We start from the raw sequence: 288,358 nt of genomic DNA, 5'->3' as shown, positions 1-288,358 counted from the left end.
AACAGGGCCAAGTTGTGGGCAATCCTCCTGGAACTCGGCATAGATGGGGCACTAGTTAAATTTATGGCATTCCTCCAACAAGAGCTGTTCTCCCAAATCCGGATCACTAATTAGGGAAGGTGCACTTCCTGCTTCAAATCTATGCGTGGAGTGCGCCAGAGCTGCATTTTGGCCCCCCTTCTTTTTACCATCTACATCAACGGCCTGGGTCGACATCTGGAGGAGGTGGATGGGGACGTCCCGCGTATAGGAGACGCAAAGATTCATGCCCTCCTATAAGCGGATGACGCCGTCCTCATAGCCTGCACTGGCAATGGTCTGCAGCTTTTACTTGATGCCTTTGGGGCATTTATGGACAGGTTGGACCTAAAGGTGAATGCTAATAAATCTCACACCATGGTGGTTGGATTCCATAGGAATAGGGGTAAACCAAAAACGTTTAAATGTAAGGGCGAGGTGGTTACCAGGGTAGCTGTTTTCCCATACCTGGGGGTGCTCTTTGATGAGAGGGGCTCTTGGGGCCCTCAGGTAAGATCAAAGAGCCTATCCGTGGCCAGATCAACCACGGCACTCATGGCGTTTACAAAAAGGCTGGGAGCTAGGCCTATGGAGGCCCTGCTCAAGGTCTATAATGCTAAATGCATCTTAATTGCGATGTATGGGTCAGCCTTATGGAGATATATACATTTAGAGACAATCCAGAGGGTAGAAAACAGGTTTTTGCGTTCCTTGCTGTCTGTGCCCCAGTCGACTCCGACCTTTTCGACCCATGCGGAGTTGGGCTTGGACTATGTCTCTGACAGGCTTAACCTGGCCCCATTAACATTCTGGCTTAAGATCTGGCTTAACAAGGAACTAACCCTTAATCACGCGATTCTAGCAAATGTAATGTCCTTAGACCATTCCCACAAAGTGCTATGGTTGGAGTATTTGAGAAAATCCTTTGAACATCTGGGACGCCCGGACCTCTTCCTGTCACCATCCTGTATCAGGAAGGCGGATGTGAATTTGGTCAAAAAACACTTTATGGAAAGGGCAAGTCTAGCCAGGGAGGAAAGGGAAATGTTGAAACCTACTGTGCGATCCCATTATATGCTATTAGGTTCTACCTCACTCGAGCAATACCTTATGATTGTCACAAAGCCATTTCATAGGTTTTTATTGGTAAAGTTTAGATTTAATTTGATTCATTTTTATTTGGGCAATTATCTAACCTGGGTCAAACCAGATTTAGCCACCCCCTGCATTTGTGGCCAATTTTCAACTCAAGACACAATGCATTTTGTAATGTTTTGCGGGCTCTTCTCGGACATCAGAAAAAAATACCTGCGGCCTATTTTGAAGGAGGCTAGCTTTACGCAAGTGAGGCCGGCATTAGTTTTCCTCCAGTCTTTGAGCAGCGTCCGCATCACATTTTGTGTGGCTAATTTCTTAGTGGCGGCAACTAGGATTAAATTGCACAACACGCCACGGTCTGTGATATAATTAATTTTTAATCATGTCATTTATGTGTTTTTATCCTTTTGACCTATTGTATTGCACATGCTGAAAATGAAAATGTATCAAATAATTTTATATGTGTAGAAAAATGTTTTTATGCCTTTTATGATTTTTATAAATCGAATAAAGTGTATTTGACTGACTGGGTCTGGGTTGTTGGCCCTTCCCAGTCCAGAATGGCCTGGATCTTGGGATGTAAGGGTTGTGCTTTGCCTCCACCAAGGTTGTACAAGTTTACAACTGTTCCCTGCCCTATCTAGCATTTGGATGCCTTAATAGTTGGGCCTACAATCAGTTTGCAGGGCTTTTAAAACCTTCCCCAGGTGGATACGGTGATCCTGCCATGTGGAGCTAAAGACAGCAATATCATCAGGATATGCTGCACTAAAGCCCTCCTATCCAGCAAGGACTTGGTTAATCAACCCTGGGAAGGTGGCAGGGGTATTAGTTAAACCAAAGGGCATAACAGTAAAATTATAATGCCCATCAGGTATGGAGAATACTGTTTTCTCTTTTGCACCTGGTGCCATGGTAATCTGCTAATACCCTGCAGTTGAGTCAAAGGTACTTAGAAATTTGGCTGCACCCAATTTTTCTATCAACTCATCAGCTCTTGGGATAGGGTGAGCAAATGTCTTGGTGACAGAGTTGGGTCTTCTATAGTCCACACATAACCTACTTTCTCTCTACCCTTTGGATGCGGTTTGGGGACTAGAATCACTGGACTGGCCAAGGGGCTCTCAGAGGGTTCAAAACCCCTAACTCCAGCATCTTGCTGACTTGAGCTCTGATGCTTTCCTTAACTTGGTCAGACTGTCAATAGATTTTGTTTTTGACAGGTACACTGTCCCCAGTATCCACCTCATAGGTACATCAGTTTGTTTGTCCAGGGGTTAAGGTAAAGAGATTGGCATACTGCTGTAAGGCTTGCTTGTAGGCAGCCTGCTGCTGAGTAGTGAGGTTGTCTGAATAGACAACTCCATCCACTGACCCATCTTCAGGGCTGAAAGGGAGGAGGTGTGGAAGAGGGTCACTCCCTGTCTCCTGATCCTCATCAGTAACCATCAGCATGGTTATGTCAGCCCTGTCATGGAAAAGCTTTAGGCGGTTCACATGGATCCTCCCTTTGGGGGTCCTGCTTATGCCCAGGTCTACCAAGTAGGTGACTCACTTTTCTTTTCTAAAATGGGGTAAGGGCCCCTCTATTTGTCCTGGAGGTCCCTTGGTACCACAGGCTCCAAAGCCCACTCCTTTTGATCTGGTTGGAATACCATCAATGCTGCTTTTTGGTCAAACCAGTGATTCAAGAGCTCCTGGCTGGGCTCAATATTTTTGGAAGCTTTTTCCATGTACACTGCCATTCTGGACCTTAGGCCTTGTACAAAGTCCACAATATCCTTTTTGAGTTCTTGGAGAGGCTTCTTCCAACCCTCTTTAACAAGAGAGAGTTGTTCCCTAACAGGATGGCCAAACAGAAGTTCAAAGGGGTAAAACCCTACTCCCTTCTGAGGCACCTCCCTGTAAAAGAAAATCCAGCATGGCAAGAGGACATTCCATCTCATTTTGAGTTTTTCAGGGAGCCCATGATCATGCCTCTCAATGTCTTGTTGAACCCTTCCTCAAGACCATTGGTTTGTGGGTGATAGGGTGTAGTAAACTTGTACTGTGCTCCACCCTCTCTCCACATGTGTTTGAGGTATGCAGACATAAAGTTTGACCCTCTGTCTTAAACCACCTCCTTAGGAAAACCTACCCTGGTGAAAACTTCAATGAGGGCCTTGGCTACTGCAAGAGTTGTAGTAGTCCTAAGGGGAATTGCTTCAGGATACCTAGTGGCATGATCCACTACCACCAGTATGAATTTGTTTCCTGGTTCTGTGGGAGGTTCGAGTGGACCACTGTGTTCACACCTATCCTTTCAAAGGGAGCCCCAACCACTGGTAGTGGAATTAAAGGGACCTTTGGGTGTCTTCCTGATTTGCCACTGGCTTGACAGGAGACACAGGCGCTGACGAACTCCTTTACTATCTGGGACATCTAGCGCCAGTAAAGGTGGCTGACTAGCCTTTCCCAAATCTTGGTTTGGCCAAGATGCCCAGCTAGGGGGATATCATGAGCCAAATTGTACATTTGAGGCACGTTCTACTCTCCTAGTGGCACCGGGGTTCGGGTCTCTAGCCTCAGTATACAGGAATCCCTCCTCCCAATAGGCTCTGTGGGTAATGTGAGAAGCTGGCCTGGTATATGATGATCACTATTCTAGTGAGCACCTTGCACCAGTCCAAACGACCCTTATGGTTATTGGTTGTAAGTCAACCTTATAGACCAGCTATCCTAGTGGTAGCATGGACAAAAGCAGTCTTAGGCTAAATTCAAGAGTGCATGTGAAGCCAGCTGTTTTACCATATGCAATCCTTTAAAATACCAAATGAAAGGACACCACACAAGTTATATATTACAAAATATATGTATTTATTTCTAGAATAATCCCCTATACTCTTTATGAGCACAGAAGCACAAGCGTTAAACAAGGAACTCAATATAACATACAATAAGCTGCACAATTATGGATAGGCCAGGTGGCCACTCAAACCATATTAAAAAAAAGTGGTATAAGTACCACGTCACAAACAATGGTAAGGCCTAGGGCCTTGGGAATCGCTGGGCCTACACTGGACTAACAAAGGTTAGGACATAGGAGGCCCACAGGATGCGGGTGCAGTGTCTATAGGCAACTGCGTTTACCATACAAGTCAATGGTGCGTAAAAATCAGAAAGTGATAGATTTAGGAGACTTCCGACTGGACTAGAACTTAGCCACTTGAAATTAGGACACTAGGGATGTAAATCACTACAGGGGATCCGGAGTACCCTCGTTACCTCACCCACAGGAAGCAGGTACATAGGTGCCAAAGTGCGTCGGGTTTCTTCGTGAAGTTCTATGGAGCCTGGAGGAAAAGATGCTTCAGGCGGCCAGGAGAGAAGAGTCCGGTTGGATCCAAGGGTGGATCGAAGATGTAGAGTACCTGAAAGCAGAGGGTCAGAGTCTAGGTCACTAGCCAGTGACCAGGATGGAACCAGGACGGAACCAGGCAATGTCGGGTTGCGATTAGGTGCTGTTGAGTAGATTGTCTCCGCTGCCACGTGGATCAGGAAGGATCGAGGATGACCAGCTGGTGAACACGAGCTGTCCCACGAAGGCTCTTGCTGTCCGCGGTGGCTCTTGCTGTCCGCGGTGTCGGTTCTCGAATCGGAGTCACCAAGCCTTGGCAAATGCAACCCACCCAGGACTCGAAGATGTCTTCTGGATCGGACCGGGGAGGTCTGATCGGTGGCTCCTTTTCAGAGGAGCTAGGGCTAGTCTGGAGCAACCAGACCAGCAGTTCAAAATTGTAGGTTCAACATCTCAGAGGCCACTAGCCAACGGGCAAGTGACCGGACAACGCATTGAGCAGGAAAAGTGCAAAAGGGCCCCACACAGCACTCGGTGAGTGTGGAGAGGTGATCTTCGGTGCACAGTCTGCTCGGGGCTTCTCAAACCCCAAAGTACAGTGTCAAGGGTGCCCCGAGAGCTGCACGGGAAGCACTTCATCGACTTTTCAATATGGCCGGTCCCACAACTCATGTCGCCTCCACGAGTCTCAGCTTTGCTGGGACTGTGGATCGGGCTGTCGGATGTCTGGGAGTCTGGGTCTTGTCGGTCTCTGTCGCTCGAGCTCTGACGGGAGCAATGACAAAGAAAGTCTTGATGCGCTGATGGTGCCTGCTTGCACAGGGTGGCCACTCCTTGACCACAAGGGAGAGTCTTCAGTCTTCTACATTGAGTAGGATGTTGAAGGGTCCAGAGTTTCGTTTCAAAGTTTCAGTCAGGATGATCTGATGTGCATTGGCACAGCTCCTTCCTTTATTCCAAATCAAGGGGCTTGATCACCTGCTAGGTCCCTCCTCTGGGTGGGACCCAGGAAAGGGGTGCTTACACCCCTTTCCCTTTGTCCAGTTTTGCGCCAGAGGTGGTGCTGGAGTGCCCTAGCACCGGTTTGAACTGGACTTTGCATGGGACACCTTGTGTTCCCAGGCAGTGTCTAGTTTCTTTCAGCCCTCCCTGCCCCAATCCACTGTCCCCTGTCTAGGGTGGTGTATCACCTCCCTGTGACAGGAAACCTATTGTCCAGGCCTCCCCTGCCGGAGTTTAGGTCAGCAGCAGGAGGCCAGACTCGTGTCTGTGGCAGCAGCATCCATTTTGTGATGCGGAGGCTCTGGTTAGATTTAACCGCGTTTAAGGAAAGTAACATGTCTTCTCCCTCTAGAAGGGTGGAATGCTACCCCCGTCGCCAGGACTGGCGAGGGGGTAGTATTCCAAAGCGTATGACACCTTACATGAGATGTTTCGATAAAGCCAAACCAAAGATAGCATTTAACCGCGAGATTCATAATGCACTTAAGAGTGTATGGTATGGCAGTATCCCAGAACAGCTATAAGGACATGGTTCCGAAAGCTGCAGACAGGCTCATCTCATGCTAGAGCACCATCTCACATAAAACCAAGCACTCTGCCATAGGAGTGACTTATAGTTGTATATGTGTCCAGATATAGGTTTAGACATAGGTATACTATATCTAAGCAAGGGGTGATTACACCACCTTGCCCCTGCTGAGTGATCTGCCAGTTGTGTCAGATTTGATGGCCAGCCAGGGGTGGCAAAAGATATGCTGCAGCCCCTGGTAGGCCTTGGATGCACCTATGCCCTGGGTACCTATTGTACACTGTACAGGGGCTGATAAGGTGACCCAATACCCATTTGGTATTGTACCTAAAGTACATGGTTGTAAGTTTAGAGAGAGAACAGCAGGCTGTGGGTCTGATTAGCAGGCCCACAGCCACATTAAGTCGAAAACCAGTGAAGCAAAAAGCAAAAAAATGGGGTGACCATAGGAAAGCAGACCCTACTCTCCTACATAACCCCCCCCCCCCCCCAAACGCAGGGACATTAAACTTAACCTTGACCAGATAAGGCTTCATGTTCTAAGTGGAAATACCTGGAGAGACCATCTGCATTGCCATGGACAGTCCCTGGTCTGTGCTCCACTGTAAAGTCCACCCCCTGTAGGGAAATGGACCACCTAAGCAGTTTGGGATTTTTACCCTTCATCTGATTTAGCCACAAGAGGGGCTTATGGTCTGTCTGAATTCTGAAGTGAGTGCCAAACAAGTATGGTCTCAACTTCTTCAGGGCCCAAACCACAGCAAAGGCCTCCCTCTCAATGGCTGACCAAAGTTTCTCTCTAGGGGTCAGCCTTCTGCTAATGAAAGCAATGGGCTGGTCTTGACCATCTACATCAAGTTGTGAAAGCACAGCTCCCACCCCCAACTCAGAAGCATCTATTTGGACAATGAACTCTTTGGAGTAGTCAGGACTCTTTAAGATAGGTGCAGAGCACATGGCCTTCTTCAGGTCATCAAATGCCTTTTGACAGCTAACTGTCCACTGAATCTTTTTTGGCGTCTTCTTGGATGTCAGATCGTTTAATGGTGTCACAATGGACCCATAATTCTTTATAAATTTCCTGTAGTACCCAGTCAGGTCCAAGAAAGCTCTGACCTGTGTCTGGGTGGTTGGAGGAGCCCAGTCCTGTATGGTCTGGATCTTACTCTCCAGTGGTTGAACCTGACCCCCACCTACAAGGTGGCCCAGGTACACAACCTTGCTCTGCCCTATCTGGCACTTTGTTGCCTTGATAGTTAGGCCTGCCTTTTTCAGGGCCTCCAAAACCTTCTTCAGGTGGATCAGGTGATCCTCCCAGGTGGAGCCGAAGACAGCAATATCATCTAGATAAGCTGCGCAAAAGTCATCCAACCCAGAAATGACTTGGTTCACCAACCTTTGGAAAGTGTCAGATGCATTCTTCAATCCAAAGGGCATTACCACAAATTGATAATGACCTCCAGGTGTTAAGAATGCTGTTTTGGCCTTGGACTCCTCAGCTAACCTGATTTGCCAATAACCAGCTGTCAAATCAAATGTGCTCAGAAACTTGACAGAAGCCAATCTATCAATGAGCTCGTCTGCTCTTGGAATGGGGTGAGCATCTGTCCTAGTGACAGCATTGAGAACTCTATAGTCCACACAAAACCTCATTTCTCTCTTCCCATCTTTGGTGTGAGGTTTTGGCACAAGGACTACTGGGCTGGCCCAGGGGCTCTCTGATGGCTCAATCACTCCAAGCTCAAGCATTTTCTGCACCTCAGTCTTTATACAATCCCTGACATGGTCAGGTTGCCTGTAGATCTTACTCTTCAGAAGCAGACTGTCACCAGTGTCCACCTCATGGGTGCACCAGTTAGTCTGACTAGGTGTCAATGAAAACATATGTCTGTAAGACTGTAGAACCTGTCTGCAGTCCTGCTGCTGCTGGTCATTGAGGCTGGCTGCTAAGGCCACACCATCAACTGAACCATCATCAGGGTTATGGGATAACGGGTCTGGCATAGGGTCACTCTCTTCCTCCTGCTCCCCATCTGTAGCCATGAGCAAGCCCATGTCTGCCCTGTCCACATATGCTTTCAGTCTGTTTACATGGAGCACCCTGTGGGGGCTCCTAGGGGTGCCAAGGTCCACCAAGTACGTGACCTCTCCCTTTTTCTCAATTATGGTGTGGGGTCCAGACCATTTGTCTTGGAGAGCTGTTGGGGCCACTGGCTCCAACCCCCACACATTCTGTCCTGGCTGGTACTCAGTCAGCACAGCCTTTTGGTCATGCCAAGCTTTTTGGAGTTCTTGGCTGGCCTCAAGGTTTTTGGAAGCTTTCTCCATGTATTCAGCCATCCTGGAGCGGAGACCAAGTACATAGTCCACTATGTCAAGCTTAGGCTTTTTGAGAGGTAATTCCCATCCTTCCTTCACAAGACACAAGGGACCCCTTACAGTATGTCCAAACAAAAGCTCAAAAGGGCTATAGCCAATCCCCTTTTGTGGAACCTCTCTGTAAGCAAAGAGAAGGCAGGGTAAAAGGATGTCCCATCTTTGCCTAAGCTTTTCAGGTAACCCTTGTATCATCCCTTTTAGGGTCTTGTTAAATCTTTCAACAAGCCCATTGCACTGTGGATGGTAGGGTGTAGTGAACTTATAGTTAACACTACACTCTTTCCACATTGCTTTTAAATATCCAGACATGAAGTTGGTACCTCTGTCTGAAAGTACCTCCTTTGGAAAGCCCACTCTGGAGAAGACTCCAAGAAGGGCACTTGCCACAACAGGAGCTGTTGTGGTCCTCAGGGGAATTGCCTCTGGATATCTGGTGGCATGATCCACTACCACCAGTATAAATCTGTGCCCAGATGCTGTTGGGGGGTCCATTGGTCCAACAATGTCTATCCCCACTCTTTCAAAGGGTACCCCCACCACAGGTAGTGGTATGAGGGGGGCCTTTGTGGTGCCACCTGACTTACCACTGGCTTGGCAAGTAGCACAGGAGCGATAAAACAGTGTAATGTAGGAAAAACTGAAGTAATGTTGTTCGGGGAGGCAGTGACACTATGGTCCACCGAATGGTGGCCCTTGGAACTGGGACCTGTTCCCAGTCCTAAACAGACCATTAAAAACCTGGGAGTGCTATTAGACCAAGCACTAACATTGAAAGATCATGCAAACCAAGTTGCCGGCACCTGTTTCCGGGCCATTGGACTGCTGAGAAGGGTTTTTCCATACTTACCTGACAGTCATAGGAAAACATTGGTCCAGGCGTTAGTCATCAGCAGATTGGACTATTGCAATGGTCTTCTCTTATCAACCAATGAAGAACAGCTTAACAAACTGCAAATAGTCCAAAATACTGCGGAGAGGCTAGTCCTCAATGCTCCACCTAGGACTCCCTCCGCCCTCTGCTGACTAAACTCCACTGGCTCCCAGTGCGGCAACGCATTAAGTTTAAGATCCTATGCACCATTCAGAAATGTCTGTCAGGTACTGGGCCCAAGTACTTCACAAAAGCTTTCTCACCTTATGTTCCTGGACGTTCTTTACGCTCCAGCAATCTTCAGCTACTTCAGGTACCCAGAATAAAAAAATCCAGGCAGGGAGGCCGCGCCCTTGCTCACACTGGACCTGTCCTCTGGAACTCACTGCCCTAGACACTGAAACAAATTACTAATCACCTAACCTTCCGAAAATCCCTTAAAACCCATCTATTCACAAATATCTAAACTACTTATTTTATTTAATCTATAACCACCTTTCTGACCATGGATCAGCACAAGTTGTATTCCCCTACTGGCAAAAGCGCGGAGATACCCCTTCGGGGGGCGAGTCAGGCGCTCTATAAGAATATAAAATAAATAAATAAAATTGGTATCTTCTGACATGTGAGGCCAGTGAAAGTGAGGGACAAGACTGTCCCAAGTCTTGTTCTGCCCTAAGTGTCCTGCTAGAGGAATATCATGGGCCAAGTTTAGAAGGAAGCCCCTAAATTGCAGAGGTAACACCAACCTCCTGGAAGCACCAGGATTGGGGTCTCTAGCCTCTGAATAAAGGAGCCCATCATCCCAATACACCTTATGGGTACCTTGAAAATTCACAGCAGCCTGCTGTCTGAGGGGTTCAAGAGAAGGACAAGTTAACTGAGCCTGCCCCAGATCTGCCTTGAGGGTCCCCCTGTCCCCAGAAACTCAACCTGATCAGGTTCAATCTCTTCCAGGACAGTCTCCTCTTGGATCACAGAACCAGCCTCCTGTGAGGACTGATCCTCAACCTGCGGCAAGTGGGAAGGCACTGCCTTGACCCTCTTGCTCTTTCTCTTGGGTTGTGCTTGGTCTATAGTTTCAAGATCCAGCACAGGTTCAGGTAAGCACTTTTTGACCTGTGACCTGGTCACAGCAAGGACATGTGCTGAAATACCTAGCATCTCTGCATGAGCCCTGTACTCGTCTTCTGACCACATAGAGTAATCTAGATCACTGCCCAAAAGACAGTCAACTGGGAGGTCTGCACTTACCACAACTCTCTTGAGGCCAGTTACCCCTCCCCAGGAGAAGTTAACAATTGCCACACTATGGGGAGTAGTGACATTGCTAGCATTGGTCACCAGGTAATTATCACCCAGTACAAGTTGTCAAGGGTCTACAAAGTTAGGTGTCACCATAGTGACACTGGCACATGTGTCCCTGTAGGCCTGAGCCACTTTACCATTAATCAAAGGCATCTGCCTGTACTTGCCCAGAGTACTGGGACTCATAGTAGGGGACATATCCATGTCCCCATCACAGATCAAGACTGCCTGAGTAGGAACTCTGACTAGGCCAGACTCCATCTCAGTACCCATGGTTAACCCCACAATAGCTTTAGTTTGGGGGCTGCCACTGCTGACTGTACTAGGGGGTGCAGTTGCCTTAGGGGCTGCAGTGGCAGGGGCTCCACCTTTCTTAGTGCACTCACTAAACCAGTGAGAAACTGACTTACAGTAATTACACTAAGGTTTCTTTGGGCCATCATTCTTCTTTTTCTTTCCAGTTTGGAACCCCACCCTCCTTAGTATTATTTTGGGAGCCTGAAGAAGACTTCTGGTCTTTTTGTTTCTGATCTACACCCTTCTGGTCTGCCTTCTTTTGATCACCTACTTGGTTCTGGGGTTTCTGCTTAACCCTGGTTCTGACCCACTTATCTGCCCTCTTTCCCAATTCTTGGGGAGAGGTCAAATCTGAGTCAATATGGTGTTGGTGCAACAACTGGTTCTGACAGTTATTAAGGATTTGTTCTCTCATGATCAGATTATACAATCCTGTATAGTCCTTAACTTTACTACCAAGCAACCAACCTTCCATAGCCTTAGTGGCACAATCAACAAAATCAGTCCAGTCCTGAGTCTGAGCTTTTTGGGTATCTCTGAACAACAACCTGTATTGCTCAGTGGTTAGGCCAAACCCCTCAATAAGAGCACTCTTCAGGACAGTGTAGTTTTTAGCATCCTCCGGTCTAACAGTGAGGAGCTTATTTCTCCCTTTTTCTGAAAAGGAGAGCCACAAGATTGCTGCCCACTGATCTTGAGGAACCTGCTGTACCATGCAGGCTCTCTCAAGAGCAGTTATCCATTTGTGGATGTCATCCCCATCTCTGTAGGGGGGCACAATCTTACTCAGGTTTCTGTGATCATAGGACCTGTCTTTATCCTTAGGGATACTGCTGCCACCAGTGGAATCTAAGCCACTTAATCTTTGCTCCCTTGCTAAAGCAAGTTTAGCTTGGGCTAGGGCTATCTCTTCTTTCTCAATCTGAAGTTGGACAGCTTTCATCCTAGCCTCATGTTCTCTTCTCTGGGGGGAAGTCATTCCCCTTTGAGATCCCCTGGAGGCATTAGACCGGTTAGATTCCCTGGAAGGAGATCTAACCCTTCTAGTGCCAGGGAGAAGTCTACTATTAGGTCTGAAAAGGTGTGCCACCTCCCCATCCCTATGTAGGCTTACATTGGTCCTGCTAAGTCTTCTGACCTGAACTTGACCATTCCCCTGATCATCTGACTCATCTCCATACTCATCTTCCTCCTCATCTTCTGGAGCAATGGTGTCATCTTCTCTGGGGGTCCCTTCTCCTATCTTACCTGAAACACCTGTGTCAGGCTCCTTCTCTAGATCAGCTTTCTCTAGGATAGCTATGAGGATAGGGATGTGGGGTTGTGACCCCTTTTCAGCCCCCTTGCAGTGCACAGGGCACTCAAGTCTTTGAAGCTGAGGTTTTCATAACTGGGTGGTGCCTTGTGAGGGTCACCCACAGGTAGAGAACTGGATGGTTCACCTGTGCCAGGCATGACTAGTGAGGTGTAAGTGGTGCACTTACCTACACTATGTGTTTACCTACTTGAACCTCTCTAGAGGTTGTAGTCAGGGTGTACTAAGCCCTTTGGTCTACAACCAATAAGTTCAGTAGAACTTAAGTATGTTAAGCTTTGTTTATATGTACCTAAGGTACTTGATGTGATCTTTCAAATGATATTGTCAAAGATTACAATTGGTAAAACAAACAGCAAGCTCAAATCCCAACCGCTGCACACCAATGTGAGAAGTTGGCCTGGTATATGATGATCACTATTCTAGTGAGCACCTTGCACCAGTCCAAACGACCCTTATGGTGATTGGTTGTAAGTCAACCTTATAGACCAGCTATCCTAGTGGTAGCATGGACAAAAGCAGTCTTAGGCTAAACTCAAGAGGGCATGTGAAGCCAGCTGTTTTACCATATGCAATCCTTTAAAATACCAAAAGAAAGGACACCACACAAGTTATATATTACAAAATATATGTATTTATTTCTAGAATAATCCCCTATACTCTTTATGAGCACAGAAGCACAAGCGTTAAACAAAGAACTCAATATAACATACAATAAGCTGCACAATTATGGATAGGCCAGGTGGCCACTCAAACCATATTAAAAAAAGTGGTATAAGTACCACGTCACGAACAATGGTAAGGCCTAGGGCCTTGGGACTCGCTGGACCTATACTGGACTAATGAAGGTTAGGACATAGGAGGCCCACAGGATGCGGGTGCATTGTCTATAGGCAACCGTGTTTACCATACAAGTCAATGGTGCGTAAAAATCAGAAAGTGATAGATTTAGGAGACTTCCGACTGGACTAGAACTTAGCCACTTGAAATGAGGACACTAGGGATGTAAATCACTACAGGGGATCCGGAGTACCCTCGTTACCTCACCCACAGGAAGCGGTGCATAGGTGCCAAAGTGCGTTGGGTTTCTTCGTGAAGTTCTATGGAGCCTGGAGAAAAAGATGCTGCAGGCGGCCAGGAGAGAAGAGTCCGGTTGGATCCAAGGGTGGATCGAAGATGTAGAGTACCTGAGAGCAGAGAGGACAGAGTCTAGGTCAATTGCCAGTGACCAGGATGGAACCAGGAAGGAACCAGGCAATGTTGGGTTGCGATCAGGTGCTGTCGAGTAGTTTGTCTCCACTGCCACGTGGACCAGGAAGGATTGAGGATGACCAGCTGGTGAACACGAGCTGTCCCACAAAGGCTCTTGCTGTCGGCAGTGTCGGTTCTCAAATCGGAGTCACCAAGCCTTGGCAAATGCAACCCACGCAGGACTCGAAGATGTCTTCTGGATCGGACCGGGAAGGTCAGATTGGTGGCTCCTTTTCAGAGGAGCTAGGGCCAGTCTAGAGCAACTAGACCAGCAGTTCAAAATCGTAGATTCGTCGCCTCAGAGGCTACTAGCCAACGGGCAAGTGACCGGACAATGCGTCAATAAGGAAAAGTGCAAAAGGGCCCCACGCAGCACTCGGTGAGTGTGGAGAGGTGATCTTCGGTGCACAGATTGCTCGGCGCTGAAGTACAGCGTCAAGGGTGCCTCGGTAGCTGCACGGGAAGCACTTAGTTGACTTTTCAAGATGGCCGGTCCCACGTCTCGTGTCACGTCCACGGGTCTCAGCTTTGCTGGGACTGTGGATCGGGCTGTCGGATGACTGGGAGTCTGGGTCTTGTTGGTCTCTGTCGATAGAGCTCCGGGATGAGCAACAACAAAGAAAGTCTCGATGCGCTGATGGTGCCTGCTTGCACAGGATGGCCACTCCTTGACCACAAGGGAGATTCTTCAGTCTTCTACGTTGAGTAGGATGTCAAAGAAGTGTGGCTCAGGGGTTAGAGGCGGCAGACCCAGAAGCTGAGATCGGCCCTGGACCAGGGTTCAATTCCCCGCCTCGGCGGGCCTTGGGCTAAAAATTCCACGGACTCGATAATTCTCCCTCCGGTGCCTTCTCGACTCACGGGTTCACACTCTGCGACTCTGGGCAATAGCTTGCTTAATCTCCACAACGGCCCCTCGCGGCGGGATGCCTGGCTTTCACCTTGTGGATACCCTGCCGGGGTTATCTCACAGGGGAATACCAGGACGGGTTCCCTAAGCAAGCGCCGGGAAACCCACTGCGGGTAGCTGTGCGCTATATAAGCTCAAATACAAAGGGTCCAGAGTTTCATTTCAAAGTTTCAGTCAGGATGATCTGATGTGCATTGGCACAGCTCCTACCTTTATTCCAAATCAAGGGGCTGGATCACCTGTTAGGTCCCTCCTATGGGTGGAACCCAGGAAGGGGCTGGTTACACCCCTTTCCCTTTTTCCAGTTTTGCGCCAGAGCTGGGGCTGGAGTGCCCCAGCCCAGGTTTGAACTGGACTTTGCATGGGACACCTTGTGTGCCCCAGGCAGTGTCTAGTTTCTTTCAGCCCTCCCTGCCCCAATCCACTATCTCCTGTCTGGGGTGGTGCAACATCTCCCTGTGACAGGAAACCTATTGTCCAGACCTCCCCTGCCGGAGTTTCGGTCAGCAGCAGGAGGCCAGACTCGTGTCTGTGGCAGCAGCATCCATTTTGTGATGCTGAGGCTCTGGTTAGATTTAACCGCGTTTAAGGAAAGTAACATGTCTTCTCCCTCTAGAAGGGTGGAATGCTACCCCCGTCGCCAGGACTGGCGAGGGGGTAGTATTCCAAAGCGTATGACACCTTACACGACATGTTTCGAGAAAGCCAAACCAAGGATAGCATTTAACCACGAGTTTCATAATGCACTTAAGAGTATGGTAATATCCCAGAACTGCTAAGGGACATGGTTCCGAAAGCTGCAGACAGGCTCAGCTCATGCTAGAGTACCATCTCACATAAAACCAAGCACTCTGCCTCCAGGATTGTTAAGGCCTGCCATAGGAGTGACTTATAGGTGTATATGTGTCCAGATATATGTTTAGATATAGGTATACTATATCTAAGCAAGGGGTGATTACACCACCTTGCCCCAGCTGAGTTATCAGCCAGTTGTGTCAGATTGGATGGCCAGCCAGGGGTGGCAAAAGATATGCTGCAGCCCCTGGTAGGCCTTGGATGCACCTATGCCCTGGGTACCTATAGTTATTAAACAAAACAAGAGCAACCCATATGTCCTTGCAAACTGGGTAAGTACAGTTGTACTGAAGAAACAGCGTTCACAAGGAACTCATTTAGAATTTTAGATAACAGATTTGTGGCAATTTGATTAATTGCCCTGCCTGATAGAAAACTATATACTGGTTATCTCTTCTGTGTATTTCTATGATTCAATCATTACATTTTACACTGACAAGCTCACTGGACAACCAAATGGTTATAGCCTATTTCACCAAACTAGGCACTTTATTTCTACAAAAATCAGCAATTTATATACATTTCACATAAAACCATTGAATAAACATTGAAATTTTCTTTTGAAAAAAACATTCACCGGTGAGCTCGCAAACTAATTGTTGCTGCAGCTGTGCCGATGGTAAACTATTCCGGTCTCGGTCCATCATCGAGTAAGTCCTTTTACCGGTCTTTATATAACGATAAAGATTTTTAAATAAAGAAAGGGATATCGATCTAATCAGACACTTGTTTGCAGGTGGTCGAGTGTTTTATCGTAAACCAAGTGGGATCGAGTATTCTTCTCTCCCGCCTTCTTGGATAAACAAGAAGTAAACGCATGCCGCTAGCACATCTAGTATCAAGTAAGTAATTTCAAACAAACGAGTAAGGATGTCGTATTGTATTTGACAGTTGCTTATGAGTTCCACTTGTTTTAGGCGGTTTAATCGTTTAAGCAGACGTTAATCACATCTACTGGCTCGGAATAAAAGACGAGTTCCATAACCGTGAGTTTAAAGAAATTCGGTTTAAATTATCATACACAGGGTGAGCACTATTAATTAATTCAACTAAATAATTTCCATTATACTAAACAATAAATCCATAATTACAGGTTGGATTTCCACTGCTTTACGCGCAAGTACTGGTAAGCGCCTCTTTAGTTTGTTGACAAGCTCAACTCATTTCGCTCCATATAAACACAAATTAAGTTATGGTTATTTTGTTTAGTCCCCAGATAAACTGTCCTGATGAGACCCGGTATCTAGAGAGGGTCGAAACGCCGTTGACGAAATAGAGTAAAGAGACACACAACAAACAAAATCGTCTCATTTTATACAGTGTCCTTTTGCTTTTTTTGTTTCTGTACTGATAACCTTGATTTGAATGTCACAACTTTTCACTGTAAATATGGTACGGTCACCACACTTGGGGGTATGTGAATGTTTTTTTCAAAAAAAAATTCAATGTTTATTCAATGTTTTTATGTGAAATGTATATAAATTGCTGATTTTTGTAGAAATAAAGTGCCTAGTTCGGTGAAATAGGCTATAACCATTTGGTTGTCCAGTGAGCTTGTCAGTGTAAAATGTAATGATTGAATCATAGAAATATACAGAAGAGATAACCAGTATATAGTTTTCTATCAGGCAGGGCAATTAATCAAATTGCCACAAATCTGTTATCTAAAATTCTAAATGAGTTCCTTGTGAACGTTGTTTCTTCAGTACAACTGGGTACCTATAGTACACTGTACAGGGGATGATAAAGTGACCCAATACCCAATTGGTAATGTACCTAAAGTACATGGTTGTGAATTTAGAGAGAGAACAGCAGGCTGTGGGTCTGATTAGCAGGCCCACAGCCACATTAAGTCGAAAACCAGTGAAGCAAAAAGCAAAAAAATGGGGTGACCATAGGAAAGCAGACCCTACTCTCCTACACTGCCTCTTTAAAAAGTTGAACAGGTCTGCTGTCCAAGGCACAGCTCTTCCCTAGTGCCCGAACGGGCCTAAGAACTTGACCTGGTAAAGGTCAAGTTCCATGGACTCAGTTCCCTCTGGGATTCCAAGTCCTTTCCCTGAGGAGAGGGGTCCTGAGTCATTGGCTGTTCAGAAGCTTGCTTCCCAGTCTTCCTACCTTTCCTCTTGGAACATTGAGCCACTCTTTCGGACTCCAACACTTCTTTTTCACCCTGTTTTTGGCTCTGTGGTCTAGTCTTGACACACACAATCTCAGGGATGTCCCGCATGACTGCATGTGTTTTTAATGTACCTCAGCCAATGCTGAGGTCTATAGGTCATTTCCAAGTAGACAGGCAGCTGGAAGTTTTGGAGAGACCACTACCTGTTTCCGGCCAGTACCCCCCTCCCACCCCAGGTTAATGTCACCATAGCCATGGCATGGTTAGTGGTAACACTGTCAATGTTGATGGCTGGATAACATTTTCCAATCAGGCATTGCTCTGGGGAAACCAGTTTGTCTCTCACCATGGTGAAACTGGCTCCTGTATCCCGCAGGGCTTCTATCCTAGTCCCATTTATCCAGGGATATTGCAAATACTTCTTTAAGTTGGGTGGCCACACAGCTAAAGTAGCACATTCAAATTTCACCCTCAGTGCCTAGAACTGCTTCAGTGTGAACCCTGATTTGCTCTGGAAAAACTGTTGATTCCATCTGGAGATTGGCTACACCTGTAGTAACTGAATGTGAAATAGGGGACTTCTTGCTAGGACAAGTAGCATCTCCAGTTAAGTGTCCCAACTTCTTACAGTTGAAATACCAGGCCTTCAGGGGATCACAGGGGATCAAAGGAGATCTGATTATGTCTAAGGTAACCTCGGGCTCTCCCACTGATCCTGCTCCCCCACAGTCTCTTACCCTGGTTACCAACATCATCTGCCTGCAGTTTTGGACATTCTAAACCTATCCATCTCTTCTGGTACAGTCCCCCCTGCATGGAAATGTGCCCTGGTGAAGCTCTCTTAAAGAAACCCAACCTTGATCAGTCCAACCTAGCTAACTACCTTCCCATCTCTTTTCTTCCCTGGGGGAGTAAGCTGCTTGAGAAACATGTGAACACCACGTTGGTAGAGTGCTTGGAGTCTAATGACCTTCTCCACTACTCCCTAACAGGCTTTCGTCCTCAGCTAGGGACAGAGACCGCCCTCCTGGCAGTAACTGAGAAAACGAGGAAGTTACTGGACCAGGGAGGCACTGCAGCAATTATTCTTCTTGACCTCAGTGCCGCATTTGACATGGTAAATCATAACATCCTGATTTGTCGACTTAAGAATCTTGGAGTGACCGCCACAGCCCTAACCTGGTTCCAGTCCTTTCTCAACGATCGTTTTTTTCAGGTGTTTGAAGGAGATGTTGTGTCTAACCAGTTGCCGCTCAGCTGTGGGCTTCCTCAGGGCTCGTCCCTGAGCACCACGTTATTTAACATCTATATGAGCCCCTTGGCGGGGATTGTCCATCTGTTCGGCATAAAGATCATCACCTATTAGATGACACTCAGCTTGTGGTGGCATTTATCCACCCCAAGAGGTCATCTAGCTCCCTAGGTCCATGTCTAGAGGCGGTGGCTGAGTGGATGGAACTCTCATGCCTCATGCGCCAGGACGCTCCTTCGCTGGAGCAGCTGTGCGCATTAAAATGTAACTAACATAACATAACATAACATAACAAGTTCAATGGGGATAAGACCGAGCTAATGCTCCTTGTCAACTCCCCCTCCCTCAACCCCATCATCCTCTGTCTGGACTGTCTTGGCATTGCCCCATACCCAAAAGCTCAGATCAAGAGCATTGGGATGTGGCTTGATAGTTCTCTTAGGTTTGATTTCCAGGCCACCAAGCTCTCTGCTACCTGTTACGGCTTAATGAGGATTCTGCGTAAGATCCTTTCAGGCGAGAAGGATTATGGTTCAAGCTCTTATCCTCTTACGCCTGGACAAAGGGACTGCCCTCTACCTGGGATCCTCTCATTTTACTATTCATAAGCTCCAGGTGATTCAGAATTGTGCGGCTCGCTTGTTCCTCCAGATCCCTCATAGGTAATCTGCCAAACCTGCATTGAGGAACCTTCATTGGCTCCCTTTTGTAGCAAGAATACAATTTAAGGCCATATGCTTGGCTCATAAGGCCTTCTGGAGGAAGGGTCCAGTCATCACCCATTCCTTCATTACCCCTTACCATCTGCTGAGAAAACTCCGCTCCAGCTCCTCCTTTCTTATCGTCTAAACCAAAATACAAAGATCAAGATTGGGGTGGACACTCTTTTCCTTTTAATGCCCCTAATCTTTGAAACACTCTTCCATTAAGTCTCCGGAAAGAGCCACACCTGTTGGCATTCCGGATACTCATGAAAACCTGTCTCTTCAAGGCCTTTCTTTAAACTCTCTGCTAGGTATTCATCTGCGTTAGTCCACATTGCTGGGAGGCCTCAGGGTAGTCATGCGCTATATAAATACAAATTCAAATTCAAATTAAAGGTCTTCCCTTTGTACCCACCATTGAACTGTGAATAGTTTTGGGACCCACCACCCTTGGGACGTTTTTGGGACCATTTAAAACACTGTGGATGTTTGTCTTTGGGGCTCTCACCCCCTTTCCCCTGGGGAGGTTTGATAAGCTGTTTCCTTGGCCACAGCCAGTGACTGTTTTGGTTACCCTAGTTTTGAGCCAGTGGTCTGCCTTCTCTCCCAATTCTTAGGGAGAAATTAGACCTAGGTCTACCAAATGTTGATGTAACTTTTCATTCATGCAATTACTCAAACTATGTCCCTTCATAAAAGGATTGTAAAGTTCATTGTAATCATGCACATTATTTCCAGTTAACCATCCATCTAATGTCTTAACTGAGTAGTCAACTAAATCAATCCATGATTAATTTGAAGTTGTGTGAGCCCCCCTGAATCTAATTATATATTCCTCAGTTGTGAGTCCACAGACCTCAATCAAAGTGTTCTCCATGAGGTCATAATACCCAGCATCTGCCCCTGTAAGTGCCAGGAGTTTGTCCCTGCAGTTACCAGTGAACAGTTCCCAAAGGAGTGCCCCCAAGTTTGACTTTCTCACTATTCTCATTTCACAAGCATTTTCAAAAGGTGTGAATCATTTGGGGATGTCATCACCTTCCTCAAATTTGGGGACAATCTCTTTGGGAATTTTGGGAACATAAGATTACTGTCTGTCCTTATTTAGTATGATGCTGCCACCATTGATGGGAGCTAAGCCCATCTCTGCTCTTTCTTGTTCTAGAGCCATTAGTCTGGTCTCTAGATCTACTTTCTTGGTCAACCTCACAGAGAGGTTGGTCTCCTCATTGAGAATGTCCTCAATAGATACAGAAGCACCGGACCCGCCTGTGTGAGATCTAGGTACTGTGAGTTGTATTCTTGGAGTTAGGGGCACAGGTACCCTGTTATCCCAAGGAAGAAAGGGGGTTTAGAAGGTATCCTCATCCCCTCCATCCTCGTTCCCATAGGAGAGGTCTTCACCTTGCTCAGAGGGATGGTCCTTACCATACCCTGTCAACTGCTCCTGGAGCTTTTGTTTGGAGGGATGGGACCCCATAGAAATGTTTTTAAGTTTACAAGGAGACCTTAACTCCCTGAACTCTAACTGGACACAAGGGGTGAGGTCGAGCTCCTCAACCAAATTCTCTATGCCATTGGTGATATGTTTACTAAAAGCTGGGTTCTTCTTAATAGACATTCTAAAAACAATGGGTTCTGACCCTCTTACCACTAGCTAAATTGAGCTTTTATTTTTCAGAAATTCCAAAGGGACGTAAAGCAAGGCTTTAACAGACTTTTAGTAATTTTGAAAAATGTTGTCAATTCAAAAATCTGAATTTCTAAAGACAATTTAGGAGTTCTGTTGTGTGATCAGCTGTTGATCAAGTCATTCCAACAAATACAGAGTTGTAGACCCCACCACTGATCCATCAAAGTAGGAAGCTGTTTCTGTATATACTATACCAAAGTGAGGTATAGTGTTCACAGAGTGCAGTGGATCCCCAAAGGTAGGGGCAGAGATAAAAGTAGAAAATACCTTACTCTCTATTTGTGGTAGTGTGGACAAGGAGGAAGGCTTTATCAGTGTTAAGCCTTTATTGTACACACTCAGGCAAGAAATGATTGCACACACTCAAAGACTGAACTCAGCTCAATTTGTTTGTATACAAATATTATTTAGTTATTTTATTTCTAGAACCAAGCCAGGTGCAGGTAAGTAAAACAATAATTTGCAGGTATATAGCAGTTGAAATGCAATAGGTTTGTTTACAGGTTAGCAACAGTAAAAATTACTTTACAGTTACTTTTGAGATTACTTTGTACATTTCTTTTCAGATTACTTTTTAAGTTAATTTTTCTACCCAATGTGATCCGCCTATAGATCACGCTAGGACATTTCCTAGAAGAAAAGTTAGTAAATCAGTTTTTGTACATTTGCAGTTTTGTAGGGTTTCATACAAATCAACTCCACACAGAACCATTTTCACAAGAAAGCAGTTCAATGCAGTCCCATGGGAGACAACAATGTTATCAACTTAACGGTAAGTACTTTAGGAGTTGGTTTTCTGGGGTAGGATCAACGGATCCCCCAGGGTCAAGTATGCACTCTCAAAGCACCCTCAGCGGCACTAGGGCGACTGGGTGCAGAGTGCTGAAGCCCAATACTATCCATGAGGGTAGGGGGCCTCTGGGTGGTGACTATTCATGAGTAGGCCACAAGGGTGTGGGAGCAAAGCTCCTGGTGTTAGGCGCACGGGCAAAAGGGGATCTTATTTAGCACACAAGGTGCACCCACAGCGGCACAGTAGCGGCCCGGTGCAGGGTGCTGTTTTGGAGTTGGGTGCCCTGTTGATTTCAATGGGGATTCTCTGGTTACAACAAACACTGCAGGTTCGAAGATGAAGATCTTCTGGAGGCGAACACCGGTTGAAGAGGTAAGTTGGATGCCTGGGGATACTGAGACACCATTGGTTGGGCCATCCAAGGCTGTGGGACATCAGGAGCAGGGGTGTCTTTTGGCATCAGGTTGTTATTACTGGCTCCGGTCACAGTCTTGGGAATGGTCCAGACGGGGGCTGCAGGCGTCGGTTGGAGTCTAGAGGCAGGTCAGGGATCACCAGATCCCAGGTCAGGATCACCGGGGAGACCTCCTCATGGTGTTGGGCCACTAGGTCTTAGGGCATCGGGTGCAGAGTGGTGCAGACTCACGGATTTGGCCGGAGCCAAAGTCTGTTGGTGAGCAAATCCAGTACTCGCGGTAGACAAAGTCTGGTTTGGTAAGGCAAGGCAGGTCCTCCGTGTTCTTGGGGGCGGCTGGTTGCAGGACACACCGAGATTTCGCTGGAGCAGTTTCAAGGTTGGGACAGGCCGGTAGGGCTGGGGCCAAGTCAGTTTGTGTCCTACTCTTCTTCCTTCAACAAGGCTTCTTCTGTCCTTCTTCTTCTCTCTTTTTGTCTGAGGAGGCAAGGTTCAGGGTGGACACTAAATTTAGGGGTGTCACAGGTAGGTACAGGTTGGGACCAACGGGTCCCTTTCTGGGGTGGGTACATACCCTATTATGTTACCCTTCAGTGGAAGGGGGACATAAGCCTCACTCTGGTTGGCTGGGTCCCCCATCTGCAAAATGGCGGTGACCGAGAGTTATGCTTCACTTCGCCTCCCCCATCTGAAGGGTGGGTTTGGCAAAGGTGGGCACACCTCTCCTCCTAATGTGGTTTTCCCGCCGATTCTCCCACCCAAAGTGGGGGTTAGAACCGGTGGGTGCCAGTTGATGAGAGCAGAAAATGGCTGGGGTAGCTCACAAAGGTTGAAAGCCATTGAAGCTTCCCCTCCGTGGGCCCTACCCATGCTTGGGGAGAAGGCTTGGCGCCTTGTCCCAGGATGTCCTTTGTTTAAGAAACCCGAGAACTGCAGTCCCTCGAACCAGGGATCCAGAAACATGTCTGGTGGTAGCAGCTGGCGAGCAGCCATTCAGCCATGATACTAGTGTTACGTCATTTTTCAGGGGGTATCTTTAAGATGCCCTCTGAGTGCCTTTTTTCAATAAATCCCACACTGGCATCAGTGTGGGTTTAATGTGCTGAGACGTTTGATACCAAACTTCCCAATTTACAGTAAAGCCACAATGGTGCTGTGGAGTTCATAATGAAAAACTCCCAGACCATATACTCTTTATGCCATTACTGCACTTACAATGTCTAAGAATTGACTTAGACACTGTAGGGGTACAGAGCTCATGCAGCTGTACCCTCACCACTGGTATTGTGCACCCAGCTAGAGAAGTGGCTTACCTATGCCAGCAATATGGTGTGTAGGCATGGCATAGAGGATTGTGTTTCTGATGTTTTCCAAGGCTCTGTTGAAACTAATTGTTGTGGTTCCTGTAGTAATACTGAAATTGCTCAATTTCAGCTGGATATGTCATTAAAACAAAACTTACTCATAGCTGTTTTTAAAGTAAGGTTCATTTGTGATTTCTTGAGAGTTTGTTGTATAGCTTTGTTTGTGCGTTTACTTTTACTTCTTGGCTTTTTTAATTTGACACCCTTCTTTTTTCATTCCAAAACATTAAAGTATGGATGAAGAACTTTCCTTTGGCCATACAAATAATTGACTACTTCTTACTGACTCCCTAAACCCACAAGTTTTGGTTCAGCAGCATGGGATCCAGATTCTCGATTCTAATACCATATGTTTTGTTGCTTTTTGGGGAATGAAGGTTCCTTTTGGAAGTGTTTCTTTTTCATCCATTTCATCCCTCAATGTTTTAGCTGGACTTAGAGCACTGATTAGAGTGAAATGGGACAGTCACCTAATCCAAACAGGATTCCACAAAGAGTTCTCTAAAAATAATTAGCACTGTCTTTGGTGGCCTACGAGGCCCTTGTAGGAGAGTATGATCTGCTTACTATGGTTACCACCACTTTTTGCTGGTGTTTCACTGTTTTTTTACTTTAGTCTGGCTGGAGCCCTGCTAACCAGGATCCCAGCCTAGCTGCTTCCTCTCTAAATTGATTGCATTACATTAGGTACAATCCAGATTGGTTACTGGGTTACCCTTGTGAGTCCCTATATATGGTACCTTAGGTACTAAGGGCATGGGCACCCGATAGGCCTACCACGGGCTGAAGCATGTATTATACCACCCCTGGGAAGCCTTCCAAAATGGCACCACAGGTCTGCTACTGCAGCCTGTGTATGGTGGTGCATGCACCCCTTACTAAGATATAGGTTACCTATATCTACCTTATATCACTGACACATATAAACCTATAAGTCACTCCTATGGCAGGCCTTATCAATCCTGAAGGCAGAGTGCTTGGTTTTGTGTGAGAGGGTGTCCAAGCATGAGCTGAGCCCCTCTGCAGCCTTCGGACTCTCTTCTCTGTAGCTGTTCTGTGATGCAGCCAGACCATATACTCTAAAGTTCATTATAACCTCGTAGTTAATGCTAACTTTGGAATGGCTGCATGGAAACATGTTGTGTTTGGTGTCAAACACTTTGGAATCTTACCCCCCCCCCCGCCAGTTCTGCCGGTCGGGGTAGAATTCCACCCTTCTAGACGAAGAAGACATGTACACACTTACCTGACCGGTAATAGTTTAAAAGAGCTCCAGCATCACAAAATGGATGCTGCAGACTCAAGTCTGACCTCCTGTTGCTGGACGAAACTCCGGCAGGGATGGCCTGGACAATAGGTTTCCTGTCACAGGGAGGTGTAACCACCTCCTAGAAAAGCTTTAGTGCATTGGGGCTGGGTGGGTGCTGGGGGCACACTTGGTGTCCCTGTGCATACCCCAGTTCAAACCAGTTGCAGGGGCACTCAGACCCTGCTCTGGTGTGAAACTGGACAAACGGAAAGGGGTGCAACCACCCCCACCCTGGGTCCTCCCATAGGTGGGTCTAACCCCTAAACTTAGTATAAGTATAGGAACCCAGTCCTTAGGACTTCAGATTACCCTGGACGAAACTCTGCAGCATATATCCTAGAAGATGTATGTATTTATGTATAGGCATTTATATAGCGCACTACTTACCCGGAGGGTCCCAAGGCGCTTCGACCGCTGCGAAACCCTTCCTGGCTTCCCTGAGAGATGGTCCCTTAATGGGTATCTCCAGGGTGAGACCAGGCATCCCCGGCGGTCTGGTGGGGCCGTTAGTGAGGATGAGGCAAGCTAATGCCCAGAGTTGCCGAGTGTGATCGCTGATCAGAGTGGGCACCGAGGCGAGAGAATTATCGAGTCCGCTGACCCTGGTCCAGAAACCTGCCGCGCCGGGAATCGAACCCTGGTCCCGGGCCGTCCTCTGCTCTCGGGTCTGCCGCCTCTAACCAGTGAGCCACACTACCTCCCTGAATCTCCCTGTTCAAACAGGTACCAAAGAAGCATCTTGCCGGTCTGCATTTCCAGGGCTCCCGCCACATGATTTGCGATACAGGACCCAGACTTCCAGACTTCTCCAAGGCCGACTTCTTAGTTTGTCTCCGCTGCCACGTGGCCAGGAAGGATCGAGGATGACCAGCTGGTAAACACGAGCTGTCCCACGAAGGCTCTTGCTGTCCGCGGTGTCGGTTCTCGAATCGGAGTCACCAAGCCTTGGCAAATGCAACCCATGTAGGACTCGAAGATGTCTTCTGGATCGGACCGGGAAGGTCAGATTGGTGGCTCCTTTTCAGAGGAGCTAGGGCCAGTCTGGAGCAACCAGACCAGCAGTTCAAAATTGTAGGTTCATTGTATCAGAGGCTACTAGCCAACGGGCAAGTGACCGGACAACGAGTTGAGCAGGAAAAGTGCAGAAGGGCCCCACGCAGCACTCGGTGAGTGTGGAGAGGTGATCTTCGGTGCACAGGCTGCTCGGGGCTGGGGCTTCTCAAACCCCAAAGTACAGCATTGAGGTTGCCTCGGGAGATGCACAGGAAGCACTTTGTCGACTTTTCAAGATGGCCGGTCCCACGTCTCGTGTTGCCTCCATGGGTCTCCATTTTGCTGGGACTGTGGATCTGGCTGCCGGATGTCTGGGAGTCTGGGCCTTGTTGGTCTCTGTCGCTCGAGCTCCGGCGGGAGCAACGACAAAGAAAGCCTTGATGCGCTGATGGTGCCTGCTTGCACAGGGTGGCCACTCCTTGACCACAAGGGAGATTCTTCAGTCTTCTACATTGAGTAGGATGTCGAAGGGTCCAGAGTTTCATTTCAAAGTTTCAGTCAGGATGATCTGATGTGCATTGGCACAGCTCCTACCGTTATTCCAAATCAAGGGGCTGGATCACCTGCTAGGTCCCTCCCATGGGTGGGACCCAGGAAGGGGGTGGTTACACCCCTTTCCCTTTGCCCAGTTTCACGCCAGAGCTGGGTCTGGAGTGCCCCAGCACCGGTTTGAACTGGACTTTGCATGGGACACCTTGAGTGCCCCAGGCAGTGTCTAGTTTCATTCAGCCCTCCCTGCCTCAATCCACTATCTCCTGTCTGGGGTGTTGTAACACCTCCCTGTGATAGGAAACCTTTTGTCCAAGCCTCCCCTGCCGGAGTTTCGGTCAGCAGCAGGAGGCCAGACTCGTTTCTGTGGCAGCAGAATCCATTTTGTGATGCTGAGGCTCTGGTTAGATTTAACCGTGTTTAAGGAAAGTAACATGTCTTCTCCCTCTAGAAGGGTGGAATGCTACCCCCGTTGCCAGGACTGGTGAGGGGGTAGTATTCCAAAGAGTATGACACCGTACACGACAAGTTTCGATAAAGCCAAACCAAAGATAGCATTTAACCACGAAGTTCATAATGCACTTAAAAGTATATGGTATGGCAATATCCCAGAACAGCTAGGGGACATGGTTCCCAAAGCTGCAGACAGGCCCAGCTCATGCTAGAGCACCATCTCACATAAAACCAAGCACTCTGCCTCCAGGATTTTTAAGGCCTGCCATAGGAGTGACTTATAGGTGTATATGTGTCCAGATATATGTTTAGATATAGGTATACTATATCTAAGCAAGGGGTGATTACACCACCTTGCCCCAGCTGAGTGATCAGCCAGTTGAGTCAGATTGGATGGCCAGCCAGAGGTGGCAAAAGATATGCTGCAGCCCCTGGTAGGCCTTGGATGCACCTATGCCCTGGGTACCTATAGTACACTGTACATGGGCTGATAAGGTGACCCAACACCCAATTGGAGATGTACCTAGGGTAAATGTAAATGTAAATATACAGGAATTTATATAGCGCAAATCACCAACCGGTCTCTAAGCGCTTGCTTAGGAAACCCGTCCTGTTATTCCCCTGTTAGATAACCCCGGCAGGGTATCCGCAAGGTGAAAGCCAGGCATTCCGCCGCGAGGGGCCGTTGTGGAGATTAAGCAAGCTATTGCCCAGAGTCGCAGAGTGTGAACCCGTGAATCGATTAGGCACCAGAGCGAGAATTGTCGAGTCCATGGACATTTTAGGACTCAAGACCCCGCCGAGCCGGGAATTGAACCCTGGTCCCGGGCTGACCTCTGCTTCCAGGTCTGCCTCCTCTAACCAGTGAGCCACACTTCTCCACTCCAGGGTACATGGAGTCCATTTTAAAGAGAGAGCAGATAGCCTGGGGCCCTGATTAGAAGGATCCCAGGCCAACTAAGTCGAAAACCAGCTAAACACTAGGCAAAAAATCTGGGGTAACCATAGTCAGGTATCCACCTTCCTACAGTTGTCTTTAAACCTACCAACAATAAGGGTCGTTTAGACTGGTGCAAGGTGCCCACTAGAATAGTGGACAGCATATGCCAGGCCAACTTCTCTCAGCCCTATTGCCTATCACAGCTGAACCCGGCGGCACCATGCGATAGTCCCACAATAACGCGTCAAATGACCACGTTAAAATCAACGTGACGCTGCAAAAATGCGAAACACAAACGCAAAAAAAGTTGCGACTAGGCCAATCGCGATACTAAAATCAGCAATAATCAGCGACAGACCTGCAATTCTCATGCGTCATGCGGGAAAATGCACTATAGAAGCAGAACAAGAAAAACACACCAAAAACAAAATAAACTGCGTAGCACCATGGATGCACCCGAACCGAGTGCCCAGGTCAACACGAACCCCACAAGTCCCACAGACCACAAGCAAGGAACCTCGGGGTCGCGGAAGGCCAAGGAGAAGAGGAAGAGGAAAACGGGGTACAGTGCGCATGACAACCGGATCATCGTCACGGAGGTGACAGAACACTAATAACACTAATAACAACTGTCCATCACCTCCACTGTGTCATTGGCAAGACAGACGGAATTATGGCATTCCATCGAGAATGCAGTCGGAGTGTTCAGGAGGTCAATGGAGGAGGTCAAGATGTGCTGGCATGATGTGAAAAGCCAAACCAAGTAGAAACCTGCTGCCAACAGGAAGGCAGCAACGGCGACTGGAGGTGGGAGTCCTGCACCACTGGAGGAGCTGGAGGAAATGGTGGCCACAGTCATCAGTGTGGAGACAATGCAAGGAGTCGGAAGCCGGACACAGTTCAACATGAGCTGACACAAGATCAACAAGTTGAGTAACGACCAGGGACTGGGGTGACGTGGGAGACGGGCACAATGGCACACACAATGATGTGTAGCACACCGCACACCCACAATGACACAGTATCATGTCCCTGATCCCAGTGGTACACTGCAGCACACATACAAACATCAAGAAGGCCCCCGTCCAACATGTGCCCAAAGGGGTCCCAACTAACACATCACCAATTCCACCACACACACATGTACCCGTGCGAAACACAGAAAAGATGAGTATTGATGAGCCACACTGGCAATGCAAGTGACACTACATGATGATTAGCATGGCTGGAGTACACTCACCATGACATTGTGCACGCCAGAGACTGAGGTGGCTGAGTGTGGACCACATCCGTAAAGGAGCAGGTCACACTCTGACACATCTATGTGCACAAACAACTACTGACGTCAACAATACATCTGCAGACAAACAATGCACAAGAGTATAAAAACCATCCAAGAGCATAAACGACCCAGGTCGCCAACACCACAGCACCTTAAAAGCACAAAAGTCAAAGGCACACCACCTCCAAGGGATAAGGGGCAGCAAAATCACAGCTGCAGGGGCGACTCTCCCACAATGCAGCAGACACATACCAATAACAGCACATCCACATTGATGACAATGTGGTACACAGTGCAACATTTACACTGCAGAACAGAGGACACAACTGGGTCCGCTTGTGCATAGAAACTGGCCAATCACATCTGACATAGCAGGAAACTGTACGTGTACAACCTCACCTGTGCCATGTTGTCCAAATGTCCACTGTCCCACATCAAATAGCACATTCAAATTTCACCCTCAGTGCCTAGAACTGCTTCAGTGTGAACCCTGATTTGCTCTGGAAAAACTGTTGATCCCATCTGGAGATTGGCTACACCAGTAGTAACTGAATGAGAAATAGGGGGCTTCTTGCTAGGACAAGTAGCATCTCCAGTTAAGTGTCCCAACTTCTTACAGTTGAAATACCAGGCCTTCAGGGGATCACAGGGAATCAAAGGAGATCTGATTATGTCTAAGGTAACCTCGGGCTCTCCCACTGATCCTGCTCTCCCTCAGTTACCAACATCATCTGCCCGCAGTTTTGGACATTCTAAACCTATCCATCTCTTCCAGTACGGTCCCCCCTGCATGGAAATGTGCCCTGGTGAAGGCTCTCTTAAAGAAACCCAACCTTGATCAGTCCAACCTAGCTAACTACCTTCCCATCTCTTTTCTTCCCTGGGTGAGTAAGCTGTTTGAGAAACATGTGAACACCACGTTGGTAGAGTGCTTGGAGTCTAACAACCTTCTCCACTACTCCCTAACAGGCTTTCGTCCTCAGCTAGGGACAGAGACCGCCCTCCTGGCAGTAACTGAGAATACAAGGAAGTTACTGGACCAGGGAGGCACTGCAGCAATTATTCTTCTTGACCTCAGTGCCGCATTTGACATGGTAAATCATAACATCCTGATTTGTCGACTTAAGAATCTTGGAGTGAACGGCACAGCCCTAACCTGGTTCCAGTCCTTTCTCAGCGATCGTTTTTTTCAGGTGTTTGAAGGATATGTTGTGTCTAACCAGTTGCCGCTCAGCTGTGGGCTTCCTCAGGGCTCATCCCTGAGCACCACGTTATTTAACATCTATATGAGCCCCTTGGCGGAGATTGTCCATCTGTTCGGCATAAAGATCATCACCTATTAGATGACACTCAGCTCGTGGTGGCATTTACCCACCCCGAGAGGTCATCTAGCTCCCTAGGTCCATGTCTAGAGGCGGTGGCTGAGTGGATGGAACTCTCATGCATCAAGTTCAATGGGGATAAGACCGAGCTAATGCTCCTTGCCAACTCCCCCTCCCTCAACCCCACCATCCTCTGCCCGGACTGTCTTGGCATTGCCCCATACCCAAAAGCTCAGATCAAGAGCATTGGGATGTGGCTTGATAGTTCTCTTAGGTTTAATTTCCAGGCTACCAAGCTCTCTGCTACCTGTTACGGCTTAATGAGGATTCTGTGTAAGATCCTCCCCCTTCTTCCCTTTCAGGCAAGAAGGATTATGGTTCAAGCTCTTATCCTCTTACGCCTGGACTATGGGACTGCCCTCTACCTGGGATCCCCTCATTTTACTATTCATATGCTCCAGGTGATTCAGAATTGTGCGGCTCGCTTGTTCCTCCAGATCCCTCATAGGTAATCTGCCAAACCTGCATTGAGGAGCCTTCATTGGCTCCCTATTGTAGCAAGAATATAATTTAAGGCCATATGTTTGGCTCATAAGGCCTTCTGGAGGAAGGGTCCAGTCATCACCCATTTCTTCATTACCCCTTACCATCTGCTGAGAAAACTCCACTCCAGCTCCTCCTTTCTTATCGTCTAAACCAAAATACAAAGATCAAGATTGGGGTGGACACTCTTTTCCTTTTAATGCCCCTAATCTTGGAACACTCTTCCATTAAGTCTCCGGAAAGAGCCAAACCTGTTGGCATTCCGGATACTCATGAAAACCTGTCTCTTCAAGGCCTTTCTTTAAACTCTCTGCTAGGTATTCATCTGCGTTAGTCCACAGCGCTGGGAGGCCTCAGAGTAGTCATGCGCTATATAAATACAAATTCAAATTCAAATTAAAGGTCTTCCCTTTGTACCCACCATTGAACTGTGAATAGTTTTGGGACCCACCACCCTTGGGACGTTTTTGGGACCATTTAAAACACTGTGGATGTTTGTCTTTGGGGCTCTCACCCCCTTTCCCCTGGGGAGGTTTGGTAAGCTGTTTCCTTTGGTCACAGCAAGTGACTGTTTTGGTTACCCTAGTTTTGACCGAGTGGTCTGCCGTCTTTCCCAATTCTTAGGGAGAAATTAGACCTAGGTCTACCAAATGTTGATGTAACTTTTCATTCATGCAATTACTCAAACTATGTCCCTTCATAAAAAGATTGTAAAGTTCATTGAAATCATGCACATTATTTCCAGTTAACCATCCATCTAATGTCTTAACTGAGTAGTCAACTAAATCAATCCATGATTAATTTTAAGTTGTGTGAGCCCCCCTGAATCTAATTATATATTCCTCAGTTTTGAGTCCAAAGACCTCAATCAAAGTGTTCTCCATGAGGTCATAAGACCCAGCATCTGCCCCTGTAAGTGCCAGGAGTTTGTCCCTGCAGTTACCAGTGAACAGTTCCCAAAGGAGTGCCCCCAAGTTTGACTTTCTCACTATTCTCATTTCACAAGCTTTTTCAAAAGGTGTGAACCATTTGGGGATGTCATCACCTTCCTCAAACTTGGGGGCATACCCTGTCAACTGCTCCTGGAGCTTTTGTTTGGAGGGATGGGACCCCATGGAAATGTTTTTACGTTTACAAGGAGACCTTAACTCCCTGAACTCTAACTGGACACAAGGAGTGAGGTCGAGCTCCTCAAACAAGTTCTCTATGTCATTGGTGGTATGTTCACTAAAAGCTGGGTTTTTAATATTAGACATTCTAAAAACAACGGTTCTGACCCTCTTATCACTAGCTACATTGAGCTTTTATTTTTCAAAAATTCCAAAGGGACCTAAAGCAAGGCTTTAACAGACTTTTAGTAATTTGGAAAAATGTTGTCAATTCAAAAATCTGAATTTCTAAAGACAATTTAGGAGTTCTGTTGTGTGATCAGCTGTTGACCAAGTCATTCCAACAAATACAGAGTTGTAGACCCCACCGCTGATCCATCAAAGTAGGAAGCTGTTTCTGTATATACTATACCAAAGTGAGGTATAGTGTTCACAGAGTGCAGTGGATCCCCAAAGGTAGGGGCAGAGATAAAAGTAGAAAATACCTTACTCTCTATTTGTGGTAGTGTGGACAAGGAGGAAGGCTTTATCAGTGTTAAGCCTTTATTGTACACACTCAGGCAAGAAATGATGTCACACACTCAAAGACTGAACTCAGCTCAATTTTTTTGTATACAAATATTATTTAGTTATTTTATTTCTAGAACCAAGCCAGGTGCAGGTAAGTGAAACAATACTTTGCAGGTATATAGCAGTTGACATGCAATTGGTTTGTTTACAGGTAAGCAACAGTAAAAATTACTTTACAGTTACTTTTGAGATTACTTTGTACATTTCTTTTCAGATTACTTTTTAAGTTAATCTTTCTACCCAGTGTGATCTGCCTATAGATCACACTAGGACATTTCTTAGAAGAAAAGTTAGTAAATCAGTTTTTGTACATTTGCAGTTTTGTAGGGTTTCATACAAACCAACTCCACACAGAACCATTTTCACAAGAAAGCAGTACAATGCAGTCCCATGGGAGACAACAATGTTATCAACTTAACGGTAAGTACTTTAGGAGTTGGTTTTCTGGGGTTGGATCAACGGATCCCCCAAGGTCAAATATGCACTCTCAAAGCACCCTCAGCGGCACTCGGGTGGCTGGGTGCAGAGTACTGAAGCCCAATACTATCCATGAGGGTAGGGGGCCTCTGGGTGGTGACTGTTCATGAGTAGGCCACAAGGGTGTGGGAGCAAAGCTCCTGGTGTTAGGCACACAGGAAAAAGGGGATCTTATTTAGCACACAAGTTGCACCCACAGTGGCACAGGAGCGGCCCGGTGCAGGGTGCTGTTTTGGAGTTGGGTGCCCTGTTGATTTCAATGGGGATTCTCCAGTTACAACAAACACTGCCGGTTCGAAGACGAAGATCTTCTGGAGGCGAACAACGGTTGAAGAGGTAAGTTGGATGCCTGGGGATACTGAGACACCATTGGTTGGGCCATCGAAGGTTGTGGGACATCAGGAGCAGGGGTGTCTTTTGGTGTCAGGTTTTTCTTACCGGCTCCGGTAACAGTCGTGGGGATCCTCCAGACGGGGGCTGCAGGCGTCGGTTGGAGTCTAGAGGCAGGTCAGGGATCACCAGATCCCAGGTCAGGATCACCAGGGAGACCTCCTTATGGTGTTGGGCCACTAGGTCTTAGGGCATCGGGTGCAGAGTGGTGCAGACTCACAAATTTGTCCGGAGCCAAAGTCTGTTGGTGAGCAAATCCAGTGCTCGCGGGAGACAAAGTCTGGTTTGGTAAGGCAAGGCAGGTCCTCCTTGTTCTTGGGGGCTGCTGGTTGCAGGACACACCGATATTTTGCTGGAGCAGTTTCGAGGTTGGGACAGGCCGGTAGGGCTGGGGCCAGGTCAGTTTGTGTCCTCCTCTTCTTCCTTCAGCAAGGCTTCTTCTGTCCTTCTTCTCTCTTCTTGTCTGAGGAGGCAAGGTTCAGGGTTGACACTAAATTTAGGGGTGTTACAGGTAGGTACAGGTTGGGACCAAAGGGTCCCTTTCTGGGGTGGGTACATACCCTATTATGTTACCCTACATTGGAAGGGGGACATAAGCCTCACTCTGGTTGGCTGGGTCCCCCATCTGCAAAATGGTGGTGACCAAGAGTTGTGCTTCACTTTGCCTCCCCCATCTGAAGGGTGGGTTTGGCAAAGGTGGGCACACCTCTCCTCCTAATGTGGTTTTCCCGCCGATTCTCCCACCCAAAGTGGGGGTCAGAACCGGTAGGTGCCAGTTGATGAGAGCAGAAAATGTCTGGGGTAGCTCAAAAAGGCAGAAAGCCATTGAAGCTTCCATTCCGTGGGCCCTACCCATGCTTGGGGAGAAGGCTTGGCGCCTTGTCCCAGGATGTCCTTTGTTTTAGAAACCAGAGAACTGCAGTCCCTCGAACCAGAGATCCAGAAACATGTCTGGTGGTAGCAGCTGGCGAGCAGCCATTCAGCCATGACACTAGTGTTAGGTCATTTTTCAAGGGATGTCTTTAAGATGCCCTCTGAGTGCCTTTTTTCATTAAATCCCACACTGGCATCAGTGTGGGTTTAATGTGCTGGGACGTTTGATACCAAACGTCCCAATTTACAGTAAAGTCACAATGGTGCTGTGGAGTTCATAATGAAAAACTCCCAGACCATATACTCTTTATGCCATTACTGCACTTACAATGTCTAAGAAGGTATGCACCTGTTACAACGCATTTTTTACAACGCACTACCACTACAACGCAGGCATTACAATGCATACCATTACAACGCATTGCGTTGGGGGGCGCTCTAGGATAAGAGGTAAGTTTAATTTACTATCCAACACCTTCCCTATGGTCCACGGGGACTGGAGTTAGAATAGTAAATTATACTTACCACTATCCAGCACCCCAAAGCGCTATGCGTTGTAATGGTATGCGTTGTGAATACCGCGTTGTAATGGTATGCGGAGTAAAAGTATGCGTTGTAACGTCATACATCCGTCTCAGTGTCCCTCCTTCTGAACCGCCACAGCCTGCCATAGGAGTGACATATAGGTTTATATGTGTCAGTGATATAAGGTAGATATATGTAACATATATCTTAGTAAGGGGTGCATGCACCACCTTACACAGGCTGCAGTAGCAGACCTGTGGTGCCATTTTGGAAGGCTTCACAGGAGTGGTATAATACATGCTTCAGCCCGTGGTAGGCCTATTGGGTACCTATTCCTCAGTACCTAAGGTACCATATATAGGGACTCACAAGGGTAACCCAGTATCCAATCTGGATTGTACCTAATGTAATGCAATCAATTTAGAGAGGAAGCAGCTAGGCTGGGATCCTGGTTAGCAGGGCTCCAGCCAGACTAAAGTAAAAAAACAGTGAAACACCAGCAAAAAGTGGTGGTAACCATAGTAAGCAGATCATACTCTCCTACAAGGGCCTCGTAGGCCACCAAAGACAGTGCTAATTATTTTTAGAGAACTCTTTGTGGAATCCTGTTTGGATTAGGTGACTGTCCCATTTCACTCTAATCAGTGCTCTAAATCCAGCTAAAACATTGAGGGATGAAAAGGAAACACTTCCAAAAGGAACCTTCATTCCCCAAAAAGCAACAAAACATATGGTATTAGAATCAAGAATCTGGATCCCATGCTGCTGAACCAAAACTTGCGGGTTTAGGGAGTCAGTAAGAAGTAGTCAATTATTTGTATGGCCAAAGGAAAGTTCTTCATCCATACTTTAATGTTTCGGAATGAAAAAAGAAGGGTGTCAAATTGAAAAAGCCAAGAAGTAAAAGTAAACGCACATACAAAGCTATACAACAAACTCTCAAAAAATCACAAAATAACCTTACTTTAAAAACAGCTATGGGTAAGTTTTGTTTTAATGACATATCCAGCTGAAATTGGGCAATTTCAGTATTACTACAGGAACCACAACAATTAGTTTTAACAGAGCCTTGGAAAACATCAGAAACACAATCCTCTGTGCCATGCCTACACACCACAGTGCTGGCATAGGTAAGCCACTTCTCTAGCTGGGTGCACTATACCAGTGGTGCGGGTACAGCTGCATGAGCTCTGTACCCCTACAGTGTCTAAGTCCATTCTTAGACGGATGTATGACGTTACAACGCATACTTTTACTCCGCATACCATTACAACGCGGTATTCACAACGCATACCATTACAACGCATAGCGCTTTGGGGTGCTGGATAGTGGTAAGTATAATTTACTATTCTAACTCCAGTCCCCGTGGACCCTAGGGAAGGTGTTGGATAGTAAATTAAACTTACCTCTTATCCTAGAGCGCCCCCCAGCGCAATGCGTTGTAATGGTATGCGTTGTAATGCCTGCGTTGTAGTGGTAGTGCGTTGTAAAAAATGCGTTGTAACAGGTGCATACCCACTGAGACCAGATCGAGGTAGTGAGGGTTTTATTCGAATACATGTCTTTTTCTTGCGTTGAGTGAGTCGTTCCCTGGCTAAGGCAGCGGGATCCAAGGCGTCACCTAGGGTGGGGGACCTTTGTGTGCTTGCACGTCTTCGCTCCCTCTCGGTGGTGACACAGTCGTCTTCTCTTGCGGGGTTCTAGCACCACATGCGGAGAAAGAGAGACCCTTAGTGAGGAGTCCTGTCTGTTGTTTCTTTTCCCAGGGGGAAACCAGGGGGAAGTGAGGACACCGGTGTTTCTATAGTACTGAAGGCTACGTACAAAACGGATTGTGCACGTGAGGGAGATAGGTGAGGAGAGGAGGGGAGGGGGAACTTGGGAGCAAAGGGACGGTAAGGCAGGGAGAACGATGTATGCAAATTTACACTGAAGCGTCCTGCCTCCCCAGGCACCCTGATACATGGTAACGCACCTGGGGGACCCACGCTCTTCCGTGAGTGTGCCTGGGCGCTGAGAGGTATCGTTGGCCTCCTGGTTCTGCTTCTCGCTTCGTCTCGTTTTCCTCCACGACCGCTGGGCTCCTTCTCACTCCGTCTCGTTCTCCGCTCTTCTCCTCCGAGGTGCCGGGACACACTGCTTCCCCTTCTTCCTGCTTTTTCACCGGTTCCATTGGTTGCACGTCAACCGGGGGCTTGACTGCGTCTGCAAAGCTGACTGGTCGGCACAGCGACTCCACTGGGGAACGGCCCTCTTCCTTAAAGCCAGGCCCGTAAAAGGAACATGCCTCTCCACTTGCCGCGGGTTGACTCCACCAGCTGTCGGACTCCGTCTCCCATGGGTCCTGAGACGGCGAAAGAGAGGTGGGAGGCGTGTCAGTGGTCCACCATTCTTTCACCGTGGCAGTGTTCAATTCCCAACCTGCCTCCCCGCTACACAGGCCTTATCAATCCTGAAGGCAGAGTGCTTGGTTTTGTGTGAGAGGGTGTCCAAGCATGAACTGAGCCCCTCTGCATCTTTCGGACTCTCTTCTCTGTAGCTGTTCTGTGATGCAGCCAGACCATATACTCTAAAGTGCATTTTAACCTCGCGGTTAATGCTAACTTTGGAATGGCTGCAAACACTTTGGAATCTTACCCCCCCCCCCCCCCCCCCCCCCCCCCCCCCCAGTTCTGGTGGTGGGGGTAGAATTCCACCCTTCTAGAGGAAGAAGACATGTACACACTTACCTGACCGGTAATAGTTTACAAGAGCTCCAGCAGCACAAAATGGATGCTGCGGACACAAGTCTGACCTCCTGTTGCTAGACAAAACTCCGGCAGGGGAGGCATGGACAATAGGTTTCCTGTCACAGGGAGGTGTAACCACCTCCCAGACAAGCTTTAGTGTATTGGGGCTGGGTGGGTGCAGTCAGAGAATGCTTTTCAGATAGTGCTGGGGGCACACTTGGTGTCCCTGTGCCTACCCCAGTTCAAACCAGTTGCAGGGGCACTCGAACCCTGCTCTGGTGTGAAACTGGACAAACGGAAAGGGGTGTAACCACCCCCACCCTGGGTCCTCCCATAGGTTGGTTTCTAGGGTAAGTCTAACCCCTAAACTTAGTATAAGTATAGGAACCCAGGGGCATATTATCAAGGGGGTTTATCTCTGCTTTTTTGGCTTTAAAAGCCAAGAAAGCAGAGATAAAATGATCTCCCTATTATCTAGCTGTCGCTAACACCAGTTAGCGACAGCTAGTAGGAGATATCGACCATCTTGGGCCCTGCTTTGCATGTCAGTGATATTTATCACTAATGACATGCAAAGTGGGCATGCCAAGATGTTAGCGACTGGAAACAGTCGCTAACATCGCTATCTCCTATTACCAACTTTTGGAGATATTTGCGCTAAGTGCGAATATCTCCAAAAGCTAACACCTGCCCCTGAGCAGTTCTTAGCCATGTTATCCAATGGTAGGTGGATAACATGGCTAAGAGCATTAGCTCTGTAATGCATGAATATCGCTGACTTTTCAGCGATATTCATGCATTTCGGCCGATTTTTTTCGCTTAGGAGATATACCTTGATAATAGCAAGGTTCCTAAGCGATAAAAATCACCGCAGCTCGGAGATAAAACAATGGTCGCTAAACCAACATAGCGATAATTATCGCTAGTTGTTGGTAATATGCCCCCCAGTCCTTAGGGCTTCAGATTACCCTGGACGAAACTCTGCAACATATATCCTGGAACTTCGACATTCTATTTCGACTAGAAGATGGAAGAATCTCCCTGTTCAAACAGGCACCAAAGAAGCATCTTGCCGGTCTGCATTTCCAAGGCTCCCGCCACATGATTTGCGACACAGGACCCATACTTCCAGACTTCTCCAAGGCCGACACTAGATTCCAGCAAATCTGAGACCCGCAGCCCTCACGAGTGATGTGGAACCGGAACCCCTGGACACTGTGCACATTTGCTAGTGCATCAACTTCCCGAGTTTTCCCGAAGTTATGCATTGAGCTACTTATAGTCATAGCCCCGAGCACTATTAGCACTGAAGATTGTGGGCCTACACTCCACGAGTGTTCCATGAGCCCACTTCTAGCATTTCCGCTCGAGGCTCCTTTGCGATCCCTGGTCAGCCGACTGGTGGGTCCCCACGAAGGTAACTTTTCTGTTTCTTGGGCTTTCCTGGTTGCTCCAGATGTGCCCTTACTTCCCTCCAAAGTGTGAGTCCTTGGTACCCTGCGAGTCTGCACCAAAGCCAATCTTTGCTTTCTGCGTGGGGTGCTGTTGCCAAGGCTTGTTGGGTCCAATCTGGAAGCCGACACAGCAGCACTCGACATCCTTTGTGGGACAGCTCGAATCCAGCTCCTGGTTGTCCTCGACACCTCCTGGTCTTCGTGGCTGAAGAGTCAAGCTTCACCTTCTTCACCTGAAATCACCCGACATGGGTTGGCATCTTCTCCTTGCCTTCCTGGTCACTGGCTAGTGACCCAGACTCTGTCCTCTCTGCTTTCAGGTTGTTCAGATCTTCGATCCACCCTTGGATCCACCCGTACACTTTCGACTTGGTCGCCAGCAGCACTGTGCAGCAGATCGCCATAAAAAACGACGAAACCTGACACCAAAAGACAACTATTCACCCGGCTTCCCTGGGTGAGGTAACTCTAGTACTCTGGTGCTCCCGTGGGTATTGATTCTAGAACTGGCTTGTTCTAAAGGGGATTGCTCCAAGTCCTCTTCTAAGTGTCCTTTATCTGTAATTTTCCAACCGCGACTTTCTCCATAGAAGTTAATGGTGATTTGCGGCTGTGTTTAGACACTGCACGCATCCCCCTGGGCCCCCTGTGTCACTACCTTGGGTGGTTCCTGGTGGCCCCAGTGGTTTTAAAGGCTCTAGGCCTTGTATCTATGTCAGTTGTGGTTCTTATACCACTTTCATAGTATATGGTTTGTGCCGCCCCAGGGCTAATCATATATTGTGCTAATTTACTGTGTGCTAAATAAGTTTACTTTATGTACTTTTGCCTCTAGCCTCATAAAGAGACTAGAGGGATGTGTTTAGAATAAATACATATATTTTATATATATACTTGGTGTGGTTCTCCTTTCATTTGGTCATTCATGAGATTATAGACTGGTAAAAAAAGCTGCTTTACATTAATGAATTAATGGTAATTAATGTTTGAGCTTGTAAAGCGCACTGCTACCCGTAGGTTTCCTGGCGCTGTATAACGCTGGGGAACCCGTCCTGGCTTTCCCTGTGGGATGGTTCCTGCTGGGAGTCCCCAAGGTGGAGCCAGGCATCCCGGGCGTTGATGGGGTCGTTGTGGAGATTAGGCAAGCTAATGCCCAGAGTTGCTGAGTGGGACCCCTGATTAGAGTAGGCACCGAAGCGAGAATTATCGAGTCAGCTGACCCAAGTCCACGACCCTGCCGCGTCGGGAATTGAACCCTGGTCCCGGCCGACTTCAAGACTTAGCCTGAAGGCTGCTCTCCACAGCTACCAATAGGTTAGCTTTCTATACAGGTTGTCTTTAAAGCTACCAACAATAAGGGTCGTTTAGACTGGTGCAAGGTGCCCACTAGAATAGTGGACAGCATATGCCAGGCCAACTTCTCACAGCCCTGTTGCCTATCACAGCTTATTTTGACATAGTCAACAGATCCAGGTCGAGGAAGAAGTTGGATTAACCACACCTTACTCTGATTTATGCCCTTTACTTAATACCTGGATGCAGCTTTGATTAAACTGTTGGTGTGCCTCAACATCAAAGATGAAGACTCAATCAAAATGATATCTTTGCTTTTCTCAGATCTGCTAAGATATGCATTGGCTGCTGAGGGGCATATTCTCAAGAATGCGTGATAATTATCACAAAATTAGTTTAACGCAACTTTCCATTTTGCAGTCTATCGCAGGAAAACAACACTGTTTTAACATAGTATTCTCAACCCGGCGGCACCATGCGATAGTCCCACGATAAGGTGTCAAATGACCACGTTAAAATCAACGCGACGCTGCAAAAATGCGAAACACGAACGCAAAAAATGTTGCGATTAGGCCAATCGCAATACAAAAATCAGCAATAATCAGCGACAGGCCTGCAATTCCCATGCGTCATGCGGGAAAATGCACTATAGAAGCAGAACAAGAAAAACACAACAAAACCAAAATAAACTGCGTAGCACCATGGATGCACCCGGACCGAGTGCCCAGGTCAACACGAACCCCACAAGTCCCACAGACCACCAGCAAGGAACCTCGGGGTTGCAGAAGGCCAAGGAGAAGAGGAAGAGGAAGACGGGGTACAGTCCGCATGACAACCGGATCGTCGTCACCGAGGTGACAGAACACTAATAACACTAATAAAAACTGTCCATCACCTCCATCGTGTCATTGGCAAGACAGACGGAAATATGGCATTCCATTGTGAATGCAGTTGGAGTGTTGAGGAGGTCAATGGAGGAGGTCAAGATGTGCTGGAATGATGTGAAAAGCCAAACCAAGCAGAAACCTGCTGCCAACAGGAAGGCAGCAACGGCGACTGGAGCTGGGAGTCCTGCGCCACAGGAGTAGCTGGAGGAAATGGTGGCCACAGTCATCAGTGTGGAGACAATGCAAGGAGTCTGGACACAGTTCGAAATGAGCTGACACAACATCAACAGGGTGAGTTACGACCAGGGACTGGGGTGACGTGGAAGACGGGCACAATGGCAGACACAATGATATGTAGCACACCGCACACCCACAATGACACAGTATCATGTCCCTGATTCCAGTAGTACACTGCAGGACACATACAAACATCAAGAAGGCCCCCGTCCACCATGTGCCCAAAGGGGTCCCAACTCACACATGACCAATTCCACCACACACACATGCACCCGTGCGAAACACAGAAAAGATGAGTATTTATGAGCCACACTGGAAATGCAAGTGACACTACATGATGATTAGCATGGCTGGAGTACAATCACCATGACATTGCGCACGCCAGAGACTGAGGTGGCTGAGTGTGGACCACATCCGTAAAGGAGCAGGTCACACTCTGACACATCCACGTACACAAACAACCACTGACGTCAACAATACATCTGCAGACAAACAATGCACAAGAGTACAAAAACCATCCAAGAGCACAAATGACCCAGGTCGCCAACACCACAGCACCTTAAAAGCACAAACGTCAAAGACACACCATCTACAAGGGATAAGGGGCAGCAAAATCACAGCTGCAGGGGCGACTCTCCCACAATGCAGCACACACAAACCAATAACAGCACATCCACATTGACGACAATGTGGTAAACAGTGCAACACTTACACAGCAGAACAGAGGACACAACTGTGTCCGCTTGTGCATAGAAACTGGCCAATCACATCTGACGTAGCAGGAAACTGTACGTGTACAACCTCACCTGCGCCATGTAGTCCAAATGTCCACTGCCCCGCATCAAACAGTCCGCTCCTCCCAAACAGTCGCAATGTACAGTGTCATGTAGTCTGTATATAAACTTGAACAATGAGTCAACATACCTGCCAACACAATGTCAAAAAGCATCTCCCCTTCACATTGCAGAGGGACAAACAACAACTCCAGCAGAGCAGACCAGACAACTCCACAGTGATGCTGAAGAGGACCTCCACACTTTCGACACCGACGCCCTACAACAGTTCATGGACAATCGACCTCCAAGAGCAACGCAGCCCAGCTGCATTGAGGATACCGCACCCCCTGCACAGGTCACACAATTGGACGAACCCACCCCCACAGCGGGCTCCCAGCAGCCCACCGAGGCACACATCGCATTCCAAGGCCAGGTGTCAGACTGCCAGAAGGGGGTGGCCGCACAGGTGCGGGTGGGTTCGACCTCATGGAAGCCGAACTAGATCACATACGTAGGTGTCTAAGTCCCATCAGGGACCACTTCCACTCCCCAATGGAGACCTACACTCCTACAGCGACACATGCTTTTGCACATTTCCAGTACTGAACCACGCCCAGAGCCACGGGATAATCACCCCCACCCCCACGCTGGACTTGTGTACGCCGGCCCAGTTCACTCCTCTTACATATTGAGTGGGGAACAACAAAGCTACATGTGCAAGGTCTCACCCGCTGCCTGCGGTGACATGGCTGCGTCCGCTGTACATGACACAATGTAATGTTGTAGGGCCCAGGCCCTAATGCTCAGCTAGTTCGTTGAACTGGCTTCGGGCACCCTACACCTTTATTGCCATGCTCAGATGTACAGTGATGCCTCTGCTGGATGTGTGTGGGGTGAGTGTAAGCCAGCCCTCATGGAGTTGTTGGTGCTGGCAAAAACTTGAACAGTGATCACAATTAAAGCAGAAACAGAAAACACCAGCATAACAGAAACAACTGTGAAGCATCATGGTGGTAGCCAAAAAGAGTACAGTGTTATCCCAATATGCAACCACAATGGTCCATGAGTTGTGGTGCACTGAGTTAGTGGCACCTGAAGAGCTGAGCAGCGTATCAACTGATGATGGCATCCATGACAGGTATGAGCAACTCTAATAGTCTGGCAGTAAGACTCGTCCGACTCTGGCAGTTGTTGGTTGGAGGTGGTCCTGGCAGTGGTGGGGTGTGCATCCTGTGGTGATGCGACGTCCGGCAGGTCAGGACACGATTTGATGTGTGAGCCCGGGTGGACCACAGTTGAGGCCGGAGGCAGCGGACAGCGCAGGACCACAGACACATGGCAGTGATGACCCCCCCCAGTCCATCGACCCAGAGGCCATCCAATATTCAATCCTACAGGGACCATGGCTTGAGCATCACAGAGTTAGTGGCCCCGGATGCACTGAGGCCGGCACAGTCACACCGCCACAGGATGGTGACTTGCGGTGCACTGAGGTAGGGCCACGTGAGCTGAGCAGGTCCTCATCGATGTCGAAGGTGAATGTCGCTGAGGGTTGCGGGGACAGTAGAAGGTGTCCTCCAGGGCATGATGCAGAGGGCAGATGGCTCCAGAAACAGGCAAATGGAGGAGCGGAATGCTACAGCCTCCTTTTTACCACCAAGTCAGTATCACCTACATGATGATAGAGACAACCCCCAGTCCATAGACTCACACGCCACCAAAGTTCAACCAGAGAGTGTCCATGAATGTCGGGGCACAGTCTTAGTGGCACCGGAGCTGAAAGGGGATGCAGTCTGCGATTAGGCCTGTACAATGATATAAAATCTGCCATAAATAAATCAAGGCTCAGTTCCAAATGTGTGACCTACTCGACCGCAGTGTAGGCTGGAGGCAGCTGTCAGCAGGGGCCCACAGCCATGTGTCGTTGGCTCACGTGGAACAGTCAGTGACACCAGAGCAGTTGTTGGTAGTGTTTGGACACCTCCGTAACGATGATCCTTTTTTCGCTCCGGATTGTACCGCGTCTTCCTCTTACTCCTCTCCTGGCGTACAATGATATGGACTCTGCCGTTGAGAAAGGAAGACTCAGTTTTAAATGTGTGACCTACTGGCCTGCAGTGGGGGCCGAAGGCGGTAGTCAGCGAGGGACCACAGACATGCATGGTTGGAATGCTATGCACAGACTTGGTGGCACCACATCGAAGGGAATACAGTGACATCAAATGTCTCACGAACATATGTACTCGGCCATCAGGATATCAAGACTCAGTGCCAAATGTGTGACCCACTTGACCATAGTGTAGGCTGGAGGCAGCGGTAGGGTACGTCAAAGAGAAAGGAGTACTGCAGACCTGTGTCGTGGAGGCCGTGATGGTCTGAGGAGGCTGCCAAGGTCGCGGGCCTCGGGCATGGAGCTTGCGCCGGCAGGTGGTGTGCCCTCTTTGACACACGCCAGTGTCGGCAGGTGAGCAGTGAGGCCTGGGTACGCAGGGGCAGGTAAGACGAGTTCGGGGACCAGCGGCCCGGGGTGTAGCAGGCGCACAGGATCGCAGGCAACATCGCTCACAGTGACGGCATCGTGGAGGAGTGGGAGGTGCCACCCTGGCAGACACGTTGGGCATTCCGCAGGAGAACCATGCCCAGAGCTAGGTGCTTTTTATTCACACCCCTATGCTGGCCTGGCGTACTCTGGGCCAGCTCACTACGCATACGCTTTAGGTATGGGCGAATTTTGCGAATCTCCCGTTCGCGAATTTTGCGGATTTGCGAACTCGCAATCCGCAAAATCCGCGAATTCCCGCGAATTTGCGGATTTTTTTTTTTTATGTTCGCACGGGTTTCTGCAAGTTCGCGAGGGTTTTGTACAATTTCGCAAATTGCGAAATTGTACAAAACGCGTGCGAACTTGCAGAAACCCGTGCGAACACAATGTGCCCAGTAGGGTATGTGCCTCTTGTGTGAATAAAAGGTCAGAGAAAGATCAGTTCAGCAGATGAAGAGAAAGAAGCTCGGGTATTGCGCTCGTGAAAGTCAAGGATGCAAAGCCTATCCAGCATCACAGCTGATTTTCCATGGTAGATTTGGGAAGAAGGCACACTTGTTCAGCCTCGACGACGCTCACGATTGTTTTTGGGCTAATGAATGAGTCACTGAATTTGAGCATCAACTAGTTCGAGCGACCATGTGTGTGTTACTATGCAATCGCCCCGAAGGGCGCAGGGGTCCCTTGAGTGAGCTGCAGACCTGACCTGTGCCCAGCCATGCAACTATTTTACAATGGCGCCAGCAAGCTGCCAGCGCCGTTGTAAAATAGTTACAAAGTTAGCTTGCACAGGAAGCACTGAGATAAAATGAAGCAGCACCTGCTTCGTTTTATCTAGTGGTTCCTGTGCAAGCTAACTTTGTAACTATTTTACAACGGCGCTGGCAGCTTGCTGGCGCCATTGTAAAATAGTTGCATGAGTGGGGGTTCAACTTTTGAACCCGTTACGTTCGCGGATTTTTTTTTGCTGATTTTGCGGGAAATCCGCAAAATTCGCGGATTGCGGATTTCCCAAAAATCCGCAAAATCCGCGAGCGTAACGGATTTCCCGCTCACACCTAATACGCTTACAGGGAGGGGACGCCACAAGCTACATTTCCGCAATCTTCCCCACTGGCTGGGGTGACATGGTTGCGTCCACTGTCCACTACACTCCAAACACCAGCAGTGTATGTAGACTTGGGTATGTCTGTGGTATGCATACTGCAGTCTGTCCAACACATCTCAGCCACACTTGGCATTGTGTACATTCTCATTCATGGGGGGTCCAGGTGGGGGTGGCGGTGGGTGTTGTGGCCCTATTGGGGCTCCGAGCTGCATGATCAGTCGCTCCATGGCATTTGTTGGTCTTCAGCTGTGGCTGTGGGCTGTGCTCCCTTTTCTGGTGCAGGTTGTCGTCCGACTTTACACCAGGTCAGAGCAGGTGTTAATATCCTACTGCTAACGCGCCTTATCGCCTGTTTTGTGGTCTTATCGCCGATCTGGCTGGTTGGTGTGGTGTTGTAGCGGCTTTTTGCTTGGGAACCCCTACTCTGCATCTCATTAGCGATAGTTGCCGGGGCCATCTGTGGCGATGTTTTTTGCGGCAGCTATCGCAGGTAAACTGGTGATATGGGCTGTTAGCACCAGCTTGTGAATGGGTAGTTAAATTTATCCCCACTCTGGCTGTGATAAGGTGCCACTTGGTTCACAGACGCCCTCAAAACTGCAAAGAAATCCTGCCGCTCCCATGAAAAGACCTGGCGCAAGGAACGGACAACGGAGAACATGACAGCCCTCAAAACCGCCACCCGTGAATACCACCAGCAGATTCGAAACACCCAGAGGACCTCACTCAAGGAACGACTAGACAACAACACCCACAGCAGCAAGGAACTCTTCAGCATCATCAAAGAGTTCTCGAACCAGGACGCCAGCAACAACGACATCACCCCTTCGCAAGACCTCTGCAACTCCATCGCCATGTTCTTCCACCGCAAGATCACTGACATACATGACAGCTTCGGACCCCAACCTCCACCCCCGGACTCCAGCCAAACGACCACCATCATCAACTCCTGGACTGCCATGTTAATATGTTATGTTATGTTAATATGTGGTTTGTATAGCGCGCGGCTACTCAAGCAGAGTGTCCCGGCGCTGTGCAGAACTGTGGAGAGACGTAGCGCGGAGAACAGGCGCACTAGAGGCTGAAAAGCCAGGTCTTTAGGCCTTTCCTGAAGGACAGGAGGTTGTCAGATTTCCTCAGCGAGAGGGGGAGCTTGTTCCAAAGCTGCGGGCACAGGCTCTGTAAGAGCGACCTCCAATGCGTGAATGCTTTACAGATGGAATGACAGCAAGGGCTTGTGTTGCTGAACGGAGCGATCTGGTGGGATGGTAGAACTGAACATGTTTCCTGAGGTAAACTGCACCGGTACCGTGTAAGGACTTAAAGGTCTAGGTCAAAGTCTTGAAGATGATACGTTTCCTTACCGGAAGCCAGTGGAGTGCCTCAAGGAGGGACGAGGTATGAGATCTGCGGCTTAATCCGAAAATGGCCCTTGCAGCGGAGTTTTGGACAGACTGTAAGCGAGATAGGAGGTATTCTGGTAGCCCTAAATAGAGCACATTGGCATAGTCAAGCCTGGATCCAATCATTGCTTGAACAGTGATTCTCCTGTGAGTCAGAGACAATAGAGGAAGACATTTCCTAAGTATAAGTAGCTGGCCAAAGCATTGGCCAACCAAAGCAAGGATCTGGGGTTTGAAGGTGAGACCATTGTCAAATTTGACGCCCAGGTTCTTAGCGACCGCAGTAGGAGAGGAAGGAGGATGCATATCTGCCGGCCACCAAGATTTCCATTGAGTATCAGGAGAGCAGCCAAAAAATATAATTTCAGACTTGTCTGAATTACATTTAAGCTGGTTCAACTGAAACCAGGAAAAAACTGCCTCTAAGCAGCTTTTAATAGAGTCACCCGCGAAATCAGAGTTCTTGTCACAGGTAAATAGCAGCTGCGTATCGTCCGCATAGGACACGATACGCGCGCCAAAGGTCTCCACTAGTTCAGCCAAAGGGGAGAGGTAAACGTTAAATAAAGTGGGACTAAGGACTGATCCCTGTGGCACTCCCACATCAAGAGATGGAACTGTTGCTGAGAAAGGGGGTGACCAGATCAATTGTTGGCGTTCAGAGAGAAAGGACTTAAGCCAGTTGAGCACCGTCCCTCTAATCCCGATCTCCTGAAGTCTAGAAAGGAGCCGGTTGTGAGGGACGGTGTCAAAGGCCGCTGAGAGGTCTAATAGTACCAGCATTGCCTTCCCACCGCGGTCAGTCACTCCCTTTATGGTCTCCGTTACCTCCAGTAATGCTGTTTCTGTACTGAGGTTAGAGCGGAAACCTGACTGCGTCTGATGGAGAATGTCATGGGCCTCTATGAATTGTGACAAGGTGGAATGAACATGCTTTTCGGCGAGTTTGGCCAGGGCAGGGAGCAGAGATATAGGCCTGTAATTGGAGTGCTCCAACGGGTTCAAATTAGATTTGTTTATGAGAGGGATGACATGAGCCTTTTTCCAAGCCTTCGGGACTTCGCCCGAGGTAAAGGAGGCATTAAGGAGAGGATTAATCAGAGAATTAAGAACGGGGGCCATTTTTGAGAGGATTTTGGCGGGGCAAGGATCTGAGGGGGAGCCCGATGTAAGTTTTAGCAACAGGTCAAGCGAGGCCTCCAACAATAGGGGAGGAAAATCAGACAGAATATGGGTGCCCTGTGATGTGTTCAAAGTAAAGAAAGAGGGAACAGGATCGATGGCGGGGACAACAGGCGGAAAAGATGCCTGGATGTTCAGAATTTTATTGTAAAAAAAGCTAGCCATTTGATTGACCCAAAGTTCAGAGGGAGAGAATTTGGGGTTTAGAGCAGGGGGGGAGGTGAAATCCCTAACGATATTAAATATTTCCTTGCTGATGTTACAGGCTGAGTCAATTCTTTTAGCAAAAAAAGCCTTTTTTGCTAGTGTTATTTCTTTGTGATAGGCCTTAATGAGATTTTTAAACCTTATTTTTAGCAGGACATCATAATGTTTGCGCCATAACCGTTCGGCTTTCTTGCAATTTTTCCTAGTTTCATAAAGTTCGGTGGTAAACCAGGGGGCTGAGATACGTTGGGACTTTGAGGATCTGGTAGGCATGGGTGCCAATTCATCAAAACGTTGAACGAGCCAGGACTGAAAGCTAGAGAGGTCCTGTTCCAGGTTACCAGTCCGAGGGCATGGATAGAGTGCTAAGGACTTCTCCAGCATGTCAGTGGTGACACGATGGAATGATCGAAATGCCTTTGATTGAGTGGTATTTTCCGTGCAGGAGACTTTAGAGGGGCCCACAATATCAAAATTTAATAGGAGGTGGTCTGACCAAATCACCGGAAGTGGTGGATAGGGTTGAATAGACAGAGAAGAAAAAACTTGGTCTAACAAATGACCTTTGTTATGAGTAGCTGCAAAAAAATACGGTAGAAGATTAAACATGCTAATGGTGTCATCAGCAGCGAAGACACCACCCGCATCATGAACACCATCTACTCCGGCCCCCCCGCTGACCCGTGCCCCCATCACATCTTCAACAAGGCAGACACAACCATCGCACCCCACCTACGGAACATCATTAACAACTCCTTCACGTCAGCTACCTTTCCAGAGAGCTGGAAACACACGGAGATCAACGCCTTCCTGAAGAAGCCCACCGCAGACCCCAGGGACCTCAAGAACTTCTGGCCCATCTTGCTACTCCCCTTCCCGGCCAAAGTCATTGAGAAGACCGTCAACAAACAGCTGACCGTCTTCCTCGAGGACAACAACCTGCTCGACCCCTTCAGAGCAAACCACAGCACTGAGACCGCGCTCATCGCAGCCACCGACAACATCAGAACCCTGATGGACAACTGAGAAACAGCCGCCCTCATCCTACTGGACCTCTCTGCAGCCTTCGACACCGTATGCCACCACACCCTAGCACACCGCTTCAACAACATATCTGGAATGGATCACCTCGTTTCTCACGGCAGAACACAGAGAGTTTGCCTCCCAACCTTCTGATCCTCAGCAACAGAAACATCTGCAGCATACCCCAAGGATCTTCTGTCAGCCCAACACTCTTCAACATCTACATGAGCCCCCTCGCCACCATCGTACGAAAACACAACATCAACATCATCTCCTACGCCAACGACACCCAGCTGATTCTCTCCCTCACCAAGGACCCTGCCACCGCCAAATCTAACTTCCAGGAAGGAATGAAAGAAGTAGCTGAGTGGATGAAGCTTAGCCACCTCAAACTCAACTCGGACAAGACGAAGGTCCTCATCCTCGGACAATCCCCCTCAGCTTTGGACGACTCCTGGTGGCCCCTGACACTGGGCACCGCACCCAAACCCACAGACCACGCACGCAACCTGGGCTTCATACTGGATTCCACGCTCACAATGAACAAACAAGTCAACGCTGTCTCTTCCTCTTGCTTCAACAACCTGCGCATGCTCCGGAAGATCTTCCGATGGATCCCCACCGAAACCAGAAGAACAGTCACCCAGGCCCTCGTCACCAGCCGACTGGACTACGGGAACGCCCTCTACGCCGGAACATCCGCCAAACTCCAGAACCGTCTCCAGCGCATACAAAACGCCTCCGCACGACTCATCCTCGACATCCCCCGCCACAGCCACATCTCAACCCACCTGAGAGACCTCCACTGGCTCCCCGTCAGCAAAAGGATCACGTTCAGACTACTCACCCACGCACACAAAGCACTCCACAACTCGGGCCCGGAATACCTCAACAGCCGACTCACGCTCCACACCCCCGCTCGCCATCTCCGCTCAGCCAACCTGGCCCTCGCCTCCATCCCACGGATCCGCAGAGCCGCCACCGGAGGAAGATCCTTCTCCTACCTGGCAGCAAGGACCTGGAACTCCCTCCCCACCCACCTTCGACTGACCCAGGACCACCTCAGCTTCAGGAGGCACCTCAAGACCTGGCTCTTCGAGCAGTAGCAGCCCCCCCACCCCCAGCGCCTTGAGACCCTAGCGGGTGAGTAGCGCGCTATACAAATTTCTGATTGATTGATTGAATAACTCGGCGATAAATTCTTCAGAATATGCCCCTGAGTGTTTCCCGCCTACTTTAGGGGATACTTAGTGTAGTATTCAGATAGCGCTTATTAACCTTCCATAGGACACAGAAGTGTTTACTCACAGAGGTAGCAAGCAGCACCATATAGGGTGTGTTCTTGGAAGAATGTTGGTTTTATTTTGAACAATGGCGGTGTGATGGGTGAGAGCATGGGATGTACAGATTTGCAAATTGAAATAAGAACTAACCAAGGGGACAGGATGCTCTGTGCCTGTACACCAAAAAGGGAGGGCCAGAGAAAGCTAGAGAAGGCACAGTAATCTGTAAAGTGATTTGCGCCAGCCACAGATGGTGTTGAGTGAATGGAAGGATACAAAACACAGCAAGCCCCCTGGGTCTAAACAAGAAATAGAAAAGAGAACAAAGGAGTGCTGGAATGTTCCTTTTATAGGGCGATTTCCCTTACCCACCCTAAGGTGGCATGCTTCATCCAGCCAGCCCGCTGCAGGTAAAAGCGATGGGGCCAGCTGGGGTGGGGATTGCGAGAGATGACCACAAGGGAAAGTTAACTATTTATTTAATTTTCTCTCATGGTCGTCTCTCGAAATCCCCATCTTCCCTAGCCAGCCCCTCTGCTCTTACGTGCAGCGCCCGTGGCTGGTTTCATCATTGGGAAACCTCCTCGCATTGCGAACCTGGTAAAAACAAGTACTAACCACCCTTTTCTTCACAATTATCCTATGGTCCTGATGAAAGCCTCCACACCTCTAGGGAGGGTATGAGGCAGAAACATGTAGACCACCACTATGAAAGGTTGACGTTCCTCCTCTCATAGTACTTATTTTGAGCCCTAGACTACGGAGGCCCCAGTAAAACTATTTGGTGCACCCTAGAGTTAGTTTTATCTCACACACACAATCTATCTTTTTTCACTTCCCTCACCACACCCTGCTATTCTATTGGTTTTAGGAGACTTCTTTGTTACATTGAAAACATCCCTGAGCTCCTCCCTGTCAGAGAGGGGGTTGTAACCTGTATTGCGACCAGGTTTACAATGCAAGGAGGTTTCCTAATGATGAAGCATGCCACTTACCGGTGGGTGAAGGGAATCGTCCTTTGAAAGGGACATACCAGCACTCCTTTGTTCTCTTTTCTTGTTTAGACCCAGGGGCCTTGCTGTATTTTGTTACTTCTAATTTTGAGGAGTTGGTCCCTGCAGGTCTTTAAACCTCCTCAGGCTCTCTTTTGAGTGCTAATAAGTAGAAGGATACCCAAAGTACAAGAACAGCAATTGTTGACATAAGCAGCAGCTATACACATTTGTAAAGGGATACTTTCTACATGCTGAACAAATACACCCCATGAATCAATCAATCAATCAATCAAACAGCATTTGTAAAGCGCAACAGTGTCCCCCCTAGGGGTATCTGGGTGCTGTGTCTCTTTCGAAGAGCCAGGTCTTGAGTATCTTTCTGAAGCCTGCCAGCGAGCGAGAGGGCTGTACAGAGCTGGAGTGGAAGGTTGTTCTAGGTCTTGACAGTAACGTAGGAGAAGGGGTCGCCACTGCTCTGGCTGCGACAAATGCGGGGAGTGTGTGCGAGGGCGAGTGCAGAGGAGTAGAGGTGTGTAGCGGGTTGGTTGAAGTTCAGTCAGTGGTTGAGGTAGGCAGGTCCTAGGTCATGGAGGTATTTGTAGGCATGTGTGAGGACCTTGAACTGGTATCTTTTCTGGATGAGAAGCCAGTGGAGGTCTCTCAGTTGGGGGGCAATGTGTGTTCATTTGGGGAGGTCCAGGATGAGTCTGGCTGCAGTGTTCAATAGGCTCTGGAGTCTTCAGAGGAACTGGGTAAAGATGCTGGTGTAGAGGGCATTGCCATAGTCAAGGTGGCTGGTGACAAGGGCCCAGGTGATGGTCTTTATGGTGTTTGTTGAAATCCAACTGAAGATTCTGCAGAGCATGCAAAGTGTTTGGAAGCAGGAGGAGGCAACTGCGTTAGCTTGTCATTTCATGGTTAGTTGACTGTCAGGATGATGCAGAAATTGCATGCATGGTCGGTCGGTGTGGGTCCGAGTTCTGCAGGCCACCAGCTGTGTTCCCATGAGGAGGTGTTCTTTCTGAAGATCAGCACTTCGGTTTTGTTTGATCTGAGGTGGAGGCAGTTTTATGTCATCCATTCTCCTACATTGGTCATTGCGTTGCAGAAGTTGATTTGGCGTTGAGGGGGTCCTCGGAGAAGGAGAGGATCATTTGAGTGTCATCTGAGTAATGCGTAGGAGATTATGTTGAGTCTGTGGGATCTGACGACATCATCATGTAGATATTGAACAGGCTGGGTCTGAGGGATGATCCTTGTGGTACGCCGCATACAATGTCTTTGGGGTCTGAGGTGAAGGGAGGCGGTCAGCTCTGTGTATCTCCTGTGAGTAAGGAGGCGATCCACTTGAGAGTGTCTTGCTGTCTGCCTATGTTGTGGAGTCTTTTAATGAGCGTGTTGTGGGAGACTAAGTAGAACACCAATGAGAGGTCAGGGAGGATCAGAGTTATGCTTTCTGAACATTCGAGGAGTGTTCTGATGTCATCAGTGGCAGTGATCAGCACGGTCTCAGTACTGTAGTTGGCACGGAATCCTGATCCAGTCCAGTAGGCAGTATTGTTCCAGGAATTCGGCGAGCTGCTGGTTGATGACTTTCTCTTGAACTTTGGGCATGTAGGGAAGCAGGGAGGTCAGACAATATTTTGTGGGATATTTGGGGTCAGTGGAGGCTTTCTTTAGGAGGGGTCTGACATCTGCTTGTTTCCATCTCTCCGGGTTGTTTGCTGTGAAGATGGAGGCATTAATGATGCTAGTGAGTTGCATGCAGATAGGGTTTGTCGCAACGTTATAGAGGTGGTGGGGGCAGGGGTCGGTGGGCGCTCTGTAGTGGATAGAAGACATGATGACTGAGGTGATGAGGATGGTGTGCCGTGACTAAGTGGGGATGGTTTAGCTGGTGTTCACTGATTGGCTGAGGTCGTCAGGATAAGGGAGATGGATTGTATGTTGAAACTGTAGTAGATGTTGGTGATATTGCTGTGGAAGTAGTCTGCCTGGTGTCACAAAGTTCTTGTGATGGGAGGATGGTGGTCCTTATTGCTGTCGGCTTGGAGAATACTTTGACAGTTTTGAAGAGTTTTTTGTGTGGATGGGTGCGAAATTGTCTGCTTTCTTGGCTTCGTTGATGTACCAGTGATATTTGCTGGGGGCAGTTTTGTGAGCTGCTCTGTCTGCGGGGTTCTTGCTGGCGCGCCATCGGTTTTGATGACAGTAGCTCTTGGTGGTCTTGAGTTCTGGAGTGTACCAGCTGGCATGTTTGGGGCTCTTGTTGGCTTTTGTAGCTTTCAGTGGGGTGACCCTGTCAGTTCTGTCAGTGATCCAGGCGGCAAAATTCTGGTTAGCCTAGTTGGGGTGTACCGTTAAAAATGAATTACATTTGTTATGAAAAAAAATGCCCAGATTCCATCTACTCCTGCTAAGGCTGGAGGAAGCCGAAGCTTGAGCAGGGGTTCATGCCCCAAGCCCCTCTCAGGCTCTCAAAAGTAGGCAAGCACCATTTGGACAAGCCGTGGTAGGGTCGCAGCTCAGAGCCCAGTGAGATGGGCACCCTGCACATGTAAGGGTGAGAGACAAAGCGCTTGATAGGTTCCTACCCTGACTGTGCTAGACAGAATTGTCTTGCCTCGTGTTACCCTGCAGCCCTCATCCCTCCATGCACGGCCAATACATTTCTGGGTACAAAAAGACTGTTCTAGTTTACATAATGAGGCATTCCTGCTGACCTTCTAGAATTTCCTTTAGGAACAACTTCCACTTTAATTATTAGCAGTGAAAGATATTTCAAGGTTTAAAAAGAGACAATGTGGTGAAAGGAGACTTGCCCTGCTTCCGTTATATTGACTAGAACAGCAGCATGGCACGGATTCAGTGGTTTTCAATTTGTTCACTGTTAGTTGACCTCTGAACCTTTTGAAAGACCCTTTTATATATGCCGTCACAAGTTCACTCTTTGCTTATGCTGACAAACTTTTCTAATTGATAAAACACACAGGGCTTCAAACATAAATGCAACCTCTGATAGTTTACAGGCATGATAATTTCTTAATTATGAACTCTAATGTGAAGATTTTGAACTTTAGTAAAGGTAAATACTCTTCTTTATAGTATGCAAACGTTGTTAAATTAGGATTGTTATCAGAAAATAAGTATATAGGCGTTCTAAACTATAAGCCTCATTTCAGAATTTAGTAACTAACAGCTAAAACAGGAACAGGCATCTCGCATATCAACAATCAATTTTTGAGGTGCATCTATAGAACTTTTGTTGCAAGTTTATGGGGCACAGATTGAGGCATCTCTTTTCTATTGTTTTCTACCTAGTGTTAATAACTAACTTGATGTCAATGCATGTAAAAGCCTACACCAGGTGCTATGTACAACTCCTTCACCACCCCAAAATATGACTCGGAGTTTTGGACCCCAGCAGTTTAAAAGCATGCTGAGAAAACACTCTTGTATATATCAAGGAGCTATATAATTATCCCCAAGGTAAATATTCTGCCTTTCCCTGGAAGTCTGTGGAGAATCCCAAAAGCAAAACAATGAATAGATGCCAGCAACGTTACGAGGTTAGGTCTCTATGGATGCCAGATTTCAAGGCCAGAAAGAAACTTAAGAGTTAAGAATTGGGGGTGACCTAATAGCTGCTGCCAAGCTTAAAATAGGTACAACTTCGCATCAATGACACTGCAATCTTACTTGAAAATTTCTCTAGAACCAGTTGTCTATAGGTCTTCATGAGAAAATTATTCTCCAGCAATTACAGTTATTTTGTTACACAACGTACTACTTGAACAAACACGACTCGCATGTCAAGCAGACAATATACCACTAACAATTATCATCACACTATGCCCAGGTCTTTTAAATCCATGCAGTATTTATTTTACTGATTTTGTAAATATAATATCAGTCTATGAGCGCAAGCTTTATTTTCATGATTAGTGTGGGAATATTACACAGAGAAAATATTGAATCATGTGGTTACATCTATGCTGGAACCGATGCAAGTATTGAACTTCCACTGAGGAAGTAAGTCTGTGTTCTTTAGAAGGGTTATAAATTTAGGCTCCAGTACATAAAATATTTTGGATGAAGACAATAAAGGTATCAGAATTTCACTATTATGGTGACTAATCTTTCATTTCTATTTTCTGTATATGTGTGTGAGCCAAGCTATTAATGATACAAAAGGGGGCGCTTGAGCAAATCAAACGCTCACCCCCAGTCAACTCATCTGGGTTAAATCCATCACCATACTTTAGCTCACTACGCCACCCCAGTTCAGACATGGGCATATGCAAATCAGTCTGACCCTGTGCCTCATTGTATTGTAATGTATTGTAATTGCATTTATATAGCGCTTACTACCCCTGACGAGGCGTCAAAGCGCTTTTTCGGCGAGTAGCACGCTACTCCGAGACCCATAGAGGATTAGTTTTGAATTAGTATAGTGAAACATTCAAGTACATTTTAAGTGGTGGATAGGTTAGTCAGTTATTTGGATTTGGAATGATAGCAGAAGGATAGAGGAGGACAAAGGTTTGTATTTATATAGCGCTTTTTGACGCACGCTATTCAGGAAGCCTACAAAGGATTATTGGTGAATTAATATGGTGAACTATGAAGTAATTTCAGTGGTGGATATTAGTCAGTTACTTGGAGTGAGAAGGATAGCGGAGAGATAAAAGGGGAAGAAAGATTTAGCCATCATGGTTCTTATACCACTTTCTTAGTATATGGTCTGGTCCCCCCCTCGAGTTCACTGTGTATCTCGTGCTATTTACTGTGTTTCTTTGCTGAAGTATTGTGTGCATGTTTATCTCCATGTTGGAAATATTGGAAGGTAATAAAGAGTATTATATAATAAATACATATTTTTATAAATACTTGGTGTGGTTCTTTTCACTTAATCTATAATATAAGATTGCATTCTGGTAAAACAGTCTGTTTTACACTCTTTCTGGACTAAACATGAAGGCTACTCTCCACAGCTACCACTTAGAAAGCTTTTTAAGGATGTCTAAGACCTCTTAAATCACCACAAGGGTTGTCTGTACTGGTGCAAGGTGCCCACTTAATTATTGGACATCATATACTAGGCCAGCTTCTCAAACACCTAAATACTCAATTTAGGGGCATTAGGGGAAGGGAGGGCTAGTATCTAATGGGCAACTTACCCCTGGGGACACTATATCCCCTAGAGGACCACTTCCTTTAGGGAGTGGGCATCACCCTGTCCCAGAATTCCTAATTCTACCTCACACAAGATAGGGAAATTCCTAACTTAGTGTTAACTTCAGGTAGGTCACCCAAGAGGAGTGTCCACCCTGGCAGTACAACATGCCTCCTGCGTAGCTAACCTTCCTGCATGTCCTGGTGCCAGAGGGCTGGGGGTGGCATTTCCATTGTGTGGGGAAGACTTGTGTCTCATACCAAAGGCTGCAGAGGCCTTAGAAGCCACCTGCCTTGGAATGCTGCTTTACCAGCCTTCCTAGTGGAGGAGGAAAGAACACCTCTCTCCAGAGCAGGCACTGTTTCTGTCCTCTGACAGCAGATATCTCACCTCCTAGGGGGTCAGAAACTAGTTTGTGGTGGCAGGCTGGACTGGTCCAGTCAGCCAGCACACTAAAAGGCTAGTAGGGTTCAGGGCGTACCTCTAAGGTACCCTCTGGGTGCATGTATTAATATATCCAGCACTGGAATCAGTGTGGGTTTACTAATACAAGGTGTTTGATACCAAACACCATAGGTTTCAGTGAAGTCGTCAAGTAGCTGTGAAACTCGTTTTGACCAGTGCCCAGGACATGCCTTAAGATGGATTCCCTGTTCAGTTGTAATGTCTAGTAATGGAAGTAAACATTACAGGGGCATACTACACAAATATAAACATTGACTAGACATGCGTTAGCTTTTACAGTATATTAGGGAGCCTTGGGAAAATTCCTGGGAACAGTCCAGCCCAAACTGCCAAAGCCATGTCTTCCCTGGACCGGAAACAAGCATCCTGGGCCTGGTTTCTGGCATTTCAGCCGTCATCAGCCGGGCTAGCTTGAATCCAGTAGCAAAGTGAGCAAGGGACTCACGTCTGAGCATACCCTGCCAACTTAGGGCGAACAAAGCGATTCAAAAGGGATGATGGACGGAGCGCTTGAGCAAATCAAACGCTCACCCCCAGTCAACTGATCTTGGTTAAATCCATCACCATTCTTTAGCTCACTCCGCCACCTCAGTTCAGACATGGCCATATGCAAATCAGTCTGACCCTGTGCCTTATGGGAACAGTCCAGCCCGAACTGCCAAGGTATTAATGATAAGTGAGAATAATTGCAATGTTTCCAAATGAACAATTGTATTTCTTTCTGCTTAAGAGTGTCCATCACATTTCAAAAGTATGAATGCTACCTTGACTTTATTCACTTCTGGAATAGTGAGCCAGTGTCAGTTTACAATGTAAGCATACTGTTTTACTTATATTTTATCATAATTCTTTTAATGTTTTTCAAACAATAGACTATACATTGCATTTTTTGTTGTATCTCTTTATGGTGTGGAGTTGCACAGGAAGGTATGTAAGTCTTATGAGGCAATACTGTAAATTAATTTTCTCAACCGTGATATAAAAATGTTTAATGGTAAGATTTTATTTCTGAAGCTTAAAAGACTTTGTTAAACTAATATTTATGGTAACAATGACTTTCAGTGCTTTTCTTTTTGTTTTTATAAAACATCTTGGCCATACTTTTTAATGCCACAATTTATAGTGATTTATATGACTTTTATTCTGGTATAGTCTTGTATGCTAGTTTACTTTGCCTTATTGAGTTTTTTTAATGTGACACTTATTTTTAGATACTTAAATAGTGAATTATGGATCAAGAGCTCGACTTGGGTCTTAAATATTGTTGAGAACCTCTTACTGGCCCTTACACTTTACAGGGTTCTGGAACCTGGCATCACGATTATCAGTTCTATGATTGTGCTTCAGATGCTTTTCTTCCACTTTGGGAAATAACGCATTTACCACCCTGGCGTTGAGATATACTTCCAATTTCTCTCTCAGGGCCTCTCAAGTGTTTCTGTAGAGGATGGGGCATAAGGTCCAGGGCTGCTGACTTTGGAACTGGGAGACCAGGTTCGGGACTCGGTGCTAGCTTATCATGTGATTCTGAGCAAATCACTTAATCTCCACCTGTGCCTACCAAACATGAACGTGTCTGTGTGAAATGTAACTGGTACCCATGCAAAGCTTTCCAATACTTTCAGGTTCACACTATATAAAACTGCAAAAATATACAAACTTAAAAAAAACTGAATTCTAGAATCTGGTTTGATGAGTCACTAACAACGTAATGGCAACTGAAGTTAAATTATGTATTTATCTTAGGGGGCACTGTGATTCTCATGCTGGCAATTATCTGCCCTTATCTTGGTTTGATATTTTCCAACACTGGTTCTTGGCAACCACATGTTGCCCAGGGAAGGAACAAAATGAGTAAGGCTATAAATTCTCTAACCTCCCTTCGCCAACCCAACCAGGCAGACGTGATTGTGTCATTTTTAGAAATCTACAGAACACAATGTTTACAGGTAGGAACCTATGGTGCTGAGGTGTGGGGTTATTCTAACTGCACCCAACTACAGACTAAGAAAATAGATTTTGCCGGAAGATTTTGGGGGGGTCATTAGTGCACCAACTTACATCTGTCATAGGGAACTAAACCTCCTTTATATTGAGGACTTCATAAGATCCAGACCCCCACTGTTCTGGATAAAAATCTGGCGTAATCCTGCTGCCTCTCTGTCACGTGATATTATTATGGACTGTTTAAACTGCGAGAGGGCTAACTGTATACCTTGGTTTAAGGCTGTGGAAAATAGTTTATCGAGTGTTGACCTGGGTCATCTTTTACATCCCCGCAACTGATTGACCACACGCACAAGAACCTAATAAAAAAGGCCCTCTGCGATTCCTACCATAAGGAGAGGCCAAGGCGTGACTCGGTAAAGCCCACTACAATTAGATATATTTCCCTCATGGAGCCAAGTGATAAACCATTTGCCCTGCCTCAGGGCTATCTCCGCTTAAAGTTAGGCAGGTGGAATAGGAGTTTGCTATTTAGGTTCAGGGACGGAAGCATTATAAATTTACTCAGCTTCCCGTTAGGCTTCAACAAACATGTGGAAAATCTAAGCTGTCCCTGTAACCTAGGCGGTAAACAAAGTCTGCTTCATTTTATTTTCTTCTGTGGTTTTTATAGAATGCACACTTTGCACTTTCTAATGCCGTATTGTAGAAAAAACGCTCTGACTGATTTTAAATTAGCTTTTAAAGATTTGTTATTGTTAAGGACGGATGATGCCATCTTTAGAATGAGCTGCTTTCTTAAAGCAGCTGTACGGTCTTGTGCTTCTCTGTTAATTGCCTGAAATACCTGCACTATGCACATTTTGCACATTGCTTATGGCACATTGTATATTTTGCACTAATGATTGCATTTTTGCACATGATAAAGCTGTATATCGCTATGAATCTGTAATCAAGTAGGATGTTATTTGTGTTTTTACTTCTGCTGGATTTTATGTGTACTTTTATGGATGTTTTACAATCCGAATAAAGATCATTTGATTTGACTTGACTTGACTCATGCTGGCAATAATTGCAAACATACTTTGAGACAACCAGGGTCGATTTTACATTTTAAAATAGCAATCACAGATTTATTTTCAGACCTAGGGGAAACAATAGTTGTGCTGTGAACTAGACGCTTTTTCTGATTTTCTTTTCTTTTTTCATACAGGTGCTTGTTAAGTTATTGATCTCTTCTTAGTACTAAGATGCCCTATGATGAACAATGAGCATTAGAAATAAAAAATTCAATTAATATAGAACGAATTATTTCAACACTTATGGGCATATTTAAAATAAAGTGGTGAAGCGTGTCGTTAAGCCAAGAAAGCTAACAACTCGCTTCATCACTTTAGAAACACAGGGCTGCACCATATTTACTAGAATATGGTGCAGCCCTGCGTTTGCCCCTGCACTTGCACTAACTCAGCTGCCTAGCGATAAGGCAGGCACCCTTGCACCATAGTGCAAGAGTGCCCGTGTTGAGAAGATTGTTTGATTGATTGGTTCAGATGCTCCGTCCATCACCACCCCCTTTTGTACCGCTTTGTTCGCCACAAGTTGGCAGGGTATGCTCAGACGTGGGAGCCTTGCTCACTTTGCCACAGGATTCAAGCAAGCCTGGCTGAAGACGACTGCAATGCCAGAAACCGGTCCTAGGAAGCTTGTTTCCGGTCCAGGGAAGGCATGGCTTGGCAGTTCGGGCTGGACTGTTACCATGAGGCACAGGGTCAGACTGATTTGCATATGGCCATGTCTGAACTGGGATGGCAGAGTGGGCTAAAGAAAAGGTGATGGATTAAACCCAGATCTGTTGACTGGGTGTGAGTGTTTGATTAGTTCAGATGCTCCGTCCATCTCCACCCCCTTTCGAACCGCTTTGTTTGCCATAAGTTGGCAGGGTATGCTCAGACGTGAGTCCCTTGCTCACTTTGCCACTGGATTCAAGCAAGCCTGGCTGAAGACGACTGCAATGCCAGAAACCGGTCCTAGGAAGCTTGTTTCTGGTCCAGGGAAGGCAAGGCTTGGCCGTTCGGGCTGGACTGTTCCCATGAGGCACAGGGTCACAGCCTCAGTAGGAAATTATGCTACTCTATTGGTTGATTAGGTATCATGTGTCGTGCAAGAGATCAGGTTATCCAATTAAAGGTCACTGCAAATTCTTCAAAAAATATTTTTCAAAAAACACTTTTGTTAAATGACTGCCGTTATGGCAGGGAGATTTTTTTTAAAAAAAAGAAGCCCTACATAATTTGTCACCAATGGAATCCTACAATGCCTTTATAAAAACCCGTAGGAAAGCACAACTGATTCACGTAGATGTGTAACTGTATCTCGGCTTTTCAGAGTGCACTCGTATCTCCTGTGGAGGCCCCAAAATGCTCCTCAACTGGTTGAGTAGGTGGTTACCTAATCTTTTAGTGAATGGATGATGAATTGTGAGTGCCATCTGTTTAGTGTTAAGCTGTGGTGTGTGGTAAGTATGGACAAAGTGCTTCAAAACCAGAATTGTTGCAGTGGCATGCAGCGGCATCTTATACAATAAGCAGAGTACAAGGAAGTGTGAGGGATAGCCCTGCAGGCAATGTATTCGACCCACTATGACTTGAGGTAAGATGTGTCAGATTTGTGGAATATTGGATCCTTATTGCTCTTCTGAATTTAAGCTTACCTTTATCTTGAATGAGACAGTCTTCTAAGTCTTCCAAAGCCCACAACTCTGATGGAGTTGTAGGTGGTAGTTCACCAAGGTATGGTTGGAGCCTAATTAACCACAAACATAAACAAAAAAAACATTGTTTTGAGTCCCCTAGGAGCAACAGAAGCTTAAACACCGGAGAGGTTGTTATGCCCTGAGTAAACAGTATATGGAGACTGCTCAGGAGCAATAGAAGGCCAGCTCCCAGGAGGCACTGTTAAGTCTCAAGTAATATTTTAAATGCATACCATAGTGTGATCCTTGCACAGCTAAGCAGTGATTTGCTTAGCTGGTGGCATGAAACCAGCTGCGGACAGTGAAGGTAAGCTCGGTAGGATAGGCCCGGGCGAGGCGGGCGGGGTGGGAGGGGGGAAGTGGACAGATGACAGAAACCGGAAAATTAAATAAATAAATAAATCCTATTACGTCGTCTGGCAAATCCCCCCGCCCTACCGCGCTTACCTGCACCTGCCGCTGCAGCATGAAACCATTGTTGTTACGCAGAGGATACCTGTGGGAGGAAGGAGTTAGTTTAAAAGAAAAGCAAGAGGAGGAGGGTAGAGATGAGGACAGAGGCCTGGTGAAAGGACAGACTTTCTGTCCCTAAGTCCTAAGTAGCCAGAGGTGTGCTTCTTTCCATTTTTTTGTGAAGAATTATTATCCAAATAAAAAAGGTTTATTATTATCTTCTCCGGCAAATCAACTTTAAAGGGGTGTTTTCCCCAACCACTTGTTATTTATTAAACTTTTCACGCCTCATGACTTCAGGATGATTGCCTATGTTTTGTAAAAAAACAAATTACAAAATTGTGGAGTAAAAACCTCATCCTTCACCAGTCAAATTCAGTGATGAGATTCAAAGCAGCACATGAAAACTAACGTGAAACATGATCCCTCCATGCACTCATCTGTTGTTCCAGAGGAACGAGGCACTCCCCTCGTACCCGTTCCCTTCGTTATAGCACTGAATAGGGTGGACTCAGTAGTTCATTTGGAAGTTCTGAAATACTGGGTACACTTGTGGGTAACATCGGAGTTGACTCCTAATTGTGAAGTGCTGATTGAAATGATTGGCTTAGACAACGAAGTAGTTACTCTGTGGCATAGATTGGCTCAAAATCTATGCACCTCGATCAATATGAAGGATTTATGGCACTTACCAGCTTTTCTGGATGAAGCTATTCTTACTGGGCAGCATATATTGGAAACATCTGTTGTATAAGACAAGGAATGACCAAAGGGATAGAGGCCTAATTACTACTTTTCATACCACAAACGTACACCCTGCTTGGAACCCTATATGGACAGGATTAGTCCCAGCTTTACGAGAAACTTATATATAAGATTTAGGATTGGGTCCCTTCCTATCAAACTTTTATGGCTAGTTGGTCCAACGACTCTCCCTCATCTGTTTTCTGACCCTTTTGTTCTCTGTTACCTGTGACAGAAGCACACTTATTTGTTGGTACTGTTTATCTGACACTGAGGAAAAGGTGGTTTGTTCCCTTATGCAGACACTTGAGAACACAAACATTTTGGGAGGCACAGCGGATATTGAAATGTGATACTTCAGAGATAAATGTCTTCACCATCTCAAGGTACCTAAATTGGACCTGGTGTGTTAGAATTAGAGACATTACTACAAGTGCCAATTAAGTGGGGGCTCGGATTTTTTAGATCTATCCAAGGAAGCGCTAGGTAGCAGGGCCGGACTGCATAGCGGGCACCGGGTGATCCCCGGGTGGGGGGCGTTTTTGTTACTGGGCCGTTTTTGCAGCATAGCTGCAAAATCGTCCTTGTAACAAAAATCGGCCGAAAACCGGCACTGACAAAGAGCTCGGCGACACCTCCAACCCCCCTAAGTGGGGGGGAGGGGGCGGGGTGCGGGCCGAACACTTCGCCAGGGCCGGTTGTTGTTCCCAGCACTCCGGCCCTGGTAGGTAGGGTTCAAGGGTCATCTAGGTAGATGTAGCCCCTGGTTGATACAATGCAGTAGAAAAGTATTTAATTAATACCATTCCTTTAATTGTCTCGTATGAATGTGTGCTTGTTTATGGAACTACTTGTTTGCCTTTTATAATCGTTTATGAATTTACATTTTTATAAAGATACATTTTTGGTTGTTCCAATTTTAGTGATGGCGTTTAAATGTTCATTTTAAATGTTTTATCTTGTACTTTTATGGTTTTATAAGCCGAAATAAAGTACATTTGAATAGAATTGACAGATAATTTAATTTCTGGAAAGTTTTCCAGAGCCAGCTCCCTGACGTATTTCCAAACACATTTTTAATGCCTTGGATTCTTTGTGGCAAATACATTCTGCACCTGCAACATGGGAGAGAAAACTAGAACTAACACTCAAAATTGTGATTCAACAGTTGTTATGCCTGGTTTCATTCTAAAACACTCTTTACACAAGGAATGTCCACTCTTTCTCTCTCGAACTTGTTATAATCAAATCTAACATCACGTATACATGCAGACTTGCTGATGCTGCCTACAGAAATGTATGCCTTAACCTTTTGATATTCAATTGAATTATAATTAACTGTGGCACACTATAATAATTTCCTTAAACACACCATGTAATCTCTGAGCAGGAGAGACATTTGGATTGGTATGGTTTATAGTTACCTTACAAGAAAAGTATCTTGATTGAGTGATTGAAGATGTAATGCTTATGTAGCTTAGTTTAGAGCTTACCTTATCCTTTGGTAACTACCATGGCAGACACTGATTCAAAAGAGGTGGCACAAAACCAAAGATCAGCTAAAACGACTCGCAACGTGCATATATTACCTAAGAGGCCTGGCACAAAGTGCTGACTGTGCTTTAAAATGGCCAGCATGAAATGCAGAGTCTAAATTTCAGTGATTGATACAAAGTGTATACTATAATTTATGAGACCAACAGTGAGTCATCTCACGAATCTCCAAAATACAGTCAATTAAAATACAACTGGCACATAGTGTGCAGTGTTTCACGATGGTCGAACAAGGTGCAGACATGAAACTTTGAAGACTGACACAATGTGTAGCTCACGTAATGCATTTGACATTCTAAAGAGCAGCAGAGGTTTTTTCTCATGATGGCCATGGTCTCACTCCATTAGTAATGAGTTAAGTGTTGTGGAAAATGCAAAGAAAAGACAACGGAAGACGAGAGCAATGCTGAAATGAACATTTATCATGATAGAAAGATGAGTTAATTATCTTAGCACTAGAATGCTGACTCCACTAGCCACAAGTTAATACACAATTTACTTTACAGACACAACTATTAAAACATTAAATATACCACTACTCCATCATGAAAATGGAAATTAATATATTTTTTAAAAAACTAACAATAAAACATATTCCAGTCATTCCCTTTTTCCAAATGTTAAAATAAATAGTTATATTTTGTTTTATAAAGAGGTTTTTAATGAATAGATGAGACAGTTCCATACAATATGTTGGCTGTTTAAGAATTTCAGTGCTACTCCAGCTAGCTTTTCTGCTGAAAAAAAAGTTTCTTATCTTCGAATCAGTACTGGGTGTCTCAAGTTGTTTTCAATCATGCCATGTCTGCTGGAACCTCGTTCTTACTGGTTTTAAGTGGTTAATTTATTTAGCATGATCACACATAAGGATGGCTTCTACAATTTGTTAAGGGATTGCTAAATGCCCCGGTAATGTGTTTATTTCTGCAAACCTATGAGCAACTACATTCTGGCTGCACAAAAATATCACAGGGTTCATCCACATCCCATTTAGTCAAACTAACTATGTTGATTGTTTCTGATTCATTATGAATCTCCTTGTCCCGTTGAAAATTTGGACTTAAAATAACAGCCACTTCTAAAACAAATTTAATTAGGTGGCTGTTGATTAAAATATATTTTCTATTCAAGATTTGTGGGTTTTTAACCACTCTTAAGTCCTATTTTCGAAACACCACTCGTTAATACAGCGATACTTCATTTACAAGCAACCAACACCACATTACTAGACAAATGTTTTAGGAAGTCTAAAACTATAAACTAGTGTCATAGATACGGATTTAGTGTCTAGTCCCATCTAACCCTTAATTCCAAGTTTAATTGTCTATCTTCATATTAGTTTTTAGTTAATTTTGGGAAATAATTGTGGGAAGCAGATTTACTAAACTGGCAATCTAACAGCCAACAGTTTTATGAAACATGCCTTGTGATGTTGAACAGAAAAATGAGGATTTTTTCCCAACAGTTTAACAAAATTAGGAAATTTACAATGAAATAATGGAAGGTGGTGAGTCAGACAATTCTCTCAGGCAAAATGTCCACACTATTTACTAAGTGTAAGAATTGCACATCGTATATAGAGGTTGTTTTCTTTTGTTTGATATGAATGATGGAAAAATCCCAAAAACACAGGTTTATGGACACAGAAGGGAGGTTAAAAGTTCAATGATGGTGGAGGTCATAAGGTCAAAGTTCAGAAGACAGTTGACAAGATGGCCGTCCAGGAGTAGTGTGATTCTAGATAACTCTAGATGGATTTCCCAGTGGATGGACCAACGTTTGAGGGTGACCAATGGCTGTGTCCGTTTATGGTGCAACAACCAACCATGTCCCTTGATGCTGAGATGAGGGTGGTGAGGATAAAAACAGTCCAGAGGTATAGCCGGCCATTCTGCCTAGTTCCCACGCCGACTGAATTACTGTTTTAAAATTACTGTTTTTTTTCTGACAACTCACATTTTATGTTTTTGCAGCATGGATGTCCAGACACACATTAAGAACAAGAGGAAGAAAGAAAAAGTAAAAACCAAACTGATAAGCCTGAAATGAGCTTCCTTCAATTGGCACGAAGGTGTAGGGAAAAGGTGAGGGAGGGAGGGATACACAGGAGGTGCAACAGGCTGAGGAGCGAAGTGGCTGGTCGGCAAGTGCTAGCCAGGACTGAAAGACGGTGACATGGTAAAATGCTAGAGAAAGGCGGAACGGCACATGACCCAATGGTAGCGAGACCTCTTCCAATGTGTGATTATGCTAGATGGCTGCAGCTATATATCTATACACACCATAAAACAGAGAGGATAATGTATGTTCTGCCATGCAATGCAACGCTCTGTACAATGGTGCATGAAGACTGAGGAAAGTGATCGTCAGACAGAGTCGGGTGAGACAGTGTGGCGAATTCCTTCACCATGTGATTGACCATCATGAGATGCCCACCAATGGGTCACGTTGTTTGATGACATTATCATGTGCTCTGCTGGGCTACAATGTCAACTTAAATGGCTATAGCTCACTAGTTAACAGAAGGTGAATCTATGCTTTCAAGATATTTCTTGACATGTAAAAGGTTTTTGAAGAGCACATTATCACAAATCAAGCTATGCTGCAAATGTCTTCTCAAATTGCTACGGTTAAAGGACACCTAAGAAGTTTGCCGTTGTATCTCTCCATACTTGTGTTTAATATTGCCAGTATATCCCACTCCAGAGGTTTTAAGAGGTATTAAAGAATAAGCCCCACAACAAATATGGTAATTGGGGAACCTGTAGGACCCCTTCAGCTACGGCCAAAATTGTATACATAAGGCAGGCCATACGTTTTTATTGTATGTTCGAAGGTTATTTCCGCTAAATCAGTTGCAGAAACACATGCTTAAAAAAAATGCTTCATATTTTTCCTCCATGAAGACTGCTGTTGGTGTGTGACACTAATAGTTGAAAAGTCATAGAAGCAGACCCTGAAGAGCAGTCTATAAATACACATGTATACCTCTTTTATATAGTAAATATATTTATGAAATACACTATAGAAGATGTGTGTTGGGAGTACTCGTCCTAAACTTATTGAGTACTATGGTTTCGATCTAAACAGAGATATCCAAAGCATGCCCCCAGCTCCAGGAAAAGACAATTAAAAAATTCCCTGGTGCATCTTTCTTCTAAGACAAAGGCTGGCATCTCCAAAGACCAGATCTCACTGTATTGTATTTCATCCCTTTACCCTCCGCATGCCCATGCGTGAAAGCAGGCCCAAAGAGGGTAAAATGTAGGGAGAACCCGTGTTTGACTAACAATAGGGTGGACCCTTAAAACCAAATACCCACTGATGCAGGTTCCGGCTTGTTGAATAACTTGTGGAGACTTTTTAAAATCAAGTGTCTATGAAAACAGTGAATACAAATGAAACTTGAAGGCCAGAAAACACCAACCCCGGTCCATTCAACAACATGGTGCCCAGCAAACCTCAAGAGTATTCACTCGGCATGACGATTATTCCCCTACACCATGTGTACTTGTCCCTGCTCTCTTATACTGTTTTGATCAGCTACATTTTCCATTCTCAGCAAAATGTGCTAAATGTCTAAACGCTAAAATAGTAGAGGCGGGATGTCTTTACAGCACAATGCAACCTCTCTCTGAGCAACCCTCTTACTACGCTCAGCCATCAAACACCACTTTCTGCTGAAAAGTGATGCTAAGAGCAAAAATAATCACCCTTACCAGTGGATCCTCAGTCTCTGCCACAAAACATCATTGAGCCGTTCCATACCTTCTTTACCCTTTGCTCGCTGGAAATTGTGTCTGTCCAGTGCTAACATTCTCTATTCATGGACCCCTCTTCTCATCCCTATACCTTTTCCATAGGTAGTGATCTAAGCTTCTAAAAGTTCTAGATGATGGCTCTTGTTCTGGGCTGGGAAAACCGCTTTCACAGTTAAATGCACAAAATGTACACAGTTCGTGCTGAGCCACAAAACCAAATTCGTGAAAATATACCTTCGCAACAAAGCATTAACAAATCTTGCGGGGCGAATTTGTAGCCCCCTCACCTATGCAGGCTCCGATAGTGCCAGTTTGGGATTGCTGGTAAAAAGGAAGAGTGTATCTTCCACATTTGGCCACTGTAAACCATTGCAGAGAAACATTATAGCATAAAGCTCAACCTGTGCTTGTATTTTCTCTCTTCAGTTGTGCACATGGAGTCGGTAACAGCTGAGAGAAGCTTAGCTAGGATGCAGGTTTGGGATTCTGTTGACCACATTTATCAGCTATGGGATGGTATTTCACTCTGATAGATGTTGACCTTTTTGGGGATTAACAAGTTTCTCTTAGCAAATCAAAGGGAGAGGTGCTGCATTTTGGGAAATAAAATTTCACTCTTAGACCCCCGATTACGGTTGGTGCAGAAAAGGGTGCGGTAAAAAGTACCCAATTATGATTAGTGCTCTAAATATGGGGTTTAGCATGCAGACCACCAAAATCTGCTGTCTTCTTATTAAGAGGGTATTTTCCCTCGTTATATTTCAGCAGGTTTTGCCTGCTGGAATGTATGGAGGGAGTGCTGTGGTTATTGCACAGTTCATAATGTCACAAATCCGATAGCAGGAGTTTACACAAATATCCCGATTAATCGGGCCAACTGAAATCAGGGCCTTAGTCTTGATGCTTCCACAGCGCCGGCAATCAGTGTACAGAAGACAGCAGTTGAGGCCAATGTACCTGTAAAACAGATCACAGGTACAAGGTAGACTGGAACATTCATTGCACCATGATAAAAACAATAGCATTCCTGCTTGCGCTGAGCTAAATACAGAGAGATCTTAACACAGGCTGAGCTTTGCACTTTTGCCATCAGGTGTTAGCGGGACATAGAGAGCATTTGACCAAGTTACACGTCATACGCCTCACCTTGACGTCCCAAAGTGAGGAAGCAACCTCTGGGTCATGCCCAACTCAAGCCAATAGCCTCAACTCCTTCCTTCGGAGCCCGTGCCCCTGAGCACTGATGGCAGTTGTCGAGGCAGCATCTCCGCTCCCACAGCCGTGCCTGGTCACCTGCGAAAGGCTTTCCGCACCCATCTTGCTGCCATAGGAGTGTCAAAGGCCAGGTAAGGGGAAAAGGGTGTGGGAAATGGGATAAGGGCGATGAGAACATGGGGAACAAGAGCCAAATCTCTACCCTGAAATACTAAAAAGTGCTATGTGGATTCAGCCGGCATCGTTAGTAGATCAGAGGACCACAGTCATACCCCTTTCTCCAACCCCCTGCTTCTCGGCTATAAGAACATGCAAACACGACATGCAGAATTCATGTCAAACATCACAAAATACAAATTGTACTATTTTAAAAAAGCTTCTAACAAACGTCGATAATTATTAGACATACTATAGTGCTATGTTTTTTTTCTCTTTTGATGATTACTTTTTCAGTAGTCTTGAACTGTAAACGCTCTAAAAACGCTATATTTCTTATCTCAACGGCTACACTTTCTCTTTAAATTATGTTTGGCACTTGTTAATGGGTTGATATACAGTGAGCCTTCTTTGATTTCTCTTTTTTTGTTTTTCTTTAAAAACCGCAAAAAGAATAAAACCATAGCAGGTACATGTATTTTGGCACAAAAGATTTCATGTTATTTTTCTATTGTTGTCCATTTCTTTCTCTCGCTTATTCCATTGCAAGTTTGATATGTAAAGTTACGATAACTCCCAGCAGCATTTTTCTACATTTGAATTATTTCTAAACAGTGCTCTTGGGAACAGCAGTGCAATGGGACACTTGCAGAAAAGCAGCCTGCATAACAGGTGGGAGTAAAGATGGAAAAAAACAGGAAATGGTGATTTATCACTACGAGCATTGAACGGGAAAGGAATGAGATTGCCAGCCGGTGCGGTTTGAAGGACTTCTCATATATCATCCATCATAATCAAACTGTCCTCCGAGGCAAAGTTAAATGTGACTAATGAAGATACCTGACAATATGAGGTCGTTGACTAATAAAAAGGGCTGGTTAGGATAGTTCAGTGGCTGGATAGGTCAGAAAGCTGACAGACCTGCCATCTATTACCAAGGACCATGACTGCTTAAGCAAACATATTCAACTTTTAAAGATGGACGCCAAGGCCGGTCAGACAAGGTTAATAGTTATTTGATTCTGCTGCCCTATCACGAGGCTGGCACAATTATCGTTGCTTAATGCACAAGATCAATGCCTAACCAAATTTAGCAGACCAATCAAGGTGGCTGCCTCTTCAACCTGAGTGACCGGGTGAGATTCATAACTGCAAATCAAGGGTGGCGATCCAAGGAGCTGACAAACCTAGGTTGGAAGACAGTACAAGATGGCTGGTTAACCAAACATGACTAGCTAGTCAAGGTGGCTGACTAGGCATGATAGACGTATAGCTATACATGGCAGATGATACAAGGTGGTATAGTACCAGAATATCGCAATGAAAATAATATGAAAGAAATATTTTGTCCTAAATATAGTTTAGCACAATATCGCCCAAATAGAATAATCATAGAAAATACGTACCCAATGGGACAATATTTTTGTCAAGTATATTTAAGACACAATATTTCTGTCATAGTAAATTTTTGTTGAATATATTCTGACTTAGAACCTACTAGATGAATGTCTAATGAAGAAAGCTGACTAGAAATTGATGCACTGAAGATTAACACTAGTATAAAATACCAGTCGCCTTCTGGAAAAGATTTCATAAACGAGGATGAAGGAATTGCCTAATAAAAAATTATTTGTGGGAATTTACATGAATTTAGTAGATACAAAATGTACTTCTAAACTAAATAGCATTGCACTGCTGCTGTATGGTGAACTCCCATTCACTTGAAGCAACTCTTCTGTTTGTGTACTTAATGCTCAGTGCAAAGAATGCTACTATATTGCTTATCTTTGATATTATTTCACATTTCTGATCTCTACAAAAGAATCTTTTGAAATCAGAGCAGGGATAGGTCATGGGGTACACGAAGACACCAGGTTGTTACAGCAAGATTTTCAGCTGGCTCTCCTCAGCATTTAATAGAGGTAGCCAGCCCGACTTGCTTCAGAAGGCACTGCCCAATAAGCAAGCTTACCTCCTTTACATTTATCATCACGTTTCTACATTGGGATAAAATTCATATTGCTGGGAGTATCTGACCTAGGTATGATTTTTGCCCAAATTAACATTGCTAGTCTGGCCATTTTTTCCCTTTCTAGGTGGTATTTGAAACATGCTAAGGGCGCTCTGGTGGCATGAATGGTGCACTTTCAACAACTCTACACAGAGAACTAAATTGTTCCTCGATCACTGCAGTCCAAATGATTATGATCAAAACTTATTTTTGGTTCAAATTTCTAACAACTCTTATTATCCATGAACTTAAAAAAAGGCAACAATCTAATTTTTACAATGCCCAGATTTGCATCGATAAATAATATCTTTCTGCCAAAATATTGTATCCAGAATCTTGACTACTACAGCAGCATGAAAATAAGCAAATATAAATTTACTGTTCTCATATCCACATACTTGGAAACCTGATTATATATATGTGTGATCAAGACCGTATGAATGTGGTCGAAACGCGTCATGGACAATGCATTTGTTTTTATATGTTTAATGGATTAAGATAATAAAATAAAATCTCGCACCTTGCAGGAGTCTCTGCCTGGTTCGTCAGTGAGGTATGTTCAACTAAGGACCGGAGTGTGTATATATATATATATATATATATATATATATATATATATATATATATATTATATACTTATATATTTCCTCACTGCGTTAGATAGATAGGTTGTTATTTTCCCTCATGGTTCTTGGGGTAGTTGAGATTCTGAATTCAATATTTTGGCAGGACGATATTAAAAACTTGAGCTGCCTGGGCAAGTATGTGGAGATGATTTAAGCAAGATGGGAGGTTAGGAAACCTCACATACTAAGCTCAGCGGAACTAATATTCCAATCTCTATTGGGATTTCTGCAAAGTCTTTTACATCTCAAATTATTGAGTACCTCCTCAATGGGTCTGTGTCATTGTTATTTAAAATGGCTATTCATGTAATCTCCAATTTGTTTCCATAAGTACAAACCTTATTTTTCCTGTCCTTTACAGAAGCGCCTACCAGACAGCATGTATGCAGTGCATAAGGAAGGGTACCACCTGTCCTTTGATTTTCCTTTGATGCCAACTGATGGGCAAACTGATTTTGAATTCCTCAGCACACCAGATCAAACACTTCTGCTAGTCACCTGGTGAGAAATAGCATTTTGTGCACAGAAAGTGGAGAAATAATCAGACGTCACTGTAGATGGAGGGTTGATTTTATCATAAAGTGAGGTGAAAAGTTGCTATATGTTATCTCTTGTGGATTCAAGAGTATGTAAGTTGCCTTTTGGAGCCATTTCTCTGGGAGCTTCTGTTTACGGGTCTGATGGGGAAGAGTGGCAGCACACTAGAGACCTTTTGGATTTAGACCGTTGAGAGACAATACTTAGCACTCACAAGCAGGGGAAAAGACAATCCCCTCAGAGCCAGAAGAAATAGGACAGACTTATTAACTACGGTGAGTACTCCTAGTGAATATGAGGATCGCCTCCTTAAACTTGGAAACCATGGCACCCCATGACAGTGTGTGAATAACGAGAGGTAGCATGTGTGTGACCGAGATCAGGCTTTAACCAAATCACTGCAGATTAACCAGCTTCTGTAGCAACATGGCTCAAGGTGATCTTCTGTAAGGGCAGGGCAAGACTAGACAGCATCCTTTGAAAACCTGGAGCACCACCTCTCAAAGAGTGTCAAAAAATACACCATGTGAGAAATGACGAAGGACCCTGAGGTTTAACCCAGGGACATATGTTTTGGGCTTGGTGAGTTCTTCACAAATGGTGTGTACTGTTGTCATAAAAATAGATGTGTGAGTGTGACTGAAATTGCGGAGGGGCTAAGATGATTCAGAGAGATATCCCACAAAAGTGGGTCGAAACACTTGAGTGTTATGATTATGTAGGTTTGTGGACAGAGACTACACCGCATGTGATCAAAAGTTAGGGAGTTAGGGGCATGTTCTCAGAGGTTACAAAGACCTGAGTGAATAGATAGCATACGAGGATCCAGGTGTATTTTGTTTTTTCTGGTGACCTGAGAGCTTTCCTGGACTGCAGGGGAAAGAAGTGACAATTACGCTAACGAGTAGGTGTAAATCACTGTTAACAATTCTATTCGGAAAGATAACAGTTCAGGTATCTTCTTAATACTGTGTAATCCACAACAACTGGTGTTGTGGAGCGGTAGGGGGCTGCGTCTACTCATCAGATCAATATAAGTGAAGGATAAGAGAAGGAATTCATGTTTCTTGGCAATTTACTTTGGGTACTCCCTCCTAAATAAAGAATTTATTTTTGCTGCCTTCTACATAGGCCTTAGGTGAAGTTCCTGAGTCAATCGAAGCACAGAAGGGGTGATGTGCTCTGTGTTCATCATAACATGAATATCGGCTACCTTTCTTGGATATCGGAGCCACATGGAATTTGTGTGGGTGCAGCACCTAGTCACGGGAAATACGTGAAAGTGAATGAACGTCCTCATATACCCGCACATGTGTGCAGCCTCTTGTGCAAGATAATGAGACAGTCATCATCATGTATGCACCTTCACATGGATCATGAAGGTAGCCACAGTGAGGAAGTTTCGCTGCTACAGTGAATGCTCTGAAACATTTGTGTAGTTCCTTTTTGGCAACCAATTGTTAAGAGTTACCTTTGACCCCAGAACTATCAAGTTGAGCACGTGGCACTTCGTATAGCACCTGCTGCTCTATAGAAAATGCACAGGGCTTTCAGCTTGGAACAGAGGTTGACTCTTACACTAATAAGTGACACCAGTTATTTACCTTTCTCGCACTCACATTACATTCTGTGGTAATAATCTATTTGGAGTCGAGGAATGTATTACAGATGAAGCCCAGCCTTTTTATAGTATGTACAGCAGGTTAGAGAATCAGCTTGAGTCTAAACTGGCAGAACGGCTGATTATAAGCCTAACTGCGGAAGCTGTAGTGGGGTTTAAGTACTTGATCCAAAAATGTGATTTAGTGGAAAAAAATGTTTGCCTAAATAAATAACACCCTCTTTATACAGCCCATCACTCCCCTAATATAATGTTCTTTCAAATATAATACTGTTCTGGTAATATACCGCGTCAAGCTCAAGTATTAATTATCACAAAATGTGCTGCTCCTGAGAGTCCAGGAGTAATTCAAGTGCCATATCTTTCAAAAATGGCTGCAAGCCACTAAGTCAGTTTGTCCATTTTAGGCTTGTTCATGTAATACCCTCTGCTCCCTGATACATCAGTGAAGGCGAGGGGGGAGACACCCTAGAAAATGCAAGTCTATTCTTCAGACATCTTTTGATCACTAATCTTGAAATCTAAAATAAAGGAGGTTTACGGTCCCTCTCTGTGTATTTGTTCCAGTGTTATCAATTAAGGACTGCATGTCCCAGAAACCATAGCAATGTCAGTTGGGGTTCTTAACGCTGCACTCTGTAATACAAAGGAAATACATTGGATTATGCTAGTGCCAACTGAATTTAAATTAATATTTCCACTCTGACATACACTAGAATTGGATTTTGGGAAATTCAGAAAGGTTATAGTCGTATGTGGGTTACATAATTTGGTTTCCTTGGCCAAACAGGACTCATCAAATTGAGATTTATCTTCTGCAATAGGGAGTAAAGATATCACCCCCCCTCCCCGCCTCCACTATTTCAACAAAGCTGTAACACAAACTGTCCCAATGGCACAACATGCCAAATCAAATCTTTGCCTGCTACCACCAAAAGTGTTACAGAACGTGACCTGTTGTGCCACAGGATGTCTCCAGCCTTGCCATGCCACAGGCAGTTTCCTAACATGCCATGTCTGAAGTCTCTGAGGTTGATCTCACAGGAAGTGATGTGTAATATCGAAGGGTGCCTCGTGCCATGCTGCTGTTTCAAGTGCCTGTTTAATACGAGGAAGATCTCTCACTTCATCTTTGACAGGTGATGAAAATTGGTCACCACAGTCGATAAAGGCTTTCAAGGGAAAATTTGGCAGGGTTCTATTCACTAATATTTTAATCAAACCCTATCTATCACTCAAGGTCTTTCTCCACTCAGAAAAACACATTATTTTCCCAAGGGCATTTGGGAAACCCTACAGTGTGAAACTCTGGTAACTAGAACTTACCACATAATGCCAAATATTCATCCTCAATTCTAAGAAAGATGAGCTGTCACCTTCCTTTAGCAGATTTGAAGAACACTTCAGATCAGCTATGGGCATGGGGCAGGCTATTGTCGGAAGGCGCACAATAAGGAATTCACAGAGGCAGGCCTAGGACCCTTTCAATAGTATTTGAAATACTATCCCTTAAAGAAATGCCAGCTACACGTTTTACCTTGGCTCCGATCATCTGGGGTTGTGATTCAAAAATCAGAACAGGTGGCAACCATATCCAAGCTTAAACTATACACAAACACTACAGCTAACTCCGTTTTGAAATAGAAAGAACCCAACAGAAAATAATCAAGGAGGGAAGTTAATTCTTTACCACATGTGTGATAAAGGGGGCTACATTTTTAGCTGGTTTAAATACATTAGCATTATTTGGACACATGTTGGCGCCCTTTTCCAGAAGTTCTGGAATAACTCTCCCCTAAAGTTATCGAGAGGAATTTCAGTCTGTACGTTAGTAAGACAGTGCCCCATTTGAAAGAGCCTTAATGTTAGACCCTGTTGTATTCAAATAGATCTTACTTCCCTTAATCCTACAACACTATTTAAGAGGTTTTCTGAGTTTGCTTCATAATAGGTTAGAAATAACCACTGCTACTTTGTTCTCCCGCAAGAACACCCGAACTAACAGAAACCACGCAGCAGGAAAAATCCCCAAGCAAGTTTAGCTCGCCCAACTGCCTCCCTCGCCCACCCTCCTGAAACCCCAAAGCGCGAAGGAGGCACTAAGCATAGATTGCAAGAGAACATATAGCTGAAAAAGATATGGGGAAATAACGGTAAAACATACTTGTTTTTCGTTTTCTATTAAAATTAACAAAAACTGCCATATATACATATCACATATTGTCAACGGGTTCATTGGCAAACCATATATTAAGCAAGTGATAATTTGTTTTTCTTTGAATTCTGTCTTGACATGTGTTCCTGCTGGTCCTCCCAGACTGGCCCTAACAACTCTACACATTAGCCTCCAATAAGGGGGAAGCTTCTTGGGCAGGGTTTATTTTATTACCCCACTTTTTGTGGGTTTGTGGCACGGACTCCTTGCTCATAGGTCACCCGCTGGCTGATGAGATACTGCGCGGCCTGCGTGGATGCTGGCGAACCTGTAATGGTGACCTTCCGGTTCCTGGTGCCTGGGATAAACTCCCCTTTTTTGGAAATTTGAATTCGGGCTCCCGTCAACTCCTGATACTCCACCAGAGTCTTGCCACCTTTCCCCAAAATAGCCCCCACCAGATTCTCTGGGACGGCAATTTCCACCATATCCTTGGCGCTCTCTGCCAACTTTTCTGTTGCCAAGAGTGAGCTGGCCATCAGTGGAGAGGTCGCACCCAAGTAACCGTTGGCGCCAGTGGCTGCAGCAAGTGAGCCCAAGGTAAAAGCACCCATTGGATTGCCTTGTGCAGCAGCTGCACTAGTAGAGGCATCATTGGCATAGGATGCAAGGAGGTTGGCAGCTGCTGCAGCTGCTGGGTTTGCACCAGCTGCCACAGCAGCAAGGACACCTGATGCAGCTGCTGAGTTGATTCCTAAGCCCATAGAGTTGGTGTTGTAGCCGTAACTGGCCAAGGTGTTGAGAGCTGTGCTGATTGCTAGAAGGTCATTTCCAGTGAAGCCAGGAAGTGCAGCTGGAAATGCACCCATTCCCGCCAGACCAGTGTGTCCCAGTAGCCCTGAGGCAGAGGCAGCAGCAGCTGCAGCTGGCATCACATCGGTGGAGTTGGCATATGGTGAACCAGTAGGGTTGGAGTTGGCAACAGGGCCAGCAACATTGGCATAGCTGATGTTGAGGCAGCTGCTGCTTTGTGGATCCTCCTGAATTTTCTGGACAATAATGTCCACTGCCTTGTGGATCTGCTCAGGCTCGCCGCTGATGGTCACTACACGCTCCTGCAGGTTTATGCCTTCAGGCTTCTGAGAGAGCTGTACCCAGGCACCCGACTGCTCCATAACAGCTTTTACTGTGGCACCGCCCTTGCCGATGATCAGCCCAGCTGTGCTGTTGGGGACGATTAACTTTGCCTGTAGGGGACAAATACAAAATGTGTTACTAAAAGTTTTCCAAGAATCATGAAGTAAGAGTGGGAAGAAAATGTTGTTAGGTTTTTTAATAGCCACTTCATTTACAGTGATTTGTGTGAATATGTGAGCAATCTCAGGTACTTAGTGATTTGTTGTTCCTTAAGTAAAGACTCAAAAAGCTATGCCTGAAACACCTTGCTATAGACAACAGTGAAAACATTGTATATCTTCCTTTTGAAGAAGGATTAGTAACAAATTACTTCTGATTCTCAATAAATTAATGTATCAGTAAGAGTCCCATAAGGGAACAATTCACAATTGAAGGATATAGCATGTGCCAAATTTTGATGTTCTGCAAACGCGGCCATAAACATGCCCTTCTTTTGACATATATAGTAATTTCTTTTTAATGTATAGCGTCTGCACATGTGAAAACAATCTACATTGTTCTTATCACCAACGTTTATGGGACACTTTGTTGAGAGTCATGTCGCACTACAGGATTATGGGATTCCCTCTACTGATATATGGTTGCTCAATCAATGCGACCCAGGCCGAACAGTCATTATAACAGGTTTATTCTCCTGCATAGGACCCCAACAGATTTGCATGTGTTAGAACACATGGCCAAAATTCGCTCAAATTATCCGGGAACAGAGCAGGAGAATCAATTTACATGAAAAAGTTCTTGAACATAGTTTGCCCAATTTCCACAAATTCACTCTCAGGTCCTGTCTCAACAGCCGTAGAACTTGGACCATTGCTCTCAGCCCATCCAATGTCAAGATTCACAGACAACAGCCACCACTTGAAAATGAAAATGTAAGTCTGAGGCTTCCATTACAAAATTTGCACTTGGCACTATAGGCACCAGCACTTTTCCAAATGTCTGAACATTTTTGTTTACAATTGTATTATTAGTGGTCATAAACTTGAGTCCACACTTTCATATGTATACACTAGTAGGCAAGTCATGGCTAGAACTAAAACCAAACACCTCTCCTTTATTGTATTATCTCCTTTATTTTAACAAAGAACAATTGTTATGAATCTACATCCCGTGGCCGTCATTCTGCTTGATTTCTGGACTTTTTGCAGCATGAAAATCACACCGAGCCACTCTTGGTGCAGTTCCGCACTCCCACCCTGGCAGGCGGGTCCTCTCTTAGCTAGGCCCAGGTCCTATTGTTCACTGTATGGGCCCAATACGCATTCCTATTGGGGAAGCATTTGGCTGGTCTTCAACATCGCTATGATTGCATCCTTCTGGTAGGGCCAGTTGTAGAACCAAAAAGCTTTAATGACTTTTGAATCCTAAATGGATTTTTTTCTCCTGAACTCTACTATTACTGTCCGAAGTTTGCAAGCTATTCTTTATGTATTTTCAGGTTAAATTAGTTGAGGCTTGGAAATACTGGGTCTTGCAGGGAAACTTCCCAGATTGGAAAAGTTTTGCAAGAAAGTACACCTAAGAAAATGGGGAAATTCAATTAAATAAAGGCTGGCCAATGAACTTGAAACTATGCTAGACTACACTTGTGCGATAAAACTCCTATATACCTCCAGCGATGATGCAAAAATGTACACATCACAAGCACACTTGATTTCAAAGCAGCTGGATATTATTTGTAACATATTCTTATTAATTCGCAAGCCCCATAACTACTTACAAACGTCCTGAACCCGGCTTAATCACATGGGAAGAAAGTGAACAGCGCAAAATAAGACTGTTTGGACCACACATCTTTGCAACGTTGATTCTGTGCTTGTGCACACTATGCAGCTTACAAATTGGGGTGCAGACGTGCAATCAGACCCCCGGTATATAGTCTGACATTCCTAACACGCTGGTGTAACTTAAAGGCTGGTAGAGAGTGAGACCTACCACCCTCGAATGAGAACTGCTCTTCAGCAGAGTTAATCACGTGCCTGTCTTGTCTGACATGTCACATGATACCCCACTAAGTCTACCCAAACCTACATTTCTGTCAAATGGCATTTGGACAGGTTCCCTTTCTCCCCTAGGCCTTTGTCAGAAGATGCCCGTTCTGTTTCTCGTTGGCCTTCCTGCCTCCTACTCTCGATGACCCTTCGTCCCACCCCCTTTGATTCTTGTGTCTTTTCGCCCGCTGTCCTTGCCTCCCCTCCTATATTTCACAGTCCTGAATCCAGCCTGCTTCTCTGCCCCTATCACCATGGAAACTGAGGCAGAGACGACAGCCTGAAAACAGGGTCAGCCTGCCTGAAGGATCCTGGAAGATTCAGGACAAGACAGAAGGGGGGCGGCTGAGAGGAGGGGGTGCCTGGGGGGCTGGTGGAAGGGGCCGAAGATAGGAAGATGAGCTACACGAGGGAGGATGAGCCAAGGGATGCAGAGGAAGGGCGGGTTAGGGAAAAAAAACATGAAGGTGAGTCAGAAATAGAAGAGAGCAGAAAGGCAGAAGGAAAGACAGGCGGCAGTAAAGTAAATTTGAAGAGGAATACAAGAGGGTCGGTTGAAGAGAGAAACAATATAATAGCATAGCAGACGACAAAAAAAAAAGAAAAAGCAATGAGAGACCCATTAGTTTTCTCCTTTATGGGTTACCATTGGGTTTGCCGATGTTGAAAGGAAACGCTACCCAGCAGCACTAACTAACCCAAGTGGGAGGGAGGGGGGGGGGGGGGGGAGAAGGAAAGTGAGATAGTATCAGGAAGCTTGGCTGGGTCGATAAGAGCAGGTTAAATAATAACAATTTCACAAGCTGAGTGGAAAGGGGAGTAGTGAGGAAGCCAACGACGAAGTGGTTATAGGAGGGCAAAACAGCACCCAGGGGAGAAATCTAGAAAACATGCACTCCTATGGAGTGCGGGAAGTAAAACAAACACGCATTCAGTGAACAACACAACCAGCTTTACAAACGACTGAGAGGCTATATTAAAGGAATGAAAAGCTATGAAAACATTAGCATCTATGGGGCAGATTTATGTTAACTGGCGCATCCCCAGGGATGCGCCAGTTAATGTGCGCCACAGTGCGCCACAGCTCCGCTACCCATGGTGCGGCGCATTTACAATGCGGCGCACCATGGTGCAAGGCAAGGAAGACGCATGACGCATCTTTCGGCGTACGGGCGGCGCATTTCTGGAGTCATGTCGCAAGTGTGACATGACTCCTGCAATGCACAGGGGCCACCCCTACATTGCATGGTGCATCACCCTTACGCCTGCTTCAAGAAGGCGGAAGGAATTGACGTTGAAAGTGACTCAGTTAAATCTTGTAGATTTCACTGAGTCACTTTCCAGGGGCGTTCCTGCGACGGAACGCCTACATGAAACCTGACGCAGGTTTCATGTGGCGCAGGGCCTTACACCGTGACGCATCTCCATAGATGCGTCACGTTGTAAATGCCTCGTAGGGATGCGCCACGTTTACGCCGTCTTGCGTGACGCAACAACAGCGTAAACGTGGCGCAAGGGCCTCATAAATCTGCCCCTTTATTTTCAAGATGGCTGCCACATTGTGTGATGCAACAAGAGCTGCGTCACCCCCTGCATTGGGTACAACGTGATGATGCAACAAATGTTGCATCATGCCACAGGACAGCCATCTTGAAAGCAATGTTTTCAATGATTTCTATACTATGGTAATATTGCAGCTCAAAGTTGTGGAGTACTGGGTGGGAGCGATAGCGGAAGGGGACATCAAGGCATCATAAAGTCTGCCATCTGGCATGTTGCAGAAGGGCATTGGGAGTGAGGATGGGAGATTAGGTATGGGTAGCAGAGCCAGCATTAGGCATAGGCTGTGTGTTCAGCTGCCCAGGGCCCACTCTAAGCCCAGGAACATGAGGCCTCGTACCAGTGCGTCACAGCCAGAGCGTGGCACACTGGTCCCCTCCTGATCCCTGTTCATCTAATTTGAGAGCAAGGTGTCTCCTTGCAATTGAGCCCAGGGAGAGCCCTGTCCGCTGGACCTCGCACCGTGGTATTGCAAGGCCAGACCTAGCTGCAAGGTGCTCTCCTATGGGCCCAGTTGCAAGGAGGCACACCCTGCAGGTTTGCCATGCAATCAGGCCTCCTGCCCAGCTGCCCATTCAGAGGCACCATGGGACTCCCATTGGCTCACAGCAGTTTTAACCCTTTGTGATAAAAAAAACTCTCACACATTCAGTCCTTTATGAGCTTCTAAGAGGTGCGAGTCGGTGGCTGGGAGGGAGGGGCTGCATCGCAGGAGGGGTTGGCACAAAGCAGCTTCAGTAGGAGGGGCAACTCTTTAGATGCATACAGTCCTGAATGTGCCAGGTAGCATGCAAATTATAGAGGCCTCACACATTCCCTTTCTGGCCAGGGTCCCCAAAATCCTAGAAATGTCCCCTATGGGGAGGATCTCAAAATGAAAGCAAAGAGCGAATATGTGCCCTAAAACAAAGTAATGGGGTGACAAAAAAGCACACAATAAAGAAGTTACATAATGCCAACAGTATAAGATTACACCCTGGACCACCAATTAAAAGCTAGGCTAAAAGAGCTGTGCTCTGAGGCGGGGGAGAGGAAGGAAAGCCATACATATGAAGGCAATAGAGATTCACAGGAAAGCCATCTGATCATGAGCAAGAGTTGACTGTGGAGCACTGCATTCACTACTGTCTGCGACAGACAGCTGGAGCCGACTGTAGCAAGAATGCAAACAAGCATTTACAATGCAATGGTCTCGGCATCATTAAAGGTAGAGCTATTGACATTGCTCATGATTTTTTTAAAATCATAAATAAATGGCATTGTCATTTACATTGCCAATAGCTTCATCGCTTGCATTTGCGAGACCTACTGCATTAGCACCCACACACAGAGTAAGTAGTAGAGTGAGAAGTTGATAGTGAGTAGGAGAGAGTTATTAGTAAAGAGTATTAGAGAGCGCATCAGAGCTGTGTGAATAATAACAGCTGTGAGCCCGTGCCTGAGGTGCATCGTCAGAGCTGTGTGAATAATAACTGCGTCGGACCCGTGCCTGAGGTGCATCATCAGAGCTGTGTGAATAATAACTGGGTATACTATTACTCATCACATTTGAATTTGTCAAGAATCGAACCACCCAGCACAGCTTCCCGTCACAGCCACCCGTCTTAACCACTCCACAATAGGCATCATATCCTGTCAAATGTAAAACCTCACTTGGGAATACCTCAGAAAATCCATAAAATCACCAACACAACTCCCAAACTTCTATAGTTGCTTGCACCTAGCGCGAAAGGACCAGGACAAGATACCTTTTGGGCCCAGACACGTCTGGTGCATACCTTCTATCGGAATGTCCAGTGTGTACCTTATTGCAGGCCCATATGGTATATTACTCCCTGCAGGCCCCCGAAGCTTAAATCACGTTTTAATCCGAGCGGTAGAGAAGACACCAGCATTTGGAGCCCAACCCTCGAGACTGAAACCTAAAATGTATTATTGGCTTTGCTATTTGAAAGAAAATGTTTTATTGGCCTGCAGCCTATCAATCTGGAACCGTGAGGAAGAGAAGGTGATCCAGCTCCTCTCTGTTGCAATCGAGAATTATTGAGTAATGAACCTAAAAACGAAAATGTAATGTTTTCGACTAATCACCGCCACTTTTTTATTTACTTAATAAATATAAAACTAACTTCAGGGTTTGAAATACCATTGGTTTTTTTTTATAAAACACCCGCCTAAGCAATGGCAGGAATTGAACCGATGACTGTAGACTCCTGCAATCCTTGCTTGAACCACTACGCTATGGGCATTGCTTCCAACTTATCATTGAGCAGACTGCCATGCGCATCCAATATTAACAACAGTAACGTTTACAGCTGTAATACATTGACCACTCCTGCTAAAAGCAATTATAACGCTTTCTGTTTCCCACAACTGCTTTTTTTTATTTTTGGCATATTTATATAGCACAAACTCGACTTACAAGTATTGGTGCGCTTTACATGAGCACCGTATTTACATTACACACTCAGTTACGGGAGTTTAAGTGATTTGCCCAGAATCACAGGATGTGGGCGTGAGGCTCGACCCTTGCTTTTAATGTCGCAGCCCGCCGTGAAAAAAAAAGAGCTGGGGGAAGATAACGAGCCTGCCGGGATCCCTCTGTCCTCCCCGTGAACCCCTGCGCCCTGCGCCTGTGAGCTCCGTGCCTGCCCGACATTCTGACGTGGGCCTTGGGATTGGGTCGTGCGCGTGAGCTGTCTACGTTACAAGCTCATGCGCGCGACCTAATCCCAAGGCGCGTGTCGGAATCCGCCTCCGCCATAGACAATGCTGCGCGCGTGCGCAGCTCTTGTCTTCACTCCTTGTCGGGTCTTGTCGGCTGAGCCGATGACTATGGTTCTCTTGCGAGAACGCGCTTCGCGCGCTTCTAGCCGAGACCCAAAAACTGCAGAGGAATACAAGCCATCTAATCAAAAGGATAGTAAATATTCATGGGAAGGTACAAACACAGGAGGAGGGAGAAAAGCAAAAAGATAAGAAGTAACCAATGAGAATGAGAAGAAAGTGAACCCTTAGTACGCAATGGCTGACCCAGCGTCCATTTTAAGTACTGGAGTTGTCCACAATAGGTCTTTCGACAACAGAATAAATAAATGGACGAAAGCAGCAGACAGAAGAGGAATATAATTAAGGAGGTGGGTAGTAGAAAGGAAACATAAAAGGATGGTGAGGCTGACAGGAGGTAAGACAGAAGAAGATGAAACAAAATGAAGGAACATATGGGGAGAAACTGAGGAAAGGTGACAGGCAGAAGAAAGGGGAGACAGGTGGTGGAGAGGCAGACGGGGGAGAAACCAGAGCCAGAGGGAAATAAAAAAGGAAGGAGAGACAGAACGATGGGAAAACACAACTTAGATAAGGTGGCTTAAGATTGGTCGAGAGTGGGGACTATATGGAGTGAAGGGGATGACAACATTTTAAAACAAAGTGTACCAAAAAAGAGCACACATTGGAAAGAGAAAGCAGAGGAAGGCAGAAGAATTAAATCTGGCAGGGGCGAGGGAATGGATAGAAGAAGGCATCTGGAGAAACTGAGATTGGTATAGAATTAAAAAAATGGACAGAGTGGTCCGGAGATGAGTTAACAGTAACTTCACTTAACACTTAAGCCAAATGTGCTTCATTATCACAAACATACGGATTACGAAGACCCATTTATCAGCAGAGTGGGGAACAAGCTCTATCCAAGGCTTATGCGTAACAGCCATCGTGTCTGAGTATAACCAACATACGGAACAAATAAATGCATGAATCAATAAATATTTCTGACAGACAAACCCTACAAGTCCATCAAGGCTGTCCATTTCCCTATTTTCTGTATAAGTGTAGACCTTTCTTTGTCTCCAACTCTTTCTTTCCAATTAGGCTGCAATTAATATCAAGCATTGGAAAGGCCAATAGGTACTGCCAATTGGCTTAGCCAATGCAGACCTATTGGCTGTGCCAATGCTTTTTACTCAATAGTATTGAAAAAAAAGAACAATGATGTGCATATGTTCATGCGTCATCACACGTGCACACATATGCATCATGATATATTTGCACAGACATCACCATATTTGTGTGTGTATATGGCATGATGCAGCAGCCTTTTTATTTTTTACTGTTTCAGCCAATCTTGAAGCACAAAACAAAATAATAAATGAGTTTTAAAGTGAAAGGACCAGCCTAGCAACGAATTGCAGATGCCAGACCCTCGAAAAAAGGACATAAAACTAAAAATAAACAAAAAGGCTAGATGTAGAGGGGCGGCAAGCAATAGAGGAGCTGGCAGGAATGTTGGAGAAAGTAAACACAGCCAACCCGCCCACAAGCTAACTGTGCAACAACTTGGGGAAGCAATAGGGTAGCTTAAATAACAAATTAATAGAATGAGCTGAGAAGGTTATCCACTTCTGGGAATTATCAAAACCCACACTACGTATATCTTAAAGAATTGGTCACATTAAGTCAAGCAGATAGATGTGCTGTCAAGGCAGACTTAAAACGTAGGCCCCTTAGTGTGAGCAGTGGAGGAATACAAGTTATCCAATCCAAAAGATGTTAAAGAAGCCAAGCTTCAGAAGAGGGAAAAACACAAAAAGAAGAAAAGCCATCAACTAAAGTGTAAGCAAATAAGACTGACAAAAAAGTCAACTAATGGTAAGCAATTTGCTGATCCAAATACACTGTTAGTGGTTGTCTTGTCAACAACAGGTCTCTGACAACAGACAAAAGCTGTCTGTAGGGGATGCCTAAAAAATAATAATGTTTTTTCTCCTGAAGCTTCTGGTGCCGGAGACCAAATTGTGGGCCTTGGCTAAAGGTAGATCAATAGCCAAGACGCCTCGGCAGTAGTGCGCTCTATAAATACTTTCAGTCAGTCAGTCAATAGCTATATATTTAGATATTTCACACAGATCACCTCTCTAGCCAGCTAAACATCAGTTTCTTTTTCTGATTGAGTCTATTTTTATCACTCAGTTTCCATCAGACCCTGTGGATACTGACTCCCTGCTTGCCTTAACCAATACTTATCTTCACCTCAAATCTTGCTTTCTAAGTTCTATGATTGACCCTCCTCTACCACAGTGCATGCCTCTCTTGGCTACCTACTTATCATGCAGTTTTACAGAATGCATACGAGAATTAGGTGGCAGTGACACATATGCAAACTCACACAGACACACAAAGGCACTCTACATCCTAAAATGTAAACCTTTGACACAAAATGCACCCTTTATCTCTATATGCCCACACACCTTAGCAGTAAATCACAAGACAATACAAGCCTTCCAAAGAAGACATCAGAGATTACAACCTAAAACCAGAATTTAGCAGTCAATGACTGACTGATAGCACCTATAGTGCACATCATTCAAGTGGGTACTAGTAGCACATGCAGAATATGAGGCCGAACACAACCCCAAAAAACAAAAGCAAGTGAAATTAGTTAGACTAAAAGGGTTAATGCTTTCAGAGTCATACAAAAAATTTAACCATGGGTACGAACTCACAGACGTAGGTTCAAACTAAAGATCAGAAGGCCTAATCTTCCATAGGATCCACCCTCCCATGTGGGTCCACCCACTACCAGGCTTATAAACTCCACTCAATGCCTTGAGTGACTTCAAATCTGGTTATTAATTGCAAGTAAAGTGATATGTATAAATGTCTAATTAAACCATAGAAAAATTCAAAATATCGCAAATCTCATGCAGAGGATGCCTTTTGCAAATTGGTCGATGTCAATGGTCTGGCTTCTCCATTCGAGCAGAGGAGCCCCCACAAGCCCCTGAGCTGAAAAATAAAACGGTGATAAAGTTAATTAATTACCGTTTTATTGTTCAGCAACCCATCTTAAACTGAGTCTCGGGACGGGGCAGAGCCAGTGCTGTCTCTTTGGCTGGCCATCTTGGGATGGCCAGACAGACATGAGCATTTTAAAGTTCTCTAACCCAGCTGTCCTACACAGCTAGGTTAGAGAAAGTGAGAGCCTCCAGTGCTCTTAGGAGCACTGGGAGAGCCTGCTCTATCCAATTAAGGTGCTGCTTTCATGTTGTGAAAGCAGCGCCAGGATTGGGTTCTACAGTTTTCTGCATCAGGAGCTTCCGTGAGGAGAGCAGACACCTGAGGGAAGAGGATGTCGCGCTGTAAGATAAAAGGTAAGTCCATTTTTTTTGTGCTGCCCTGCCTCGGTACAAGCCAGCCACTACTGTTGGTTACGTGTCACTAGTTAGCCTAGTTGGCTGATTCCATAGCTCATATCTGATGCCAGCACATGCTTTAAAGCAAAGTGCTCACCTCCAAATAATATTAAGAAGAAAATAGAAGTATTGTGGGTCAACAGCGTGGCCTTGCTCCAAGACAAATGTAAGCACTTCAGATTCGCCACTTTTTTAAACAAAGAAACAAAATGCATAAAAATGCACATTTCTTGGTTTTATGAGATAGCCATTGATTTCGTGGCAATAGCGTCAAAGCAGGTGTTGCACTAAGCCAGCTTTGCCAAGAAAGGCAGGATGGGTCTGGTGCCATGCGATGCCCCGAGGACTGGAAATTAGAGACAGAGAGCACAAAAAAAGAGGAGAAACAAAGACCAAGCTGGGGGGAGACGTGGGGGGAAGGCAGCTGGAAGGAAGGAAAGTCAAAAGGAGGCACATATCGGCCACTTTCACACCCGAATATGCTCCTTTCCGGCTGCCTCAAACCACCCCTGCTGAAAGAGGTTAAATTGAGCGAATGCCAGTTGCAGCTGAACACACGGCCTTAGTATTCAGAGCTTCCATGAACATCACAAAGAGCCATCTCTCTACAGTCCATCTGCACTCGATGAGCTTCCTTCCTTGGTAACCCTTGCTCTCATGCCCTAATAGCGGCTTTCAGGTGACTTCCTGGAATACCAGTTGATGTAGAAAATGTACAGCATGGTGTGTCATAGTTTGGCACAAGTGATGGTTAGGGTGCATTGGCAGGTCAGGACTGCAATGCACAAAGCTGAGTGTAGTGTTATGGTCAGTGGCGGCTACTTCACTAAGGCGGAGGAGTCTCGCCCTACTGCTCACAGAGCAGTAAAGAAAGCTAAAATGATTATAACAAGTGCTATTATCATTTTTGGTTTCCTTTCCTGGTGTGGGGCGGGCAGAGCGGGGCTGGACTGGACTGCCAGAGCCAAATCGACATGCACACTTTGCATGTTCTGCACCCAGGCTGGATTACAGCATGGGTGGAGAACATGCCCCAGGCACCCATTCCCTGCTTGAGCGCCGATCCACAGTGCCCAGATAAATCACAGCGCTGTGATTGGCTAGGAGAGTCAGGAGCCTGGGTGCATCCTGTTCCTGCTTACGAGAGCGAGAGGTGGCGGTGAGCCAACCAATAGGCAGGCCCGGCCCAAGAGGCGGTCGGCCTGAAGGTAAGTGGATTTTTTCTTTTTTTTCCCATTTACAGCCCTTTCCACATTCCCCCGGTCACTAGCGGCCACCACTGGTTATGGAACTGGAAGAAGAGGAAACAGCAGCTCATGATTTTAAGGTGTGATGGAGTGGTTACCATTATATACAACTGAAAACAGTTGTGAATGAGGCACAAGAATAGGAGAGGATGCTGTAGGTTAGGAATGAGGAGTCCAAGCGGAGCTGTGCTATGATCTTGGAACTGCCATGTAAAGGCATGCAGGTCAGAAATTAGGAGCATTTGCAGAACGGTAAGCGAAGTACAGTGTGATGCTTACTGCACCGGCTTGCAGGGAAAGGACAGATGGTCCTTGGACCCCTGTAGCCCTTCACCAGGGAGTGCCTTCAGGAGGAGCACTGAAAGTGCACCACCTGTGTTTGGGGTACAATCAGTGTGCCTCATGATGGGTTTTTGGCTATTGTGTTTTCATTGATAATACGGTGTGGGTACGATCGCAGAGGGTTCCTTCATTTGATGAGGCCACATCCCCAAGCGAATGAGGGAATGGCCCGTCACAATGACACTCAACGTGGTCACAACGGCACAAAATGTGCACAACACAATATCATTTATAGAATTTATTGAAGAGAATGAAGAAGCATCTGACCATCTCTATAACACTAAAGTGCCTTGGAGGCATCAGAAGTGTATGCAAATGCCTATTGAGCCCCAGTGCACTTTCTTTAGAATGGCTTCTGTTGTTTAATTCTAGAAGAGGAAACAGCACCCATCTACCCAGCCCAAGGTAATTCTACTTTCTGAAAGGGCCTTTCCAGCTGTTTCCCACATTGAGTGTGCAAACAACTGTACTGCATGACAGTGGAGCATCCACAGACCCATAATTCCATGTTCCCTTTACCTATGGACTTGGAGTTAGATTTATCATTCTTTCAAGCAGCGCAACGCAGCAAGCCACCTTACTGTGCTAAACGAAAGGACAGGAATGCTCCATATTTACCATTAGGAAAAAAGCAAGGAGAAATAAAGATATTTCTCCTCATTATGCTTGGGGGAGACTTTGCATTTTGATGCATTCACAGGTCTACTACTAATGGTAAATCTGAGAATCATCCAAAGTCCATGGGTGGATGCACTGGAGCGCTCACACTCCACCAATGGAACGCCTCCCTGGGGCAGAGCAAAAAATTTAAATCACAGAAAGGTGTCAAGGGAGGTTTATTTTAAATATTCACGATAAACCTGAGACCTCTAATTCTGAGGTTTTTGAGCATTTATTCTGCTTAGTTTTGATACTTCAAAAAGACATTCATAAATCAATTGAGCATGTCTTCTAAAAGGAAACACCACATTAGTAAATCACACAGTTGCAACACATTTGTATGCATGATTTAGAACCATTTCTTTTGTGAGACAATTTATACAACACATACAAGATACGAAAATGTTATTTGTGACAAAAATATATACAGCAAACCAATGATCACAAGACAAACATCGATAAATTATGTGTGCGAGCCTGAAATTAAACCAGCCCAGCATTTGCACTGAAAACACAAGGCGGACAATTTCTCATTCAAAGACACATGTCTACTGTCCTGCCTGTGGGAGGGTGGGGATGCATATCCTACTTAAGGGTGTTGACAACCTAGAAAAAGGGGGGAAATAATTTCTATTCAGTCCCCTAGTGGTACACCCTGTTCTACCTTCCCCCACACTCAACAGCCAACACGTTTCGAATCCCCAACAATTCTGGGATTCTCTTCAGGACTTGGACTTGGTTTTGTTTGAGCTCTCAATTGTGCTGCAGACAGATGTCCATTATCTGTTTTTCAATTCATAGTATTAATCGAGGCTTAAATGTTATGGGTGAGTGGAAGCTCTTGATAATAATTTAAAATCGGTCCAGGAGCTCATGAAATGTGTTTAGAGCTCGCGGGTGCGTCGCTGTGAATTTCTTCTGCAATAATCCTGACTGTTTCCTTTCATTTCAGTCATGCGAAAGCAGTTGGAAAATCATCTCCACCTTTCACTTTGCTTTAAGTTCCATTATTGCATCCGACTTACTACACGGAGTCTATCCCTCCGTGTGGAAGACAGCGATTGTGAAGCCTCTTTTAAAGAAACCCTCTCTGGATCCGGTGATTTGAAATTTTTTTTTACCCATTTCCTTATTGCCGGCCCCTGCTAAGATGTTGGAGGCTTATTTATATCTCCTCCTCAGCACTTATTTAAAGGACCACCACCGTCTGGACAGATCCCAACACGGCTTCAGGAGACATCATAGCACAGAAACTGCCCTTACGGCAGTCCTTAATAACATTCGCACCCAGTTGACTACGGCCATACCACTCTCTTGATTCTGCTGGATCTCACCCAGCCTTCGACACCCTGTCTCCCCATGTACTGGTCTCCGGATTAGGAGAGATAGGTGACGAGGGCCCTGCTCTGAGTCTCCTTGCCTCCTTTCTCTGCGAAAGAGAACATAGGGTGAAGATGGGCCAGTTCCTCTCTGCCCCAAAACCCTTGCACTGTGGGGTCCCACAGGCCTCCTCTTTAAGCCCCACGCTTTTAAACATGTATGTGGACCCCCTTGCAAGTGTGGTGAGATCATTTGGGTTGGAGGTGTTGTCATATGCGGACGACACCCAAATAATGGTTGCAATTACACATACGATAAAGGACTGTGTACTCAATTTCAGGAACTGTATGGAGGCTGTTTCCCAATGGATGGGGGAGAATTTCCTGAAGTTAAATGGAGAGAAGACTGAGGTCCTGATCTTTGGGAAGGATCAGGAAATCTGGTCCAGTGATTGATGGCCGTCCGTGCTCGGGGAGTGCCCTTGCCCGGCCTCCCATGGGAAAAACTTGGGGGTGATAGTGGATACTGCCCTCTCCCTAGATCGTCAGTGAAACAGGACTATCTCCACCTGTTTCGGTATTATTAGGACCCTCAGGAAGATCTCCCACTATCTTTCCCCTGATGCACGTAAGCAGGCCACAATGGCATTAGTGTCTTTTAGACTGGACTATTGCAATGCCCTTTACATGGGCATTAACAAGAGCCAAATCCAACGGCTCCAGATGGCACAGAACGCGGCAGCAAGGCTGGTGCCGAATCTTCCAAGACACAATTCAACCAAGGCCGTGCTTAGGAGCCTGCACTGGCTTCCGATGGACCGCAGGATCTCTTTCGAGATCCTGTGTTTGACCCACAAAGCCTTTTATGATGCCGGCTCTGAAGACATCAAGGCGCTTGTCCAGCAATATGCCCCCAGTAGACCCTTTTGATCTTTACATAAAAACCTTCTCGTTGTTCCTAGGTTTCAGATGGTCAAATGGGGTGGCAGAGCCTTCTCCACGGTCACGCCCAAACTGTGGAACTCTCTCCCTCTAGAGTACTTCAGCCAGGCCTCTTTTGTTATTTCGCAAGGTCTTAAAAACCTGGCTTTTTTCCTGATACCTTTGCAGGCATGTTTACGTGTGAGCATTTTTATTACGAAGTAGGCTTTAATGCGAGTTTGCAGGGGATTTACCCTGACCCTCGTATCACCTTCAACATGGTCAGTCATCATTTAATTGTATCATCATTTACAGCAGTTTATCTTGTATCATTGTGAATGTTTTTTTTATGTTTTAAAAAAAAATACCCCTGATGAAGGGTTAAGCTCGAAATGTATTGGGCAGAAATGCAAGTCATGTATAGTATGGAAATAATAATATCAAATTGAAACAAATGAAAAAATACAACTTCGAGAACAATCCACACGGAAACCTTTGAAATCATTTGAAATTTATTGAAAGGTGTGGCCGTTGGGGGCGCTACTCTTACGGGAGACAGTGCTTGTTTTTCAAATTATTTCAGCCTCAATCTCAGGAGGGTTCAACAACAGGCACCCATATAGCTTACTTACCCTGATCACAACGTGTAAATAGGAGTGCGAACGTCCACGTTCCAATTGGACTCCACATATCCTATACTACACACATGTAAATTGATGATGATGTGAAGCTTGTTTTTATGGTCAATAAAAATATTGAAAAAAAACAAATCCGGGCTTGTGGAGTAACACTAATCTTTCTTACCTAGTCCTGTCCTCCGAAGTGGTGCCACAGTTTTCTATCCCACTGATTTACTGAGGGGCTGGTACTTTAACATGTTGTAACATTTAGTAATCACCTGACCTGTTTTATAGTGGGAAATGTTCCCCCTTTGTGGGAGTGGCACACAAAAAGCGATGCCCCCACTCTTTAATATATTGCACAGTCCTTTGTGGACTGTTCTCTGGTCCCTGTAATTCTATTCCATGACCATACGTGAATGCCCAAGGTGCTGCCACGGTGCCCCAGGCTGTTTCTCTGGAGACCCTTGTGTTACTCAAGTGTACTCCACACCACTGCCTCTCGCTTTTCTTTCTTTGTCCTACACTTTCTGTATTCTATGGGCAGAGACACTACTCAAGTTCTTCACCCTCCTATAGGCTGAGGCAAGACAACAGCTAAGTGATCCACCGACGCTGTTGTTTTCGCCAGGCAGACCCTTGAGGTTTTTTTTTGCAGAGTTTTATATAGCGCAAACTAGACCCGAACCGAATTGGGTATCAGAGCGCTTTATATAGCACCAGTTACGTTACCAGAGGACACACATTCATTTTGGGCACGGAGAGATTAAGGGCCAGATGTAGGTAATCCCAGATTACCGATTCTTAAATACCGAATCATACCGATTCGGTATTTAAGAACAGGCAAATGGGATGTAGGTAATTTTACCGAAAAAATTACCGAATCAGTAAGTTTCGGTAATTACCGAATCGGTATTTACCGATTCGGTAATTGCCATTCATTCCTATGGGCCTGGAGGCCCGTAGGAATGAATGTCAATTACCGAATCGGTAATTGCCGATTTGGTAATTGGGAGAAACATTGCAGTTTGGCAAGGTGTCACTTTGACACCCTTTTGCACCCCTCAATTGTGTATGGGTGCACATGTTGAAGACATACATGCCCTAAGGGCATGTATGTCTACAACATGGCACTGAAGCAATTTGCATAAAATTGCCTTTTGTTTTTTTTTCTTTATTTACCACCAACTTGTAGTTGGTGGTAAATAACGAATCCCAAAAAGGGGAAAGCACTCATTTGAGTGCTCCCTACATTGCTAATTTGGTAATTTACTGATTCCTTAAAATACAGAATCGGTAAATTACCAAATTAGCAATTTGGGCACCTACATCTCAGTAGCCTAATTCCGGTCTGTAACGGCCGAAATTCGGTAATTTCGGCTGTTACCGACCGGAATTACGCTTCCTACATCTGGCTCTAAGTGATTTGCCCAGAATCAAAGGAGGTTTTGGCGTTGTTACCGAGACTCGAACCCAGATCCCCAGGTCCGAGGTCGAGGTGGCCCCAGAGCTTGCCCGTCACAGGCCCACCTCTACCTGTACTTTATTGCCACGAGTAGGACGTTAATGGCTCGTTCAATGAAGTCTGCTGAGGGGCGCCTTCGACCACTTCTTTTTAGACACATCAGAGAGAATTATTCCTTTGTTTACCAGAAATAGAAGTTCTGCCAGGACATATGCCTTCCATGACCTGTCTTCTTGTTCCCTTCTCCAACGACTTTAAATAGGGATTTGTTTCTTCCCAACCAGGAAGCTCCTCTGCACTTAATTTACATGTTTGCCACGGTAAAAAGTACAATCGAATTAAAAGAAAAGCAGTAAAAGAAAGACCAACAGAGCAGGTGCCAGTGGCCAGACGAAGAAAAGAAGAAAATATATCAAATATAAGGAGTTTTAGGAATAACTTATGGACAGGTCATAAAGAGGGAGAGTGAGGCGTGAGGAGACTAGTGCCAACCAGAGCAGGAAGTAACCAGAGCGAAGGGCCCAGACATGGGTCAGGCCCAGACGGAGGAAGAGTGGGGACAGGCGCCTAAAAGGATGATCTGGTCTCACATCCCTGCAACATACACAACTGCTGCTCTGCGGTGTCTACAGTCATCAGCACAGACCTGCTTTTCAGCTGCCCCTTTCTCGCACCTCTGCCCTGACCTAGCAACTACATCTGCACTGCCAATGACCATCCTACAGCAGACAGACACGCCGGGGATGCCTGGTCTCACCCTGGAGATACCCATTAAGGGACCATCTCTCAGGGAAGCCAGGAAGGGTTTCGCAGCGGTCAAAGCGCCTTGGGACCCTACGGGTAAGTAGTGCGCTATATAAATGCCAATACATACATACATACATACATACAGAAATAGAAATCAGGTGAAGCATAAGCAAGAAAGGCAGAGGCCGACAAGCACAGGTCTCAGATACAGATAGGCGTACACACAGACATGGCATTGCTACCCCTAGCTCACTGAGGTTGTGAGGACCCTTGAAAATTACAATAATATAATGCGTACAACATAATAATGGACAGTGAAACTTATTGAGAATACATTATGTCACATGTTTATTGATTACACAGGTCGGGTTAGGTGATTCAGGAGTCGACAGTGTTTTTTTTTTTAACAGTAGACACCCATTCTGTGAAAGCTCAAACCATCCTGTTGGTGTTGAATCCAATCATAAAAGAGGCCTGGCCCTGCCAGACTCCCCTTCTAAGAACCCTTGGCCTTACTCAGACTCTCCTGAAGCCCAGGGCAATAAAACAAAGGGATGAGCAGTCTTCTACACCTATGGTGACCCTATGTGTGCAGCTACCATACGAGCAGGGTAGCAACACACAGGGCTGTCCCCTCTGTGTCACCCAGCATACAAAGTGACCAGTTGCAGAGAAGGTGAAAGACAAGCATTGGAAAAGCCACTAGGTCTCGCCTAGTTGACCTATTGGCTTTACCACCGATTTGTAGGTTAAACCTGATCTATTGTATCTAAAAAAAAAATCTCTCTAGAAAGTGGCTTTAAGCACACCCATTACTTACCATTCGTTGGCATCCTTATCACTCTTTTTTGTTGCCCTCTTATTTGGCAGTGCTTGCAAGGTGTCACTTACTACGTGACGTCCTTGTGTTTGTGTGGATGGCAGAAGTACAGATTGATTTAACTTAATTAGCGTCAGTCCGCTGCTCCCTCTGTAAAATGATGCACCGTTTTTTTTACCTTTTTATATAGCGCAAACTCGACTTAGCAGGAAAGCATCGGGCATCACTTTATCCCGGGAGATTACGTGATTTGCCCAGAATCACAAGATGTTACAGTGACATAGCTGTTTTTTAAATTTTTTTTTTTTAGCAGAAGCCCTTTATTGTTGCCATTGTTGAGACATTAATGCACCAATGTGGGAGGGCTTTAGGGAGTACTGTTTTCAGTCAGCAGCAGTAACCACTCCAGCCATGTACTTTCACTGTCCCCCTTGCATATACCAACATGGACACTGAGTTGCACTGCCATAAAAACAACAGGGTCACTGGAAGGCACCCTATTGGTAGGACCAGCTGCATCTACGTGACCTGGTCATTTCATGCACTTAAAACTGTTATCAAGAAGCGGCTCATTTGCATGTTTTACAGTGACCACTGCTTCTTTACAATCTACCCAAATCCACTACAATGTCCCCCAATCTACCCTACTCCACTACACTACCATCTACCCCAATTTACCCACTCCAATCTATTTCACTCAAACCCAATCTACCCCCCACTCTACCCCACTCTAGTCTAACCTCACCCTCAGCCACTGTTAACAAGATTACTGCATCCCACAACTCTGCCACAACCCATCCAACTTCTTCCACGGCAAAATTGCAAACATCTACAGCAACTTCACACATCAACCCAACCCCATTGCTAATCTACCCAACACCAACCAAGAAGGCCCCTTACCGAATGGAAACACTTATCAGATATGACACAGCAGCAATCATGTGGACAATCCACTCAGGGGCCCTAATGGACCCATGCCCCCACTACATCTACAACCTGGGAACATCACCAATAAGCACCACCCTGACCCACATCATCAACACCTCCATCACGTCCGCCAATTTACCGGATGAATTGAAACTTGCTGAAATCAACACCATCTCCCAAGAAGCCCACAGCCAGCCTGAATCAATTGAGCAACTTTCGACCCATCTCCCTGCTCCCCATATCCAGGCAAAATAATTGAGAAAGCCAATAACAAGCAACTTACACCGTCTCCTAGACAACACAAAATCAGGAATCAGAAAGAACGACAGCACTAAACAGCACTCACCTCGGCAACCAACATCATTTGAAGCATCCTGGATTGAGCAGAAACAGCAGCACTCATCCTGCTCGACCTCTCCATGACCTTCCACAGCACCCTCATCAGAAGACTCCACTAGATTGGCATGTAAGGATCCGCTCTCAAATGGATCTGCTCCTTCCTCACTGGAAGAACCCAAAGGGTCAGTCTGACACCCTTCACATCAGACATCAAGAAACTGCTTTGCCGTGTCCCACAGAGATCGTCCCTTAATGCCACTATTTTCATTGCTCGCCAAAGTCATCTGATCACAAAACATCACTGTCATCTCCTACGACAATGACACCCAACTCATCCTCTCCCTGACTGACAATACAAACACCATCAGAACCATGAAAGCAGACTGGATGTAAACCAACTGCCTGAAACTCAACTCGGACAAAACAGAAGTACTGATCTTCGGCAACAAGATATCTCCATGGGTTCCACCTGGTGGTCGTTGGAGTTAGGGCCAACACCCAAACCCACAGAAAATGCAAGAAATCAAAGAATCATCCTAGATGACAAGCTCATCATGACGGCTCATGTCAATGCAGTGTGCACCTCCTGCTTCCACATGCTGCGAAAGATCTTCAAATGGTTGCCTCAGAACACCAGACAGACCATCACACAAGCACTCATCACAAGCAGGTTGGACTATTACAACACTCTCTATACTGAAATCTCCAAACAACTTCTACAGACACCAGACCATCCAGAACACAGCTGCATGACTCATACCTGACCGTCCATGCCAAACCTACATCACACCGCACCTCGGGAAGCTGCACTTGTTCCACATTCAAAGCACAGACAATTCAAACTCCTCACACACACATACAAAGACCTACACAACACATGACCAGAAAACCTGAACACCCACATACACGTTCAACAACCCAACAGACACCTATGGTCTGCCTCACTCGCACATTCTCCCTGCATCCACAAAAGCAAAACTGGAGGTCGCTCATTCTCCTTCATCGCACCGAAGACATGGAAATACCTCCCTCGACACATAAGAGCCTCCTCCTCACTTCTTGGGTTGTTACAAGAATCTTTAAACCTGACTCTTAATATAAGCACCTCTGTGAAATGCTGCGGTAGACCCTAGGGATGTCGCACCAGAGTCGTTCCCACTGTCCAGGTGTGATGTCCGTGCCCGACGCTTAGGTGCCCTTGACGTTGGTATGGGCGTAGCGTCCGTGTAGGAGTGTGATGAAGGATTTGGTAGGTTCGGGATATGAGGCCCTTTGATTCATCGAATGAGCAGACCAGCCGCTCAAAGGGTGTGTATGGTCGGGTAGCCGCCTGCCACATAGCTGGCGACGATACCCAGTGGCGCAACTGCACATATTGTAAGCGCGCTTCTGGCAGGAGACGAATTCGTCCCTGCACTGGACGAATGTCTTTAGGAGTCCCCCCTCAAACATATCCCCAATGACTCTGCACCCTCCCTGTAACCATTTGACAAAGGCTTACGTATGGCAGGCCGGCAGGAAGAGCGGGTTATCTGCAATAGGGGTATGAGGTGAAGGGAACGTCGTCAGACCCTTACGTACAGCAATTTTGTCCCATATGTCAAGGACCTTTTTGGTAGGCACTGCCATATAGGCACTGCGGGGGCATACCGTCCGGTGAAGCCAGGTAAGGTCCCATATAGTGTGCCCTGTTGCCATTCGATCCATGTGGAACCACACCTTTTCGCTTTCTGTAGTTCTCCATTCCGAGACTATGCGAAGGTGGGAGGCCCAGTAATAGTCCAGAAGATTGGGACACGCCAGACCCCCCTGATCTCTGGGCAACATTAGGATCTTGTGGGAAAATCGTGGTCGACGGCCACCCCAGATAAACTTGATAACCTCCTTCTGAAGGTCCAGTATCTGTTGTTGTGGTATGGGGGTAGGAAGACATTGAAACAAGCACAAGATTCTCGGGAGGAGAGACATTTTGACGGCATTAAGCCTGTCTAGCCAGGAGATAGTCAGAGGCTTCCACCTCCGCATGTCCTCCCTAACAGCCGCCTGGCACTCAAGCCAATTGGTCTGAGTCCAAGCGTCCAGGCAGGGGGTCAGTTTCAGGCCCAAATAGCGAACATAGTCTGAGGTCCATTGGTATGGAGCTAACGCCTCCAAGGCTGGGAGCTCCTCCTGTGGGATCGTGAGGTTTAATGCCCAGGACTTGGTGTGATTGATTTTAAGGCTGGAGGCTGTTTCAAAGGTCTGCAGGAGGGCGTGAAGTGCCGGAAGTGAAGCGTGCAGGCGCGACAGAGTTAGAATAAGATCATCCGCAAACAAGAGTTAGGCCATGGATGTTCTCGTTTTGCCTAATCATTTCTGCCAGGGGCTCCACCACCAGGGCAAAGAGCAGAGGCGATAGGGGACAGCCCTGCTGAGTGACCCTGGATATAGAGAAGGGGTCCGAGAACTGCCCGTTGACACGGACCCGCGCCTGGGGGGAGAGGTAGGGCGCCATGATCCTCGAGACCATTATGCCCCAGACCACCTTGTTTATTTTTAAAGGCACTACAGATAGTCATGTATTTACATTTTATTTTTTAAGGCACTACCTATGCCTAGAATTAAGCCCGGGTTCCCAGGTCTGAAGTCGGTAGCTGTGGAGGTCACACCTCGGCCTCTCTCCTGCTTGTTTACTTTTGCTTTGTAAGCTCTCCATTTGTAATATCAGTTGTGTGCGCACATGCACTTTCTGAGTCCCAATCCCTTCTGTAGCAGTCTTCATCAAAAAAAAAAAAACCCTCTTTTCGGCTTCAGCCCGACCTGACATGGCCGAACACAAAAGAAAATTCACAAACAACTATCTCCTGCAGCTATCACATACTGCCTTTTAAAGAACCCTGTATATTCTCCATGTGCTACCCTGACGAAAGTTAATTTAAAAAATCTACCAACCCTAAAATCGAACTTTATATAGAGGCAGGGTTTTAAGTTGGCCAGGTCTCACCGGGTCTGAGCACCAGCAGTTTTTTTAAGGGGGACTCGAAACGGGTCTCTATCGACCTCTGTTTTGTGCCCTGGCACTGGCGGTCCGTTTTTTTTTTCCGGACTGCTGTGACAGCAGGCACCTTGATGTGCGCGGTGAGCATTGTAGGGGAAGGGAAATCCTTTAAAGGGAGTAATTTTGTCTCTGGATTTCCCTTCTCTTTTTGAAATGGAGGAGCAGCAACATTGTCATGGTGTCACCACCAGGGCTTTCAGAGGAAGTGTTTTCAATATTATATACAAGCCAAAGTTGCTGCTTATTTATCTTATGCAACTAGCAACCATTGACAAAGCCAATAGTCCAGACTTGTAGGTAGGATGTGACTTTTTGTATCATATCTGGATGCAATGACAGAAACAGCAAAATACAAGTCGGGCGGCACACTGTTCTAAACACTGATTTTTAGCTTACGTATTTTTAAGCCACACCCTTAATTACATTGACCAGGCCCCCTTGAGAGACCCCCATTTTTTTCACCCCACTTAAAGCCCTGTATAGAGGAATACAAATGTGAAGACTTCAAGTCCCCTTTTTATAACCATGATCTTCAGGCAACTTATTTGTTTTATTCTGGCCATCGCTTGCATTTAAGGGTGTTGCCTGATCGGTGTATTGTCGTATCCTAGCTGGTGCTCAACAGAACCAAGTGTTCACCACGCAATGCTTCTGAATTATCTTGTGGCTCAAATGACACCAAGCGAAGCTAGACATTCAGCATTAGCTGTCGTGGGTGGTGTGTATTTGCTACCGGGGAAGGGGGCGGGGCAATACAAAGAGAGCTGTTTCTTACTTTCCCAAAGGTTTCCATGATGGTCTGCTGTCCCCCTTAATGTCCTCACTTGCAGGAGAAGATCAGGAGCTCACCGGCATAGGTCTGCTTTCTTTTAGCGTGGCTGCCTCTGAGTGCCATGTCAAGTTGTAGCGGACCCGCCCCCTCTTCTTATTTATTTGAAATTCAACTTGGATGCTCCAGCATGCAGAACATCTGATGAAAACGCCACTTATGACATCTTTATCCTCAAAATCAGCCTACCCCAAAAACCGCTTCCCCACGATGTTTCTGGTTATGAATGTACCCAAACCTAACCCATACCACTGTTGTTTCCTGCGAAGGAGTGTTGGATTACCTTTAGATCATAGTCTTGTTTAAAGCACACTGGCCTCACAGGAGGGCCCCATTTACACAATCGTCGCTTGTACTTTAGTGATGCTCGCCCCCACAATATATATATATATATTGCAACTTTAGATTACATACCTAAGGATTTAGCCTTACATCACATGTATCTAACAGGTGAAGTCAAATATATTCACACTCTTCCATTGCCCTGGAATTTGCAATCACTGGGCTTCACTAGTATATCTCATTTTATTTTTGTTAATGAAAAATATTGTTCCCATTCAGTCGGAAAATATAAGCAGTGCCTGTCAATGTTAGGAACACGTTATGCTGTTGCACCTATCCAGCTTTGTCCAAGTATTGGAACAAACTTGTTATGAAAGGGGTTCACTGTCTATGCAGGTTCCCCTCGTTCCATTCAAGCGTCTCTCCCTCCTCTGCTCCTTTCCCTGTGGAGAGGAGGAGATGCTCTCTTCATAACCACAAACAGTTAACGAATAGAGCGTAGGATGACAGGATACCTGGACCAGCAAGTGTCATATACCTTCATAAACGTGAGTATCCTCTTTATTCTGCATCCATATATGTTCGTCCTAATTTTGATCATATCTATTTAGTTTTTATTCTTTACTTTCAAAAGATAATGCTATTGATAGAGACGACCTGGAGTCTTCCCTCTACATTTTCAATGTACAAAACGTACACACTTGTTTGTCCTGATTTGCAGGCCAAGTGATTTCACAGTATTGGGGATCAGTGGTTTGATGGTCCACATACGACCGATAAGCAAGTGTGTTATGGAGTAAATGAGCGTCTTCAAGAAGTACTTCATTCATAGTATATTGCATTTTTAAAAATTTGTTGGCATTTATACAGTACTTGCCATGGCTACTTCTCTGCTTTGTTGGTTACTACTTTGCTTCTTCCTCTCCTGCGCTAGCATCTAAATGTGTCCCTGGTTCATCTCACTGTTGCATCTGAGGAACTCTTGCACACTGTTCCACAAAAAGCCTTAAATTCAGATGTGTAGTTGTTCTGCAGCTTGAGTCTTTCAGTGTGTTTGTATGTTTGGGTATAAGGTTGCTTAGTGAACACTATAACCTTTATTACTATTGACTAAATATAGGAAGGCACTTTTGTAACACACTGCTGCAGCCCCTTTTCTGGCCCTAGTGGTAATTCCTTATTCTTAGTCCTCTAGGCAGTGCTGCTAGCTGCCTCTCTGGTCTTGGAGGTAATTCCTCATTCAAAGTCCTCTAAGCAGTGCTGCTAGCTGGTTCTCTGGTCTTGTTGGTAATTCCTCCTTCTAAGTCCTCTAGGCAGTGCTAGGCAGTGCTGCTAGCTGCTACTCTGGTCCTGTCGGAAAATGCTCATTCTCAGTCCTCTAGGCAGTGTTGCAGATGTATCTCTGTTCCCAGCGGTAATTCCTCATTCTAAGTTCTCTAGAGTCTAGATGGTGCTGCACGCTGCTTCTTTGGTCCTGTTAGTAAATCCTCCATTCTAAATCCTCTATACAGATTTGCAGCTGTGTCTCTGTTCCCAGCAGTAATTCACCATTCTTAGTCCTCTAGGCAGTGCTGCTGCTGTGTCTCTGTTCCCAGTGGTAATTCCTTATTCTTAATCCTCTAGCCAGTGTTGACAGCTGCTTCTCCGCTCTTCATGGTAATTCCTCGTCCTTAGTCCGATAGACAGTGCTGCAATTGAGCCGCTGGTCCCAGTGGTAATTCCTCATTCTAAATCCACTAGGCAGTGCTGCTGACTGCTTCTCTCCATTGGTAAATCCTCGTTCTGTCCTCTAGGCAGTGCTGCAGGCGTGTGTCTGTGTAAAGTGGTAATTCCCCATTTTTAGTCATCTCGACAGTGCTGCAGCTGTATCTCTGTTCCTACTGGTAATTCCTCATTCTTAGTCCTCTAAACAGTACTGTAGCTTCTTCTCTGGTCACAGTGGTAATTTCTCATTCTAAGGCCTCTAGGCAATGCAGAAGCTGTTTCTCTTCCAGAGGCAATTCCACATTCTCAGTCCTTTAACCCCTTCGACGCTCATGATGAGCTCAGCTCTTCATGAATTACGCCTGTCGTACGCTCATGACGAGCTGAGCTCGTCATGAACCGCGGGTTTTTGCAAAAGTCAGCGCACAGCGGGAAAACGCGTAGCGCGCATGGTGTTAAACTCCTCTAGTAAAAAACAATATAATTTACAATGCCAACTTTAAAAAATGTGAGACCTATTGCATTGCAAATGTTTGTTTTAAAGAACATACAATGAGCACTAAGTGGCTAGACAGTGTCCCTGGAGGGATAGGAATCCTTCCATTGGGCCAATTAGCTTCTTGGGTAGGGGCCAAGAAACTTGCTTATTTAGAGTCTAGGCTTTTGTCATAAATGAGACTATGGAAAATGACTGACTCTGATCATTCAATATGGTCATAATTGAGATCAGTCCATGAATTGATAGCGGACATGGACAAAAGACAACAGAATGTCTGATAAAATGCCTTTGTAACAGTGACATGCTCCATGATCAGATGAAAGTATGTGGAAATCTGGTCTACAGAGACTACTGGAAAAGTACAACACTGGATTAGGGTAAGCTTGAGGAGGCCCCATCAACAGAGGGGATCTCAACTCTGTGCCCAAAAGAAACCTCTGCTCTGCAACACTAAACCTTCAGAGCCTCCAGAAGGAAGAATCATGGAAGAAGAAGCCTGGCGGTCCCAGGATCCAGACCGTGGAACTTACTGCACACAAGCCTCAGGACAGCCCCAAATTATATACCCATTTCGGCCACGGTTTGAAGACTACACTGTTCACGCACCCATTCGATTAAAGCTGTCATCTCTGGAGCAGTGACTGAAGAATATTGGACAAGGTCCCCATTTTCAACACCTTGAATCTAGCTCTTCATTTCTATCTTTCAATTAGAGCTTTGTGATGGGAAAGAAAAAGGAACATTATGCAAAATTCTAAATAAATTCGCATTTCTGTTGAGTCCAGTGATAGTGCGTCTGAGGCAAACACTACACGAGACAGACCAGCCTCTTGATGTAGGAGCTGCACAGGTGCATATTCCTCAGATGACATGCTTATCTAATTGCTCCATGCTGGAGCTCAGACACAGCTGTCATTGGGCGGTCTAGGATATATGTATCTAGACACTTTTTTTGGTATTCTGGGACAAGATAGAGCGTATCCAGAGCAGATCACTGACTTGTCACAATAACTCAATGTTCGATATGTAAGAGCACCACATTGTTTGCCCACAAACATGTCAGGGTGACCGACCATTTCGTGTTATCGTGACCATTTTGGGATATTTCTGCATTACTCCGTTTGGATATTATTTGGCGTCTGCTGTTTTTTTAAGTTTCCCTTTCTGGGGTAAGGCCACCGGAGTCTTCTTAAAATTAAAAAAATATGATTTAATCCTCTACCTTTCTTGCTCTCTTCCTTCTATTTGTTCCTGATAAACTGTATATTAAAATGAACCTTTTTTTCTGAAATCGTTAGAGTACAATTAGACTTTGACAATTTTACTCTATCAAATCAACATGGTGGTGGCAAACTACCATTTTTTACTGCGGCAGAACAGCACCCTTCGAGCTGTAGCAGGGCGGCGGGATGGACAAGAAGACTAGGTGCACGCAGAACAGGCTGTATACAGCCCTCAGCATGTTGATTTCCCCTCATACACATAGATAGGGCAACCTATGCCTACAACTACAGCAGGAATAGCAAGAGCAGCAAAGTGGCAAGCGTCCATCACACAAGGAACAGGCACAGCACAAGTTGCATCGGTGCTAGCAACCCTCTCACACACTGAACATTCTCACCCGTCTTCCAAAGACCATCACACACACCAGGTGCATCAGCCTCGACACGGTTTAAAACCATAAGGTGCAATGGAGCAACCTTCCATCACAAGCACAGGGTGGGCATTGAACTGTGAGCTGCAGCGAACGCTTCCTGCACATAGAAAACTGTTAGTGATAGGAGGTAGGGCACACTCCCCCCATGTACCCTACCTTTTTTTAGAGCTCCTGAGTGGGTGAAACTGAACTCCTTACTTTAGGCCAAGCCGTTGCGCCATCTTATGCAGGCATGTTCACTCAGTTTATGAAGGACACGGACCTTCTTCTCCGGCGCCTCCCTGCCCCCACTCCACCCCAAGGCTGAGAATGTCTTCCTGCCAGTCGCTGAAGCCTATTACCGCGCTATCTCTCCGACTTTGCACTTTTATAAATTGGTTCGATTTTTGGCGGCTGACCAAATAGAACCTTCCTTGGGATTAATGGCAGGTTTGAAATACAGCTGGGACATAACTAATATGCTGGCCTTCTCCCCCACTCGGGAATTGGCTTTCTCTTGCCAGGGCCTGAAGCAATTTCCTTCTGTCAGCACAGATTTATCTGAGCTACGAGCGCAAAGGGGGATCCCTGTGCAGCGCAATTGGGTGTATATTTTTTGTATTTCTTCCATGCGTCAATGGGGCAGTCTGTTTTCTCCCAGAGTCCATCACGGTTCTTGGTCCCCAAGGTGTTTTTCACATAAGGAAGATTCTGTCGGCAAGCAATTCAATAGTGATTTTTTGCCCACAATTAATTTACCAAATTGATTTTCTGGAGGTTTTTTTTTGCACTGATCTTGATTTGTATCCCCTAACTGCGCTCACATCAGGCCGCACATGAATGAGCTCCACTGGCTCCCACAAAAACACACAATTCAAACTCACCACCCACACTTTCAAGACGCTACACAACACTGGGCCGGCATATCTCAACAATCGCATCTGCTTTCACAAACCGTCCAGAGACCTCTGCTTGTCCGAACTCCTACTTGCACAAATCCCACGCATAAGGAAAATCAAACCTGGCAGTTGAGCTTTCTCGTACGTCGCTTCTAAAGCACAGAACGACCTGCCACTGCACATAAAAGCCTCATCCTGACTTCTTGAACTCCGTAAGAAGCTTATGACCTACCTTTTCAAGTAGTCCCACTAGACCCCAGGTATGCTTAGATTCAAACCTGCACAGCGCCGGGATACCCTCTCAGGTGACAGCGCACTCTACAAATCTGTATAACATAGCATAACATAACACAACACGTAATGTATTGAATATCTTATCTTTCAATGCCTTCGTCTAGTTTGACTTGTAGCTTATGTTTTTCAAACTTTTACATTAAATCATAAATGATTTCAACTCCCCAAAGGAAATTTGCCTTCTTTTCCAGCTGCACAGTTAATTTATGTCAGGGCCAGCCCCCAGGGTCAATTCACATTATGTCAACATTTTGATATGATTGTATGGAAATGAGGGCTGTGCGATGAAATGCAATGTAGTCATAGGCATAAGGACATTTAGCTCATTCTTAACCACATGGCTGCTAGGCGTTTTCCCCTCCTGTGCTGGGAATTGTTGTTTTATTTTATTTCATGACGAGCTGGCCTTGTCATCCGCGCACGGCAGGTAAGCGCCATGACGAGCCCAGCTCGTCATTAGCTTCGAAGGGGTTAAGCACCCCAATTTTGGCAGATAAGGGGCAATACAACTATTTGTCACAGATCACGCAGTTTGTTTACCTTCAAAAGCTGAGATTAGAATACAAGCATACATTTAACCAGAATTTCTCAGCTTTATAATGGCAGACTTAATTATGTCATACGGATCCTGACATGAAAACACCTCTAGACAAGCACTACAAGACAGAAATTAGTGCATCGAAAAGAAAAATGAATAGACATTGCCTAATCGCTGGCACTAATCCTCCTTTGAGATTTTAATGCAGGTATTTTTGTAGCATAAAAGGGGTGCACATTTTGATGCTTAGATGCAACAACATGTAAACCCCTACACCCTTACATGCCTTGGGGTTTTACGAGGTTGCCACTTCAGGGAACTATATGGGAGGATTCGGATTGCACTCTTATAAATGAAATAATAACCAATGGCTCTGTTGATGTACGAGAACCTGCTTCGAGGTCTATGGAGGGAGTGGGGAGTTGAGAAGGTTCAAAGGAAGGCTCTTTCATGCAATAAAACAAAACACCAGGTATACCCTGCCAAAGAAAAGGCATACTCTGCAAACAACATGCTGTGAAAAAGATACACTAGCACGACTAAGCAACCATGATAGATCTGCAATTCTTTCCCTTTGCATTAATATTGCTTCACGCGTAGAAGGGATCAGTGAAATAATGCACTGGTGGCAGACATTTTTTGGTCCACCTGCAGTTCATATGTTTTAATACCAGCAAAGTCTCCCATCCACCTGAAGTCTATGAAATGAGAATTGACGCAGGTTGAAACAACTTCTTCTTTTGAGACTGCCTTGGGGATTTATATGTACATGAAATTCAGATTATCACCACTCTGCAAGTAGACCTAATAACATGCTATAACTGTTTCTAATTAGCGTTCATGTTCATCAGTTAGAATCGGGTTTGCGTCCTTGCAAGCTTTGCAAAATAATATAGTGTGTTTATTTTATCTTCCTTTTCATTTAGTTTTGCTTTAATTTTAAGTCCACCATATTTAGTTGAATAGGACATTTTCCAAGCCAGTCCTACTTTTTTTCTTCATGAGGTGTCATCTCATATCAACTCTTTTAGGTCAGCAACCATACTACGGAAAATTGTTAAACTTTGCAGGCTTATAAGCAAAATTATGGCTGCCGAAGTCTTCAGCAAGCACAACTTAGCAGCTAGAGCACACAAAACACATTCTAATGAGTTAACTTCCTCTTGCCGATTAATGTTGTTTGTCCAGCCAATTGGATGTCAAGATTATTGTTGAATCTTGGTTCCAGGTCTACAAGTCAAGGGACTTAGTAAGAGCACATGAAGGTCAGAAGCCTGCACCATACTTTCGAAATACAGCAGATTCGATATCAAGGGCAAATAAAAGATCTCCATTTTCTAAACAAACTTAACGTTTTCTACCTAGAACTGTTATAAGAGACATCCACATTATCCCTTTTTTAGGTCTCGGCTAGAAGCGAGCGAAGCTCGCTCTCGCCAGAGACCTTATTGTTAGCGGCTCAGCTTCCAAGGAGGACAGCACTGGCCGCGCGCAAGGCGATTTGCGCCGGCCACGCGCGCGCGAACGCGCTGTCCTCCTCGGAAGCTGAGCCGCTAGCTATACCTCCCGCTGCTTGCGCATGCGCCGTGCCACATGGAAGGTTTCGGGCTTACGCATGCGCCGTGCCCCTTCCTGCAGGACCGGTCTCGGCCGCGGCCGTCCACGGAGCGCGCGAGGACGATGCAAGTGTTTGTTTTCTTTCGCTTTCACGGACTAGTTAAAAACTCCCAGAATACAAAGAAAGTCGCAGTTAGTACAAGAGGAGAAAATGTAATCATGTCGTATTACAAATATGAGTTGTTTGAATGTCAAACAAATCCTTTTCTAAATCAAGAAGGAATATCTTTGAGCACCTATAATGGAACAGTGAAAAGAAGATATGTTCTTGCTTAGTGATGAAGGGACCCTGTGCCTTTGTCACTTCACTTAACGTATGTAGATATCAAGATTATCCATTACCCCCACCCCCACTTGCAGCTCCAACATTTGCTTTTTATTTACTGTGCTTGCTTGTAATGATTGTCTCACCCCACGAAGTAGTTTTAGGAATTTATTTAAGAATAGGTTAACAGGTGAGCGCCAGGCATGCAACCTCCACTCCAGGACACCAGTGCAACTGATCTCCTGAAGTCGAACCGGCATGGAACGCTCAAGCACACATGCATATAAACAATACATTTAAAGGAGCAGCAGCACTCTTACTAACAATTATGAAATGTATACACAACATTGCTGTATTCTAACATACAGGACGTTTTTATGCCGAGTGTTTCTAAGGTTTGCCTTTCAGCTCCAACTTAACCTAAATGCAATTGTCTCAATTGCAGACCTAAACTCAACACCAACAGTAAAGATCACGAGGAATACATTCACTAGCAGGATAGAGGCCAATGGAAAAAAAAGAGACTAGTGTATTTTATTTTTCATATTTTCAAGATTGTTGACATGCCACGTTCTATCACACAGTATAGTGGCCATCTTTAAATTTCCAACACATTGTTTTCTATATTTTCAAGATGGCCATCAAGTCATGTCATGTTACATAATGCACCATGGTGGATATCTTAAAAGTATATGAAATAAACGTTCAATGTTTCCAGTTACTTCTAGTGGCTTTGCCAATGTTAGTGCATTTTAAAAGCATCTATCACTGCCGAAAACAATAACAATGGCCAGCATGGAGAGGGGCAGTGAGAAAGGGGCTTTTGGTAAAGGGCACACTATAAAGGGAGGGAAGTTTGGGGAAATGCGGTGGCAAGAGAGAAAGTGCAGCAGAAAACGTTGCATGCGGGAGGCTTCGTGATATAAGGCCTAGGATGGGAAAACCAGAGGAGGAGGTAATTTTCTGATTACTTTCCAAAAATGTTCATTACTCTGAGCTCTAATCTTCTTTGTTACAGTCCTAGATTTCCACCCTCCCTGCATGAATGTTTTCCACCAGAGGGCATCCAAGGGGTTTATTGTTATATAGAGTATAATAGATTGAGTCCCACTTTTTGACTCCCAAGGAGGAGGTGATGCTAAAAATAGAAACAGGGTATAAATATTTGTTTTCACGTTATTTTAATAAAAAGGTAAGTAACTCCGGTCTGGTAACAGGGCAAACCGCTCTATGTTAGGACGGTGATGAGGAATACTAGGACTCTGAGTATTGAAGAATACCGGTAAGTAATCAAGAATAGTGCCTTTCAATTTTTTAGAACCACAACCCACTTTTTTAGAATGACCAACAATCGCAACCCACTTAACTTGAATAGACTAGAAGCAGGCGATTGTAAGGTCTCGCCTGAGCCAGCGCATGCACTGCACTGGCGAGACGTTTAGTGAGTGGGCTTTCAAAAGACCGACAACAGCTTTTGGGGTGGCATAGAGCATGCGGTTACGCACACAATGACTAGCAGAGGCACCCTCTGGCTTTCCTCTCTCATCATGGTGCGCGCACATCACTCACGATAATTTTCACTTTTGCCGCGCGCACCACTCGCGTTTTTTTTTCTTTTTGCGCGCACGCACACACAACTCCCAGTCGCGGCCGCACGTCTTGCTTATTGGGCGACCAATGCTTGTTGCTGATGGGAATAGGGCACCTCGTTAAACAACCCCTTCACCCGGGTGGTGTTGGCCATTTCTCTGTGTCTCAAGAAGAGGGCAGAGCATTTCTCGTGTATTGGTGTCAAGGGCCATAGCACAGAGGTTCCAACTGCCATAACCGCCACCATGTGCAGCCCCCTGGAGAAGCTGCAGATTATCTGCCACATTCTGAAGTCGCTTAACTACACTGTCTTTGATGGCAAGTAGCTGCCGTATAGCTCCCGTTTTGTTTGTTTGAGCAACTACTCGCGGGGCACTGGCGTACTACATATCTACAAAACCCAGCATGGAGAAGTGCAGCTGTGGAGTGAGGTCAGAACTAGGGGCAGGGCACCGATCAACACACTATTCACTTATCTCCTGTTAAGATGGGGACTTTAGGCTAGTTTGTTTATGGTAGTTAACACCACCCGTCATGTTTGTTTTTAAACGCTTTCACTGAACTCATTTTGCAGAGTGGTCACACCCTCTGCGACTGGTTGAGCAAATCCTTTGTGTATCCATGCCCCACCAGGAGGTCTCCCTTCGCCCTGCACTCTCTCTGCAAACATGGAACAAACAGCAGGGTGGGGAGGCCAGCTCGCACTCATGCTGTTCGTCTTGTTTTGCTTTCGATCTAGACCCGTATCCAACAACAGGCCCAGCTGCCTAAACTTTTTGTTTTAATACTGCAGATATTTACTGGCTGCAAACGGATGTCATCTACTGTTACACATCACCAGCACAGTCTCAGCCCTATCGCTGATCTGCACAGGCCCCTTGGCCTTAATATACTAGTTAAGTAATGGCCTGCCACCCTGTCCGCAGGAGCCAGCGATTCTTACTTGCAGGATAAAAGCCTAGTCAGGAGCAGGTTTTGCCAACATTTTACAAAAATGTTTTTTTTCTTTAACAGTTCTCTGTGATTGCTGGGCCGATCACTTTCATCTCAGTTTTCATGAGGCATTTTAATTTTAATTTCCAGTTATTAGTGCATTTATAAAGAGTAGTGAGTAGGACTTGTATACAAACATCTGGAATCCAAGATGACGTCCTTTAAGTGATAGCTAATAGCGTTGCTGCTCGTCTGCAGTGTTTTAGTTCCTTTGCTGGGTTTTGTACATATTGCAGGCACTTGGGTTATACTTCGCACAGTAACAGTCAAGTAAAAGAGCCTGCGTGAAAGTGGTGACATTAGTTGCACTGCATCATGTTTTAGGTGTGCTGAAAACTGTTATAGATGGAAGTGTTTTTTAAGGTTATGCCGAAATTACTTGGGTGGTGTGCTACATTGGGTCTTCCTGTAATGGGTGTACCTTTATGTGGCTCTGGGTGTGTGTGTGGCTCTGGGTGTGTGTGTGGCTCTGGATGTGTGTGTGGCTCTGGATGTGTGTGCGTGGCTCTGGGTGTGTGCGTGGCTCTGGATGTGTGTGTGTGGCTCTGGGTGTGTGTGTGTGTGTGGGTGTGTGTGTGGCTCTGTGTGTGTGGGGGCTCTGTGTGTGTGGGGGCTCTGTGTGTGTGGGGGGTCTGTGTGTGTGGGGGCTCTGTGTGTGTGTGGGGGGGGCTGTGTGTGTGGGGAGGCTCTGTGTGTGTGTGGGGAGGCTCTGTGTGTGTGGGGGGGGGGGCTGTGTGTGAGTGTGGGGCTCTGTGTGTGTGTGGGGGGGGGGGGTGGCTGTGTGTGTGTGTGTTTGTGGCTCTGTGTGTGTGTGCGGCTCTGTGTGGGTGGCTCTGTATGTGTGTGTGGGTGGCTTTGTGTGTGTGGCTCTGTGTGAGTGTAAATGCAATAGGTCATGCATTTGCGAGCGATTAAGCTATTGGCATTGTAAATGACAATGCCATTTATTTAACGATTAAGCTATTGGCAATGTAAATGACAATGCCATTTATTTATGATTTTAAAAAAATAAAAAAATTTCATGAGCAATGCCAATAGCTCTACCTTTAATAATGCCGAGACCATTGCATTGTAAATGCTTGTTTCTGTACTAAGTGGCTTTGTGTCCAACTAACCAACCTCAAGGGGAGTGCATCCATCTCATAGGAGATGGAGTTTGTTTTCAGCTCACAGCCTTCAAGAGACTGCTAGTTGCCCTTAGAGTGTTTTGCAAGTTAAGGTTGATGTGTTCTAAATTGACCCACTTCTTTGAGCTTTTCATTATACTTTCTGTGATGTCTGTTTTTAAACAAATACATAATACTAAACTGTTTCTGAAAAAATAGTTGCCACTGGCCCTTTTTTTGTAAAAGAGGTGGGATTGTAGCTTTGAACCATGTGGAAACATTAGTTAACCACGAAGTGCTAACAAAAAGTTTTTCACTCTGTACATGAGTAGAATGGGACAAAGGTAAAGGCTGATGTTGAAATCCTTCTTGACTTTAAAGATGTTCAAATCTGCTCCCTTGCTCATCTCATTTACTTTCCTATATGTACTGGATCATGGCTGCCTAGCACTTCGAATGAAAAATGTGTCAGGAAGGGTGGTGTGGCCAGGCAAGATGGCCGAGTAGACATCTCTACTGGCGCTCTCGCCAACACAGAAGAAATCCGATTAATATCCTGCAGCACACCGGGAGACTCCCCGGATAAACCGCCTGACACTGGCTTTGCCCCGCAGAGCACCAGGGAGCTCTGTGTTGCTGCCTGGAGCGGATTGAATGCTCTGGCCTATGAAACAGCCCAGTGCCATTTCCCCTGTGAGGTAGACGACTTTGGAGGCTGGCTGGAGGAGGTGGTGCCGGCCTGATGTGCTCCAGAGGGGCAACCGGAAACTTGGGGGAGTCTAGGAGCTGTGGTGCAGGAGGCAGAAAACCAGTTGACTGCCTCCCTGGGACCCGTACTGAACTGGTGAGGATCGGACCCGCGGAGAAGCACTGACGCAGCCGGCAGATTTGTGTCGGCTAGCCCGTGGTTGAATTAAGAGGGCAGCGAGGCTCTGGAAGTATGCTGGCAGCCCCCTAATCTGAGTGATACTGTTGAAGGGGGTGCAGAGGGACTTGCTGGAGGCTGTCCCAAGCCATTCAGGAGTGAAGTGGGGGGCCCTTCACCTACTGGGACAGTGAGAGCTGCAGCTGTGTGGCGGGGGATGACCCATCCAGGCCCCTGGAGGTGTAAAGATATTTTACGGAAAAAGAAGAAAGAAGTGAGGAGAGGAACCCCACCCCCTGTCTGCATTGAAATAAAATCCATGGGGGGGGCTATACTAAAATCCCCTATGAACTCTGGTGGTGTGACCCCTGCCGTAGGCCAGGGCAGTGAATCTTGGAATTATACGGAATACGGAAGAGGTTACAGTGAGCCTTATAGATTGGGTGACCGCCGGTTTTGCCCTTGGGGAGTGTGTCAGCGTTGGGGCCACGGACGTGCTTGGTGAAGGGCCCCTAGGAGGTGTGAGAGACTCTGCACTTGGGTGAGATTGCCTGCCTGAGGAGCTGCCGGTACTGCACTCGCCTGCAATACCCTGGTGGTGCTCTGTGAAGACGCCCTGTGCCACATTCCTAGGCCTGCCAGTTACCAGTGTGGGCACCACGAGACCTGGGAGGACTGCATAAAGACCGTGGCTGTAATAAGCCATTAGATGGGTCTTGGACTTGGACCGTAGTTTGTGGTGCCGGGGCATCAACTGTAGTGGCAAATAACCTGCTAAAATCCCTTGAGGCATCTTTGATCTGTTTGTTCATGTTGCCTGGTTATTGTCAAAGATGGTGGAATCACCGGAGACGAAATGGTCAACAAAATTGACTCTGTCCCCAATGATGTGAATCTGCTGCGCTGTGATTTGCACAAGGTGTCTGACCGTGTAACCAATACAGAACACAATGTATGCACCTTGCAAACTAGTGTCCAGGCACTCCAAGACACAGTCACCAGCCTCCAAAGACAAGTGGTGCGCTTGGATGAGTGTGCATAAAACTCAGAAGGGAGATCCTGTAGGAACAATCTGCGCCTTGTGGGATTACTGGAGAAAGTGGAACAGCAGTCCGCCAACCTTTTCTTAGAGGAATGGATTACTACTGTCCTGGTCCCCAAGAGGCTCTCTAAATATTCCATTATTGACCAAGAACACTGGGCCCTAGTTCCTCCGCCTAGGACTGGTGCACCACCTCGAGCAATCATAGCTTTGTTGTTTCATTTTAGAGACAGAGATGCAATCTTACAGACCATCTGCACTCTGAAAGCTTAAATGTTTCAGCTGCATCCCGTATCCATCTATCCGGATTACACTCAACAGGTGCAGGACCAGAGAAATACGTTTCTTGCCATAAAAAGATGCCTTTAAGATCTTAATCTCAAATATAGCCTCTTCATTCCCCGTTAAACTACAAGTAGAAAGCCAAGGGAAAGGTCTATTATTTTTCTCAGCAGAGGAGTCCAGTGAGTGATTGGATTTATGGGGACACGCTAGTGTTTGTTTGATGCCCACCACTGGGTCGACTCAACTGTCAGCCTCAGGCCAATCTGATCAGAGTCACAGACAACAAAATCAGTGGAGGACCCAAAGCAATAATGGGGGACAACAAATAATCTGAGTTTGTCCTGATGGTATGTTGCAGGCCACATAGTTTGTCCCTGACTTAGATGTGTCCTCACAGGAACAACAAGGAGATCAGGACCCAAATGAGTCCACTTCCACCTGAGTTGGTGGTCTGACCCCGCAAATGTTTGAAATAAGTGTCTGGGTCTGCTGCATTGTGATTGACAATGCTTTTGTTGGGGGGGGGGGGTAAGACTCGGAGATGATTTGTGAGCAACCATATCAACTTGTAGGTAACGGGCGCTGTACAGTGTGTCCCATCTGGGTATATGGCGGGTACATAATTGGAGTATAGGTTTGTTTGAGATAGTATGTCCCCCCCCCCTAATGATTATGGGGCCTGTGTCAGTGGGTGAGCATAACCCTCTAAAGGTAGATGACCATGTGAGAGAGCTGGAGGATACATGCCTCCCACCCTCCCGGCCGATCAACCTCTTCCTTAGCACAAGTTTGTAAAGTGGAGTAAGGGGGAATCCTGTTTTAGTGTTTCTTCATTTTTTTCTTTGTTTCTGCTTAACGTTGAGGTATGGGGCTCCAATCGCGAATCCCTATCTTGTCGGACTATGGACTGGGTGGGATGGTGATACTGCCCAGGGGGAAATGGGGCGTTCTGAAAAGGGTATGCTTTGCCTGTTGCCGTCTGGTTAGTGTTGTTGACTCTGCTTTCATATCTAAGGACCATGCCTCGCATATAGAGTGTATTTCTTTGTATGAGAAGTGTGAATAAATATGTTACACATGTGGGGGGAGGTGGCCGACAATGGCGTGTCACATGGCTATCTCTAAACTGATTATGTGGAATGTCTATGGCATGACCTCCTTTGAGAAACACAGAAAAGTGTTTTGCTTATCTGAAGCACTAGGGGGTGGCAGTAGCGTGCCTGTAGGAGACGCATGTTTGGGCTGATCTATGCCACCTCCTATTCTGAATTTGCATGGGTGACCTTATCTGGGTGGCTTCGGGGGTCCCCTTTAAACATCTGAAACATGTTGCAATCAATCAATCAGGACATTTGTTAAGTGCGCTACATACCCATGAGGGTCTCAAGGCGGTGGGGGGGGGGGGGGGGGGGGGATGGAGTGGGGGGACATGCTGCAACTGATCGAAGAGCCAGGTCTTGAGGAGTCTTCTGAAGGCCAGTAGGTCCTGGGTCTGCCGTAAGTTGGTGGGGAGGGTGTTCCAGGTCTTGGTAGCGAGGTGGGAGAAGGTTCTGCCGCCGGCGGTCATTCTTCGGATGCAGGGGCGGTGGCGAGGGCAAGACCAGAGGAGCGGAGCTTGCGAGTAGGGGTGTAGAAGCTCAGTCGTCTGTTGTGGTACCCTGGGCCGGCGCTGTGGAGGGCTTTGTGTGCGTGGACGAGGAGCTTGAAGGTTACCCTCTTATTGACGGGGAGCCAGTGTAGGTCTCTTAGGTGGGGTGTGATGTGGTTGCAGCGGGGGATGTCGAGGATCAGTCGTGCTGAGGCATTCTGGATGCGTTGCAGCGATTTCAGGAGCTTGGTTGATGTTCCTGCGTAGAGGGCGTTTCCGTAGTCCAGCCTGCTAGAGACAAAGGCCTGGGTGATGGTTCTTCTCGTTTTGGTGGGGATCCACTTGAAGATCCTGCGGAGCATTCGTAGGATGTTGAAGCAGGATGAGGAGACGGCGTTGACCTGTTTAGTCATGGAGAGGGTGGAGTCGAGGATGATCCACAGGTTGCGTGCGTGGTCAGTGGGTGTCGGGGCTGTTCCCAGTGAAGTCGGCCACCAGGAGTCGTCCCAGGCTGAAGGGGTGGAGCCGAGGATGAGGACCTCCATCTTGTCCGAGTTCAGCTTCAGTCGGCTGTTCCTCATCCATTCGGCGACGGCCTTCATTCCTTCGTGGAGGTTGGTTTTGGCAGTGTGGGGTTCTTTGGTGAGGGAGATGATCAGCTAAGTGTCGTCGGCGTAGGAGATGATGTTGAGGTTGTGCTGTCGGGCGACGTGGGTGAGGGGTGTCATGTTGTAGACCCAAAAGGGAGATACATTGTTTTGCATGGGACACTGGAGGGGCGAGAGATTTGTTTTTATTAATGTCTATGCCCCGATTACCCTGATTTTTTAGGTCTCGGCTAGAAGCGAGCGAAGCTCGCTCTCGCCAGAGATCTATTGTTAGCGACTCAGCTTCCGAGGAGGACAGCACTGGCCGCGCGCAAGGCGATTTGCGCCGGCCACGCGCGCGAGAACGCGCTCGCAGTGGCCAGGTGCTGTCCTCCTCGGAAGCTGAGCTGTTAGCTGCTTGCGCATGCGCCGTGCCCCATGGAAGGTTTCGGGTTTACGCATGCGCCGTGCCCCTTCCTGCAGGACCGGCCGCGGCAGACCTGTTTTTTTTCTGGCAGAGGTGTGCGTGTCACCGAACACACAGCTTGCTAGCAAATATCAGATAAGTGAGCGCATCACCGTGGTGCGCGAACTGGAGGTATGCACTTTGTAGAAATATTGCCGACTGATGGGTGTGCATATCACAGAGATGCATGCGATCTGCCAAAACGATGAGGAACTGAAGGTATGCACATAACTGTGATGCACAAACAGCTGATCGTGAACTGCCGTCAGCCTTAGGTTGTAACACGAACCAAGATGGCTGCAGTATGTCCTCACACATCTTGAGCACGTTGATCCACATAACCAAGATTGTTACGCGCTGAACCTGCGCGCGTGCCACCTCCAAACCTTCAGTACAGCGTGTGAGCCTAGCGCGAGCTGCCAACTGTCAACCAAGAGGAATCCAAGAAAACACAAAATGAAGGTAGCAAGGGTACTACCAGTTCCCACTTGTCACCAGGAGGACCGGCCAAGGCCTGGTTGTCAGAGAGAAGTTTCTGAAAGCCGGCAGACCGCAACTGGAGAGGTGACCCCACCGCATGGAGTTCTTCTGAAGGATCGTGTGGCTGAAGTTGGTTCCTGCTCGTCTCCAAATGTGGTATGTGACAATAATCACAAGGGAAGCCACTCATCCTCAATATGCAGGTAAGTTTATTAGAACAAAGCTTCAGCCACGGCAAAGAGCAGCGCACCCTCGGAGGCTCGATCCGCAACTGACAGAAGCTGATCGAACCCCTGAATACGCACACTCCAAAAGCGAGGCAAAAGGAACACAACATGAACAAAGCAGAGGAATACAACCCACTACAGCACTCTATCCACCTCTTTCTTCGCTGCTCCAGTAGCATGAAGAGAAGTGCCTTCCATTCTTCAAAAACGTTGACAGTGTTTTCTTGTGCGAGCAGGAATGCTGAAACCCGCTGAGTAGCATCGCAAAATTTGTGCTTTACTGTACTGATTTGTCTTGAGTTGTTTTTCACGCCCGCTGGAACGTTTTTCGTTTCTATGTTTTCAGAGCCAGCTGCCCGGCTCTCATACACGGTCCGGTCAGCCAACCTCAAGGGGGCCAGAGTATTTCCTAGTCATCACACTTCTACCTTCCGTCGATCAGTGCTCATCACTTTCACTCTCAGTGAGGCAAAGCGTGTCCGGCTGCAGTGTAAAATAATGTCATGAGCAATACTAATAGCTCTATCTTTAACAATGCCGAGACCATTGCATTGTAAATGCTTGTTTCCTACAGTGGTGATGGCAGACACTTTCTATTTGGGTGCAGCGATAATATTAACAGGGAATTTTTACTGTGTCCTGAATGGGACACTGAACTGGGAGTTTACAAGAGCGCATACTAATCTGACTTACAAGAGCACTCAAGGATGTACTAGCTGGTATGCAACTGTGTGATCTCTGGCAAAAGTGTCACCTTGTGAGACAGCTGTTTTCTTGCCACGCTCCTGTGTCAGGTAACTTCAGTCACTTAGATTATTGCTTTCTTTCAGCCGACTTAGTACCCATGGTTTTGGGGATCACCTACTTAACCTAATGTCTTTCAGACAATCCACCTGTCTTGTCAATATTGGGGGAGTGCATGACCGCCCAGCAATACCCCTGTGGCGCCTCTGGGGGAGGCCTTGACGGACCCCCCTTCATGGTGGTGGTCACTGATGCGCTGGAACGTTATTTTGAAGAAAACTGGGGGTCTGTGTCCCCCCGGGCATTTGATTGGGAGGCCATGAAGGTCATACTTAGAAGAGTATGTATTAATACATCATACAGGGTTCGGCGTCAGTTAGAACAAGATATCAAAAAGCAAGAATCTAAACTGGGCAGGTTGTAGATGGCATTGCCTCCAGCTACTCATAAATTGTCGGAGTGGTATGACACCCAAGAGACCTTGTCGGATGACTGGCGTAGATTAGAAAAACATACATATACAGTATATCAACAGCGACTACACATGGTGGGGAATAGAACAGGAGCTTTGCTGGCCCGGCTGATTAGACTTCAGACCTCAGAGACCCCTGTCCTACAGCTAGACACGAAAACTGGAGACTTAATATATACGCAACGAGTGATCAATGACGTATTTGCCACAGATCTCAGTGAAGTGTGTGTGGAACAAGTGTTCCCATAGCAGGAAGATGTGCAGGGTTTTCTTGCATCTGCTGAGCTCCCAAGACTTGACCTGGAGGTAGCCGAGTTAGACGGCCCGATCACTAAGGAGAAAATCCTTTTGGCAATTAAGCGTCTCAAGCCTGCCAAGAGCACAGGTAGTGACGGTATACCGACTGAATTTTATCATTGATTTGCTCTATTATTGGAGTTATATAACGAGGTGCTCGATACCAATTCTTTGCCAGCCTCCATGTGCAAAGTCTTGGTGACCATGATCCAGAGCCCGATAGGGACACTTCATTTGCTACGTCAAATAGGTCGATATCGCCCCTGAATCTAGATGTAAAAATCCTTAGTGGAGTTCTTGTGGCCCCCCTCTTCCCACACATGCCCCTTACACATTCAGATCAATCGGGTTTATACCGAGGCGTAGTGCCATTCATAACTTGCAGCGCTTAACGCATGTGTGACATGCTCCGTGCCTCTTTGAGCATGACTTTGCCCTGGTGCTCCTAGATATGGAGCAAGCTTTTAACTCCGTAAATTGGTCTTATGTCTGGCAGGTGCTCCGACGTGTTGGGTTGGGTTCAGGATTCATTCGATTGGTTTGATTGTTTTTTGCTGCTCCATTGGCTAGAATATGGTCAGGAGGACTGGTCTCTGATCCATTTAGGCTGCACAAGGGCACCCATCACGGATGCCCTCTATCACCACATTTATTTACAATCACCATGGAGCCATTGGTGGGAACTCTACACTGCATAATGCAAGAGTTTCGGGTACACCCCTTGGAGAGACCAATCATGTGGTCTCACTCTATGCCAATGACACTTTAGTGTACCTTCGACAACCGGCTTACTCTGCGCCTCTCCTACTTAAGGTTATGCAGAAGTTTGGAGACATCTCAGGCCTCCGAATTAACTCGAATAAATCTAAGAGGATTCTCTTGGAGAGACTGGTGGGAATACCCAGGGATGTACTGCCCAAGGTGGGGGTTTCCTGAGTGACCTCACAAGCTCGGTATCTGGGGGTTCATCTCACCCATACGATTCCGGCATACTAAGACCTTTAATGTTGGGAGAGTGGTGGAGGGAATATGGGGTTCCATTAAGTTCTGGAGAGACTTACCTCTGTCCCTTATAAGCAGGATTGCAATAGTGAAATTGATAATATTAATGCGTTGTCTCTATGCCCTACTGCACCCCTTTTATGTGGTCCTGTGACATTATATTCGTAGCTGGATAGCCTGATAGTGGATCTCTTGTGGGGCTCCAAACATAGGAGAGCGGGACTCACCACCATACAGACATGGAGTCGGGCGGACTTGATGTTGCCTGTCTGGAGTTCTATGATATGGCTGCTCAACTGCAGCACGCAGCACTCTGGATTGATGACAGTGACAAATGGGAGAAACAAATTTTAGTGGGCACATGCGGTAGACGACGTTTACTAACCCTTTTGATGCTTGGCACTGGAGTTCCCTTTTCACTCCCTTATATTGTAAAAAATGTGGTGATCAGCTGGGAGAGCTTTGTTAGGCAGGTTGTGCGTTGCACCCCCTTTGCACCAGATATGCCTCTCTGGGGAGTGCGACCTTTCTTATGCATCGTTGAATCAATGTCAATATGGCTTTGGAAGGACGGAGGTTATCATTTAATGGGAGACATATATGCTGTTAGGTATTTTATGATGTGGGAGGAGGTGATGACTTCCTTCAATTTGGGAGTTGGACAATATCTCCAATACCGGAAAGTATCAAGTGTTGCACCAGAAGTGTGGCCATCCTTTCCAGAGGAACCTCCTAAAACAAATATATTACTGCGGGTTGCACCACCAAACTCAAGATCCAAAGAATAATTTGGTCCATCCAATGTAGTTACTATTAAGTTTCTTTATTCTTCGGTTTTTCGAGCGCATGGACTAAGGCGTGGATTGCTGGCATCCTGAGTTTGAAAACTCATATGGCACAGGAGCCAATCACTATTGACTTACCTTGGATATTGAGGGTCCAGTCCGACTGCGGAGTTACAGACAGTTTGAACTTCACAGCGTAATTGCATTTCAAAACAGAGTTAAAAACTTGAGACTCATATCAATTAATAAGCCCTGATGAAGTCCTCTGAAGTGGAACGAACCGTGTTGGCTGCTTGGCGTTTTTTATCGAAAAAGAAGAATAAAGAAACTTAATAGTAACGACATTGGATGGACCAAATTATTCTTTGGATCTTGAGTTCGGAGGTGCAACCCACAGTTGAGATAAACTTTATCTTGGTCGTGGAGATTGCTCTGTAGAAACCGTAGGAGTGGTGGAGATGCACACCATTGGAGTGTAATACTCCAAGCATTGGACTTTCTGTGAGATATTTGTGTGGGAAACCTTTGTTTCTTCCTTAGGGGGAGGTGCATCACATACACACTTGTGTATGTTTGGTTTTGCTGTTTCTTTCTTGTATCAAATATATTAATGGTCACCCTCTATACGGCCCAGGGTTATTATCTCATCTCTACCAGGCTTTACATGATCATTTACCGGAGGAGGCTCTTCCCATACAGGCGAAATGGGATGCTTTGTTAGGAGAACTCTTGTCAGGCAAGCGAATTGGTGAACATTCAGGAGGGTGTTTGAACGGTTAGTTCCAATGCGCTTCACACGCCTTCCATAATATTTTGTGCATCAGAATTACCTTACCACACAGACAATACATATGATATACCCTGCCCGCCCAAAAGCGTGATTTTACTCACATGGTGTTGGCTTGTACGTCCCTGCTTTGCTACTTAGAGACATACTTACCCACCTTAAAGGGGCCTCAGGGTGGGAGATTCTCATGCAGATCGGACAGGTATTGCTCGGATTTCTGCCCTCCCCACAAAAAAAGAAATTAAGCAGAAAATATGCCTTTTTGGGGCTTGTGTTGGCAAAGAGATGTATTGATATTACATGGCATAGATCTGCACCTGCAACTTGTGGGGCATGGTTGCAAGATATGTGTGAATGGGCGACTGCGGAGAGGTGCAAATGAAGCACATACAAAGGGATGAAAAGCTTGAGGATGACCTTTTGGCCTGGTCATCTAGGTTGTCTGAGTTGTGGGAACCGCAGGCATTGCCTATATCAGAAGGTGCTGCTGAGGAGGTGGTATCTCTAAACTCAGAGGGGTGATTGTAAGGTGGATAACAAAGGATGATGGCTGACGGGTCACTGAGATGACCAGGGATCATTTACAATATCTCACTCTTTCAGTTGAAGTTCTGGCCTAACACGGAAGCAGGTTGGGAAGCGGGTGAGGGAGATAAACTTGTTATATAATGGCATGGAGTACCATGGATAATGTAAACTCTTTTCTCTCTCAAGTATAACAAGACTTTTGTTGACATTAACAATTTGCTCCTTTGAATATGGATGAGTGTTAAGAATTGTATTTGTAAACGACTCCTGTGGTCTTTGGTCTCCATTTTTCTCTCCTCCTTGGATATCTCTGTATTTGCTGATTAAGCAATATGCTGTACATCTTTCATTTATTTGTGGATAGTGAGGGAGTAAAGATGGACATCTCGAGGTGGATTCCTACTGAAATGCGTTGTATATGTGATATCCCTATATGCTAATAAAGTTCTTTTTAAAAACAAATGTGTCAGGAAGCAGATTGAGGTGTAGCACCTATCAGAGAGTGGGTGGGGATCCCAGGGCCGGCTTTAGCGCTGGTAGCGCCCAGTGCAACAAAAACTTTTGGCGCCCCCATATCCCATGACCTCCTCCTTAGATTCTCTTGCTACCACCTGCAAAAGAGCCCCTCATCTTTCCTATCATAAGATATTGCTAAACACAGCGCCCCACTGAGGTCACTGCACGCCCCTCCGCAGGTCAGCGCCAAGTGCGGCCGCACCAGTCGCAATGCCCTACAGCCTCCCTGGGGGATCCACTCGAAAAGGAAGACAACAGAATCGGAGTTGAGTGGTGCATGTGCCGATTGGAAATCACAGGGCCGATGAGCACATATGTTCCGAGGGTGATCTGCCTTCCTTTATTCGGTTCTTGCAAGTGAGTGCCATGATTATGAGCATTTTATTGCTGTAGAGGAGTGTGCTGCTGCTCTTTCTTTTCCTCTGACCTGCCTACTCGACATCCAAGTACCCTCACTTAACAGCTTGGCCGTCATACTCCAGACCATGAGACATGGAAACAAAGACTTTGTGGTAAACAGGTAACTCAAGCACAAAAACAATAGGCGATACAACGTTTTCGGTGCGCAGATGTGGTCTAGTTACACCCAGGAAAGCAGCCACACCATGGACTCTGGATATAAGTCTGCTTTTTATATACATTTTGGTGTTTCATTTCTGTTTCTAAGTGCAGGAAATAGCAGGCGCCACTGTTACCTATTTTTATGGTGCCTCAGAAGGATGGAAGCGTAAGTATGGCTTGACGGGATTTATATGGGCGATCTGCAAGATGGCAGCAGCAATCGTTTAATTGACGGAGCCATCTTGCCCTCGGTTGTTTTTATCATGTACAGAGAAGCATTGGAATTACTGAGGACTATTTTAGTGTTAGGGTGAGTAGAAGGGTAAGATGAGGTCAAGGGACCAAGATTAGGTTGATCCTGGATATGTAAGTAAAACATGTGGTCAGAACAAGGAGACAGGAGCTCCCGTCACAATAAACTCACTTTACCTAGTTGTGTGGTCCTGGGTAAATCACTATATTTACTGGCCTCTCTCTTACTTTCTTTAGCTGTAAACATTGTGAACATATAGACAAATGCTGAGCAACTAAAACGTTTAAGTTTGCATTTTGAGCAGGGCGCTATAAAGTCCGAGGCTTCAGATACCCTCACATGACCCTGGTTTCACCTGAATAAATTGCATTATCATGTGCCATATCTCTTAATATGTAATAAGTTTAGAAAAAATGTGATCAATTTGGAGAAATACTAAGGAGAGCCTAGAAGGTTACAGGTGAGTTAGAAATGCCTAGTGACCATCATTACAGCATCAAGACTGTTTATCAATGCACTGGTCATCACCACGGCACCTGGGCTACAACCTTTCACCGAGGTACTTACACAGTGGAAAAGCCTCCAGACCAGTGCAACAGCCTATCATCCATTGTTGCAATTAACTGTCAAACAGACTTCTCTCCACCGCCTCTTCCACAACACACAGACCCTGATACAGCCTGGATGCCATCTGCTGGCAGGAACCAAACGTGCGGTTCAGGAAACTCCTTAAAAGTCGTTCCTACCCACTTCCTAATGGCAATCCTTCATCCAGAATATCCCACCTAGTAACACCAAACACATCTCCCACCATAGAACCTGGTCCCTCTCTTTCACTTTTATACACATGGGATCTTATTCTTTACTCTACATCAGTAAAGTGCTCTGGAAACCCAACTGGGCATGAGGTTTGTGTTGTTGAAAACAAAGCCTAGGGTAGAATGCCGCAAACTGTGGTTACTGCAGTGGCTTTGGCTCACCTGTTTTGCACGGTCAGGGTTCATTGTGGTCTGTGGTTGAAGGAGGTTCAGGGATTCTGGCTTCACCACTGACTGTGGAATCTCCCGCACCTTCTCCGCGATGAAGCAGTGCACAGCATTCAAGGCTTCAGCCGTTCCTTGTATGAGGCAGACCCGCTCTGTGGTACCTGTGGAGACAGCAGGTGAAACATCAATACGGAGGCCAAGGTGAGAGAGCTACAGTGTAAGGTTATCCAAGTAGCTAAATATTGCAAAAGCAATAAAAAACAAATATATCAGCTGGAGGGCGGCTATGATATGTCAATGGTGCAGCTATGAAATACCATGGGTACATTTCTAAATATAGTGTATCATAGAAATACTCTATTGCAGTGGTTCTTAACATGTGGGCCACGATGGATACACAGGAGGACTGATACTGCTTAGAAAATTAAACAATATTAGCACATTATTAAACTGTGTTGAAATAAAAATGCTAAATTTTGAAATAAAAATATTAAAAGTCAATAAATTAAGTTAGCCTCAGATTGATTTGTGGGAGCTGTGCAAGTGTATCAAACAGAATATAGTATGGAGTAAGAATATCATAAATTGTATTTAGAAAAGCATTTTCCTATTAAAATTAAAATTTGGATTTCTTTTATATTTGTAAATTAAATAAAATATTTCATAATTTCTGTATTTGTTTGATGAATGCTTGTTTCTGGATTTTTTGTGACGTGTTTTGACATTCAAATATTCACATATGCTTCCAGTAATGACTCAATGGGGTCTCCGGATTCCAATAATGATTCTGTGGGGGTCCATGGGGGTACCTGGGTTCAACTAATGATTAAGTTAGGATCCCAAGAAGTCGAAATGTCAAGAACCACTGCTCTTTTGTGCACCTGCTTTCTAAGATCTGTGTGATTTGTAACAGTGGTTTTGTATAAAGTTTACTAATTTGCAAATGTATGCGTTTGATATTCTTTATTGTGGTGCAATTCATTGTAGCTACTTTGACAATATGCAAATGTTTCACTGCACTGCTGTCCTACGGTGTTCAGTGTTACCCTGCAACTCAATTATTTGTTTGTGCTTTGAAATCATAGATGGGACAGGTATAATTTCTTGAGTTAAGACTGTTACAAGAACCTCTGAGCTCGTTTTTAATATTAATCCCCTTTTCCTTTACACTCTTTAATGTTCTAATATGATTGAGACAATTATAACATATTATTGAAGTGCATTTGAGAGAACTGCACAGCGAGGCCATACTTTCCTTATGAACATGCCAGTCATGCTTTCTCACTTTGGCCCTTTGCTCCTCTAATGATAGAGGTCGCAAGGATAGTGCCAGGGGTCGCAATGGGCATACATACCAGGGGTCACAGCTGTGACCCCTGATGACCACTAACTAACGTTAATGATTATGCTTCAGGGTTGTCCTTTAGAGTCCTAACTATATCACTGTTGTCTCTAGATAAGACTTCCAGAAAAGGACATGATGGCCCAGGCATGGTCTACCACTCTTAAAGACTGAAAATATGTCCTTCTTTCAGTTTGTGATAGGCTAAGGAGGGAGTGGGTAAACGGGGAGAAAGGAGGGACAAGAAAGGAAATAGTCGCAAAGGTGAACTAGAGGTGTTGACCAAGAATATATGAGATCTGAAGATGTTGGCTTTTGAGAGAGGATTAAAAGCTGAGTGAGATGAGGCGAAGGACCATGAGTTGTGGCAGCCAGTTGAAATAGATGGACAAAATGAGCAGCACCCATCCAATGCATGACTGCATAGGCTTTCGCATTCTCTGACCAAAAGAAGGTAGACTATGTCAGGTTTGAAATCCTTAAGCAGCATGCTGATAAAATGAGCGGGAATTATGTCACGGCGTTTGACCCAACTCTGGCAAGAGATGGGTTCCACAACACAGGCAATGATTGTGTGACGTCAGTCCTTGATTACATCATGAAATATAAAAGACACGACACAAATGAGTCAGCTCTATCAATGTGAAATCAATAAGGACGATAAGCCGATGTCAATGTCACCACTCCCGGGGACAACCATCGGTTATTAACTCTATCTGCATGTGTGAAGCTTACATTAAAAAAACAGTGCAGGGTTAAAGGGTTAATGGCAAATCTCTGTTTTCCCAAGAAGCATTGATCAGGTAAAATCCACAATTTTCATAAATCTGTGGACTGCAGCACTGCTGAAAACGTAGTAGTCACTACCCACTTCAGAGGGGTTGTCAATTGGCACTGCTCCCACTGCTGCTTCCCCACAAACTGCTTTCCCTTCCACACTAACCTTGCAGCCAGATGAAACGCCAATAGGCCACTCAGTTCCACAAAAAAAACTAAATCATCTACATAACAACCCCATTCTCATACATGCCAACCCTCCCGATGCAGGCAGGAGACTGCTGATTTCAAGGCTAGTCTCTGTCCTCTCTATTCCTACACGCAGAAACCCGATTTGGACAAAAATACAACAATTCAATGTCACGCACACACCAATCTCCCACTCCAAGAATTACCTCTGACATCAAAGGTTAACGCTTTATCCTGAATTCTTGGAGGATGAGATTAGAGAATGTGACAGGATTCCACATTTTATTTTCCTAGATAGCACAAACAGAAACAAAGTTTGCAACCCTGTTTTGTGTCACTATGTTATAAAAGTGTCAAAAATGAAATGCCGATTGTCATCGTGCATACCAATAGACCCATTCAAGCAGATTTCCTCTGCTCCAATATATGTCAGTGGGGAAATACATTCTCCCGACTCTTTTTTTTTTAAATCTCCCACTTAACTGCTTCAAAATGTTGGAATACATGTTTGAAAACTAACGGGGTGACTTCTCAGTTAATGTAAAACTGTACTGATGGTATAACCTCTGTTCGGTTCGGGGTTTTGAGAAGTAGCTTTAGTTCGGGGGTGAGAGGTTATTCATTTCATCTTTCACAGCTGTGAAAGCGGGAGGCGGGAGGGGGGAACGAGCAGCAGAATGCAGGCGACAGCATGTCCCAGAAGGCCCCGCTCCAGCTGCCCCAGCTACTATGGCGCAGCTGATGCTCCTGACAGATCCCACTCTTACAAGCTGCCGATGCTGAAATAAGCGTGTCGAAAACGAAGCTGCAGGCTCTGCTTTTCAATTAAGATTTTAAATGAGTTTTAAAAATAGTGTCCAGCCTGGGAATGTGGACCTGGTCCATCTTTCGCTACAATCTTTTGGAGGCCTACCTTGTCGCAGGAAAGTCGGGGCCATCCATAATTTGAGCACAAAATCATCGTTCATCGGGATTACCCCCAGTCCAGGTCTTCCTCTCCGCAGGTCTTATCTCATGAGCAGAATTTCCAGTGGACAGAAATCACCAAGCCCAAACCAAACCCATACCTGTTTTTCATCCCTCCCCTGTGTGGCTGACCTCCTTTGCTACTACCTGTAATTTACATAAAAAGGAAGGATGCTATTCCACTTCCATTATTACCCAAACTATTCCATGAAGTGAAACCACAACTAAGGGAAGTGAGGGATGGGAAGCTCCGACTGCGGGGAGAAAGACCTAGACAAAGAGTAATGTTTCAATTACTGGTAACTGCATTACTGTGAATCCTTCCCCTTACCTTCCTTACTTATTTAAGGCAGTCCTGCTAACCGGACAACCAGTCGTAGTCACACCAACATTAAAATAAAATGGACCCCCAACTCCTCCGGTTCGTTCAAAAGCACCCTGCATACTTCTGTTTTAGTTGCCCTGGATTACTGGAAGGGGGTGGGAGGGAGGGACGTCATTAATGTAAGCGAGGAGGACTCAGAGTAATGCAATTACCTTTAAGTAATTGAGAATTACCGTATAGTCCCCCCTCACCTTCTTTATTTATTATTTGAGTTTGACAAAACTACTACAATTCAACCTTGTATGCTTCAAAACAATAGTAGTTTTATTAAAGAAACACACAGTCACAGAGAGGAAAGAAAATGCCTCTATTACTTAATCGGAGCCAATACGCATAACCCAAATACATTCCCCACTTCTATTTCCTGCGTAATCATTTAGTGGTTCACAAAGGTGGAAGGACAATTCCAAGTAGTTGGCCTACAAATCTCTGAAATAGAGACACACTGTATCTCCGAATAGAAGTTGGCATACCTCAGTAAATTTACCCTGAATATCCCAATGGGCCTTAGCAATGAGGGATGCAATCTAATGGCTTAGTGAAGCAACAGATGGTTTATACCCTTTCAGTATGGGGTTTAAATTCACAAAATAAAGATTTGGATACTCTAAACGAAGCTACTCTCTCAGGGTGAATTTGGAGGGCTCTCCAAAGATCTTAAGTTGTGGAGTTTTTCAAAACAAACAGATTAGAAAAATTGGGAAAGGATCACCTCTTGTTTCTTGTAGAAGGAAGAATTAACTTTCAGAAGGAAGGAAAATGACCCAAAATCACCCTGTCCACAAACACCTGGCAAGAAAGTGAGTTTCATATGACAGTGCTGCCAACTGCCCCAACCTCCTTTGCAAGGTGATCATGACCAAAAAGAAGAATGTAAAAGTCAAAGTCTTGAAGTCTATTTCTCTCCAATGTTTGCAAAGAGGACCAAGGTTCCAAAACTGTCAAGGGAGAGCTAGGTGAATATACAAATACTCCCTTAAAAAACCTAGGAACAAAACCCCCAGGATCAAGCAGGTTATCCCATGATGACATGAATGCTCTTAGAAAGGCCCACTGAACTCAGAGAGTGGAGATTCTTAATTTGTAGCGAATCCGTGATCTACCGGGAAGAACATAACTAATACGTTCATAGTAGAGGCATTTAATTGCCTTACACCTCACCATTCACTGATTAACACCCAGTGTGTGTACTAAGCTTTTAGAGTTGAGGACCTCTTAGATGCCCGTGGAGACAAAGTTGAAAGGAAGATCTCCCCTCTCCATTCCCAACCTCTCAATCCCATGCTTCCCCAGAACCTCCTGCTATAAGATTGAACAGATTAATGGAGCTGAACTGATTGGAGGTCTCCATTCTTCCCCCTACCTAAATCATTCCAGTAGAGTAAACCAACTCACGCATGCCCAAGTTGGCGCAGTCAGTATCACAGTAGTTCTCTTCCTCCTGACCCTCATGAGAAATTTGAGAAGGAGAGGGGAAAAAAGGAGAAGAGGAGACTGGGGGGCTGCCTGCAGGACAGAGCATCTTCAGTCCATGCCTGTTCTTCCCTTTTCGGGAAACGATACAGGTTTGACAGAGAATTTTTCCTTGCTGAAAATACGTTTATCACTGGAGACCCCCATCTTTGGACAATCTATGAGAAGATCGAGGGATGAAGGCAAAAGTTCACTGAAGAAAGAATTCTTCTCCTCAATGAGTCTGTCACATTATTCAGGCCCTCTTGAATGTGAATTGCTGAGGCAGACATGATTCTCTTGTGATAGAGATTGTATGATATGTCTGATATTTTTACCAAGGAGTATGATCTCGTCCCCCCGTTTGCTCAAGTAGGCCATGGTTGTTTCATTGTTCATCCAGACTGTCCCAAGATTTTAGAAGAAAAGGCTTTAAAAGGCTTGATGAATGGCCTCTGGATCCCTCCAATTTGAGGATTTTCTGCTGTAGCTCAGTGACATCCTCCCTGGACTTGATAATGTTTGAGCCATGTCCACACACCTGAAAGACTGGCATCTGTAGAGTTGTCTAGGTGAGCTGGAGGAGATAAGGGAACTCTCTTCAGGTTAGTCGAAGAATTCAGCTACCACCAAAGTTGTTGAAGCACCTCCTATGACAAACAAACTCTAAACTCTCTGTGCAAAATTTAAATGAGAGAGGATTTCAGAGCGATAAAATGAATCCCATCAGTTTCTGAAGGTGAAATTTTGCCCTGTGACCAAGAAAAACAGTTGCTGCAAGATCTCCCTGAACCTGAAGGCATGAGGATATCATGGGAGATTACTGAAGAAGAGACCTGATATGAGACTGGAACTTTACAAGCCCTGCCTGAGGCTGAGTAACCAACCCCTAGGCTGTACGGAATCGAGCTCCGACAAAGAGTCTTTCTTGGGCTGAAGTTAAAAAGTTTATGTAAAATCCATGTACTTGCTACAATTCCAGAACTCTCAGGGTGGGAAGTTGGACCAAGTCTCTTGAAGCTGCATGAATAAACAAGTTGTCGAAGTACGGTGTAAGAGAATGCCCTACTTGTGACAGAAAGCTACCAGAGAAGAGACCATTTTTGTGAATATCCTTGGAGATGATTTTAAGCCAAAGGGTAAACTGATAATTGTAAATGATGCCCTCTTATCGCAAAACCCAAGTGATTCTGAGGATCTACAGCAATAGGAGCATGGAGGTACACATCTTGTAAATCTATTGTGGTTAGAAAGTCTTTTTCCCTTATCGTCGGAATGATTGACAGGAGAGTCACTATCTTGAAATGGACTGTTTGTACCCAGATGCTCACCCTATTTTGATCTAGCACTGGCTTGAATGAACTTCAAGCTTTTTGGATGAGAAAGATAATGGAATGCGAACCCTTCCTGTTCTGTGATGTAGAAACTCTCACAATGGTCCATAGTACCTGACAACAGGGTCTTCCGTTTTGATGTATTCTTTGGGACTGGAGTAGAAATCAAGTCTATCTCTGGAGGAATCTCTGTAAAGTCTATGCGATAGCCATGTCGAATTACACAGACTCACTGATCGCTGATGTTGTGTTCTCAGGCTTGTGTGAACTCCTAAATCCTCACGCCCATAGGCCTCATGTATGCTAAGGAACTGGAATTGTGAAGGCCTTCGCTCCGATTTTCCTGGATGATCAGTAGGGTCAGATTTCTAGGCTTGCTTCACAAACTGAAACCTTTTTCTTGTATTAGGAAAAAGATTTAAAATCCTTTACTAGGAGAATGAGAAAAATGGCCACCGAATATTTGAGGATATGAAGATGAGGAATATTTATCCTAAGGAATGCAATGTTTTCTATTTTTGAAAGCCTTGGTAATAATCTCTTCAAGCATTTCCACAAAGAGCATCTTGATATGAAAGGATAGTTTTAATAAAAACACCTTCCTCAATGCTCCCGCTTGCCATTCCAACATCCGAAGGTTTCCTCTTTGCTACCACCTGTGCATCAGTAGCCACCGAAAAAGCAGTGGTTCTCATTGGTATCATTCTTTAATAAAATCTAATTTGCCTGCAATTATTACCTTTCACAGTTAATGTACACCATACATATAGTGAGCATCATTCCTTTCAACCAAAAGACTCATGGTTTATCAATCTGTAACACTTTTTGACAAATATATACAAGTGCTAAAGTGCAATGTGTCCCAAATGAGAAAAATCATAAAAACACTACATATACAATTGGAACAGTGAAAAGGCCAAACTGTGTATTTACAACAAACAACTCTGGATCATAATCCATAGACTCAGCATGCCAATGCCTGTTACACAAATCAGGCCTCTTTTTTTGTTTAATTTTGTTTTATTGATTTCAGGTTTGTTCCGCATATCAGGTCGTGCATCTACATCACAATTCAAATTTATGCACAATTAGAATATTAACATTAGCTATAGTGCCCTGCTATTTCATATTTAAACAGTTATATATAGAACATTGATGCAACAAGGAACAAAACAATACATTTAACCTCTCTCACAGACTTGTGTCATTACATTAGTGCACCACGTTCCCCTACATATGCCACTAGCATTTATTGCCTACCATCTCCCACGTTCACAACAATTTATTATGGTTTAGGCTGGACCTATGTACACAAGTCAGGCATCTTGTACTTGGTTTGTTGGTGCTGTGTCTCACAGTTTGATCTTTCCACTTTTTCTATTTTCTATTTTGTGGTTTGTTGAAAATTGTCAAAAACTGTTAAACGATGAGGAGCAATCGAACATTATTTATGTTGCACCTTGACTGGGAACAGTAATAATTGCTGACAAATTAAATTTTGGTAAAGAATGATACCAATGAAATCCACTGTTTTGTCGTTATAGCCGTATACCCAGGTTACCATGGATCTAAGGTTGCTCTTGTTGATAATATCTACCATTAGCTACCAAGCTGCTCAAAACACCAAAGGAAATGTCAGCCAGATAGGGTTGAGGAGGGGAGTTATATTTTAATGTTGGCATAGCTACGATTGGTTGTCTGGTTCGGCAGGACTGCCTCTACTAAGAAGTATTGAAAGCGAGGGGGGAGACTAAAAAATTGACAGCAAGTAACCAGGTCATTAGCTCCTTGTCTGTGTTCCTCTCCACTGTCCTTACGTCATGAGTTGATACCAAAGCAAGAATCAGGTTCATAAATCACAAACATCTCTTCTTGCTGTGTATAAAAAAATGTAATAATGAATTTAAATGCACCAATAAACACAAATCAGTTAAGCAACCACAGATTATGCATTTATTACAGAGCTTAATACTGTAGAACCAAAAATAGATAGAACATTTCCTCCAAGCTGCAATCTGTAGTGTTACATAACTTTGTGAGGCTTAGCACACAAAGCTGCATTACAAATGTAGGGAATCACTGATCCCTTAAAAGAAGCCCATGAAGCCACAATTCCCCTTGCTGAACTTTATTGTACTTTTTGGAGAATGGACAGCCCTGTATGTTATATGCTGAAATTATCTTTTGCTTTAACTACTAAGGATAGAATCTGATGGCTTTAATCCTTATACCGCTATGCCAAAAGCGTCACACAGATCTTTCCACCTTCTATAAGGGAAGGGATTATGGCACAAAATGAGGATTTAAGGGCACAACCTTCTTCTCAGGAAAAATAGCTCTGGAAATACCCCTAACTGTCCAATCTTTCTAGCCAAAAAGACAACCAGGAGAAAAAAAATCTTTTATGTCAAAAACTTCAAATCTACTTGTTTTTAAGGGTCATCGGGGACCTGTTGTAATACCTGTGAAACAAATGCTAAATTGTATGATGAAGCAGGAGAATGCTGCACTAGTCTTTTCAAAAAGAACGTCTTTAACAATCTAGAGACAAAAGGCTCTATGAATTCAAAGTGAGAGTTTCTATATACTGTTACAGTTAAAAAACTGGGCCCTAAGAGTTGAGGTTGCTAAGCCCATCATGAAACCAACTTTAAAAAAATGCGAAATATTTAAAAGGTTCTACCAACAATCCAGACACTAACTATATTTACACCATTTATCAAGCGTTTGCCAGTGTAGAGAGTTTGGCTTCAATGTGGAGTTGTTCCCCAATTGCTGAACACATTCACCTATTTCACTGAAAAACACCTAGCCATTAACAGCAACCTCTCAACAACCATGTCACTAACTGGAGCAGCGACAACACATGCTGTGGGAGCTGAAGGTTATTCGGGTGGTAGGGAACCAACAGAATTCTCCAATGGGGAAGAATTGCTAGTTGTAACAAGAGTGGGAATCAAGGGCAACATTCCCAGTAAGAAGCCAACAAAAGAAGTGTTTTTGATCCTCCCTGATCAGCTGCAATCCTTTTGGAATCACGTATATTGGGGCAAACCCTACATAAGAGATTTGTCCCACTTGAACAGCATTGTACCAACTTTCCAGGGCTCCGGGCAACAAATAGTTGTGCAGTAAAGGGGAAGGAAACCATTTTCTCTTGATGCGATGCTAACCCAAACCTCTTCACCAAATGCTGAATGTCCTTGTTGTCAACTATAGGGTATATGTGAGAGGGGGAACACTTTGTTGAGATGACCTACTGTCCAATTATTTATCCCTGTTAAGTAAACTGCTTTCAAGGAGTGCAGATTGCCTTGTCCCATAATACCAGTCTTGTGTGCTAGGACACGCACAGATTGATCATGACAATCCCTCTTAAGACTGACATAACTCATCACCACTCTGACTGTCCTGACCTGCACATGCTGATTTAGTACAGAGTACCTAGACTGTGAGAACCAGATAAATAGCCTCCTGCTCCTTCCAATTTTATGATGTCTTTGTTTTCTAAACTGAACACTTCCTCTTGATTGAAGTTTCTCCAAGAGTAGCACACCAGTCCAAACTGATGGCAACCATGTACATAATTCTGGTTTGCACCACTTGTAGGAGAGACCCTGAAATAGATTTTCCTCTCTCAATCACCAGTGGAGTGAATGTTGAACCTGCACAATCAATGACACCTTTTATTTGTAATTTTGTGACTCTGTGTTGCAGTGGAGTTACAAATGCTTTATCTTGGGGTATACTTGTAATCTCGCCCAACAAAGTTTGGTCACTGTCACGGCTATCAATCCCTGTATTCTCAACCAGTCTCTGACTTTCAGAGTTTTATGGCTAAAGAATATTAACAGTTTCAAAACTAATTTTTGCCTTACAGCTATGGAATGGAATACAAGTCTCAAATCCTTGTTGAAATGATCCCCTATAACTTGGAGGTCTTATGTCTGTGTTAATTGTGACTTTGCATGATTTACCAAAAATCTGTGACTCTGGACCTAGCTCGCATACTTCCCCCACATATTGCTGTGCCTTAGAAAGAGAAGAAGTAAAAATAAGCAATCATCAAGGTAAGGAAACAACTGAATTCCCTTATTGTGAATATCTCCCACCAAAGGTGCTAACTCTTTAAAAATAAACATTCTAGATTAAGGTAATGAGCCAAACAGGTGCCTTGCATTGAAAATGTTCTACTATGCAAAAACTAAGATACCGCTGAGATGCCTGATGAATTGGCACTTGGAGATGTGTTTCAAATAGATCCAAAGACTTAAAGAAATCTCCCCTCCTTATCAATGGAAGAACTGATTGAAGGGTTAGCAATTTGAATTTTCCAGGAGGAAGGAAGGAACTCACCTCTATTAGGTCCAGAACCAATCTGAAATATCTGGATGACTTTTTCACCAGCAAAAAAAAGGAGTGCACCCCCCCCCCCCCCCCCACACACCCCCACACCCCCCCCCCAAATCCCGACGGAACGTAACTGGTGTTACTGCTTTTCTCTGAAGCAATTTCTCAACTTCCTTCAGTAAAGACAATGTTATCTTTCGCTTTCCAGCAAGAAGAGTATAACTGAACCAGTCTAGTGACACGAACTAAAACACTCTCAAGTATCCTTTGTGAACAATCTGCACCCAAAGATCAGTGCCATTTGTCACCATTCCTTTAGAAGAAAGTCTGCCTTCCACAGGATACTCCTCTGATGCCCTGTCATAGTCATGCTTTAGGTGGTACTTGAGCTTGTCCTGAAGCTCTTGAATGCTGAGACTGGGGTTTCTTCACAAAAGGGCTCCCTGGCAATGACACCTCCATGAAAGGGCTAATTTGCATTCCTAACCTGAAACGCCATCCCTATTGCTTTGTAGTTTCCACCTGATCTTCCTCCAGGAGGCTTCCAATCCCTTAACCAAGTCTTCTAGCTGACTTCCGAACAATGTTTTGCCCCAAAAGGAATCTTCATTAAGAGGTTTTTGTGTATCACACCAGCCTTCAATTAACTTATCAAGATCTGGTGTGTGACAGCAATAGAAGAACCCGCTGCTGCCACATTTAAGGAGTCATGGAATATAATCAAGATGAAGTGCACCTGTTGCTCCATCATCATCAATATGGCAGTCAATTCTGCTCCCTGTTCCAGTTGTTCTACCAGTTTATGAAATTCTTTAAAGACTGACTACTCTAGCTGGAATAGACTGCTGCCATGATAGAAACGTTACTTTATGCTGTATAAGCTCTTGTTACTGGCAAATCAACTCTTTTGTCATCTGCATCAACAGCTTCTTCCGATATTGTAGAGCCTTGCGTCACTAATCATGCCATTGATTAATCTACTTGTAAGTGGTAGGAAACTGATCTGAAATCCCTGAATAGGATATCTTCTGAACAGAAAACTTGGAAAAAGGTTTTACTCTACTTCCTTCCATTCAGCCTCTTAAATGCACCACATGGCGGGACGTTCTCCTGATCTTTTTTTTGGTTGTAACAAAAGGAATCTTTATTTCCTTCTCCACTGGCTCATCACGAAAGGATATATTTCCTCAAATGTGCTGCAGATCATCTCGCAGGACAGACCCCTGTATGAATCTGCCTTTAAACTCTTCCTCATCAATATCTTTCCCATTTGGATCAGGCAAATTTATGAGCATCCTCTTAGGAATTGTCTCTTTCAATCATTTACTGAATATCTAATATGGCTGGGATCACTCCAAGAGGATCGATCCTCTATTTAAATGACAGCTGTCTCTTCCAAATTGTGCTTTTTCTCAGTGACCTTTTTAGGCTGATCAATTGCTAACAAACTCAGCCAATGCAAGAAACACCAATTAAGAATCCTCAGTCTGCTTTTCTACCATACAAATGCCTGGCGATCACTCCCCACAGAGCTAAGAAATGCCCTAATGTGTGAGCAGCCACCCAGTGGCATCCCCAGAGCTCAGTTTGTGGGGAGGAACACATTGAGTCAGTGATAAAACAGTTTGAATATGACTTTGTATGTTAGAGTACATATCTACTCATAATAATAATACTGACATTTATAAAGCGCGAACAGCTGCATCCAATGGAGGTGTCCCGGCGCTATAACAACAGGTAGCCCAGCATCAGACCCTCAAGAATTAGTTTAGACTGAAGAGCCACATTTTCACAGTTTTCCTGAATACTGGTTCAGAATGAATGTGACCCATGTGGTTCGGCAGAGAGTTCCATAATTTGGCTACCTCCACCATGAAAGATCTGCCGCCGAGCTTTCCTAACTCGAGGAATGCAAAGCAGGTTTTGAGTATTAGACCTCAGTAGGCAAATTTGCTTATAAGTACGAAGCCGTTGTTTCAGGTAACTAGGACAGTTACCATGGAATGTCCCGAAGGCTAGGGTTAGGGCCTTAATCTCAATTCTTTTTTTCACCGGCAACCAGTGCAGTTCTTTGATATGCGGACAGATATGATGACGAAATGGAATCCGTCTAATCAATTTGGCAGCTCCATTCTGTACCATCTTTAGTTTCCTGACAAGGTACGCTGGCAGGCCCAAATAAAGGCCACTGGCATAGTCCAGCCTTGATGTCACAGTGGCATGGACTATGACTCGTCTTCAATTTCTCCGGAAGTAGATGTAAAAAAGTTCGCAAATTTCTCAATTTACTAAAGCAGGAGGCTGTCACCTGCTGAATTTGGGCTGCAAAAGAAAGATCTGCCTCCCACTTTACTCCTAGATTTTTAACAGTGTCTGCCGGAATGGGTGGTAAGCCTATTTCCGCCGGCCACCACAAATCCGGTGCTGGTGGCTGGATCTTACCAAAGAACATCACTTCCGTTTTCTCTGCATTAAGCTTGAGTTTGTTGTTATTCATCCAAAAAGCAATGTCTTTCAAGCAGCCCTTGAAGTACTTAAAGGTGTCCTCCAAATGATCATTAAAAGAAAACACCAGCTGAGTATCGTTGGCGTAAGAGATCACCTTCACATCCCAGTTGGCTGTGAGTGAGAACAGTGGGGCCAGATAAATATTGAAAAGAAGAGGGCTCAGTGCCGACCCCTGAGGAACCCCACACCATAAATGCTTACGATTTGACTGATATGGTTGGAGAACCACCCTTTGTGTACGGTCGTTAAGGAATGATTTCAGCCAAGCAAGGGCTGTTCCACCAATGCCGATATCCTGGAGTCGTTGAACCAGTATTAAGTGGTCCACTGTGTTGAATGCCGCTGATAAATCCAGGAGCACCAGCATGGCTGATGCCCCTGAATCTACCGCCATCCTCATTGACTCCACCACCTCTAATAAAGTTGTCTCCATGCTAAAACCAGCAAGAAAACCTGATTGGGTATCATACAAAATATTGTTGCTCTCAATGAACTTGGCTAGTTGTCGCTGCACCACTTTTTCTAACATTTTTGCTGGTGCAGATAGGAAAGGAATAGGTCTATAGTTGTTCAGTTCACCTGAATCAACATTAGTTTTTTTTTTTTAAGAGGCAGGAGTGTGGCGTGCTTCCACAGGTCAGGGTAATTTCCAGAAGTTAGAGAGGTGTTCCAAATGTGAGACAACACATGCATAAAGGAGGGCGCCAGCTCTTTCCACAGTTTAGGGGGGCAAGGGTCCTCCGGTGTCCCTGATTTGCATCTCTGGATCTCTACCAGTGGCCTTCTGCTGGGAGATAGGAGAGAAATCTAAAAAGAGAAGCTTGGGTCTATTTCTATCAGTCACATCTGTTTTAACAGTATCTACTTCCGCTGAGAAAGAATTATAAACCATTCGAATTTTGCTGTCCAAAAAATCTGAGATTCTTTCACATAGTGAAAGAGAAGGCAGTGCATCAATCACTAATTTGTGCGGTTTCAGAAAAGAATTAACAACCTTAAAAAGGTCTTTGCTTGAGTTATCAGCATTACTTATGCACTTTGCTATATAGTCTTTCCTAGCCTCTCCCATCAATTTATGAAGCTCTTTCAGAGATTTCTTATATGCCACTTTAGCAGCAGCACCATAATCCGCCCTCCACTGACGTTCCAGGTGTTTGCACCTGCTTTTGTGTTTCCTAAGAGTCTCTGTAAACCAAGGGGCTGAAGGGGATTTTCTCATTGATTTAGTAACTCTGGCTGGGGGGGGTGGAATCCACTTATTTAACGCCATTGTATCTCTGTTAGGGTCTATAGATAATGGTGGCTGGCTATTCAGCTAAACTGGGCCTAGGAACTCATCAGTCAGTTTATTCCAATTTCTCTTTGAAAGGTAACGGTCACTCTTGGGCAGGCTGGATCTTGCCACTCTAAATGAAAATGGGATTAAGCAGTGGTCAGTCCAGGCCATTTGGGACGGGATGTTGGAAAATACCAGGTTGAGGGTATATGAGCCTTATGAGTAGTATGAGTAGCTGAATCAGATTAGCACCGGAAAGAGAGGAGACAAACTGGTTTGCCTGAGCACAACTTGGCAACTTGGATCGTTTACATGAAGATTTACATATCTATGTATGTTATGTGTATATGTTTATATATATACACACACACACACACACACATATGACTGATATATATATGACTGTGTCCTCAAATAAAGATGCACTCCTCATAAGGCTGCTTGCAATCTTGTGGCACAAACCGGCAACCAATTCCACTGTACTTTCATCTGCCCTTCGCGTTTCGGACTGCCACAGTCCATGTTCACAGGCTTGAAATGCAGGCTCGCAACTAAAACTGCAGACCACTAATTGATTGACCACTTTTCTTTTATTGCCCCCTAGTGGGCTATTAGACTATTCCACACCACGGACTTACTGCATAGTCAGCGGGTCCATGGCTTGGAATAGTCTAAGCCGTACACAGAAAATCAGGCCAATAGAAAATTACAAACTGTGCAATTGATATTGGCGGCCCACTGAAGGGCATGACAATTCTGAATTATTTTGCGGCGTCACAACACCTACTGGAGGGATGTAATGGAAAGTGTTTGGACTACTAATACCAGCATGCAATTCTTTATTTGTGAAAGCCCAATAGAGGGCAGTAAAATGAAATTGGTCAATCAATTAGTGGTCTGTACTTTTAGTTGTGAGCCTGCATTTCATGCATATAGAGGTAAAAACATGTTATATATATATATATATATATATATATATATATATATATATATATATATATATATATATATATATATATATATATATATATATATATATATACACACATAAATACATAGCCATATTCGACCATTTTAAGCAAACAACACTACTTTACAATGAAAGGTAGTTGAACAAATTATTGTGTGTGGAATATTCTGGAAATTGGTCAATACAGTAGTGGTCTGCAGTTTTAGTTGTGAGCCTGCATTTCAAGCCTATAGAGGTACAAAAAAAATTATATATATTGTGTGTGGCACATTCTGGTGTTTGTTTGTTGTGTTTGTGTCCCCTTCTGTCACATTCAGCAACTAAGGTGGTAGGGCATAATCAGGGGAGGAGTAAGACAAATAAAGCAGGGGCACAGGCCGTACCAATAAACCCAGTGAAAAGTAGCCGTAAGCCACCAAACATGCGACACAGATCAACCAATGATAGATCTCCTGCCATTAACCCATAGATGTCAACCGCCACCTGACCTTCTTTCTTGCTGCTGAGTAGCAAGTCTGACCTTTTTTCTGTGGTTGTTTAAGCATCTTGGACGCTATACATTTGTGAAGAACGCTTTAGATGCATGCTATGATTCCCAGTTCAGCCTGGAGGGCCTGTGATGCATCTTACATGCAGTATAAGAAAGCTGTTATTATTTCCAGATCACGCACCACTGCACTGTGCAACCTGCAGGTGCCATTATTTTCTCCTACTGGTCAAATGGACCTGCATTCAGCAGCCAGAATGGCTTGCTTACCGCCTGGTTGGACCGCCAGAGGTAGACGCATCAGCCAACTTGAGGGTTCCGCAGTGAGCAGCAAGCAAGAAGCAGCTGGAAGGGATTCTTTGCTGATATGATCCCCCACGAGCACATCAAGCAGGGTGTTCAGTCCCCTTTCTAGTTGACTGACTAGCTCTCGGCCACATCTTCCATGTCAGACAATATCAGTCTCATGTAGCTGAAGCATGAGACCAAAGTTATGAAGTCCCTGTTTACATTTTCTCACCATTCGTCTCCTTTCATTAACCCCTCCCATGCTCGTGACGGAACCGTTCCGTCACGAGCCTTGGGTGGGCTGTGCTGGTGACGGAACGGTTCCGTCACGGCCCGCTCGCCGAGCCTGCGCGGCGCGAATTCCACGCCTGCGCTGGGCGTTCTAAAGAGCGGGCTGCCTACATGGAAGTACCTATCACTGGCGGGCAAACCATCCAGTTCGCAGTTCCGATTCTTGAGGAATTCAATAGTCAAAAAGAGATAGAGTGAATTGTCTCATAAGTACGTACATTGGTAAAAAGAAAGCTTTTTACTGGCAATTCATTGCCTTGCCTAGTTTTAAAGAACACATCCACCATATCTGGCTGCGAGAGGGAACACTTGGAAGAGTGGGCTTCCAAAGGGGAATTCCCACAATCTTACATCAGCAGAAATCTCAAAAAGGAAATTGAAAGTTCGGCGCTCAGTGACAGAGGCAATTATGCCCGTAGCTCAACAACTGTAATCCCAGGCTGTGAAAACCACACTTTGCCAAAGTAGTTTCTGCATTGACCTAATCTGTTAGACAACACTGCCATGACAGATTTTACATTAACTTAGTGTGTAAAGCACCATATACCAAGTATCTAAAGCACCAATGTCATGCCAGAAATGAAATCATCGAAATACTTGGGGGAATACAGAACCCTCAGTAATGCTTTCAGAGTTCACATAACCACGGATGTAGAGCATCACTCCCATTCTAGATGGCAAACTGCACTTTTATGACCAGCACCTTTGTAATGTCAGAAGCTTATGTTTCCTGGTATTAAAGCCCTATTCAGATGCAAGCAACTTATAGCATGCTATCCCCCTCCCATAGCCAAGCCTCACCCTCAAGGTTACAGCTAACAGGGGGCCCTGACCTGAGGATGCGTGTCCTTGGAGCTGTAAGCACCGTACCACCGTTTTACTCTGTAGTGCTTTCAGTTTGTGAAGCACGTAGACTACTCATCCAAATATGGGTACTGGCAAGGGGCTAAATCCAGGATGGAACTAATACACAATTTTAGGGCTGGATAATGGCAGCCATTCACCTCTGAAACAGTCCCCCAACTAGCATACCACGGGGGAAATGCTAGTGTGCCTCTTTTCTAGCCCTAGTGGCATGCCAGACACATTTTAGGAAAGGGTACAGAAAAATTCACTGTTTAAAAACCATGCTTATCAAATATTATTGGATCGGGAATACATTCCACCCTGACGCACCTCTCACCCCTTTCACTATAGCCCCTGTGGATGCTTGAGAACCGGCTTAGCATGGCCTGTATTCAGGTATGACCAATCAGTCCAAATGATATTGGATTGCTAAAGCAACGTAATCGATCAGCTCCTGCGTCGGCGTTGAAGGACAATGCGTCTGTTACGATTGACGCAAAGTGGTCACTGCATCGACTTTGAAGGTTCTGTACAGCAGAAATCTCCTTTCAAAGGCCCAGGACTGGATTGGCACCACTTGGCAGGGCAGGACTCACAGTCCAGGTGCTGCTGCATAGTTGCAGAAAGTCTTTGATGGACCTGAGACTTCAGAACAAGGGGCAATCCAGAAAGCCCTTGGAGTCACTCTGGGTTTAAGTAAGGCGAGTCCAGTCCTTGTCCTCAGCAGGGCAAAGATCAGCAGGCACCAAGGAAGCACAGCAAAGCAGAAAAAGCAGTTCTTCCAGAGCAGCAGTCAAGCAGAGTAGCAATCCTTGTAGCACAGTGGTCTTTACTCATGGCAGAGTTCTTCCCAGGTCCAGAAGTGTACTATCTTGCTAAGGTCAGAGCCCCAGTACGTACCCAGTTGTGTCTTTGAAGTATGAGTGAATTTGACATCAAAGCAGGTCCTAGAAGTGCACAAGTCCCCCTTTCTTCCTATCCCTAGAATCCATACTCTTAGTAGGGGGTAAATAGCCCTTTGTGTGGGAGCAGGACGTTGCCTAATCAGGTGTAAGTGACAGCCCCCCTATCTGCCCAGGAAGAGCTATCGTAATGTAGATGAATGCAGATATGTTCTCTGTCACACTCACCCTTCATGTGTTTGTGGTTGTATAGAGGTAATGCACAAAGTGTAGCTGTCATCCATCCCAGACGTGTATTGGAGACAGGCTGAAAGGCACACATAACAGTAAGAGCAGAGAAATGCCCATGTTCTAAAAGGGCATTTCTAAAATATAATGTAAAATCAAACTTTGCAGTTAAAGAGGATTTATCATTTCCATTCCAAAGATATAAAACATGATGCAGCAACTCCTTTCTGATCAGGAACTACATATTAAAAGGGTTCTAAGGTATTCCCAGTGCTAGCCTATGAGAGGAGTAGGCCTCATAGTACTGAAAACACAAACTTAGCTGTTATTCACTACCAGGACATGTAAAACGTAATAGTACTTGTCCTAGCATTTACTTATACAGCACCCTAAGGAATTCCAATGCTAGCCTATGAGAGGAGTAGGCCTCACAGGAGAGAAAAAGCAGATTTAGCTGTTATTCACTATCAGGACATGTAAAACTTAATAGTACATGTCTTAGTTTTTATTTATACAGCACCCTGCCCTTAAGGCTTCATAGGGCCTACCTTAGGGGTGATGTATGTGTAATAAAAAGAGAGTTTAAGGCTTGGCAATGAGTTTTAATTGGCAAGTCGAAGTGGTAGTAAATTGCACATACAGGCACTGCAGTGGCAAGCCTGAGACAGGATTGAAAGGCTACTTGCATGGGGTATACAATTAGTGCTGCAAGCCTACTAGTAGCATTTAGGTTACAGGCCATGGGTGTCTGGTATACCACTTTACAAGGGACTTATAAGTAAATTATATATGCTAATTGGGTATACACCAATGTCACGATGCATAAAGGAGAAGCATATGCACTTTAGCACTGGTTAGCAGTGGTAAAGTGCACAGAGTCCTAAGGCCAACCAAAAGATACAGCAAAAAGTGGAGGTATTTAGGCAAAACATTTGGGGAAGACCATCCTAAGGATGACAGGTCTAATACGATTGTATTACAGTAATTGAAGAGTACTGGTAAGAAACCGGATCAATGTCCCTTCAGAACTGCTTGTCAAACGTGTGTCTGTTTTTGCAAATGTACTTTAAAATGCACTGCTAACCGAGCTATTTGACCACATTTTCCAACATTTTCTTAGGGGAAGAAGACAAAAAAAATCCCTGGGGGCAGCTCACACTTGCTCACTTTACTTTTTCAATTCTGAGCAGCTATTTACACACTAGCATTTCAATTTCAGCCCCTCTCACTTACAGCGTGCCTCTTAATCCAACTCCCTCCTCTCTTTCCTATTGGGCAATCAAAGGTATTGTAGCCTTTCCTTCACTTATTGTAGTTCAAGCTTAACTTTATATATTGATGACTGCTGCAAATTTATGAACTACGTTTTTTTCTGTTCAGAACCGGGATGTCTCTGTAGCAAACCCATTCCTTTTTCCTCTAGTGTATTCAAATAATTCCTGACCTTGTCGTCACTTGAAGCTATAGAAAATAGTAAGGCTTGGGAAAGTGGACTTTTGTTTCCTACAGAAATTTATGAGCCCTCAAGCTGAGTCCACTGGGCAGAGATAGTGGTGGGGTAAAAGTGTGAGCTATGAAAAGACTTCAAATTATAGCTATGCTGCTGTGTATATCTGTGGAATTAGGATAAGCTGTTCACATTATAATGTAGACCTTTGGCTACCAAAGGTTATATCATCAAACAGTAGTCTACCTTTAATGTAACAAGATAGGATATCAAACCTCTCACAACAATTGGCTAAGCAGGAACGTGCTGTTGAAGTGTGCCCTTGTATGAAGATTCACCGACAAATGTACAGAGCCCTCTTTAGTATCAGGGGTAGAGGGTAGTTTGGGCAAGATGTGTAGGAAATACATTTAGGGAAGATGAAGTGACACGTAGTGGTAATTTGTGGGGAATCATGGTCTAGTTGCTTCATTGTGTCGGGTGCTCTGACAAAATCTTTTAGGATTCTTGAGCTTAAACCCATTGCATGCTCGTGTCGGCCGTTGGCTTTAGCATGGTCTCTTTATATCTGGCACAAGAGAAACACTGGACTCTCGGAAGTGCAGCTGTAGTGTTGTAGTTGTTGTGCAGTAGTTGCATTCTAAAGTTGTAGAGCTGTGATTGTAATGCTCTATTTGTAGTGTTCATAGCTGCCAAGGTTTCAGATAGCTTATGTGTGACATTTTCATATTTTCAGTGCAATTAAGAATGACATTCAACAATTATGAGTGACACTTTCTTGCGAGCAAAATCAAGCAATGAAGACGAGGAAAACATATATAACTATCAGAACTTACATCCATTTGAGCAACGAGAAACCTTAAGAAGATCTTAAAACTGCTGCAAAGGACCAGAAATGGAAGTTCACTAACTCAGTGCCCTTGTAACCTAATTTATACTGATACACAAAAGTGTTACCATGATATTAAACATTAGTCGCCGGTCAGCGTGCCAGTCGCTCACATGAGCCATGCTTGACGTTGTGGGAGTGCAGCCGCTTTCCATGCTGCTGATACAGCAGTTTGATGAAAGACCCGCAAGTCCATAGCTGGCAAGTTTACAGATTGCTTATGTGTGACATTTCCATGGTTTCAAAGCACTTATGAGTGACATTCAACGACCAAATGTGTGACACTTAGAATGACCCTTTCATGCAAATAAAACCAAGCATAGAAGACTAGAGCTAAACATAAAAAATGATCACCTTTTGGAGCACTCAGAAGCATTAGCCTCACTCTTCATGTTATATTTTAACCACATTTACAATGAGCACAAACAACCTTACACAACCTAGCCCATTCTAGCCCCATTAATAGCCATCAGAAGTAGCTATTTCAATCAATTCAAGCCTCATTCCCCTACACCAGACCTGCATGGCCCTGCTCAGTACATTCTAGCCCCATTGACATCCATTGGAACCAGCCTGGCTCTACTCTAGAACCCTATTCCCAATATGAATTAACAGGCCCCACCCAGTACATTCAAACACCACGTATCCATTAGAACTAAATCCATTCATATACAACCTGCCCCTTCCCAGTCCATCTTAACTCCATTTACATTCCTAGTGTTCAGCTCACCTATGCCAAGACTCAGGCCAGACTGAGACAGGGCTAGGGAACAACGGTGCTGCTTTGCTGATTATTGCAGGCTAGAGGTCAGGTCAGGCTGGTTAAGACTGGCCTCAGATTTTATGACGCTCTGTTACAGCTATCGCATGCAGGAAGCAGCTTCCCAAAGATCTGTGTCAGCAGAGAGGGGCTGCTGCCTGTGTGTCCTTGGGGCCACACTGCTCCAAGTCCTTAGGCAATCTGCACTGGGTAGCGCTTTGTCTAAGCTTGCTTTCCTCCAGGCCGTCATGGTGATCCCTGTGCCACTGCACTGCAACGGCGTGTCACATGATTGAAAGAGGGCATGTGATTCACAGTACTTCAGTCAACAACTGAACAACATTTGGCTCTCCCCCGTGCAGCTTCACCGTTAAGGGTCTGCCCTTGAGCCTGAGCTCCTTGCCAGGTAGGTATTCAAGGCCATCCTCCATTTGCAGGCTCCTGTCTGTGCCCCATTCCTGGTGGTCTAGTGGAAGAGCACCCTGCTCTTCTGTTATTCCACTCTGTCGTGTGTCCTCTGTTCTCTTTGGCCTCTTTTCTCTTTTCCTTTGTCTCTTTTCTTTTGCCTCTTTCTCTTTTCCCTTTTTGCCTCCTCTTCGCGCCCTTTTTCCCCGCTCCCTGCTGCCCCGCGGCCCCTTCCCCCAGCGTGTTGCTCCCGCCTCCCAGCTTATCTCCCTCACCCACCCCTACTTAATGGCAGCTACTGTGCAGCCGCACCAAAGGCGACCCAAAGGCTAGCCCGTCTGCACCTGTTTGCGACCTAACTGCGACCAGCGTCAACCAACACCAAGCAACACCCAAGGCCCGATCTCCTGCCTACACTGTTGCCTCACCTTTACCCACCCCCGGACCCCAGCATTAGCCCCTAGCCCACCGAACGCCAACGTACACAAACAACTAAACTGCATCCTCCTCAAAGTGCGCTCCCAGCACAGACACTGTAGAAATCTTGGACCTCCTCAACACTCACACACCCGACACTGCCTTCCTCACGGAGACCAGGAGCAATGCCAGCTCTGCACCCAACATCGCAATCGCCATCACCGACGGATACAAGCTCCTGAGAAAAGACAACCCCACCTGCCCAGGAGGAGGAATCTCCATCATCAACAAAAGCTCCCTCTGACGACAACCACCGACTCGGACGACCCCCCCCCCATGGAACACATCCACTTCCAGATCCAGACCAACCCTAGAACAATGCTCCATGGAACCCTAGTCTACAGACCACCTAGCCCCCGGGCTCCAATCACAAACGTCATCGCTGACCTCATAGCACACTATGCCCTCTCCTTCACAGACTACATACTACTCCGCGAACTAAACTTCCACCTGGACGACCACGATGACCCCAACACCACCGCCCTCCTTGAGAACCTCACCAACATAGGACTGAGCAACTTGTCTCCGCCTCTACTCACACAGAAGGACACACGCTCGATCCCGTCTTTGCAGGAGGAAACAGCATCTTCTTCAGCCGGATTGGTGTCACTACAACGCATGCTTTTACATCGCATGCCTTTACAACGCGGTTTTTACCACGCAGTCCATTAGAACGCATAATGCTTTTAGGCGCTGGATTGTGAATTATTTAATTTACTATTCCAACTCCAGTCCCCGTGGATAGCAGGGAAGGTGTTGGATAGTAAATTAAATATATTCCCTATCCTAGAGTGCCCCCCAGCGCAATGCGTTGTAATGGTATGCGTTGTATTGGTTGCGATGTAATGGTAGTGCGTTGTAAAAAATGCGTTGTAAGTGATGTTCCCCTCTTCAGCCACACCGCAGAACTGCTCTGGACTGACCATCACTGCATCCATTCTCCTTTAGAAAACCCACCACACACAAGCAGGCCCCCACGTGGAATCTGGAACAAAGTCTCTGAGGGACACCTCACATTAGCCCTCACCTGAACTCCAACCCAATTACGACAGATGCCAACACTGTGGCAAGCAACCTCCACCACATTACCGACACATTCACCCCCCTTACAGAAGACAACAAGATGACACAACAAGAAAGTAAACTGGTTCACCATGGTACTCCAAGAATCCAAGCGCTTCTGCCAATGTCTGGAAAAGACGTGGAGAAACAGCAAAACTTCAGAAACCTACACGTCCTACAAAACAGCTACCACAACACACTGCCAACTCATCAAATCCACAAAGAAGATCTTCCTCCAAGACAAATTCCTCTCCAACGCCCACAACTCCAAGGAACTCTTCTCCATCATACAGGAATTTGCCAAACCCAACATTGAAGCAACAGACATCCCTCCCTCCCAAGACCTCTGCAACAGACTCAGCACCTTCTTATACCTCAAGATCAAGACGATCTACAACAACTTCAATGACCAAGACCTCTGCAGAGCCTCAAACCCCACCCCCAGAGACGGCAACCAACAGACCCTACTGGCTTGGATCCCACTCATGACAGAAGCGGCAGAGAAACAATATATCAATTCCAGCACACTATGCCAGATCACCACAGCAACGGATATGCATTCAGGCCAGCTGTACATTGCCTGGGCAGGCAGAACGGCACTGCAGTAAAAAACCAGCACTGAGCTCAGGATGCTTTTATTTAATATAGTGCCTCATGATCTCCTTAGTGTGCAGGAGGTCCATAAATGCGTGACTAATATATTTTAGTGCAGCGATGCAGCCACAAGCACTAAAATGTGTTAATCTAACCCCTGATGCGTGGTACTTGGCAGGGCTTAGTGTTGTCATTCGAATGTTTTTTATTTTAGCCCTGCAATTTCAGTGTTCTGTTTGTAGTGTGGCCTTGCTTGGCTTGAAAATCTCATTTAAGTTCTGCCTCACCATTTCGTCCCCTGGCGTGGCACAAGGTAGACGCAAAACCTTGATAAATATGCCCCTAAATGTCTCCCTTTATTCTCTTTACATTTTATGTTACTTTTTACCCATATTTCCTCACTTCTTTATCCTAACATAGGCAGCAACAAAGCTGAGGGGTATAATGTGCTTCATGCACACGTATCTGGCAACATTTTAAACAAGGTAGGGCCAACTCAGCCTTTGATATTTCACATCCGAAGGTCGACAGAGGAAGAACCAGACAGGGTAATAATGATTGCATTTAATATTACAGACCTTGGAATTACCAAGGAGACATTTAGACATATGAAGATAAGATTCTTATCGAAGCTCGAAAGCCCATTCTCCTACACCGGGATATTCTCAGTAGACAGTAGACTGAGGGCCAGCTGTCAGTGCTGGATGGACTAGCATGATCCAGGCATGCCCCCCAAGACCCCTGTCTAGTCGAGGCTTTCAACGGTGGGAGGCTGGTTTGAACAGTTTGGTTTCCAGTCCGGCTTAAAACTCACCGCAGCCACATTGTTTGTTTTTACACAGCGAGAAGATCAGTTAAACCCTAGGGCTCATGGGGCTGAAAGTCAAGCTCAATCTTCTGAATCCCGAGACGCTGGCGACATTTAATGTCACCTAGGCCTTGACACCGCAGTTCCAGCCCTTCTTCCCCACCCCCAGCCTCTGCCAGCGCTGACAAGTAAAGCTGCCTTCCTCTGCTCCCTTTTCCACACAACTGTTCTCTGGAGCTCAGAGATGTGGCACCACGAAGGAAACGACAGCTGTAGCCAAGGGAAAAAAGACATAGAGGGCGCTTGAAAAATGTCCCATTGTGCATTCTGTAAACATGGACATTTCTGTGTCTGTGAGAGTCTCCCGGGAAATATTCTACCCAAACCCACAGAATTACCACAAATAGCACACTCCACTGTGTGAAACCGACAACTTAAAGAAACACATACAATCTCTTAATTGTGCCAACCCCAGCATTATCACAGCGGTAACACACTCAGCATGCCAAAAACACAATCCTACCACAAGCAAAATGCACAGCACTCTGCCAGAACCACAGCTTTACAAGTTAAACATCCCATTTTGGACCAGATCCACAGCTATGCAACTTAAACTCCACCCTTGAGAGCCAAAGCAAGAGGATTACAGCGGAACTAAATACTACTGATTTTGCCGATTCATGATGTCAAATGCACAACAACATTACAGTAAGCACTGGCAAAGCCAATAAGCCTCATCTTCTGGCTTTGATAATGATTCTTACCTCTGTTAAGTATCGGCAAAATGAAAAGGAAAATGGTTGTTGCCAATGTTCAATCCTATCGACACAAAAATACAGTGTGATGATGTCTAATCAGACCCTACGACAGACGTAGCAGTATACTCCTGTGAGTCTCTGGTACATATGTATCATGGTGCTTTGGCGACAATTATTTTTTGATTTACCACTCCAAGATAGTGGAGACCCAGCTTGCAGCGGTGAAACGTGAACAAAAGCACCTTGTTTAGGAAGAAAGGAGCCAGCAGCAAATTGCAGCTGTTCTGCTCTGAAAGAAAGAAAAAGTTAATGCATTCAGGTGCGTTTCGTTTTTCAGTTTTTATAATGTCATATAAAGCTGGTAGCTTTGCTCAGCGGACTAATGCATCCATTGCAGAGATCTGTGTTTAATACAAAACGCTGAATCCTTGTTAGTCCACAAAGACTTTCATCTCTCCATCACTCCCCGAAATTTCATAAAACGAGTACCACCAAATTGGGAAAAATTGGCACCTTTAATGAGTGCCGAGTTCTTTATGCACCAGTTATTAGTGCCTAGAGCTCAGACAAGTAACACATTTGCTATATCAGTACACTCGCCCTCCTGCACTTAAAATCAGCACATCATCAATTGGCTACTCACACCAAGGAGTGTGAGAAACTTACTTCTCCGAGCTGCAATCATATATAATTACAATCTCCCCTTTTCCTTATTTAATCCAATTAGCCAAATGCAGGCAGCCTCTATTCAAAAACATGCTTTCTGTGTAGATTTCGGCCCAGTACCTAACTATATTAATTACAATTAGCAGGCAGCTTAAAATTGCTCAGCAATTAGCTCACCAAACGTGAAATTGTAACCAAAACTAAATGGAAGATCGCAGGGGCCGAGATGCTGAGCTGCTATTTCCAATGTTCTATGCAAAAGAGTCTGTAATTACAGCAGAGACAACATAGCAGAGCTTGAATAAACCACTTCCGTAAAGTCGAACAATATTCTGTTCCTAATTAAATCGTGCATAGCTAAATCTTCACTGTGTACCCAGGGTGTTAACTTCAATTCGTCTTCTTGACTTTTCAAATCTCAGAGTGCTCGAGCCAACAAGTTAATAGTAAGAGCCAATCCAGAGTGGAGCTAAGGGTCTGGCTTGGCTCTAAGAGCCCAGGTACAAGCCGAGCCATGACGGTGTTCTGCATGTAAATCATGCAACAAACATCATGTAAAAGCATGATAAAGTCTCATCAAAATTCAAAATAGTATGTTTCTTGAATAGGGGAGAAAGTTTTACCTTCTGAAGATCACATTTTAATATTGCATTAAGAGGCATTACTAAAAGTGGGTTAAAAACATAAACTTAGAAGCATTTCTTTCTGGCCGCCTGCCCTGACGACAATGCCATTTGTCAGTTGTCCTGCCATTCTGTAAACAATACATGTAGTCTATATTCTTATTACACACTATAGCCTATAAAATCAATCACCAGATTTTTGACATCCTGAACTCACACATTTGATAAGAAAAAGGAAGTTCGCCTAAACAATTTGCTTAGGAACAGAAGGCTAATACATTTTGGTCAAGTGGGAAGCCACGTTTGACTCAGGTTTTCTGTTTTCACATTGTGCAATTCATCCCCTAGGTGGGTATCAATCACTTCTGTTGTGCATCAAAGTGTATGCCTTGTCTCTAACTGCTGGAGCATGAGGTTAGTGTGTGGGTGGCAATAAGAAGCCACACGATGGCTCGGTTCGTTTTGGGCTCGAGGGTCCAAGACGTCCTCGAGCTGAGCCACAGCCAGACATCTGGCTCGAACTTACAGGGGCTCACTCAACACTATGGACATCAGAAACATTGCTACAACATTTTAAAGGGGCCGCTGTCTAAAATTAGACATACTATTATCTAATTACTTAATTCGTCAATCAAAAAATGCTTAGTGCTGTACATTGGTGAGATGGTAACAGCCATCTTTTGGAAGCAGTCCAAACACTTCTGCGTGGAGCAGACATTTCACCTTGGCAGCAGAATGGCACTCCGTGCCCTCTGCGAATGGGTTTGAAGTGAGGTTGAAAGGTGCAGGCCGCCAAAGCATTTTAGCTCTCTTGTCCGGGCATTTGGAAAAATCAAACTGAGTGACACAAGAAATGTGTTGCACGTGCCAGGACACTGAGTTTCTGTGCATTTAAAAAATAGCACTGTCTCACTACTGTTGAGTTGCCTAAGATGGCAGCTTCTAAGAGCTGTGAACACTGTACAATGCGTGCTAGTGTGCAGGTGCTATGTAAAGGCCCAAACACTAATCAGAGTATTTGGGGTAATATAGTGAAGAAAATGATGCACATACAGGCAAGCTGGTGCTCCGCAGTCAACAGCATCAAATATGTTGTGTTGTTGCTCCACAGATGAAGATGTATATTGTATGTATTGTATTACAACATTTATATAGAGCTTTCTACCAATATGTGGGGCTCCGAAACTCTTGTCTACATGGGCAACATACTACAACGTGTAGGGTCTGTGGACGGAAGGACGTTGTCTTTATTTTGATCCTATGTGGGAAGCGCGAGGACCACTGGCATGCGGGTATCATTTTAAGTACACAGTGCTTGACAGTCTGTTAGACCTGGTATCCTTGACTTTTTGCCTCTACCTCCTGCATTTTTGACTGTTTGCTGGTCTTCTTTTTGCTGGTTTAGGTACTCTGAGCACTTTACCACTGCTCATCAGCACTAAAGTGAAGTGCTAAGTGGGCACATTTTGATTGTGGTTGGTTATCCATGATTGGCATATTTGATTTATTGTAAGTCCCCAGTAAAGTGTATTATTTTTGCCCAGGGCCTGCACATCAAATGCTACTAGTGGGCCTGCAGTACTGATTGTGCCACCCACACAAGTAGCCTTTCAAATGTGTCTGAGTGCAGTTCTAAACAGCCATGTCGGCCTGGCAAGGGCCCTTCCTTACCAGGCCCTAACCTTCCCTTTCCTTACATATAAGGCACATCAAAAGTAGGCCCAAGGTACCCCTATTTGCAATATGCAGTGCATGTGAAAGGTAGGACATGTACTGTTGTGATTTACATGTCCTGCTAGTGAAATTAAGTATATTTTGTTTTTCACTATTGCAAGGACTAGCTTTCCCTGAAGCTATCATTGGAGCTGTCTTGTAGGATTATGCAAGTGTAACTTTCAACTGGGAACAGTTAGAGATTTTGAGTTTGTGCTCCCTGCTCTCAGAATTTAATAACAGATATTATAGTAAAGGTAGTTTTTAAATTGTGTTTGGAAGTGACACTTTTAAAACGTGTGCATTCTTTTGCTTAAACATCCTGTGCCTCTGCCTGCCTGTGGAATCAATATCTAATTTAGATTGACAGTGGCCTGTTTGTGCATTCACTCCAGATACTCACACAAAGGGAGTTGAGGTGTGCCCTGCATATGCTTATGAGCCACCCTCAACTACAGTGGTGGGAGGGGTTGTCACTAGCACCTGATTAGGCTGTGGCTACATTGCACAATGCTGTCTCCACCCCCTGTAGTGTGGCAGGACCAGGGATGATGGAACTGGGTTTTCTGTGCAAGAGAGACTTTCTGAATGAAGACTTCAAATGTAATAAAAAGGGGTATAAATATTAGACCCTAAACCCAAGTGATTTAGATTACTTCTGGACCAAGAGGATCTTCTGCCAAGGAGAAGGGCTGAAGAGTAGTGAGGAGGAGTCCTGCCCCTTTGCAGTGTGTTGTGTTGCTGGGTTGGCCTGCAGTTGCCTGCGTCCACCTGAAAGAGAACAAAGAATAAACTGTGCTTTGAATCCTGCTTGAGAAGATCTCAAAGGGCTTGATGTAGAGCTTGCCTCCTGTTCCCAAGTCTCAGGGACACAAGGACTTTACCCGCAGCATCCCTTAACTCTAATGCTGAGAGTTCTGACCTGCCTTGTGGTGCCTAATTCCACTTCTGGGCCCTTGGAGGTTGTTTTGCTGCTCCTGTCATTGAAAATCCATGCATTGCCCTTCCAGCAAAAAAAATTCTTGCAGCAAACCTCTGTGCAGTTAAAAAGCACACACAGTGGCTGAAAATTCTGAATCAGTGCCTCTTCGTGGCCCGAGAAACCGCCGCTGGTTGAGTCTCTGAAGTCCAAAACTCCCACTCCCACTCCGACACAGGCCCTGCTATGTGCCTGGAAAAGTCAACACATCACCTATCTGCGACTATATGTAGCAACAGAAATTGACGCAGTGCCGGAATTGCTGCCGCATTGACCTCTAGTGCCTGGGTTTTGTCATACATTGCACCTGTGTGCCACACCTACAATGACACTGAGCTTTCCAGTGCAAAACCAATGCATCACCTCCCTTTGAAGTAAGGAGCTGACACATCACCTCCCCTGAAGCAAAGAACCAACGCATGACCTTCCTTGTGAGTAAGAAACCGACAGATCACCTCCCTGCGCCTGTTTTCGTCCTGTACTTTTGACACATCTAAGGTACTTTGTGTGTTGCTTTGCTGGGTTGGCCTGCAACTGCCTGCCTCTACCTGAAAGAGGACAAAGACTGAACTTTGCTGTGAATCCTGCTTGAGAAGACATCTAGGGGTTGATGTAGCGCTTAACTCCTGTTCTCTAGACTAAGGGACACAAAGACTTCACCCGCAGCATCCCTGAACTCCACTTCTGGGAGTTCTGACCTGTCTTGTGGTTCCAAACTCCATTTCTGGGGCCTTGGAGGTTGTTTTGCTGCTCCAGTTGCTGAAAATCCATGCATCGCCCTTCCACCGCAGTTCTTCTCACAGCAAACCAACTTGTGGTTGAAAAAAACAGATGCATCGCTGCAGTGCCACTGAAAATCCAGAAGCAGCACCTGTTTGCGACCTGAGAAACCGCCGCTGCCCGAGTCCTGAGTCTCCGAAGTCTGAATATTCCTTTCTGACTCTGACGCAGGCCCTGCTGTGCGCCTGAAAAAATCAACGTATCACCTGTCTGCGGCTACAGAAATCAATGCAGCTCCTGGATCGCTGCGGCATCGACCTGTAGAACCTGGATTGTCTCATGCATCGCACCTGTGTGTCAAATCTACAACAACGCTGGGCTTTTTAGTAAGAAACTAACGCCTCACCTCCCCTTGCAGTAAGAAAACAACTTATCACCTCCTCTTCAGTAAGGAACAGACGCATTACCTCCCCTGATTGGCAGTAAGGAACTGACGCATCACCTCCCCTGAAGCAACAAACTGACTCATCGCCTTCCGAGTAATGAACTGATGCATCACCTTCCCTGCGCCTGTTTTCGTCCTGCAATTTTGACACAGCTAAGGTACTTTGCTAAAAAAGTGGCACATCTATAGATTTCTAAGGACAGAATTGTTTTACGTTTTAAAGCAAACACAAAGAGATGATGGACAGAGTGCTGAAACTTTTCAGACACTCACCTCCAGTCACAGATCTGGGTTGAATTCATCATCGTTCTTTAGCTCACATTGCCACCCAAGTTCAGACCCAGTCATAAGCAAATCAGTTTTGACCCTGTTCCTTATGGGAACAGTCAAGCCCAAATTACCAAGCCAAGCCTTCCCTCGACCGGAAACAAACATTCCTGGGACCAGTTTCGGGTAACACCCCTCATCAGTCAGGCTAGCTTGAATCCAGTGGTAAAGTGAGCAAGGGACCCACGTCTGGGCATTCCCTGCCAAACCTGCCTGTGAAACAATAGATAATTTGGCTCATAAAACAAAATTTCAATAGCTCAATTTTAGCTTTTTGTAAGCACCTACTGATATTGCAGTGGGATGGAGCCAGTAATGACTCAACACTAGCTTTAGTAACCATGTTTTATGTGTAATAGCGAGCAAATTTTGCTAACTGATTGCCCACGTAATAGTGCTCTAAAACAATCCCTTCTAGGGAGACAGGTCTCCAGTTATCCAAAGCCTAATCCAATATTGAATGGCTCTGAATCTAAGCAATGCCTGAGATTGAACTAAGATGTATCTCAAATCTAAATGGGAGTGTAGGGGCACCAGAGGAGAGTCTCAAAAGAGACTTTATGAAGGCATTTTCAGCCTTTTCGAGTGTGTCAAGCTTGCAATAGCCTCACAAGTCTGTTTCATACAAAGCTGCTCCACATGCTTGTATCTTAAATGTCTCTATAGCTGTTGAGGTAGCAATGGCGGAGGCCCTGTTGGCAAGTCTGGTAATGGACCTGATTCTCTGTTTTGAAGTCAATACACGTATACCTATCTGGGGTAGTCATCTATGGCAACCATTAACTCTCACACCCAAATGATCAAATTCATAAACCCTGCTTAATTTCTCGCCCTCTAAGATGACCCTTATCTGTTTACGGGCACTAAATGTCATGTTTTCTATTTGTTACTGTTGATTTCTAATCCATGGTCTTTCAGAATAAACCGATTTCCCCCAGGCAGATAGATAAGCATTGTGCAGTTTTGAAAAGGAGCAAAGTATCATCTTAAAAAAAAGATCCAGTATTTTTTGTCCCAACATTTTGGGCAAGTCACTTAGACAACTTAAACAGTAGGTAATACATCCACTTATGTCTAGCAAAAAGAGGATAGGGGCCAAGACACATCCTAGGCAGACGGCTCACTTATCTGGGATATTCTCCGTCAATTCCCCACCTGGTCCCCAACTAATACTTGCAAAGTTATCAGTATACAAAACCTGGTTCAGAGACAACAAACCTGCGGGAACCTCAACCCTTCCATAGACCTCCCAAAGTGTTGCCCTTGGGACAAGGCACGTAGGTCCATAAAAGCTACAAATAGCAACCCCCCCCCCCCCAGTCAATATGCACTGTTTTCAATATAATGGTAAAAAACCATAAGGTCTGATCAATTGTACTTATATTGGGTCTGAACCCGGCCTTAAGCTGTGATAACAGTTGTTTTGAGAATGTACAATCCCATAACCTTGTTAGGATTCGTGTGCTATAAATCTTTTGTATGCTGTTAATCAAACTTACAGGCAATATGTTCCTGGTGCACGTTAATATCCTTTTTTGAAAATTGGGATTATTTCTGCACCTTTCCAGTAATTTGGGATAGGAGCTCCTTCCACTAACACATTGGACAGGGAATTTACATAAAGTCCCCAGATCTGGAGTTCGGAATGAAATAGATCGGCTGGGATTCTCTCAAAGTCAGGGGCTTTCCGAAGTTCCTGGACCTGGATTGCAGCTATGGGTTCCTCAAGCACAAATGGCACAAGCTCTCCTCTAGACAATTCAATAGAGGTAGATGGTAAACTATCTGTTTTAGCTTCACATGGTATTATATCTGCCTACACAGCTGAAAAATGCTTGACCCGATACCCCGGAGAAATATGGCATTCATGTCTCTACGTCCATTGAGTGTGACTGAGTGCCAATAACGCCTAGTCTCCTTTTGTTTTGATGCATCCAACAAATCTTCCCAAATTTTAACCTATCATTAAGCTTTATTAGTCTTAATAACCTCAGCATATTTTCCTCTAGCTTCGATACTCTCTATTCTCTGGTCATTGAGGCAAGGACCAGGTATCAGTGTCAAAGCTTTCTTTTATGGTAGCCTATTAGCTAACATATTGCTATTGGCACCATGTAGGCCACACAGCTACAACATTTTCCCTGGTATTTCACAGAATTAGTGGGAGTTGGCTGTACATTGTGAGACAACTTTTATGAATTTGGACAATTTTTGTGATTGATATTAACTGCCACTTTTGAGACAAAGGGCAACCGGCTATGAGGTTTAGACAAAGTTTATAGAAGGTTTGTACTGTGTGTGTTGAGAATTTGGGGGTAGAAACAATGGCAACCATGGTGAATGAGTAGACAAGCCCACCATAGGACCCTGTGAGAAAAACAGGGAGGTTTTTACATGAGACAGTGAGGGCTGAAAGAGCAACCGTGGTGTCCTAAGGTTACCAACATTTTGATCCTGAAGTTATGATAAAAAACAAAATACCAGCAAATAATAGTGTTTTAATTTGTTTACGTAGTAGGAGTATAGAGTTATTTTTAGTGTTGATGGAAAAGGGCGAGAGGATTATATTTTATAAATTCAAATTTAGCTCAGGAATAAAGCAGTCTTTTATCCACTATAATCACATGCCTGTTTTGCCATTTGCCCCAAATATGTGCACAGAAGGTTGTTGCTGTTACCTTCGTCAAGGTTCACTGAGACATACTCTATAGAAAGAGATGAAACACCTGAGGGTAAGGGCAAGCATCAGAGAGCAGAGATAAAACATGGTTTACCATATGGCCCAAGCTGAAGGAGGTGGATTTCAAACAACAGTGCAAAGTGCTTGAGATGCAGCTTCAGCAAAAGTAAGAGCAGAGTCAGCAGCAGCTCGAGCTGAAGGAGTGGAAAGTAAAGAAAGAACGCTATCTGTCGGCGCTAAAACACAGCAGACGCCTGCACAGCTGGGGAATAATATACATGGAGGAAGTAGGCATGGGCGGGGGGCAGGGAGGCCTCTATGCCAAGAGTTTTCATTCCCCATCAGGAAGAGGGGACATGCTGTGAGATATGGAAGACAATACATTTTATGTGTGAATAGGGCCTAAACCTAGGGACCAGTAAGTCAAGCATTAGTTACCTAGAGTACAAGGAGGACACATTAGTACATCTGATTCGCAGGAAATGCAAGACCTTACCTACTCCAGAGGGTTGGTTCAACCACCAAGGAAAATATATTACACTATGGGCCTGATTCTGATGTGGTTAGATAAGCATTCCCACCTAGGGCCTCATTCTGATGCGGTTAGGAAGGCCTCCTAATGGCATTTGCTCCTTCTAAATCGGATCGGGAACCTGTCTTCCCGACCCAGGGCCCTATTATGATGCAGTTAGGAACATATGCTCCCATTGAAGTCAATGGGAGTCCAGCCAAATCGTATCTGGAAGAATCCGATGCATCGCACTCCGTCAGTCGGACTCTCCCGATCAGAGTAGGTCGGAAATCAATTCCAAACCGATTCGGTCGGTAAGCTTTCGAATCAAGCCCTATGTGTTGATAGAGTACATTCTTTAACATTAGATACCCTAAAATCTAATTTTTGCTGTCTGATATGGAATTTGAAGGATCAAAGGAAGAAATCTCCTGGGAAGCTAGGAGAGAGAAAACAGTGTCCATGAGTTGGTGTTATAGTGCGTGGTATAAAGCGAATACCCTTATACAGGATTATAGAAGGGTAACAGCGAATAATAGGGATGTTTTTCACCGAGGGGTCGGAGTGACATCAAATAGACATTGAAAACAAATATTGAGTTTTCTATGATGTTTCCCAGACCCCAGGAAGAAATACCTCCATGGTATTTACTTTTTATTGATCCTTATTCATCTTATGTAAGGTGTGCCTCTCCAAATCAACAGCCCCTGCTCGGGGCAGAAGAGTAATAGAGGAGCTATGCATAAAATGTCCTCCCCTCCCAGATAAAAATAAAATATATGGCATCCAATCACTCATCCCCACCACCATGTAAATTTACCCTCTCACTTGCTAAAATAGTTGATTTAAACGATTGGTAATCCTGTCATCCAACCACATTGCCCTCCTTTGAACTGCTCATGGCTATATATATATATATATATATATATATATATATATATATATATATATAACTTAGTCTTCTGGTACCCACCTACATATATATTTTAAAATACGTAGCCGTCTGCCACCCACCCCCATCCTCTGCATATCACCCCCATCCAAATTGAAAAAGATACCAACCCTCCTGCCTAGGATGCTTTTGCATTCCCTGGCTTCCTGTCCAAAGTCACATCTCCATTCGCACATTAAAAGCGAAGACCTGGCACTGTGTTGACATCTGCTTTGTGAGAGCCACTGGTCAGTGCTTATTTTTCTCCCCAGTCAGAGAAGGTCTGCTGTGATCCTCCCTGAAAAGGGAATGTGTCAATTGGCACAGACACGGTGGACAACTTCTCCTGCTTCACTTGGGTTTATAGAAACCCTAGAGCAGTGCTTAATTTGAGCCTGTGGTTTCTAGTGCTGAGCACCGGCACTTAATCATCAACACCGGGGCTTTTCATGAGCACTAGCTAAGGACACATTAATTTGCAGGGAGATTAGGTGATTTGCCCAGAATCACAAGATGTATAGCCAAAGCCGAGAATTGAACCTGATTCACCCGCTCTGAAGTCGGCAGCTCTGGCCATAATGTCACATTCTCTACCCATTTTCACGGTTGTTAGTTAGATCCATTTTAGGCTGCACTGCAAGGAGGAATGGGCTGTCTCCTGAAGAGCCCCGGCACTTTTTTTTACAAATTAACCACTGCAGAGGAGTGGAAGAAGGCGGATGAGAAGGCCAACTACCATTGGGCTGCCTCGCTTGGGTCTCCAGAGACCTAGACAAAGCAGTGGCACTTGGGGGAAGGATCACTTTTTCAGGGGAAGTAACAACAATGCAAAACGTCTACCTCCTACTGTTGTTACATCATAAAAGTAGATAACCTAATTTCAGACCTGTTACTCAAGCTAATAGCTTCCAGTGGAAGCAGCGTAACTATAAAAATTCTTGGCGTATATATGAGCTCCCTGCATCTAGGTAGCCAGCCATGGCCCTCAAGCAAGCACTATAGCCCCACTGGGCATTGGGGACACACAAGGGAGACGGGTAAGAAAGGCCTGGAATGGAGCTCAGACAGGTATGTTCAATAGACGACGACAAATAAGATTCATAGTAAAACATACCCATTTTCATGAAAAAAAGACACTGAAGGATTATTTCTGGCATCTATGTTTTGATGCTGGATGCACAGATATTACATGAAGAAGAACTCACTGGGGAGGGTTTAAACACCCATCTCAGTATTTTCCTGTCACCCTTCAATGAATATGTTTGGTTGTGTAGCCTTAAGTTGATCAATACAGGAAAGGAAAGAAGCTTAGACAGTGGGAAATTAAGGGCCTATAAACTCCATCTAGGTACCAAAACTGTTCATGATAATTATTCTACTGCTTCATCTGTCATGTAGAGCCCTCTGATGCTCCTCTGGGCCTGGTCCATACTTTTCAACACTGTTTAAATAAATAAAACTTCCCAAGAGCCATGATGAGATTAAATATAAAGAAGCCACGACGTCCACCAGATACTTGGATGCCATGGACATTGAGGAGCTGTGTCATCCGGTTCGAGTGGGTTCCAAAGGACTGTGCTGTCCAAGGGGTTTCGTGTGATTTCAGCTGGGCGGTAGGCGTGCTGCTGCTGTGTGTTATTGACAGTGTGTGCAGCATTTTAGAAATGTGGGTGGAGCGGTGACCAAAGACTGTCAGGGGAGTGGGTATGGGCAATACGACTGAACATCACAAGGGAAGACATATTGTGAACTCACAATATGTTTGTATCCTGTCCTGTTGTTTCTTTCTGTCTTGTCTATTCTGTCCCTTCCAACTACCCCAGCATAAGAAATAGCTTAAATAAAGAATATAGGCCCAGATGTATCAAGATACCCTTTAGCGATTCTTAAATAGCGATTTTTAAGGAATCGCTATTTGAGAATTGCTAAATGGTATGTATCTAGAAATTCGCTATTTTTTAGCGATTTCTTAAAATTCCTTAATTGCGATTCGCAAATTGCGAATCGCAATTAAGGAATCATTTCCCATTTATTTCTATGGGCCCGGAGGCCCATAGGAATGAATGGACAGTTATTCTCAATTTGCGGTTCGCAATTTGCAAATCGCAAATCGAGAATAATTTGGAGGGTGCAATGGTGCACCCCTGAAATTGACATGTGTGCGCATATGGCGCACCTACATGCCCTAAGGGCATGTATGAGAGTCACATGGCACCTTTAGAAATTTCAAAAAGTGCTTTTTTAAAAGAATTCGCAAACTACTACCAACTACAAGTTGGTGGTAATTTGCGAGTTCTTAGCCTTAATTCGCAAAGCTTAAATGCTACATACATAGCATTTAAGGATTCGCAATTTGCGATTCCTTAAATGCTTGCGCAAAATTAAGGAATTGCAAATTTTGCGATTCCCTCATTTTGCGGTGCGATTTTTGATACATTTTTTTTCATACATTTGTGATACATCGCATTTGCTGTTTTTTTGTCGCAAACGCGGCTTTTTTGCGATTCGCAGCGTTTGCAACAAAAAAAAACGGATGAGACATCTGCCCCATAATGCTGCTATGGCTATGCTGCTATAGGCAGGAGGAAGGCGGAAGACCAGAATCTCACTTGTTGATGTGCTGAGCTAGGTGCTCCATATGTATGTGGTGTCGTTGCAGGGCAGTTGATGACGCACTGTTTGTGTGGCACTCTTGCTTAATAGTCTCAATTTAAGACCGCACTAATTGAGCCATCACATTTCTTTCAAATAGAGATGAGATGGACACAGAGCGGAGATTTTGCGACCAAGTATAATTTCCAGTTTCTGAGAATTCAGGGAATTTAAATCAGAGAACATTGCAGGCTAAATGGGCCTGGGGAGTTCCTGGCAATTGCCATAGGTGTCAACAGATAGGGTTATAATAATCCTTAAAATTGGGTAGATTTTTGCAGTCTCTCTAAACCTTCAAAATGAATTAGTCCGAGCTTCAGGAGGCAATGAAGTTCACAGTAAGCCTTATAGAAGAAAACTCCTTCACCACCCTTCTACCTGACTTTATTAGCTGCACAATCTTAGCGCCGGAAAACCTTAAGGGTAGCTGTCGCGCTCTACAAACTCAAATAATAAATAAAAATAAATAAAGTATGTCATCACTGGACTTGAAGAGGAGAGAGTGGATACAGTCTGTCATTCCTTTGAGCGCTTCAAACAGACGCAAGTAACAGCGGGGCCGGAATGGAGGCCGTCACTGGAGACCTCAACCAATAGACGCATAAATGATCTGAAGGCATCCACTGCCCACAGTGAGGAGCACTGAATCACTGAGGTGGGCCTTACATAGGTCTCCTCCCTGTATGACTATATTGTACACCAGTCACGGAGTAGTGTTTTCAGAGGCAATATTTGCACAATCTATGCCACAGACTACAGCATAGAGGATAGGAGAGGAACACCTGTGACCGCCTCTCGCCAAACTCATGGGTAGCACTGTATAAAAGACACTAACAGCACGAGGGGGGCAAATAAGCCACACTGAAAAAAGTTATTGCCATTTATGAAGATCAGAGTCATTAAGTTAGGACATATGTGACTCATTCAGTTGCTGTAACTTGGGGCAATGTGCTTAGAACATCTAACCTTAGACGTACCTACGCTCACCACAGATACCTACACAGGTGCCACTATGCGCAGGGTATTCAAATCCTCTAACACTTTAGTAGAGGGACTGTCGCTGGCTGAGCGAATGATTCGATGTTGCCTTGCCGAGAGGTTGTCTGGGCGCAATACCAAAATACAATTTTCCAGAAATAAATCAGTTTGGATCACAAGGATAGGAGGATGTATGGAAGGGGACGATCCATACAGTGCCAGCCCTCCCATTTCCAAGGGCCCAATCTTGGCGCTTGACGAGCCTCCTCATTGCTGGCAGGTCCCTGTTTTCCATGAGAGTCTTTGTTTGTATTCAGGACACAAAGGATTCTCCTATTCGATGGGGAGTACGGTTGTGTGTTCGGCTGTGTGTGGCGCAGTGCAGGGTGGGCAGCCCCCTCTATCAATTGAAGCTGCTGTTCGCACCCTTGTGTGATGTTTGATTCTCGTCACGCAGTCTAGCAGCTCCCTCACCTGCCGCAGTATCAAAAAACGGCCGCCATTGAAACCCAACAATCTTCCCATTGGGGAGACGGAGCTATGCCGCATCGCCATTCCAGTCTACGTTACTGCGGCAACACGCACAATTTCTCTTTCAGCCCCCTCAACCTGCAGTCCTCCCCCTTAGCCATCCTTTCCTCCCTCCCACCCGCTGCTCCAATTAAGCTCGGGCCTTAAAACGGCCTACACCGAGATTGTCGCAGTGCAGTTTCTATGGTTACCAGCACCCCTTATCCAGCATGTGCTGCCACAATAGAGATGGGAAACAACCCCTTCTCAGAGTTGATGGCTGACCAAACACGGCAATGTGTGAGATGGAGAGGAAAAAAATCTCGTCTTCCCTTTAAGAGCACATCACTATAAAATATAGAAGATACACGCTCGGACAAGGCCAGGGAAATGGAGCCTAGCATCCTATGTTGGTTTCCAAGGGGATTCTTCTGGTCCAAATCAGTACCATTTACATCAAAATGCTACATGGTTTCTCAGAGCCATGCTTACTTGTGCAGGGAGACGGGAAGCAGAGGAGATAGAGGTATGGAAGAAGGATGCCTGTGATAGTAGGTGCTAGCTCCTTCTCGCTGTGAATAAAAGGGCACACGTCGTTCAGCAGCCTAGTGCTGGCTGTTTTCTCACGATTTGCCCTCTCACTCTCGTCAGGCTGCAGTGAATTAAGAGGGAGTGACATACAAACTTCAAAATTGAAAAGTGTATTTTTAAACCCATGATACAATTTCCTCTCACACTTTACTTGCACCATTCAAACACCTTAAAGGCCAAGGCTACAGTTAGGAGACCTAACCCGTTGGATACAAACATTCGTTTTATGCCTCACTCTTATAAAGCCATTATTCATTTGACAATGAGCTCACATGTTGAGATCTCAGGCCCCCTGCTCAGGCCCCTGCTGATCCTTTGAGGTATACAGCCTTGAGTTCTAAAGGCTGCCCAAACCCTGACCTCAGCTAGACCGGCTACTTTTCGGGACATCGCAAATTTTACAGGTCCAAGCTTGAGAAATCAGACCTCCACCCACCCCTCCACACACTCGTTTGCACAGTTCTTGCAAGCCAAGGTCAAAGAGATCCGAGGCCTGCTTTACTTTGTACAGTTTGGCTCAGGCCTCAGACAGCAGCAGCAGTGTCTTTCAAGATACTCATATTCTGCTGGTCAGCCTCTGCAAAATAGTTAATCTTCCAGATTATACGATCGTACATGCTTTGCAGAGGATTCCTCAGGCCAAACAGAGTATACCTTCTCAGGGAGTAACAGAGCATCTATTACTCTTTCAAGGTGATTCTATAGACTCCTCTGACCTTGAAAGGAATCATTTCTTTCATGGCGTGTACATGTTATAGTCTCACACCTTGGACAGTAGATATCCTTGCTTTTATTTAACACTTGCAGACCGAGTCCCAAAACAATACATCAACACTCCAGTTCATCAGTTCAGTAGACGCTGACCCTGGGCAGTAGAACTATTTTTCAGTCTGAAAAGATAGTGATGGCTCAGACATTCAACAGCAGAGCCATCTCTCAGGTTACACACATATCTGACAGCCTCAGTCTTCAAAGGAACACGCAATGGATGTGTCATTCAGCTTTTGCAGGTCAATGCTACTCCATAAAGTCACACAGATCGTTTTTGGACAGCACATCTTACTAGGTTTCACGGATCTTACAAACACAGTTATTAACTGTTCCCAATAGCTGTCGGGAGCAAGGCTCCTGCAGGATTTGTTGTGAGCCGGCATAGGCACTAGCACAAGCAAAGCTTTGCGAACATTAAATCCAAAATGAAATATTTTAAAAGATACCAGCATTTTGATAAATCTAACTTTACAAATCGATCAAAGGATTTTGGGCAGATTCCATGAGTTCTAGTTCGACAAGGTTCAGTTTACCTAGAATAACCTTTATAAATATATAATGTTGGTAAGCCTCATAACGTGTCCAGGAAGGAAAAAAGACACAAATAAGATCTGTTGTCTTCTTTACATCAAATAAGCTCTTCATGAAAATGTCTTAATTTCATGAGAAGCACCAAATATCACTTTTAAATAAGAGGGCTGGGTTGGGCAACCGTAAGGACAAAACCAGATAATAAACCATATGGTCCCTGTAGATACTAGCCCTAGAGGTGATGCCGGGTCTTAAGGTGAAGGTACTCATTGAATACAGTTTTTGGGGAACAAATGCTTCCAAAACCATTCAGGGCCAGATTATGCTGGTGGTGGGACTGCCACCGTCAGGATGTCAGTGGCCGTCCCACCGCCATCCAGCCCATTGGATCCAACCGCTGCATTAGGATGCAGGCAGTCTGATCTTGGCTGACAGGGGAAAATACTGCTGCGTCCAACAGGATCAAGGATCCTGTCAGTGTGGCAGTCGGACTCCTATTCCCTACAATGGGCCTTTCCGCTGGGCTTTCCTGGCAGTTAACCTGCCATGAAAAGGAAGGTGACATTGATTGCAGGGCCACTAGCAGGGCCCCCTTCCCCACTGGCCCTCTGCTATGGGACCTGAAGGGCACCTATGGTGCCCCCTAAACATCCTTGCACCATGTGGCAGGCACCACATGGTGCCTGCCACATAGTGCAGGGATGTTTAAAATGTGTATACTTTGTACTGTGGCGGTGCTGTACCCCGCAGCACAAACTGCAATGCAAAGTATACCCATTGCGACTGCCGTGAAGACGGTCACATCGTAATGCCGGCAGTGGGACCGCTGACTTCTAGTCGGGCAGTCCTGCTTCCCCCACGTTGCCAGTCGGACAGAAATCTGACCCGAATCGTGATCAGACCCTTAGTGTTAGGTAATTAGTTCCAAATTCTACATCTGGAAAGAAAAGAAACCATTATTGTGAGTCATTATACTTCGATCTTGTGAAATGTGGATAGCAGACCAAAAAATATGATGATGGCATTTTCTTTAGGGCTTACAGCTTACTGAACATACTGTATTTGACCTGTCACTTTGTTTTGCAATCATTCTGGGAGCCCACTGAATAAACAAGCACTTTGCTTGAATAGACTGGTCTGCTGGTCTATTACATTTTGCAGATAATCAACTTTTGAAACGTTGTACTTTTGTAGAAGGGATGATAGGAGTCCATGATATGGCTGTGGAACCTTTGAAAAATACTCAAAATATGAATCAACACACTATCTTGACTTTAGTAAAAAAAAACACACAGTGACCACCACCACCCATATGGCCAACTGACTTTACTGCAGGAGTTTTCCTTGCATATGGTTGAATTGTTGGATTTACGGTTGAAGATTAAGAATATATTTCTAGTTTATTTCAAAGCAGAAGCACCTTAATCATGTGCCGTTAAATGGAAAGATGATCTCCAATCTTACATTGATGACACAGACTTGAAAGAGAAAATCAACCTCCTCTGTCTGAGTTCAACTGGACTACTATCTAAGTCGAAATACAAATGGGACAAACCATTTTACTACATGTTTGCATATCGCAAGAACGAATGAGCACACTGTTTAATGCAAAATATGGCAATATTCTCTAATGAGTGAATTTTTGATCCAATTAATATCTCTGCTTTGGTCCTTCATCTGAATAACAATGTTTCCTGTGGATTTCTAGAGAAATATGTTGCCATTTACCTGCATGCTATACGTATATGTCCCCAAGCTGTTGCAGCAAATTGATAAATTTGAATATAAAATTTATGTGAAGTTTAGATATGTGTTTTTGAGAAAACATCCCCAGACTTTCTCCGATTGAAGGCCCAGCATGATATGCGATGTCTTGTGTAACTGTTATGTCTCTCTGATCCCTGCCTTTGTTCATACAAGTTTTCTAGCTATTTTATTGTTGTGTCCCAATAACTGTAATCTTCCTGGGTATATATATGTGTGTCTGTGGGATTGATGCTTCTCTCTTTATTTGTTTACTGCCTGCTTTGAAACACATTTGTGTCTCTCCATGTCCGTAGCCTAGGTGTGTGAACATTTGTAGATTGGTGTAGTGTTTGCTATGTACCTCTGCTTGACCACTGCTTAAATGCCTATATATTCATGTTCTGTTTGATTGTATGCATATGTCCATGCATATATATGTGGTTCTCTGTTATTGCTTTAGTACTTTCATATTTGCCTGATCTCTGTATCTTCATCCCTCCTATGTATATAAAATTTGAAATAACATACATGTTTGTAAATATACATATACTTGTCTGTCTGTGTGGTGCTTGTATCTCTCTAAATCTGGTCATTGACAGAATTGGCTTATTCTAGGGCAGGTGATATAATATGAGGACAATGTCTATTCCTCTGTACACACCTAAAACATACTGATGATGCCCCCAGATGCATTTTTTTAATCATGACAGGTGTGTAATTAAGGATTCATTTACTGAAAACACTATTCTCCTATAATTGGCAATGCGAATGGCTTTAGAACTCAGGCAGTTATGAAATTTCTATTGGACAAGATCAATTTTACAGCCTGTTAATTAAAACTGTGTTATTCAAAATACCTGGAATCAGCTTGTCCACAATTCTTAGATATAAAATTTGATTCCAATTTCCTACACCGATTAGTCCGTACTGATTTTCTCAGATAATAAGTTTATGCCTGTTTTATATGCGGCACAAAAATGTTTAATTTGTGTGAAACTAAACAGAAAAAAGCAGATAATAGCTGGGTTATTCCTGATTAAAATCTGTAATTAAATTAATTAATTGTTTTGATAGAAAACTCTCACCTATCGAAATCCCAAATTGGTCTAGCATCTAAGTGTTTTGCTACCTAACGTAATCCTAAAGGTATACATTCCATGAATTTCTGATGGTAATAAAGCAGAGGAATCTCATAGTCATCCCAGATATTGTTGAATCGATCCACAATAAATCCAAGGTGTCATATCTAGATGTCATAGGTAATCTGGGGAATTAGTATCAATATGTTTTTTCAGCTGTTATAGGAAAATCTAGAAGCGCGGCCTGATAATATGTTTTTAGTCTTGGAAGGGCCAACCCTCATCTTCAAATCCAGTTGAATGGCCTGAATTTTAAGCTTCGGCTCCTTTCCTTGCCAAATAAAATGATGTATTTCGGAATCAATTGTGTCGTAAAGTATTGTGAAACTTTGCTCAAAATTTTGGTGAATAAAAATAACAATAAAATGTATAATTTTAAGCAGAGAGACCCAACCTACAATTATTAACGGCAGACTTTGCCAGTGTTTTAATACATTACGCATTCTTGACACTTTCCTTACCAGATATAGACCAAACCGCCCCCCTCCCTCGCCGGCTTATTAATAATAATTATACAGGCCTTGACATTCGAATAAAGATCTTGCAGGGGATTAGTATCAATATGTTTTTTCAGCTGTTATAGGAAAATCTAGAAGCGCGGCTTGATAATATGTTTTTAGTCATGGAAGGGCCAACCCCCATCTTCAAATCCAGTTGAATGGCCTGAATTTTAAGCTTCGGCTCCTTTCCTTGCCAAATAAAATGACCTATTTCGGAATCAATTGTGTCGAAAAGTATTGTGAAACTTTGCTCAGAATATTGGTGAATAAAAATAACAATAAAAAGTATAATTTTAAGCAGAGAGACCCAGCCTACAATTGTTAATGGCAGACTTTGCCAATGTTTTAATACATTACACATTCTTGACACTTTCCTTACCGGATATGGACCAAATCGCCCGGCGCCGGCTTATTAATATTAATTATACATGCCTTGACATTCGAATAAAGATCTTGCAGTGACTGAGTGAAACTTGGCGGGAAAGAACATTTGAGAAGAATAGGTAAATATCTCCCTTTGGACCAGGTTAGACGCCTTTTCAATGTCTAATATTATGACTATTGCCTTCATTTTCTGAGTTGTAAAATATTCGATTGCTTGAATCAGATAGCTTGTATTGATAGTAATACTCCTGCCAGGTAAGAAACTATTTCGATCTTTATGGATTGAGTTATCACTGCTAAGCGATTTGCAAAGATTTTAGTGAATCATTTATAGACACTGTGAAGCAGGCTAATCGGACAATAGGAATTTACCTCTCTGTCTGGTTTATCTTTATTTAAGAAAGCTAATGATTATGGATTCTGTATACGTACTTGAAATTGTACAGCCTGAAAGAATCTGATTAAAGAGCCTGACAAGAAATGTATTTAGTTGCGGGAAAACAATTTTATACACTTCCACGGGTATCTCGTCTTAGCCACAAGCTTAAGCATTGGGTGAAGACTTAACTGCCTGCTGGACGTCGGCCATAGTTATTGGATTGGTCATAATTTCCTTCTAATTCATTGACATTATCAGCACACTAATGCAACCTAGCCAGCTTTTTCTTGTCCTTGAAGAGTGGCTATACGAATCCAAATAAAGCTTTGAGTAATGACCCCTGAAAGCGTCTGCTATTAATTTGGGTTGGGAGATTGTTATGCCTGCCTCAGGATCTAAGATCGTTTTCATTGTGTTGTATTTGCCCATGTGCTCATTCTCGTAATACCTTATTTGAAGATATGAATTATGATTTAGTATTTCCTGTGAGCGTTTCATATTTTCCAACGGTTTTTGATTAACCTGAAAGACAATAAATTCTCCCCTAAAGAAGGCTTTCAATGCTTCCCTGGCCCCAAAGTCAGAAGCGGAGTCCATATTGAGTTAAGAAATTCCTCCAAAATTTGACGCATCTGTTCTACTCAACTTTCATTAGTAGGTAATGTTTTATTAAAGAACCATCTGGATCTCTGCATCTCTGGTGCTAGTAAGTTGATATCTAATGAGATTACTGAATAGTTTGAACATATATTGACAATTATTACTGTTTAATCTCTACAAAATGTGTGTGGTAATACATTTTGTTTTATATGTGAAGCTGAATTATATCTTTTAGAGTGACAGGTATATTGTCTTGTTTTTGTGTGGTCAATGCTAAAGGATCGACCAGTGCTAAATTCTGCTTTAGCATTCACAGTATATTGATAGATTTGGGTTTATTCTGACAATAGTCAATGCGAGACAAATCTAAGGTGATATTCAGAACAACGTTAAAAATGCCCCACCCCTCCATTACTAGAGAGCCCGTGTTGCTTTTGCAACATTGTATATGGTTTCTAATGCCGCGGTGATCCCTTCATGGGACCATAGTAGCTTACGAAGTTTATCAGTTGAATTTCAATCTTAGATTTCACCAAAATCCATCTAGTGCCTGGATCGCTGATTACTTGAGTATCTCCCATGGTAATTCTTCAACAATCAAAATTGCTACTCCTATAATTGCGGCATGAGAAGAAGCAAACAATGTTTGTTGAATATAGCCTGGTGCAACTAAGGGTGGAGTCTTGGCTTTAAGATGCTTTCCTGACAAAATACTACACTCGTTCTTAATGATCTGAACCAAGCTAGTGTCGCCCGAAATTTAATGCTGCTATTTAAAGCATTGGCATTGTATGAAATAATTCTCAATGATTTAAGAGCCATATCTTACTATGGCTAGAATTGGTTTCTTTGTTATGAAATCTATAAATTTAGATACACTTTTTTGGTGCCCTCTAAAAACCCTCAGACCTGTCCATCCTAAACTACCCCCTGTATCGCCCTCCCCGAAGAAAAAAGATCTCTGAGAGTCTCGTCCACCCCGCACTCTGAGAGCGAGCCATTACTGCTTTCCTTAGGCAAAAGCTACTGTGACTATTGTGGAAAAATAGAAAAAGAACCCCCCTCCAAAGAGGAGTAAAACAAGAGAAGTGGAAAGAGAAAAGAGGGGGAGGGAAAGAAAGAGAAAAAAGGGAGGAGACTCCTGAAAAGAAAGTATTTTTTCCTGTGAATGCTTTATCATGGGTACATAACTTCTGGGATATGATCTTAAAAGTTCCTAAGAGTTCCTTATATCGCTCCTCTTCTGGCTGATGGACTACAAAAGGTCATTGGCATGTTTCACTGAAATCAAGATACAAAATTGTCCCTCAAACAAAAATTCAAGTTTGAATATCTGAGCCAATCCCCCTTGTATTCCCTGTTGTTTGAAGGGATCGATCATAGCTTCAATTTCAAAATTTGAATGAAAGTTTGTCAGATGTCTGAACCCCTTTGTTTGGATGGATTTTGATAGGAGTTTCTTTTTTAATTGATAGTCTCCAAAATGCACCACAAAGGTGCATGGACATTTGGTATGTGGTGGCTTCAAGGAATGCACTCAATGTGTGTGCATAATGGAGAGATCTTCTATCTTATCTTGAAGTCCAGAAATTATGTATTGTTTTATCATATCAGAGATGAACTTCATCCCATCTTGGCCGTTCTCTCTTCCTTTTGGAACCCGTACGATACGTAGATTTGAGCGGCGAGATCTATTCTCTCTTTCCTCCAGCTTCATCTCCAATTCGGGTATTTTAGCTTTATCTTTCTTTATAGATCATTCCATCTAGATTCGAGAGTCTTCAATAAAAGAGATCCTTTGCCAGACTCAATCTGGTGTTAAGCTGTTGGATATTATTGTGTATTTTATTGAGTTCTTTGTGGAGCTCCCTGTGAGCTCTGGCTTGTGAGTTCATTAATTCTTTGAGTTACCTAATATCTGCTGTAGTATCTCAGCCAGCTGTGGAAATTGTTCTGCTGACATTTTGTCCATTTCATTGGCTTTCAAGCTCTCATTACCGAGGAAATTCTCTGTAGGTGTGACAGAAGATCACAAAGGTGAAATCAAGGCTGCATGTGAGATATTATCCTGTACATCATTCATCTTTTCGGGGGAGTTTGATTCCCTTTTGATAGTGAAAACATTTTATTAAGGTCCTGGGGTATTGAACTGTGGTGGGGCCTCCATTACCACTGGTCGTTGTCGTGCTTTCCCTTCCCAGAAGTGAATTTTTAACACAGATGGGGAAAACAGTGGGTAGATCGCGGTTGAGGTCTTTTCGCAGACTTAAACAGACCCCGCAATTTGATGAGTCGTGGTCGATTGTGGAGAGTCTTGCAATATAATGGAGAATTCCCCTAAGTAGAGATTTTTCCTGTAGAGTCACTGTTGGATTCAAAGGAAGATCCAGTATGTCAGAGTTAGAGTCACCAGAGGCCTTTTAAGATAGGTAATGATTGTGCTGTCCTATGTGATGTTCTTAAAGTTTCAAATAAATGATCCTCCTCTAAGGATTCCTTAAGTAGTGTGACCCTGTGGTATGATGCTGCTCTGGAAAATAACTCCTTGTATACTGTGTTGTCATCAGGAGATGATAGCTTTGTAGGATATAGGTCAGGATAATTATCTACAGGAGGGTCAAAGTTGTAATCATTCCATAGATCCATTGGTGGTGGACTATCATCACCTCTATATTCAATATCAGGGTTTGTGTGTAGAGAACCCTGTGGTGTATTGTCTAAAGGGTTTGGGCTGGTGGTGGTGAAGACGGTGGTGGGGTTTGAGGAACAGGGTGGATAGGACTTGTAGCCATGTTTTATTTCTTCTTTAGAGGAATTTTGTGACTTATATCCTCTGAATGAATGTTCGCTTTGGAAGGTGTGACGTGCTTAGCTTGAATGTGTCTGGATTGATGTAGATTTTCTTCTGTTTAGGATCCAGTTTTTCTTGCATAATCCCCAGGATCAGTTACTGAGGCTTTTGAGGAGCATCCTTTGTTTTCACTGCCAAACTTTTCGGTGTCAAACTGGCTCTGTCCTTTTTTTCCTTTGAAGCTGAAGGTTTTGGTGTCAAAGGTAGTTTTTCCCAACTCGTCCAGAGCCGGAAGGCTTGACTGTCTATTTCGGTGCCGAGCCCAAGGACAAAGGTTTAGAAGCAGTGTCTTGATACTGACCATGGCAAGAAGGTAGTGGTGGCCCAGAAGCCTTGTGTTTAATGGAAGAAAGTTTGTGGGGCAAAGGGGCTTTCTTACTCACCGCACCCTCTCCTGCTGGAATGTCTTCGGACTCTAACTCAATTTCCGGTTCTGAATTTGATTCTTGGATAGAGAAGTCCTCCTCCTCTTCCGCTGCCGATGCCTCAATTTTTTCGTGCTAATTTTCTTCTCCGAAGATATCGAGGGTGTGTTCAATGTTCTGTCGCTGCATGTCCCTTTGTCTACCGCGACGATCCTGCAAAGTCTTCTTCGATCAGAACGATCGACAGGCATCACAATCTACTTCCTTGTGCTCCGGTGAGAATCACAAGTTGCAGATTTTATGCAGGTCTGTGCACGGATACTTGGAGTGGTACCTAGGGCAAATTTGAAACAGATTCCGTTCGTTGGCAAAAAACTGGCTAATACGGAAAAGGGTGGAAGTCGACCGATGTGGCAAGGCTTGCAGGCCGACGACGAAGTCTTCTCTACCGAAGATTGAGAGTTTTTCTATTTCTTGACATGCGGAGAATGATGATGTGCATAAGAAAACAATACTGATGAGGGTACAGTGATTTGCACACTGATGGGATCCCGAAGAATGGTTTCAAACCGGAGCACTGCAAACCATGTCCCAACCCGATGGCGGAAAGCAAACAATCTATCAATGGAGTTGATGCCCATGCGCACTATCATCGGAAGGAGGAGTCAGCTTGCCTCATGACTGGAAAATACTTTTCCAAGAAAAACAACTTGCAAACAACCGGACCCAACACTAGATGACACAAGTATGGAAATCATATGTATCTACAGCACACATGCCTAGAATAAAGCTGTTCACTAAAAGTTAGCAGTGGAAGGATACAAGGCAGCTAAAGATGTTTAAGAAGACAGACTCCAGGGGAAAACATGCATGCGCTAAAACAGCCTTCATTGAAAACACGTTTTCACCACTTCTGAGGTGTTCTCCATCTCCTTGTGAGTTGCCACGACAACGCTTTCATGCACCATAGCAACAAGTATAGTGCTTCTCATCTCAAGTGTGTACTGATAAGCCTTGTAAGGGGACAGCACAGAAGAAACCATTGTGGAGGAAGAGGCAGGTTTTCATGGGGGAGGATGGACTGGGGTGCAGGGGCAAAAGAGCAAGGGATACACGGAGACAGGGAGAGATGTGAATGAATGAACAGAGATAGGAAAGTGGTGGACAGGGCAGTGAAAAAGAGGAAAGGAGTCAGAAAGAAAGGAACAAAGACTGAGGGGGGTAGGCATTATGTTTGATCATGATCGGGAATTAAAGTTATGATTATGAACATCTTTCCTGACGACAACCCTGCATTCTAATACTAGGACATAACATAGACTCATTGACTCGCTGACAAACGCCAAATTAGACAAGCCCCCTACCCCCTTACAATGTCCCTTTCTTTCACACTTTTTCTTTACCAAGCCTCTCTTTTACTCTGACCAAAGGAATAACTAACAATGCACCTCAATGGTAACCAACAGCCCATCCGAAGCGTTTCAACCTTTTGCTCTTGTTCACGGCCAGTGAGTCTTTCAAGAGTATATGTTTACACACTTTCCCCATTCTGCCCACGAAAAGGCATTATGGGATTTGAAGTTAATAAAGTACAGATGTACCAACAGCTCCTCACCATTATTCGAGTCAAAGGGAATTCTAGTTTGAAGACGAATAATGTATTTAGATTCCCGTTGGCTTAACAATTTCATCCTATCTCCTCCTCTTTCAGCCTTAACAATATGGTCAATACTTAATAATGCATTGATTTCCAATTTCCCTCATGGTATTTCATGTAATGCTTTGCAATGGCATATGACGGGTCCTTATTTTCCACTGTCCTAATGTTCTCCAGGATTCTTTTTACAGCGCCAAGAAACCGCTAGGTAAAAGCGCGCTTTATAAGTGTTTTTAAATTCAAAATTCAAATTCTTTTGCGAAGGGGGCAGGTGGCACTCCCAACATACTTGAGACCTTACATACATTCCAAAATGTAGACCACAAAAGATGTTTCATATGAAATCTCATGATTCATTTTAATGATCTTTAGTGTTCTTTCCAATTGTACATGATTTGCACGTAGTATTTTTTAACAAAGCTATTGCTCGATTTCTCTAACCACATCATTTGTGTCCAGGTCTTAAAACGAATTCTGATCATTTTCTCTCTCTCAAAGAGGATGTTTTACTATAAGTTGTCAATAGTGTCAATCTTGGTCTCTCTTCTATACCTGGAGCTTGGTTGATGAGACTAAAATGCCTCTGAAAAAAACATTTCCTGGCTTTCTTGGCTATTGGTTAGAATTATTCTTATTTCCTTATTAGTAGATCCGTTTATTCATTGATCCCTATTGTAAACATCATGTCCATTCTTTTTTTTTGTTTAGATCTTTCATAATTCTTTCTGAATTATTATATTTTTGTATCATCTTTTTTGAAACGTTGTTTTGTATCCTCACATTCAGATTAAAAATCCTGAGTGTTGGAACAATTCCTTTAGAGTCTCATAAGGTCACCATAGGGAATACTTTGCAAAGAGGTCTGGGGTGAAAACCTGTGCCATGCAAGATAGAAGTTGTTGTAGTTTCCAATTTTCCATCTTGTACATAGATTGTTATATTCAGAAAGTTGATTCTTTTTTCATCTATTGCATATGTGAACTTGAGACTTCACAGACCTGTTTTTCTGAAACAGTCGTGCTGCTCTGGGTCTTCAGACACAGTCACACTGAGCAGGAGACCTGGTCTGTGGATTTGGTAGGAGGAGGTTACTCTAGTTGTACATCCTGTTGGTAAAAACATTCTTGCTTCTGAAAAACATAACGTGAAAAGCCCCCGGTTGCTATGGTGCGGCCTTAGGTTTCTGGTCTACTCTCCCTCAGCTGCTCTATCGAGCCCTCCCCTCCCCCTGCCCCCTTCGAACGCATCTCAGAGATTGTAGGCTTGTAATCATCCAATGGAAGCAGCCAGAGGGGCAAAGCTGCTTATCCTCCTCTCTACACCCCTCCCGGGTAACACCACGCGCTTTCTTTCGATTAATGGATGGAGAGAGGGATTAGGAGCTGGAGTGCAGCCCTCTTATCAGATTACAGCTGCCTCCAATCAGTCCCTCACCATCCTCGCCGGCCAATGCCACATGAACAGAGAAAAGAGGCTCGAGAGAGGCTGACTGCCCAGCCGTGCGGCTCATTGGATAGCTCTGCTAAAAACCATGACCCCCTTGTCCAGTACCTGTGCGCTACGGTGTGTTAGGAATGCAAAGTGAGCGAATACTCACCATCTCAGCAATGCACTGAAAATGTCCACTATCATCCTATGCTTGCACTGGATCGGTTCACCTGTATCACCTGTTCGCCCCCACCCCAGAATGATGTGAGAGAGGAACACCCACACACTGTCTCACATCCAAGACACAGGGGTATAAGGCAGGCCCCTGCAGCCTTTGCACCGCAGGGGGTTAACCCTTCAGGGGTCCCCCATTCATCCAAATATTAATGAATATCTGTTAGATGTGGGAGATTCAGGGGCTCCTCATCACAGTCTGCAGGGGGCCATCATTTTGTGTTACACAACAGCTAAGGCAGTGAAAAGCTGTGCCTCTGACCGAAAGCCTGAGTGGATGCTGAAATGTCTGTGAAGCAGGTCCAATTCCCAGCAGGGCTGGCGCAGCTGAAAAATGTAGCTGCCCTTGTTGCAAGCAGGGGGACAGTTTAGGCAGGCGGCAGCTCAGTGCAGCATGAATCTGCCAGGCTGTACACCGGCCAATCCACTTTATCCTTATCATCAGATGGTCTAGGCTGCTGGAGGAATTGGTTACATCCGTAGCGGAAGGCCAAACCTCTTCAGTGAAGTAATTTCCTGGTGATGAGTCTCCTTAACATACAGCACTGCTAGGGCTGGACTGGCTGTATCATCCATTGGGCATTTCCCTGGGAGGCTGTAAGGATGGTGGTCCTAAACCTATCATTTCAATTCAAAACCAATACATCAATCAAAATGGATATTGGGTACCAGGAATCAATCCTTTGGCAAAAGTACAGCAAAAGTACAGCAGGACAAGCCCAATGCGCCTGTCCCATTTTGCCCCCTTATTTTTGAGTAATAATTTGTTGTGATCAAAAATATTTTGGATCAGGTTTTAACTGTAAGGAATTGTACCTTATCTTTGTTTTTTGAACCTTTATGAATTTCTTTTATTACTATCCCTTTACACGAGCACTATATTCCGCACTCTGCACTACACCTGGCGGTATCTCTATTTCCTTTGTATAAAGCTTTTTAAGATTTTGTAAATATTCTAACAAATGAATATGTTTATAAGTGAAAATTGTTTTCCATGAACAACGTTTGGGTACATGTTATTCTTTTTGTGTAGACAGACGCATTGGGCTTGTCCTGCTGTACTTGCCAATGGATTGATTCCTGGTACCCAATATCCATTTTGATTGATGTATTGGTTTTGAATTTAAATGATAGGTCTAGCATATTTCTCTTCTTTACCATTTGATACCCAGGTCCTGTAACAATTTTGAGTCTAACCCCATTACTTTAATGGGACTGAGGGAAGGCAGCAGTCCCAACGTCATCACAGAATGGGATGGGGTCAGTGAGACTGCAGACCCCACCCCACTCTGTGATGAAGTTTCACTGATTGACACTCAACTGGGCACTTCAAGGCTTAAAACTGTAGCGCCCAGGTGTGAGGCAATCAGTGACGCAACCCCTCATCAATAAAGGGAGGGCCTCAGTTACCTTTGTTGAGCTAGGAGGTCACAACCACAAGAGCTGTGACTTCCTCAGCCCAGCAAAGTTCAGCTCAGGCAGCCAGGAGCCTGGACATTTAGCACATGTCTAGGTCCTGGCTGCCTGACCTGAAAATAAACAGTGTCTGTCAGGTTGACCTTCGTTCAGCCTGACAGACACTGTTCATGAGGAGCAAAATGTGGGGGGGGGTGGCCTTTCAGCCCCAATGGACCGGCTGTGGCGGCTACACACACTGTAATGGAGTTTATTCCACAAACTTGGACTCCAAATGTGGAAAGAGCTTCTTCCCTGCCTCACTAACTGAAACTGTGGCATCACATTCAGGTTGAACCCAATATGTATAAGAGTTCTTTTCATGGGAGCCCTGGGTCAACCTCATATTTCAGAGGAATGTTTTGTGTTTGTCTGACGCCCTTAAAGTGATAGCGCAGTAACAAAAGAAATGCATGCCATCAATTTAGATAGAAACCGAAAAGCATCTCACAATTAGAGCGCTAGTGATGCTGCAAATAAAGGAGAAACATTCAGCTGCATCAGAAGTAACAGTTCAGGACACCTCGCATTTCATAAATGCAGGTTTTAACTAAACATAAAGCCCCTCATCAGAGGTCGCAAAGAACCCCAGTTGCCTTCCTCAGGCCACTGCCCATGACTGACTGACTGTTGGATATTATCCAGTTCATCTAATCAACGACATAACTTCTCCAGGCCCCCATTGCTGCAAAATACATAAGATGAGGTCAAGTGAAATAAGTTTGTCTGTAGTGTGTCATAGACAAAGGTTTTGTCCCGGCTGGCTCACATTGCCCCACACTCATCTCTCAGACCCTGGTACCAGTAAACCCAGAGTTGTATGGCTTTGGTTGCCAGAAGTTCTGCTGTTCAACCTCCTCATCAGTGGTACCATCGCCCAATATGTTTTTGGCAGGACACTTGGTAGAACAGCCAAGCTGACTCAGAAGATTGCTCTTTATAACCAGGTGCAAGGGAATCATGCACATTTGAAGCTGTGGTGTCTATAACTGACTTGTAGAATTGTCGCATTTGTCCTATAATCTATCACCTACTGTCTAATCTGCAGCTTTAAAAAACAAAGGATGTTGTTTCTAGCTGCAAGATATCAAAAGTTACAAAAATTGTGGCAACATGTTTCTGCGCAGTATAGTAAGCCCTTCGTAAACATTGACTGGTCACCTTTGCATACCTAAATTCTGTATTTGGGTGTCACAAAGGTTCTATGGTGGTGCACCATTTACATAGAAGGTGTTAACGTGCAAAAATATCAGAATAAAGAGGTAGTATTACCAGAAAATATGCTGCACTATGACGCACAATTTGCCTTTTATTTTCACATAGTTTGGTCCTACCCAGGCGCATAATTCCAGTGCCCCTGCTTATAACACATGCTGTTCATCGGGGCAGAGCATTTAACCATCTGAGCCACCCTTTTAACCCATTTCCTGATCTAATAAACCTGCAAAATAACTTTCTCCCCAAAAAAATGATATGTTCTCAGTTATTCACCAGTAGACTTTTTTCTTTGCATGCATTTATTAAGTGCGTGTGTGCTCAGCTATGGGACATCTGTGCTATGAGTATGTGCCATTCATTTTAATAGCATCATCCAGGTTCTTTACAGTGCTAGGACAGAATAAAGACTGCAGTATCAAACGTTATATAAACCAAAATATTATAGTTCAGTGCCTTGTCAATGAGAAGATGGAAAGGTGTAGATCAACAGACCCATTTAACCTAGTACTCTAGTATTTTCCTGCCTGTAGCCAACAGCTAAGAACCCCATCTCTGTCTGATCCCATCATGTAGACAGAGGCAGGTAGGGCAGTGTCAAGAAGAGCGCTGGACATGGGAGTGACGTATCCATTGTGGGAGCTATGATGCTGCGAAAACAGTGCTTCCTTAGCCTCACCATAGAAATGGTCAGATGCATAGGCCATGACGCCAGAAGCACAGCTGGTCCTAGAGCCACAGCTGCTCTGGCACAGACAATAAGATGCAAAGGAGGCAAGTCTCGAGTGGGAGGTTTTGGCTGGCTTGCAGAGTCCCATTTACCCTAGAGGGCTCACTGAATGAGGCGAGAGGGGGTGAGGCGAGGGAATCCATCTGCTCTTCCTTCACTTGCACTAATTAACTGCTTCACTACTGCATCCTTTCTCCATAATCAATGTGGCTCATCATGAGGCATGTACACCACAGCTGCCCCCCAGGGCACTGACATGACCTCTGGGGAGGGGTAATGTTGGTCACTCCGGGATACCATGTCACAAATAAAAGAGACATTGACTGGCCAAAAGGGGAGCTTGATGGGAGTCTATTCAGAACAGAACGTGCCCCCGTTGTCAACTGTACATAATTTCTGTTGGCCTGCCAACGCATACTTCTTCTCCAGGTGAATACAATCAGGATGAGGAACTCTTGGCCGAGAGGTCAATTTAATGTGCTTCCTTTTCTTGTGTATTGTGCCACAGAGTGCCAAGATACAGTTTCAGAGCATCCGTGTATAAATACAAGCTGGCTTTTTCTGCTGACAGGATTAAAGGGGAAGGTGGATGGACTCCAAAGCCCAGAATTGTTCGGTCCTTAATTTGTAATCAGGAGATGAGCCTAGCGGGGGACATCATACTGACAGAATCTTGAATTGTTTTTATGGATGTGGGACTTGAGTCTGAGGTCGACATGGCCCTGAAACTACAATTTCTTATGCATAATTGTAGGGTTTCGAAGCCATGCAGACTTGTAAAAACATGCCTGTGGTAAAAAGTGGTTACAGGGCCTGAGGATTAACCGTAAGCCTGTGTTTAGAATGAGCTGGAAGCAGTGAATACGCTTTTGCAGAAGTCCTCTGCATATGCCAGTACAGCTCTCCAGTTTTATGGGCGACAGAATGAAGTTGTAACATAAAAAGACATGGAATGATGAGCTGCAAAGGTCTTAGCATGATAAGGAAAGTTCTTCCATCCTGCATTTAATCGATTTTTTGGGTGACCTGCACTGAAAATCGACATTTTGTTATTATACTGGAGATGCTCCCTTTTTTGCTAATGTTCTTCATCAGAACACCAGGCTTTTCTTTACAGGAGGTTCCACAGAGAGTAACATCTGCTGTATTGGAGGCTTCCTATTGTCCCTAAAACCAAGCTAGGGAGACATTACAGGTAGTTAGTGTGGGGCATTGGCCATGTTGCCTGAACCCATGCGAAAGGTGGCTTCTTACACTCTATTTGTAAAATCCACTCAATCCCCCACAACCTGTTTCCTTCACTTCCCCTGCATATATGTACGAGGGTGTGTTATGTGTAACTTGCTTGAGTGTTGTGTAGCTGTGCTCATTTGTGGTATTTTGGGAGACTGGGTGTGGTGTGACCAGTGTTATATGGGAGGGCACATCGCACAAAATGGTGGATCTAATGTGCAAGGATTTCGACCGGAAGGTTTCTCACTGCAGCACACATTCAGCTTGAGCCCTGCTACTGACAAAACCGAGTGTGATGATTGGCCTCTCTACCCTTCGATCTAGCTGGACATAAGCTGACCCCTAGCTCAGAGTACCTGGTTTGTATGAGGCCAAATCCACATCAGCTGCCCCAATCCCTTTGTCTGGAAAGGAAAGAGATCCAATTCAGAAAGATGGCACTGCCTCCCAGGACTACGTGGTGCCTGCCGCTTATTTCACCTCCATTTGTCAATTGCAAAAAGTAAGCTTGTGGTTATGGTTTCCAATTTGAATTTGCTTGGTTAAGATTTTTGAACCTGGCACCACGAATTGATTCACCCTGACTTTACACAAGATACCATTGAAAAGTGTCCTTAATGACACGTTCTGACTGATGAAGGGATTTAAGAAATCTGACATTTCTCATTCCTTTTAGCATTCTACTTGGCTCTCACTATAAACCTGAACCACATATAAAATATATTGCATAATCTTCAAGCACTCCTCTGTAACTGACAAACAAAATGACTCATTGCAAAGAACTATGGGACTCTTTATAAACCTCTCTGAACGTTATAACATAAATTAGAAAGGCCCCCCAATACAGCGATATTATCAGGTACTTTGTTGATCCTGCATTGCCCCCGATTCCTCCCACACCATCCACAGACATTTTGGAAGCATGTCTTTTTTGCTCTCTTAACAGCTTGAAAAGGACAAATATGTTTTCCTCTTCTCCTACAGTGTTAGGATAGAGTCTATTGACTGAGGCTAGTTGGTCGAATTCTGGATCTCTTTTAAAGCCCTTCTGTGACCTAGCAATGTTAGACGTATCACAATTTGAAGTTGTGATAGAACTGTGATCCTAAATTCGAACGCTGCGTTTCCAGGTGGTGAAACGGTGGGCCCTGTGGGTACTCCAGGTTTAGTTGATGCCCCATCTAAGAATGAAATGAAATTAAATGAATTTGTACTTGTAAAGTGCACTTATACCCCAACCGGGGTTTCCTGGTGCTGTACGCATACCGCTGTGGAACCCTTCCTTGCTTTTCCCTGTGAAATGTCCACTCCTGGGCACCCCCAAGGTGAAGCCAGGCATCCCAGCGCTGTTGGGGCCGTTGTGGAGAATAAGCAAGCTATTGCCCAGAGTTGCAGAGTGGGACCCATGATTAGACTAGGCACCGAGGCGAGAATTATCAGGTCCGAGGAAATTGAGCCCAAGAACCCTGGTCCCGGGTAAGTGTGAGCGGGAAATCCGTTACGCTCGCGGATTTTGCGGATTTTTGGGAAATCCGCAATCCGCGAATTTTGAGGATTTCCCGCAAAATCCGCAAAAAAAATCCGCGAACGTAACGGGTTCAAAAGTTGAACCCCCACTCATGCAACTATTTTACAATGGTGCCAGCAAGCTGCCAGCGCCGTTGTAAAATAGTTACAAAGTTAGCTTGCACAGGAACCACTAGATAAAACGAAGCAGGTGCTGCTTTATTTTATCTAAGTGCTTCCTGTGCAAGCTAACTTTGTAACTATTTTACAACGGCGCTGGCAGCTTGCTGGCGCCATTGTAAAATAGTTACAGCTCACACAGGACTCAAGGGACCCCTGCGCCCTTCGGGACGATTGCATAGTAACACACACATGGACGCTCGAACTAGTTGATGCTCAAATTCAGTGACTCATTCATTAGCCCAAAAACAATCGTGAGCGTCGTCGAGGCTGGACAGGTGTGCCTTCTTCCCAAATCTACCGTGGAAAATCAGCTGTGATGCTGGATAGGCTTTGCATCCTTGACTTTCACGAGCGCAATACCCGTGCTGTTCCTGTGACCAGGAGCTTCTTTCTCTTCATCTGCTGAACTGATCTTTCTCTGACCTTTTATTCACACAAGACGAGGCACATACCCTACTGGGCACATTGTGATTGCACGGGTTTCTGCAAGTTCGCACGCGTTTTGTACAATTTCGCAATTTGCGAAATTGTACAAAACCCTCGCAAACTTGCAGAAACCCGTGCGAACATAAAAAAAAAAAAATCCGCAAATTCGCGGGAATTCGTGAATTATGCGGATTGCGAGTTCGCAAATCCGCAAAATTCGCGAACGCGAGATTCGCAAAATTCGCCCATACTTAGTCCCGGGCCAGACCTCTGCATCAGGGTCTGCCGCTCTAACCATTGAGTCACATTTCTCCAATATAGAATAATAGTGGGCCTCTGTATTTGGTACCCTACCTTTTGGTATCCTTCTGGAAGCATTAACAGATCAATTGGAACAGTAACTGGCCTCCCCTGAAATGTGTTCAGTGACTAGGACAGTGACCCAGGGAAAAACATAAATCCACAAATTGGCTCACAACAGGTCAAAGGTGCCTGCCAGAGAGGTACCCAACCTGTGCCAATGTCTGAAAATCTAGTTTTGCCAGCCATTGATATTGCAAATGTATTCTTGTCACATTTTATCTTGCAATATTTTGCTTACAGTTCTTTTCTGATGAGAGTTTTTTTTGCTCTGGCAGCCAAATATTAGCAAGGTAATTTGCTGTCCATATTAGGAAATGTTACAATTCTTAAAATGTTAGTGGTCAAAGAGACAGAAGCTTTCTAGTGCCCTTCTGCAATGTACTAGCAATCTGAATGTTTTGAGTGGACCATGCCACAAATTCCAGCCCAAGATTTCTAACCTGGTGGCCAAATATTAGCACTGGAAATGTATAATTTAAGCGATAGTCATATTGTGTTTTCCCAAATTAGATAGAGCAGTCAGGTCCACTGGTATCCATCTTTGCTTACATGTCTAGTTCTTACCTGGGTAGAAGTCTTTTGATTTGGAGAGCTTGATGCTGGCACCGGTTTCTTTCTGCAGCTGCACAATGGTCTGGCCACCCTTGCCAATAATGGAGCCCGCTGCATAGCTGGGTATCAACACCTTCAGGAAGTACTCCCCTTCTTCTGCAAGAGAGCAGCGTGCATAAGTCAGCCATATGCTTTCTAAGGTTTTTAGACATGCTTCAACGTTGTACTGTTTATTAAACACTTTTGTACAGCAACAAAAGAAAGAAGGACTAAGGAAACGAGGAAATTAAAAAATGGAGATAGATAGATAGATAGATAGATAGATAGATAGATAGATAGATAGATAGATAGATAGATAGATAGATAGATAGATACATAGATACATAGATAGATACATAGATAGATAGATAGATTCCATTAATCATTATAAGACAGAAGATAGAGCTTTTCTGGATAAGCTCTATAAATGTTTTCAGCCCAGAGCAAGAAAAACATGACTGTCTCCAGAGCACATACACCCCAGCATATTCCCCTGTTCTCACTGCATTCGACAAATTCAGCTATGTAATTTCTTTGATCGTCTAATCAAGATCACTTGAAACTCCTACCTGTCATATAGGTGCATCATATAAGAACCCCAGTAATTTAATATAACATAACATAACAACTTAACCTAGCAAAGGTAGGCAGACAGGCAGGGCAGACTTGGTAATAATGTTAAAATCTGCCCCACTTTACACTGTCAAGCGAATAACCCTCTGCACTGAGGTTGAGGGAGATGTATTCCTCTACTACCAAAAACAATGATTAAAAATAATTGATCCAAACTGCAAATTATAGCTATCTTTCTCTAATATACTGTCTAGGCACTTTCAAAGCTGTATCATCACAACACGTCTAGCAGTAAAAACAGCCCACAAGCATGCAGTCCCCCACCAAATTCTAGCTTACCCAAAATACCCGCTGTGGGATTCCAGCTTGCATTGTTTTACCAGATGATCTTGAGAATATAATTTCAAAAACCACTAAAGGTACCATAGGTACATATAATCCAAGTTTACAATACAGTAAGTTCTACTGAACTTAGAGTTGTGGGTGATAAGGGCCTAGCACACTCTCACCACAACTCAAGAGAGGTTTAGTAGGAAACCAATAGTGTAGGTAGGTGCATACACCACACCTCACTAGTCATGTCCTCAAAGGAGGGACCCAGTGGGTCTGTCCCAGATGTCAGTCGAGTACAGACATCTAAGTATGACACATTTCCTTTCCAAGAGTTAAGGGCTCTGTGTGCCATGAGAAAATTGAGGCCAGGACAGAATCCTAATACCCAACGCCTTATAGAGGTGGTTTTGCTTGATGACTTTAAGAGAGCATCAGATCCTGACAAGGTAGGCAATGGGGTGGATACATCTAAGGAAGAGGATCCCAGTGGGTTGCCCCGCCAGGATTCTGACACAGATGGAAACCAGGAAGGTGACAATGACCTAGCACTGGAGAATCCAGTTCTGCCTGGAGATGGAAGGCCACAGTGGCCCACTCTTTGTCTCCCCAGGTAGGGTTGGTGGTGTGTCCAGAAGAGAAAGATATCCTTCCCAGGAATCTAACCATTCTGGTACATCTATAGGGTCCTCTGCCTCTTCTCATAAAGGGAATACCTCCCAGGGGAAGAGGGAGCATCAGGTGAGAATGGAAGAAGCTCAACTGAGGATGAGGAGACAGAAAGTAGCCTTAGAAAAGGAGACCCTAGCTCTTGAAAGGGGGAGAACATTGATGGGGCTAGAGCCCCATGGAGGCAGCAATTTCCCTAGTGGTAGGGATAGGTCTTATTACCATAGAAACCTTAACAAGATTGTCCCTCCCTAGCAGCATGGGGATGACACCCACAAATGGATTACTGCACTGGAGAGGGCCTGCAAAGTACAGAAGGTACCCCCGGAGCAGTGGGCAGCAATATTGTGACTCTCTTTTGCAAAGGTAGAGGAGGTGCAGGGTGGATAGGGCTTCTTATAGGCTTTCACTCATAACAAACGCTTAGAAATGTAGATGGCCTGCTCTTGGGGGAGTGCTAGGTCTGATCTGCCACTCGGTAGAAACTGGAATACGCTGGGTAACTCTAGCAATGAGGAAAGACACTATAGAGATCTGTCTCTCCCCAAGCTAGGGTCCCTCCCATATCATGTATACATTTCTTAAGTATGTGTTGATGTTCATAAACTTTTAGCAATTAGAGAAATAAGTAAGGAGTCCTAAAAAGCTCCAATGTCCCCATTCCATGAACTCACAGGTTCATCTGTGGTCAAAACCTATCTTTAATGAGAAGAGGACATTCACTGGGTGTGGTGGGGTGGCAGCCAATTGCTTATATCCAACACAACAGCATTTTAGCAAGGCTGTAGTTTTCTATTTAGAAGAGCTAGCTCCCTCCTGACGGTTTAACCAAAATCAGGGCCCACACTGCTCTCTGTGACCATGCATGTGTAGTAATGGAACGAGATGAACAACGTCTGTCCCTCACACAGGAAGTGATGTGAATGGCTTGCTTATCTTTGAAAGATGAATAGGTATGCAGTGCTTGTTTCCATATCAACCAAAACCACCTCCACTTGAGGTGCATTATTATGCCTATATTCAGTGCTTCCTTGAACAGGTGAAAGCTGGCATCCTGGGTCGGGGTACACCTGGTATATGTGCGAATGTAAGAAGTTTTTGGGCTGGCGCCACACATGTTTCTATAAAACTCTATAATTAGTGCCTCCACCTGATTTCATCATTTCATTAAACTTAATTTATTGGGAAATAAAGACTAGCAGAGTACTAACTATACACAGTACTCGCTGTGTAAAAAGCTCTAGACTTTAGCTAGTACATAAGCATGGACGAGCAACAATCAGGGATCCGCATGGGCCTTCTCACTGGCTCACAGTAACTAGGCTGGCTATGGCCAACATATTTACAGAAGTCTACCATGACCAATCAGATATTCAGGTAACACATATGGGTGACAACCATTCAAGATAACATACAATTCCATTATTACTGGTTGTCATTGCAACCTTCACTCTCTCTTGGACAAGGCATTACGCTCCCCGGGCGCTCCTGTTATCTTGCTCGAGTACCATACCCTACCTAGGGGCCACAGCCCCACAATCTGGAGAGGGAATGATGTGTAGTGATGCGAGGGGGAATATTTCTTTGTGCACTTGAGTTCACTCATAGGTATGGCATGTATTGGCTCCTTGGTGAGAGATTGTCAATCATTACTTAACTACCTGCTAATCTTAAGGGATGTTGTTTAAGCAAATGAAGCTGTGTCTCACCAATACTATATTCCAACCAATACGGTCTTTGCTTAGTCAGTTACGACCCCACTAATTGCCTTTTAGAAGTCATAAAGAGCTGGATTTCTAAAGAGTTGTCTTCTGCATGAATAGCTGTCCCTCGCTGCGGAGAGGGACTAACAGGAGAAAACTAGATAAACTGAAGGTTGAATTACACGACTGCTACATTGCAAAGTCCTTGGGCTTCAGGAAGATTCTCTGTAGAAATAAGCATTGCTGTTCAATGCTCTCACACTCTGGGAGGAGACCGAAGGACACCAGCTCTCCTCAGACTTTCCTGTCAGAGCGTAACTCTAGTTGGAGAACATTCTTACATCACTGAGACACAACACTACTGTAGACCTTCAACCAACCACACACACACACATACACCCATACACACACACACACACACACACACATATACTGTCAGGTTCCACCTATGTGCGCTGCCTGCAGTCCTCCAATGGCTACTCCGAGGGTCAGCACACTCACGCAGCCTCACACCTACTTGAGACCTGGTTTCCAGATCAACTCACACATAAAGAGAAAATCTCTCTATAGATCTATACATTAACAGGGGCTACATGATATGATAAATAATATTAAGTCCAAGCCTATAATATGCAAATTCAGTCTCATGCAAGCAGACTCAAAAGTAAGGAAAGACGTTATTCCATCTTCTGACTTCTCTCAGCTTGGTACCTTGATCTGGATATTGAGACGAGTGGAACTGTGGGGATTGGAGCTAATTCTTAATCTCCTCCAGGAACGAAGGGAGATGCAAGAGCTAATATGGTAATCTGGTCTTGAATAAGTGGAGTACTTTTCTCTGATTGGCTCACCATACTTGCTTGAGAGTGCATGAGAGTAACATTCTAGGAATTAGTACATTTTAGGACATATTAGGATTTGTGTTATATGAAATGTTACTCTGGACAGGTGCAAATGTGTTCTACAACTCTTCCCCTATACCCCAACCCTCTACACCTCACTGGCAATCCGGCAAACACTTTCCACTTGCTCTGAGCCAGCTGAAAATGTCTGTTTTTTGCCAAAATGGTGAAAAACTGCTCAGTAAAGCACACCGTGACTCCAGATCTTGAGTCGCTACTCCATTTTAGGGGGAAATCTTGTAACAGATAGTCTTTGCTTCGAAGATACTGCCCAGTAATATTAATGTTGGACCTCCAGTATCTAAGCAGCAAAGTCTGGACAACTCATAATGAGGCCCTTAGTCAAGAGCTGGACTCAGAGTACTGCCGAGCTGATGTAATGAGTGCTGCCAGGGAAAAGTCCTGTGGGGCCTCTGCCTTACCAATTCCTGCATTGGTAGCAGATGTATCATTGTTACTGGATGGCGTGACTCTGATAGTCAGCGTGGAAGCATGATATGTAGAATTAGAGCTAAGGTAACTCAAGGGCTGAAAGGCTAGATGGCAAAACTTGTTGATCAACAGGCAGCTGTTTTCCCGAGGCATAAAAGAAGAGGAGCTGCCGACCTGTACCAGCAGTTCCTTGGTGGACAGAACATGGTTCACAGTGAGTACCCACTGAAAGATAAGAACCGGAAGGATGTTTTTTGGCCTCCGGGAGAAGTACAGTAAAAGGAGTGTTCTTAACCACAGACCCCGGCTCTCATCAATTGCCATACTTCCCTTTATTCGTATCTCTGGATGATTTGTGAAGACCATCTATTTAGGTGGACCCTAGAGGGATATTTCACTTTACCCACACCCACGCATGCTCACATTACAAAGTGAACCTCACTGTTTACTGTAGATGTATACATTTTTAGGGGACATTGATCACTGTGTCAAGAAAGTGGAATGCTGTTGCACCAGATGGAGTAGGAGAGATGTTCCCTCGCTAGTGCGAGTGAGCGACTAGATGAACCATCAGACAAATGTGGTAAAGAGACAAAAATCAAATGAGGACCTTTCAACAAGAAAAGCTGAAAAAGACGTCTTGTCACGAAGTCTAGGAGTATGAAGACTCAATTAAGACGAGTTAGGATGTTGAGATCAGCTAAGATGGAGGTATGAAACAGGATACAAATGCCAAGTTTTCGAGAAGAGATTTCTTCTTTATAAGTGTGCGTGGATTACATTCTCTATAAAAGAATAAGGAAAGGCATGGGCAGGATGAAGGCCCCTGAAGAGAAAGATCAGTATGAAAGGAGAGGAGCAATTGCCATAACAAAAGAAGACCTTCCCAAGCAGGGATTGAGGCGTGGGAGGTGGAATGTGCTCTGCCCCTCAATGTAAGTTCTACAGACAGAATCCACAAAACATTGTGTACTTATCTAATGTCTTCAAACATGGAAGTGAGAGATGGGGTTGGAATAACTAGATAAATGTTGTCAGAATTAAGTGACTGTGAAATGGGGGATAATAGGCACTGATGAGTCAAACTGATCACTACTCCGTCTTCTTGCAACAGTATCCAATATGGAAATCGACCCGTACACCCATTAAAACTCTTACTGAACTATGCAAAGCTAGCAAAGTCGGCTCCATGACCAAAGTGCAGTGCAAGCTTCCAAATAAACTAAAAGCTCTACCTAATTGAATTTCTTGAATTTTATAAGGAAGAAACTTGCTACACGATTCTACTTTTTCCATTCTTAAGAACTTATTTCTAGGGCAAGGAAAATGCTGTTATAAGAACAGCTTCCTTTAGTTGCAACTTTTCAAACATAGGGCATGGTCTACTGTAGCACTGAAAGCTAAGGTAGCCACGTCGAGATGTTTTCATGTCATCGTTGTTGTCCCAACATTCGCATATGTTGATGAACTTTACTCTTTCACAAACTGTGCTCTCTATGTACCCAATTCACGCCATAACATTTTCTTCCAAACAGAACTTGAAGCACTGGTTAAAAATATTAACTAGGGGGTGGGGGGCTGGACCTTAATTAGCATTGGTATGTCTCTGACTATCATGTTTAAATGTTCCGAAATGTTTGTTTTGTGGGCAACTCTTGAAATCTGAATGGGTCACACAGATGCTTCAATGCTGTGAGTTACCATATGATACTGGATGTGTCAATTGGGTGAGGAGGTAAGGATAAGATTGAGGGCAAGTAGAATGCAATGCTCCAGCTTTGTGTGTTGTGGGGTTAGAATTGTGAGTTAATGTACTAGGGCTTTAATAGTTATAGGCATCCCTGTTTTGAGTTGGAGAGTCCTCTGAGATGGACAGTGGCTGTCTCTTCTGTGATGCAGTTCTTCAAAGTTGATTCTATGCAAAATATAGCAAAGATGCTGAAGTGTAGGAATATGTTTTGATGTCCAATATCACTGCTGGTATACTTGCCCCTCTGGTGGTTGCTCCTGAATTAAATATTTAGGTGTCGTGACAAACAACTTTAGCTATCTGTAGGCAGACCTTTTGTTTCTAATACATACATACACTTAGACTGGGCTTTGGGTCAGTGCCCTCCTCATGAATGAATGGCTTTGTTCTCTTTCTCTGCTGTCTGCTCTTGATTAAATTAATTTCCTCCCTATTATTTGGTTTGTCCCGCCCTGGAGCATTTTGGTGTCGGTGATCTGAGATACATCCCTCTACTGCTCCCATTCATAGGAATCTTTTTTTGTTATTGCTTAGCATGGTAGTGCATGTGTTTCCGTACGCTCTCCCCCACTTGTTCCAATGCTCCCGCAGTGTGCTCTCTTTGTACTCCCATTCCCTAAAGCTAATGATGGCCCAGCAGCTGCAAGATGTTAATGGGCCACTCACTTCTATTCTTTGTGCTGGTGCACACTATGTTGTGCACATATTTACTTTTAGTTTACTACTCTAACATAGCATTTTGCCGTGTTAGAATGGTAAATTAAAAATATCAAAATATCAAACATGTTTCATGATGCATAAGAACACGTCAGAGTCAGTCTTGGAATGGGTGATACATGTGTTTGTGGGCAATTGCTTATGAAACAAGCAATTGCAAAGCCTATAGGTCTCGCTTATGCAAGAGCTATTGGCTTTGCCAATATGTTTTAGTCATGTTGTACACAAGTGTGGCTGCTGTTCAGTAGGGAAATGGAAAGCAAGGAAATGTGAGTTACAAACCACAAAGCCAATGGTAAACAACGGACAGGATACATTCCTATGTCAATTTTCGAATGTCCCCAAGATATCTTTAGCAAACCAGACAGCTGCACTGTCTGGTAGGCTGTGACCTAAAAAAGCACTGTTAAATCCTAGAGATCAGCCTTTTTGAGCCAATACCTTCTGGTCATGCCAATTCTTGCTTCATATTCTAATTCATTAAAATATTATGTAATTTTACTGTACAAGGGCCTTGTTTTACAACACTACTCACACTATGCAAAAAAACACCTCTTATGTCCAAAACTCACATAGAGGAACAAAGTGTTCACTGGGCTAAATTCACTCTTTATAATTACACTTTCAATGTTAAACAATTCTACTGTAGTACACTATCCCTTCAGTGCAAACGTCCCTCTGTAATGGAGCAAATCTACAATTGAGGAACATTAAGGAAAATATGTTTTCTATGAAAACACCTCACAAAATAAATCCGCTCACACACTGGCAAGAGCATCTTTTAAAAACATTGCATATACAGTGCACAAATATCTCCTAACACTGTGTTTTCAATGCAATAATCTTACTTAATATCTCTGTATAGACAATGGAAGAACCTCACTTGATAACACAGTACACACTGTTCAGGAATCTTAATTATAAAACACCATATATAAAGCACACAAGAGTAACTCCTTTGATTACATAGTGTATACCGTGCAAAGGACTCTTTCAAAACTACAGTGCAGCTGTCTGGTTGCAAAAGACTTCTTGGAGACATTTTGAAAGCTTCCAAGGGAATGCATTTTGACTATTGCTTACTGTGGCTTTGTGGTGTTTAACTCACATTTTATTTCTATCTATTTGCTGGCTTTATCAATGTTAGGCCATCCAGTATGTCTTTGTCCCTCCCATGGATCATAGCCTGTTTACCATCTCTCTGACTGGCTCCCTGTTAGGCCTGGGCATGAAATTCCATCCCACATGTGAAGTTTTTTCTCACTCCGTGCTTAGCGTAGCACGTAGAGTTCTAAAAACTCTGCTCTGCGGAGTGGAGTTTTTTCCTTGCTCACCAACGTTAAGTTGGTGAGCACAAGTGGGGAAATCTTGCTCCAGACTACCACCCGGCGATATTTCTCATTGCGGGCGTCGCGGATGGCCCCTACCACTTGTGTTGAGAAACCTTCTATTCACATTGAGGAAGCTGCTGCTCGAGTAGAACATCTACTCGAGCAGCAGAAAGAGGCAGTGCCCGTTTGCACTGCGCATGCTGCTATTTGTGCTGATTTTTCAGCTTTGGACAAACACCCGCACTAAAAACAACACAAAGGGTGCAACCTAACACACTCCACTGCTTGCGGAACTCCACGTAGCGCAGTGGAGTTTTTCAGTCACTTCACAGAGTTCCCCTCCTACTCTTTGTTTTCTTCCATGAGGGCTTGCTTTCTGGGAACTCTTGTTTTTTTGTGAAGCACTCCAGGAAAGTGAATGTGGTTTCAGCTATCTCCCTTGTATGTTAGATCACAACAATAAATGTGCTGCATTTCTTTGAAAAGGTTTCCTACCTCCTATCTTTCTGCCTGACTCATTCTACTTATATTTGCTACTATCAGATGCCTGTGGGGAACAATGTTCTAGCTGCTCATTTATTTTGGTCAGTGATCTTGACTAATATCGTAACTTAAGCATTCATTTTCCTCGATGTCACACCCATGCCATAGGCGCTGGAAGTAGGGGAAACACCCCCACAATAATCATGCTGGAGTTCAGAAGTGAATATGCAGTTGCAGGCCTTTAGATGTTGTTGTTATCTTTTCACATTTACTGTGCATCCAAAGAAAGAGATCAAATGTTAAGGTCTGTCTTACAGGGAGCTTGGTGTTAACTTTTCTTTTTCTGACTGCAAAGGGAGAGGATTTATGAGACAATCTTGATGGGTATGGGGATGTAAAAAGATTGTAGGATATTATTTGTTTCTAGCCCACTACAAAATGTGGATGCCGGTAAATGAACTGTAAAAATATTTCAGAATATATCAGAATTAGAAAAGCACAAATGAAACACATTTATTTATAATTCTGAGGAGTGATGGAAACAAATATTTTAATTGGATCAAAACAAATCAAAGCTCTAGATGATGCCAATAACCCCTTATTAGCGTTTGTGCTCTGTATAGTCTTATCTGTAAAACTGCATGTCTGTGCAAATGTAATGGTAATTTCAATTGAAAATGTGTCTGCTGTAATGGCAGTGTGCTACCACACCATGCACACACCAGTCTATGCATCTCCACTCTACCACACTCTACGCCTCTTCCCTCTAAGACTGTCATCTCTACAACACCACTCTACTTCACTCTATGTGACTCTACGCCCCTTCACTCTAAAACACTACTCAACTCCATGCGACTCTACGTCACTTCACTCTACGACACTCTACTCAACTCTACGCCATTCTACTCTATGCCTCTACACTCTATGCCACTCCACTCTACGATACTCTACTCCACTGTACGTCACTCCACTCAATGTCTCCTTACTCCACTCTACGCCACTATACTCCACTCTACCCCACTACATGCCACTCCACTCTATGACACTCTGTGCCACTCTACTGTATGACACTCTACTCCACGCCACTCTACCACTCCACTCTGTGACACTTTATACCACTCTACGACACTTCACTCTACACCACTTCAGTCTACACCACTCCACTCTACTCCACTTAATGCTACTCCACTCTACAACACCACTTCACTCTATAACACAACTTCACCCTGTAACTCCTCAAACCCTTACTCCACTCTAGGCTACTCCTCTCTATCCCACTCCACTTCACTCAAACCCACTCTACTACACTCTACAACACTCTACTCCACGTTGACCCTCAACACAACTTTACTCCACTCTACATCACTCTACTTCACCCTACGACACTCTGCTCCACTTTATGACACTCTATGCCATTCCATGCGACTGTACTCCACTGCACTCTATGACACTCTACCCCACTCTCGGTCACTCCATGCCACTTTACGTCACTCCACTCTATGCACTACACCCTTTTACACTCCACTCTATGACACTCTTCTCTACTCCACGCAACACCACTCCACTCTGCGACACACTACACTACACCACTACACTCTACTCCACTCCAATCTATGACATTCCACTCAACAACACTCTATACCACCCCGCTTTACACCACTCCATGCCATTTTACTCTACTCTATGCCACTCCACTTCACTCTAAGACACACTATCCACTCCATGACTCGACTCTAAGACATACTGATCCACTCTATGACACTGTGCTGCATTCTACGTCACTCTAATCTACTCCACTCCACTCTATGATACTCCACTCCACTGTACTCAACTCTACCACACTCTAATCAGGTCTATGCAGCTCCACTCTACAACACTTTACTCTACACGACTCTACTCTGTAACACAATACTCCACTCTATACCTCCCCACTTTATGACCCTCTACTCCACTATATGCTGCTCCACTCCCCAACACTTTGCTCCACTCCACTCTGTGACACTATACTCCACTCTACACCACTCCATGCTATGCCACTCTACTTCACTGTACGCAGTTTCACTCTATGACATTCTACTCTACTCTACACCGCTTTATTCTACGACACTCTACTCTAGTCTACGCCACTACATTCTATGCCACGACTCCACTTTAAGCCACTCTACACCACTCTATGCCACTTGACTTTACTAAAATCGACTCCACTCTATGCCACTTCACTCTATGACCCTCTACTCCACCTTGCCTCACTCTTTGACATTCCATGCTATGACACACTACTCCACTCTATGCTACTCTATGCCAGTCTACCCCCTTTCACTCTACAACACTCTACACCACTCTATGTCTCTTCACTCTACACCACTCCACTCTATTACACTTTACACCACTCTACGTCACTCCACTATATGACATCTACTCCACTCTATGCCATTCTACGCCTTCCACTCTACAACACAGTACACAACTCCACGCCACTTAACACTACACCACTTTACCCCACTCCACTCTTTGACACTCCACTTTATTCCACTCTACGCCACTCGATTCTACACCACTCAACTCTACTATGACACGCCAACCTACGACACTCTACTACACTCTACAACACTATTAAGAATATTACATACGCAGTTCAAACTGTAAATAAATTATACTGTGCTTACACTGTGATGGTTTTTCACTATATACCATTGAATATACAATGCAAGGGCTTTCCTCAACAACGCTCCACATTGTGTGCCGAATCCCAGTTTAACACTACTGCAGACACAGTACAACAGCGGCATGTATTAATAGTATTGCACATTCATTGTGAGAATATGTTTAGAATAGTTTATACGGTGCAAGTCCCATACATTACTAAACTAGTCATGCTGCACAAAACACAATCTAGAATGCCACTTCTACTTTTAAAAACATTGCACTACATCACCGCTTTTCCAAAGTCTTCATAAAAATGCATTTTCTGTGCAGGAGCCACGCATTTTTTGTGTGAGAATCTCATTTAGGAACACTGCACATATTATATACTTTCACTATTATCACTGACATCGTGCCTTCTTTGTAACACAAGAACAGCCATTTTTCGATATATTACATTAAATATAATTGTATTTAAAAAGTTTCATTATTACACCTGGAATGGAATGGATGGAATGGCATGAGAATGTATAGAGCACCACAAATACCCTGGGGTGTCTAAGCGCTACCTTCTGATAGAACAGCGTGGATCAGTTTCTCACTTTCTGTACATCATACTAGTTCTGGAATCATTTCCAAACTTGGAGGAACCTCGTTTTTCTGTGCGACATTAATATTTCTGTCCAAGCACTCCATAACATAACACCTGCTGGCTGACGAGCCCATTTGACAAAGCTACCAGTGTTCAAAGACCTCCCTTCGCGGCTCTGCCCCAACTGTGCAAGCGGTGCATCATCATGCTACCCTGTTCGCAGGCAATCAGGCCCAAGAGGTTTTTTTGGATAGCTGTTACCATGGAAACCTTCTGTAAGAGTCCTTTGTGAATGCTCATTAATATGCACATCATTCATATTTACAAATACTGATATTTCTATTTTATGTGGAAACGGCAAACACCAGAGCCTGTCTGTTTTTTGCTCCTAAGTGTACACGAAGCCAGAGTAGTATCAGAGTTGAGTACAGCGTGCTTACCTTGCCACTGTTTCCTTGGTATTCGGTTATCACACTGCCGCTTTGTAATGCTGATGAAAGCATTGAAAGCCATATCCAACAAGCTGTAAGGGGCATATTACCAAGCAATAGCGATAATCATCGCTATTGCTTGGTTAGCGAGAAAAAATTGCGGCGATTTTTATCGCAGATAAACCTACCAAGGTTTATCGCAAATGCGATCAAAATCGGCAATAATGCATGAATATCGCTGAAAAATCAGCGATATTCATGCATTACCGAGCTAATGCTCTTAGCCATGTTATCCACCTACCATTGGATAACATGGCTAAGAACTGCTCCTGGGCAGGTGTTAGCTTTTGGAGATATTCGCGCTTAGCGCGAATATCTCCAAAAGTTGGTAATAGGAGATAGCGATGTTAGCGACTGTTTCCAGTCGCTAACATCTTGGCACGCCCACTTTGCATGTCATTAGTGATAAATATCACTGACATGCAAAGTGGGGCCAAGATGGTCGCTATCTCCTACTAGCTGTCGCTAACTGGTGTTAGCGACAGCTAGGTAATAGGGAGATAATTTTATATCCGCTTTCTTGGCTTTCAAAGCCAAAAAAGCGGAGACAAATCCCTTAATAATATGCCCCTGTTCGCAATCAGGATGAAGAGGCACTCTTCACCTCAGCATGGGCTTCATGCGGGTGCTACATGTATGTCAAAGTCATTGTGTTCCACTACACTTGCACCTTCCTACAGAACAGCAAATACCAATTGTGCTTTTGTTCACCGACACCTTACACTAGTCTCTGCTGCACAACACGAACTGAAACTTTGGATGTGATCACGTGACTTGTGATAGTGTTTTAGAGCTTGTCCTAATAGTGATGATGTCACGTGGCGGACAATCCCCACCTAAGCACAACCCTCACCCGCGGCACAATTGTAGAGACAAACACAGAAAGGCACGGGTACATTGCTAAAAGAACAAACGTAAGCGTTGTGTATATCATAAAATATCTTCCCCAACCGTGAAATACACACACTCTCTCCATAGCGCCCGCAGCTCTAAGTACAGCTGGCTTTGTTGTACACAATCCACTTAAACCGATATCAGGCCCAGGATAAACCGCTAGTCATTAGGCTCTCAGCTCTGCTCGGGTCCGATCTGAAAGCAGATTAACCTCCATGGGCGGAGGACTCGGCCATAGGTGAGAGGTCAGAGAGGTGCACGAGACTCTCGCTGATGGAGACCACACGGTGGAACAGAGGAGGCAACGCCATTTTAAGAAATGAGCCAGGGAAACCTCCATTGCCCCACTAAGAATAGAGACGAACAATAGACACATTCACAAGAAAGGTCAAATGTTACAGTAATCCAGGGCATTAACCAGTGTTTAATTTGTGCTGATGGTTGCGGGCGGGGTGGGGGGCATGATGAAGCAGCATCTCATGAAATATAGGGCAGTGATTTATGAACCCAAAGCAGAGGAAAGAGAGACCAATCTGTGGCTTTCATCTACACCTGCATGCATCTATAGGGAATGTTGCTATTCTGCGGTCAAGGTGAAAAAGCAGAGACTGAGAACAATCTCGGAACTCGAATGTAGAGCAAGGCGTTAGTTCCGGCACTAGTTATGACTGGGATGTTTACCATCAAGGCAACACTACAAACGCAAGGTTTCTCCTGGGGTTGCTGCCACAGTAGCTGCTGGTCAGGAGTTTTCAAGAAGTCCTCTCTGGGGCTGATGCTGGGTATAGCTTGGGGCCGGGGTTTACGCCCTGCACTAGAGACAGTGGAGTCTCTGGTCTTTGCTGGGAGGCCGAAAGTCAGGAAAGCCACTCACATCAACTTATTCTTGATTTTTTTTTCCACATCCCTGTAGCCCGTTACCCTTTTGTTCTTTTTGGGGCTGCTCCTCATCTCCAGGTAGGCTTCCCCAGAACAAAAGAATTCTGGGGCCTTCCACTAATTCATCCTTGGCCACGTTAAGAACCTCGAGTTGGGATTGAAAACCTGTTGCTTTGTAGGAGTTAATTTTCTTGGAAACAAGAGGGCAGGAGTCTATTTACTGGCACACTCTTGTGTACCTGAAACCTGCCCTTTGGGGTCCACAAACTGTCTGGCTTTGTCAGTTTAGGCGAAGAGCAAGGATGCAGTTTGGGATGTGCTCCATATATCAGGAGCCACGGACGAGGATCGGGCACTTCATGGGAGGCGCTTTGCTTGTTTTCTGAATAACGCACGACAAGAACGGAGTTATAATTCAGCTGACATTGACTTATATAGGAATTGGGGGATGAATGTTCTTGTTTGTACTTTAGCTAACTTCAGAAACTTAATTACTGCTAAATTGTTGCCACAATCTTTCTATAAACATTAAAGTCCCTGACACCTATGGAACTATGCCATCCCTCCGTTTGTTTCCTTTGTCAAAGACATTTTCCCTGTTTTGTTTGGCTTTTGGCAAAGGTTTTAAAGCCGCAGAGGCTAAGGGAACCCTTTACATTGTAATTCTGGTGCTTCCTGGGGAACCCTTTGGTTTGCCCTGAGACGGGGAGACACTTCAAAGGCCTCTCTAACCTCTCCTCTTGATTGTATTGACTCCTCCTAGTCCATCTAGACAGACCTTGGGTGGTGGCAGCATTCATTGTTTTTGGTGAGCAGTAGCAGCAGCCTAGGAACCTGTCTACTGCCCTTTCTATGCAAATTAAGTCCAGTAGCTAAGTGCAGATTGGTGCTCGTTCCAGTTAAGCTGTTATTATGTACTTTTATCGTTTTCGAAATCTTGATAATGAACTTTGGCATGCCTGCACACAGTAGATGCTTCATAATCACCGGCAGTGCTTCTGTTATTAGGGTTACCATCAGTTGCATAACGCAAAAGGATGGGCCGCCCAAGATGGAGGCGGAATGCTGCTTACAGGGGACAATAAGTGCGGCCAATCTCCAATCTTTTTTTCCCCCATTCTGTTCCTTTTACAAGTCCTTTCTAGGATAAATACATAAGATTTCCATATTGGGGGTTTTAGCTAGCCAGCTGCATTTATAGCGCACTGATTGCAGTTATGCCTAGGCTAAGATGCTAGATATTGAGTTGCCAAGGCCCGCCCTACACAAGTCTTTACAAAGCAATAGGTCTCAATTCTAAAAAGCTGAGCTATTGGCCTTGCCAAAGCCTTTGTGCCAAAACGGACAAGTCACCTGGAGTGTTGATGAATGAAGAAAAGAGAGAGTGTGTATATATGTATAGCTGACTGTACAACAGAAGCAAGAGAACAGGCGTGGGAGATTGCTGTATCTCCAATCTCAAACAGGGGAGTAACTGTCTGCTATCTGATTCTGCCAAGACCCAGATATGAAAGGACTGCCCCCCACCTGCCTCTTCTCAAAGGATATGGGTATAATGTCTGGCTGCAAGCGCAAGGTAAGTGGTTTTCTTTTGTTTATATTAAAGTTTACCTCGTTGTCGACTGTCCGCTACCCCCCACCGTTCTTATCTGTTCGGGCAGCCCATGTAATAAAGGTAACATGGATTAGAGCTATTGACATTGTGAACGACAATCTGTTTTACTCATGTGATTTGACAGCAAGGAGACAGTTACAGTGAGCAATGGCTAAACTGGAGGCAGGCAGATAGAAAAAAAGAACAAGTTCCCAATTACAACTTCATATTGTAGGGAGGTATGCAGTGACAGACAGATGGATGTAAGTAATGTGTGGTTGGTGTGAAGTATGCAGGCATAACTGTTTGTTAGGCATTTCTGAAATTATTATAGGACCGTAGCATTCTGTGATGTCAATGCCTGCCATTAATTAGGGCTGGGTTTAAGGCGGTGTGTCCGGTGCCCCGGCACCTGGCACTAACCTTGGAGGGTGCTACACCTGCAGCAAAGAACGTGAACCATGCAGATCGCAGAATGTGGATAGCTCAGTGGGTTTCTAAATTTGTTTCAGAAATAATTGTTACTTGCAGTTCATAAATTACAATCCCAGTTTAACATAGAGACCTATGAACTGTCATAAAGAGCTACATGAAAATTGCATTGTATAGGTAAGAACATTATGCTTCCCCCAGTCTTTCATTATCCTAATGTTGATAAAAAAAATATTTGTTTAAAATGAAAAATTAATGCTTCTGATTTTTAGAGGTCATTTAGAACTCACCATGCGCAGTGGGCCACTACCCCTTGTTTTTCTGAAAAGGCAGACAATGTATGCTAACTTTCTTAAAACACACTGGAACTGTGGGTAATATTAGTAACAACACGAAAGGCAATAGTATAACAGATCATTTTCATAGCACCCAACATGAACCGAAAGACCCTTGGAGCTTTTATAGGGGCTAAGATTACACAATTTAAGGAATTGCAAATTACTGCCGAACTTCAAGAGTGCTTAGAAACAGCCTAAGCCCCGGCTTAAAAATATAACTGCACAACTCCCTTCCTACCCCACCACAACACGCTTGATGCAAAGATTTTTTTTCACAATACTAAACATGCTGGGCTAGTGGGCTGTAGTATCACTTTCCATTGGTGTTGTCATCTGACAATACAGAGAGGACTGAGAGTAGTTGCCTCGACACAGGACCAGCTAACGACTGTGCACAATCAATAATACCTGCACACACAAGTATGTGAACATTTCGGTATGGCTCTCTCTGGGTTTCATTCTTGTGGGGTTCATATGAGTAAATCGAGTGAACGCAGAGCACCCGTTTTTTACGCTTTGCCAAAGCCACAGCACGAAGCACCGTGCAAATTGACACCTACATGGCCTGTGAAACTCAGATAATTCTCTTTCAAACTATCAAAATGATATCATGTATAAAAATATCACAGTCCGTATATTACATTTAAAAATCTGTAAAATCTCAAAGAAGTTAAAAAGCAATCATCACATCTAGCAACAGGAATCTAATAAATGTTTTATCCCACAAGAACGGGACAGGCCATTATAGTTAACAAATATAAGAAATCGAAAGTGTGATTACGACATCCAGGTGTGTACAGACTGTGTGGTCCTGGGCACATTATTTTATGTCTCGCAGTTTTGGAGCATTTAGAAACCAGTTGAATGTTATTATCAACAACTGTCACTTTCCAGTTCAAGTACTGCCTGCCCCCCAGCCTGAGATCAGGCTAAACCCACCTTGTCCGAGACGTGCTAATCCCATTGCCCTTTTAGGCACTGGACGCCTGAATTGTTGGAGGGAGGGTACTGCAATGGGGGAAATGGGAGGGATCGATGAATATTTGAAGAATGGTGCCCTCCGCCCCCAACGGGACCAAACAAACTACACCCCAAAAGATCCTAAATGGTATTCACCTGTTACTTTCTAGAACATAGCGCTTCGCATCATCATCAGGGACGTAAATGCTTATAAATTATACAATGCAGAGATGACAAGAACAGTATGTTGCCTGAAATGAGGAAATATTCTTTGAAAACAACGGCAGGTGCCACCCAGCAAGGGATTGGGAAGAAATGTAAAATAGCATTCCACACCTGGTAACCAACCTGGGCCTGAATGCAGTAAAAAGCCATACATTCCACAAAGGATCTTCCAATGTCTCCTGTATGGACAGTGCAGACCGGATTGAACTTTCCAGGTGATAAACGGATGCATTCTGGGACATGTAGTCTCTCTTTGATTCCAATTACACAAAATAACTTATTTACATGTGGTTATGAAAAGATATGGTAATCCCAGTGACAGTCATCTGCTAACCTTATGTCTGGGGGCAGCCAGGGGTCCTTTATTAACATATAGAAGCAGATTTACTGTTTTTATTCCAGCAGGCCAGCTCACTCTCTCTTTGGTGTGGGGCTCTCCCTGTTACATGCAGATGTGCGCTTCACAACTGGGCTGTTGGCAGCACCCTGACAGAAGCTCCACAGGAGGGTGCAACATGCCCAATGGTCGCCGCCTTGTTGACTCCGAAGTTCACCAGGGCCGAGGCAAACATGCCGGGAGTCTATCCGTGGTGGATGTCACTGGACAAGAAAGTGGTGGGCACCATTAACAGGGGCTGTGGAACACACTGTGGTGGGCCACCTGGGCTACAACACTCCCTCCTGCCCTCTCCTACAGGATTGCAAATGGGGTGGAAGCAAATCAAAGAATGAACAGCGATGAAACATAAATAAAAAGAAGTTCTCGCAAAACACCAGATAAAGTATGAAAGAGGAAGGAAACTGTACTTGGCCAGTGCTCCTCTGCCTCCAACGGAAGTGAGGTATTGGGTGCATGAAATAATTAGGAGGCAGCAAAGAAGATGGATGCTGGGATCAACCTATGGTAAGCAGCAGGTGGGATCGAAGTCCTTTTAGTGAATACACCAGGTCTTGCAGACACAGCGAATGCATGCTGCCTAGACTCGACCTAAAAAGGGAGCAGGCAATCCTGAGTGTTTTGGAATGGAATGATTACTGTGCTACTTTTTCCCGGGGGTCTCCGATGACCAGGCTAATGGACTGCTTCCTGTGTGCTGATAGCCAGACCTGTTTTTGTTGATTGGCTAAACAGTCTTGAGAGAGGGGAGCGCTGTTTCTGTTTTTGGGCCCCACAGACCAGAGAGGGGGTGCACTGCTTCTGTTCTTGGGCCCCACAACTCAAAGAGAGAGTGTGCTGTTTCTATTGCTGGGGTTGAAAGAGGGACTGCTTCCACATTGTGAATGTGAACTGCGGCATCAAGGACAGTGCTCCCCCAAAGTCCCTTCATATCATGTCAATTGTTTTATAAATGTTATAGCTCCTGTAACTTTAAAGGAAAGGGGCTGCAATATTTTCTTTCTGTGAATGCAAATGCAATGATGGAGGTCTGCTTCCCTCTCAGGCTTTAGTAACAGCATTCATGACCATTTTGAGGGATCCGCTTCATTAATATACATGAGGCAGGATTTCTATTATTCCTTCTATAATTCCTTCTATAACTCCTTCAGAACCGAGGTGTTGCATGTGTTTATCAGTACTTCTGCTGAAACAGATGTTCGCTGTGCCACTGGATTCAAGATAACTTGGCTGATGAGGGGTAATACCCCGAAACTGGACCCCGGATGCTTGTTTCTGGTCCAGTGAGGACCCGGCTTGGCAGTTCGGGCTGGACTGTTCCCATGAGGGTCTGGGACAAGACTGATCTGCATATCGCTGGGTCCAAACTGGGGTGGCATGGTGAGCAAAAGAATATTGGATTTAATCCAGATTTCTTGACCCAGGGTGAATATTTTATTTGTTCAGCATTCTGTCAATCATTTGTTGCCACAGCATTTTTTTTTACCCTAGGTGGGATGGGCATGCCTAAACGTGGGTCCCTGGCTCACTGTGCCACTGAATTGTAGCTAGCCTGACTGATGAGGGGTGAAACCTCAAAATCGGTCCCAGGATACTTGTCTCTGGTCCAGGGAGGACTGGGATTGGCAGTTCGGGCTTGACTGTCCCTATGAGGAGCAGGGTAAAGACTGATTTGAATATGGCAAAATCCAACAAGGTGCGGCGTGGTGAGCAAAAGAACAATGGATTTAACTCAGATCTCTTGACTGGCGTTGAATGTTTGATTTCTTCAGCATTCCATCCCTCATTTGTTGCCACAGCATTTTTTGCCCTAATTTGGATGAGTATGCCCAGATATGGGTCCCTTGCTCGCTGTGGCACTTTATTCAAGCTAGCCTGGCTAATGATGGGTGATGCCCCAAAACCAGTCCCAAGATGCTTGTTTCTGGTCCAGGGCAGACCTGGCTTGGCAGTTAGGAATGGACTGTTCCCATGGGGAGCACGGTCAAGACTGATTTGCAAATGGGTGGTCCAAACTGGAGTTTTGTGGTGAGCAAAAGAAAAATGTATTAAATCAAGATCTCTTGACTGGGGATGAATGTTTGATTTATTCAGCATTCCGTCCATCATTTGTGCCAGAATCACAAAAAAGATCAGTTCACATTACAGTGCTGTAAAAACATAGCATCTGCTGTGCGACCAGATATTTGGCACATCAGACCCATAGTCACATATGCCTATGCCATACAGAGCCAATGCTTTGAGGATCACATTTTACCAAGCAATCTTTTGAACCCAGAGCAGAGCCTGTCTATCCCTGGCCAATGAAATCCAAATATATGAACATAAAGCCTAAAGAAATTGAACTATCAAATAAAAAGATGTGGTGCAGAGCTAAGCGCTGAGATCACAGAGTAGAAATGAACGCGGAATCTGTGTCACCATCCAGCAGAGGTCGCGGGATCTTTAGAGCTGCAAGCCCTGGCGTTTAAACTAATCCCTAGGATACACTGGACCCCAGCCAAAACGCACAGATCTGCTATTACAACATGTGCAGTGGGAAGCTGGGAGTCCCAGGTCAGTGGCAACATGTGACAGAGGTCTGGAGAGAACCCTGAGGCATGCAAACACAGCTCCACGAAAGTATCCATGCACCTTTAGGGGGCGCACATGAAAATCGTGATATATATTTTCCACTTGAGAGAGAAAAAAAAATCACAAACTACTTTTTAAAATTACACAATGCTCACCCAATGCACTGCCTGACGCCCGGCCCGAGCTCAACAATCGCAGGAAATGCGGCTCATTATTCAGATTAGAGTGTATGAGTGAGTCGTCGTTTCTTTCTCTCTCTAATCTGCAGGGGGTTTAAGGATGCGCGTGTGTCTCTGTACAGTGTGTTAGTCTTCCTGTGTTTCATTACTCTGATATGTTTCTGTACAGTGACTTTGCCTGATTTCACCTTTTTCTGTGTCTCTGTAAAGGGGGTTGTCTTACAGCGACCAATAATGTGTCACTGCACAAAGTGTCTATCTGGCTGCACCTGGACCTTTTTCTCTCTCTCTCTCATTGTGCATTTGTTGATGACCCGATTTCTGTCTCATGACGTGTCTTTTGGTGCACGCCTCTCAGCGCAGTGTGGTTTGTTGTGTCTTTATGTATCCATGGGTATTCCTGTGTCTCTTTGGAGTTTCTATTTGATTGCTCGTTTTTTTTTCTTCTGTGTTAGGCCTGGTTAGGCTTGTTCGAGTATCTTCGAATAGCTTTCCTCTGCCTGGATCTGTTCGGGTGTCTGTGCTAGTGGATATGTCTACCTTGTGTTTTTTTGTGCCTTTGTACAGGTTGGGCCGATCTAAAAGGTTATGTCTTGGCTTTTCTGGATAGTTTCAGTCCATCCGAACGGGTCTCTTCTACATTTTTTGTACATCTTGGGTATCACTATGCAGTGTGGCTGTCTGCTTTTCTGTGTCTGAGGCACCGTGCCTCTGTTCATATTCCTTTCTCTTTACACAGTGTGCATGTGTTACTGTCCATGTTACCCTGTACAGTGTTTATCTAGCTAAGTATGCTCTGCTGTATATGTTCATCTTCAGTCTAACGACCTCTGTGTGTTAGTGTCTCTGCATAGCTTTAGAGTGCCTCAATGGAGATGTCCCTGTGTCTCTGAGCCGCTTATGTACCTACACTAAGCAAAAAAGTGTGTATGTTCCAGTGTCTCTACCCATTTGCATCCGTCTGGAGGTGTGCTTCTTTCTCTGTTCGACAGATGCGCTTCTGTTGCAGTGTTTCAGTCTCTCTGTACAGTGAATCTGTTTGCACTCTCATCTCTGCAGCATGTTTTCATGGCTGTCCAAGTCACTCTGTGCTGTCGTTTTCACGGCTATGCCTGTTCTTACAATCTTTACCTTATGTTTTCGTCTGACTTGTCCACCTGCAGAGTAATCAGAGGCCGCCATGTTTGTCCTTCTTTTTGTGACTTGGTTATCGGGGTGTGGCGGGATGCAGGGGGTAAATGGCACCAGGGAAGCGAGTGGCACACAGCACCCTACTTACGGTTGTCCTTGGGTGGTTAATGTTCACAGTTTCCATTACAGCCCATCCGTGTCCTTGCAAGCCACTGTTTTTATGGAGTCTCTGATGTTACTTCTGTCTGTGTTTCCGCCCAACGTGTCCCCTTGACAGTCCCACTCTCTCTCTCTGTTTGCCTGACCAGACCATTCCCTAGTTAAACATGTGCTTGTCTATCTCTGTACAGTGAGTTTGTTTATCTGTCCAATATCTCTTTACTGTCTACAGGAGAAGTCTTCACCAGAGGTCTGTGGACCCCCAGGGGTCTGCCACACCGAGTCAGGGGACTGTGCTGGTTTAGAAAATTAAATAATATTAGCGGATAAATAAAGTATATATATACATTATAAGCGAAATGTAAAATGTCAAATTGTAACTGTGAATGAACTTACATTAGAGTCTAAACGTTAAACCACTATCCTTGGTTTGTGTTGTAGGAGCAACACACCCACTACAAAGAATCTAGGATGGACGTTAGGTGGACTCAATTGACACAATGGATTGCGCCAACCAAAGAAGAGTGTTCATTAGGAGCAAAAAAAACACACTTGTATGCTAGAGTCTAGCATATTGCTTCGTCTTTTCGAAATAAAACCAAATTTTAATTTAAAAAAAAGCTTCAAACTTCCATTAAAATAAAAAACAACATGTTTTTGAATATGTTGTGTTTGTTCAATTAAAGATTTTGTTTTATATTTGGTGAATTTGTAAGAGTACACTAGTTTAAGAGCCGTGAGAAAGAAGTGAGGAAACTTCAAAACGCGTTGGGTGTTCCCTTAGTTGCCAATAAAACACATTGGGCCTTATTTATGAAGGTATTGCGCCGCCGGTGCGTCACTTTTAAAATGGGAAAAGTGACGTACCAGTGGCGCAAGGCCTTCATAAATGAGGCCCATTGAGCATTAATAGTGGCGTCGGCACTGGTTCTTCTCGTTGTCAGGAGTTAATACCAGGAGATGTGCGATTTTGTAGGAGTTGGCGACCCCGCCGAGTGCCCGCCGTCAACAGAGGCTTGGACGTGCTAAAGACTGGTGACTAGTTTAAGAGTATATGTGTATTATTGCCAGTTTTAAATCATCGAAGCTACTTCAGTAGGGGTCCAGAGTTGTCAAAAGTTTAAGAACCGCTGGTGCAGAGTGTTTCTTTCAATGGCCCTGTTCCTGTTTTCTCCTCTCCTCTGTGCCCCATGCCATGGGTCTGTGCATCCTCTAACTGCCCTCTTGCTCCCGCAGTGCTCCCTACAGACTAACAGGCCTAGTAACAGAGAATAAACCGTCCGCGTGATTCCCACCAACAGAGGTCTCCGTTTCACCTGGGTCTAGAAAGTCCTGCGCGCAGCAGATGGGCGCTGGAGTGTAATTAAACGTGGGATTAGCCCAATCCATTGTCCCGTCGCCTCCTTCATACTCTGATCACGTCATTAAGCAGTTTAACCTTTCCACTAAACTCACTAGGCGGAATTACCACCGAAAGTCACAGCTGGTCAGCGACAGCAGAGGCCGTCTGGGCTAGACATAAGAGTTCCTGTGTTTCGGAAGGGGTGGTACGGCCGAGAGTCAGGAACGCAGCAAGCCTTGTGCCTCTGAAACGCCAGTAGGGGCGAGGCAGAGCACTTTACAAGTCATGCCAGTTTACACGGCTGAGGAAAGTTCCGCCATGCATCAGTTACCATGACTCCAGGGCCTCCAGGCTGGGGCAATATATCAGATCCCAGATCTCTGACGTCTTTAAGACTTTGACATAATCAGTCATATGTCAGACTCACCTTGCATTTAGTTATTATCCATTTTTAGGTCCAAGTCTACCAGACAGCAAAGCTGTCTAGTTTACTAAAGACAACTTGGGGTCATTCAGAAAGATGACTTAGGAATGCATTCCCCCTTTGCTTACCATTGGCTTTGTGGTTTGTAACTCACATTTTCTGGCTTTCTATTTGGTGGCTTTATTTGCATTAGGCTGTCCATCTTGAGTTTTTCCTTCCATCGCCCAAACCTTGTTTACTATATTCTTCCACAAACACGCTTTCTGTGAGCAGGCCTTTAAATCTTGTTCTCATCATGTCACATTTGCTTTGTATTCAAATACAGAGGTCAAATGTCAAGCTCTCTCTTCTGAGGGAGCTTGGGGTTCTCTTTTGTTTTTTTCTAGGTCGTTTTTATTTTTTTAAGGAAAAGAAAACATAAAATAAACATGCCACAGAGAATTCCCAAATATATAAAGTACACGAACCAAAGAATTAAGAATAAGGACAGTGAGAAGTATGTTCCGAGGATCCGCAAAGCCGGGTATAATGAGCAGCAATGTTTTCGTACAGTGTGTAAGGTTGAGTAGAGAAAATATCGTAGTGGTCTTACAGTCTGTGTGGCATGAATGTACTATGCTCTCCTTGTATGGAGTTTAACCCCTTAAGTGCTGCTGACGGCCAACGGTCGTCAGCAGCGCTACCTCCCCAGTGCTGCGCACGACCATTGGACGTCCATTCAGCACTGGTTCCAATGGACAGCCCAGCACTGGGGAGAGATGTTTACACGCAGCTAAGGTGTTAAACAAGGAGAGCATAGTGCATTCAGGTTCCGCGCGTAACTACTGAAGTGGCAGTGTAAGCATTGTTACGAGAGTTCATGTTAAGAGGGATGGCAAAACTCTGGTCCAGTTTTTAGGTAAGGCACCATGACACGTGATAAAACACCTGAGGGAGGTAGTGGTGATAAAAGGCAGAGTAGGCTGAAATGGTGTAAAACAGTTGACACTGAGAGCCAAATGGGTGCGGGGACACACCCGAGTCGATCTGTGAAATGGCATGAGGAAGCCTCGAAATAAGCGGTGCACAGAAATGTTTTTATGAGCATTTGTCACTGTGAGTGGAACACAGGATTTTGGGAGTTGTGATAATATGAAAGGGTGGAGTAGTAGACTGGGGATCATAACAGACTTTAAAAGCTTGTATGCGCTGTTGAAATAGAGAGAGTAGAACAGATTTCAGCGACAAATTATAAGCATGCAAGTAGCATAGTTTATCCAGATTTCATGCATATGCAATGAGGGAGGAGCATGATAGGTTTAAAGCAAAGTGGGTGTTGTAAATAATGATCGCAGTGATATAAATAAGCGTTACAGAACTGAATAATAGTTTAGTGCAAAATGAGGTTGAACTGAGATAGGACGCCTTTAGCTTTGCTTGTAGTCTTGTGTACTGTATTCCAAAAGATTCTTTCTTTCATTGACGGTTGTTAATAATAATTTTTTCCTAGATAACCCCTGACGAAGGGAAGTCCCGAAATGCATTGGGTGTTTGTGAATAAATCGTGACTTGTGGAAACATTTTCTCCTGTGTTATGTGGAAAAACGTGAAATAAGTAACAAATGAGTAAAATAAATTGAAAACGAAGGTTAAAAGAGAAGAATAGAATGGAGTAAATATGGATTACTAGTTGAACATGAATTTAATTTATTGGATTCATTTGAAAGTTGGCTGTGCAGCTTGAATGGAGTCTTAATGGGCTCCTCCATGTTTAACCAAAAAAATTGGGGGTATGGGGAGCACTCCGTTTCTTTACTTCTTCAACATCATTTCATCCGGTAATACTAGTTCCACATTTGCGTGCTGGTCGGATTAGTGCCAAAACCCTATGGCACCTGTGATAAAGTCCTTGGAGAGGGCAGTGAAATGCCCCAACCGGCCGCACAATTGCATAGCGCCTGTCTGGCTCACATTTTCTTCATCTTATTTCATTTTGTCCATAATTTTACTGCTTCAACCATTTTGAATCTGTTTGTCTGCAATAGTCATCCAATACTGTCATCCACACTACAACCAATGCTGATGAAGTAACGAAACCGCCAGAAGCAGCGTACCCTGATGAAGAGCACTTGATGCTCGAAATGCATTGGTTTTTAATAAACGCTGTTTTTGAAGAACCCCTGCATCTGTCGTGATTTTGCAAGAGGTCCGGATGGGCACAGCATTTTCACTAGAAACTTGGAAAATGGCATTAACACCTGTAGTGCGGATGACAGTATTGGATGACTATCGCAGACAAACAGATTCAAAATGGTTGAAGCAGTAAAATTATGGACAAAATGAAATAAGATGAAGAAAATGTGAGCCAGACAGGCGCTATGCAATTGTGCGGCCGGTTGGGGCATTTCACTGCCCTCTCCAAGGACTCCTCCATGTTTAACCAGATTGAATTGACATCTTCCAAATACCACACTCCAACCCTTTCTTTCAAAGTACACTACAGAATGTCTACCTTGCAATTACTTAACACTGTTCTGTTCTACAATATTATTCACTTTAGTGCCTGCACTGACATCGTAACCCTGCTCGCTCTTCTGTTAGCCATCCCTCAAGTGATATACAGCCAGATTCATCATTGTCCCGTTTTGCGAGTCCTTAATAGCGATTATTAAGGAATCGCTATTAAGGACTTGCAAAACGGGATTCATGTAGGAATCGCAAAATAAATTGTGATTCCTACAGCTTCCTTATTTGCGATTAGCAAATTGCTAATCGCAAATAAGGAATAACTCTCCATTTATTCCTATGGGCCTAAGCCGATAGGAATAAATGGGGAGTTATTCCTTATTTGCGATTAGCAATTTGCGCAAATAAGGATGCGATTTCTAGAGTGCCAGGGGTGTCCAAAGGACACCCTGTATCACCCCTGAAATGAAAATGTAGACTGATGTTGCGCACACACATGTCCAAAGGACATGTGTGTGTGTGTGTAACATACAACTTAGAAAAATGCACAAAAGTGCATTTTTCTCAGTTTTCGCTATTTACCACGAAGTCAGACTTCGCGGTAAATAGCGGAAAAAATAGCGAATTCGCAATTTTTCAAAGGTTCATGAATAGCATTTAAGGAATCTCAAATTGAGATTCCTTAAATCCGATCACAATTTGAAAAATCGCAATTATTTGCGATTTTTCAAATTGCGAGTTCATGATCCATTGATGAATTCCAAATGCCATTTTTGCGGGCGCAAACGGACGAATTTAGCGATTCGCACCGTTTGCGCTCGCAAAAATGCTTGATGAATCTAGCTGATAATCCCCCCTCACTTTTGTGACAAAACACCATTCTTCTACCTCTCCAGTGACATCACAACATCCTGCTTTTTATAAGAACACACAACTTTTCTGGCCCAGCATTGACGTCAAAAGCCTCCTCTTTCCTAAGACAACACAATGCACTCAGTCCTTGCACTTATTTTAGAAGTTCCTCTCTTTTCCCTGTAAAGCTTACAACATCCTGTTTCTACATCATAACCCCTACCCTCTTCTGTGACAACGCTCAACACATATACCCATGCAGGACGTCACATTGACCTCTCGTCTCTTTTAATACCACAGAGCATCTCTGTCCTTGTAGTGACACCATAATCCTGTCTGTTTTATGGAACAGCACAAAATACTACCGCAGTGTCACAGTTATCCACTTTCTTCAGTGACAGTACGCACTGTGGTTTTATTTGATAATCCACCTCTCACTTGCGTGACATCACGACCGTCCTTCTCACATGGCATACATCTATGCCCTTAAGCCACACCATTAACCTCCTGCTAACCCTTCTACGCTGTTGCGCCCTCCACCATTCGAAGGTAACACATGCATGTTACAAGAAAAGCACTGCATGACAGGTGGACTGGCAAAGAATGGCTCTGGTTTTTAGCCTAAATTGAAAGTCATGTGATATTTTAAGGATTTGGTCGAGAAAGGAAATGAGATTGAACGTTTAGGACGTGAGTTAAAACAGTGTACTAATTCCCGTGTGTCTCAAAATCACTCTTTTGTGCACTAAGTGCTGGGCCCAACTTGTGCAGAGCAGTAAATGACCGAACACGAAGGGCACGTCTGCGGCGTAACTGACCCGAGGCCAAAAGCATACATGAAGCCGGCGCAGCCGCCTCCCAGCTCGGGCGGGAGCGTTGAAACTCAGCTCGGGGCCGGAGCTTTGACGAGAGTGGGAGAGAAGCGGTGAGAAGCGAAACACAGCTGCCAAAGGGTATTGGAATAGAGCGAGAACTTCCCTTCCGGTCATTGTTCACGGACAGGAAGCGCTTGCACCAGGAAGCCCGGGAGGGGGGAAGGGAGGCAGGAGTCTGAGCAGAACTGTGATTCTGGCTTCCGGGTCGGAGCCTACGCCTGACAGACAGTTCAACATAATAGCGTCGATCGCTGCAGATGCATTAGCCGACTCGCGCCAAAATTAGATGCGCTGGTTTATTAACATGCTAATGTAATCATCACCGCACAAAGCTTGGAAAACTCACTGTAAAGCGACACCAACAGCTTAAAGCAAGTATTTTGAAAGCCCTGTACCAGAATAACTTCTACTGGTGAATTAAATGTCTTATATTAATAGCAGTCGCCATTTTTGTTGGGCTCAACACAGGTTCAATTTCTTTTTCATGATCATGACTCATTAGAAATATTGGAATGTTGAGAGGATGTGGTGGAACAACCAGAGCTGCCGACTCTGGAAATGGGGAATCAGGTGCGAGTTTCGGCGTCGGCTCAACAACGTTTTATTCTGGGCAAATCACGTAATCTCCCGTGCCTAACAAAAACATGAATGTGGCCATGTGTAATGTAACGAGCTCATATAAAGTGCTCCAATACTTTCGAATCTAGTTGGCGCTATAAAACTGCTAACAATAAAACAGCAGCGAAGACAACATTGTAGAAAATATGTGACAATAAAAATGGTGAAAGATGGACACACATGGCTAGTTCAGGCCTGCTCCAAAATTCGGCTCACACTTTATATGTAATATTTTATAGTATGTCCTATGAAATGGGAACTCTGACTTATCTGGTCTGAGACTTATTTTTGCTACTTTCCAGGTATTCCCGTCTTCTTGCTGGAGGTAGTGGTCTATAACGATCAGTAGGGTAAAGTGGCTCTCTTCACTGTTAGTCCCAGGCCATTGTGGTGAATATTCCTCCTGTCTGTCAAGCAAAGGCCTCCCTTGCCTTCCCCACTGGCTCTTCTGTGTTCTTTACCATGTCATCCTGGTTTACGTTAGGTCTGGAATCCATTTGATCTTTTCTCTTGTGCCTATTTCTTCAACACTAGTCCATATACCTTCGAGTTCCCATAGTTGTTGATTGAAAACTGTGAACGACTGACTGGTCCCAGATGCAACCAATATGCACACTTTCCTTGTGTTACTGAGCTAACTGCAACTAGCACTTGAAACATCCTAGTTATGTAACAACCTCTTCCTAGGTCTTGAGGGATGTCTCTTGAAATCCTAGTTTTTTATGAGAAATCCTTCCATGCATTGGGTGGGTTAGTGAAACATCTCTGCAGTTCACGCTAGCATGCCTTTCTCAGTTTGATCTTACCGAAGCCATTTCCTCAGGGCCAACTGATCTTCTAAGGTAAACACTATTTCAGGGACTCCCTTCAGTTTGATGGAAATCCTTGGTGTTCCTCCTCTGTTTACAGGAGCTTTCCCAGCCTTAAATAAGGACCTCTCTCCAAAGGGGCTCCTCTGAGACCAGGTTAGCAGCCCACTTGGCCATAGTGGCAGCACCACACATCTCCAGATGGGGCTATTCACTACATAGGTAACTCCACTCCACCACCCGCTCAGGAGAGGATAAAGCCACCAGGAAGTGATCACCCCTCTCTCAAGCGTACAGCTGTTCCACACCATGCAGTCTAAAAGAAACCTGCAGGTGAAGTTTAATGCTAAACATCTTGGAATTGCTATTCAGTTCTCAGGTTGAATAGTGTTTTTCAAGAAGCAAAATCTGCCTGGTATATCTGGTGTTACTGTCCTCATAACCCAAACAGTCTGCTTCCTCTGTACAAAAATGTCAAGGTATCCAAGGAGCAACAACCTGTATAGTGGTTACAAGACTCCATATCGTCAAGGACAGTTTCCAGTTCTAGGCTTTGATGGGACAACCTAATGGATTCTGGATGTTGTAGTCTTGGTTTGTTTCCATTGAACTAATTAATTTAACAGACCTGAAAGCACTGATATGTTAGTGAAAACGTGAAGCCTGAAAAATATGCACACGACTACAGTAGCACTCCAACATCTAGGCTTTTCTGTTGAGATTGTTCGTGCTGTACCAGGAGCAGCATTTTGGATCTCAGTCTATAGAACCTCACATAAAAATTGAATTTCTTTGCTCACGTTTGTTAAATACTCAGGGTCTCATATACTCACTTTTGGGATACGGCAGCGCCACAAGCCTTCCTACTGTGCTGCCCTACAAAAAAAGGGCAATTTCTATGAGATATGGTGCATTCCTGTCCTCTTTCACAGCGCTGAGGCACAAATGGCTGCCATGTGCCAATGTAGGCTCCCTTTTACCAGGGTGCAAGGATCATGTTGTTTTTCTAGAGTAAGGGACACCTTCCTTCACAAAAACAATCCTTATGCCACCCCTGGGGAGGCGTAGGCTCTTTTGATGCATTCCCAAGCTTACAGCATGTTGTAAATCTGGGAATGTGTCAAATGCCGTGGGTGTTACGTGGGAACATCCATTGTAACACCCATGGCATGCCTCCCTATCGCAGTGTGAGGCAAAGCACCAACTTATGCTGTGTTCCCTCACACCATATCTAAGAGGCCATGAAAAGCCAAGCAGGGTGGCCTTACATGGCCTCGCAGATATGGGCCAGCTCAGTGCCCTGCCAGGATATTAAAAAAAAGAAATTTTCCGGTGGTGCGCGGGGCTTGTAAATAAGACCCTCAGATTTTAGAATATGAGGGCTCGTGGAGCAGAATCCCCAGGCAAAGTTGCATGTGCTGCTGACCACTTCAGCTTTCTCTGACCAGCACTGCTAAACCTGTGCAATGACCATCTGCTATTAGTCTTCAATGAGGAATTATGAAAGACCATAACAGCAGCTGCGGCACTAGGTTTCTCTGGAAAAAACACAATCATATTATAAGTAGCTTTACAACGTTTTTGCGTATCAATGTAGAGAGACTCAATAAAGTATGCCGGCTGGATGTAGACTCTTCATGATTTAAAAAATGTACTCTTGTGACTGTATACACTCTTAGCCTAGCACAGAACATATCTTTCCGCGTGGGTATGACTAACAATTCTGTAACTACACTTAGAAATATTAAATATTGTACTTTTATAATATCCTAACGAATAATGAATTGTATTTAATCTTGTCTTTTTGACTTTTCCTCTTTCTATCCTAATATTATTGTTCTGTGATTTTGTCATCCACATTACATTAGCACTACTACCACGAGGATCTGTCTTGCCGCCACATTTCACCGGACTGACCTGCACCTACCTCACTCATTCCATCACAGAGTAGGGGTTGACACTGCTTCCGGGAAGAAGATTGAAAGTTAGTAGCAAAGACTCCTCATGTCCACGGAGCAGCGTTGGAACCACACACGTGTCAGAACCAGGGCCAATGAGGAGCGTGAACCAATCACAGGGAAGCGTGCAGCGCGCGGCCATAAACCGGATCCCTGGAAGCACTGCGCTTTACTCTGCCCTCGAACAAACAGCTGAAACTGCACGTGTGCCTCCGGCTCTCCCAGGGCCTTTTTGGGACGACGACCTGGGGGAGGCCGGACCTCAGCTGCCACTAATTAAAAAGCTAAAGAAAAGTGACCTCGTTGACAGTTCATTTCATGCAACTTTTCATCTTATCAGTTAGCAGGCTATGGTCTCTCACAGCTGAGGGCCAGCTAACGGCTTACACTATCACCCGGAAACGTCTAGCACGGAGGGGGCCAGTCACACAACAGAGCCCGTGTCAGATGAGACAGGGCTCTCCGTCACAGCCAGGCCTGCACTAACCATTAAGCAAAATAAGCACGCGCTTAGGGCATCCAGGGAAAGTGGGCACCTCAGAAAGTTTCTATTGCCGGAATTACTATGGACAGTTATGTGGTGCAAAACTGAAAATGTAGATTGCAATTAGAAAAAAAAGTAGGAGGAAACTTTTCCAATATAACGCAAGTGGAAGTATACAAAAATAAACATTCTTTTCCGTCGTACTGTACATTTCTTTCATGTCGAAAAATATATTTGTTTACTGTTTATTATCACTGGCAAACATACGCAGCACTGAAACACCCTTGCTGTCCGTATACCTAGCCCTGGAGCACATCCACTATCAGTCAGTCAGTCTGGAACCTTATAGTCAGTTACTATACTTAACACTGGGGCACTCTGATTGCCGCAGTCAGTGCATCTAACACAGCAGCACTCTCGCTGCTAGTGCACCCTGCGCTGGAACACTGGGGTGCTCTCACTGCCACGGTGTTGATCTAGTGCTCATATTGTCACATTCAGAAAGTCTAATATGGAAGCATTCTTACTTCGTTTCACTGAGTATGAAGCTCGAACAGTGGGAGCGAGCATATCAAAAAGGTAGCACTCACTCTTGCACACTTAGTAAACATTACCTAATACTTGTACCACACATTCAGTACATCCACACTGGATCAGGCCAGCAGGTGTGGTACTGCAGCAGCCTCACTGCGCGAAGTGACAAAAACATTGTTCATCCATATGTCATGAAACACAGAAGTAGAAAAGAAACATACAGTAACTCAATATGTAAAGAACCACCATCTATACAGGGATACATATATAGGCATACAAAGAAAGAGTGATAACCATATATTCATATTTACCATAACACATCTTGCGAACTACACATCAAAAACTCTTCACAGTGCAGCAGAAGTGACATCCCAAAACCATATAATTTTAAATTGTCTTTATTGCAAAGTCAAGGTATCAGAATGTTGGTAAACAATTACACCTAAAAGACAAAAACAACCTGCACCAAAAGTCTACCCAAGCCAAAGGTATTCTTCTGTAAGTCGGAATAGTTGGAAGGAGTCAGCAAGAATTCCACAGATAATGCCCCTGTAGTACAAGGGGGAAAGTGAGGTGGTGTGCAGATTAAGGGAACTGCTGCAGGAACTTCATTTTGTTGACATCACATATGGTAAAGCGGATGTCTTAAGAGGGCTGCGCCATGATGGAACGGAGTGAGCACTTGCCTGCATGGATTTATTTTAGTTCATGGAAGAAGCCTGCAGCAGAAATGGTTAACTTTGAAGAACCAGAGTTTTATTCATCACACAATAGCTCAGACTCTTTTAACCTCATGCGCGCTAGCGGAATTCCGCTCGCACGCTGAGATTTTCGAAAACGCACTTTACGTGACGAGCTGGGCTCGTCATCAGCGTGCGAGGAGGCTACGCCATGACGAGCCCAGCTCGTCATCAGCGTGGAAGGGGTTAACAGAAATCTGAGTACCAGTAACTGCAGCCAGACCTGGTTCAAGAGGAAGACTCATTACCAATACAGAATGTAAATGGTTGGATCAGACAGGTCTCCCAGGTATCTGTAAGGGAATCTCATATCCGGTTCAATATTTTCCAAATCTGGGCCTAAGCCTTCTACTTCCGTAGGCATGAGCAGTTATCCCCCGTGCCCAAGCGCTGTGCATGGTGATGATCTTAGAGCATGTCATGCCACTAGCAAGACCTGATCATCTCTTGGCCTTACTCCCACTGTCAAAGTACTAATTGCAGTGCAAATGCTTTGATTGTTAGTCCAGAAAGTACATTATTACCTACCCCTAAGTGGCCATATGGGCTTAATAAAAAAATCATTAAATAAAAAACGAGAATTTGGCGCCAGGTGTGACCCCAATCGCTGACAGTATATTAAGCAGGATACCGTTATAGTCACCCTGACCCAGGAAGACACCACTCACCTGGGACAGGCAGCCATCTGTTATAGTTTTATTGCATCTTGACATTTTTTTTCCACATGCAATTTTGTGTAAGAATATAACACACCAGTAAAAGCCAGTAGATGTTTAGCAGGCCCACTATACATGCAGCTCAAAAGTCTGCACGTAAAAAGAAATACTGAGTCTATGTTAAGGCGGCCTTGGAAATGTCTTGTGACTTCAGTTCCAAATCCTCTTGCATCCGTGCCTCAGCTAGTCTCACTTTCAACCAGATCCCTTCCAGATCAATCTTTTCTCATCTTGAGAATCTTCACTGGCTGTCGATTGCATGCCAAAGCCCTATGTCTGGTTCACAGAGTGTTCTATAGCCCAGATCCCATATATCCCATGAATAAATGTAAGCATTATCAGGATGTCTACAGACTTTGCTCCTCTTCAGCCAAACTTCTCGTAGTACCCCCATTGAGAGCTCTTGTATCGTGGCCGCTCTTTCTCTAACCTAGCAGCCAAACTCTGGATTCGCTTCCACTCTCCCTAATATCCACATCATGGAAACAACTCAAAACTTTCCTCTTTCACCATCCATATTCCAGCTCTTGAAGTCTTCATGAGTTCTCACCACTCCCTTCGTGCCAGGGAACCCTCAGCACGTTTGTCACGCTTTAGGAACCTGCATAACATTACATATAAGATAACATACTTGTCCTGTCCAAAGATGCTCCCAATACTGGAATACCGCTAAGATTCTTTCGCTCATTGTTTCAATCGGACAAAATAATGTAATCAATACCATGCTGACATGCGTAGAACATGCCATTCCGAGCAGTGCATGACATTTGGAGAATCACACATCCCACTTAGTTGTTTCATGTGTCTAAAGGCTTGTTCTACAGACTACTCGCCTTCGAAAAAAGGGAAAAGTCCATCCATTACTAATTCACAGAAAGTGTGCCTGCACTCAACATACCGAGATATTTTTAGTAAGGATTTAGTTATGAAGATAAGGTGATTAAAGCACAAAGATGCAAGAGTGGTAAGAAAGGTCTAAATAGGACACTGGTTAGAGGCGGCAGACCCGAGAGCAGAGGACGGCCCGGGACCAGGGTTCGATTCCCGGCGCGGCAGGTTTCTGGACCAGGGTCAGCGGACTCGATAATTCTCTCGCCTCGGTGCCCACTCTGATCAGTGTTCACACTCGGCAACTCTCGCATTAGCTTGCCTCATCTTCACTAACGGCCCCACCAGACCGCCGGGGATGCCTGGTCTCACCCTGGAGATACCCATGAAGGGACCATCTCTCAGGGAAGCCAGGAAGGGTGTCGAAGCGCCTTGGGACCCTCCGGGTAAGTAGTGCGCTATATAAATGCCTATACATTTACATTTCATTGCACCAGTATTATAACACATTCTTCCTTTACTGTTTCATAAGGCTGTATTTATTAGTTAACCCCATCCCTACTGATGACGGAACCACTCCGTCATCAGCCGCGGTCGCGCTGTGCTGATGACGGAGCGGTTCCGTCACGGCCCGCTCAGAACGCCTGCGCGGCGCGGATTCCGCGCCTGCGCTGAGCGTTCCATTGAGCGGGCGGGGCCATGACGGAACCGCTCCGTCATGAGCACAGTGCAACTGCTGCTGGTGACGGAGCGGTTACATCACCAGCATGCGCCCGCCGCGCGGCCCCCCCGCCCCCTTAGCACTGCAGCGGAATAGTCGCTGCAGTGAAGGGGTTAAACATTCATCAACATCCAAAAGACAACGGTATTGAGTGTAGTATGGTCACATGCCCATTATCTAATTAACTATGTAAGTCATCCCCACATTTGCTATGCCTGCTGTCCGGATGAGGTTGTTGTGGGGGATGGGAGAGTGGTAGTACCATGATTGCATACACAGTAAGCAAGGGTGGCTAGTTATACAAGTCTCAGACTCATAATGACTTTGTTTAAAAGAAAGGCGAGGTGAGGGAGGGATATCCCTCTTATTCCTATTAATTAGCAGCTGAGTAGTGTTTGTGGTCAGAGTTGTTGACACTTAGGGGCATATTCACAAGGACTTATTGCAGTGTTAGTGGCATTTTTCTGCTGCTAATGCAGCGATAATTTTCTCGCCCTATTACCAAGCTGTCGCTAACAGCCGTTAGCGACAGTTTTTAAGCGAAAACGTCTGGTATAATAATTGCTACTTCTGTTAGCGATAAGTATATGCAGGAGAGGCGTTCCAGTGCAAAAACACCTGCAAACAACACTACTCCATATTAACAAGGGGATCCTTGAACTTCTTCAGACCAAATAAACTGGCTCTAACTGCAGTTAGAGCCAGTCACTTAGGACCAGAAAATAGCTGGTCTTAAAAATGGGGATAACACTTGGAGCCACATCTCAGCATGTTTTGGTGCTGGACAGCGCTGCAAGCAATGTTGCAGCGCTGCCCTGCGACAAAACTAAAGTGCAGGAATGCGCACCATCAATAAGATGGTGAGCATTCGTGGGCCCCAGTCATGAAAAGTGTTGCAGCACTGCAACAAGACAGTGTTGCAACACTTCTCACTACGCCCTTCGTGCAACAGCATGGATGTGCTGTATTTACAGGACAGCGCTCCATGACACAAGTAATGACAGACACAGCAGGAATCCTGACGTATCTGTCTGCGCTTAAGTCCCGCATTGCTGCAGTCGTGTGACAACCATGACACAACCCTAACAATGCATGGGGCCAGCCTATCCCTGTGGAACTGTGACACCCTCACACCTGCCATCAGGCAGCGGAAGTTACTGACGCAGTGCCGTTCATCAGGGGTGCCCGAATGTCGGTGCGATGATGGCGGTGGATCCGGTGGGCAAGGTGAAGACGTGATGTTACCAATGATGGTCCGACCAAGAGAGTCCGGTGTTGTGGCTGTAGTTGAAGTTCCTGCTGGTAGAGGTGACATGATCGACAGCGTGTCCTGCTAAGCGACCGTGTGTCCTGCTATGTGGCTTGTTGAGGTGAGTTGCTGCTTGCGTCTGATGTAGGGGTCCTTCCCCAGGAGGGGGTGGGGTCCTGGTCACTGGGGTTGTACAGGTGGAACTTGAGTTCAACGAGTAGGATGTCATCGGTGGATGGGAGACCCTGGGGTCCAATGAGGTCTACAAAGGTATTGGAGAATGGGGGCTATGGTCCGGGGAGCCTGCACGTGAGGGTGCCGCAGAGGATGTGCTTGGGCTTGGTGTGGATCAGGGAGTTGGGGTGGTCCATGGTCACGCTTGGGTCATTAGAGTGCATGGTCAGTCGGATTGTGCTTCTGTAGGTGATGGCAATGCCTCTTCCTTGATGGTCGGGTGCTCCTTGCGGGCGATACTGCAGCTGTCAATGATGGCGATGTCCGGTCCAGAGTAGAGGTTGGTCCTGGCAGGCCAGGTGGCGTCGAGGGTTGATGGAGAGGAGGGTGCTGGCGTCGTAGTGGTGAAGTGTCCAAGAGGAAGGCTCCTTGGTGCAGAGCGCGGTTCAGGGGCAGATGGACGCAAACAGCGTAGCCTATGGGTTTCCTTTGGCACAGGAGACAACCATTACAACACAGGCAGTACGTCGTCAACAACGCAACTCCGACAACTCAGGTGCCTCTACATCGCATTTGATTACAACGCATTGTGAGGTCAGTAATTGGGTAATTTAAAGTTTTTTGCGTGGATATGGGTTTCAGATGCTAAATATGAAAAAAAGTGTGTGTTGGGGGAAAATATGGAATTTGGAGGGTGTTTTGGGGTAAAATATGGAAATTGGGTTGTGCATTTGGGTCAAATTAGATTTTTCCTTGTGTTATGGGGCTCAAAAATTAATTCCAAGGTTCACGGTTGGGTTTGGGTGCAAAGGTTAGTTTTGGGTTACACTGATGTGGGAATAGTGATATTGATGTTTCCGCTATGCAACACCTACTCTACTGTTGGAACGTGCATAGTATTAATATGCATGGGAATGGAATGCGATGTTATGGCATGCGGTGCAACCATGTATGTGCATTTGGCTCATGGGTGATATGCTCGCTGTACATGGGTGCACAGCGGCCGCCATTGAGAAGTGTTGTGGGGGCTGGACAGCTGTGAGGTGGTAAACGCTGGAAAGAACACTGGACGGTGCATGGACACGGGGATGAGTGTGTGAATGAGTGTTCTAAACATTTTAATAAGGGAAGTCTTACCTCGGAGCCAGGTCCTGTGTCTTTATTGCTCCTGCTCCCCATGCGTCTGCTTCCAGGAACAGGAAGTAGGCAGCCAGTATCCCTCCCCTGAGCCAATCACAACGCTGTGATGCGGCGGTGGGATTGGTAATTGGCAACGGGACAAGGCTTGCAGCCGTGGTCTGGAGGGGTGGGAATGTTCTCCATGCAGGCTGTAATGCAGCCTGCATTATGAACAGGGAAGTGTGCATGACTGCTTTGGGCGGCCTGAGTGGGCCGACCAAACAGTCATTGCGCACTTGAGTGGGCATGCCAATCCGCCCATGCCTTGCCCTGTGCTTGGAGCAGTCCTACCCACCCTCCCACCCGCAAGGGAAACATAAACAGTTACATCAGTAAGTTATCATCATGTGATGATTGTTCCTCCTCTGCACTGCTTGGAAGCAGGGGGGCGATGCTCTTCCGCCATAACGAATGAGCCGACACTGGGGGTATGTCATCTATGTGTGCTAGGCCTGGGGGACTCGACCCCCAGGCATCCTGCGCTACAAATCCCACTTTCTCCTTACCTGGACATTGACACTGTGGCGCAATCCGCTGCACTTTCTCCAAATCTGTAACTCAGCCAGCAGGAGCCAGAAGGGATTTCACAAGCCTGGGTACAGCAGTCACTGCCAAGTCCGCTGGTGAACCTCCTGATGCAGTTGATGCAGCATGGCCCCCTTAGGCATGAAGTTGCAGAGCTCACGCCACACAAGTAGGCCCAGCTCAGGGGCCTCACCCTCCACAGCGTCTGGCCAGCTCAACATCATCTGGCCTGTGATGCAGAGAGGCAACACCCACCATTGGTAATCCCCTCCATGCCCCCCGGTGTAGTGATGGATCGAAGTATGCAATGCAGACCTCCCTACATTGGGGCGTAGGAGCACCTCTACTATTGACAGCTCCAAGATGCGCAAGCCGGTCTTCTCACACAGGTCAGCAATGTGTCTCCATGAGACCTGCCAGACTTCACCACCAGGTACGGTCGATCGTCGCGCCTCAATGTCTACCACCACAGTTCATCTACTCTACAGCTCCTGCACATCCTACTCCAGGCTTCAGACGCAGATCCAGTGAGGCATCCAGGCTCCAGACGCAGGTCCAGCGAGGCATCCAGGCTCCAGACACAGGTCCAGCAAGGCATCCAGGCTCCAGGTGCAGGACCAGTGAGGCATCCAGGCTCCAGGCGCAGGTCCAGCGAGACATCCAGGCTCCAGGCGCAGGTCCAGCGAGACATCCAGGCTCCAGGCACAAGTCCAGTGAGGCATCCAGGCTTCAGGTGCAGGTTCAGTGAGACATCCAGGCTCCATGCGCAGGTCCAGCAAGGCATCCAGGCTCCAGACACAGGTCCAGCAAGGCATCCAGGCTCAAGGCGCAGGTCCAGCGAGACATCCAGGCTCCAGGCGCAGGTCCAGCGAGACATCCAGGCTCCAGGCACAAGTCCAGTGAGGCATCCAGGCTTCAGGTGCAGGTTCAGTGAGACATCCAGGCTCCATGCGCAGGTCCAGGAAGGCATCCAGGCTCTAGGCGCAGATCCAGGGAGACATCCAGGCTCAAGTCCAGCGAGACATTCAGGCTCCAGGCGCAAGTCCAGCGAGGCATCCAGGTTCCAGGCGCAGGTCCGAGGCATCAAGGCTCTCATCCTGGATGTTGGCTGGCTTGCAGGGGTTGTTGATGTGTGCTGGACTTGGCCCTTGCTGCTACATTCTGCAGTTTATTAATTTGTATGCATCTTTTATAATGGAGGTTGACCAATAAGCTATTTTTTGCATTAGAGACAAAAAAACTGCACGTTGGGCTGACTAGAATGAATTTGTTTGCTGCTTATGGGCCTATCTGTAGTTATCGCCTGCTAACGTTGGATTTCCTATCGCCATTGCGCTGATGTTAGCGGCAGTTTTCACCGCCGTTCCCTGATACTATCGCCATGTAGCGACGGCTATGTAATACATCGCTAACATGGCGATAGTTTTCAGGGTTAGGCGGCGATAAAAAAACTGCTGCTAACTGGTGTTTGTGGTAGGTATCGCCGATCCTTGAGAATATCCCCCTTACTGTTTTAATAGAAACTACCAGATAGGATGGCATCACTGTTCCACATTAGTGATAGCATAGGGAATATTCAATGGTATTACCTTCGAATACAAACAATTTAAAATATATCTTGATGTTATGAACAAGTGCACTGACTATATTATCTTTACTATTATTCTCGTAAAAAATATCAGTTTTTGTTTCACGGCCCAAATTCGCACTTTACTGTTCAAGTATTTTACGGCCAGATTAATGAAAGACCAGTTTTGCGAGTCTGAAATAGCGATTCATAAGGAATCGCTATTACAGACTCGCAAAACGGGATTCATGTAGGAATCGCAAAATTAAATGCGATTCCTACAGATTCCTTATTTGCGATTAGCAAATTGCTAATCGCAAATAAGGAATAACTCCCCATTCATTCCTATGGGCCAAAAGGCCCATAGGAATGAATGGGGAGTATTCCTTATTTGCGATTAGCAATTTGCTAATCGCAAATAAGATAGCAATTTGAAGGGTGCCAGGGGTGTCCAAAGGACACCCTGTAGCACCCCTTAAATGCACATTTCAACAGGTGTTGCGCTCACACATGTCCTAAGGACATGTGTGTGTGTAACATGCAACTTAGAAAAATGCTTTTAAAAGCATTTTTCTAAGTTTTCGCTATTTACCACGAGGTTTGACCTCGCGGTAAATAGCGGCCGAAATTTGCGATTTCGCAATTTTAAAATGTTTCAAGAACAGCATTTAAGGAATCTCTAATAGAGATTCCTTAAATGCTATTCCTCGCAAATTTGCGAGTTTCTAAATAGCGATTTTTGCATTTGGGATGATGAATCACAAATGCAAAAATTGCACTCGCAAAGGGCCAGATTCTCAGAATCTGGCCCTTTGCGAGCGCAAATATGATTGATGAATCAGGCTGTTAGATCCTTAATAAGTATTTGACATGCATGAAATCCTGGTTTATCCTTTTGCAACATAGACCCTCTAAACCTGTTAGGACGCCCTCTACATTAGCTATCTTTTAATAAGTGCCGGCTAATGTGAAATATAGCACTTCTTAAATGATGCCGGGTCATCTCACTAAATGCATCACCAATACAGAAGTTTCTGTCCCCCACTAAAAGCCAAGGTGAGATCAACTACTATCTCTCTTTCACTCTACCCAGGTTAAGACAGGCATGATCCAAAGCATTTACTGTCTCAGGGTACTGTGATTTTGGTAGAAAAAGCTGTTAAAAATGAATAATCACTCATAGAAAAGAACGCAATGGGAAGCATAGCAAAGGTAAATTGCATTTTTAGGCCAATGCATTCCCCAAAAGTCTTACAAAGGTGGCATCCTTCAGGAGTGGCACGTGAAGTAACGGGTTACGGCAGAACTTAATTCATGCTTCCCCAATTTTACATATATACAGGTTCACAATTATTGTTAACATCTAGCACTAGATTTACGGACAGGTATTAGACCCCTAAATTATGAGTTGGCTGGAATAAGCATGATATTTACCGTATCCAGTAAATACCATTAGCATAATGTGAGGCACAACACCCTCTAATCTGAGTTATCAACTGAGAAATGATGCATAACAAACGCAAACAGTATTTAACTGATCAAGGTTCACAAATTGTGTCTTTTCTCCGGCATTTTGCACCAGTACATTTTTGCATGCTTGACCCGCTGAAAACTTTCAGGGAAAAATTGAAGTAGTGCAGCGTTTATCAGAAAACTCAGAATTTCTATACGTGCGCAAACTGATGTTTACACAACGATCAGAGTTTTCACATCATTTTGTGATGTAACCTATCCAATGTTAGGGAGCATTGCAAACTCTCGAGCCTCAGGGGGGACAGGACGATGTGCCAAATTAACAATCATTTGGCAGGCCTTATATGTGCTTCCCCCTATGACGGGCTACAACCCGATGAATTGGTGCCTGCAAGGAACAGTAGACCCCCATCCCTTTATTTGCATAACTAAACTTGACGGTTGCATGACTCAATAACTACTTCCTGAAGCACGACTGCCTGAACCACGACCTCCTTTACCACGAAAGTTTTTACAATGATCTATTCGTTACAACTACTTGTTTTAGTACGACTTCCTTTACAACGAATTTCTTTTATTTAGTCTTTTTTTGTGGGGGGAAATCCCCCCACACCCCCCTTAAATCCCTTTATGGATTTTTGCTCGATTTTATATTGTTTATTCGTCATGTTTAATACAATTTTAAAGCAACGTTTTTTTTAGATTATACTTTTAATAATAATTTTAAGTATTAATTAAAATATTCTTTTTAAGAAATGACCTACCTATCACGCCAGTCAGGGTGCAGACGAAACAATGCTATTTTTTTTTCTTAAACTATCGTGTGAGTTATTTTGTGATTGGGCAGTGTTGAGTGACGTATCACTTCAACAAAGCCCGATCGTTTTGAGTGTAAGGGGATGGTAGGCGGAAGACTGCGTAGAGAAGTGACGTGGCCGGCAAGTCGTGGTTCCGGACGTCGTGGTTCCAGCTTTGAATGTTGAGCAGTCTTCGTTGTTCGGTCCTCGTTGTTTAGGTGAGTTGTTGCTCAAGAATCGTGGTTTAGGATGTTTCCCAAACTTGACATAGTTTTCTTGGTAGTCTGTCTCCCATGATAAACCAGGTGTAGCTTTAAAAAAATCCTTTTTTAGAAAAACATCAGGGGAAGTCTACAGTGGTCCAGGGGAGCACTTCCTGCTTTCCTCAAGGATGCCTAATAAAATCCCCACAGGTACAGATGTGTAACAAGGACAGCTTCCCTTTTGTGCATGGGTTAATTCCTCCTTTGAGGAGTCAGTAAAAGTCACTGGTTTGCACCCACATCTGCTGTAACAAACCCCTGATACGTCTCATTGAGATTCACAGTTGGGGGACACTCCACATTCATATATCTGCCTAATTGCAAATTAGAATGAATCAGTAAACCTATTTTGTGATCCAAAAAGGCTTTTCTGAATTGCAACCTGGGTTCAATACATTGCAAAAAAAAATGCTAGTCACAAACTAGGGATTTTGCGAACCGCCGCGTTTATGACTGCAAAATGACTACACACCTGGCTCATGGTTAGCAAATGGCCTCAGCACTTTTAAGTGAATTAATCAATAGTCAACTTGAACAAATGGTAAAAAGCTGAAATTAATCTCTTGTCCTAAATATAGCCTTTCCACCCAATGGATAAATTGGTCAGTGTTCTGTAAAAACACATTTTATTTATCGTCACAGAACAGACAGAAAAGTAAACATCTACCCCAGGCACCTGATTGTTATCTAAAGAGGCAAGTGCATACTTCTGATCTTAGAAGGTCTGAGTCTTCTTGCATCTGTGACATTCATCTTACAAGAACAAGAAGACCATACTAAAAGTTCACCTACCTTGCTTTAGTTCTCAATCACCTACCTTGCTTTAGTTCTCAATTTATGTTTGAATTTTCAATGTTTTCATTACTCAAAACCCTGCTTTCTGGATGCTGAATTACTCTTACAGTTGAAGCTAAAGAGTATGTGCTAGTTTGGCAATAAATCATTAATATAGTCACGATCTAAGGCAGAGGTCTTCAAACTTTTTGATGCCGAGACCCCCTTGTAAAACCTTTTTAGGGGTAAGGACCCCCTTCCGACAAAAGTTTCTAGAAACTGGTACTCCTCATCTTCATCTTTTGACAACCATAAATGCGCCTGTTAGACTCATCACATCCATCCATCATTCATCCACCCACACTTTCACACATCCATCCATCCATCCATCCATCCATCCTTCATCCATCCACACTTTCATCTTTCCATCCATACATCCATCCTTTACCCCTCCACCCTTCCATTCATCCACCCACCTTTTCACACATCCATCCATCATTCATCCATGCAACCTTTTATCCATCCATCATTCATCCATGCAACCTTTTATCCATCCATCCATCCACCCTTTCATCCTCCCATCCATCCATCCATCCACCCTTTTATCCTCCCATCCATCCTTCATCCATCCACCCTTTCATCCTTCCATCCATCCACCCTTTCATCCATCCACTCTTTCATCCATCCATTCATCCTTCATCCGTCCACCCTTTCATCCTTACATCTATCCTTCATCCATCTATCCTTCACCCATCCACCCTTTCATCCTTCCATCCATACATCCATCCTTCATCCATCCACCCTTTCATCCATCAATTCACCCATCATTCATCCACCCATCTTTTCACACATCCATCGATCCATCCATCATTCATCCATGCAACCTTTTATCCATCCATACAACCTTTTATCCATCCATACATCCTTCATCCATCTACCCTTTCATCCTTCCATCCATCTACCCTTTCATCCTTCCATCCATCCACCCTTTCATCCATCCATCCTTTCATCCATCCATCCACCCTTTCATCCATCCATCTTTTCATCCATCCATCCATCCATCCTTTCATCCTTCCATCCACCCTTTCATCCATCCATTCATCATTCATCCACCCACCTTTTCACACATCCATCCATCCTTCATCCTTACATCCATCCATCCACCCACCTTTTCTGTGCCTCTCTCATGGGGGGGGGGGGGCGGGGGTCAGTATCTCTCTGCTCTTCTTCCTTCTTTCCCGATCATGGGAGGGCATGTCTGTGCCTACCTGCTGGGGGCGGGGGGCGTGTCATGGGACCCACAGCTCCAGGCACGCAATAAGCATTGACCTCAAAGGGCTACACTACAGCCTGCTCCCCCAGCCCCCCTCCGCCCTCTCCTCCTCCCTCAGCTCGAAACTGCTTCAGGGACACACACACACAGCCACACCCGAGTACTTGACAGGTCTTTAGAAGACCTTTTACTTGTTAATGAGGCTTTAATGTTTTTCACACCTCGGCTCCGCCATGAACACCCTCGATCAGCCCACCGCCAGGAACTGCGTGCTCTGGCAGAATCTGCGACCCCCTTCCAAGGACTCCACGACCCCCTGGGGGTCGCGCCCCACAGATTGAAGACCTCTGATCTAAGGTTTCAGAGACCTCGAGCTCATTATGTATATTTGTAGGATAAAGAAGATGGGAAACAATTCTCCAAGAAGTCCTCATGAGGCGATTCCCATTGTTCATGTGTAAACCTACTTTCTCCATTTTCTTCATCCTATTGCGGCTCACTAGTATAGCTACTGCATCTCCTGCCATGTTAAGCTAGTGCTCTGCATGGCGGTATTGCATACATATCATAACTTTCTGTTTTACAAATGCGTAATTTGTCATAGTCATTTCAAGGACTTCCACGGAATGACGGCATTGTATCAAATTTAGAAAATCAGCTTTATTTTAGAGCCCAACCGTAATTTCGTACTAAATTGCCTCGACAACCAGGTTGCGGTTTCTTGATGGTGTCTCCTCTTTTTTTAGGTAAGACGTCCAAGGACAGGCTTGCACCTGTTCTTTCTGCTCCCTAAGACTTATGACTTTTTTTCTCAAACACCTTATGGTCAGATGACTGTTTATGGTCAGTTAACAAGATTGTAATCCCTATGAGAATGTAAAGTAGTCAAGAATTTTATGTGATGTGCAATGGCAATATAGTGACATTAAAATCACACCTAACGAAGACCTCAAAATTATAGAAAGGTATTAATGTGCCAAAGATGTGCTGCATACATAAAAAGGAGGCAATTTTAGCCGAGTGATAGAGTGGCGGGCTGTCCATATTGTTATAGAAGCTGGAAGACTACCAGATGAATACCACATTTAATAAAGAGAATGGACGTTGCAGGTGAGTTAAGAGCTTTCCGAGGCTGGTGGCTCTCGCCACTCTTGAATGGGGGGATATTTCACGTGATTTACTATTTGATTTGCACACAAAGCAAACTCAGATGGGTTCTGGAGCACTTACTGCCACCCACGACCTCCAGAACAGGAGGCAGAAAACCGACGAGTGAGCTGACCCTGTCAGAAAGCACCTTGATGTCCTCCGCATGGTGATCAGATAAGACAAAGAGCAGTTTGCCAAAAGGTCTCTATGTGCACAGCAATGTATACAGAGATGGATACTGAAACTATACAAGTGTCAGAAAACATCTCGGAAAAAAAGGGAATGGTACCTACACAGAACACGCAGGATGCTCTACCTAACAGGCTATGGATTCAAATAGCTATCACTAAGGAACTGTGTTTCTAATACACTGAGAAGAATGAAGTGTTAGGACCATGGCATATGTATCAGGCTACCCTCCCCTCACTCCAGTCATATGCACATGACATCTTTGAGACACTTGTAGCCCACATCGAGACCAAAACAGAGGAGCCGTAGCCTTAACAGGGTTATCTATGGGAAGCTTTGGGCTTTCTGAGAACAGAACATATCACCCCCCTGTCTCTGCGTTGGGACTTGGTATGCACCCCTTCATGCCTATTGATAGCAAAAATGTCCAGGGAAAAGTTCAATGCATAATGCAATAAATGTGCAGAAGAAATTAAAATTGACAGAATGTATTCATGTTCAGTTGAGACTGCTTTTTTGCACCTGAATCGCCTAGAAGAGGCGATAGTGAGATGTTGTGATTATGTACTGTTAGTGAAAGATTATCACCTGCAGTCCATCCTTAGAGAGATGTTGTACTTTATACAACGAAGGGAAACTGAAGCCAAGATGGTCTGACTCTAGAAGAAGACACAGTTCCATAGTGAGAAACGTCCTTTGGTTCAATCTTGAACAAACCTACATTTGTGCGGGCCCTCTGAAATATCTGCTGAGGAGAGTACAAGCCATCCTATCAGCTAGAATGGATACCTGCACTGCACTAAACCAGGAACGGTTCATGTGCAGTATCCGCTTGGTCCTCTCCTGGTCCAGGAAGGACCTGCAGACTACGTTACAGTGAATTTGGTGTAGATGTAGTGCCAGTTTTGAATCAAATCAATGATTGTGTGTGAAACATCTCATCATACCTCCAGTTAGAAATTAGTTCTTAACTGTTTGGCTATGGCCCCAAACAAGCTCAATCAATACAACTAAAGGCCAGTGGTCACACCGCAAAGTGCCAATACACCTCGAGCGCTAAAGCAATCTTGTTTGTCAGTAAATCTGGCCACCCTTTAACTTCGTGGATAGTCATTAATATTGCATGGAAGTGACATAAATTTAAACTATCAAGTGCTAGTATGTCAGGGTTTGTCCACTTTAAAGATACTAAAATTGGTTTTCTACACAGAGGGAGTGGATCTCACAAGCAAACCCCATCGTGCAGCTGGTCTATTGACATTTTTCTGTGATCTTTTAATTGTTCATTTAATGCCTCCCTCCAATTAATTCCTCCCCTAGAGTGCTATAGGAGCTACCATCTGGTAATATGTAAGAAAGCAACAAAGAAAAGGAAAGAAAGATCTTCGAGGCTCTATGTCTAAGAATGTCAATTGTCTATTGTGGGAGGGTAGAAAAACATCTGCCCACACTTTTAATTGCAGCACAGAAAAAAATATTTTCTTCAAACCACCTTTCAAATGGCCAATGTATAAAATTCTTCTTTGAAGAGTGGCCCAAGAGTGGGAGATTGTATTTTGGGTAGGAATGTAGGGCCCCAGTAGTGGGCCTCCAAAACCGTTTGGATCAGTTTGATGTCTTCTGTAGGCAGAGGCTGGAGATCAACCTTAAAACCAAATATATGTTCCTGAACCCCTGCCATATGACACAACAGCACCCAGTCCTCATTGGCGTTTACTTGGGGAGGGTGTGTACCTTTGAGTATTTAGAGTACACTCTCAATGAGCACTTTGGCTGCCCCCCCACCCCCAAATTCTGAAGGGCAAATTTAGGCTGGAGCACTATGTATGAGCAATCTGAGTTCTTTGCAGGGATCCAGCTATCGTCCAATACCCTCTGCACCACAATGTACAATCTACAAGCTCTGAGGAGGTAATTATATGGCGGTGAGCTCTGGGGTCATGAGAATGCAAGTGACATGGAGCTGGTGGGAAATCTATTCATATGACTTCTCACCAATCTCCCTGTTAGCACCCCACTTGTCCCCCTCTAGGATTCAGACCCCTGGTTCATAGAGTAAGACTGAGCCCCATGTTGTACTAGAGGTGGATCTGTTCCCCTTCAGAACTAGAGCCCTATTGGATGGGATTAGGTGAAATCTTAAAGCTCCCTGGGGCTCTGTCATCCCATGGTTGGGATAAATCAAACATTCTTTAACAGAGATTGGGTGTGAGAACCTGTGGGTGAACCCAGAAACTACATGTAGCATTTAAAAAATCCCAAACTTAAGGGGATGTACTGGAAACATGTTGATAGAGAGCTCCGTAGGTCTGGGAGGGTGGGCTCTTTGACCGCAGCCTTTTTGGTGTTTAAAGATGGCTACTGCCTGGAATGGTACGTGGATGAGATTGAGCCCCCGCTAGCTAGAACTCTATATATTACATTTCAGATAGGTACCTTGCCACTTCGAACACTTACTGTGAAATGGAATTGTGCCTCCTCTGATCCAAATATGAACCGCCCCTTCTGCCCTGAGGCAAAGGAATGTTTAGATCATATACTGCTTTTCGGCACATACTACCATGCTTATAGGAAGAAATTGATCTGCCCATTGTGTCGTTATCTGGGTGCAAGGGACTTTAGAATTGTAGTAAGGATTCTCAGATCAAATACAGCACAAGCAATTGTATTTGCTGTTTCCCGTTACCTACTGCATATGTGGAGATGTAGGCAGAAAAGTGCTGTCCATTTGACACTAGACTAGGTTTAGAGGTCTAGTAGGCAATCTATGTCTGTATCATGCGATTTGTGCCTATCATATGATTTTTATGTTGACTTTTTGCCATTCACCTGGATCATTGGCAAAATGTTTGATTTTTATGTATCTCATTGTTCATTTTTGTACTATGAATGATCGTTTTTCATATGCTGCTATTTGTTGTTTTCTATTGGATTTCTCTTAACATCCTTTATTGAGATGATTTGAATTGGTTTTATTGTCCGGATGTATCATATTTTATGTGCTTTTATGGCAATTTGACGAAATAAAGGATTGATTGATTAACTGGTTCTCAGAAGTCGCTTAAAGTATAAAAAAAATCTTGATTCTCATGATTCTTCTCGTACCCAGAACTCCTTAAATTATAACCCCAACTCAAATTAATGACACTGACACATTCACAGCGCCACCTCTTCTCAACCAAAGAAATATATTTTGGTAGCCTCAATAAATAACACGTAGACTTTGGAAACAACCATCGACCCAACAAATATCCCCATAGTTTAATGGGGTTATCTAGGAGGCCTGCTGTACAATAGCAGAACCACGTATTGATGCACAATGCATGAGAAAAGCCTTATTTACTAAAACTGAATGTACACTTTGGCCAAATTCATCAGGGGTGTCAATGTCAAAGCAGTGGAGGTGTGAAAGTCCTACAAAACTGCAGCTGCTCAAGGTGCATTACCAGGGCGTTTGTGTCATTTGTAAAACTACAACTACAGCAAATGTTGCTGTTCAGGGTTGCACTGGCATTGCACTAAAGGTGTAGCTGGAAGTACAGTCCACTGATGAGGAGCATTTATGGTGCACAGCACTTGAGTGGCAGACGGGTATAGTCTAAGGTACACTTGAGGAGTCTGGAGTCTCTGGTGGCTGAAGAACAGTGGGTTCTACGTTTCATTGTTCTCCATTCTCAATTGCAAAACGAGCTTGGGTCTCAAGAGGCTCAATGGGTTCTGATGGTGGCGCCCGGCAATCGCTAACCGCCACAATGCCAATAGAAGAGAAACCAGCATCAATTGCTAGAACCCATATCCCAATTCCTCTCCCCATCCTTCCGCCACGCACAAGTCCAAGATTCCATGGTGCAACGATGGGAGTGTGTCCAGCGAAGCCACACTATAGAGGAATCTCGTCGTGAGGCGGACCCAGGTAGCCGGAGCGGGAAGACATATGGACCCTGGCGATTCACTGCTGGAGGACTCTGAGATGATGTCATCAAGGACTGCGGTTTAAGCAGAGCCCGAGACAGCTGCTGCTGGTCCTGTTCATCACCACCCCTTTTCTGGGTCCTTTTTTACATTCATGCTGCAAACAACCTGCACCACCGGAAGCCGGGGCGCACACATTCCCACTACCTAGACAGCCCAATCCTAAAACAGTCATTGCACGAAGAAATGCCATCACAATTTTCCAAAGCCTGCTAGGCGAGAGACACAGGAGTCATTCACATATGCCCCTCAATGACTTACCGGCTCGACATCCCTTGCCTACTCGCCATAGAATAAAGCGCAGCCTTTACTAAGGGATATAGCTCCCCACTCTGCCTCAAGCAGGAACCGGCGCGTCCCAGCTGGACATGCTCAGAATTAAGCAGGTCAGGCTCCTCTCAGAGAGAGAACTGTCAACCATTTGCCTCAGAAATAGGGGATTGCACAGAATCAAAAGCAGCAAAAAAAGGAAGTAACGCCCGAATTAAATTACTACAGGTAGCTGGTTCATCGTCAATTTCTACCGGATGAAATGGGAACGGAAAGGTAGTGCGGGCGAGGGTGCTTGTGAATGGCAATCTGTCATGGGGGAGGGTGGAATGGGTGACCCCCTGAATGAATGAAAACTCCACCGCAATGGTTTCCTACACTGAGTGGTAAATAAACCCAAAACAACACCCCCTGGCTGCTTATTGCCGGGGCACCTGCCACCGTCGTGTGCTCAGAGCCATGGGACAAAAGGACGGGTAGAAAATGGGGGGAACCCCGCGCCCCCGCCCCTCCATTCCACAGGGATTGTCCCAAAACGCGCTCATCCTGCACTGCTGCAGCAATTCCCTGGGCGCCGAGCGAAGGAAAAGGGACGCACCTGCTGGCTCGCCCGCTGGGCTCTGGCTGGACGGCATGGCTGCCCCTCGCGATCTCAGTGGGCGCCGGCGGAGGAGACGTGGAGCGACTGCGGCGTATTCAGAGCTGGTGTGAAATTGACTATTGTTGTCATCGTCACAAAAGCCCGCAGTTCGCACCTACATAATGAAGGAGCCCTCCTCGCCACCGTCAGACGGGGGCCAAAGACAATGGGAGGTTTTTTTTTCTTCCTGCACAAGCAGCGGCTACCCCAGAAGCCACGTACGCCTGGCGGCAGCGCCGTTGACACGCCGCACGCCTCAGGGCGCCTGCTCCTTTGCCTTTAGCATAGCGCAGTCATTTTCACCCAATCCGCAGCGAGTGTCTTGCGCAGCTTTGCAGAGTCCCTACACTGTCTGTATAGACTCAGACGTGCCGTTCCAGCCATATTGGCCGGAGTGACGGGCAAAATGGGAGGAGGGTAGCGGCTGGAATTAAATATAGACTGCTGCATATGAATCATTTGGCCTTACAGCGAATGCCTCTAAAAATGAATGGGATGGTAGTTTGATGGAGTATCATGATATTGGAATTAAGACAGTAGATATAGATAGAGCTATTGCAATAGATACATACCAACATTATAGATCGAAAGGCTGACATGTAACATTACATTTAGATGCTTTAATTGTACTATGGTCTCAACAGGAAGCACAAAGATACTCTAATAAATTCCACTCTGAGACAGTTTCCTAGTTGACATATTTGTGTCTAATATTTTTTTTCTCTACAAAGGAAGAAATAAGGGGTATTGTATTGATATACGATCCACAGCTCGTCGAGAAATAAAAATGAAATGAAATATTAAGTAAATATGCTTGTAAAAACTGGATAGATGGATAGATAGTGTATTACATTAGTCATGTACATCGAAATGCTCGTTTAGAACTCATAAATGTATATTCCACTTATATTTTTTATCAATAAAAATGTATTAAATAAAAAAAAAGAGGAAGATTGGAATAGGCAAATGGCAAGACTTATATAAATAACACTACAGATAGATAGCCATCCATGAATAACTGGATATGATTACTAAACGTGCACTGAGAGATGCCAACAGCACACACGCACATGTTAAAATGTGAATTTTGATATGACAAACATGACAGTGTTTCTGTCGACACTTCATTTTGAAAGATTGATTACTGCAACCACGTTTCCAACTCCAATTTGCAACATTAAACTTTTTCTTCAAGAATGAAGATCTTTAAATATTCATAGAACAGCTGGAGATTCTTGCACACAACCTGAACAAAGATCCCCGGTGACATAAAAAGCCCACCTCCCCCCTTCCACTCAAACCAAATCACAATTTCTTATTGCAAGTCCCTTCGAGGTGCCCGAAACGGACGGATACGCTGATCAGGTTACAGATTCCTATATACATAGGCAGGGTTGTACATTAGATGGTTGGCCACAAAGGAGCAGGTGAGCGTGGGCGAGAGCTGGAGTGCGCCAGCTAGAAGACAGATGGACAAAGACGCGCTCGGATGGGTGAAGGGCAGCAGTGGTTGCCGTGCTGCCACATTCTGAATGCCTGCGGCCATTGCACAGTCAGTCCCGGCAGGCGCAGTAGGAACCCTCCGCATTTCGTGTTGCTAGGCTCCCATTTTTAGAACAATGGCTGCAGGGCATTGTGCTATTGACGCTGCCTCTAAAAGTATAACCTTCGACCTTTCAGCGCCCCCTAGAATCCACCCCCGACCTTCTAGCCTTCTCATTAATCCCCTGCTGCACTTCCTGCGTCTTTCTGGCCTCCTCTCCCTGTATCCACAGATAGCACCTTGCATCTCCGCAGCCTGCACCGTACATCGCCCGGCACTTTTCAACATCCCTTCAGCTTCCTTCCTGTAACCAGGCACCCTTCTTCCTGCCTCGGCTCCCTCCTTCCTGCATCCCTTCAGCCTCCTCCTTGCGCCCTCAGCCCCTTCTTCCTGCCGCCTCGCACCCGCCTTCCTGCATCCCCGAAGAGGCATTCCTGTATTCATCACCCTTCTTTTGTGCACGCTTCTTTCTTCCTGTATCTTTTCACGACCCTGGCTCCACTGTCTCACCCCCAGACCCACGCGGCACTCTCGGCTTTGATTCCGTGTATCCCCAGCCCCCCCCCCCCCCCCCCCCCACACACACACCCTCCCCCGCCAGCCCAGCTCCCAGTGTCGCAGTTCCATCTTCGCCGGTGTCGCCAGATCCCCATCATCCCCGGCACACACAGACAGATGCCGCGCGCCATCACCGCGAGCCTGCAGTGTCGCAGCTCTGCCCTCATCAACAAACCACCTGCCGAGGGGTAGTAACAGCACCCACACTGCACGCCCGGTTGGCCTGGCATCAGATACAAATATGACAGAGAGAGGGACCCGACCCAGCAAGACTCGCCATCTCCGACGGGCGACCATTGTTTATTGTGGTTCCACCTCGATGGTCGTCCTTCGGGACTACAAAGTCCTATTCCAGCCCACTCCAGATGGGCCTTGGGCGATATGCCGCCGGTTTACAAATCGCGATATGTAAATATAGAGTGTGCGTCGTGGCTGGCCGTGCTGTCTATTGTATGCGCCACAATGAAGTGCATGCGCCCTAGGGGACCCAGCAACGGCCTTTGTGCGGAACATGGGGGGTGGGGGGAGAAGCATACCACCCCTCTAGCATCCAACGTGCCACCTGCACAGTCAGGACACCGCCAGGCTAGAACGACGGAGCCGGTATGTGCTTGTGCCTTGATTGACTGCACTGGGCACATGAACTATGTGCAATGTTTTCCGGTGGGAGGCAGTGAAGGAGTTACATCTATGTGCAAAACTAACTGGTGTGGTGGGCTACAAGGCTACTTCCTTACATTCCAAGATAGACCACTGGGCACAAAACAGACAGAGGCCCTCAAGCAAAAGGTGCCACACAGGAATGTCGAAAGGTTCACCAGTCCTGTAAAAAAGTATGCTTCATCCCGCTGTTGACAGGGCAGGGGTGCGAGCAGCCAATGAGCACGCGCTTCCTCTGTGTGCTCTCTAAAGGAGTTTGGCATGTCTGCACGAGCACGCACCTCCACCTCACAGCAGGGCACGCCAACCTTCATCCTCAGAGAGCAGCAGAGCAGATGCGAGTGTGGCAGGCCAGGCAGCCCTGCAGGCAGTGAGAGAAGTCGAGGCCCCGCTTTGGACGTACATTACCCCACTTCCTCTAGACATGTAGCCCTCTCACACCCACCCACAAGAATATAAACACATCTAAAGACGCCGGACAGGGGACCTTTCCAGTCCAATTACAAGATCCGTTCATACAACAGGAGCACAAGGCATCCTCCGCAAAAGATCCGAGCGCCCCCAAGCACACAGGAGGTAGCCCCCACCCCATCCCGGACAGGCAGAGAGGCGAACCGCCTTCGTTGCCCGTAGCATCCCTGACTCACCGCCGGTGTTGGTCCTTTTGGTGCTGGTGGCCTCGGTGGGGGTCTCCAAGGGCCTCTTCCTGGAGTCCGGGGGCTCGGAGTCCATGTGTGGGGGCTGCTGCTGGTGGGGGCTGCCGCCGGAGGAAGCGAAGATGCCGTTCTGGTGCACGGAGCCTCCTGCCATCATCTTCTTCAGACACACATACACACTCACCGGAGGAGGGGAGAGGGACCAGGGAGCAGGAGGGGGTTGGGGAGGCACACACTGCCTCCGATCAACCACAACTCGCCCTGCTCCTCCGAAATCCTTGTAACTCACCCCCCAAAAAAGCCAAGGCAAGCAGTCCGGAAGGGCCCGCCTGATTGTGCTGGAATAACAAAGGGGAGGCAGCGGCAAGATGCTCAGGAGGCACAAAGGATCCTACCGTGGGCAGGCTGCGGACCGCAGGGCCTAATATCTAGCGGGGATGATGGGGGAAGATGCGGGGCAGGGAGGGAGCAGGTTTAGGGAGCGTAGGGAGGCGGAGCCCGGCAAGCAGTACGCGGATGCAGCTGGAGTCTGCTGCTGCTGCTGCCTGGGGCGGGTGCGGGTGGTGCATCCCTCGCAAGCGCCTGGGAGAGAGCAGGCGAGGGCTACGGCCCTGACGTCACGGCCCAGAGAGGATACGCCTTCATCATCGCCATTGGCCACAGACTTTCACATTGCCCTGTCCCTTGCTCTCTCATTGGTCTGGGGAACGCGGAGCACACTGGCAGAGGGTGAGATTATTACAGTCTTAAAGATATCATTAAATATTACATTATTAAAGATACTTCTCACATACATCTTTATGAGTCAACACAGTTAACTGTAAGTAAAATGGTAAAGGAGTGGAACAGTGGTTACTTTATTGAAGACGAAAATATTATTAAATATCCTTGCAATTTGTGACAGAAATAAATATACGTTGGTACCCCGTTTATTGTCACCAGTTTCTGCACTTCTACCAGCCCGGTTCCACAACTTTGTAAACCAGCAGACTTCAACTGTTTGGCAGTCGAGGACCAACTTCCAGTGCTGGCCACGTGAGTAACGTTACACCCATCACTGGTGCTGTGCACCTCAGCACGTGCATCCTCACCTCCGCCACAACCTCGACCCATCCATCCGGTGGAGTTGCCAGACTACCATATTGCTGTGTTTGTTATTGTGTTCCTTTTGCCTGCGTTGTTTTGATTCTATGGCCTACTATTTTTCGCCAGGAAGTTCTTTAGTCATTGTAAATTTGTCATATGTATAATCTCATGTTCCGGAAACAACTAAAAACCTTTCTTTTCCGATGAGTGATGGTTGATGTTTCCTGGGTCAAAGCGCTGGGATGCCTTAGGGTAGCCATGCGCTATACCAAGTACATTTTCATTCATTCATTCATACTCATATATTTTTGTTTGTACATTCTGTGTTCAGTTATGTGTGCCTTTTGCCTGCGCTGTTTTGGCACTAGGGCCTGCTACCTTTGTTTGATCCATTCCTGTAACAGTTTTCTCATGTAACGTAACTGGTTCTATTGTACAGTGCTCTGACACCTTTGGGTAAAGTCCGCGCTTTATAAAAATGCATTAAATGAATAAATAAATACATAAATACATAAAAATATGCTGTAATACACGCAATGAAAATGGGTCCCAATCCCCAGTTTAAAAGTAAAAAAAACGGTTATAATTTGGGTGCAGTGAACTCTCTGTCATTGCAGCTGCAGCACTTTTGCTAGCTACGCCCTTGCATCCATCAACTTCACCCAATCGCAATGTACCTCACATATTCAGCCAAAACCACGCAGGGGCAAAGACAATGCTTTCTGTCCCTTTAAACACTACAAGGGTACAACATCCAGTTTGGGAGTTCTTAGATTGTAAAATATCAACTTCAGCCTTGAGCATCCGAATATTGTACAGTACATGGGACTGTAATCCCTGTATAAACAGCGGTCTTTAATTTATTTTAATCAGTGCCTTGTGACACACTCAGTCACCAATTATAAAAAAGAACATCAGAACTCAGCTATTATAAGTTATTACATTCAAGTTCTGACCTCACAATGGCTGCTGCCAGAGCCAGCAGCCGAAGTGAAAGGCAGGTCAGGTCACAGAGCATAATTGAAGCAGCTGTTTAAAGCAATAAAAACGCAATGTTGCTTTTCTTTCTTCTGCTTTATTTTAATAGCCTACAATGACATGTAGAGAGAATATCTTTATTTTTGCACTCCTTAGACTGAGAAATCTTTCTGCATGTTTGCACACATTTCAGGCGATTGCAGTTGAAAAAAAATCCTAACAAATGAACTTGTATTGAACTGCTTCTAATATCTGTTTGCAACACATGTGTAACTGGTTTTTGATGTCTTTCATTTTTTACTAGAAGTTTTATTTTTTCCCTTCATCTTTGCAGGCATATTCAACCTTTTCATATGAAAGAGCTATGCACCAAGGTTTTAAGTGGTCTGTTGGAAAAGTAATGGTGTGACCATGTATTAGATGGAATAAAGTATCCCCTGGCATAAACAATAAGGATATTGAAAGTCAACTCGGAGTACTATAGCCTTATAAAGAAACTCTGCCTTTGACATATGGTTATGCAACTCTTTGGTGACTTTCAATATCCTTATAATGTACATCAGGGGGTACTTTATCCTTGTATAACTCAATGATTGACACCCACACTCCCTCCCCCAATCCCTCACTGTATGCTCTTTCTGCTCAGGTTGTCGTTCTTACAGATAAAAGTGGTTCTTCTTGCTGTGCTCTTCTTCAAACTTCAAATATGAAAGAAAGGAAACTTCTGCATGGTATCTTACTTAACTGCTAGATTCCTTTTTAGGTTGAGCCTCAACCTCTTTCATCCTCTTCTATGCACTCTGGAACACCCTCAATTTGCCATTGGTCGTTTTATGTGGCATTAAGATATGCTGTCTTGTTATTGGTGCATTTCTGTAAATGTCCCTCCTTTGAGGGCTTAGCTCTCATTCACAAGATTTCACTGAGAGAACATTTTGGTTGGCCATCACACTCTACAGAGTGCAATGGGCCATCTTCTCTCCTCCGTTCTCCTGTATGGGCATTGCATTTTTTTTTCTGGTGATGTTAGTGAAATAACGTTCTGTTGGCCATCAAACTCCAGTCCTGTCCAGGCCAGAAAGCGTAGCGTGCTAAACCCTTTTGAGCTTCTAGGAATACCGCACACTAGTATCCAGAAAGGAAGTGATGCCATAGACTGGCCGATGTGCACTCAAACGGAAAAAGCACTAAACGCGTGTCACAACACACGAGTTGTGAGCATCTGAACATGAGAGATGAATCATTTGTTATTAATGTGTTTTGGGTCAGTGATGGTGTTCTAAGGCGACAGGTAGTTTGCTGCCTTTTGCTGCGTGCTTTTGGACTCGCTCATCAGAATCTTCTCCTCGTGACGTCAGTGATGCTGCAGGTGCATTCCTTGGAGCAGCGGTCAGGTTTCTTCATATCTGGGGCCGTGAATAAGGAAAAGGATCTCATTCCAGTGGTTCGGTTGTTGACAAATGCAGTTCCACTGAGGTTGTGTGGCACTGTGGGTTTCACAGGCAAACTGCTACTCTTGAAATGTGACTTTCCCTTTTTTCCTTTCGTGGACGTATATGAACTCCTCCATAGTAATGGACGAGAACTGGGGTATATAGGATCTGATTGGCATGAACAGGTTACCCACATATTTGCCTCTTAGCACTTCAAGCAAAAGAAAATGTGGAACCGATGTTATCGACCCTGGGGAGGCCATGGGCTGGCGAGTGCAAGTCAGCAGGCTACCTTCAGGCAGAGCTTTGCTTCAGGCTCTCAACCCATTGTTGGAATAGAAATGCTTTTAGTCAAATTCTCTGTGCTTGTACGATTTAAGTTAGCATTCGCTGAACCCTTCTGTATTCAGCCACCATTTTGAGTCATGATCAAAACTAACTGCTGTCTCATTCTGTCTGCCACAGCAGAAAGCAGCTGCAATTTTTTTTGTATTTCCCCAAGGTTGAGCTTCGCTGTACTAAAGAATAGACTGTTTTGTCTTTACATACCTTTCTCACTAGATAGGCCTGCACCCACTCTTAGAGCGGCGGGCAGAGGCAGAGTAACCTTGATGCTGAGATAGCATGTACCCCGTCCCAGGATTGCACCTCATCCTTCTGTATCTCCTTTGTTCATTAGCTACCAACTGGAAAACTCCTGTATGGGTGTGTCTTTAGGCATTCTGAAGATGTACGTTACGTGTTACCATTTTAGTTAGCATCTGCATTACCAACTTTACAATTTGTCAAATATATGGTGATTCTTTAATTAGATCTTAAGGATATCTCATCAATCTCTAGTCAGTCTCCCGACATATTCCATTACATATTTTTTGTTTCTTCCTTAGTCGTAGAAATATCGTTCAAATACTATCAATTTCTAACCTGCCAACGTGGAAGATTGGGCCTTTCAGCCCCAAGTGGAGGTAATTAGAACTTTGACTAATACCATTCAGATTAGACCCACGACCCCATTGTTGTCCTTATAAAAATATTAATCCTGTCTGATATTGCAATTATCTTCTTTTAGAAATTATCTGTTTGACTTCTAAACCTTTGGCTCTATACATCCATTGGGCCCCATATAATTTATTGTTTGGTAAGTTTTATGTCTATTCACATTTTCACTACTTATTACTTTCTTTTCTGAACATCACATATGGTGTGGTCTTCCTTTTCCTTTCTGTAGCCATTCTAAAGGATACATATCCTTTCCCTCTTTATGATTGAGCCTGGTTTCAGACTGTAAAAATTAGAAGCAATTTTAAAGGATATATATCCTGCCCTTATATTGTGATTGGGTCTGTTCCTATACTGTGCAAATTAGAAACACTGAACCTACACTGAAGGAAAACACATTCTTCTTTCTTTTTCTTTGTGGTTAAATCCCTTTTTTTCTTCTTTTTCTTTTTACCCAAAAAACACGGATATATATAGGTATATATGGTGTATATAATATTAATTATGAAATATAGATCCAAGACTCAGTGTACAGTAATGTCTCTACATTTAGTGATTTTTTTTGTCCGTTGCCTATTTTTTGTTTGTCTAGAAATCACTGTGGCTTTCCTGAAGACGGCGCTCAGCACGCTGAAACATGGATAGAGAAAATAAGAAACTTTATTATTCAGCCACTATGCCATTTGTGAAACTTTGTATATGTAGGTGTTCATGTATCCAGTTGTGAGAATTACTTTACAAACTATACATCAACTTGGAAATTTATATGTTTGTGTATCGTATATTTGAATGTGGTTTTATCTGATGTATTGTATTATCTTTTGTATAGTGATGTATTTGTATGACACAAATTTTAAATATAAAATTACACTAATAAAATGAAGTTTTTAATTTGAATCTGTTGTACACTGAGTCTCTGTTAGTATCAAGTTGTTTTGAATAGGTCCATATAATTCATTGGGCCTAGCGTTTCCTAGGGTTGTTATTTTTCAGAGTTACCATTTTGGCAGAGGTCAGTCCCTCTGCAGCAATCCAAGGAGGCTGGTCAGACCGGACTCCACTCAAGTGTATCTCTAATAAAAATCTTTGGTTTGTATTCTCTACTGTCTGATCAACTCTTCATTTGTTTGGAGGGCTGAGAGGTGGTCGCGAGTGACCCGAGTGACCATACACAGGTCACTTCCTTCACCATTGAGCTGCTCTGACATACCCTGTATAGACATGCTGCGTCCTTTATGTCTTCTTCAGCGAGGATGGTCTTCATAAGGGGAAATACCTTACTCACTGATTTTCCTATGAGTGTCCTCATGTCCCGGAAGCTCTGCTGCATGTTTCTCAATTGCTGCCTGTATTTTTTTCAGCGGTGCTAGGATGTCGGCGCTGCTGGATAGCCATTGGGTGAGGTTAATTGCTGCTTGGTCGGGGTTTGAGGAGTGGGCAGGGGGGTTTTGAAGAAGCGATGAGGAGATCTGGTCGATGGTGATTTTGTTCCAGTTTCTTCGCAGAGTAGGTTGAGGATGGTTGTGAGTTGTGGTCTTATTGTAGGTAAAGTGTACGCAGCTGTGGTCCGTCCAATGGAGAATAGTGGTGTGACTGAAGGAGACATGTTTGCTGGAGGTGAAGATAGGGTCGAGTGTGTGACCTGCGATGTGGGTGGGCGTAGTGACAAGTTGTTTGAGTCCGAGGTTGGCAAGATTGTCCAGGAGGGAGGTGGCGTTGCTGTCATTGCTCTTTTCCAGGTGAAAGTTGAGGTCTCCCAGTAGAATGTATTCCTCGGAGGGGAGGGCGTGTGGGCTGATAAAGTCAGTGATAACGTCGCTGAATTGTGCGCGGGGTCCTGGAGGTCGGTAGAGGAGTGTGCCTCTGAGTGTGGTCTTGGGGTCGGTGTGGATCTGGAAGTGAAGGTGTTCGGCGCTGGCAAGGTTGACGTCTGAGCTGGTTGAGATGCGGATGGAGTTCTTATGGACGATAGCGATGCCTCCTCCTGTTTGGTTGGTGCGGTCCTTACGGATGATCTTGTAGCCTTCCGGGATGGCAATGGTGATGTCTGGGGCTGATGAGGCGTTCATCCATGTTTCTGTTAGGAAGGCGACGTCAGGAGAAATGGTGTCTAGTAGGTTCCAGAGGTCGATGGCATGTCTGTGGACTGAGCGGGTGTTGAGCAGGATGCATTTTAGGTGGTTGGAGTCAGATACCTGTTGTGCGATCGTGGATGAGGAGTTTATCTTGGTGCTGTCGAACTTGCTGGAGTAGCATGTGAAGGGTCCATGGGTGTGTCCAGGAGCAGCTTGGGCGCAGTTGGGGAGTCGGCCGGGGTTAAGGGCTAGGAGGGTGGAAGCGTCGTATGTAATGCGGGAGGGCTGGGCATTGCATGGACCAGGGGGTGTGGCGCTGGGCGCGGCCTTGGCGCGGACGGGCGTAGACGGGCTTACCTTTGGCGCACCTTCGGCGCGGCCGCAGCGCGTGGACGCTGCGTGTTGGGGCATCAGTCATAAATGGAGAGAGGAGGGGGCGGAGCGAGGGAGGGGCTGCAGGGAGGTGTGATCGTGGTGGAGGGGCGGGCTGGCAGGCACAACAACAAACAAAATGGCCGGAAGTATTCAACAACAAATATTTCTAGATCGGCAATCAGGGAAAAGAAACGTGCAAGTGGGCAGAGGCACAGTTAAACTTGTAAGCGGGCTGAGACAACAATAGGCACAAGCGCAGCAGGCAATTTGCTTTGAAATTCGTGCAGCTTAAATGATAATAAAAATGAATGAATGAAAATCACTCGCGTGATGTGGGCACGAGAATGCTACTAAGCTTAACAAAAATGCGGAGCACAAATGCCAAGGGTGCAATCAAGAAGCTAGCGCTACGATACCCAGTGTTCAGGGAGCCTGGGGGAGCAACCGGAGCTTGGCTATCCAGCAGCGCCGACATCCTAGCACCGCTGAAAAAATGTCAAACCAAACTAGGCAGCAAAAACGCCTCCTGGTTCAACGATGATCTTAAGAAATCAAAGAAACTCTGTCGCTCCCTCGAGAAGGCCTGGAAAAAAGACCCAAACACCAGCACCAGGGACGCCTTCAAAAACGCCACCCGCATACACCACCAACTTATCCGTTCTGCCAAGAAAGCCGCATTCAAAGACCGACTAGACAACAACGCCCACAACAGCAAGGAATTATTCAACATCGTCAAAGAATTTACCAACCCCTCAGCCAACTCCAACGACATCACCCCCTCTCAAGCCCTCTGCGACTCCCTAGCTTCGTTCTTCCACAACAAAATCGCAGACATCCACAACAGCTTCGACAATCGACCCGGAGACCAACCCACCCAACCTTCTGCAGAACCTTCACCCCCCTTGAACATCCTTAATGACTGGAACCCAATCTCCACTGAGGACACCATCCGCCTGATGAACTCCATCCATTCAGGATCCCCCTCAGACCCCTGCCCTCACCACATCTTCAACAAAGCAGACTCCATCATAGCACCACACCTCAGAGATGTCATTAACTGCTCCCTCAAATCCGGCACCTTCCCAGAAAGCTGGAAACACGCCGAACTCAGCGCCCTTCTGAAAAAATCCACAGCTGACCCCACCGAACTCAAAAACTACCGCCCCATCTCGCTCCTCCCATTCCCGGCCAAAGTCATCGAGAAAGCTGTCAACAACCAGCTCGCCGCCTTCCTCGAAACCAACAAATCCCTCGACCCCTCACAGTCCGGCTTCCGAGCCAAACACAGCACTGAGACCGCACTCATCGCAGCAACAGACGACATTCGAACTCTACTGGACAATGGAGACACAGTCGCCCTCATCCTCCTCGACCTCTCCGCAGCCTTCGACACAGTCTGCCATAGCACCCTTCTACAGCGCCTCAGAAACATCGGAATCCAAGGAATAGCACTGGAATGGATCACCTCGTTCCTCACCGGAAGAACCCAGAGAGTCTGCATCCCACCATTCCACTCAGAGGCCACTGAAGTCATCTGCGGCGTACCACAAGGGTCCTCACTTAGTCCCACCCTCTTCAACGTATACATGAGCCCCCTCGCGGCCATCGCACGCCAACACAACCTCAACATCATCTCCTACGCTGATGACACTCAACTGATCCTATCACTCACCAAAGACCCTAACACCGCCAAAACCAACCTACATGAAGGAATGAAAGATGTAGCCGAGTGGATGAAGCACAGCCGTCTGAAACTTAACTCAGACAAAACAGAAGTCCTTATCTTAGGTACCTCCCCCTCCGCCTGGGATGACTCTTGGTGGCCAGAGGCCCTTGGAAAAGCACCCATCCCGACGGACCACGCACGGAACCTGGGCATCATCCTGGACTCCTCACTCTCTATGAACAGACAAGTCAACGCCGTTTCATCATCTTGCTTCAACATTCTTCGCATGCTCAAAAAAACATTTCGCTGGATCCCCACCGAAACCAGAAATACGATCACCCATGCACTGGTCACCAGCCGCCTGGACTACGGAAACACCCTATACGCCGGAACCACTGCAAAACTCCAGAAAAAACTCCAACGCATCCAGAACGCATCAGCCAGACTCATACTAGACATCCCACGTAAAGACCACATCTCTAATCACCTGAAAAACCTCCACTGGCTCCCCGTCAATAAGAGGATTACTTTCAGCCTCCTAACACACGCACACAAAGCACTTTACGAACTTGGACCCGAATGCCTCAACACACGACTTTCCTTCTACACCCCCTCCCGCCAACTACGATCCTCCAACCAAGCGCTTGCTACCGTACCTCGCATCAATAAAACCACCATGGGAGGTAGATCCTTCTCCTACCTCGCAGCTAAAACCTGGAACTCACTCCCCACTCACCTTCGTCTCACTCAGAACCACCTAGCATTCAGAAAGCAACTTAAAACTTGGATATTCGACAAGTAATTCCCCACCCTTCTTCAAGCGCCTTGAGACCCTCCGGGTTTGTAGCGCGCTATATAAATCTTTGACTTGACTTGACTCGACTTGTGTCTATTTCAATTTACCATATAAATGATAAACATGTCAGTGAAGCTGCATAGGGCCAACCGAGCTGTGGCGAAGTGGGGAGAGTAACTTCAAGTTGCACACTTATTACCTCATAAGTGTGTCACCCTAGGCACCAGTAATCTTGTGCTGGAATCTCCAGCGAAAATTTCAGTTCAAAGTTCAACTTAAATGCTTCTCAATGAAGTTTACTTCATACTTTGCTTTTTTGTTCAAAAACCAAAGGTGTTTCATTCACTTTTCTTTTCGTTCAAAATTCAAGACAATCCATTGTTCCAATGCATTTCGGTGCTTTACTACACCTTCGTCAGGGAACGTCTAAAATTAAACAAACAAAAGATATTCTAAATTCATGTTACTTGATATTTGGCTGTTCTTACGCGCTGCGGGTGTAATTTGAAACTCAACTATGGTGTGGAGCTTGGCTGATTCTCTGTGTTTAGTCTGTCTGTTTCTGGCAACGGTATCGAGTATTTATTTTGTTTAGTCATTTGCGTTGTTTATGTGTTGTTAATTACGCGCTCAATACACTATGTTACTATGTATCCGTTGGTGAGGTCCCTACTACTGTTCGGCGCTAACCGTTCCTGAGACCGTAAAAAACGGTACGTATTGCCTGCTAGGTGACTACGCCCGCCATTTCTCACCTTGCTGTTAAAATGAATCCTGCTCGTTCTGCTACGCGAAGCCGTTCCGCTTCGCTTGCCTTTCAGAAAGTCGATGCTCACTACGCGCTGGTTCGCGCATGCGCTATGTGTTGGACTAACTTTTTTTCCGGAAGGTTGTGTACGGTAACTTTATTGTTCGCTAGCGCGGTCAGTCTTATACTTTCATAGTTAATAATAGATCAATCTAGGGTCCATGTGATAAAGTGGGCACAAAAATGCTCGCTGTTCGTTGACTCTGTGCATAACTTACTGATTATATTTACAAATATATGTGCATAATGACAATACTGATATATGAAATTGTCACAGATAACAAGTAAATTCTGTCCTGTTGTTCATTCCATTGGGCTTCAGGCTACAGAGGTAGTAAATCCAGCAGTTCTCTCTTTTCAGGAGTTTTTTTTTGTTCATTAGTCCTTCTTTTTTGGGTACTATTTCCAGTACACAGGCCCTTAACTGGTTGATGTTATGTTGCTTTTCAACAAAATGTGTGGCCACTGTTGATTTAGATGAGTGTGTTCTTATATTACTTTTGTGCTCTTTGAGCCGGATTTTTAACTTTCTTTCCGTGTGACCTACGTAGACACTGCCACATGGGCATTTCAATAAGTAAACGATGTTGGTTGTGTCACATGTGGCGTTCACCCTTAGGGGTATTTTATGTCCTTTCATTGGGTGATTAATGCTGGCACCCTTCATAATGTTATGGCAGTTGCAGCAGTTTAAACATGGTACAGTTCCTTTGTAGGTCTGATGGTTCATCTTGTATTTCTGTGTTTTTAAAAGTTCTCCAACATTTTTTCCTCTTGTGTGTGCGAACAGTTGTTCTTTGTCGAATATGCCTTTGAAGTCTGTTTCCAATTTTACTATTTGCCAATTCTTGTGAATTATTCGTTTGAATTGGGCACTTACATTCGAGAATTTACTCACACAAGTGATACGTTGTTCTTTTGTTGTATGTTTGTAGGTCAGTAATTCAGTTCTTGTTTTCTTCTGTGCTCTTTCCATTGATTTTCGTATGATTTCCTCGGGGTATCCTCGAGTTGTGAATCTGTTGGCCATTATGCTCAGTTGCTGTTGACAGTCGTTCTCTTCAGAGACCACTCTCCTTACCCTGAGAAATTGCGAGAACGGGAGGTGTGTCTTAAGTGATTGCGGGTGATGACTTTTATATTGTAACAAATTGTTTCTATCCGTTGGTTTACGATACAGATTTGTTGTGAAGGCTTTGTTACTTTTGGTGACTTCTACAACCAAAAATTGTATGATGGTGTCATTAATGTTCCAAGTGAGTTTTATTCTGTCGTTCCTACTGTCCAGAATTTCCAATTGTTGTTCCAAAGAATCCTGTGTGCCCTTCCAGATTAGAAAGATGTCATCAATGAATCTCACATATGCGAGAAGGTGGGTTGCCCATTCTTGGTTGTTCTATATGTATTCCTCTTCAAATGATTCCATGAAAAAATTGGCGTACGCCGGTGCGGCGCAATTCTCCATCGAAGTGCCGTTTAGTTGGATGAACCAACGGTTGTTGTAGGTGAAATAACTGTTCATCAATGTAAATTGCATCAATTCCATCAAGAAAATCTGCAAATCTTCCGGGTAGGTGCTATGTGGTAAGGCTTTCTCTATGGCTTCTAAGCCTTCTTTGTGTGGTATAGCGGTGTATAAAGTTTTTACATCTACTGTGGCCATGATGATGTTGTCTTCCATTTTCACCTGTTGTAATTTCAACAAAAAATCGGTGGTGTCTTTGATATGGGATAAGTTCTTGATGACTAGAGGTTGTAGGTGTTTATCAATGTACTTTCCCACTGTTTCATGAATACTCATTCTTGTGGATACTATTGGGCGGCATGGTGGGTTGTGTTGATCCTTGTGTACCTTCGGTACCATATACATAGATGGACTTTTCGGGTTTTCTTATGTTAGGTAATTTTTCGTTTTTTCACTGATAGTGCCTCTTTCTACTGCTTTCTTGAGTATTGTTTGCAAGGTTTTACGTATTTCTTCTGTTGGGTCTGTTTCGATTTCCATATACGTGTTGGTGTCTCCTAAGTGTGTTTTTACTGTGTTCTCATAGAAGTCTGTGTTTAGTATCACCATTGCCCCTCCCTTATCTGCTTTCTGACACATGATCTTCTTGTTGCTTGCTATGCTTTCTATAGCTCCGAACTCCTTCTTGGTCATGTTCTGGTATTTGCTTCTTTTGTTGGTATTGATTTTGTTTATTTCTTGCTTACATAGATTTTCAAATAGGTCAATTGTCTTATGGGATACTGGTGGCATGTATGAACTTGTCGTTTTCAGCCCCTTTAATTCATCTTCCTTATTAGATGGCTTTTCTGTCACTACATTCTCAAAAAAGTGTCGAAGTCTCATTTTACGTGTCAATTTAAAAAGGCTTACTTCTAGTTCCAACAGATTGGTACGTGCACTGGGTACAAATGATAATCCACGTTGTAAGGTGTTTATTTGGAATTCACTCAAATGTTGGTTTGAGATGTTTATCACTAGTTAATCCGTGTCTTTCAATGGTTTTTCTTTTTGTCTTTCTTTGAGGTCACATTCCTCGTTTGCGGTGGGGCTTTTTCTTTTGTTTTTGTTGCGTCCCCTCCTGGGTCTTCTACTTCTTCGGGGCCTGAGGCTAAAAAAGGCTCCGATGTGGATGGTCCCTCTGTGGGTGTGGTTTTCTGTTGGTTATATTGTTTTTGCGTTCCAGAAGTGGGTCTATAACTGTCCGTAGATGATGTGTCGGTGTGTGATGTATACTGTTTAGTTTGACGCCTTTTAGCATAGACTTCGGCCCATGTGTAAACTTCTTGGAGTTTATAGTCAAGGGTGTCCCTTTTATATTTCCTTAGTTTCCGTTCGTTCACCTCTTGTGTGTGATGGGCTAATTCGGTGTTTATGTCCTGTAGTATTTTTTGCAGTTCTTCTTCTGATACTCCTTTTTTGAGTTCTTCCGTGGTTGTTTCTATTTCTGTCTTGAGTTCATCCAGTATTTTTGCTAGTTCCTCTAGCAGTATTAAGACCAAGCTACACTTATTGAGTATAGCAAACCAAAGTTCGGTGAAAGGTTTAGAATTTTTACATAGCAATGGTTTCAGGGCTATTCGAAGGCCTCTGGGTATCCGCTGAGCCTTATGATATTTAACCATGGTGCTCGCATGGAGTCGTTGATTGATCTCTTTTCTTGTAAGATACATGAGGTGTTTTATTTGTTGTTCCTTGTTTCTTGTAAATGTGTGTTCTGAGGTCTCGGTTTGGATTAGTGAATAGATTCTTTCACTGGCTTCTGCCGTGAATGCAAATGTATCCGCTCTTTTGTCCGTTGAGTGTGTGATATCTTCATACTGCATTTTTATGCGTGGGCGTGCCGCATCCCAGTGGGGGGATCTGCACTTAGCTTCTAGATATCGGTGCACAACCCGATATCTAGAAGCAAAGTGGGGAGAGTGCCCGGGCTGTCTCTGAAAGGGTGCCAGGTGGAACTCAACATGATAGTGACTGTGCTCCAGGCCAAGCAGCCCTCAGAGACATCACCCCTTATGTGGATGTCTGCACTGGCCATACTAAAACTCTGTCCAGGTAAATAGTACATGTATACTACTCTGCGCTATCCCAAAGGCTGTGATGCCAACTGGACGCACTTCTTTATTTCATTCATGCATTCACTCATGCACTCGCCATGGCATGTAGGCAGCACTAGAAAGGGTTTCAGGGGGGCTCGCCCCTTTCATTCACTCACCTGCTGCGTCCTCTAAGCCTAGGACCCACCGAATGTTGCCCCATTAAAGTCCAGAGTGCAGCACAATTTGTGTCAAGTAAGCACTACCAGCCAGTGCACGTGCGACATAAGAGTGGCCATCTGGGCGACCATGAGTGTGGCCACTAGCATTGAAAGTGCAGTACAGGCCTGGCTAGAGCAGGTAAGAGTTAGGCACCGAGCACCTAGTGGAATGTTCCCCACGAATCCTGAAGTCTGCATCAGGGACTAGGGACATCAGCAGCCCTCAGCATCCCCCCTCCCCCGCCCCACCGCCACCCCATGGGCCCACATTAAGATGTTTCACTCAGTTCTGTCTGTATTCCCCAAAGTGTTGTCTCTTAATCCTTCACCTGACTGGTCTGATAGGGCTCTCTCAAGTCTTCTTATGCCATGCCCTCTTAATCTCCCCTCTACCCTTTTCACTCTCTCCCTTCTTGCAAGAACCCTTAAGGTGCTCCAGTAAGGTGCTATCATTCCATCAATTCTGTCAATTTTGAGATTGGGCTCACTTTCTTCGGTCTGAATAGTATGTATGTAGAGGTGCCACTGGTAAATGCGTTATGGTCTAACTTGGTACCCAGGTCATCAGAAAATTCTATAGTACACTGTTGAGTAGTTTAAAATACCTTTGTCAGTCACACCCTTCCAGCCACAGGGTTATATAGATAGTTTTTTTGGTTATATAAACCATGCAAATCTGTAAAAACAGGGAGGGAACCCACTACCCAAAGGGAAAGGGTACCACAATAGGACTATCAAGTCTTAAAAATTCTCTTTGGTTTTGTTTCACTTAATCTCACATCCGATTCATACTATACTCTTACTTCCATTCCATATGTTTACTTCGGAGCTTCACGATAAGACCACATGACTGTATAATACTATTCTTTATTTATAAAAACCACAATATCTATATTTGATAAAAAAGACGTCTTGTACAAAGAGTATAAAATATTAGAAAACAAACTTCAGCCATTAGGAATCGCATACACATTTAAAAAAACAATCTATCCACTAAATAAGAACCAACTATGACAGTAATAAGAAAATTGTTATAGGCATTCACATACGCTACGCAGACAGATGGTGCCAGGCCTGCCCCCCCCCACGAAAATTTTGAAAAAAAGAAGAAAAATCGTGCCTTTTCAAGCAAATTTGAGAAAGCAGGAAGGTTAATAAAGCAACTGTGAAAGTGCAGTTATTACATTAATAGATGGCATAACAAGGGTAGCTGCTTATTCAGCCGGGGTGAAAGAGCAGCAAAGGAGGTTGGGGTCCTCCAAAGTTGAGGTTGTTTGCTGAGAAATGGCACCAAAATGAGGTAATGTTTCAGGTTGTCAATTGGCAATGTGATGCATCTCTCTTTACTGATTGGTTACACTGAGCAGTGACTCTTCCTTCCTTGATAAAGTACAAGCACATGATGCCAACACTACAATCTTTGTCCAAGTACACAAGGAATGAATAATAATATTCATAGATATATTATTTCAATAAATATCGATTTAGCAGCTTCTTTAAGAAATGTGAACTCTCTGGGCCAGATTCAGAAAGCGTTTACTATGAGAAGGGTAACTCGGGACTAATTCAACAGTAAGTCACAGCAAAAACGTGTGCATCAGGTCCGCCATCGACAATTCTTTTTTATATTTATTAGGCCTTTTAAGTAGTGAAGCCCGTGCAGCAGGGAATGCTGGATAATAGAATGAACTTTAAAAAAGGTCACACCACTTTTTTCATTCTGCAGAAACATTGATGTTATGCCAGTTATTACTAGTCTCCCACGTTCTCTAGTAGTTCTTTCATGGTTCCCTAAAAATTGTTAACCAACCACCAGCACAAGGATGACAGGCCTGGAAGAGGTTAACTCATGCAGAATTTGAAAATGTTAAACATATACTACAAAAAATACAAACTATAATACTTAACAAGTGGTTCTAAGGGAAAGCTTTATTTAATACATATTCTAATTGTAACAGACCAGTTAACTAAGCAGAGATGTGAATGACAACAGAAAGAACGAGAGCAGGAATGGATTTGAAGAACACCCTCTCAGAGTGACGCAAATTAATCATCAAAAGAAAGATAAACCTTTTAAACAAGTTCAAAGTTTCCTAGTATCTATCGAGGTCAGAATACTCAATATGTTTCACAATCAAATAGATCCACATCTTGTCAGTGCCCTCTCATACTGTATGAAAGTCAAATTCACCCAAATCATATCAAAGTCAATGTCTCCCATATCAAGTCAAAGTCTGCCGATATGTATCTCAAAAAGGTCCCACATACCATATCATAGTTCCCCATTTGCACGTTAGCAAAAGTCCTATGAATTTCTTTATGTTGTTAGTAGTGGCTGTAAGTAGACTGCAATCCACCATAACAGAGTGTCTCCAAAAATCAGATGAAACCTCAGATGAAACGTTATTGCAGTCATAGGAGTGCTCGGAAGCATCAGTTTTTTACTCCAGTGCAATACACCCCGAACCCCTTCCTACGGCTATTAACTCCCCCCCAAAAAAAGAACTTATCTAGAACCTTCCCTCTTTTATCCCTCCACTATTCCTTTTCAATCCAAATAACAGACTAACATGTCCACCACTCAAATTAATTGCATATTTCCCTATGCTAATCGTGTTTGGGTTCCAGAGTAGCATTCTTCTCCTCGAAACGTGCTGCAACACTTCATCAGGTGTAGCAAGCGCTAAATAAATGCAAACCTTTTTCCTTTTCTATCCTTCCACTATCCTTCTCAATACAAATAACTTACTAACATATCCATCATTCAAATTACTTTCATATTTCACTATACTTATTCACCTCTAATCCTTTTTGGGTTCCAGAGTAGCGTGCTACTCAGTGAAAAAGTGCTTTGACGCCTCGTCAGGGGTAGTAAGCACTATATAAATGCAATAACACTACAATTCACAACACAATAAAATAACAACCAATATAAAATGTCACCATAAATGATATGACACAAAGTCAGTCCTGTCTGTTTAATCTACTGTCCTTCTCATGCAGAAACCTGCATGTCTGTATGTATTAAACTACAAGTCCTTGCATTCTTAATGCAGTGGGTTGAAAAACCAGAATTGACAGAAAACTTCTCCCTCATAAAAGGGGCCAGAGACCTGCAGGTCCGTATTTATTACAGCTAAAATTAAACTACAAGTCCTACTCCTTGCATGCTTAATGCAGTGGGTTGAATAAACCAGAATTGACAGAAAACTCACCCTCTTTGAAGGGGCCAGTTGACAACTAAACACAATTCGTGTCTTCTGCAAGGTCAAGATCAGTCAGACCAAATGAACATTTTGAGAAGAGCCCAAATTAAGTGGTTACAATTTTGAAATACCTCAAAAACCTCTTTGGGTAAGAACACCTTCCTTAATGTTGTTATTTCTTGCAGAGCCTTCCTACAGTTACTCAGGATGCAAAAACAACAAAGCATCAATCTGGGCCTAGTTTAACCACAAAAAGATGCTAAACTGGAACTTTTGAAGTGGTTTCTAAGTCATGCGTTTGATGCTTCAACATGGACCAAGAATTCAAAACATATCGATGTGTCATCCCGAATAATTAATGAACTTCCGCTTAGGTAGATAAAGTTTCTATTAAGATACAAAGAAATTGAAAAATATATTTCTATAGTTATAATTGTGAAAATAATACTAGTAGTAATATTTGTTATAGAAATTCTTCTCACCACACCTTGCCGTTTACAACAATTGTCAGTTGTATGCATTACTATTTCCAAATTTAATGATGGTCAACCTTTGGAAGAATGGAAAGCTGAACGGGCCTTACAGCAGTGAACTTTGAACTCACGGACCAGCCAATGAGATTATATACACTTATCTATGTTTGTACAAAGATCATTTGAAAATCAAAGGTGTAAAAATGTACTTCACAACACAAATTTTAACATCTTATCCAGCTCTAATATGCAATAGGTTTATAGGATTTATTGAACTCTTGTCAGTAATTGTACAGCCAATAGGAATTGAGTAGAAGGGCCTTCTTGTGGAATATGCGTCTGCATGTGGAATTCTGCACAGCACTGGTCAGTCTGGACCATGGCATGAATGTTAAAAGCAAACACTGGTTTTCTACAACAAATAAACTCCAATTTTCTACCACCAACGCATTTGTATTGTTCCACTTGAAACTACGAATGTGCAAAATTGCAGTACTTGACTTCTGTAAACAATCAATTTAATTTTGCGGGTGAAGAAATGCAGCAGCTCCACTTCTAACGGGACTAATGATGTACAGCCAGGGCCTGGGGTGACGGAGTGGGGAAGGTTAGCGTGACCATGGGTCTCAGCACAATATACATAACAGAAGATTAACATTCTAACACTTACCTTTACAGAGAACAATGCAGTGGCACCAAAACACACATGCTCGCATCCACTCCTACGTGTGACGAATGGGAACAGGTTTGCATCAAATTGTAAAGTGCTCTGATATCCTTAGGGATCAAGTTCGCGCTATATAAAACGTTATAAATAAATAAATAAATTCTAAAATTCTAAAATCCCACTATTTCCATATTTAGTGATTCTCTTAAAAATCGGCCATGGATCAGGCCCTCTTAGACCAATGTTAAAACAACCTTGGTCTAAAGCGATTGGTGCACAATGGAAAGAGCATTACACACTCACGTTGGACTTATGAGTTGTTTATATGTAGCACTCAATATTAAGACACTGTAAGAATTCGAAAGAGGATAATAAAATATGAATGTAAAAAGTTCTTGAAAATTAAAAATAAAGCATGCACTTGGATTTGTGTTGCCAACTGGTGAGACTATCCCAAACCAAGGACCATCCTTTATTTCTGGGCAATGCTGGAAGCAGCTCTGTCCGCAGAAGCATGCAATACACACATATTCATTCATTTATTCATCCATAGGAATAAAAGGGAAAGAATGCTTTTGGCGGGTGATTGAATGAATAGCTTATGGCTGAACTAATGATCGATCGAACAGGGGAGGAGCTTGAAATATTCAGGAATTTTGAGACCATGATCGAGTAAATCAAATTCCAAGCAAACAGCCTCCGGCATCATTTTACACTCATTGCGCCTCCTAAATAAACCAATGTGGGCTTCAAACAGCAGTAAAGAAGGGTGACCCATTTGTAATGATCGCCTTGTCACTTGAAAGAAAGGCCGCCCACACTACTGTATAACAAGCATTGGAAATGCAAAAGGGCTCGCATTAGGAAAGTTTGAGCTATTGGTCTTATAAATGAATTTTTTTTAATTTATGTGGTATTTTTTAAAATAGCTAAATTAATAGCTTTGTCATTTACAATGCCAATAGTTATAATTTTTGCAAATGTGACACCTATAGCATTTGTAATGCAACATGTTTTGTATTTACGTGACTTAGATGTATTGATATTACAAATAACAATGGCTTTTAATTTTTTTAAATAATTAATACTTAAATAATTTATTTAATTTGTAATGGCAATAGCTTAAACTTTTGTAAATAACTTTTGTGAAGATTATGTTCAGTGTTTTTTATTGTGCAGAAAATCCAAGAACAGAAGTGAAATATTAACGAGAAGGAGATTTGTTGAAATTGATAGGAGTGACTCAATAAAACGAGAGGGGTCCACCAACCCAAAGGGACAGGACACCAAGAAGACGCTTAAGTCTGAGAAAGATTCCCTTTGGGGTATTCTCTAGTCATACAATATGTCCAATCATACCTCAGTATTCAACAACTCTACAACACACTCATTGGGTCAGTACCAACAACACCAGAAAATCAATAATTAAACAGAAATTATTTTCCATGAGGAAAAAACATATTTTTATTATTATTACACTTGTTCATATAAAATTATATATTAAAAAAATCTTGCTAAAAATAGCACAACAATATACACATTAAAAACATCTGTAAACACCAAGTCACAAAATACACAAAAATTAATAGCAATCTTCACAATAGTATAGCATCGGTCACTTATGTAAGAAGATAATGTACAGATACAGATAACCATGGTCAATTGGTGATATAGCCTGAGTAGTTTATACGTATATAATTTATGAAATATAGATTAGGATAAATGGATTCTAATAAATGCGGTTTTGTGACTTATGGAATAGCCTAAAATGCAGAAACATATAAGCTATACTTGTAGCAATAATATTGATAAATGGAATAGACATCATGGGACCAATAGCAACCATATAACAAATAAAAAATATCTTTGTGATTGAATAGATAACATAAATCATGTTGGCGTAATCTTAGTGATTTGATATATTTTGTGTGATGCATCCACGCAGGTGCTCTGGATAGAATGAATTAATATCTTAGTATTCTTATCAACCAGTAAACTTAGGGCACAGTGGTTCTTTCTGATAGTGATAATAATACTTTGATTAATGCACTGTGTTTCAGCATAATAAATTCTTGAGACTTAATTACCAATCTATAATGGAGGTGCATTCACTAAAATAGTTTAGGTTAGTCCATTCATGATGTTGTTGAGATCATCGGCTCGAACGTTATTAATAATAATTAATTAAAGTTTTTTTTTAAATAAAGATAATATTGACCACTTTTAGCGTAATGCATCCCCGATAGTGATAACAATATTTAAATTAATGTACTTAGGCTTACCAACAAATGCTTTCGAGATTGAAATACCAATCCAAAATGGTGGCTAATTGGTAACCATAAGTTTAGATTAATGCATCAATATTGTTGCTGATATCACCGCTAATACTATCCTCATCTAAGCAAAATAAACAACAAATATTTTAAATAGTTATTTTGGCATTTATAATCGACTTCACAATACTTTCATTTCGCAATTGTAAATCGGGTAACACGAGAAGACGGGATAAACAACACCACTCTAAAATGGCGGCGGAAGTTTTATAACAAATTTAGCAATGTCCGTCGTTCACGTTGTATAAAACCCGCTGACGATGGAGTGTATTTCTGCCAATTAACAATCGTATTTAAGGGCCCAGGAGTCCGTGACGTTTGCATACGTCGGTTGGTGGATGACCCAGGAGATTCTTTAATCCCGGTAAGCTCGAAGGAGATAGAATGGCATGATAGTAGTTTGCCGTGAGGCTGGGCGCTGTATTTGAAAACTGTAGAAACTTTTTTTAAGATTAGAAGGGCTCTTTCTATCAACAATATCAGTCTAGCACGCAGTGGCCAGCATGTATTTTGTGACCCCCCAGCAGGTCACATGTGTCAATCATTTAGAGTTAGGGTAGATCGTAACTCGGCGCACTTTAAAGGGGCTAACATATGGGTGTTAAATTTGAACACCAGTGAGCATAAATTGTGGCTGAACATAGTTTGCAGTACGAACACAAACAATGGAGTGTACACCCGCAGATTAGGTAAATGTAGCGCCCGAGCACAACGCACACGACAACAGCAGCATAATATGGGGAGGAGAAATGCCGGCCTGAGGCAGAGCACACGCTGAGAAGCTTGTGGGAGGGGGGCTGGGCTGCCTTTGATGTGGTAATGCGAGGCAGGCAGGCAGGCGGCTGGTGGCATTGTGCACGCGCTTTTTAGGGCTTGCGCTTGCGCAATGACCTAAAAAGCACATGCACTGCGTGGAATCGCCAGTGGAATCGTGCTTGGTTAAACGCTGTTTAAGCCCCTATAGAGCTTCGCCAGCTGTGCGCATGCGCACAGCAGGCGAGCCCTAAAAAGCACCAAGGCAAGGCCGAGATCAAAGCTGATCTAACTGGAACCAGTTACATTGCTCAAAGGGCCGGCTAATAAATCTCTGCCTTTCGAGTTATTTCTCCACTTTGTTTTCTAAACCTTTTTGCTTTTCCCTTTCACCCCAGGGACCCGTCCAAGCCTGATCCTACATGTGTATTTATGGGCTGTTTCATGATCTCATCACATCAAAGTAGGACTTTGTGCGGGGCCTGCATGGCATGTCTCTGTGGCCAATACTTGCAATTAGTGCACCCCACAAGCAGCCAGCAAAAACCCCATCGCCCCAGTTTAATTGCTGCTTGTCAGTGATGTCTTCAGAACTTTGGTACGGCTCTCAACTGTTCCATGGCAGGAATTGGCCCCCAGAGTCGAGTCCATAAAGTCACTTTTTCAGCTAATAGTACCAAGCATGAGGGGAACTGTAGGTTTAACTTGATCTATTGTGGGTATGGCCCACTTGATCCTCAGTACTTAATAAAGAATTTTAAAAAATAGGCCTCGCTAAATGCTATCCTGTCGATACCAGGGAAGTCAATGTACCGGTCCAGTGTACCCAGATACCAAGGCCACAAAGTCATGCTGAATTATTGCAAGCAATATTTCAATTATTACACGTTTCCACAATATCGGCGTTGTTTAAAAAAATCTGCAACAAACAAAGTAGCATTTTTCATGGAGCAGAGGCCCCCAGCCAACACAAAAGCAAGCCCCCAGGGGAGAGTCCAGACGTCCTCTCCTCTCCCCCAGCACCCCCCCTGCCCGGCCGCCTTACTTCGCAGAGCCCCCATCAGCATGCTGCCGTCCTTGATCGGCTCCTTGATGAACTTGTTGGTTCGGTCCAGCTCGTTCTCGTGACACTTCAGGCGGTCCCGAAAGTCCGGGCTGTCCAAGTACGAATCGCTGAACTCCAAGGTGGGCAGCCCCCATGCAGTCAGAGTGAGTCAAGTGCAGGAAAGTCAAGTGACGGTCTGCTGCCTCAGGAAACGTCATGGCGCGCACGCCCCCGAATCATTGCCAATCACTGAATGGCTTCACATGCTGAAGTCACAGTGATTGGCCATGACTGAAAGTGCTGCTGAGCCTGAGCCCAGTGTGCCACCCACCCACACGCGGCATCCAATAGGATTGCCTGTGACCTTCAGCGCGGTGGACCAGCCAATCCTGGCGCTGCATAAGTGCCAGGAGTGGCTAGGGGGGCACACAGTCTACTCGCCTTGGCACCTTCTAAAACGATGGGTCCCTGCTAAAGACACACCCCCTGGCCCCTTCGGTCCGTCTCCGTCAACTTGACGGCTAAAGCGCATGCGCGGGCTAGTTTCCGCCCGAAATTCCTCATGCGCAGTAGAGCAAACACTGATGTTATTTGTAACCTAAACCTAACCCAGCCCCTTGTAACCCAGCCCCACGTAACCCAGCCCCACCCCCTGCGCACTACCTATTCCTTCGGGTCTTTCCCAGACGGAACCTCCGATTGAAGCGCTGCGCTTCATTTTTATTAGGTGCTCTCTCTGCAGCCGCAGGTGCGTCCACCAGGCTTAGTGGGGCTACGCCCCTACGCCCCAATGGACGCACCCCGGCTGGTCAGTGTTGAATCCCCTTGCCCCATGGACAGCTCCTGAACTAGGAAGGAGGGAGGGGGATGGGGTGAAAGAAGGTGTATGCGCTAATCTAGGGACGCTATGTGGTGGGCACAGAAGCTGTTCCATTCACCATTACCTTTAAAATGACCATCTCCAGAAAGGGGGCAGGGCTCTCAAACAGCAGCTGGGCATAAAGTGCAGACTGCCTATTAACCCCTATGCACAGTTTCCAAAGTGCTGTGTATCCCATCTTGGCTCAGCCTGGATTTATGATACATTGTTGTTGTGTACATGGTTGAAACTGTGCAGTAGCTCTATAAGACCCCCAAAATAATGAAGCTGATTTTACATGGCTAATTTGTCAGGGATAAACACTGATTGCAGCGACTTCCAAGAAAACAGACCATGAACCAATGCACAAGCAGCAATATACTAGCATGCAGCATCCAATGTAATGAATACCTATGGTTAACCACAGCTGAACCTTCTCTACCGCTCCAAAAAATGCCTTTAGTGAAGCAAGAGACAAATCAGTTGTCAGGCGCACCCTAGATGTGGCCTATGCTTGTAATATAGATGGAGTCAAATTATTGCCAAAGGAAGATTTTGTATAGTGCACACCATGAGCTGATGTATTTCAAGAGCTCTTAAATGCAATGGCAAAGGGATATGAGCCTGCGTGATGCACAAGACTCCGGGAGCATACACAGCAACAGATTAGAGTTGTGGCCATTTTGGAATGGGGGATTTAGTTCATTAGAAGGCAAGCATCAGTTCCACAGTAAATTTGCAATAGGATGCGTCAAATCCAGTGCACGTTTAAATATTACCATATTAAAGATACCCACCAGCACAGGATTTGATCAAGAATCTGGCAGTTTGTTATCTTTTCATACAGCATTATGCCTGAGATTAGGGAATGGTTTTTATTTTTGAATAGGGGGCTTCTGTTTAACAATGGTCTTTATTTTTGTGAATCCCATTGCATATCTTGTGAATTAAAACACAAGCAATACTTTCAATATACCACTTTTGAGAAGTTTTATCCTAAGTTTTTGTTTAAAAAATAAATTTCCTAACTAAAACCTGGAATATAGTTCAAACCAATTCATAAGGGGGTGGGGTCGCACACCACTCACTCACCAGCGGGATCGCCCCTAAGGACTATGGTCAGTGTAGTTTAGTATTCCGCGATGTATCCTTCTTCGCCATCCCTGGACACGTGTTTCGGGGTATTTACCCCTCATCAGCAGGGAATAGGCCATCTTCTTATCTTCTGGGGTTTCCGGTGGCTGCCAAATATTGCCAGGTCTAGTACCACACAGGCGCGCAGGTGCGGGGTCCCAGGCTCGTCAGCCCAACAGCTCGAGGGAGCTTTAAACATTTCAAAAGGGGGTGGGGTCGCACACCACTCACTCACCAGCGGGATCGCCCCTAAGGACTATGGTCAGTGTAGTTTAGTATTCCGCGATGTATTCTTCTTCGCCATCCCTGGACACGTGTTTCGGGGTATTTACCCCTCATCAGCAGGGAATAGGCCATCTTCTTATCTTCTGGGGTTAACGGTGGCTGCCAAATATTGCCAGGTCTAGTACCACACAGGCGCGCAGGTGCAGGGTCCCAGGCTCGTCAGCCCAATAGCTCGAGGGAGCTTTAAACATTTCAAAAGGGGGTGGGGTCGCACACCACTCACTCACCAGCGGGATCGCCCCTAAGGACTATGGTCAGTGTAGTTTAGTATTCCGCGATGTATCCTTCTTCGCCATCCCTGGACACGTGTTTCGGGGTATTTACCCCTCATCAGCAGGGAATAGGCCATCTTCTTATCTTCTGGGGTTGCCGGTGGCTGCCAAATATTGCCAGGTCTAGTACCACACAGGCGCGCAGGTGCGGGGTCCCAGGCTCGTCAGCCCAACAGCTCGAGGGAGCTTTAAACATTTCAAAAGGGGGTGGGGTCGCACACCACTCACTCACCAGCGGGATCGCCCCTAAGGACTATGGTCAGTGTAGTTTAGTATTCCGCGATGTATCCTTCTTCGCCATCCCTGGACACATGTTTCGGGGTATTTACCCCTCATCAGCAGGGAATAGGCCATCTTCTTATCTTCTGGGGTTGCCGGTGGCTGCCAAATATTGCCAGGTCTAGTACCACACAGGCGCGCAGGTGCAGGGTCCCAGGCTCGTCAGCCCAACAGCTCGAGGGAGCTTTAAACATTTCAAAAGGGGGTGGGGTCGCACACCACTCACTCACCAGCGGGATCGCCCCTAAGGACTATGGTCAGTGTAGTTTAGTATTCCGCGAGGTATCCTTCTTCGCCATCCCTGGACACGTGTTTCGGGGTATTTACCCCTCATCAGCAGGGAATAGGCCATCTTCTTATCTTCTGGGGTTGCCGGTGGCTGCCAAATATTGCCAGGTCTAGTACCACACAGGCGCGCAGGTGCGGGGTCCCAGGCTCGTCAGCCCAACAGCTCGAGGGAGCTTTAAACATTTCAAAAGGGGGTGGGGTCGCACACCACTCACTCACCAGCGGGATCGCCCCTAAGGACTATGGTCAGTGTAGTTTAGTATTCCGCGATGTATCCTTCTTCGCCATCCCTGGACACGTGTTTCGGGGTATTTACCCCTCATCAGCAGGGAATAGGCCATCTTCTTATCTTCTGGGGTTGCCGGTGGCTGCCAAATATTGCCAGGTCTAGTACCACACAGGCGCGCAGGTGCGGGGTCCCAGGCTCGTCAGCCCAACAGCTCGAGGGAGCTTTAAACATTTCAAAAGGGGGTGGGGTCGCACACCACTCACTCACCAGCGGGATCGCCCCTAAGGACTATGGTCAGTGTAGTTTAGTATTCCGCGATGTATCCTTCTTCGCCATCCCTGGACACGTGTTTCGGGGTATTTACCCCTCATCAGCAGGGAATAGGCCATCTTCTTATCTTCTGGGGTTGCCGGTGGCTGCCAAATATTGCCAGGTCTAGTACCACACAGGCGCGCAGGTGCGGGGTCCCAGGCTCGTCAGCCCAACAGCTCGAGGGAGCTTTAAACATTTCAAAAGGGGGTGGGGTCGCATACCACTCACTCACCAGCGGGATCGCTCCTAAGGACTATGGTCAGTGTAGTTTAGTATTCCGCGATGTATCCTTCTTCGCCATCCCTGGACACGTGTTTCAGGGTATTTACCCCTCATCAGCAGGGAATAGGCCATCTTCTTATCTTCTGGGGTTGCCGGTGGCTGCCAAATATTGCCAGGTCTAGTACCACACAGGTGCGCAGGTGCGGGGTCGCAGGCTCGTCAGCCCAACAGCTCGAGGGAGCTTTAAACATTTCAAAAGGGGGTGGGGTCGCACACCACTCACTCACCAGCGGGATCGCCCCTAAGGACTATGGTCAGTGTAGTTTAGTATTCCGCGATGTATCCTTCTTCGCCATCCCTGGACACGTGTTTCGGGGTATTTACCCCTCATCAGCAGGGTATAGGCCATCTTCTTATCTTCTGGGGTTGCCGGTGGCTGACGAGCCTGGGACCCGGCACCCGCGCGCCCGTGTGGTACTAGACCTGGCAATATTTGGCAGCCACCGGCAACCCCAGAAGATAAGAAGATGGCCTATTCCCTGCTGATGAGGGGTAAATACCCCGAAACACGTGTCCAGGGATGGCGAAGAAAGATACATCGCGGAATACAAAACTACACTGACTATAGTCCTTAGGGGCGATCCCGCTGGTGAGTGAGTGGTGTGCGACCCCACCCCCTTTTTGAAATATTTAAGCGGGCTGACGAGCCTGGGACCCCGCACCCACGCGCCCGTGTGGTACTAGACCTGGCAATATTTGGCAGCCACCGGCAACCCCAGAAGATAAGAAGATGGCCTATTCCCTGCTGATGAGGGGTAAATACCCCGAAACACGTGTCCAGGGATGGCGAAGAAAGATACATCGCGGAATACAAAACTACACTGACCATAGTCCTTAGGGGCGATCCCACTGGTGAGTGAGTGGTGTGTGACCCCACCCCCTTTTTGAAATATTTAAGCGGGCTGACGAGCCTGGGACCCCGCACCCGCGCGCCCGTGTGGTACTAGACCTGGCAATATTTGGCAGCCACCGGCAACCCCAGAAGATAAGAAGATGGCCTATTCCCTGCTGATGAGGGGTAAATACCCCGAAACACGTGTCCAGGGATGGCGAAGAAAGATACATCGCGGAATACAAAACTACACTGACCATAGTCCTTAGGGGCGATCCCACTGGTGAGTGAGTGGTGTGCGACCCCACCCCCTTTTTGAAATATTTAAGCGGGCTGACGAGCCTGGGACCCCGCACCCGCGCGCCCGTGTGGTACTAGACCTGGCAATATTTGGCAGCCACCGGCAACCCCAGAAGATAAGAAGATGGCCTATTCCCTGCTGATGAGGGGTAAATACCCCGAAACACGTGTCCAGGGATGGCGAAGAAAGATACATCGCGGAATACAAAACTACACTGACCATAGTCCTTAGGGGCGATCCCGCTGGTGAGTGAGTGGTGTGCGACCCCACCCCCTTTTTGAAATATTTAAGCGGGCTGACGAGCCTGGGACCCCGCACCCGCGCGCCCGTGTGGTACTAGACCTGGCAATATTTGGCAGCCACCGGCAACCCCAGAAGATAAGAAGATGGCCTATTCCCTGCTGATGAGGGGTAAATACCCCGAAACACGTGTCCAGGGATGGCGAAGAAAGATACATCGCGGAATACAAAACTACACTGACCATAGTCCTTAGGCGCGATCCCGCTGGTGAGTGAGTGGTGTGCGACCCCCTCCCCTTTTTGAAATATTTAAGCGGGTTGACGAGCCTGGGACCCCGCACCCGCGCGCCCGTGTGGTACTAGACCTGGCAATATTTGGCTGCCACCGGCAACCCCAGAAGATAAGAAGATGGCCTATTCCCTGCTGATGAGGGGTAAATACCCCGAAACACGCGTCCAGGGATGGCGAAGAAAGATACATTGCGGAATACAAAACTACACTGACCATAGTCCTTAGGGGCGATCCCGCTGGTGAGTGAGTGGTGTGCGACCCCACCCCCTTTTTGAAATATTTAAGCGGGCTGACGAGCCTGGGACCCCGCACCCACGTGCCCGTGTGGTACTAGACCTGGCAATATTCGGCAGCCACCGGCAACCCCAGAAGATAAGAAGATGGCCTATTCCCTGCTGATGAGGGGTAAATACCCTGAAACACGTGTCCACGGATGGCGAAGAAAGATACATCGCGGAATACAAAACTACACTGACCATAGTCCTTAGGGGCGATCCCGCTGGTGAGTGAGTGGTGTGCGACCCCACCCCCTTTTTGAAATATTTAAGCGGGCTGACGAGCCTGGGACCCCGCACCCGCTCGCCCGTGTGGTACTAGACCTGGCAATATTTGGCAGCCACCGGCAACCCCAGAAGATAAGAAGATGGCCTATTCCCTGCTGATGAGGGGTAAATACCCCGAAACACGTGTCCAGGGATGGCGAAGAAAGATACATCGCGGAATACAAAACTACACTGACCATAGTCCTTAGAGGCGATCCCGCTGGTGAGTGAGTGGTGTGCGACCCCACCCCCTTTTTGAAATATTTAAGCGGGCTGACGAGCCTGGGACCCCGCACCCACGCGCCCGTGTGGTACTAGACCTGGCAATATTTGGCAGCCACCGGCAACCCCAGAAGATAAGAAGATGGCCTATTCCCTGCTGATGAGGGGTAAATACCCCGAAACACGTGTCCAGGGATGGCGAAGAAAGATACATCGCGGAATACAAAACTACACTGACCATAGTCCTTAGGGGCGATCCCGCTGGTGAGTGAGTGGTGTGCGACCCCACCCCCTTTTTGAAATATTTAAGCGGGCTGACGAGCCTGGGACCCCGCACCCGCGCGCCCGTGTGGTACTAGACCTGGCAATATTTGGCAGCCACCGGCAACCCCAGAAGATAAGAAGATGGCCTATTCCCTGCTGATGAGGGGTAAATACCCCGAAACACGTGTCCAGGGATGGCGAAGAAAGATACATCGCGGAATACAAAACTACACTGACCATAGTCCTTAGGGGCGATCCCGCTGGTGAGTGAGTGGTGTGCGACCCCACCCCCTTTTTGAAATATTTAAGCGGGCTGACGAGCCTGGGACCCCGCACCCGCGCGCCCGTGTGGTACTAGACCTGGCAATATTTGGCAGCCACCGGCAACCCCAGAAGATAAGAAGATGGCCTATTCCCTGCTGATGAGGGGTAAATACCCCGAAACACGTGTCCAGGGATGGCGAAGAAAGATACATCGCGGAATACAAAACTACACTGACCATAGTCCTTAGAGGCGATCCCGCTGGTGAGTGAGTGGTGTGCGACCCCACCCCCTTTTTGAAATATTTAAGCGGGCTGACGAGCCTGGGACCCCGCACCCGCGCACCCGTGTGGTACTAGACCTGGCAATATTTGGCAGCCACCGGCAACCCCAGAAGATAAGAAGATGGCCTATTCCCTGCTGATGAGGGGTAAATACCCCGAAACACGTGTCAAGGGATGGCGAAGAAAGATACATCGCGGAATACAAAACTACACTGACCATAGTCCTTAGGGGCGATCCCGCTGGTGAGTGAGTGGTGTGCGACCCCACCCCCTTTTTGAAATATTTAAGCGGGCTGACGAGCCTGGGACCCCGCACCCGCGCGCCCGTGTGGTACTAGACCTGGCAATATTTGGCAGCCACCGGCAACCCCAGAAGATAAGAAGATGGCCTATTCCCTGCTGATGAGGGGTAAATACCCCGAAACACGTGTCCAGGGATGGCGAAGAAAGATACATCGCGGAATACAAAACTACACTGACCATAGTCCTTAGGGGCGATCCCACTGGTGAGTGAGTGGTGTGCGACCCCACCCCCTTTTTGAAATATTTAAGCGGGCTGACGAGCCTGGGACCCCGCACCTGCGCGCCCGTGTGGTACTAGACCTGGCAATATTTGGCAGCCACCGGCAACCCCAGAAGATAAGAAGATGGCCTATTCCCTGCTGATGAGGGGTAAATACCCCGAAACACGTGTCCAGGGATGGCGAAGAAAGATACATCGCGGAATACAAAACTACACTGACCATAGTCCTTAGGGGCGATCCCGCTGGTGAGTGAGTGGTGTGCGACCCCACCCCCTTTTTGAAATATTTAAGCGGGCTGACGAGCCTGGGACCCCGCACCCGCGCGCCCGTGTGGTACTAGACCTGGCAATATTTGGCAGCCACCGGCAACCCCAGAAGATAAGAAGATGGCCTATTCCCTGCTGATGAGGGGTAAATACCCCGAAACACGTGTCCAGGGATGGCGAAGAAAGATACATCGCGGAATACAAAACTACACTGACCATAGTCCTTAGGCGCGATCCCGCTGGTGAGTGAGTGGTGTGCGACCCCCTCCCCTTTTTGAAATATTTAAGCGGGTTGACGAGCCTGGGACCCCGCACCCGCGCGCCCGTGTGGTACTAGACCTGGCAATATTTGGCTGCCACCGGCAACCCCAGAAGATAAGAAGATGGCCTATTCCCTGCTGATGAGGGGTAAATACCCCGAAACACGCGTCCAGGGATGGCGAAGAAAGATACATTGCGGAATACAAAACTACACTGACCATAGTCCTTAGGGGCGATCCCGCTGGTGAGTGAGTGGTGTGCGACCCCACCCCCTTTTTGAAATATTTAAGCGGGCTGACGAGCCTGGGACCCCGCACCCGCGTGCCCGTGTGGTACTAGACCTGGCAATATTCGGCAGCCACCGGCAACCCCAGAAGATAAGAAGATGGCCTATTCCCTGCTGATGAGGGGTAAATACCCTGAAACACGTGTCCACGGATGGCGAAGAAAGATACATCGCGGAATACAAAACTACACTGACCATAGTCCTTAGGGGCGATCCCGCTGGTGAGTGAGTGGTGTGCGACCCCACCCCCTTTTTGAAATATTTAAGCGGGCTGACGAGCCTGGGACCCCGCACCCACGCGCCCGTGTGGTACTAGACCTGGCAATATTTGGCAGCCACCGGCAACCCCAGAAGATAAGAAGATGGCCTATTCCCTGCTGATGAGGGGTAAATACCCCGAAACACGTGTCCAGGGATGGCGAAGAAAGATACATCGCGGAATACAAAACTACACTGACCATAGTCCTTAGGGGCGATCCCGCTGGTAAGTGAGTGGTGTGCGACCCCACCCCCTTTTTGAAATATTTAAGCGGGCTGACGAGCCTGGGACCCCGCACCCGCGCGCCCGTGTGGTACTAGACCTGGCAATATTTGGCAGCCACCGGCAACCCCAGAAGATAAGAAGATGGCCTATTCCCTGCTGATGAGGGGTAAATACCCCGAAACACGTGTCCAGGGATGGCGAAGAAAGATACATCGCGGAATACAAAACTACACTGACCATAGTCCTTAGGGGCGATCCCGCTGGTGAGTGAGTGGTGTGCGACCCCACCCCCTTTTTGAAATATTTAAGCGGGCTGACGAGCCTGGGACCCCGCACCCGCGCGCCCGTGTGGTACTAGACCTGCCAATATTTGGCAGCCACCGGCAACCCCAGAAGATAAGAAGATGGCCTATTCCCTGCTGATGAGGGGTAAATACCCCGAAACACGTGTCCAGGGATGGCGAAGAAAGATACATTGCGGAATACAAAACTACACTGACCATAGTCCTTAGGGGCGATCCCGCTGGTGAGTGAGAGGTGTGCGACCCCACCCCCTTTTTGAAATATTTAAGCGGGCTGACGAGCCCGGGACCCCGCACCCGCGCGCCCGTGTGGTACTAGACCTGGCAATATTTGGCAGCCACCGGCAACCCCAGAAGATAAGAAGATGGCCTATTCCCTGCTGATGAGGGGTAAACACCCCGAAACACGTGTCCAGGGATGGCGAAGAAAGATACATCGCGGAATACAAAACTACACTGACCATAGTCCTTAGGGGCGATCCCGCTGGTGAGTGAGTGGTGTGCGACCCCACCCCCTTTTTGAAATAGTTCAAACCAATACTGCGCTTTTGGGTACCGCTGCAATTTTTGTGACATAGTCCCACACCATTATTCATGTTCCCGCTAAATTCAAAGCTTTCAGCCTATGTATGAATGCTGACTACTCCCAAAAAAACTTCTCACTTTCTCCTCTGCCTCTATGCGCCAACTCCCTCAGCTCTCTCTTTCGTCTATACTGCTCTAGTCTCTTCCTCACAAACCCGCAGGCACCCGCTGCTTCCCGCTCTCTCTCATATTCCTTTTCCCTTGCCCCATTCTTCTCTAACCCTCCCTTTCTCCCTGCCACTCAAGCACACTTCTCTCTAAACCCTCTTTCGCTCTCTCACGCACATATTTTGCTCGGGTATCACACTCTCTTCTCTTGCATTATCCGCACGCTTTACAGCAATCTCTTCAGTATTCTTTTTCCATTGGTGTCATTTATTTTTCACCTCCCCTCCCTCATAACCTGTTTCCTATTTTCTGGTTCTCCAGCATCGTGAGATCATAGCGCTATGCAAATATAATCACTTAACTTCAAAAAAAAGTTTGAAAATTTCATTTACAACGCCAATAGCTCTTAATTTCAAAATTGCAGTGTCCATGTTTCCGTGTGGAATTCTCCTTATTGTGTGTGTCTGTGACTATGACAGTAAACCTCAGTATGTCAAAACTGAAATTAGTGTTTTTTTTGTGTGTCTGTGTGAGATTCTGGATTTTTGTGTTAGGTGAATTCATCTTTTATTTATGTGTTTTCTTGAATGCAGTACATTATATGTTGGCATGTTTGTGCTTTTCTGTTTTGTGTGTGAAAGAGTTTGCCTGTTTGTGCAAAGATGTCAATTTATAAGATAATACGTGCTGGTGGTCAAAGTTTTCTCAAAGCCAGCAGGATTGCCAGATATCAAGCATGCGTAGTCCTGATTCCTCCTCGTGCATCTATCTTCCACCACCAGACACTCTGTGCCCCTTTATTTCTCTCCTCTGGGTTCTTTTAAGATCAAACCAAGCAGCCAGCATGTGCTGCTCTGTGAGGCATGGTGCTTCTCTCGCCCCAGTTGTAATTCCTCAATCTTAGTCCTTTAGGCAGTGCTGGAGCTGTGTCTCTGTTCCTAGTGATAATTCCTCAATCTTAGTCCTCTAGGCAGTTCTGCTAGCTGCTTCTCTGCTCTTATCAGTAATTCCTCATTCTTTGTTCTCTAGTAAAAATTAATATAATTTACAACGCCAAGAGCTCTAACTTTTAAAAATGCGAGTACAGGGGAAAAGAAAACAAATAATCTTGTTTCTCATTACAAATCTATACTGCACACTACTATTCTCTATACAACAGAGCTCTATTCTAACACTACTCTTTACTACTATCTACACACTAAACTCCATTATATGGCGAAACCTATTGGCATTGTGTAAGAAATGGGGGTCTCTAGTTGGTAATGGTTTGCACTTTTGTCTAAGAAGGGACGCTTGCTTCTAGTCAGGGTAAGGAAGTTGCGCCCTTAGACAACCCTACTCACCCCCAGGGTAGCTTTGCATGAGCAGTTAGGCTTACCTCAGAGGCAGTGTATAAAGCATTTGTGCACACATACAGTAACACATTGAAAACACTACAAATAGACAACATACCAGTTGTGAAAAATAGGAAATCTTTATCTAAACCAAACAAGACCAAATGACAAAAATCCACCATCCATATGTCACAATATCATGAAAAAATAGGGTTTTCACAAACATAAGGCTTGTTGTAACAAATAGTTTCCTGTGGGGCTATTACGTCATTTTGACAGATGAAAATCCCAAAGCACGGCACTGACCTTCTGTGCGCTGGCTGGGCATGGAGTCGCACTGACCCCAAGAACAATACCTTGGCAAACAATAAAAACAAAGACGGTGCACGGTGTCGGGGAGGTGAGGCGTTATTGGCGCCGAGCGGTATTGATTCCTTATGACCACAGGAGAGAGGAGGCGTTGGTTCCTTACTGCAAGACAGGGGAGATGAGGCGTCAGTTCCTTACTGTTGCCGGGGAGGAGAGGTATTGGATCCTTACTGGTGTTGGGGAGGTTACCGTGTTGGAGGAGAGGTGTCAGTTCCAGATGACGGTGCGGGTAGATCGAATCAGGAGGTCATCCACGTCAGCAATCGCCTCTGCCATGAAGAGACACTGGCGTCGGTGAGGTCAGGGCTGAGGTCCGAGTCGGTGCATTGTGAACATCACCCCTGGGTCCGGTGCAGACAGCCGCCTCAGTGATGGCGTCTGAGATAATACGGGATGGCACCAGCAAGTGTCATGGCTGCAGTACAAGTTAAGGTGGTGCTTCGTGCACCTCACGAGGAAGTGAAGCCCTTATGTACCTGAGACTTCAGAACAGGAGACAAGTTCTACACCAAGCCCTTGGGCATCTTCCTCAAGCAGGAGACACAGCACAGTTCAGTCATTCTCCTCTACTTGGCAGAAGCAGCCACCGAAGGTCAACCCAGCAAAGCATCCCTACAGCAGTGGGGCAGTACTCCACCTTGCAGTTTCTACAGCTCTTCTCCTTGGCAGGGGTTCTGCTTGAGCCCTGAAGTATTCTAAAGTCCTGGTGTCTGGTTCCCAATATTTATACCACATTTCCTTTGTTCTCTTGTGGCAAAAAAGTCTCTCAGCTCCAGCTTCTAGGCAGGAGGTTGAGACAGCATTGTGCACAGGATACATGACCTATTCAGATGCAAGGAGAACTCCTTGCCCTAATCTAAATGCAGTACAGTTCTAATCAGCTCCGCTCTGAGTCATTCAGGAAAGGCAGGATAAACCTCAAACCCCCCCCCCCCCCTTCCACCCCCAGTGGCTGTCAGCAGGGAAGGCATTTCCCCAGCCCCTGTCACTCTGAAACAAGACAGCCAATACACAACTCAGCAGAGGCACATAGGATGGTTAAGCAAGAATTTGCTTACTTTCTAAAATCTGCATTTTCAAACCCACAATTTAAAAACCATATTTACTAAAATATGTGTTACTAAATTCTGAGTTCAGGGAATCCAAACTCCAACTTTCTATCTTGTCTCGTGGGAATTTATAATTTTAAGATGCACAAAGTATATCCCATACTATCCTTTGGGACACATAGCCTTTCAATTGTAAAAAAATAAAATACAGAGTATTTCAATTTCAATTCAAAGAAGTCCTTATTCGATTATTTCATCATGAAAGACATGCATCACAAATTACAATAACAAAAATACATGTGTTGTTTTAAAAATATTATAAAGCAGTATTAAAACAATCTAAGACCATATTAAATCATTTATGCAAAACTTCATTTGAATTTTTTTTTAAAGGTTACACTAAATCCTTAGTTGAATAACCATAGTAGCTCGGGCACTATAGGTGGTTACACATTAACACACAGTCAATGGAGAGCCTAAAGTTTTAGGCTAAGGCCTAAGTCGAGTTAATGAACCTTGCTCTTAAGATCCAAGCCCATCCTAAGTAATTCGCTACACCAGTTACAATCACAGGCGACAGATCTGTCTTTAGTATCCTACTAGCGTTTGCTGCTGAACGTGTTCCCAAGCTTCTACAAACTGAACTTAACCACTTTAATCTAGGGGCAACATACAGCGGGCAGACAAAAAGAAAATGATTTATACTTTCACCCTGTCCTGGGCACCTAGGACAGTGCCCAGACCCACCTTTACCCCACGTTTTAGTGAACTCCCTTAAAGGCAAGGAACCGCATCTATATTGGTGAAATAATTTACGGTCCAGAGGCTTGGTTATAGCATCCCAGTATTTTTCAAGGCAGGGGACATCCTTCATAACAACGAATGTACCAGTTAGGTTACTAGCAGTCAATCCCGAATGTCTCTTATGTACAACCCAATCCCAATATTGTAACTTCAAAACCTTTTGGGAGGGGAAGGTTGCAGTAGCGGGGTTTAACCATAGTTCCCCATGCCCCAAGGCACACAAGGTAGTTCTTAAATCCTTGAACCAACCTATGTTATACGAACCAGGAAGATCCCTAACCTCAATGCATGCTCTTGCATATAGTTGGAGTTCGGGCATTGTCCAGAGGCGGCGCCAGAATGCTAGTGGTCGCAATCTTAATGCAGTACATTATATGTTGGCATGTTTGTGCTTTTCTGTTTTGTGTGTGAAAGAGTTTGCCTGTTTGTGCAAAGATGTCAATTTATAAGATAATACGTGCTGGTGGTCAAAGTTTTCTCAAAGCCAGCAGGATTGCCAGATATCAAGCATGCGTAGTCCTGATTCCTCCTCGTGCATCTATCTTCCACCACCAGACACTCTGTGCCCCTTTATTTCTCTCCTCTGGGTTCTTTTAAGATCAAACCAAGCAGCCAGCATGTGCTGCTCTGTGAGGCATGGTGCTTCTCTCGCCCCAGTTGTAATTCCTCAATCTTAGTCCTTTAGGCAGTGCTGGAGCTGTGTCTCTGTTCCTAGTGATAATTCCTCAATCTTAGTCCTCTAGGCAGTTCTGCTAGCTGCTTCTCTGCTCTTATCAGTAATTCCTCATTCTTTGTTCTCTAGTAAAAATTAATATAATTTACAACGCCAAGAGCTCTAACTTTTAAAAATGCGAGTACAGGGGAAAAGAAAACAAATAATCTTGTTTCTCATTACAAATCTATACTGCACACTACTATTCTCTATACAACAGAGCTCTATTCTAACACTACTCTTTACTACTATCTACACACTAAACTCCATTATATGGCGAAACCTATTGGCATTGTGTAAGAAATGGGGGTCTCTAGTTGGTAATGGTTTGCACTTTTGTCTAAGAAGGGACGCTTGCTTCTAGTCAGGGTAAGGAAGTTGCGCCCTTAGACAACCCTACTCACCCCCAGGGTAGCTTTGCATGAGCAGTTAGGCTTACCTCAGAGGCAGTGTATAAAGCATTTGTGCACACATACAGTAACACATTGAAAACACTACAAATAGACAACATACCAGTTGTGAAAAATAGGAAATCTTTATCTAAACCAAACAAGACCAAATGACAAAAATCCACCATCCATATGTCACAATATCATGAAAAAATAGGGTTTTCACAAACATAAGGCTTGTTGTAACAAATAGTTTCCTGTGGGGCTATTACGTCATTTTGACAGATGAAAATCCCAAAGCACGGCACTGACCTTCTGTGCGCTGGCTGGGCATGGAGTCGCACTGACCCCAAGAACAATACCTTGGCAAACAATAAAAACAAAGACGGTGCACGGTGTCGGGGAGGTTAGGCGTTATTGGCGCCGGGCGGTATTGATTCCTTATGACCACAGGAGAGAGGAGGCGTTGGTTCCTTACTGCAAGACAGGGGAGATGAGGCGTCAGTTCCTTACTGTTGCCGGGGAGGAGAGGCATTGGATCCTTACTGGTGTTGGGGAGGTTACCGTGTTGGAGGAGAGGTGTCAGTTCCAGATGACGGTGCGGGTAGATCGAATCAGGAGGTCATCCACGTCAGCAATCGCCTCTGCCATGAAGAGACACTGGCGTCGGTGAGGTCAGGGCTGAGGTCCGAGTCGGTGCATTGTGAACATCACCCCTGGGTCCGGTGCAGACAGCCGCCTCAGTGATGGCGTCTGAGATAATACGGGATGGCACCAGCAAGTGTCATGGCTGCAGTACAAGTTAAGGTGGTGCTTCGTGCACCTCACGAGGAAGTGAAGCCCTTATGTACCTGAGACTTCAGAACAGGAGACAAGTTCTACACCAAGCCCTTGGGCATCTTCCTCAAGCAGGAGACACAGCACAGTTCAGTCATTCTCCTCTACTTGGCAGAAGCAGCCACCGAAGGTCAACCCAGCAAAGCATCCCTACAGCAGTGGGGCAGTACTCCACCTTGCGGTTTCTACAGCTCTTCTCCTTGGCAGGGGTTCTGCTTGAGCCCTGAAGTATTCTAAAGTCCTGGTGTCTGGTTCCCAATATTTATACCACATTTCCTTTGTTCTCTTGTGGCAAAAAAGTCTCTCAGCTCCAGCTTCTAGGCAGGAGGTTGAGACAGCATTGTGCACAGGATACATGACCTATTCAGATGCAAGGAGAACTCCTTGCCCTAATCTAAATGCAGTACAGTTCTAATCAGCTCTGCTCTGAGTCATTCAGGAAAGGCAGGATAAACCTCAAACCCCCCCCCCCCTCCTTCCACCCCCAGTGGCTGTCAGCAGGGAAGGCATTTCCCCAGCCCCTGTCACTCGGAAACAAGACAGCCAATACACAACTCAGCAGAGGCACATAGGATGGCTAAGCAAGAATTTGCTTACTTTCTAAAATCTGCATTTTCAAACCCACAATTTAAAAACCATATTTACTAAAATATGTGTTACTAAATTCTGAGTTCAGGGAATCCAAACTCCAACTTTCTATCTTGTCTCGTGGGAATTTATAATTTTAAGATGCACAAAGTATATCCCATACTATCCTTTGGGACACATAGCCTTTCAATTGTAAAAAAATAAAATACAGAGTATTTCAATTTCAATTCAAAGAAGTCCTTATTCGATTATTTCATCATGAAAGACATGCATCACAAATTACAATAACAAAAATACATGTGTTGTTTTAAAAATATTATAAAGCAGTATTAAAACAATCTAAGACCATATTAAATCATTTATGCAAAACTTCATTTGAATTTTTTTTTAAAGGTTACACTAAATCCTTATTTGAATAACCATAGTAGCTCGGGCACTATAGGTGGTTGCACATTAACACACAGTCAATGGAGAGCCTAAAGTTTTAGGCTAAGGCCTAAGTCGAGTTAATGAACCTTGCTCTTAAGATCCAAGCCCATCCTAAGTAATTCGCTACACCAGTTACAATCACAGGCGACAGATCTGTCTTTAGTATCCTACTAGCGTTTGCTGCTGAACGTGTTCCCAAGCTTCTACAAACTGAACTTAACCACTTTAATCTAGGGGCAACATACAGCGGGCAGACAAAAAGAAAATGATTTATACTTTCACCCTGTCCTGGGCACCTAGGACAGTGCCCAGACCCACCTTTACCCCACGTTTTAGTGAACTCCCTTAAAGGCAAGGAACCGCATCTATATTGGTGAAATAATTTACGGTCCAGAGGCTTGGTTATAGCATCCCAGTATTTTTCAAGGCAGGGGACATCCTTCATAACAACGAATGTACCAGTTAGGTTACTAGCAGTCAATCCCGAATGTCTCTTATGTACAACCCAATCCCAATATTGTAACTTCAAAACCTTTTGGGAGGGGAAGGTTGCAGTAGCGGGGTTTAACCATAGTTCCCCATGCCCCAAGGCACACAAGGTAGTTCTTAAATCCTTGAACCAACCTATGTTATACGAACCAGGAAGATCCCTAACCTCAATGCATGCTCTTGCATATAGTTGGAGTTCGGGCATTGTCCAGAGGCGGCGCCAGAATGCTAGTGGTCGCAATCTGGCTAGGTCCTCCACAGGCTGACACCCAAGATCGTACAAAAGTGGAATCCGCTGTGTTGACTGTGGGAGACCTGTGGCCACCCTAAGAAATTTATTTTGAGCAGCTTTCAGGGGATCCAGATTACTGTAGCCCCAGAGCTCCGCCCCATACAAGACAGAGGGTAGAACTTTCGTTCCATAAATCTTCATTAAAGGGGACATGGGCCGGGTAAAGGAGCTTTTATGTTCTTTGATCAGAGCTCCTCCTATCTGCGCATCCTTTAGTGCCAATAGGTCAACCTGTTGAGACCAACTAAGGGTCTCGCTAAACGTTACTCCAAGGTAGGTAAACAGTTTAGTCTGTTCCAGGGATGTGCCCCCCATGGTAACCCTAGCTGTAATCGGGGTGTGTCCTCTTAGTACCATGAATTTTGTTTTTGACACATTCACCTCAAGCTCATGCTCGATTTTGACACATTCACCTCAAGCTCATACAGAGTATTTCACTATCAGGACATGTCACACACCGAGTACATGTCCTACCTTTTACATACACTGCACCATGCCTTTGGGGGTCCCTTGGTCCTACATTAAGGTTGACTCATGTAAGAAAAGAGAAGGGTAGGGCCTGGCAAGTGGGGGCACTTGCCACATCGACATGGCATTAATAAATGCATGCCAACAGTGCTGTGGCAGGTCTGAGACACCTTTGAAAGGCTGCATGTGTAGGTGGCACAATTAGTGCTGGAGGCCCACTAGCAGCCTTTGATTTACAGGCCCTGAGCACACATAGTGCACGGTACTAGGGTCTTAGCAGCATGGAAGTCATTTACCCAAACCATTTTAAGTATGTCGGTATTTAAACTTCCAAAAATTGAATCGCTTCCAGTTTTCATCCATATGACCTTCTGAATTGCTATCTCAAAAGGGTAATTTGGGGTTGTTGTGGAAACAGATCCTTATAACCAAGAACATCAGATCCTTAAGGATGAAAGTAGACTCCATTAAGACGTAGAGGCTGAAAGCAATATCCCAACACTCGTTATGTCCTTTAACAAGCTATTAAGCTGCATCAAGTTATTTCTGCGTGATTTCCATTTGGTTAACCCATGCCTTAAGCAACCCAAAGCTCCAATACTGCAGTACTATTTTCTTTTGGTATTATCATAGGAGATAGGTCCAAATGCCTGCAAGAAGTGCCCGTGTGTAACATTGCTCAGGTCCATAAAACATAACAGGGCTGTGAAAGAGACAGGACATGCTCTGCATAAAATATATAGAAAAAGAACTTTGCGATACACTCTGGATGTAGCAGTCACTAAATGCTGAGCTCTTATGAATTGATTGGTGAAAGCCCTTTGCAGTAACAGTCCCAACACTGGTTGCATTAATAGTGATAGCCTTCAAGCTAATGATGTTGACAACGTTGTAAACCAATCAGGGTTGATCCATTATTCTAAAATGAGGGATGTGGTGGCACAATATATTTTAAAATCTAGTTGAATATGTTAGGAAGAAGGTGGCCACATGTGGTGGACTTCACCTAAACGCTACACTAACATCTTATGTAGTGTCACTGTGATAAGTACTTGCACAGGTAACAAAAAGGTTGTTGAATTCTTGCCATGAGATATGTCGATAGGAGCAATGTTGTTTCTCTAAAACAACAAAGATAGGTGGGAAATTACTGTAGGTATAGCTAAGTGGTATGAAAGAGGACACCGTTTGGATGGTTGTGGTTTGAGATGTGGTTAACAACTATGGTTTTTAGGTCTCGCCTGTCGATGCGCATGCGCATCGAGCAAGCGAGAGTATTGGGACTTATCCACTCTTTATCCACTGCAAGGAATCGTGGCGATTCCTTGCAGTGCACGAGAAATTTAAGCTCAATGCGCATGCGCATTGAGCTTAAATGCGCGTGCACATGCCCCCAGCCGCCTGCCTTGCCTACTCTCTCCCTCACAGCCTCCCCCAGCTCCGCCCCCTCACTTCTTGATTGCACGGCCGCTAGGCCGTGCCTCCCCTACTCTCCTCCCCCCTCCTCCTCCTGCCCCCTCCCCTGACCGCCGTGTCACATTTCTCCTCCCCCCTCCCCTTATCTGTCTTCCCTTCGTCTGTTCCCTCTCCCCGCTCCGCCCCCTCCCCTGCCCGCCGTGTCGCATTTCTCCTCCTCCCTCCCCTTATCTGGCCTTCCCTCCGTCTGTTCCCTCTCCCCGCTCCGCCCCCTCCCCTGCCCGCCGTGTCGCATTTTTTTTTTAATTTGTAAAGCTCTCTGGCGCCCTGTTCGCGCAATGGGAAATTTCCTACACTGCCGTACTTACTTCTTACTTCTTAATCTTATTGTAATGCTCTGTCAAAATTAGGTATCTATTTGTTTCTGAATAGCACTCAACCCTGCGGCTTAAACTATTTCCTCGCGCTCCCAATTGAGTGAGTTGAGAGAACTGCGGTGCTGGCGACTGAAGTCAAATTAGCCCAGGATCACACAATTGGTTCAAGGCGGGAAGTTGGGATTAAAACGCGCTTTTCCCGGTTCAGCAGCCAACAATTTACCCACTAGACCATGTTTCATGTATGAGACAAATAGAATATGCTCCCGGTGGGCGCTGCACTGGCACGGGCTCAGCTCTTCATGATACAGGGCGCCCTGGAGATCTGAATGTTCATTGGCTGCCAGCGAGCTTCGCCTGGGGCTTGCTCGCGTTTATCTTCCTAATGCGCAGCCTAGCATTGGATACCCCATGTATCCCCATCTCCCCTGGGGCCTGCGACGTCCCTGCCAAACAACCATGTACAAAATAAATTATTCCACGCCACCCGGAGCCGGCCAGCCCTCAGGTAGCGCCGCTGCTGCTCCGCACGTAAGTGCCAACATCAAAGATTCCGAACGTTTAAGTTGACAATTTTTAACTCGTGCCGCACCGACTGCAGGCTCCGAGCTCTTCCGTGGACTGCGTTTGAATACTGGCTTCCACCAAGGAAGAGCCGTATGGACTTACAAAGGAACCAGGGCTTGTGGGCTAGCCGTGTCTCTCAAATTGTGGCAGGGCTGGGGCAGAGTCAGTCTCATTTGCAAAAGGCTCATGCGTGGCTTTCAGATCAGAGTCCACAGTTTAAAAAAAAAAGTCAGTCATAGTGCCAGTTTGTTGTGAAAAACGTCCTAAACATTTGTTTTTAATATCAGCCAGACCAAATATGTGAACGCTCAGATACGGAGTGGCTAATTTGACACAAAACAGTGTATTGTGTGAGGTGAGCTCTTAATGTGAACAAACATTCCACTAGAGAAAAAAAAGAATTAGGAATCCCAGGCAGTCTCACTTTGCCTTTGCTTGTTTGTCAGTATTGGCTTTGACAATGCTTCTGAAGCATTGGTAAAACCAATAGTGGTGAGCGGCCATGTTGAACTGATATTTTCTATACTTCCAAGACTCAAAACCACTCACCCTCACTCACCCTCACTCACCCTCACTCACCCTCACTCTCACTCACCCTCAACCCCTCACCCTCACTCACCCTCACTCACCCTCAACCCCTCACCCTCACTCACCCACCCTCACCCTCACTCACCCACCCTCACCCTCACTCACCCTCAACCCCTCACTCACCCTCAACCCCTCACCCTCACTCACCCTCACTCACCCTCACTCACCCTCACTCACCCTCACCCTCACTCACCCTCACTCTCACTCACCCTCAACCCCTCAACCCCTCAACCCCTCACTCACCCTCACCCACCCTCACCCACCCTCACCCACCCTCACTCACCCTCAACCCCTCACCCTCACTCAACCGCCCTCACCCTCACTCACCCACCCTCACCCTCACTCACCCTCAACCCCTCACTCACCCTCAACCCCTCACCCTCACTCACCCTCACTCACCCTCACTCACCCTCACTCACCCTCACCCTCACTCACCCTCACTCTCACTCACCCTCAACCCCTCAACCCCTCACTCACCCTCAACCCCTCACTCACCCTCACCCACCCTCACCCACCCTCACTCACCCTCAACCCCTCACCCTCACACAGTGCAATAGGTCTCGGAGCATTTGAGTTAGAGCTTTTTAGAAATGTTTATGGCTTTTTTTTTAATTCTTTAGCATTGGCTACAGGAAACAAAAATGCTAAAGATTTACAAAAAAAAACCATAAACAATTCTAAAAGCACTAACTCTAATGCTGCGAGACCTATTGCATTTCCAATGCTTGTTATTTTTGTAATACATATAAAGGATTGGTTTGTTATAGGGATATGTGTAGACGTTTTCTATTTTTCTCTATCGAAAGAGAATAAAGAAACTAAAAATGAAGAGACAGTTTTGCTTAGCTTACTAAATATGTGAAGTAGAGTACAGGGTAGGATATAGCTTGGACATTAAAATTGCATAGATTGACCCTAATAATAAAAAGAATTTGGACAGTTATAAACATCTCATTTAATCAATATGTGAACAATGTGAATTAATGATGAAGACACATGGTTAATCAGGTAGCTTGAAACTAGGAATTAGAGCTAATATTTACATGCATCCATTTCAACAGCAATTAACACCTGTTCTGATAACTGTCTGTCAAAGAATCACAACACCATGTTCAGACTCACCATTCAAAGAAGAAGAGGAGTTAAGGGAGGCATGCCAACTCCAGACCAAGTATATATAAATACTCAGATTTGTAGAGCGCATTCGTGAGAGACTCTAGGCATGGGGAGATTAAGTGATTTGCCCGGAATCACAGGAAGTTGAGTCGACGCCGACGAACCTAAATCCCGAGCAACCTGAGGTCTAGCTCCTAGACTCTTTTGCATATCATGTTTCCACATACACCGAAGGTCACAGTTCCCGTAGATAATTGTAAGCAAACCAATGTACCATCGGTATGACAGATGCGGTGTTGAATTGCTCAATACTGAGACCAGTGTGCAACTACATATCACAGGTTTGAATCAGTCGCTGCTGCCCTGGCTCTTAAAATCCTCAGATTTGACCACTGCACACCTTCTTTATCTTCATTGCATTAGAATGCAAAAAACTCCTCGTGATTTACAGTCATTGTTGAGCATCGGAAACTAATATGTTTCGAGCACTGTGCCCTCTCCCCTCAATCCCCGTGGAGCCTTAAAACCCCTAATGAGGAGTTTTTTGCATTCTATGTAACCACTTCTGGGTTACATTTTTTTCACCCTCTTAACAACTTGTTATTTGGGTCAAAAGGGTTGCAGGTATGGCAGGGTGTTAGTGTACCCTGACCACCCAACTCCTTTATTTTATGGTCCTGAAGAAAAACCGGTAAATTCCCTTTGTTGGTTTGAAACATGTAGACCTAACACATATCACAGATACATTTGGTCTTAATTAAGCCTTCACTGTATCGACATACACTGTTTTTATTATTGTCCAGTAGTCTTAGAATAAATAATCTTTGTATAAGTCATACCAGGACAATTTTTAGCTCACTGACTTTTTTTCTTTACATTCATCACTCACATACCCGCTCCACTGTATCCCAGGTGTTGCAGCACACCTTGATGGCACTCGGCTGTCAAGGTGGCCCCGATGATGAAGCATGTCACCGACCAGGTCGGTGAGTGAGGGGTTCATTAAAAACAAAGAAGGACTTCTTCTTTTTCTTCATTAGAATCTCATCCCACCGATATCGCTCTCCAGCCTTATCCTTGGTGGTACTCCTTATTTTTGTAATTTCAATTATGCCAGTGTAATCAGAGTCATTTCAGTAATTCTGCGTTACTCTTTCAGGTGGTATTAGTGATAATTACGTGATTATTCTTGCTCGCGTAAATGAGGGGGGAAATCCTACTGCGGCAGCACATGTAGCAAGTGTGAGTGACCGCTCAGGCTTGCTATTCGTGTTCTGCTGCCTTTAGCACTGTTTCTTAGCACAAACAAGCTTCCTCGCGTCCAATTTGGACTCAAGAATGCATTTTACGTATGAAAAAAGGGTTAAATGTCAGGATTGATTTGGGGAAAAATCCTACCTCAAGAGCACATTTCGTGAAAAACATTAGCGGGTCGAGCTTGCTGTTCGTGTTCGGTTGCATTTGGTGCTATTTCTTAACACAAAACGCATCACTGCTTCCATTTGGATATTAGGGGCATTTTTGTGCTAAAACGTAGCATTAAACAAATAATTCTCCTTATTGGGTAATTCCAAGTGATATCGTGGAATTCTTAAGTACCCTACACGGAGTTATGCGACTTACGCCCACCCCTGGCACTGACGTCACAATATTTAATCTTCTCTATGAGCGCAGCAGTGGGGACTCGGCTCTAATATCACAATGCAGAAATTCTATCCAATAGGGCTCAACCACAATACATTTTTCCTAAGTGGTAAGAGTGCCAAATCTATTGCGCCTAAATCTAAACGAATCACAATTTCGTGATCCGCTCGAGTCCTCTGAAGTTTCTGAACTCCTTGGTGATTTGGATACAGATTTCTTGACGGTTGCCGTCTGTCGAAAGTTTCTGTAACACATGTGTGAAAAGGTCAGATCACTTTCTGGCTCAGGCTGGTCATTAGAAACAAAGTGTTTACTTGCCACGTTAATGGCTTCCAGCTGCTGTTTCAGTGCATCTCAGACCTGAAACAAGCTTATCGGTTTCTTGAACATGAAACAAAAATGTATCCTGAAAAAAAACCGCCGCTGGCGAGATCTCTATTTTCTTAGAGTAATTTGTTTCAACTGTATTCAGTTCTGTCTTTTTAGCCGACATCTTTTTATATCAGGGTCTGTGGTTTTACATATTGTCAATGCAGCCACGGATTGTACACTTAGCTCAAAAGTCAGGACTGACTGCGCGTCCCAGCCATGACAGGGCACCACTAGCTGAATGGGGGCGGGGTGGGGGCGAGTTGCTAAGAAACTCTCCTTTGCAGCAATGTCTAAGGATTAAGTAGAACAACCAGAGAAAGAAAGACAAGGACGAATTGGAGCAATTGACAGAGAAAGGGGAGAGAGAATAAGAGGGAGGGACTCTAGGAAAGAGATAAAAGAGACATTGTGTGAAATCTTTAAAAGTTTGGCCTCCATGCACCATGCAAGAGTCGGGTTTGGAAGGTAATATTGAGCTTCAAGGGGCAAGGTAAAGGCCCTCGCTGATACTCGTTGTGACCACAAGCACCTGGCTAAATTGATCTCAGGTACAGTTATTCAGACATGCAGCAAGCGCCTGTTAACTTGAGAGATAACTATGCTGGCTAAAGCATGAGATTGTCATACGTGTGGAATTTGAAATATGCCAATGCGCCTTGAGGCTGAAACCTGTGATGCCACTCTACTGAGGCCCGAGCATGTTGCATCTTTGTCAATTGAAAGATAGCTCTGCTATATATGGGGAGGACCTGAACAATCTTTGTAGGTAGGCCTATAGCTCTGTTGTGTGAAACCGTAATGTGCCTGTACCCTGTAACCAGAGGTACAGCTCTGTTGTCTGAAACGGAAGCGTTTACGCTCTGTGTTACTGCAGGGCTAATCCCAGGGTGTGAAGCCTGAGCCACTAGGGTAGGTGAAACCTGAAATACAGCTCTGCTGTCTAAAAGTTAACACCTCTAAGTTCTTTGCAACCTAAGGCACAGTTGTTCTGTGTCTGGCCTGCACCTAGGTTTTGGATAGCAACATTCTATTAAATATTTGATTTTTGGGGGATTGCGGCACTTAGGGGGTGTCAAGTCTCCGCTTACAATTTGTGCTCTCATTAATACCATGTCTTTGATATGAGACACCACTCTTTAAATGTCTTTCATTCACCCCTGACTGGCAGCTGTTTTTTCACCGTGACTAGCTTGATGTGAATGCCCACCTATAAATACTTAAATGGTATTCATTTTAGCAGCTCAATAAAATGAAAGTGCGCCGTGAAAGCTTGAAATTAAGCGGTTTCTGCTGCCGACATACAGAAGAACAGTACATATATGAGTGACACGAAATCATACACGTACCCAGTTCAATGCTATTTATTTTTTATTAACTACTTAGTTATTGAATAGTAAATTGCCTTGATTTTGCATTTAAAGTTGTGGCACTTGGATCTCTACTGTAAGATGAGAAATCATAACACAAATGTTGAGACAATGACCCCTATTTTCATAGGCTTTGCAGCCGGTTTGGGTTAGTTTTCCAATGAGGACTTGACAGAAAGTCTCCTAGTGGGTTTCCATCGCAGATCGGTAATTGTTTTGGGCATTAATTTTGATAAAAGGGGGACTTGGTCTTCGGCAGCTCAGGCTAGAAAAATGGCCTTTTCAAGAGCAATAGGGGCTGTCCGAAACTTTGCTAACAAACTCGGGGGGGCGTCCAGTCCCAGTACTAGTGGACATATATAAATCTAAATGCGTGTCCACGGCGATGTATGGTGCAGGGATATGGGGGATTAAAGA

At 45.1% G+C, this 288,358-nt stretch overlaps 1 protein-coding gene across 2 annotated transcripts; it reads right to left on the bottom strand.

Annotated features, from left to right (window-relative positions):
- Positions 1–72,851: 72,851 nt before the first annotated feature.
- Positions 72,852–240,856, bottom strand: LOC147692084 (RNA-binding protein Nova-2-like). 2 transcript variants are annotated; one of them, XM_086938389.1, is made up of 4 exons: positions 240,277–240,856; positions 185,624–185,767; positions 125,241–125,407; positions 72,852–78,390 (listed from the first exon to the last, which is right to left on the bottom strand). In XM_086938389.1, exons 1-4 carry the CDS (start codon positions 240,440–240,442, stop codon positions 77,374–77,376), a joined length of 1,494 nt encoding a protein of 497 aa, XP_086794515.1. In that variant the 5' UTR covers positions 240,443–240,856; the 3' UTR covers positions 72,852–77,373. The 2 variants fall into 2 exon arrangements, with proteins under 2 accessions (XP_086794515.1, XP_086794516.1); XM_086938390.1 differs by lacking the exon at positions 240,277–240,856 and adding an exon at positions 236,827–237,080.
- Between the last annotated feature and the right edge of the window lie 47,502 nt (positions 240,857–288,358).

The sequence above is a fragment of the Lissotriton vulgaris genome, chromosome 9 (genome assembly GCF_964263255.1).
Source record: "Lissotriton vulgaris chromosome 9, aLisVul1.2, whole genome shotgun sequence".
In the NCBI taxonomy this organism is placed as follows: Eukaryota; Metazoa; Chordata; class Amphibia; order Caudata; family Salamandridae; genus Lissotriton; species Lissotriton vulgaris.
The sequence above is the reverse complement of the archived record's forward strand: the minus strand, read 5'-3'. Positions and strand labels throughout refer to the sequence as shown.

What these genes read in the sequence shown, in the direction of transcription:
- LOC147692084 (XM_086938389.1), bottom strand. Translation starts at nt 240,442, where the DNA reads ATGATGGCAGGAGGCTCCGTGCACCAGAACGGCATCTTCGCTTCCTCC. An exon ending in CAAAAGGACCAACACCGGCG is followed by an intron (nt 185,768 to 240,276) that starts GTGAGTCAGGGA and finishes GCTCTCTTGCAG; the next exon opens with AAGAAGGGGAGTACTTCCTG. An exon ending in ACCCTGACCGTGCAAAACAG is followed by an intron (nt 78,391 to 125,240) that starts GTGAGCCAAAGC and finishes TGTCCCCTACAG; the next exon opens with GCAAAGTTAATCGTCCCCAA.